Raw genomic sequence first — 288,358 nt, 5'->3', positions numbered from 1 at the left:
ACCATCAATTTTTGATGAATTTTTAAAAACTGCCCCTATTTTTCATATATATATATGCCATATATATATATATACCGGTGCGGCACGCTCGCGACCTCATTATTAAAAGCATAGAGTAACTTATACTAGAGCGATACTGTCATAGTAAATTTTGTAACCCCAGTAAATTCACTGCCATCTGTCGACACACTTTAAAACTAAAAATAAATATTTATAAAAATACGATAAAATGTATTTAAATATGGATAAATGTTTTTTTTATTTGCATTAATTATTTTTATGATTTTGACCCATGTTCTTTCACTGATATGCGTTAAAATTATAAATAACAAACGAAACCGTCAACGCCCTCTATACGAGTGTAGGCCAAAACTAGTGGCGCCATCTGATCGAGAATCAAATTTTCGTGATTTTCGAGGCACGTTTTTTCCTTAGACTGTATCCATCTATTACGGAGTTATATCTATCTTTGTTAAAAGGCAAGATGAGAAGACGTGCTAATAGAAACCAATACTTGTTATTTAGATATTACGTAACAAAACGTGTATAATTTCAACGACTAAATCTATCAATTTTAAATTTTTGCTCCAAAATCGACTACGGCCTCTTAGGGTACTTCCTGAAGTCCTAGGAAGCTGAAATTTGGTATGTAGGATAATCTTAATACAAAAACAACAACAAAATACAAAAATTTGAATTTTTTTGCCCCTAAGGGGGGTGGAATTTTGTATGGGGAATCAATATAAACCGCTCAACCGATTTAGTTAAAATTTGGTATGTAGATATTGTTTGTTATGAGGAAGGATAGTTTTCAACCCTAAAATCACCCCATAAGGGTGAAAAGGGGGTGGAAAAGGGCGTTAGGGGGGAAAACGGGGTTGACGAGTTATTTTTGAAAAACTATAAAAAGGGACCCCCCTATCCGTTAGCTTCACCCCCACCCTCGGATACTTTTAATATGTTGTTTAATACACCATTCCCTCCAACTATGCCAAAATAATACGCCTACACACGAATTATTTCCCCCATTTTTCCTTCGTTTGGTGGCCTAGTTACGTGTTCCCTGTTCAGACGTTGTTATTTGCCCTACGCGATCATACATTAATTTTGCAGCTAGGGCGTTCATATGTTTACCATAACACGTAGGATACGAAATAAACTTTAGTTTTTACAAAGCCAAATGTCATGAAAGAGACTTATATTTCACTCTTTCAAAATATTTAACGTTTACATTGAATCCTATGCCGCATAAAAAAGCAACCCTGACAATTTTAACAATCATCTCTTCATAAACAAAAGTAATGTTGTAGCGCTGCTAAATAGACGTTTAGGATTAGTTTTATTCATATTCATATTTATTTATTGCATCCATGGTACACAGGTGTTACACATATAATAGTTTCACATGGGCCCTGGTAGGGCAAGGCAATTATCTTAAATCAAAAGATTAATTTATATATGTACAATATATTTGACAGTGTCTTATTTAACTTTTAATAATTTCATAGTTGTATTATATAATATATAGTTATTTCTAAAGTCCATAACTGATTTTATTTTACCAAAATTTATAAAATTAAAATTAAATATACAATAATAATATACATGCTTAAAACGATTGTAAGTTGATGTCAAAAATATCGATACCTATATAATGTCAATTTCAAGCTTAAATTAAAAATTGTAAAATGAGACATGTCCAATAAATACACTAAACTACAAAAGAATTACATTTCATCTTCCAAAAAATCTTTAAGCCTATAATAACACTTATTAATTAAAAAGTCCTTTAACTGCTTATTGAATAGCGTTTCTGATGTCTGCAATTTAATGTCGTCGCTGATTTTATTATAAATTTTGATGGCCATCATGTTTGGGCTTGATTTATGTAGCTTTAGTACAGAACTTGTCGGTGGCGCCAGGTTATTCTTAAATCTACTTTCAAAACGTCGAGGACGGTCGGCAATTTTTGGAAAGAATTCCGGGTGTTTCCTGACAAATTTGCAGATTTCTAAAATGTACATTGATGTTAATGTCAAAATTTTGTATTTAATAAAGTAGGGTCTACATTCGTCGGAGTCTGTAGTGTTGGCGAGTATTCGTATGCATTTTTTTTGAAGGACAAATAGATCATTTATGTCAGTACTGTTTCCCCATAGAATTATCCCGTAGCTGAGCCATGAGGAAGCATAGGCGTAGTAGGCAGTCAAAGCGCATTGAAAGTTGGTAGATTTTTTTAATTCTCTAATTACATATATAAAGCTGGACATTTTGTTTTTTATTTTATTTAGATGTGATTTCCAGTTGATGTGAGAATCTATGTCTATTCCAAGGAGGGTAAAAGCGTCTACACATTCTAGGGTTTGTCCGTTAAATGATAGATTTATATCTAATGCTTGTTTCTGGTAAGGCCTAAATTGTATGATTTTAGTTTTTGCAAAATTTATCTCTAAATTGTGGTCAGTGAGCCAGTCTGTAAGTTTGGTCAATATGTTATATATGTCGCTTTGAATATTTTGATCATTTTTGCATGACATTAAAACAGAGATATCATCCGCAAAAAGTACGCACAAGTCATTCAAGATCATTGGCAGATTGTTTATATAAATTAAAAATAATAAACAGCCGATGCAGCTTCCTTGCGGAATTGAGTGTTCGACTGCTCGTACCTCCGATCTTACGTAGTTAATCATGCCTGTTTTGTTATCATTGTGTTGTATTTCAACGTATTGTTTCCGGTTATCTAGGTATGATGTAAGCCATTTATGCGCGGTACCTCTAATTCCTATTTCATGTAGTTTGTCAAGCAGTATTTTATATTGCACCCTATCATAAGCCTTCGACATATCTAAAAGAATACCAATTGCATACTTTTTTTCGTTTAAAATATTGTATACGTCCTGCATATATTTATAGACGGCAAGTACAGTAGATCGGTTCCGTCGAAAACCGTTCTGACTTTCGTTATAGATGTTGTACTTTTCGCAAAATGAATTTAGGCGTTTACACATGGCCAATTCAAAGATTTTGGAGGATGTAGGTAATAAAGCGATCGGCCGGTACTTGTTAGGATCGGTTTTTGGGCCCTTTTTATGGATTGGTTTTATAATGGATGTTTTTAGTTGGTCGGGAAATATCCCATCAGAAAAGGATTGATTAACCAACATGTAATATGGCAATGTCAATTCGTCAGCGCAGCTCTTTATTAGTTTAGGCGGTAATTCGTCGATGCCGTGACTACTTTTGTTCTTTAACTGACGTATAATTCCATTCATCTCGCGCGGCTCGACCGGTTGCAAGTACATTGAGTTGAGTGTGCGGGGTCCCGGCCGCCCGCGCGGCTCTTCTCCCCCGGTGACTCGACCGACTGATGCAAAAAATGTATTGAGTGCATTAGCTACCTGTTTCGGGTCTGACGTGAGATTAGTGTGGATCGCTAGTTCAATATTATGTCGCGTTTGTTTAGCAATTTTGTTGGTCCGTTCTTTAATTATCCTCCACATTGTTTTTGAGACGTTCTCGGTTTTTCGCATTTCTGATATGTATTGGTTCTTTTTTGATTGTTTAATGGCTCGCTTAAGAAGTTTTCCATATTGTTTGTAATGTTTGATAAGAACCGGATTTTTTGTATATGTGACTAGGGTTTTGAGGAGTCTTTTATTATTGCACGATTTTTTTATTCCCTTTGAGAGCCATGTTTTCTTAAACTTTGATTTTAATTTTATTAATTTTTTTGGGACGCATCGATCCAAAATTTCCTTCAATGTGCTTTCAAAAATATTATAGTTTTTATTTATGTCATTGTTTGTGTCAAGTTTTTGTGTCCAGTCAATTTTTTGTAGTTCTAGTTTGAATGTTAAAATATTTTGTATGCTAAAATGTCGTTTGTATATTTTCCACGGGATGGTTTCTTGTTTTTCTTGAGAGGTTACGTGTGTATTTATTATTGTGCCTTTATGATCAGAAAAACCGAGATCGCGAACGTAAGTATTAAAGGTTTTGTCTTTAAAATTAGTAAATATCAAGTCCAAACAGGTTGACGAGGAGTTTGTGACACGCGTAGGTTCCTTTATGTGTTGTATGAAGTTGTATTCTAGCATGCAATTCAATAAGGTTGTGGTATTTTTATTATCCTCTAAGACATTTGTGTTCAAGTCACCGCCAAATATAACTGATTTATTACTATATTTTTTACTTAGACATTCTAGGACGAGTCTTAGTTGAGTATAAAAAATATCATTACATCGGTTGTTCCAATAAATTACTACGAGGAGAACATTTAATTTAGTGAGTTCTATCGCGGCGATCTCAATAACATATTCTATGGAATAATCCACGATATCCTTTCGTTCCTCGTACTGCAGGTTGTCTCGCAACAATATGCAGGCGCCTCCGCCCGCGTAGTTACTCCTACAGTATGATGAGGCTAGCACGTATCCCGTAATGTTAATTAATTCGCTTTTTTCTTTCGATAGCCAGGACTCTGATATGCAAATGGCTTGATACTCGTTGTTATTGGAGTCGTTGAGTGATTCGAGCAGTGGTATTTTGTTATTTAAGCTTTGCATATTTTGATATAGTATGCTAAAATTGTCGTTTCTATGTGTTGGGGCGAAAAAAATTAATATTTTGCTCGTTACGGTCAATGTTAGTGGAGAGGTTCGATGTGGTGTTTTTTTGTGAGCAGGCGAAGCTGGAGTTTTCACTGGTGTCGTGTGTGGCCGAAGAGTAGCTCGCGTCTAACTTTAATGTTTCGGTTGGCGTATATTTTTTCCCGTTTATATATAAGGTGTTGTTTCGTATGGTAGCGTGGTTCCCTTTTTCGCGTGCTTCTCGCAGGTGTTTCCTTAGCTGCTGCCGGATTTTTAAGCCCTCGTCATCTAATACTTCTGATACTGCGAGTCCAGTGCGCCTAAAGTAGTATGCGTTTTCTAACACGTATTTTTTCATACGCGTACTTAAGAGATGTATGATGAGAGGCCGTCGGTTTCCGTTTTTTCCCACTCTTTTTACGGATTCTATAAAACCGTTGATATGTATATTCAATATATCTTTAAAAATATAGTTGATTCGGAGACATAAATCGTTTTCAGTTTCTGCGCGGTGTTCTTCCACTCCGTACAGTACAAAGGACTTCAGGTTTCTGTTTTCAGGAGTTGTCAATTTTCCGTCAAGACGAGCCTTTAATTCTAGTATTTCACCGTTCAATTTTCTATTTTCGATTTCTAATTTTTCTATTGTTTTATTGGTGTTTAATAATTCTTGTGCAAGTCGTGTCTGTTCCGTTGTAATTTTGTTGTTCTTTTGTATAAATTCTTGTTGGAGTTGGGAGATGGCAGTGTTTATTTCGGACTGTATTAGTTGTCTCATGTTGTCGAGAATGATGGCATTGTTTTTATTCAGTTTTGCGTCTAGTAAAGTAGAAATCCCGTCGATTGTCAAGCTTTGCTGGCCCTGTGACTGCTCTTGAGATATTAAGGGTTTGCCTAAAATTTCGTTTACATTGTGCGTTATGCGGGCGTTATTTATTTACTAAACAACATGTAGAAAGTGTCACAAAGTCAGATGTCAACAAGTAATATTATTACACACACACACACACACACACACACACACACACACACACACACACACACACACACACACACACACACACACACACACACACACACACACACACACACACACCACAACAATGGGTCACATTTAGAAATCATCCCTTATTGGAAACTGACCCACCTGCCCACTCAATACAACAGGTCTTAATGGTACTAAGGTTTTCAAAGTAAATTTACAATACTGTAAAGCAGACCTTGGACATTTTCTATTGTACAGATATTAAAATACGTTCAGAGACAATGATATTTCTGCGTTTCAAATTAAAAGTACTTCCGCTTGGAAAACATAAGCCTTGAATCTATGGAAAACGGAAAACAATTTATATACAGACTTAGGAAGATTGGTTGGAATGTCATCAGCAGCAGAAGTAGTTAAGCGGGTGAGGCGGTCAAAATGATCTGCACAAGTTTGTTGTTAAGGAACTAAGAGTGTGTGTACTCTGTTGCTGAATTGCCGTATGTAACAGTTTTCTGTGATTAGTAAGTATTAAATATCTATTTGATACTTTTTAAACATGAAGGATTTTAAATTATGTTATGTGGTACTCGTGTTGTCACAATAAGTATTTTTCCCCTCACTAGCTCGGAAAGTTGTCGTTTATCTTTCAATACAAGCGGGGAAAAACGCGTTTTATCCACTAGTGGGGAAAGTAATTTGACCTTGGTTGCACTTTCCTCGCTATAGTGAGGTGAAAAGTTTTGTGTTACACACGGGCGCAAATGTATTTTACTTCTCGTGTGTTGAAACACTCGCTACGCTGAGGATTCTATTTTAGAACCACTCGCTTCGCTCGTGGTTCACCTATAGAATCCTTTCGCTTGCTCGTGTTTCAATTCAACACTCGCGGGTAAAATACAACTTTACACCCTTGTACCTATATAACAAATAACTATTCTGTTACATAGGAACACATTTGAAATGAAGTCCATATTTTTGCGAGAAATATATAGAAAAATACTAACATTTTAATAATATGATTTAATTTAATTATTCTACATTATGTCTAGTGTTTGTAATAAAAAAATAAAGCGACGAGTAAATAAAAAAAATCCTATTTATGTTATTAAATTATATATTAAACTATAAAAGCAAGATAATCTGACTGCTTAACACAAATAAGTACGTTAAAATATATGTAGGTGTTTTTTATTTATTCATTTCGCTAAAATTCACGGCGCTACGAAAAATCGAACAGCAGGCTTTTATTTTTTAGATAATAACATTCCACTGCAAAAAACTGTTGTTTTAAGCTCATTCAGATTATTTTGAAATTTCACTTAAAATCGCTCGCGGCCTGACGCCATTTTGCTTTGGCCCATTTCGTAGACGTAACACGTAGGTATTAAGTTATTGTTTACAGAACATAATGCAAGTATTGACATATAATTATTTATCTCGTTGTTTTTGTAGTGTTTTTACTTTTTTATTTTACTCAGAGTATTTTGTTTTTTAAGCGCGATTAGATCAAAATTGTTACGAGAGTCAAAGAAAGGGTTTTATGACTATTTTTATATAATTTTTATATAGCACGTGTTACATACGTAAACATTTTCCGTCACAGTTGAAAATAAGTAAATAACAAATGATTCTTTACAATGCGTATGTAGGCAGAATATGAACAGTTGTCATTACAGTTTTGCCTCTGGCTAGCTGCGCTTATTCTTTAGCTTAGTGACAAACGTCACTAAGCTAAAGAAGGCGGACACAATTTGTTATCGACAGCTTGTCTATAAGCGAGGTTTAGACTAGCAAGAACTTGCATGCAATTTTCATTACATTGCGGTATCTGATAAACATTTTGATTGCAGTTTACCTTAGTAGTCAGCAATGTAACGTAAATTGCATGCAAGTTCTTGCTAGTCTAAACCTCGCTTTCATATACACATATATATATATATATATATATATATATATGTGTGTGTCAATGTCCACACCAACTTGACAAGCTACAGTAAATGAATGAATGTCAAATTCCTGTGAAAATATGCCGTTTATAAGAGCGCTGCTACATTTTGTCGCTATCAAGTTGGTGTCGAGTTAGATTAGACAGACCAAAGATAGATACAACTCCGTAATAGATGGATACAGTCTAAGGAAAAAACGTGCCTCGAAAATCAAGAAAATTTGATTCTCGTTCAGAGGGCGCTACTAGTTTTGGCCTACAGTCGTATAGATGGCGTTGACGGTTTCGTTTGTTATTTAACGATTTTAACGCATATCAGTGAAAGAACATGGGTCAAAATCATAAAAATAATTAATGCAAATAAAAAAAATCATTTACCTATATTTAAATACATTCTATCGTATTTTTATAAATCTTCATTTTTAGTTTTAAAGTGTGTCGACAGATGGCAGTGAATTTACTGGGGTTACAAAATTTACTATGACAGTACCGCTCTAGTATAAGTTACTCTATGGACAGACAAATCGTTGTCAACCAATTGTGATAGAATATTGATATAGGAAACTGTATAAATTGTATGTATAACTTTTGAATAATAAATCTCTCTATCTATCTAAGCACCTAACGAGGTGGCTGTTGCTAAAGTTAATAGGCTGCGTTGAACAGTGGATTCTTCCTTATTCGTATATTTGCCGTAACATAGAGAACCAAAATATTTGATATTTGCTTAATTAAGGCTTACTTCGACTACTCTATATAATATAAATTTGTTGAACTCGTGTCATTTCGTATTCGGTACATATCCATCCACTACAGTACTCGACATTCACTTCCACCCGTTCGCATAAACCCAGTTTCAGTGTCTGAAGCAATTATGTAGATACAGATATTTACATATGTTTGTAATAAAAATTCGACAATAGGTACGTACAAAGGCTTACTGCGAACGCTGACGATTTTGTCAAAATGAATAAACTGAATTAGCAGAGCAGCAGTTAAATCTGAGGGCACGGTTATGTAGTGCCCCCGCCAAGACGAGCAAAACAAGCGCAAGGGCACTGTCTACCTTTTCTGGAAACACTTAGTCGTTTTTATGAACCCTCATAACTTGGGTTTGAATTAGGTGTATGATTAAATTACACATGGAATAATAGCAAATTCAATTACATATAATAAAATACAAAAGAGTACTCTGATTGAACACCTCACATAGTTTACATACCTATCTTTTTTTTATAATTTTTCGAACTTTAAGTGCGTAATCCTAGACCAGCTTACCCTATTATATTCACGACCGTGGCGTTTGATTTCCCTGAAGGCATGATGGGTATTCTACTATACTGGGCTTATTGACGTGTATCTATCACATCTGAAAAAAATAATCGTATTAGTCCGGACACGTAAAGGCGGTATTATTTTGTTATTTTTCCTAGGCAAGTCCTAAGTAGTTTCACTAAGATGGCAAATATGACTTATACCAACGGAAGCTAACGACAAATTTGAACAGGTAAGGAAAATAACTTAGCTTAATGTTTGTCGTATTCGTACCTTCTTTGTCGTCAATGGAGTATACGATGTCTGTGTACGTGACGCCATTTTGTGCGCGATGTTAACAAACACACAACCTTTTTCGCAATTGAGAACATTGAACAACAGGACTGTTATTGTTTTTCTTACGTTTTTACTTTTATGTTAGACTACTTCGGTATTAAATGATTTGAAAACGAGAACCGGATTCGTGCCTTTGTTTCAAAATAAATAGTAACAAAATGAGCCATTTGACGTTTTACACAACACGTAGCCGAAAAATAGTATAAAAGGTATTTTTTCACAGGGTGACATACTCCGTTCCGAAACATTTTGGCAACATGTAGATATTTAAAAAACCGGACAAGTGCGAGTAGGACTCGCCCACCGAGGGTTGCGTACTTTTTAGGGGTCCGTCCGTCCAAAGGGTAAAAACGGGACCCTATACTAAGGTTCCACTGTCCGTCTGTCTATCTGTCTGTCTGTCTGTCTGTCCGTCTGTCTGTCACCGGGCTGTGTATCATGAATCGTGATAGCTAGACAGTTGAAATTTTTACAGATGATGTATTTCTGTTGCCGCTATAACAACAAATACTAAAAACAGAATAAAATTAATATTTAAGTGGGGCTCCCATACAACAAACGTGATTTTTTTGCCGTTTTTTGCGTAGTACGAAATACTTGTGCGCGAGTCCGACTTGCACTTGGCCGGTTTTTTTCCTATTTGGTAGTTTAAAAAAATATTTGAAACTGAGGTCTTGTATTTTTTTATTATTCCCATATTTTTTTTACTTTCCAATACTCACCCCATTTTACGGTAAGTTTTTTCATTGCATTTGCCTATCACTAAAACATGTAAAAATTAAAAAGAAAAACTACAATTTTACGGGAGCCCCCTCTTAACAGGGGTAAGCAAACGACATGTGAGCCGCATGCGGCTTGCTAGTCGTCGTCGTCGTCCCCCCCTCCTCTACACCCTCAGCACAACCCCCACCCGCGAGGACTTTTAGTATGTTCATCTGGACACCACAAGGTATAGTTATAAATTAAAAAAAACGCCAAAAAATTAAAATTGGTATAGTTATACCAATTTTCAAAACTACACGAATTATTTTCGCTGATTGCCCATTTTCTTTATTTATTCTCAACAATAATTATTGTGTCGAACGTAGTTGCTTAATAATTAAAATTATGTACATTGTACCTATTAAAAATTAAAATAAATATTGAAGATAAGTACTTAAATAAAATTTCGGCTTAATTTGACGTGGCTATGTGTTAATTAGGTAGGTACTTGACATTAACAACTGGTTAACTAAATGAGGTATTTTACTGATTAATAGTCATAGAATTTTTTTTATAATTTCCGTTCATTTAAACTTGCAGAAAAAAAAGTACTTTTTGTATGAGAGAATATTTTTAACAAATTATAAAATATAAAACATATGCAAGAAAGTATCCCAAGTATAGCACAGCACTAATTTTAATAATTATATCCTCTGTGGCAATTTGGTAATTTAATAATTGTAGGCTCAACTTGCGCTTAAAGGTTGGAAGGGACATATATTATTAAAAATCAAATAATATGTTGAGTTTTTTTTAAATAATGAGTTTTACTTTCAAATCGTGTGCATCGTGTTTCTGTTGACTCTTGTTAACAATTCCTCGTTAGTTTCACAATATAGGTAACATAATAAGTACTATTTTGCAAACAGATCTATAGATATTTCTAAGCTTCTAAGCGCTGGTGGCCTAGCGGTAAGAGCGTGCGACTTTCAATCCGAAGGTCGCGGGTTCAAACCCCGGCTCGTACCAATGAGTTTTTCGGAACGTATGTACGAAATATCATTTGATATTTACCAGTCGCTTTTCGGTGAAGTAAAACATCGTGAGGCAACCGGACTGATCCTAACAAGGCCTATTTCCCCCCTCTGGGTTCCAAGGTCAGATTGCAGTCGCTTTCGTGAAAACTAGTGCCTACATCAATTCTTAGGATTAGTTGTCAAGCGGACCCCAGGCTCCCAGGAGCCGTGGCAATATTCCGGGATAACGCGAGGAATAAGAAGAAGAAGATCTATACTTCACACATAATGATATGATACAGTGTCTGTGACAGATGTTTTAGATTGTCGCTTTTTGTTGTCAAAAAGGAGATACCGTAACCACTTTAGGGCCACTTGCACCATCCCACTAACCCGAAGTTAAGCGGTTAAACCGTCAACCCAGTGTCAAATTGTACTGCATGGTAACCATGGTAACTCCAGGTTCACCACTTAACCCCGGGTTAGTGGGATGGTGCAAGTGGGCCATATTGTAACGGTTTTATGAAAATCAAAGGTAAAGTGAAAGGTAACCCGGTAACCAATTAAAGAGTTTCTTTTGATAAGTTCCTCAGCACCAATGCCCAACTTTTCAATTATGTATTATTTATGAATGGGCGTCTTTTCACAAAATATAAAGCGTGTTGGGCAATTTCCTGGAAAGCTTCAATACTCTAAAAGCATAATAATAAACATTAACGCTATTTTGCGTAAAAGCAATCCATCACTAGAACGGATCACGGACTTTTGATCAGCCAGATCGTTCATTTCACCCCCTCACTGAAACGTAAACTGTAAAACAAAGCACGTACATAGTCAACATCGAACACCATAACCAGCAATTTATAAGTTCAAATAGGCCTTCACATTTTTTAATACAATTAGCACTTAAAAGTTACTCTTACCAAAGATAGATATAACTCCGTAATAGATGGATACAGTCTAAGGAAAAAACGTGCCTCGAAAATCAAGAAAATTTGATTCTCGTTCAGAGGGCGCTACTAGCTTTGGCCTACTGTCGTATAGATGGCGTTGACGGTTTCGTTTGTTATTTAACAATTTTAACGCATATCAGTGAAAGAACATGGGTGAAAATCATAAAAATAATTAATGCAAATAAAAAAAATCATTTATCCATATTTAAATACATTTTATCGTATTTTTATAAATCTTAATTTTTAGTTTTAAAGTGTGTCGACAGATGGCAGTGAATTTACTGGGGTTACTAAATTTACTATGACAATACCGCTCTAGTATAAGTTACTCTATGCTCTTTACTCTGTACTACGGCTATCATTATTAACATAATTTAACTTCTTCTGGCTCAGTAGTTTTAATTTAATCCCTATGTTACAAGGCCTTCATTTACTTGAATAGGATAGCACATTTAATGTCTCGGCGTGAGAGTTAATTACTTACATCCAACCTTGCGCCTTCAATTTCAAAGCTGACCGTCCCCTAGGAAGCAAACATAATAGGGTATATGACAACATTAAAAAAATATAACGAATTGCTGTCATCCTGAAAGATAATAAACTAATAAAGTATATTTCACTATATTTGAATGTAAATTATGTTTATTTTTTGGAAAATAAACGAAAGAAAGTTTAATATTTTTTGAAATTTCATCAGGGACGTGAACGCTCTGTGATTGGTCAACGCTCGGATGACGTCACACGCGGGTAAACATTCTTGATTGTCTTGAGTGTTTTAACTGTTTTATTTGTATTTAGTTAATTTTAGTTATTGTTCCACAGTTTTCTGATATATTCCGATTTATCCGTGGCACAATATTCATAAGAATCTCAAAATGGAGCCGAAATACTCGTATGTGAAAGCCGATAGCGGCAACCTACCAGACATAGACGCATTAATGGTTGCACTTTTCTTTAAAGATAATCCGGATTACTATGCCGCGGAACTTAGAAATGTAAAAACAGCTGTGTGAGTATACGTAGAGATTGTTTATTTACGAACATTTCGATTTCGATGATACGAATACGACGACGTTATATATACCTATATATAGAATACGATGACGAGAATAGTATCTCCATACTGCACTTTAGTTTGAAAGAAAAAGTATGCTACTAACTACCTACTAATGCTGAAAGAGCTATTGTTATGAGGTTATGTAGTAATACATCAAATACCTAGATCTTGTTTCGTTAAATACAATAAAATTCGCTGCTTTAATTACCATATTTATTTACAGTTAAATATTACTTACATCGAAGTGGTCTTCACACATAAAAACATTTGTATGCGCTAAAATGCTCTTTGGGTCTCTTCGCGCTAGTTTTAACCACTTTTTTTTTTTTGGGATTCGTTGGAATGGAAACAAACGATTTGTCTGGATTTTTCATAGTCGTACTTGAACATTGCGGCACTATACCACCACCATTACCATTTTGGTATACACCATTTATATACCGATTTGCAGTGAAATAATGAATTCAATGCACTTAAACCTTATGGTTAACTAAGGTCATTGACTGAGTTTACTTGCGCGTGACGTCACACGTGTCACGTGATTAGCCCCTTTGCAAAAACAGCGTTTAAGGCGCGTTCAAAATAAATAAACTTTAACATTGTTTTTTTTATATTTAATACAGGAAATTTCACGGAAATATCAATGTAGTGTAATTATTAAGTCATAAACAATAAATTAAAACCATTTTCAAAAATTAGTCAAATAGCCTATTCTACCTACGCATGTGTACCCATATTGACAAGTTCAACTGACAGTCAGGGGCCCACTGATTACCAGTCCGCCGGACGACATCGGCCTGTCAGTTGTTCGGAACTGTCAAATTTTTGTTCTTACTGACAGGCTGATATCGTCCTGCGGACTGATAATCAGTGGGCCCCTTTAATAGTTATTTCGGCGAGAAAACGTGAAAATATCCCTGCAACAAACGGAATGAGCGATTGAAACGTAAGTAATCCTTGCAAGGGAGAACTTTCTTTTGAAGTTAAATAGGTAGGAGCCTAACTTCTTAATAAAAACGTATTATGCCGACGACCATTGACGTCTATTGACGGAAGCGTTAAGTACTTAGAAAATTCTTTACAACACTTAAGTATTAATATTGTCTTCGGTTACCGCGATAGTTACTCATGAAATAAAACTATGAAAACGGATTATATCGCGTATATTGAATTTATAATACATCCCGACGTGTCCGACCACGGACGCTGTAAAGAGTTCGAAACGTCGGGATGTATTATAAATTCAATATACGCGATATAATCCGTTTTCATAGTTTTATTACTTAAGTATTAATTTTATTTTTTACACGCCTTAAGGCCGAGGTGCCTGAGAATATGTTGGGTACCGTCACATAATGAGACGAATTTCACTGGATAGGAAAAAATACATCTAAATAAACGTCAGTTATGGAGTCATCACTGTCGACAATAATATAATTATTGTAAGATTTGTTTGGATCGCATGGCTGTGACATAAAAATCGGTTTTCTCTTGGGAGTTACATAGGCTTTTACATCCTGTACGTGTGCGTGAAAATACTTTTAAAGTACCTAACGTAAGAAAATATGTTAAGCTTAAATTTATAAATTGTATATACAGACAGATGTCAATCACAATGAAAAAATCAACGATGATTAACTCTGGTCAACGTGGGACTCGAACCCAATGATTCATTATGACCCAAGATACGTTATAGGCGTTCCAAAATTGAAGCGCTTATTATACCTTGTGACAAATTGTGCAAGTTGCCTTTACTCGCACATGAGCAAGCGAGAAATGTGCACGTGCTAACGAGCTCCCGGTCACCGAAGGAGAAAGAGACAAGCTCATGTCTATAGTTATTTATTGTCATTGCTCGAACCCACATCTTTGGATTGCTTAAATTTGTAAAAAAATGTGTAATTCGTCTAGGGTTATTATAGGTATTACGCAACGTAGCCACGGGCAAGTTAGAATGAGCATTGTGGAAGTATCTGGAGAGGAAACGCCTGCGAATGAAACCGAGCAAAACACATTCAGGATAATGGCTAAACTACAAACGGTCTAGGCAAATGAGTTAGCGCAATCTCCAACCTAATGGGTGTTAGCGAGGCAAGTTAAATTATATCTACTACCAATGTAGATTTAGAGTTTCTAATATTATTACTGACAATACTGACTAACCCCGTCCAACAAACTTTTTTTAAGCCTTAATTAGGATGATGTGGGTAACATCAACGTATAATAATTGTATATAGTTTTGTAGAATATAGATTAATTAGAATTAGGGCCTGTTTCACAATGTCCAAGTAAAGTATTGGATAGCTAATTAACAAATAAATTAACTGCCAGAAAAAAAATCCTACAAAAAAAGCACTTTATCCAGCAGATAAAGCTTATTTGGAGATTGTCAAACGCCAACGATGACTTTATTCGTCAGATAAGTAGCATGTAGCTTATTCAGGACTTTACTTGGACATTGTGAAACAGGCCCTTAGGCAGTCAATCTGTTTTGAATTCATGCCTAAACTCTTTCTGACTACGCGTATATATTTTATTTTATTTATTGTTTATGGGTCAGTAATTTTGTATGGATATCCAGGATATCGACACCAAAGGTTTTTTTTACGCAAAAGTATTCATGTAAGAGTTGAACACCTCTAGACCCTCTTGGTGTGAGAGAATCTGTATGCAACCTTATTGACAGTCTGTCAGTATTAACCGCACTTTTACTTCGCCGATAACGGCGGTATAAATAACGGCGATAACTCTAAACTTTGATGTTAAATAATGACAAACGTCTCTATGATCATCTGTAAAATAAGTTTTTGGCAAAAATTTCATTTTTGGTACAAGCTTTTATCGCTGACTGTACTTTTTTTCCACAGGCAACTAACTCATCGAGACAATTCTAAAAACCCCAAACACAATTAGGTAGCGTTGTTTTATCACAGAGTTCCTATGACCACCTCCTGTCTTCATCATCAGATCAGCTCGATGGTACCATAATATTGCATTGTCACCCGACTTACATACGTATGCAAATTTTCAGCTTCATGGGAAGATGGTTAAATTAGTTCTTAGATTCCATTACATAGTTATGTACAGTTCGACCTTATAAAAGCTTGTTAAGAAGTAATCATATGACTGATCGTAATAACAACAATTACGAGTAGGTACTTACTTAACAGTCGCACGAGATAAAGGCTTCATTACAGAAAGTTATCTGAAGCCTATTGTAACTTTGTTGTTGGCTGAGTCCACAATGAAAGTCGTATAAAATTATGACACCAAAAATTACTTGGAATAACACCTGACGCACAATTTTCAAACTGCCAGCAATCTTGAAATGCAAATATCAACGGAATAAAATATTTATCATATTGTTATATTTTCATAAATTATAATAATATGCCTTTTTTGACATATGTATAGTATTTCAAGGCCACTTGCACCATTCATAAACCGGGGTTAACCGGTTAAACCTGGAGTTACCATGGTTACCAGTACAATTTGACACTATGTTAACGGTTTATCCGGTTAACCCTGGGTTAGTGGGATGGTGCAAGTGGCGCTTAGTGGCTTAATCTAAGGACTTGTCTATGTAAAGAAAATAAGCATTTACCTATCAATAAAATTTATTTTTTTTACTAAAATTGATGATCTCATGAGGTTTCTATTCAAAATCACGAGCTGTCTCCATCCCAACAAAAAGGAAAGTAATCAATTTCGAAATAATATCCATTAGGTATTTGTCTTCAATGTATAAATAAAATATACTCGGATTTCATTCTGTATTCGAATTTTGTGAAGTTTTAAGATGTCAGACGAGCGGGCGGAGGGCCCTTTCCTTATTAAAAAAAATAATTGCGTGGTTTTAGGAAACCACAATACAAGTGAAACTTTTTTCAGATTGTAGGCATTTAACTGAAATTTTTCGAATAACTATATATTTTAGTGAATATTATGTACAAAAGGTTTTAAAAAGTGGAATGAAAATAACCAAACATAATAGTAAAGTAAGTATTTTATTACTTTCAATTTGGTATACAAAGATAGTATCTAATAAGAGCAGGTTGAATCAACCTCTGACTCTATAATGTTATAATAACTACGAGTAATTGAGCAATCTATCTTTAGACCAATTTTTAAAAAAACAATATCAAAAAGTTTCCGAATGGTGCACACATCTTCCCCTAATACACAATTTTTGTTTTGAACCCGGGGTTCACCAGTTAAACCTAGAGTTACCATGGTTACCGGTACAATTTGACACTGGGTTAAGGGTTTAAGTGGTTAACCCCAGGTTAGTGGGAAGGTGCAAGTGGCGCTTAGTAGCCGTAGTCTCAAATTATGGTGTAAGTTAGCTTACTGTACAATCATGTTTAATTTTTGTGGTACATGGTTGATAGTTAGAGGCCGCTATATGTCTCCCCTTATTATATTGTTGGTATTTCGAGTACATTCCGTAAAGACAGCATCTGTCACTGTTTCAATAAGACCCCTGGAAATCGCCTCGCTGTGTGCCTTCGAACCATTACCATTAGTCATCCCATATGTTGTTGGTTTCTGGAAACATGTCTGAAGACTGAGAATACGCAATTACACACATAACAAACGCCTCTTTTCGATTCTTAACCGTTTTAAAATTGAAACATTGGCGCGAAAAGTGCTCCAAGGTATTTTTAACATACCTACACCTCCAGCCAAGTACCTAACACATTTCAAGCGCTTTAATTTAGCGTCGGTCATGTAACTTAAGGGTCCAAAATATACCTACCTGTATATCTGTATTAATGTAGAATACTTACACATAAATGTGACAATATTTTTAAAATGAACTCCGAACTGTTCATTAGGTACAATGTCGACACGCATTTAAGCCATGTATAGTATAACCAAAAGGGCGCGTTCGTTCAATACCTACACATTATTCTGCGGCTTCATTAATAGTGACGCGACTACGTTGAGTAATAAGAGCTTTATGTACCTAACCTTTTCATATGCGGTAAAAGGTTAAAGATTCCTGTCTAATTTTAGTCTATCGTAGAATAGGGTAGTTGACACATGTTGAATTTTATAACAAAATCTAGGTTAATAGATAGAAAATGAGCAATTGAACACAACAAATTGGAAACTTAAAAAATATATGGGAATAATAAAAAAATACAAGACCCCAAAGTTTCGAAAAAAACATTTTTTAACTTTTAAATAGGAAAAAATAACGGTACCATTCGATTTCCTACATTTTATTTATTAAAATATTGTACGGCAACAATATACATAAACGCAACATTTCACCGACAAAATCGCAATTTCCTTGTTTTCCATACATCGAAACGGCTTCTAAGAAAAGTGACACAGTGACGTCACGATGTCGCCATTTTGTTAGAGCGTTTGCTCAGTAAAGTGCGGGTGCCAGACTTTGACCATCATATGTGACTTTTGTATTGCTTTAAGACAATGGGTCCCATACAGACATTTGATCATAAAAACAAACCTGATCGACTGATATCATAAAAACATTGTCAGCTACCCAATTAACCTAGTTTATATGTATCTGATTAACAAATGTGGACTGTACGAGTATTGTATGAATAAAGAAATTATTTATTTATTTATTTAATAAATGTACGTGAATGACCTGACACTGACACTAAGTGACAGCTTACCCTTTCATTATACAGGGTTAGGCCTGTAATAAGAGCAAAAAATTAAAATATACATACATTTATAATTATTTCGATTAACCGAGCCTGCAAGCAAAGCAATTCAATATACAAATAAATACGAGAGGTATTGACTCAATAACGCGATACAATTATCATGACAATTCCAGTACATCTCTCACGTACCAAATGTACCAATACATGAGTGTGAGCTACGCGTTGAAATATGTCTTATGTTTGAGAACAAAACCGTGTTGAAATTCGGCCAAGCTTGGCGGGGACTTAACCCCTGCAATAATAAAGTAAAGGCATTTTTTTTTTATTCAACTCCTTAGTAGGTGAAATGGAGTTTAAAGTTTTTAACAATTTCTACGCGGACAGAGTCGCTTACCTCTGTAGCCTCTGCTAATACTTATACATAATATATAGCAACATATAGTAAACTACATCTATAAAGACATTATTTTTTGCGCTTAATATAACAATGTAACACAAGAACACACAACACAACAACATGTAATACAAGAAGGTGCGTATAGTACAAAAAGAGGCGGCGGTACGAGTACCAAAACTCATCAACTCAACGCGCCCTCAAAAGGGTCTGAGCTGAGCCGAGGCGTAAGCTCGGTCCAATGAGGGCTACGGTTTTTGTGCTCACCAGGTGGCGCTACTGTAGATGTAAGTCCAGAAAAACAGATCTCAAAATTCTTCTATGCCTATTTTTATAAAATCTATACGCTTATTTTTATAAAATATACACAAAAGTATTTTAACGTCTAAATGTGCCATTTTTTAACATGTTTAATTTTGCATATATTTTAGTTTGCACTTTATTTAAACCACTAATATTTATTGAGCTATATCTATTGTTTACCATGATTAATCAAAAATGGACAAAGATTTACCACAAATTATGAATAAGGAGTGAAAATTCCCGATAAAAAAGCATTTATACCACTAACATTTATTGAGCTATATCTATTGTTTACCATGATTAATCAAAGATGGACAAAGATTTACCACAAATTATGAATAAGGAGTGAAAATTCCCGATAAAAAAGCTTGAAACCCCCACAACTTCTATGCATTTGACATTTTGAAAGACCTCCATCTACACTAGCGCCCCTAGCGGCAAAATTAAAAGCGGTAGCCCTCATAACGGCAATAACACACCATGCGACCACCCCGATTGTCGTGAAATTTGTTTATGGCATTTCACGACCGATTTATGATTATATTACGACTGACGCATTATATTAGAAACCTTTATCATGATTGGACATTTTGGGGTAAAATCCCAAGCCACTGTTCGGGGTAAATTTGAAAAGGACGTTCCTTGGTATGGATAGTTAAAATGGGCATTGGTTTATGGACCGTAAACAAAATGACCAAAAACCGATTTATTTAATTAGGTAATTCATTTGCTAATCTTGACAACAGGCGTAAATTCAATTGCAGAACTTAGATATTAAAAGGTTTTTTTAAACGTGCGCTGAAATCGTATATTTATATTTACATTACTGGTCTTACTGACGTTTTTCCGGTATTTTTGAGAAATACCCCATACTCTTTTGCTGCAATTTACTATTCCAAAGTCGGGAAGGTATAACAACTTATATTTTGAACGAATTCGTCGAGTCGGCGGCGGCGGCTATCAATGAGTGCGTATAAAAAAGATAAAGTTGAGATATATGTATTTACCTACTCAGCCATATTGGTTCAGAGGCCAAACTCGATACTAAGAGTCGGTTGCACCAAACTGTTTGTCATCGTTAAATAGTTCGCAAAATTTTATTGTATGGAAAGTTTCATAGTAAACCGCGGCGGCGCCCCGGATGACGTTGATCAGTCAAGTGCGGATGGTGCAACTGGCACTAGGTTGCTCTTATTAATTTACTTTAACTTTACCAGGTATCCTAAATTACTCCCTCTTTCGGTAAAGATGAAAGCGGCTAAAAATTTGGTACACTTAACCGGCGTGTACTCGTGTTGGACTTCAGACCGCCACAGCATTCAGGAGCCAGCCTGAGCACTCTCGACACGAGGCTACGCAATTTGTGCTCCTTCTCACCATTCAAGTGCCTTCTTCGTATTTGTATTGCTGATGTAGATATTTAAGTAGGTGTTTATAGCTAACAATAAGTAAAGGAACTTTCTTTTGTAATAAGTTGGTATAAAATGGAAACGTACGAAACCCAAGAATTAAATTGACGAGTAGGTGTACCTCTTGGTACTAAAAGAGCAATAGAAGTTTTTAAAAGACGCTACATAATCATTTATCTACATCACCATTAAAAAATATCACATAAAAAACGTTGAAGTAGATAGATACTTAAGTAGCCGAACCTTCGTGCCTTGTTATGAAATTGTTATGTTGGTAGAGTATTCCGGTCGCTTATAAGCATTTCAAAAACACTTGGTAAAGAAACAAGTTTTTTGTAAAAATCTGTTTTTGTTAGTAGCAAAAATTGGTAACATTTTCATAGTACACGTCCGCAATAATATAGGCAAGGGGAGAAATAGGGGAGAGGGTTGATAATTGTTTCAAACCAAGTGTCAAAACTAATTAAAAAAGCCTTCACCTGCCCTATTTATCTAATTTCAAAGTTTGTCTTTTTCGGATCGTATCTAAATCTAAGTATCTAACGAATACTATAATAGGTAATTCAATTTGGAGAGATCTCGCTTTAATTTTGACCAAACTTAAATTATTTAGCTTTTATTTATTTATCGTATGGTAATGCCATGTTAGTAGTTACTGGATTTAAATTGAATATTAATCTAAAGATTGATGTTTGCACTCTTCAGATACTCGATGGCCCTTTCACTGAGGTTCGCGAGGTCTTCAAGGGGTGAATATCGAGTTACCGAATTGCGAACATTTTATGCGAAATTATTCACGAATTAGGATGATCAGCTTTTTACCTAATTACCATTTTAGAATACCAAGCAATAAAATAGGGCAGTTAAATACCCAGTGACTACGAAACCCGACACAAAGTTATTGCTCTATGTAGATGAGTTCGGGTAATTTGACCAATTCCGATGAAAACAGAAGCTTTTATTCACGACTGCCTTAACAAACGTCCGGCTCAGCCGGACGTTCGGCTGGTTTCCGACGGCGGCCCACGGTTGACTCGCAGCAGTAATTGCCTTTTTATGATAATTGCTAAGGAAAAACACAAATTACGTAGGAGGACCCTCAGAATAATAACTAAAGCAAAGAAGCCGGGCAAAAATAAAAGCTTGGTAAAAGATATCGTATTCACAACACGCTATTACTTTTTGTCTATGAGTGAGTGAGACAACAATCCGCAAGTTCTTTCGTTTTTTTCAGTATTGTCATAAGATGAACTGAGGAAAATGTCAAATGGTTCTATGTGGTTCTAATATAATCCAGCCAAATAAAATATATGTTCGTTATTTCACAGGTAGGTGTCAACTGTAACAACTTGACATAGTCGTATTATTTTAGTTGAAATATTTCTGGAATTTCAGCGGTCATCTTGGTTTATTTTAATTATATTGTTGCTATTCCTGAAAGATTGTTGGAAAACGTGCTGAGTTTTTATTTGTAATGGTTTGAAGTTCCCCTTGTGATAATGTCTTGTGTGATCGAGGGATGTAAATCGCATACAGGAAGAAAAGAAAATACGCAAGAGCCGATAACCTTTTACCGGTGAGTTTTGTTCAATTTTGAAGAAATTAATGTATAGGGCCTGACCCTAAACATTGAAATCGATATGTTGTTTATGTAATTATTACTTGCATTCAACTCTGTATAAATTTTTGCGTATATTTTCGAACTTTTCTGCTAAGTATGAAAGGTTATATTTTTGGCATAGTGATGTATCGACCTCAGATCAATAACCTATCGACATTTACAGCTTTCTTATAGTTTGGCCCAGGACTCATTTTAATTGATGAGTACAGTCAAGGGCATAAATATATATACATTCCCAGTCTCAAAAATATGTGTACGCTTAGACAATAAAATCGTGTTTACATATTTTTGAGCCATTTGTCTGGATCGATATTTTTGCCTTCGACTGTACCTATAGTTTTCTTTGTTCTTACTTACTGACAGATTGTGTTTGCCAGACTATAGTATAATACTAAAAACCGGTCAAGTGCGGGTCGGACGCGCGCACCAAGGGTTCCGTACTTTTTAGTATTTGTTGTTATAGCGGCGACAGAAATACATCATCTGTGAAAATTTCAACTGTCTAGCTATCACGGTTCATGAGATACAGCCTGGTGACAGACAGACGGAAAGACGGACAGCGAAGTATTAGTAATAGGGTCCCGTTTTTACCCTTTTGGTACGGAACCCTAATAAAAAAGATATTAATGATCATTGATGAATGTTCCTTTTATTAATTTTATTAATTTTTATTTCAGATTTCCAAAGGACGAGGAATAGGGGATATTACTGCAATGTTCTGCCACTCTGGTGGCAGCACTAGCTTTTTTAGTGCACCGTAGAGTAACTTATTCATACTGTACCTTTAACAGGTTTTTGACAAGTTTTCAGGGGACCTACCGGAAAACTCGGACTGCCTCTTTATCGCTCGAATACGCAAGAGTGACAGAGATGTTAGATAACGAAAGTTCGATTTTCTTGTTTCGCGATAGACCCTCAGATTGTGGTAGTGGCGCCACCTACGCCGAGTTTCGCGTAATATTCCCTATTATTAAATAAAAAATATATATTACACGAACGTTTCTTTCATTTCCTATTTGGTACATGACTAGAAACTATAAGTACTTAGTCTTTTAGCATTGGAAAAAAAGGTAAACCATTTCCACGTGTCTTTTTATTGAAATATAGCAATATTTGACTTATGAAAGGAAAAGTATGTAAATGATCGTATATTATATTTGTTGTGACTTATTTTCAAAGTGTTTTTCGATAAAACGACACGTTAAGATCGCTCGCCTTTTTTCTAATGATAAAAAAAACGAGAGGTATAGTTAGACGGTTCTGAGTGGTAGACTGCAAATGAGATAAAAGCTATATTAGGTACATGCATTAATCCTCATATCAGGCGGCTCTTTGATTCCAAGGATTGCATAATTTTTATACTTTTTATAATTTTTAGAATATGAAAATTATAAAAAGTATAAAAGTTATGCAATCCTTGTATTCAACGAGCCGCCTGCTACAGATTTCTTGAAATTGCCGCGTTTTTTCAGGTTCAACATTCATTAACCAGACTATTATCAATTTGCCAATTTCGTGATTATTCTTTTACACGGCACATAAACTTATGCATAATTTATCGATATAAAAAGTCGACACAGTTACATCCCTAGCAAATTATCAAACTTATGACACCGTACGTAAATGAGAAATAACAAGCATATATGCATCTCTTTTCGGCACATTATCTAATTCGTAAGGAAGCAAAGCACGGGTATACATATTTGCGAAGCATTTTTGCCCGGCTTCTATGCTTTAGTTATTATTCTGAGGGAGGACCTATAATTAATATAAAGTCCCGCGACAAATTTCCTAGGAAAAAGCCGAAACTACAGATTATAAGTACCTACCTAAATTGGTTCTCAGTAACAATAACGATGTGAAATATGATGATTGTTTACAATGAAATAATATCTTTAATAGAAATTCTGAGTAGCGCTCCCGGGCATCATTCTAGTAAACAATACATTTAAGATGAAATTAAATACTTATATAATTTACAAATATGCCGTTAAATATACAACTCTTGTTAAAAATGAAATTATCCTTTTCTTAATACAACGAACTTCACTTTTTGATGGTTTTTTTTTTCTTTGAGAACTAACCGAGGAAGGTATCATGGTATCATTGAGGTGATCTATATGATTACCTCAATGAGGTATTATGGTATATATATATATATATATATATATTATGGTATATTGTAGAGGCGGCCTCTCGAAGAAATCGAGAGGCCTCTCGGTAAATCGATAAATTACCGGTATATATATCTCATACTAAATATTTACGGGTTGCATTCCCTAGTTTTATATGACGTGTAAAAATAACTCGAAAAACTCGTTTTCTTTTTAACCGACTTCAATGTCATAGAAGGAGGAGGTTCTGTATTCGGTTGTGGCAATTTTTTTTTTATGTCTGTTCACCGATTACTCCGAGACCCATGGTCCGATTTGAGTAATTCTTTTTTGTTCGAAAGGAGCTACTTCCAAGTTGGTCCCATATTAATCTGGGTCTGATCTGATGATGGGATCCCTGAGGAACTGAGGGGACTCCTCAATTTTTAAAGGCACATGTATGGTGATTTGGGGGCTTTCATAAGCAACTTGAGCATTTTCTCTCTCAAAAATGTCCAAATTGATGAAGTGGACCTGATGATGATGATTGTTTTGATGTAGGATGTTCAGCGATTACTCCGAGACCCGTGGTTCGACTTGAACAATTCATTTTTTGTTCTTACTTACTGACAGATTGTGTTTGCCAGACTATAGTATAATACTAAAAACCGGTCAAGTGCGGGTCGGACGCCTCCAAGGTGGTCCCACATTAATCTGGTGCTATTCTGAAGATGGGATCCATGAGGAGTTGAGGGAACTCCTCAATTTTTTAAGGGATATGTATGGTGATTTGGGTGTTTTCTTAAGCAACTCGAGCATTTTCTCTCGAAAACCACCAATTTGATAAGTAGCGCTGATGATGATGATTGTTTTGATGATAATGATTTCAGCGATTACTCCGGCACCCATGATCCGATTTGAGTAATTCTTTTTCCGTTTGAAAGAAGTTACCTCCAAGGTGTTTTCGTAATATTTTTGGTTTTGATCTGATGATGGAATCCGTGAGGAATTAAGGGAACTCCTCAGTTTTTAAAGGCACGTGTATGGTGATTTCGGTGTTTTCTAAAGTAACTCAAGCGTTTCCTCCCAAAAACCACCAATTTGATGTAGTGCAACTGTAGCCTAACCACGAGTTTGACACTAAATATTCGCTAGCGTCTTCGTAACTTACTTTGTACACTAATATGCCAGTACGAGCGAGATGCATAAACAGTAAGTTACGCACACGATAGCGAATATATCAATGTCATACTCGTGGTAAGGCTACTGATGATGAAGACCACGGACGAAATGTGGAACTTCCCTTGTATGTGTATTATGATTTTTGATGTAGGTAGTGTTAGAAACAACCAAAGAGACTGAGAGGTGAGAGGTAGGTGCGAGAGGTGAAGGTAGAGGGTCTTAGTGTTTGGGGGGTTTGAGGTTTTGGGGAGGTGAGTTGATGGGTCAGGGACTGAGGGCTGGGAGTTAAGGGATTGGGGGTTAGGAGTTAACGGGTCTGGGGTTAGGGTTCGGGGACTGGCGGTTGAAGGGTTGGTGGTTTAGGGTCGAGGGGTTCAGTAATCAGGGGTTGATGTGCTGTGATCAGGTTGAGTGATCGGGGGGTTTGAGGGATTGGGTCAGTGGCGGGACGGAGAATGGATTTAGTGACAGGAATGATTTCCCAGACGGACTCGAGGAAAATTCTGATTATTTAATAAAGTTTACGAATATAGACTTAAACATGATTATGTTTTTCATTCATGCGTCACGCTCTTAACAGTGTCTTAAAACTAAAAATGGAAAAATAAAAACTTTTATAAAAAAAGATAAACCGACTTCAAAAAGGATGAAATAAAATATTATCCTTTTTAGGGTTCCGTGTTTAAGTATATGCGTTACCGACTGATATGTTTGAAGTCGGTGCCAAGCCAAGTAGTAACAATACGTCAAAAAAATCAGCTTTATGTCTATAACTCCCATTACAAACTGTACACATATTATAAACGTGAAAGTAATTCTGTCTGCCTCTTTGTTACCTTTTCATGGCTAAACAACTGAACCGCTTTAGATGAAATTTGGCATGAAGGTTCCGTGAATTGTTTTATATTTTGAAATGTAGTCCTCTGGATAAGCGACAGAAAATAACTCAGTTCCAATGCCACACTTGCGTGCTATGGACTGTTCAAGAATTAGTAAGAAATGCTCTTTAAAAAATACGACGACAAATAAACGCCTTAGATTTACACTAAAGTGCCGAAAAGCATTGTACGAACTGCGCCAAGAAGGTTCAACCGTGTGTTCTGTTCGGAGGTGTGTTGTTAAATACCTACAGAAAGTTCGTTTATTGTCGTCGTGTAACGCTGCGTCTTACATAGGCGAACACTCGCGAACGCGAAGCGAAGCGACGAGGCGCGGCGTGGCCGGCCCAAGGCGTTCGCGTTCGCAACGAGATCGCCCACGTAGGACACTTCTATAGGTATCAAAGGATTAATTCGCGTTCGCGTGTTGTTCGCCTACGTAGTACGCTGCATTAGGCAATCCAACGTACATACTTATATAGCCGCATCCTTATCGAATTGCACCAAAATCACTATGAATATATGGTTCAAAATTTGGCTTGGCACCGACTTCAAACATATCAGTTGGTAACGCATATACTTAAACACGAAACCCTAAAAAGGATAATATTTTATTTCATCCTTTTTGAAGTCGGTTTATCTTTTTTTATAAAAGTTTTTATTAAATTCTGTATTTCACTTTTCACGTCCGCGTCCCAGGAGTTTTATAAAGTTTTTCAACAATAAGGTATTATGCAACATCCAATTTATAGTAAGCATGATCTTTTGTTTTTTAGCTCGCGGGACATTGGCAGACAAGGGAACGACCGCTTCCCCATACAACGTACCTAGTCCCCATTTTCCTCTCTGGATATTGACATTATGGAAAATATTTTTACACAATTTGATGTATATTAACCATAGCTATGCCCCTACGTTTGACTTTTTTCGATTTATTGATTATTGTAAAAATTAGGAGCAAAAAACAGATTTTATACAAATTTTTAAATGCTCTCTGTATAATCATTTAAACTACAACGTTGGGGTCTTGCTGTAGTTAATATACAACAAATGGTATCAAAATATTTTTTAATAATGTCAATATCCAGAGAGGAAAATGAGGACTACGTTTGAAGGAAAAGGCGATTTTGCGCGGGTCCTCCACTTTCGTCTTAAAGGGTCCCCAAAAAGCACGGTTCTCCATACAAACATAAATAAATATCAAATATCTTTACGTAGTTCCGCTCTCATTTTAAAACAAGTAGCTAGTTTGCTCTGAAACTTTGTACTTACAATAGGATAAGGTAGTATATCTATGTCTGTAATTAGTTTATGTAGCTTCAGATACCATAGTTAAAAAAATACAGCGGGTTTTTTTAGTTTTTCATACAAAACTTGTTTTTACTCTATTTCGTTTGTTCTATAAACTGGAGCTATATAAACTTATTACAGACACATAATTCATGTCATTGTATGTGCAAAGTTTCATTACAATCCAACACGTACCTAGTTTTAAAATGAGAACGAAACTCCGTTTTTATGGTAAGGTGAAATTCGGCCGAGCTTGCCGGGGACTTAAAACGTAGGACAGCAAAACGGTACTGCATTTGCCAAAGCTTTACGTGAACAGTTAGGTACTGAAAAACTCACGTATCTTCCAAACTTAGGTAGGTACCTAATACCTACCGATTCTATGACGACAAGTATAAATTTGTTAGTTGTGGACGATAAAATTCTGATCAAATTGGAAAATAACTACCTACCAATAAAATAAAATTATAAAACTACAAAATCTCTAATTTTATAAATTATTTATATCAAATACTTATTAAATATGTTTTCTTAAGACCCGTAATGGACTAAAGTCAGACTACCATTATGTAATTTTGCGAGCATATTCTATTAGGTCCTACATTTATATAAGCTGAAAAACTGTTATTACATTAAAACGCTGCTAATATAATATTTATCAGCGCTAACATTAACTCGCACAACCCTGAACTGAAACGGAGTACGGATATTTGCACTGTGCGATATTACCCGCGAAAATACATGGGGAATGAAACCCAGAGTAAACTATATTAAAACTTCGATGACATGAGGGTACAGCGACGCGAAATAAACGGTTAAACCTTGGCAGGCAGTGTGGGTTAAACCAGGCCTCCTTCACTCGCTCAAAGCCACGCGCTATATGCCTACCGCTCGGCGTATCGTCGACGATATAATCGACAGAGGGCCGCCGAACGCCCGCCTGAGCGCTCGCACCACACGTTTCCCGCGCTTACGCTTCGAAATGCCGAAACCACGTAATTATTGTGCAGTAGATGGGTGTAAAAGTCAAAAAACAAAAGAAAATTTGTCGTTTTTTTAGGGTTCCTTACCCAAAGGGTAAAAACGGCACCCTATTACCAAAGATAGATATAACTCCGTAATAGATGGATACAGTCTAAGGAAAAAACGTGCCTCGAAAATCAAGAAAATTTGATTCTCGTTCAGAGGGCGCTACTAGTTTTGGCCTACAGTCGTATAGATGGCGTTGACGGTTTCGTTTGTTGTTATTTAACAATTTTAACGCATATCAGTGAAAGAACATGGGTCAAAATAATAAAAATAATTAATGCAAATAAAAAAGATCATTTATCTATATTTAAATACATTCTATCGTATTTTTATAAATCTTCATTTTTAGTTTTAAAGTGTGTCGACAGATGGCAGTGAATTTACTGGGGTTACAAAATTTACTATGACAATACCGCTCTAGTATAAGTTACTCTATGCTATTACTAAGACTCCGCTGCCGCTGTCCGTCTGTCACCAGGCTGTATCTCATGAACCGTGATAGCTAGACAGTTGAAATTTTCACAGATGATGTATTTCTGTTGCCGCTATAACAACAAATACTAAAAAGTACGGAACCCTCGGTGGGCGAGTCCGACTCGCACTTGGCCGGTTTTTTCATTTCCGAGAGACGAAGAAAGGTGAGTAGTATTTTAAATCTATCTTTATGAATTTTGTCACTATTTATTTCTTTGAACATAAGTAGATAAATCGTAAATTAAGGAGTTTTTTGAGTCAGGTATTATGAGTGTTGTTTTTAAATATTTGATTGACTAATATAAAATATGGTTGATTCGCAACATTCGTTTTATTACAATAATAACATAAGTAACAGTACAACCCTAGCGCATTCTTACGATGACGCGTTGGCACGTGGCTCGCACGGCGAGCAAGGCAGTCTCGACTCTTTGTGCGCATACTTATGGTACATTTCTTCTCGTCCTGAGCAGCAGGTATTATTATTAAGATTTTGTAGGCTATTATAGAGTAGGTATTTTCGCTTTTGTATGGGAATGATGTATCTGTTACGTAGTAACTATTTATTAATCTGTGGTTAAACTTCTTTTAATTCCTCAACTTTAGAACTGGACGCAGTTTTTAGAGTGTATAAGCATGAGTTGTTATATACTTTGTAGTAACTTGTTTAGCCTTATGCCATTTCCTATACCCAACACAAAGTAGGTAGTGATGATTTCGATACATACTTATAATTACTTAATATTGAAAACTTTAATAGGGCTTTATTCCTTTTAAGCCAAGCACAAAGACTCGGGTTACACCTAAAAGACTCAGGTTCGCTGCTGATCTCCTATAACTTCTTTAATTTTAGACTCATAACACTCGAATTCTGGCTAACTCTATTGGGTGGTTTAATACTAAATCACTCTGCAAGAAATAATACTATGAAAACGGATTATATCGTGTATATTGAATTTATAATACATCCCGACGTTTCGAACCCTTTACAGCGTTCGTGGTCAACGGGTGTCACCGTTTTATTTCATGAGTAACTATCGCGGTAACCGAAGACAATATTACATACTGCAAAAGTAAAGAAAATCTACTTAAGTTTATTTCGCTCCCACTGCCGTCCGAGTCGAACAAACAACCTCAGACCCTCGTCCAAGTAACTAGTCGCGTGTGCCATCCCATTGTCTCAGTTGCTTCTGGGTCGATGATCCTTTTATTGTTGGTATTCAATGATCACTTGATGATATAGCTATTGAACAATGAATGATCTAGATCACAGAATCGGTTAGACCAGTCGAAATTCAACCTGAATTACGTGAGTCGGGTCACTCATCGTCAGGTATAGTTTATGTCTCTTCACTCTCTCAGGAGTTAAATAAAACAATTATATCTTGCTTTATTATATCGCGAAATAGGAATATTAGCAAAGCAATATTATTGTTTTAATTAATATGAATTTCCGCAAAGTACTGATTCACAGGAGTTCTTTAGTTAAACAAGTTCCATGAAGAGCAAGACAGACTGTGTGGGGTCAGGGTCAAATTGCTATTGAAATTGATACCCCGGTCATTATTTTTTTCGAATACGTAGGTGACTATTACAACTACAACTAAAACATATAATCATAAAACAACTAAAATTAATTATTCGAGGAATGTACCTATATACGACAGTGACAATAACTTTATATTGATATTGAGGTTCAATAATAGGTACGTTACCACAAATCCTATCTAATTTTAATAACAGGTAATAATTAAATTCCTGTCTGACAATAAATTGAAGCAAACATAAAACCATCATCGCCGCTAATCCTATGTCGGCAATAATCCCCCGAGCAGTTCAATATAAAAGATGGGATAAGCAATTTGCAGAATTAATTGTTATTCGGCCGTCCATAAAGTTAGGCGCAAGGCCGAGCCGCGCGGTCGGGTGCGATGTATCGTGGATGTATCAATGAGGAATGCTGACATAGACTCGATGTTTTTACGAAAGACATGAAATATGTGTAAAGTTAGTTTGAATAAACACGAAGATTTAGATTATTGACCGAGCGAGGACGAAGCACGAGCAAATCATCTCATTTCGAAATGGTCCCGCCGAAAGATCTGCGCTGACTTTCGGGTCAGCATTATGCTGAGGCGAGATCATTTCGTGGTAAACTACAACCCCTACCTATCTTATAAATTCCTAAAGTTTTAGTTAGACTTTTGTATGTAATTTTAGTTTTAAGTTTATCACGAATAAAACATTTGATTCTGATTCTGATTCTGATTTCAGCTTGGGCAAAAATGATTTCGTATTAGAGCCACGAGTACACCAGACTTTCGTTGTTGTTGTTGATGTTTTTCGAAACGCATCGCACTTGTACAATTACTCAAGGCGAAACGTTTGGATTTCGGAACAGGACTAAAGATTTCCAACCGAGGACAAAAAACAAGTATCATTCACGATCAATCACAATGTAACAAGGTGTGTCCGACGAAAGAAAAAAGGTTAAGTGGTTCACCTACGAGTAACATGACAAATTTTCGACAACACGTGTAACTAGCGACGCAAGACAACAAAGCAAAACATTGTTACGACATCAAACGGCTTTTACTTCAGATGGTGGATGGTGGTTCAGATGGGTACACGTGCAAACGGAACAGGTGGTGAATCAAGGGTGATGAATCTTTTATTTTATGATATAGGAGGAAAACGAGCAGTAGAATCGCATGATTGTAAGCGATTACCGTCGCCCGCAACACAGATATTACATGATCCTATTCACCCTTTCTAGTGATTTCTAAACCAATATCAAAAACGGACTCTATTTCAAAGATTGTTGAAAACATGTTTGGATCAAAACTTGTTACATATGAATGCTCTATGATTTTATAATAAATGTCTCATAGGTAGGTATTATTGGAACTTTACAAACCAATTTTACCTTTGGTTTTAGTTTTTGTCACCCAAAAGATGCCCGTTGAAGAAATCATAAGGCTCTAAATCATCATTACTTTATGCGGTAAAATTTTGAAGTAAAAATTAGTACACAACTTTGGGAATAAATCTAATTATTTTATTAAATATTTTTGATTTGTGTTTTAAGTAGTCACACTACTATATATAAATTATAAACTAAAATAGATGTCATGAAATAAAACTATGAAAACGGATTATATCGCGTATATTGAATTTATAATACATCCCGACGTTTCGAACTCTTTACAGCGTTCGTGGTCAACGGGTGACTGAGGAAAAATTACAAAATGCAAAAATACCCACATACTAAAATAATGAACAATCATAGACTACAAACTTTAAGGCTGGTTGTACATGCAAAATCGGTTCATAAGGCTAGTTATACACTATAATTATTTTTCAAGTAAAGATATATATATATACGCGATAAAAATAAACTATGCCGGCTCCAACCCTACACCACGGACCCGAGAAGATTTAATTCCCTCCTAAATTGTAGGAGGGTATCCCAATATGGGACCGGCAACAAACTCGGCGGGACACATCTTTTCAAAACATCAGAATGTCCAGCATCATCCAACACTACGGTCTCACAGTCTATGTCTCGCTTGCTCCTTTATCAGGTGGACTACAGGATCCCAAGCTGGTGGAAGAGAAAAGCCATCTTCCCTATTAAAGTTTGGATATTTCTTAATCTCAATGGCCTCGCGCAGCATTCTGGGTATGTAACGCTTCTCCTTGGCAAGAACCAGAGGCTTATCAAACTTGATTGAGTGATTGGCTTTATCCATGACATGCTCACAGACAGCAGACCTAGGTCGACGGTGCTTGACATCAGCTATGTGTTCCTTCACCCGAGTGGAAATGCTCCGTTTCGTCTGCCCGACATATGATAGGCCACACTCACAGTCCAGCCTGTACACTCCTGCAGTCTGTAGAGGGGTATTGCATTTTACAGGCCTCAGGAATTGTGACATCTTCTTCATTGGCTTGAAATATGTTTTTATAGAAGCACGCTTCAAGATGTGGCTGATCCTGTCCGTGACCCCCCTGACAAAAGGCAGAATGGCAGGCCTGCGCTCGACTGTGGGGATCTTAATGTGGGACCTCTGGTTGACCCGCGGTATCCTGAGCTCGTTTGCCTGGAGCGCGCGCCTGGCATGCTGGAGCTCCGCGGCCAGATGCTGGTCATCACAAATCCTCTGGGCTCTCTGAAACAAAGATTTGCCTACTGTAACAAGTTGACTGGGATGGTGATGCGATTTGCCATTTAAGTACCTATCAGTATGAGTAGGTTTCCTATACACAGTGCGACCTAGGGTGTTATCAGGATTTCTTTTTACCAATACATCTAAGAAGGGGAGAGAACAGTCTTTTTCCAACTCCATAGTAAATTTTATTTTGCTATGGATGGAATTTAGGTGATCCAAGAAAGTTGAAACACTACTTTTTGGAAGTATAGTAAAAGTGTCATCTACGTATCTTTTAAATATCTTCGGTCGCACAGGAGCCAATGAGAGTGCCCTCTCCTCGAAGTCCTCCATAAATAAGAAATCTCCATAAATGGCAAATCGCATCACCATCCCAGTCAACTTGTTACAGTAGGCAAATCTTTGTTTCAGAGAGCCCAGAGGATATGTGATGACCAGCATCTGGCCGCGGAGCTCCAGCATGCCAGGCGCGCGCTCCAGGCAAACGAGCTCAGGATACCGCGGGTCAACCAGAGGTCCCACATTAAGATCCCCACAGTCGAGCGCAGGCCTGCCATTCTGCCTTTTGTCAGGGGGGTCACGGACAGGATCAGCCACATCTTGAAGCGTGCTTCTATAAAAACATATTTCAAGCCAATGAAGAAGATGTCACAATTCCTGAGGCCTGTAAAATGCAATACCCCTCTACATACTGCAGGAGTGTACAGGCTGGACTGTGAGTGTGGCCTATCATATGTCGGGCAGACGAAACGGAGCATTTCCACTCGGGTGAAGGAACACATAGCTGATGTCAAGCACCGTCGACCTAGGTCTGCTGTCTGTGAGCATGTCATGGATAAAGCCAATCACTCAATCAAGTTTGATAAGCCTCTGGTTCTTGCCAAGGAGAAGCGTTACATACCCAGAATGCTGCGCGAGGCCATTGAGATTAAGAAATATCCAAACTTTAATAGGGAAGATGGCTTTTCTCTTCCACCAGCTTGGGATCCTGTAGTCCACCTGATAAAGGAGCAAGCGAGACATAGACTGTGAGACCGTAGTGTTGGATGATGCTGGACATTCTGATGTTTTGAAAAGATGTGTCCCGCCGAGTTTGTTGCCGGTCCCATATTGGGATACCCTCCTACAATTTAGGAGGGAATTAAATCTTCTCGGGTCCGTGGTGTAGGGTTGGAGCCGGCATAGTTTATTTTTATCGCGTATATATATATATATCTTTACTTGAAAAATAATTATAGTGTATAACTAGCCTTATGAACCGATTTTGCATGTACAACCAGCCTTAAAGTTTGTAGTCTATGATTGTTCATTATTTTAGTATGTGGGTATTTTTGCATTTTGTAATTTTTCCTCAGTCACCCGTTGACCACGAACGCTGTAAAGAGTTCGAAACGTCGGGATGTATTATAAATTCAATATACGCGATATAATCCGTTTTCATAGTTTTATTTCATGAGTAACTATCGCGGTAACCGAAGACAATATTAAAATAGATGTCATTATCTATCTGTGGAAACTTGTAGTTGGCTCACTGTTTCTATGTTATTACCTAACTTGTTACTTTAGCTGTAAGTTTTCCTAACAAATAAAATTAAACAAAAATAGAATATATTAAATCAAGCAAGCAAGCGCAAGCACGTACCTACTGCTCGCCCTTAGAGTTGGTCAAAGACGCCTAGTCATAGTAAGATGGCATATAGTCGAGAAATTGGGACCGGTTCCGCCGTGGCGGGGTGGCAGGGGTTCAAGGCGCTAGCCCGTATTTTTAACCGACTTCAATTTCATGGAAGGAGGAGGTTCTGTATTCGGTTTGGGCTATTTTTTTTTCTTTTTTTTTAATGTATGTTCACCGATTATCGACCCGTGATCCGCTTTGAGTAATTCTTTTTTTGTTCGAAAGGAGTTACTTCCAAGTTGGTCCCGTATTAATCTGGTTCTGATCTGATGATGGAATCTCTGAGGAATTGAGGGAACTCCTCAATTTTTAAAGGCACATGTATGGTGATTTGGGTGTTCTCATAAGCAACTTGAGCATTTTCTCTCGAAAATGACCAATTTGATGAAGTGGACCTGATGATGATGATTGTTTTGATGATAGTGATGATGATTTTTTTAATGTTGAATGTTCAGCGATTACTCCGAGACCCGTGGTCCGACTTGAACAATTCTTTTTTTGTTTGAAAGGAACTACCTCCAAGGTGGTCCCCCATTAATCCGGTGCTGTTCTGATGATGGGATTCATGAGGAATTGAGGGAACTCCTCAATTTTTAAAGGCACATGTATGGTGATTTGGGTGTTTTCTTAAGCAACTCGAGCATTTTCTCTCGAAAACTACCATTTGATGAAGTGGAGCTGATGATGATGATTGTTTTGATGATTATGATTTCAGCGATTACTCCCATGATCCGATTTGAGTAATTCTTTTTCTGTTTGAAAGAAGTTACCTCCAAGGTGTTTTCGTAACATTTTTGGTTTTGATCTGATGATGGAATCCGTGAGGAATTGAGGGAACTTCTCAATTTTCAAAGGCACGTGTATGGTGATTTCGGTGTTTTCTAAAGTAACTCAAGCATTTTCTCCCAAAACCCACCAATTTGATGTAGTGCAACTGTAGCCTAACCACGAGTTTGACACTAAATATTCGCTAGTGTCTTCGTAACTTTGTACACTAATATGCCAGTACGAGCGAGATGCATAAACAGTAAGTTACGCACACGATAGCAAATAAATCAATGTCAAACTCGTGGTAAGGCTACTGATGATGAAGACCACGGACGAAATGTGGAACTTCCCTCGTATGGGTATTATGATTTTTGATGTAGGTAGTGTTGGAAACAACCAAAGAGACTGAGAAGTGAGGGTTAGGTGTGAGAGGTGAAGGTAGCGGGTATTAGTATTTGGGGGGTTTGAGGTTGGGGGTCGAGGGGAGGTGAGTTGATGGGTCGGGGACTGAGGGGTTGGGAGTTAAGGGATTGGGGGTTAGGGTTAGGAGTTAAGGGGTCTGGGGTTAGGGGTCGGGGAATGGCGCTTGAAGGGTTGGTGGTTTAGGGTCGAGGGGTTCAGTGATCAGGAGTTGATGTGCTGTGAGGTTGAGTGATCGAGGGGTTTGAGGGCTTGGGACAGTGGTGGGGCGGAGAATGGATTTAGTGACAGGAATGATTTCCCAGACGGACTCGAGGAAAATTCTGATTATTTAATAAAGTTTATGAATTTAGAGTTAAACATGATTATGTTTTTCATTCATGCGTCACGCTCTTAACAATGTCTTAAAACTAAAAATGAAAAAATAAACTTTTATAAAAAAAAACCCGACTTCAAAAAGGATGAAATAAAATATTATCCTTTTTAGGGTTCCGTGTTTAAGTATATGCGTTACCAACTGATATGTTTCAAGTCGGTGCCAAGCCAAGTAGTAACAATACCAGTCAAAAATAATGAGCTTTATGTATATAAATCCCATTACAACTGTACAAATATTTATAAGTATTTCTGTCTGCCTCTTTGTTACCTATTCATGACTAAACAACTGAACCGCTTTAGCTGAAATTTGGCATGAAGGTTCCTTGAATTGTTTTATATTATGAAATGTAGTCCTCCGGATAAGCAACAGACAATAACTCTGTCCCAATCCCACACTTGCGTGCTATGGACTGTTCAAGAATTAGTAAGAAATGCTCTTTAAAAAATACGACGACAAATAAATGCATTAGATTTACACTAATGTGCCGACAAGCATGGCACGAACTGCGCCAAGAAGGTTCAACCGTGTGTTTAAAAAATTTAAAATACACCCTTGCCTGCCTACAAATACAGCCTTGTAGAAAGTGTAACATTCCGCAAAAGTACTCTTCTTGGGCGTGAAATGAGCGTCAAGATGTTCTAACAAGACCTTGTATTCCGCGACGTCAACCTCCTTTGGTGCCACTAAATCCCGAAGAATGCGGTAGGTATCTTCGGATAAAGCCGACAATAACACGGCCCGCCGTTTCACTTGTGACTTGTCCGATGTTTCATTAATGTCATTAACAGTACAGAATTGAAACAATTTGCTCTTGAAAATGCTCCATTCGTGAATCCGATGGTCAAAATTGAGACTGCTGCCGAACATTACGTTTGCACTTGTTGTAGCCATTTTTTTTCAACTAATTTATTGAAAAAACCTTCTCTGCACACGTAGATATCGATATCGTCGCCAATTGTTGTGTCTTGACATAGGTTTCCAAAGAAAACTCCAAATTCTAGGACACTGATGTGCTACATTTAATGTTCGAAACACAGACTGACTTAGGTTACATCTACCCTCTATATGAAAACATAACAGTTCTGTTCTGAGGTGTGTTCTTAAATACCTACAGAAATCGATAAGTTATATCGTATCTGAAGGATACAACCTTGATATTTTGTGTCAAAAACAAAACAAACTATACCAATCGATGAAAAGGCGCAGTTAAAGGGTTAAAGAGGTATTTCCCGTTCGATATATGGATATTACGTATCATTTTATGATTAATATGTAATATGTACTGTATCTGCAGTACAGTTCCATAAGTCTCGTAAAATAGGTATTGAAGTAGAACTGTGTCAGTTTGTAAAGTTGAAAAATTTTAAAAAAATGTTAATGATATTATTTTCAGAATTGCTTTCTTGGGGTTGGGATATGAGGATATCACGTATCATTTGTGGTATATTGTACAAAAAAAAATCTGCCACATCGTATCTGGAGGAGCCCAAACTTGGTATGTTTCGAAAATTATTTTTGTTTTATTTAAAAAAAAAATTGCCCAAGCCCGCAGTCATAACTGCGGTAGCAAGTGTCCCGTGCGTAGGTAATCCATCTAATATCGTACGCATCGTTATGACGGATTAAATTTTAGGCATATGTCAAACACTATGAAATGCAGGGCCTTATTAGCTATAAAGCTTTAATCATTGCTGAAAGGTATTTCGAACAGGTTTTAAGACGATAGTGGATGACTGGGTAATTACGACGTATTGGGTTTAATAAAGCTATTAAGGTACAAAAAAATCTTCTAATCAAGCGATACCAATACAGTGCCAGCATTATTCTAGACACCTATGATTATGACTTCCCACTGCCGTTTATTCCTATAATCACTACACCTTATAAAACAAAGTCCCCCCGCGTCTGTCTGTTTGTGTGTATATACTTATGTTCGCGATAAACTCAAACACTACTGAACGGATTTTCATGCGGTTTTCACCTATCAATAGAGTGATTCTTGAGGAAGGTTTAGGTGCATAATTTGTTAAGATTTAGTGTAACCCGTGCAAAGCCGGGGCGGGTCGCTATAGTCCCTTAGTTACCTTGGATTGTTATCCAGTGTTGCTTTGCTTTGGGCTTTGTAGACTGGTTGCCACTTGCCTGTGATTCTTAACCCTCATTCACACCACCAACTCACATTGATAAAAATCTTGTTATTAACGGTCCATTTGGTTTATGTAAGCATAAAGATAATAATTATATATACGAAACTCTCTCTTTACATCTTTATTTACCAAACACCATAATGAAGACAATGTAATAAACGTCAAAGTTGACAATAAACATGACAAATAACAACTTCGTACGTGAAAAACTAAATACGTCAAAAACAGTATGTATATAGATATAAAACCTCATGTTATGATATGACAATTATTAACATAGTATTTGAAACTTGAAACTTGTAGACTGGACGCGGCTCAAAATGTAAAGTCAGTTTTCGTCACTTAGGTTCGTTTCTTACAAATACCCCTTTACCGAAATTTTTAATAAGAGGTATATGAAAGTAGCAATAAGAAAAAATAAATTTTATCTAGGAGGTAAGATTTGAGACATTTAGGTGCGTATATGATTTGAGTTTGCCTGTAGCCGCGAACATAATGTGACGTTCAGTTCTCTTGCAGAATACCTACCGTGAAAACTAGTTTCACCTAGTGAAAATGCGTTTTCCCGAAAAGTCAAAACTAGTTTTCACCATGTACTTTTGCGACAACTAGTTTTGAAAAGTCCGAGTTACAACTAGTGAAAATGCGGTTTGGAAAAGTAGTTTTACTCGTGAAAATGGGTTTTCACTGGGGTGTTACATAAAAGTCGTTTTAACTAGGTAAACCGCCTTTTATACATTATTGCCATGAAACTGTGTTGTACCATTTTGTACCTATAAATGACCATTCATTTATAATATGTATAAGGTTCCTATCTGTCCATCACATAACCCTTATCCAAGTTTACTTGTCAGTAATTTGACTAATTGACTAACTGTCATCGTACTTAACGCAAAGGGATATTGTGTATATTGTTTCAACGAATTAGATACTCTAATAAATATTAAATTACTTTGTTATCTCTATACGTCTTACTAACTCTATGTGCTTTATTGTGTAAAAAAACAAAACGACAGTGAAGAACGAAATTCTTAATTTAAAAATTTAAAGTTTACTCCAACAATAAATATAATTCTTACTGGGCACATCGTCGCTATAATTACTCAACCTCATATCTGCAACAATCATTTGATGGAAATGTCGCTTTTCTTTCATTCGAAATACGGGTGTTTTTGTCATCAAATGAGTGTTGCAGATACGAGGTTGAGTAAGTATAGCGGCGACATTGATAGTCCATTGGTTGCAAAGCCCGTTCGAAATTTAAGCTTATTTGCAACAAGGTTAACAACATGGAGACTATACCATCCATAGTTAACAAGGTTGTATTTTGTAGATCTTTTTTTCTCTCATGTGTTTGGTAGACTATTACAAAAAAATGAAATAACTCACAAAAATAAGCATTTTCCATACAAAAAAAAAATGTTTTACCACTCCTCCAAAGGTTAGGTTAACTCATTTTAGGTTCTACCCGCGACTTCATCTGCGACTGTTAAAAAATTATCCCATGTGCTTTCTCGGGCCTCTAACTATCTCCATACCGAATTTCATCTAAATCGGTTCAGCATTTAATCGTGAAAAGGTAACAGACAGACAAACAGAGTTACTTTCGCATTTATAATATTAGTAGGGATGACCAAATGTATGTCTTGGATAAGTTACGACCCAGACAAGAAATTTTACAAGACTTGTGACAATTTTTAGGTTAGGACGCTAAATGAAGGTTTAAAACTTTATTATCTTTCATTCCGAGGTTGACCCCTTTTTTGGTTAGTAACAAATGAAGTAAAACATTGAATATAACCGACGCTAATTCATTTATCTAACCCATATATGCCCATAACTAGTCTTCGGTCTAGACTCCTTGAGGTTCTAGGCTAACCCCCCTACTACTTAATATAATTTTAATGCGTATATAGGAGCGAGTTTTATTCAGCGGGTCGAAAAATACCCAATGTGCATATATGGGCTAATCAGCGGTGTCAGCATGGTTGCAGTTTTATCACCTGTCACTATGCCTGTCACTTTCGCACTTACATACTTGTTAGAACGTGACAAGCATGGTGACAGGTGATAAAAATGCTACCGTGCTAAGCCCACAGGGTAAGACCCTGTGATAAATGAAATGACAATAATCTCATCTATCATAAAATAATTTTGCGAATGACTTTTATTAGAGCCTGTTTGATTATATAATCTTCATCTTCTCAAATGACTTTTTCGTCTAAGACGGTAATCTGTTAAACAAAAGCCATCGTCTCTTTTATGCTAGCGGTCGGCCATTGTGTGCCATTGTGTGTGAGCGCCGCACGCGCCGTGGCACGCGCCAACACACAATGGCACACAAAGGCCAACAGCTCGCACAAAAGAGACAAAGACGAAAAACTCATTTGAGATGATGCAGACTATACGGGATTTTGAGCAAAAGAAAACCAGTTAGGTAATGTTTATTTTTAGTCCTTTACAACTGTTACAAGTACCTTATCTTTGTATATTTCATGCTTTAGTTAGGAAATGTCTTTGATCTATGTGGTTACCTTGTTACTTGCATAATTACATGTGGAATGTGTATTCTGTAGATAATATATATATATATACATACTCATGTTCCATTATAATTAGAGATGGGCCGAATATTCGGCAATTATTCGGTATTCGGCATATTCGGTAAGTTATTAGTTAGTTTCGGCCGAATTATTCGGTTAAAAGTGTCAAATATTCGGCAAATATTTTTTATTCTGTTTGTCTTGTTGTAACACTACAAAATCTTAGCTTCTCCACAAAACTTTTAAAGTACCTACCCTCTTCCCGTTGTCATTAAAACACATGATTAGACATGTCGAATCCATAGGATGTTTTGACCATATGGAAATTTGTTTAAGTGTCCCTTGGGGAATGCCAATGAAGCGGTTTATCTTCAGTTGCTAATGCAATTAAATCGTTTTTAAAGGTTTATTAGAATTATACAGATGAACAGATTAATTCGGCCGAATATTCAGTACGGTAGGGTCTGAACCGAACATTCGGCCCAATACTCGTATTCGGCAAAGTCCATATTTGGCCCATCTCTAATTATAATTAATAGCGTTCCAATCCCATACCCGTTTCAAAAGCAACTAATCTAGGCTAGAAGCCATCCAAGGACAAATAGACTGTAAATTCCGATATTTGCAAAGTAATGCTTAACCAGCGTAGTCATTTGAAGCTTACATTAATATATATTTGTGACTGGAACAAATTAAATAAAAATATAGTAACAAAACTTATAAACTAAACGTAACTAAAATATACTACCTATCCTAAACCTTTACTAAAAAAGAATTCACCCCTCGGCAAGGTGTCACATCTACCGGCCTCTTTGATAAGGCTCCGAAAAATTTCAGGGCACCGGGACCCCACGGGCCGAGTGTTTCCACACCAAAAGGGGTAAAAGTATATTCCTGACCGACACAGCTGTACTTGGCGCTTTTTCTCCGCCCAGCCGCATCCGCAGCCGCACCCGGTGAGACGGAAGTGCCATAAAGATGGGACGGGGCTAGTGTATCCACGCATCAATGACATTCCGTCCGGCCTCTTACCATCGTCCCTGAGGACGCCGGAAGGCTCCAGCAAAGCCGTCACGTTAGCGCTGGCGAGCGCGCGTCGCAAGATGTCGTTGAGAGACGAGTGCCTGGAGAAACGTCCCGCATTCTTCTGGTGGCACGAAAGCCCGTGGTGGCCTTGCTTTCGCTTCGCTCGTGAGTCAATTATAGAATCTTTCGCTTTCTCGTGACTCAAAATAAACACTCGCAAGAAAAACCAACTTTCCTCTCTTGTTGCACAAATAACTATTACGTATGTTTTGGACTCCTAAAACTGGATATTTCTATTCTGGCTTTTAACTTAATAAGGGTATGACGGTATGAGGTATAGAGCAAAACAAATAAAATGCAAAAGATGACTAAAAATTCGGACAGGATCCTTATCATACACCGACGAGAAGTTAAAAGCCTTAAAGGAGAACATTCGGACATATGAAAGCATTTTTGTCCAAGCTGAAACGGAGAACTTTGCTAACGCTCGGCCAACTAGCCAACGTTCCCAACAAAACATTATTTGAGCAAATTGAATGTAGTTGTAGGTATTAAACATGCAAAATGTAATACCGACAATGGGTACCTAATTCATACTAATTACCATTTTAAACACTATTTAAGACCAATATTACTTAAGAATAAATACCTAATATTTAAGTATAGATGTATAAATGACTTAAGTAGGCACGTTATTCGTAATCAGTAATAATGTGGACACAAGCAACTAAAATAATCTTAATAAATTAGTAACCTAGCCAAGCCAAGCCAAGCCAAGTAGATTAGCTGAATGTCAATAGTTAGGTAAGTGCTAAGTTTTTGGCAGCAAAGTTAAACTGAGAGATATAGTGGACCTATACTTTCACTCCCAGTTACCACAAAGACAAAGAATAAAATAAACTTTCGTGATAACGAACTATTCTCATTATCTAGTTCTATTTATACGCTTTTGCCCAAGGTGCTAAAATTATTTGTAAATGTTTTATTCTACATCAATGATATTATAACTCCAGATAGGTTTTATTCTATTACATATTTTAACTCCAAGCTTTAACTGGGGACGTGCTAACGAGCTCCCGCACACCGAAAGAGAAAGACATTTAACTTCGAGTGTAAGAAAGATGAATTATATAGGTACGAAAATTAATCAACAAAAACAGATTCATTCGTAGGTAATGAAATAAAATATATGCAAGGATTTTTGTGCTCCGTGTGTAGCGTAACCTATCTACCTAAGTATAGTTTTATAATATCTAGAGACTAAGAGACTGATGACCCCACAGTCAAACTCTTTATTGACTTTCTCGGGGCTATGACTATATTAAGAATACTCTGTATTTTATTAAATAAATAAATTATTATTATTATGTGTATGGCTGGGTGTATGTATGGCTTCGTTACATGTCACTGCATACAAAAATTTAGAGAATAGGTACTTATATTATACTAACAAAATATTGTCTTCGGTTACCGCGATAGTTACTCATGAAATAAGACTATGAAAACGGATTATATCGCGTATATTGAATTTATAATACATCCCGACGCTCTCCAACCCCATTTGTGCCAGTGGTGTGCACAGTTACCAATTCCGGTTCTAAAGCGGTTAAGGGCGGACCATACGCGGCGGGGCTCTTTGAAGCCGGTAGGAGGTGTTCGAGGTGTGAGATGGATGAGAGGGTTTATTTAGTCCACATGGTGCTCCCATTCTGCTTGCCACGCCTCCACCGAACTCCAAGTGGTTTGTTGATTGGGCATCTGTAGAGCAGGAGGGTTTCTGGACTTTAACCTTTTATTGCTTATCTCGTTGAGGTCTCGGTGGATGGAAAGGTTAGAGCAACTGTACATTTTGATGGCTTCTCGTTGAAGGCTTTTGTTTCTACGGGGGTGTGCAGGAGCTATGTTGCCCAGAATAGGGAGCCAGTGGGCTGGCGTAGGCTTAAGCATCCGGTAATTAGTCGGAGTGTCTGCTTTAGTTGCGTGTCGACAGCTGAAGTATGTGCACTATTCATCCAGACTGGGGCGCAGTACTCAACCGTTGAGTAAACCAGAGCCAGAGCCGTAGTTCGAAGGCAGAATGCAGTGGCTCCCCAAGTGGTTCCCGTGAGTTTTTGGATTATGTTATTCCTGGTCTCGAGTTTGCTTGCAGCTTTCTGTCTATAGATGAACTTTGTGTTATAAAAAAAAATATTGTTCTACATCTACAACTGCCATTAAAATCTTTACAGATAGACACTTACGTGCATAGGCAGGTATAGGTTTTAGTAATCTGAACAGGTTAGTAGGTACTCGTCTTTCCTGTTTTTTGACCTTTGTCCTCGAATAAAGAGCAGACGATATGCCTGAACATAAAAGCTTTTCCTCGTCAGAGCCATTGGACTTACTGAAAATCATAAATTTGTAAGCAGGTATAAGTACTTTATACATTATAAATTTATAAAAGGGATTTTAAGTATTTCGGATAAGATAACTTTTGTTGTCTAAACTTTATAGAAAATTACAAAATATGCAATCAAATACATTTAATGGTTTTTACTTCGCAACTTTGTTCATCAAAGCCGTGATAAACTAGAACTTAACTTACTTAAGCCTCAGATTAACGGTGATTTAGCTGTAGTCTTTAATTAGACATGATGATAAATCTTACGTAAACAAGGACTTTAGATGCATCCACACCACAGTTAATTTTTGTGGAGCAACCACTGTGCTAAGTACTTAACTAGGTCAGTTACCTAATATTACTTACCATGTTGCACAGTGTTGTTCCACTGCGGTGTGGATGCAATTTTGAAATGTAGCAATAGGTGTCTTAGCCAATCTAGTACCTACATATTACTAGAGTATGTACGTAATAGATAAATAACCGCTGAAGATTGTAATCACTTGAAAAACATATATACGCAGTATATACGACAGTAACCAAGGGTTACCCGTGAAAAGGACTAACGTACTTCACAATCTCAAGTAAGTATGTGGGGTTGTTTCTAATCCTAACAAGGCGAAGTACTAGCTAAGGTAAAAGAATCATGTGACTCTCTTTGACAAAATTAGAATAGAAAGTAAAAAATCTCTTAGATAAAATGTGCGACCCTATTATCCATATCGTTGGGACACAAAATTCCTTCCAAATATTTTATACTAAAGCATTTTTTCTCGCGGCCCTCCACGTCAGGGACAGCGGTCGCATTGAAATTGGGCGCGCCGAACTTTTACAAATACTTTTGGGGTTCCTTAAATCGTGAAATTCGGTTACCTACATTTTAAAAGTAAAAACAGGGCCTTAAATATTTACCCCTTATCAATTTATAAAACTGGATCAGGCAGCGGTATCATGGTCGCATTTTTATCACCTGTCACGTCATGCGTCACTTTCGCACTTACCCGCTTGTTAGAACGTGACAGGTATGGTGACAAATGATAAAGAGCCGGCCATCTTAGCCATTCGACTCAATATGCGTGGATAGTAGTTATAACCAAAATCATCTTTTGAGGGTGTGAAAAGTTGGGTGGAAGTTTGTATGGGGAACCAATAACCGCTGAAACGATTGATGTTTGATTTGGTTGAAATTTGGTATAGAGATAATTTTGAGTCCCGATACAGGACATAAGATAGTTTTTATCTCAAAAATTATATATTATTAAAGGTGTGAAATGGGGTGCAGGGGGAATTCAGCTTCTGCGCCGAAGCTAAATTCCTGAGGTTAATACTGTTTAAGTTTAGGTTTGAAGTCATGTTTGGTATCATTTTCTTTTCAACTACTTAAATCAAACATCGATCGATTCAGCGGTTTTTGATTCCCCATACAAACTTCCACCCATCTTTTCACACCCTCATAAGTTGATTTTGGTTGTAACTACTATATATTCTAAAATATTGTGTCCTATACTGTCCCGGGACTCAAACTTTCTATATACAAAATTTTTACGAAATCGGTTCAGCGGTTTATTTATTTATTATTAAATTGTGTTTTTACTTTAGAATGGTGTCAATGTTGATACCATAAATTAATTCAGCGCCCATGACTTATAAACACGGCCTAGCGCCTTTACTGATGTAGATAATCAAGATAAAATTGAGTCCTAAATAAACCTTCAAGAGCGGATATCTCGAAAACTATACAAGATATCGAAAAACCTGACTAAATAAAACTTGTAACAAATTAAATCACCTTTCATTTTATATGTGGCCATGTCGCTAAGACGCAAAGTTTCCGAGATGTAATCGAAAAACCGAAAAATGATAGTACCTTCTAACCCCCCCCTCTCCGGCTCAAGGGCTACGGCCGGGGATTTTTGATGTGTTCACCTCCAAACCAGACCAAAGGCAACCAAATCAAAGGTAAAAAAAATTGTGCTCCAAAATTTAAGCATTTCCCTCAACAGCTTTTTTGAGCATTCATTGCCTGACCTATGTATATATATCGGTTTTTCGTTAAAAGTTTTGTACAGTCGGCGGCGGAAGTGCATGGTCAATTCCATTCCTAATGTGTCTATGCAGTTTTGCAGCTGTCAGTACACATTAACCTTGGCTTGTGCTGTAGGTATAGTTGGTCAAGCAAATCTTGTCAGTAGAAACGCGCTGTGTTCTAATTTTCTATGGGACGATAAAAAAAGGCGCGAAGAGCGCCTACTTTTTTTTTAATTTGCCGCCTAAGATTTGCTTGACCAACTATATATATGTGATCTTTGTATATTTAATTTTCATAAGTGAGAATCTGTAATTCTATTGTAGCTCATAGAAATGTTTATAGCCGTTGGTTACATGGAATGTAAGTATGTAATACAGACATAGATATACCATCCTATTGTAAGTACAAAGTTTTCAGTGTAATCTAGATAAGTAGTCGTTTTAAAATGAGAGCGGAACTATACGTTGGTATGGAGAACCGAGCTTTCCGGAGACCCTTAAGTATGACCTACATACCTATTCACCCCTCAGAGTTTGGTCAGAGATAACAATTTCACCCTGTATACTCGTAGGTACGCACTATATTTCGAATTAATTTAAAACAACTCGAGAGAAGCTGGCTCACCGCAAATAATCACGCACCCTCTGAAGTCAACAAAATTAAACTTAGAAGTTAGATAACTGAATCAGCGGTTGTTCGACAGTGAATCCCTACAATTTCGAATTTATGAAGGAATTTTGCGAATCATCAGTTTTATGATCTATTTGTAGTATTCATGGTCGATTCGCTCGAAAATTGTCGTGAATCCGTATTCGCAGTAAAGTTCCCTCGTTTGTAATGATGTTATCTAGCTTTTGGTCATAAAGTAGGGAGAAGTAGCACTAAAGTACCTAAGTAAGTGTAAGTTCATACTGATGTGTTTTGCTACGTAACTTAGATGTAAATAGTTGTAAATATAAAATACTGTATTTGACATGTAAAACTATGTTTTATAAAGGAATAAATGAATAAAAGTCCAGCGGGCGAAGCACGGTTTCATTTTTATCGCCTATCACTATGCCCGTCACTTTCGCACTTACTTATACTTGTTGGAACGTGACAGGCATGGTGACAAGCGATAAAAATGCGACCGTGCTACCGCCGAGGTTTGCATGCAGAGCAGAGATATTACTTTCCTTCTTTATTAGGTAATTCATTTATGTAGAATCGAGAGACTACGGTATGGTACTCAGAATAATAACTTTTAGTCCTTCTTCCTTGGTATGGTATCCCTGCTTACTTGTACCTACATTATGAAGGTTTATAGTAGCCTTTCTACCGGTAATGCATTTTTTCCCGAGGGACTGGATCTAATAAGTCATTCAGTTATCAAAAGAGCTATATGAACGACGTATATCGATAACATAGGTATTTTTTTTTCATTTCTCATGCTCTGAAAGAGTCATTATTGTTCTAAAAAGTGTGCAGAAAGTGATACGTTTCTGCTTTCTGCACTAGAGCATTTCACTTTCCAACGCTTTTTAGGGTTCCGTAGATATCCAAAGGGTAAAAACGGGACCCTATTACTAAGACTCCACTGCCCCTCTGTCTGTCACCAGGCTGTATCTCATGAACCGTGATAGCTAGACAGTTGAAGTATTTCTGTTGCCGCTATAACAACAAATACTAAAAAGTACGGAACCCTCGGTGTCCAGGTGGACAATAAGAAACCCAGCAATACTTTACAAAATTTATTACTAGGTTCACAGTTTGAATTAAAGTTAAGAAAATACAGAAATTGGCTCTGAGCGGCGTGCGCGTACGTCAGAGTGGACTCGTCGACTGGCCCAGGCCCACACAGATTAATTCAATTCAATTCAATCTTTATTTGCAACCAAGTAGATACATAACTACTAGGACCCGACCCGGTAAGGGCTTAGCAAAGTAGGGTTTTAAAATATTCCTTATCTAGATGTCTTTGGCTTTCATTCATTCTTTCTTCCAATTGGTACATAATTCATTAGTATTTTAGGTACTTATAATAAAATATCCAAAAAACAAAATAACAATAAAAAAATTAAAAATTGAAAGCTATGTCACAAATTTAACTACTATAATAATAATGGTAAAAGATTGTCAAGATAAGTTATTAAAGCATTTGTAAAATTGTCAAAGTAATATACGCTCTTAATAAGAACAGTAAGTAGATACTTGACTGGCCGCCTGGCCGATCGCCGATTGCCCGCGCTCTTCTCTCCTCGCGTGCTGCGTCCCGCTCTCGCATCCACTCGCGGCCGGCGGGCGCTCGACAACTCGGTAGGCGAGTCCGACTCGCACTTGTCCGGTTTTTTTACTTTTTTTACGATAAGCAATTGAAATTTGGTTTTAAATGGATTTGTTATACAATTTCCATTCTGATATTTAACTCCTTGATACTTTTACCTAGATGGTTAATTGAAAGTACCCTCAAGAAATGCTATAAAAATATATGCTGTCATCAAAAAACACGTATTTTACTTTCCTCGTATTCGAAATAAAAAGTAGTGTTTAACATTTCAGTCTCGGACTATGTGCATGCTTTCTAAAAGATTTTTTGTTAAAATAATTTGTCACGATAAGAATTTTTTTATATAGTAAAATTCAACAACAGACGTTTAAAATCTAGTAGACCTAAAAACCGAAAATATTTGTCAGTTGCCCATTTATAAAATGTGTATATATATTAGAAATATCTAGTAGCGAATGTGTAAATTAATATGAATTGATGAGAAAACCGGAAACTGTCAAATATTAAACACTAAATAATAAAACTGTATTTTATTTATATTGTTAACAAACAAGTTCTTACTTATTGCCATAAAAAACGAGATTGCCGTGCAAAAAAATACCCACCCAGAGCGTCACTCGGGATGTACCGCATGTACCTAAGAATCGGAACGATAGGTGGGAACATTTAGAAGTTATGGCGGATCCACGGATTTAATATATACGCTAGATGACGCAAATATCACGATTGGCATTGAAACCAAGCGTGCCGACTTTTTCATTCAAAATTTACGCATAATATTATTTTAAAACTAGCAAAAAGCAGAACTTTGTAAGGGCTCGCGGAGTTTTTCTACCTCATCATCATATATTTATATAAGAGTTCTCGGTGAAGCGATTTCCATGCATGGATGCGAGTCGAAGGCGTATTTCACCCGATCTGGAGTGAGCCAAGGAAGCACCCTAGGTCCGATGCAATTCATAATCATGATAACTTGCCGGAAGTTGTAACCACTGCCAAGTGTTTATTGTTTGCAGACGACCTCAAACTCTTCCTGGGTGTCGGCGAAATAAGCGACTGTGAGGCGCTGCAGCGGGATATAGATGCGGTGGCTAAATGGAGTGAAGTTAATAAATTACATTTTAATGTCTCCAAATGTAAAACTATCACCTTTAACCGAATCCGCAAGCCGATAAATGCACCGTACACTCTGCATGGTATCCCGTTGGAGCGCGTCACAGAAATTCGTGACCTTGGACTAACGCTTGATAGGGAACTTAACTTCCGGCAACATATCACTATCACATGTTTGAAGTCGAGCAAAACACTCGGATTTATCATGAGGATGGCATACCAGTTTCCTAATCCGAATGTTGCCATAAGGCTTTACAATGCATACGTTCGCAGCAGACTGGAATTTGGCGCTATAGTTTGGGATCCCCACGAAGCAAAATATATCCTAAGTATAGAGAAAATACAGCGCAAATTTGCTAGGTTTATATACAGGCGTAAATATGGGTACTACCCCTATATGTATCCGTCACTATTTGTTACGGCTATGGTCGGATTGGACACTCTGGAATTGAGAAGGAAGTTGTTGCTCATAGTGCACTACTATCAGCTTCTAAATAATAGAGTTGACAATCCGAGTGTGCTAGGGCAGATAGGATTGCACGTCCCCGTTCTGAGGCGCGGAGGTGGCGCAGCAGTGGAACCGCGGCGACGCCCGCACCCGTTTGCGAGGAGCGTTGCGCGCACTCGACGGGGTGGTAATGCTCCCACGCGGAGAGCACTTTTGCTGCTGAACAAATTGTACGCGCAGGTTGCTGATACAGATATATTCCACGATAGTATAGGTGTTTTCGTGAGACGTGTTGGGCTGTGTCTTGGCAATTGTAACGCAATATAGGTGGGCAATTAATTTTAATTTGATTTGATTTATACATGTGTAATTTTAATATGATTGATTTATAAGATGAGTGATTTATATATACTTGATAATTTTAGGAATAAGGTTTAATGTGCAATTTGAATTATTTATAATGTAATTTAATCATATGACTGAGTACAATTGGTAGTTTAAGAAATGATTTAAATTATAGCTTGACATGTAAATTAATATAATGTAATATAATGTAATTTAATAATATGATTTATTGTAGTATGTAAGTGCTTTGGTTTAGAACTGTAAACTTGCATATTTGGAAATAAAATAATAATAAAATAATGTCGGTTCTCTGCCTTCACCTTGTCAGCCTGATACGACGACGCGACGACGACGTTGAGTTTTTCCTTTTTAAAGTTCCGTACCCAAAGGGTAAAAACGGGACTGTTATTCGGGACTTCGCTGTCCGTCCGTGTGTCTGTCTGTCTGTCTGTCCGTCTGTATCTCATGAGATATCGTCATGAACCGTGATAGCTAAACAGCTATGCCGCTATAAAAACAAATACTAAAAACAGAATAAAATAAATATTTGTGGCGTTCTCAATCAAAAGGTACCGCTTTGCCAGCAACCGCTCGGTGTAAGTGTCAAAAGGGACTCTACGTGTTGACTTCGGCTCCACGCAAGCCTCCTAAGTGTCCAGAACCATTGTTCCGCGATGGGTGAATCATGTTCTCACCAAGTTATGCTGTAAGTATAATTCGCGTTTAGACAGCAGTTTTCTATGCTTCTGTCAATTATAGATAGGTACCTCATGATGACTGACGCTCCAATAGAATAGTTTTTCTATTTCATGCCAAAAAATTATAACGCCTTTAACTTCACATTTAAATATTCAACGATTTTGTTTATTATTGTAACCAGGTTGCGTAGCCCGCATGCCTATCGTTTCCGATCCGTAGCGAAGGAAACGCAGCTGTCACTGTCGCACTAATATGGAAGAGTGATAGAGAGACAGCAAGTTCGGCCGAATTCCACCTTCCCAAACGGAGTTTCGTTCTCATTTTAAAACTACGTGTTCTACTGTAATGAAACTTGGCACATACAATGACATAAGGTAATGCGTGTAATTATAGTTGGTCAAACCAAATTGTCAGTAAGTAAGAACAGAAAAAACTATATCTACCTACTATACTCATCCTTTTCTTTTGGTTGCTAGTACTAGAGTAAGACAAAGATAGTATGATTATCTCTGTCTATGTTTGAAATGAGACAGTCCTTTGACCAACTATAGTTAATATAGCTCCAGCTTATAAAACAAACGAAATAGAGCAAAAACAAGTTTTGTAAAAAAAAAAACAAATTCGCTGTATTTTTTTAACTATGGTATCCGAAGCTATAAGTTTGTCAAGGGACTGTCTCATTTCAAACATAGACAGAGAAAATCATACTATCTTTGTCTTACACTAGTACTAGCACCCAAAAGAAAAGGATGGGTATAGTTTTTTTTGTTCCTATTTACTGACAAGATTTGCTTGACCAGCTGCTATACATAAACTAATTACAGACATAAGTGTAAGTACAAAGTTTCAGAGCAATCTTTCTACTCGTTTTAAAATGAGAGCGTAACTACGTTTGTATTTGGTTTGTATGGAGAACCGAGCTTGCTGCGGACTCTTAAGAACGCAGCTGAGAGCTAGAAAGAAATATACTCAACGGGCCACGGTCGCTGTCCGATATGCCTGTTATGCTGGCACAACAGTTCGCCTTATTTGGCAAATATTCGTGCCCAAAGGGTAAATACGGGACCCTAATTACTAAGACTCCTTTGTCCGTCCGTTTGTCTGTCTGTCACCAGGCTGACATTTTCACATGTATTTCTGTTGCCGCTATAACAAATACTAAAAAGTACGGAACCCTCGGTGGGCGAGTTCAACTCGCACTTATCCGCCTTGTCCGGTTTTTTACTACTAACGCCATCTGTTAGAAAAATAAAGAAACATTAGCACGAATGAAATAAAACTATGAAAACGGATTATATCGCGTATATTTAATTTATAATACATCCCGACGTTTCGAACTCTTTACAGCGTTCGTGGTCAACGGGTGATTCAATATACGCGATATAATCCGTTTTCATAGTTTTATTTCATGAGTAACTATCGCGGTAACCGAAGACAATATTATTAGCACGAATGTTAATTCATTATTTTTCTAACAGATGGCGTTAGTAGTAATACAAAGTATTATTCCTTTATTATATTTTTTTATGTTTATAAAATGATATTTTTATGTTTGATAACACATCTAGACATGAATTTAAATTACTATGTTAAATCTCAAAGCTAACAGGTGGAAAGTTTTTCCGTAAAGAGTACCACAAGAATGCATAGATTGTCGAATCTCTCGCTTCGCTCGCCCTATTTACTTATCTGTGATAGGATATATGTTCTTGCCTTTGGGTGCTCGCAATTTTTGAGCTGTTGCAGTTAATAATAATGCAACGAAGCATTTTAAGTTTTCACGGACGTCCGGCTGCAACAACTGACGCGCGTGGACTGTACAGAGCGACGGTCAACCTTGACGCTTGGCCGAGGTTCGGACACGCGAAGTAGATGCATTTGCGTCTTCTATATATTTACTTCTGTGGACGGAAAACCCCTCCGGCCGCGATGGTATGGAAGGTAGAGGTAGGAATAGCTGCCTATTAGCTGCCGAAACGCCTGTCAAAGAAGAGGCGTTTTTTCTTACTGCAAACTAAGTTTCCAAAGGCAACATTCGATATTGTTTTTATTCCTCACTTTTGTTTTTCTTAATTTTCGCAACTGTATTAAATAACGTCGTTCGATACCACGAATTAATAAACTAGTGGATGTGAAATGACTCCACTTCGATACACGTGCGGAAATGTCATTCTTCACTCGTCCCGAGTCTTGCCACTCGCCTACGGCTAGCGGCAAGATATCTCGGTACTCGTGAAGTAATGACATACTTTCCGCAGTAGCATCGAAATGTACTATAGTTGGCAACTATAGATGTGTAACAAGAATAATCATTCGTCTTTGGCAACTGGTTGTGTAACAGGATTATTCATTACTTTCCAGCAACTGGTTACCAAACTCAGTTGCCATTCCGGCCGGAGGGAAAAAAACGCACATACATACATAAATACATACATAAACATATGAAACCTAGACATTACCCTCCTTTTTGGGCAGTTGTGTAAAAGTCTGTGACAATAAGCCTACTGTGTTCTTGTGCGATGTCGGCATTTACGCAAACATCAAAGGCGTCGGTCCACGTGTTAGTTTTTACACTGTAAGTACTACCTTGTATTGTAACCCACCCTATAACCTATAACCATATTAAATATATTAATAACGGGTCACTCACGTACTTTAAGTCGAAAAACGCTCGACAACAAAACAAACATGTCCCGTGTCCCGAAATACGTGAGTGACCCGTTATCAATATGTTTAATATGTCTGTGTCTCACGGAAGTTTTGTTATTAAAACCACCCTATAACCCTTTATAGGGCGCAATCTATATTGTAAGACAAAAAAAATGACCACCCTAAAACATCATACATATTTTTGTCTTATGCAGAATTTTTAGGACTATGAAGAGGCAATGAGACTTGAATACCCAGTGGATTTTTTAAAATATGATCCTTAAAGGATCGCACAAAAAGGTCTTGAAAATAAAACTATTCATAGATTAAAACTTTACGACTATAATATAAAATACTTGTATCAACTGAACATAATCCTAGGGAATCTACAGCAATATTTACATCAAAAATTATGAACCGATCAGCCTATTGAGCGAGTAACGAACATTATCACCAATTCACCATGTATATTAATAATTATATACTATATCTTTAACAAACTCCATCTCGTTAGTCGCCCAAATAGATCTCAGGAAATATGCGGTCAAACCGCCAACTAGTGAATCTAGTACGACAATTTCATTGCTCAACAGTCCTATCATTTGTGATAGAGGACGATAGACGATCACTAACGCTGGTCGAATATACACTGAGACGGTCACTGATCAATACAACTGTACTTTAATGGTACGCAGTAAATACCTATACCGTCATTAGGGAATGGAAACCGGTTTTAATTTGTATGAAATTTCGGTTAATAACCGGTTATTAACTAGTTTTCCAATACAATTAAAAACCGGTTTTCCATTCCCTAACCGTCATTTAGACATCTAGATGGAAAAGGTTCAGATTTGCTTTGCGGAAATGAATACAGGATCTATTACTAACCTTTGCATTATTTTGATTTGATAAGTTAAAGGGGCCTCGTTAAAATTCGCATTGCAGCATCTATTATAATCCACGTAACATTGGATTAAAATAAATAGACGAATCAATAAATTATATTTATAACCAACCGCATGTTTTTGCGTCAATTTTCTCACGATACAACTGCAAGATTGACGAGATTCTCACGTTACAATCGTCACTACAATGACACGAGTTTCTGTAAGTTCAAGTCTGAGGTTTATACGGGTATTTCTTATATTTAAGTTGTTTTGTTTTAACTGCCAGGCTAGCACATGATTGGCGCGAGAGTATCTCGCCGCGACATAGACTACCCGTCCTCCTTTAATTCATACACTTAATAAAAGACGGGTAGTCTATCTCGCGGCGAGATACTGTCGCGTCAATCATGTGCTCGGCCTACTGGAGGCTTTAGGGCTCATCTTCTCGAGCGGTTATTTCATCCCAGCGCATATTGTGCTGTCATTTTCAGCTAGGCGAAAAAAACAAACAGCAAATGCTAAAGGGAGGATACAGCGCCTTCGCATTAGGCGGTATAGGCGCGGGGTTGAGCAAGATTACAGACTTTCGCGGTTTTACTGATACAGCGCGACTAAATCACCTATTGAAAAAGAGCTGGAAGGACGTCATCAGTCATCACGTTTATGGGTTTGATGGTGTGGTTCCATTCCAGCCATGTCTTCAGTTACAAATCGCATAAGTCGCCAGCGGCATCGCATCGCGTCGACTGAACCTAATTTCATAAATCTTCTCGTCGTAAGTGCGGAGACAATCCTCGAATACTACCGACTCGATATCGGATCGCCGATAACCTCATTTTGGTGGGCCGATATCGACCCCGGAGTTGAGAATGCGAACCGGTAATTGTATAGAAATTACTAGTAAACCGGTGTCTCTCGTACTAAATATTTACCGATCGCGTTCCCTACCGCGTAGTATCGGAGGGGAGGGGAGAGGAGAGGTATCGTTCTGTTGACGGCACACTATCGGGAGGCTTGTTCAGTGGTCCCGGTCCCGGTCCCGGTCCCGGGCGTGAAGCCCCTCGCGCAGGCGGGGTCGGGCGCCGGGTCGGGCTCGGGCGGCGGCTCGACGCCGGGCTCCGCGCTGGGCAGCGGCGACGGCAGCGTGGCGTACACCGTGGGCCGCGGCGGCTGGTACGAGGGCGCGTACGCGTCGCTGCGCGGGTTGTAGAAGGGCGAGTCGTCGGCCGAGCAGTCGAGGTTGGGCGAGAAGGGCGTGGCGGCGCCCACGGAGGGCGCGTCGTCGCTGGGCCGGTACGCGGGCGCCACCGCCGCCGGCGCGTACACCGTGCGCCGCGCCGGCGCCGCCTCCGGCCGGTGCGCAGACGACGGCGCGTACGCGTCCGACCAGCGCGCCTGCAATACAAATGATACATTACACATTTCCTACTGCTACCTGCGCCCGGCACAACTGAACCTTCAGACGTCATCCAGCAATAACACTAGTGAAGACCAAAAAAACTAACTTGAACCTCTCCTCCTTCTCCTTCTCCGAGCCGGCTGGTCACCGTGGAGGAGTACGACAACGACCCCCCAACTGAGAAGCATGTAGTAAATAAAAAGTGTTACGCGATGGGACATACTTGGACTGTGAAACCGAGAAAACACAGAGAGAGACAAGTGGAAAACACTAGGGGAGGCCTACGCCAAAGATGCGACTTCCATAATGAACTAGTCCCAGAAATAATAAGATTTAAATACTTTTTCTCAAAAATGGACGGCAAAGTCGAAGTTGCCGGTTAAAAAGTAGGTCGCGAAGTGCGTTGTTTATGGTCAGTCAAAAAATTCAAAAGTTAAAAACATTACAGTCTCGATTTCGGGACTGCAATGTTGCATACAAATTCCATTATTTGTCGAGTTCCAAACTTTTTAAAAGTTGAAGTGGCCATATAAAATGAAGGCATAGGCAGGCCTCCTTCACTCGCTCAAGGCCACGCGCTATATGCCTACCGCTCGGCGTATCGTCGACGATACAACCGACAGAGGGCCGCCGAACGCCCGCCTGAGCGCTCGCACCGCACGTTTCCCGCGCCTACGCTTCGAAATGCCGAAACCACGTAATTATTGTGCAGTAGATGGGTGTAAAAGTCAAAAAACAAAGGAAAATTTGTCGTTTTTTTCATTTCCGAGAGACGAAGAAAGGTGAGTAGTATTTTAAATCTATCTTTATGAATTTTGTCATCATTTATTTATTTGAACATAAGTAGGTAAATCGTAAGTTAAGGAGTTTTTTGAGTCGGGTATTATAAGTGTTGTTTTTAAATATTTGATTGACTAATAAAAAATATGGTTGATTCGCAACATTCGTTTTATTACAATAATAACATAAGTAACAGTACAACCCTAGCGCATTCTTACGATGACGCGTTGGCACGTGACTCGCACGGCGAGCAAGGCAGTCTCGAATCTTTGTGCGCGTACTTATGGTACATTTCTTCTCGTCCTGAGCAGCAGGTATTATTATTAAGATTTTGTAGGCTATTATAGAGTAGGTATTTTCGCTTTTGAATGGGAATGATGTATCTGTTACGTAGTAACTATTTATTAATCTGTGGCATAGGTCCATTAAACAGCCAAACAGATGATCAGTACTTATTATTATAATGTTGGCACCGCGACTATTTAGGTGTCTCAAATAGATTGGCGTATTTTCAGCAGAAAAATACACTTCCATTTTTAATTTAAAAAATAAAACGGCGGCAAAGCAAATCTTTTTAGTTTTTTCTGTGAAAATATATACATAAGAACGTTGCTTCTGTAAAATATTTCTATTATATTTGCATTTATTGCGCCATTTTTGAGAAAAGCACTATATATGACTCGGCTGGAAGGCTACTTGCTGGCTTCGGATTCAATTAAACGGACTCCCAAGGTCGTCCGTTTAAAACGAATCCTCAGCCAGCAAGTAGCTACTTCCGAGCCTCGACAATAATGAACTATTTATAACATTGAAATTGTAATATCCTATCGTATTAAAGTATAAGTATTAATTGTTAATTATCATGTATTAAAATGGAATGCTAGAAAAAAAATGTTATGGTACAGTAATGATAAATTAATGTAACTGAGAATGAATCGAAAAGTGATTATGAAAACGAATTGACATGCTGTTATAAAATACAATGTAACTTTCATGGAAACAAATTATGTACATACATAATATTATATTAAGCGATAAGACCGCCTGTTGTTACCTAATGTAATGTGTGTTCTTTTTCTGTATTCTTTTTTCATTATGTGGTGCACAATAAAGAATATATTATTATTATTATATTTATTATATTGTAAAGAGATCATGCATGTAAATGATACTGTAACATTATCATTTACATACTAAACTAATTATGGTTTATGGAAGAATAAAAGGCTTTTTTTATTTTTTTTATTTATTATTACACATTTCCTAGATCAGTTTATAACCGGTAATCTCTCGGAGCACCGGAAATGTTTCGTCAATTCATAAATATAAACCGCGGCCCGGAACCACATTTCCATGGCCGATAGCATCCCAAGCGAAAACTACTAGTAACTAGTAGTGATTAAGGACGATGTAGATAATAAACCCTCGTGAACGTCAGCTGCCGCTCCGTTGGTGGGTTGAGGAACGGCAGCTACCCAAACGTAGAAAATAATTGCCATCGCACTTTGATTGAAACTTTGTCAGATGATAGTTTAATTAAATTAGCAAAGTTTTATTAATTGACGAGACTGACATGACAGGTTAGACTAGTTTGAAAAGACAAATGGCAGTCGTCTTCCTAAAACTCGCCCCCATACTCCTTTGGAATGGAATGCATCGGGAAAAGCGTTAACGTAAAGATAATTGGATTAAATAGCAGATAGGCGACAGTGACGTACCTTGCTGGGCGTGAAGTCGCCCTTGATATAGAGCTGTATGGGACGGCGGAAGCCCTTGCTGGCGTGCTGCGGCACGCCGAGCACGGCGTACTTGCTGAAGCCGACCTCGGGCGACAGCAGGTACTCGCGGAACTTCTGCGGCGTCATCTCGATCGCGTTGAAGTTCTCGTAGATGGTTTGCTGGTGACAAATTTTATTATTAGTTTTGTTAAGTCGTAAGAATGAAAATATGCTTCGTCTGGGACAAAGGGATGGATAGTTGAATGAAAATCAAATTACATATGTAACTTACTTTTACGATTTGCATTTGAAATCACCTTTTGCAAGCATTAATTTGCTCGAGTTATAAAAATGTACAGGGCAAGAACACACAACTGACAACTGACAACTGTTATTTCTAAAAATTGAAATAGTTTTTCCTGTTCCAAATAGAGGTGTTTATTTAACAAAAAAAGAACACAGTCATGTCATTCTGAAAAATAAATGAATATGCATACAGCATAAATATCTCGGCAACTATGTGGCCTAAAAAATCTTAGAAGCCCTATTTCGATTAGTGTTGCTGTTGCATAATTAAGTCGTACAAAATTACATTTGTTTAACATTTTATGAGGATTTTTTAAATAAACTCGCCTTTTTTATAATAATTGCTTAGACCTATAAATCAAAAGGAAGTAGGTAAGTGATGTTATCTACAACGTTAAGAGGAAAGAGGAGAGAGGTGGAAAAAATTAATAGGCCCTGGAGGGAAAGTACCTTAAAACCTTAAGTTAGCTCATTTTACTTAACGAAACATTGTTTTATTTTTAAAAAGAAACAAAATTATTAAATATATGTATGTTTATTTATATATATATTAAATTTGTATATATGTAGGTATATTATTATTTTCTTTATGGATATTTGTGTAAATATAGTATCATAGTAGTCTGACTTGAATCTTTTTCATATTTACTCTTTACAATCCTACACCAAACTAACTGTCTCTGTTTAGCCCAATGGTTGACTGGTAGAGAATGCCTCAAGGCGTTAAGTCCGCCATTTGTACTCTTTTTTGTAAATTTGTGCAATAAAGTTTAAATAAATAAATAAATAAAAAACTGCATTCAAAGATTATTTTTAAATTCGCTTGTCTTGCCCGGGAATCAAACCAACTTAAAGTTTAAAAAATACTTAATATCCGATTTTATGGATATTTTGTACGATAGGCGTGAGTAAGACCTAATGCTTTTTGTTGAAATTTTAACATTAACATGAACTGTATCGACTAGTCGAATAAAGTAGTGTTACTTTCTTTTTTGTCGGTTCGATTCCCGGGCGAATTAAAAAAAAAACTTTTAATGTAGTTGGGTGAATCAACTATTTCTTGTTGTTATTGTGTCCCGTCAGCCAGGGGACAATATTCGCAAAGTTTGTTATACGGAATGTTGTATAAAGATCCACAAACGTGCTTATTAGTTGGTAGCTCAGTGGAAAGGCCTTATATCTACCCCAAAAATTCATGTTTTAATTACCATAAAATCGGGGTGACCCAGGGAATCGGGGTGAAGAGTGACCCAGGAAAATGTAACCATGGCAACGAGTGTCAAGAAAAAGTTGATTCACCCAGTTATGTTTCTTCTTCTTCCTGGCCATTATTATTCCCATCTCTAGTTGGGGTCGGCCCTCCTTGTACCATTACGCCACTTTATGCGGTCTGCTGTCATACTTTTATCTATGCCTGCTGCCTCCACTATGCCTGCTGCCTCCTCTTATGTTTATTTAAAAAAATAAAAGAATGTTTCCTTTGAGTAAAATGAGCTAACTTAAGGTTTTAAGGCACTTTCCCTCCAGGGCCCATAATTTTTTTCCACCCTGTATATTCTATTAAAATGGCAGTCGAACTCACCGTTAAACGCTTCTTCCTCTTATAACTCGGCCAGTTCTGCGCTTCGACGACGAGTTTCCCGCCGGGGCGCAGGTCGGCGAACATGCGGCGGAAGGCGCGCTTGAGCCCCGCGTCGCCCCAGTTCAGGTGCAGCCACTTGGTGGTGGACAGGCACAGGATCAGGTCGAACTGCGGGCTCTCCGACCCTAGCGGTGCGTCTTCGCGCGGGACGTAGTTGCCCTGGAAAATGTCACCTCTCATAAATGTCTACACTTCAATTTCGAATTTATGAAACATTAAAGGAATTTTAAGATAGTATTTTATACAATCGTGATATAATGAAGCTTTCCAGTCGAGTACCGTGTTAAGAGGCCGGTGTCGATTTTGAAGCAAAAATGTAAAATTTATAGATTTAGTCGTTCAAATCATACACGTTTTGTTACGCAATATCTAAGTAACAAGTATTGGTTTCTATTAGCACGTCTTCTCATCTTGCCTTTTAATACCTCACCTCACCTCATGTTCGCGAGCGTGCGTCTCCGGTAATATATGAAGAAAAGAGGCAGTTTTTAAAAATTAATCAAAACATTATGGTGGTAAATTAAACAAATTGATGTATGAGAACAGTTTCAGCAAATGTTTAAGTATCAAAATTACGTTGAAATTAAGTCGATTTTCAGAGAAATTGTCACTTGTTTTGAAGTATTTTCTGGAGAAAATTGAATTCGTTTAACTTTCATTTATTTCCTCGAACTCTAAGTCATATAACAAAAATATAATCTGATAAAGGTCAAGTACAGAATATGTGTAATACAAATTTACCATTTTTAGCAGTCCAAACTTTACGAAATTTACAAATAAGAGCGACAAAATCAGTGCTTTACGCGCGTTTACCTAAACGTCCATCAGAAAAAAAACATTACTAATTTAGCGAGTCTGTTTTCAAAAAAATGATGTGATAAAAGGCAAGATAAGAAATAACAAGTACTGGTTTCTATTAGCACGTCTAATAGAAACCAGTACTTGTTATTTCAATTAGGTAACAAAAGGTGTACAATTTCACCGACTAAATCTATCAATTTTACATTTTTGCGACTAAAATCGACTCCATCCTCTTAATGCCACGAAGCTTGCGGAGTGGCCTTAGTGGGTACGAGTTGAAAAGCTTGATTATATCACTATTGTAAAAAATACTATATATACCAAACATGGGGTATAATTCCCACAGTATTGACGATTTTATAGTTACTTTCAGTTCTTTAAAATATGCCACAAAAACTGTTTCTAATAAACTGTGGGCATTTTGCTTAGTTTTTCAAATAATAAAATTGACATGAGCAACCATATATTTCGCCTTTGACTTGGCGGCATCAAAAGCAATTATTTAAAGTTAATTCTGCTTACGCTGTCAACTCCAACTCCTACGATTATAATTAATATTAATTTCATTATTTCGTCGGAACTCACATTTAATAACAAAATAAACAACGCACAATAAATCCAATGAAACAGAATTACAGAATGAAATATTTCAACTTTGCCTCCATAACAATTTAAAAAAATACCTACGAGTGTTTGAATAGAAACTTTTAACATTTATATTTTGTCAAGGGACTGTCTCATTTCGGGCGTAGACGGAGAGAGTCATACTGTCTTTGTCTTGCACTGGTGCTGGCGCCCAGAAGAAGGGGATGAGTGTAGTCTTTTTTTGTTCTTATTTACTGACAAGATTTGCTTGACCAACTATAGATGAAAAATTATATTTTAAATGTTTATATGTGTTAAATTAGTAATTTAAAATTATTGAATTTTGCTAAAATAATAATATCTTATTTATTATGTCCATGTCGATTTTATATAAATAAAACTGTAAAATATAGCAAACATCGTTTATTGTTTTTTTTTTTATAGTAGTGGCAGAATGTCATTACGAACCATAAAGCAAATGCTTATAGTTTTTTTTAAATGTCTGAATGCCATGATGCTGTGTCACGAAAGTCTGTAAAATGAATTAAAAAACCGGCCAAGTGCAGGTCGGACTCGCGTTCCGTACATTACACAGTTTAAACAATGTATTTTTTATGTGAAACGTGAGTGAAATGTCTTTAAAAAACCCGTAGGGGTCGGATCAAAAACTAAGTAATTAAGTCCGACTCACGCTTGACTGCACATTTCTAATAGGTTTTCCTGTGATCTATAGGTAAAGATCTATTTTGAGTATTTTTTTCAAAATTTTTGACCCGGTAGTCTCGGAGATAAAGGGGGCCGAATGGTCATTTCTTGCCTATTTTCTTGAATAACTTCTAAACTGTTTATCCTAAAATTATAAAAAATATATATTTGAGATTCTCATAATGAGCTCTTTCATTTGGTATGTAACACGATATAGTTTGAAAAACTTTATTTTTTAATTTTCTCATTTTCCCCCCAAAAGTGGCCCACATGTTTAAAATTTATTTGTTTACGTTACATGTCCGTCTTTGGGTCACAAACTTACATTATGTATACCAAATTTCAACTTAATTGGTCCAGTAGTTTCGGAGAAAATAAGCTGTGACAGACGAGAGACAGACAGACAGACGCACGAGTGATCCTATAAGGGTTCCGTTTTTTTCTTTCGAGGTACGGAACCCTAAAAACCGGCCAAGTGCGAGTCGGACTAGCGTTCCAAGGGTTCCGTACATTGAGAAAATAGGCTGTGACAGACGGACAGACACAGACACAGACGCACGAGTGATCCTATAACGGTTCCGTTTTTTCCTTTTGAGATACGGAACCCTAAAAAAGAGCACTTTGCCGGCCTAGGCCTTCCATTTTGTATGAAATTTCATTAAAGACCTCTGGTATAGCCACGCCTGAAACGTGATACTTCGCAGGAACATAATATCAATATTTCATTGCATGTTTGAGAAAAAGCTTTTTGCTAATCTACATCAATTCCTAATCTCCATCAAATATTGTGAATAAAAAGTGTGAAATTAATATTGGATTGCTCTAGCAACCACATTAAATTTTTTATCACCACCCCCCAAAGTTTAGGATAAAATTAACACTGCAAACCGAGACTCTAGAGACAAATGTGTGGTACTTGTACATAATAATTAAAATTAATTATGTGGTAGCAGTAAGAGTAGAAGGTCAGTGAAAAATTAAATAAGACCCAGTGCAATTTTTGCCCTCTTGAATTTGCAACTTTGTATTCTTCATATATGGAACGTGCATGAACTGTAGGAACCCCCTGTTTATTGACACGAATTTTAAATGTTAAGTTTAAGCTTCTAATGTAGCCAAGATGGCAGAACATACAATTCATAAAAAAACGTACGTGAACTATAGAGAGCAGCCCTTGCTTCGGCGTGAAGTGTTAATGTAAAGTTTATGTTTCCGATTCAGGTCACAAGATGGCAGACCCTCCAACACGCACGGTCCCTATCTGTGTCAAAACACTCAAAACTCGAATTTGTACTTGTAGGAAAAACATAACTCACCTGTTTAAAGGTAACATTATGCGGAAAGACCGGCGGCGTCGGCTCCAAGGGGGCGCTACAGAGCGGCCCATAGAGCATCGACATAGACATCGGGAAGTAGCACCGCTGTTCCTGCTTCCCCGCCTTCCGGTTCTTACGCGGCTTCTTCACTTTCCTCATTTCCTTCTTTCCTTCCTTCTTATCTTCTCCAGTTTTGTCGTCAGCTGGTTTTGGTGCTGATGTGCTACAATCTGTACATTTCTCTTCGGTACATTTGTCACAATCCTTTTTATCGTCGTCCATTTCCGTTTTCTTATCGTCTTCCGTCTTTGGTTCCGTAGGAACGGGTACGAATGATTTTAGATTTTTTCTCGCTCGACCTGAAAGCAAAGTCGAACGCCTTAACGCTGTCTAGGAACCAACTGCGCAACTTGGTAAGGGTGCTTACCGGGCACTACGGCCTAAATAAGCACATGCACACCATGGGGAAACGTGTCATGGGGCGGTGCAGACTCTGTATGGAGGCTGAGGAGACGCCCCTGCACATCCTCACAGAGTGCCCTTGTCTACTCGTAATGCGTACTCGTGACCTAATCCTGGGCGTACATATATTGCGCCCGGGGGAGTTAAAGTCTCTCAAGATCAAAAAGATCCTGCAGCTGTTTGAAGTTGCAGGTTTGGATCGAGAGTTGTATAGTAGGTGGCGATCACAATAGATCAGGGATGGTCGCAGTGATACATAGGCTTTGGAGCCTTATATAGCCCCTAACACAAAGAAGAAGAAGAAAGCAAAGTAGAAAATACGTAAATATATTAATATTATTAATGCATAATTATATGAGTAAAAGTAATTCTAACCCATAGTTACACACTTTGGGGTTACACAGTGTTATTTAGGGGTATTTTAAAATTGTCTGCTAATAAAAAGGTTATAGGATCTTTGAGCCGAATGGGCAAGGTATTTAAGTAGGTGCTTTAATAAGGTCGCGTAATGCATACGTAAATGAAATAATTTGTATACTGTAAGTACCTATTCTATATTTGTATGCAATTTAGAAAGTTAATAATTCAGAAAATACTTTGCAATTGCTACTTGGGGACATAAAATAACCGTGTTACAGTTTAGTCGATCATTACACCCGCAACTTTATTGCCAGCAAGGGTCCATTGCATAACAAGCTGCAATGCAAGCGGAAGTCTCTTTTCAACCACTTTTATCAGAAAGAGATCCGTGTGGGCGCTACAGTGATGGACACGCGTCCGACGTTACAACACTCATTCTACGCAGATTAAGTCCTGGGCAGGAGCTGGTTTAAGACTAGGTATAAAATGTATAATTAAAATAATGATCCATTTACCAATAAGTACTGGATCAATGTCGATCCCGAGGACGGAGCGGGCGCCCAGCGTGCGCGCGACGGCGATGGACACGTGTCCGACATTGCAGCCGATGTCCAACACATCCTTGTTCTGGAATAGGTGGCGGTGCATTTCGAACACTTGCAGGCGGACATCCATCATTGCGTTCAGGTTACGATAACCGTAGTACCTGCAATGTTGATAAAGAAAATTATAAAATAAACTAATTAAGATTTGCAGTGGATCTTGAAATCAGGGGTCGGAAACCGGTATTTGCTCCATACAAAAATACCGGTATTATTACGTTCTTTTTCGTTCTTTTGTTTATAATTTCACTTTTAATGGGACGTTTTAATAATGCAAAATTGTTTCCTAAATACATGATTCAGTCCTCCGTAATGAGCATAAAAAAATTCAAAATATTGGGCTATTTCGGGGTTTTTAAAAAATACCGGTTCCAAGCCCTGCTTGATATTATATTCTGAGATTATATTCTTGAAATTTTTTTTTTTTTTTGTTTATTGAGAATGGTATTTACTTTTTGTTTATAGGACCATAATTTTTTTAGTAAAATGTAACTTGAAAACAATTTGCAAAGCACATCTTTTCAATAAATTTTATTGATTGTCAAATAGGTTTAAACTTGTACAATCAATGAGTTATTTTTTCAGTTTCACTGCTCATCGGACTCACTCTTGACAACTTTGTGTTAAGCAAGTTACCACTCAATTAGTGATAATTATGATTGTTAGAGTTGTTAATAGTCTTACAACAAAAGTAGGCCAACTGAATGCAAATGGTAAGTGTATAAATATTAAGTTACCTGTCATAGTTTCCATACTGGTATTTTGTATTTTTTGGGTGAAATGTAGGCAGCTTATGTTCTCCTTCAGCCTTACTCTGTTTGTGTGGCGAGATGGGGCGCTCGGGCGGCGCCGGCCGCTGGTGCGGCCTGGCGCGCTTCCATGTCCCTGGCTGTGGTACCACAGGACTGACTATTTTGTCCAAGGAATCCATGCGGCGCAACTTTTTGGCATCCTTGCCCTTCTGAGAATTGTCACTCTCACTGCAAGACCTCTTTCTTACTTTGGAAGCTACTGTTGATATAGATTTTGATGCTGACGTAGATGGTTCAGGCGGAAGAGGCTCCTTGATACCATCTGCTGTCACTTCCGCAACCTTTTCAACTACTTGAGCATTATCTGAGCATTCAGTAGTTCTCCGCCGCAAACGGGGCTTCTTACGTGGCTTGCGCCGTTGCATTTCAAGACGTTTCTCATACTCTTCATTGTCCAATGGTTCCAAAAGATTCAAAGGATCTCTAATATTAGGCGGAATAATGACATCTATTTTAGCCTTGTGTCGAGGCGGTGTGGGCAGAGGAGAAGATTCTGGAGTAACTGCATTCATTGCCCTGTTAATGTCTTCATCTTGCAAACTATTCAGATTCAAGGGATCTGATATATTACCTCCTAAAAGGAATTTTGTGGGTGGAATGAACGCGTCCTTACGAGGTCTTTTGTATGGAAGAAAGAACTTTGATATGGAAGGAAAACTTTGTGCTCTTTTCCTGCCTTGCTTGAACTTAGTGCTCGCGTAGTGGACTCTGCGCACCGTGCTTCGGTCGGAGTTATCTTTCGAAGGCAAGTAGCCCTTCTTTCCATGACGAAACTTTTTCTTACCCTTCTTACCGGCACCAGCAGCAATATCTCCATCTTTCGAAGTGTTCGAGTCACACACTGACTGATTCGCAGAAATATTTACGGAAGAATCCGTAGCCGTAGCCACTTCACTGTCCGATATTTCACCAACTGCTTCATTTTCTGCACTCTTTACTTCACAATTGCTTTCAGAAGCAATAACTTCTTCTTTGGGACTACCCATCTCACGTTAACAATGCACAATATTCTTACATGTTACATTAGAAATATTTCAAACTTGAATTTACCGCCATTGGAGGACTGCAGAATGTGCAAGAGCCCTTCCATCCGTCACTGTTAATAAACAGGTTAACAACGCCGTTTGTTATTGTTAAAAGAAACCGATTTTGCAATTAATAACTTCTTACACTTGTAACAAGAGATTCATAGAAGTATATCACAAATTAAAACTCACTACTAACAAATATATCAATAAAACAGCACACTATCCAAATAGTTCGCACCACACGCAAAGCAGCAAAAATGGCTATTTATTCACGAGTTAAATTGTTTTCGATAACCACGGTGTAGCGACCCCTACTCGAGATCCGGGTACGTCATTGGTCAGTTTGTAATATATCAAATACAACGAGCCAATGGTAGCACACCATTTTAATTTTTTGCCAAACGGGAGCGCAGTATACTTGTCACAATGTTGCTAGCGCTAATATAAGTCTTTTATTGCGGCGACTTATTGCAAAAAAATATTGCAAGAAAAGTATCAGTAGAAAATAATGGATAAGATAGTTGGTCAAAAATAAGAACAAAAACTATACTCATCCTTTTCTTTTGGGTAATAGTACTAGTGTAAGACGAAGATAGTATGATTTTCTCTGTCTATGTTTGAAATGAGACAGTCCTTTGACAATCTATGATAATATTCACGGACTTGCATTTCAAATTATCGGCTTCACAATATTGTTCGATATAACATACTTATTGGCTGCAAACGTTAGCACCTTAATGACAAGATTCTAATTCAATTCCTGTATAGGACTTAATATGTTGGGTTATTACAGAGTTGATGATGAAAACTATCTATACCTGTACCAATATTTTAACTTTATTCATTTGCTACAAACATAATAACAACCAATTTACAATAAATATTCCGAGACGTCTTTACTATAACTTGTCCGTACTCGAACTGGCCACTTGTCACTGCATATTTTATAACAATTCTAAATGGCGGGAACCAGTGACAAGTAGGTAAGTAATATTAAATATAATAATAGTCAAAAACTACATATATTTTTTCCACGTCTACGAATATCAACGCCTCTTAGAAAAACAGGATCATATAAGGAGATTTTTCGCCTTCTAGATCAGGGAACCGCCTGAAATAAAACTATGAAAACGATACGGAAAAAGTAAGTCAATTGATACCTTTTTATAAGCTAATCATAAATAAAAGTAAGAATAAATATAAGCTATTAATAAATAATGATCATTACAATTAGATCCATACGACCGTCGGACACATGCGATCGGACCCGATGTCGGGCCCGATGACTCTTGTGGGTCCTCCACACTCATGCGCGATTTGCGCGAATCACGGCGCGGAGCCGCGTAGTATGGAACGGGCTGGGTCGTTTTCTGTTTTACGAAATATCAGAATATCATTAACAATATTTAAAAATGTATAGTTTGGCCCAGGACTGGGCTGTCTCATTTCAAATATAGACAAAGAGAATCATACTGTCTTTGTCCGCTAGTACTAGCACCCAAAAGAAAGGGATGACATAGGGCTTGCATTCCGGAATATCGAAATTCAGGTATCTTGGACAAATTTTATGATATTACAATTATTCCGGAATTGAGACAACAGAATATCGAAAATTCCGGAATAGGATTTTAGTACTTTTATTAGATTTTATGATTTTAATATGTTTACTGCTGAAGATTTTCAGGAAACTACACTATGCTCGTGTTATTAACCGTCACTGATAAAATTCTGAAAGCTTGCAGCATGCATTAACATGCCTCGTTAACGTAACCATCGATTTTTTCATTTTTGATACTTGCTAAAGCAGCCATACATTTACTTGCCTAGAATCCTACCTACGCAAAACTTTTTTTTTAATTTTCGTCATGTAGTTTGTGCGGAAAGAGAAGAGGCGTGGAATATATGGGAACCACATTCTACGAAACTTCTCTTTCCGCACAAACTCTACACGGTCTGCTTTATAGATTTAAGGCATTATTAAATCCATACGATTGCCGAACACTTTCTACTGAGAGGGACAGAGAAAATAAACTTTCTTTTTTAAATGTAGTTGGTCAAACCAAATTGTTAATATATATGAACAAAAAAAAACTACTCATCCTTTTCTATTGGGTGCTAGTACTAGTGTAAAATAAAGATAGTATGATTATCTCTGTCTATGCTTGAAATGAGACAGTCCTTTGACAAACTATAAGTACCTATAATCATAACCCTGACCGAAAACAAGCAAAATTTTGAAAAATATTATAAAGAAAAATATAGTTGGTCAAACCAAATTGTCAGTAAATAAAAACAAAAAAACTATACTCATCCTTTTCTTTTGGGTGCTTGTTCTAGTGTAAGACAAAGATAGTATGATTCTCTCTGTCTATGTTTGAAATGAGACAGTCCTTTGACAAACTATATATATAATACTTTGAAATCAGTTAGAAATGCCGACACCTGCTATAAAATACCCAATTCTTCTAATTACTCTGGCAACACTAATCTAGCGTCACTTTTAAATTTTGAAAATTAAACCGTTTACGACATCAGACAGAACTGAACAACAGTCGTTTTCTGTGTTAGTGCTTAGTGTAGTGGTTAAATATTTTAAATAAAACGATTACATGTGTTATTAATGTGAGTATTTGGTTAAAATGTTGTGTTTTACCTTAAATTATCTATAAATTATTATAATTACTGTATGTGTTGGTTGACATGTTCTCACAGATACATGTTGGGCATTTCTCAGCGATTATCTTTTCGGTGCAAACTGCTTCTTTCATTTATTACCTAGCTTTCTATGCTATTATCTATATTTAATAAATGATTTGGATGTACACATGTAGTTTAATACTTTCAACGATAGATCTCGCCCGTAGGAAGTAGGAACCTATTTTAAATATTTTATTTATAAAAAAATGTTCTTGGAGTGAGAAAAGACTATAATTTAAAGTTTCCCTTGATTTAGGTTTTATTTCTGAGAAAAAATAAGCAACAACAGTTAAATACTATAACAAAATATTGCTTGTACAACAGGTTCTAACAAGTTTCCCTCCTCTAGCTATTAGATTAGATTTAATTTATTATTTATTGTTCTTGTCTGGTTAGAGTTACATCCTAAAGCCGCATTCACATTTGTCTGTCATGTTGTGTTGTGACGGGTATTGGTTTCATACATGACCTTTTTGGTCTACAAATTAAGATTTAAAGTTTAATCTTTTTTTTAAATGGTGTGTTTAATATAAAATTTTATGTCCATTTCAGATGTCAAGAATACCTAAGTTACCAGTCCCAGCAAAAGAAAATAGACCTGGACTCATCAATAGACGTCCAATATCAAGGACAGTAAATGGCCTTAGTGCAGATGACAAAAATAATTTGCTATTAAATCACACCAAGCCAGCTGTGGAAACTGGCCCAACAACTTCCACCACTGGGGCACGATTCAAGAGGGCTGCTACAGGACCAGCATCTTCCACAAATGCAGCAAAAGTTGCTAAAGTTGAAAGAAAACCTCCAACAGTTGCCCCAAAGATCCCACCTTATGATTACAAAGCAAGGTTTAATGACTTGTTGGAGAAACACAAGGTGATCAAGAATGATTATAATGACTTAAAATACAAACATGAAGAGGTTGCTGATGACTACGAAAAAATTAAAGAATCTGTTGAAAGCAATACTAGAGAGAAGGACATGTTAAAGGATAAACTGCTGAATGCTTTAAATGACTTAAGAGAAAGGACAACTGAATTGGATAGTATTAAGCTTGACCATGAAATACAAAAACGCGAAAACGAAGAATTGGTACGCAAAACAAAAGTTTTGGCTGAAGTGACTTTTAATTTAAATAAGAAGACTTCAGAATTTGATACACTACAGGAAGAATTCAATGATCTGACCCGGCGTCATGATGCCCTCCAGGCGGAGGCCAAGGTATTGAGAGAGAAATCTGAAAAGCTTGCTACTCTATCTGAAGATTATGATAAACTTACTGTTGACTACAAAGAAGCAAAAAAGAAGATATCAACATATGAAGCTGATGTAGAGAAACTGCAGAACATTTTAGCTGGAATGTACCAGGGTCAAAGAGATCTGAGAAACGCTATTCAGGATCTTAAAGGTAACATAAGAGTATATTGCAGGGTACGACCACCATTAGAGTCGGAGACAAGCAAGCCATTGTTTAATCTCAATGTTGTGGATGCCTGTACTATAGAAGTTGAAAAGGTTGAGTTGAATGCGTTATCCCAATCAACAAGGAAGGGCAAATCTCAACACACCTTCAGCTTTGATGGTATATTTACACCACACTCAAATCAGGAGACAGTTTTTGAGGAAGTTTCTAACATGATCCAGTCAGCACTTGATGGATACAATGTGTGTATCTTTGCATATGGACAAACCGGCTCTGGAAAAACATACACAATGGAAGGAGGTTGTGGGATACACCAATATGGTATTATACCACGAGCATTCAATTTCATGTTCACATGTATGGAGGATCTAAAGAGAATGGGCTGGCAGTTAACCATAAAAGCATCCTTCCTGGAAATCTACAATGAAGTAATTTACGATCTGCTGAACTCCTGCAAAGACCAGGTAAGCCATGACATCAAGATGGTTAACTCCAAAGGGACTGACCTCTATGTCTCAAACTTAAAAGAAGAGGAAGTTAAGAGCTCCCATGATTTTATCAAGCTGATGATATATGCCCAACGTAACAGACAAACTGCCGCAACTCTCAACAACGAGCGAAGCTCTAGGTCTCATTCAGTTACGCAAATTAAGATTTCTGCTGTCAACGAAATACGGAAAGAGAAGTACACAAGCCAGTTAAACTTGGTGGACTTAGCCGGGTCTGAGAGCGGCAAGACCACTCAGAGAATGGACGAGACGAAGCACATCAACAGGTCTCTGTCAGAGCTGTCTAAAGTCATTCTGTCTCTACAGACCAACCAGGCCCATATCCCGTACAGAAATTCAAAGCTAACTCACCTGCTGATGCCGAGTCTTGGTGGCAATTCAAAAACCCTCATGTTGGTCAATATCAACCAATTCGATGAATGCTTTGGTGAGACTCTCAACTCTCTACGCTTCGCGACAAAGGTAAACAGCTGCCGAACAGTGAAAGCCAAAAAGAACCTAACAATGGTTGATACATAGTTTATATTATTGATTTTATCATATTGACATGTTTATTGTAATTCTTTAATTTTATTGCAGTTCAAGTTATTGGGTGATTTCAAAGGAAAGGATTTATAAGTACATACTGATTAAGTTTAAATAATTTATGTTAATAAATTTAATATATTTGATTTGAATAGTAAATTTAACCTCCATTACAGTTTTGTGATCTTCATACAAGACTGTATAAAAGGTAACACATTTCATAAAATCATTGGCACTATCTCTCTGTATTGACTTAAATCGTAATTTCGTATCATATAACTTAACATATTATTTTAAAACTTTCTTGAAAAGCGCCCATTAGTTGAATAAGAAACATATAAATTAGAGATGAGCCGAATATGGACTTTGCCGAATACAAATATTCGGCCGAATATTCGGTTCAGCTCATACCGAACCGAGTATTCGGTTGGGCTAAAACTGCCTAAAAAGGGTGAAAACAAGTTCATACAGGTTCGTGGTCTGCACTCATCACGTGTTTTTGATCCTTCCCCTTCCAACCGATTGGGAAATTTTTGTAAAAGAAACGGAACCATCTCATACCTGAGGGCCTACCGTGAACACCGAAGTTTGCAAATTGCATGCATTTTTCTCTGTCACCCTAAGTAATTGTGATATTCTCTATAAAAAGGGACCTTATTGTCGATGGCGCTTACGCCATTACAAACGATGCTCCGATACAAATACAATGCCGCGCGACGCTGTGCGGCGTAAGTGCCATCGACCATAAGGTCCCTTTTCGTAGAAAATGCCCCAATTACGCTATAATTGGAGTAAAACAGAAAGATGCCCGCAATTTGCGTACTTCGGTCTTCGTGGTAGGCCCTCTGATCGCGGAGTGCACCCACGCCAGTTAGCGAACGCCCTTAAAAAAATGTTTATTCGGTAAATATTCGGCATTGCGAACCGAACTATTCGGCCGAAGTCGAACATTGAAAAATATGCCGAATACCGAATATTCGGCCCATCTCTAATATAAATAGACCAAGTAGTTTATACATAAAGTTTTAACTTTTAATATTACTTTTATTGCTTTAGTTTTGTCTAAACACTTTACTGGTGAACATGAGTAATTATCTAATGGGGTTGGCAACTGTCAAAGGTTTGCATAGATGGCGCCGTCATAACTTGCCCCCTTTTCTATGAGATTTGGCTTAAAGGGCTGGCATCCAGGCCATAAAACACCATTAAAAAAACAAGAATTTGACACAATTCTAGGGATTGACAGGGCAAGCTATGCTGGCGCCATCTTCTAAATACTTCGACCGGCCAACCCCATTATGTCGTATCGTACTGTATCTGTAATGTTCTTTATTACTGTTAATATAACGTATTGATTAATTTTAGGTACTGTTGTTTTTTGTCTTGTTTTGTATTATCACTACACCTTATAAAACAAAGTCCCCCCCGCGTGTGTCGTGTCTGTTTGTATGTATGTATGTTCGCTGAACTCAAAAACCGGACAAGTGCGAGTCATACTCGCCCACCGAGGGTTCCGTACTTTTTAGTATTTGTTGTTGTAGCGGCAACAGAAATACTTAGGGCCAGTTGCACCAACCACAATTAACAGACTGATTAACGTCAAGTAGCAGAGAACTATGAAACTTTCCATACAATAAAATTTAGCGAACGGTAAAACGGTGACAGATGGTTTGGTGCAACCGACCCTTAATCTGTGAAAATTTCAACTGTAGCTATCACGGTTCATGAGATACAGCCTAGTGACAGACAGACGGATAGCAGAGTCTTAGTAATAGGGTCCCGTTTTTACCCTTTGGGTACGGAACCCTAAAAAAGAGGAGTGTGAAGTGTGAACTTGTATGTGTGTTTGTGTGTAAGCTTCTTGTGTAACGAAACTTTGCACATACAATGACATGAGGTTGCATGAGGTATATCTAGGTCTGAAATTAGTTTATATAGCTCCAGTTTATAAAACAAACGAAATAGAACAAAAACAAGTTTTGTATGAAAAACTATGGTATCTGAAGCTAAGTACATAAACTAATTACAGACATAGATATACCATATCCGTAAGTACAAAGTTTCAGAGCTATCTAGCTAGTCATTTTAAAATGAGAGCGGAACTACGTTTGTATGGAGGACCGAGCTTGCCGGAGACCCTTAAGATTGAATGGGTTTTTCATGAGGGGTAAGGCAAAGAATCATCCGTATGCTGAAGCATTACGAGCGACATTTCATCCTACTGAGAAAAAATCGTGCCCTTTGTTTGCTGAAGAAGATGGTGCTTTTGCTGCACCATGTTTCGTGGTAACTGAATTGTCAAATTTTGGCAACCAGGAGTCGTAGCACGGTACGCTTATCATCATGCATGTCACGTTCTAACAAGTATGTGAGTGCGAAAGTGACGAACTTAGTGATAGGGGAAACCATGCTGCGCGGGCAGAGTTATGTTACATAATAGATTGTATTAGATGAGTAAAGAAGAATAATACGTGTCCCCGTGTGTGACAGCAGAAATAGATGGCGCCGTATGTTACGTAGGTACTTTATACTCTTTTGGCTTTAATGAACTTAATTGTCAAACGTCGTACAGGGCCATCTAGCAGTCAAATTGGACACTAGTAATAATATAATTTACCGTATTACATGTGTAGTGTTTGAGACAAATTTGTTTTTTTTTTAAATTTAACAGCTAGTGTAGATGGCGCAATAGATTACGCGGTAAATACATAATATACATAACATATGGCGCCATCTATTTCTGCTGTCACACACGGGGACACGTATTATTCTTCTTTACTCATCTAATACAATCTATCTTGCAAGTGTTTAAAATTAAAGGCTTGTTTATTAGAGACAAACAAATAATAAAGATTGCTAATCTTTATAGGAAACCTTATTTCCACATCAACGTTCTAGATGGCGCTTATCGAAGTTTAGCTATGAAATGGTAATAGCCGCCAGTTTTTGTATTTATTAATTAATAGTCGGGGAGGCTCCCCGACTATTAATTAATAAATACGGGAGCCTAAGATGGGATTCTTGTAGTTACTCAAGCCGCGTCAGATTAAGATATGAGTGATCTTGCTACCCCGTGGAGTCTACCTTTAGCCATCTACGAGTACATCTCTTATCTGACGTTTATTTGTACGCATTTCCTTAATCTGACGGTTACAATGTGAAAATCGGGCGTCGAACTTGTGGTCGTCAGATTAAGGAAATGCGTACTAATAAGTGTCATATTCAGTTATAGAAAAATTATAGCATTAACTTGGCCCAAATCCACAATCTAACTTAACGATTTTTAAGGTTCCGTTCCCAAAATGTAAAAACGGGACCCTATTACTAAGACTCCGCTGTCCGTCCGTCCGTCTGTCACCAGGCTGTATTTCGTGAACCGTGATAGCTACACAGTTGAAATTTTAACAGATGATGTATTTCTGTTGCCGCTATAACAACAAATACTAAAAACAGAATAAAATCAATATTTAAGTGGGGCTCTCATACAACAAACGTGATTTTTTTGCCGTTTTTACGTAATGGTACGGAACCCTTCGTGCGCGAGTCCGACTCGCACTTGGCCGGTTTTTCTTCTTATCATCTAATCTTTCGATTCCCATAGGTCTCTACGACGCTCGAGTAACTAGTAGTTAACTAACTACACGTTTAGCATCGCTGGCTCCCCACCTAAGTATAAGTATTTGATCTGTTTTTGTTATTTACTTCTCTGATTATAGTCAAAAGGTTCCATTATAATTTCCGACTTCGTAGACATACTTACATACAATGTTGATCTACTCTCGTTACTCAAACTTACCATCGGATCTTTTAAATCATGCGTTGGTAGGTATTAGGTACTACCTAATTCTTCGCAAGATTAGTTCATTTTGTTAGGTATACCTACCTACGTATAAGGTAGACGTCCGAGTGCTTGTCAGTCGACACTGTCCCAGATACGATCATTTCATCAAAGATAGATATATTTTATCGTATTTTTATAAATATTTATTTTTAGTTTTAAAGTGTGTCGACAGATGGCAGTGAATTTACTGGGGTTACAAAATTTACTATGACAGTACCGCTCTAGATTTCATCTTTATACTTGTCATCGACATTAGCAATAGAGGTGAACAGCGGGGTGCGAACTATTGGACATTAGCATGTCGAGCACTAAAACGTTTACCTTATTAGATGTTCTCATGAATATGTCGGTTTAAATTGGGTAGTAGGGAGGTGTTTAGGTAGGTACTAAAACAACTGTTTAAAAGTTAAGCTTTTTTATATCAATACAAAAGGGGACTAGATCAAGTATAAATCGCCATTCTCTCATATTCACAAATAGCATATAATTTTGTGTGCTTCTCCTTGCGGCACCTCGGGCGCTTGGAACGCTGCACGCGGGCTCATGTGAGCGAGCGACTGTCGTCGCGAGGCGAGTCCAGGGTCCTCCCGCCGGCCGTTCAACGAGACACGTCGGGCTCCGCCGCCGCGTCGTCTCGCGCCGGCAAGTCGGCCGTCTCTATAATGTCTATCAGTCTATCCAATCCGTAAAGAAAGCCTTCCTCGTGGTTGCCTTGCTCCCAAGGCGCGCGGTGGGTCACTTCCGCGCCGTCAGGCACGCTCCTAGTCTTAGCGAAGTCGATCAACCAGGCTCCGGCGCGTTCCTCGTCGTAAATTATGAAAATGCTGCTCCCGACGATCTCATGTTTCTTGAAGAAATCTGAGCGTTCAAACAGCTCTCTGATTTCACGGAGGCGGGTAGCGATGGCACGGAGAGCGCGGTTGTTCTTGCCGAGGAAACGTGCCACGGTCGCCGCCACCTGGTTCGGCTCGCGCACGTTTTGTAGGTCCGTTAGGGGCGGTTCGCCCGGGAGCTTGACGGCTTCGATGCGGAAGCCCTGTTCAGCGGAGGACGAGCGCTGCTCGCGGAACTGCATGTAGCGCAGCTTGGTGACGGCCTGCGCCGCGTGTTCTGCCTCGGTGGGCGCGTCGGGGTCCAGGCGGACCATTTTCTCATAGAGATCGGCGCGGGCTCGGGCGTTGCTGACTTCATCCTCGAGGAAGGTGCGGGTTCCCATTTTGACGTCCATGACGTGGGGGTCGCGGAAGCCGTGAAGGAGATCCTGGAGCTCGATGAAGCTCTCGCCGCCGTACTCGAGCTCGCGGTAGTACCGAGGGATGGCGGAGCGCATGTGCGGGCAGGCGGCGAGCGCCTCGTAGGCGTCGCGCTCGGGGTTGTGGTGCGGGTGGTCGCCGGGTGAGCGGCGCTTCCACACCGTGCCGGGGCCCGCGGGCGCCAGCGACCCAGGGTGCCCCGCCAGCTGGAACCATTCCGAAGAACGGGACTTAAGCAACGCGTCTGATGCCGGGGCTGATAGCTCTAGCGCATTCTGTAAACAAGGAAATTAACCATTAGTTTAAAGTACTACAAAATGTACCTACCTAATATTATATTTCCTTTTTATAACTGTGATAAAAATGCGGGTACATAATATTCATTCATATTAATTTCTAATTAACGGTTAGCTAATTGTCTGCAAGTTATTATAATTTGGAATGTACATTAATAGAAAATGGATTGTTAATTAGAGTATAGAATATAGATACTTACAATAGCCAGAAACTTGAGGAGCTCCGATGGCTGTGCGGGGGCGGCAGAAGGCGCGGCGTCAGGTGAGGAGCGGCGCCAGCGCTTGAACAGCGCGCCGTCCTCCTTGCCACGCCAGCGGTCTTCATCCTTGCCAGGCACAGCGACCTGTGGACAACCAAACACACTCGGTCAAACAACTATCTAATATCACGTTTCACTGTAAGTATGTATCAATATTCTCGATTCGAGATATCACTTAATAAAATCCACACACAAATAGAAACGTACCGCAATAATTTTATTAGCGGCATAAAGAAGTCCACCAGGGCCGAGTCGGCTGAGCACCGACTGGCGGGAAACACTGTTCATCTTGCTAGAGACGGTCATGGCGCGAGTGCGTGCGGCGAAGGCGCGAGCGCGAGTGAGTGATAACAGAGGAGTATCAATACGCGGGCAGGGAGCGGCGTGAGCGAGCGAGTGCTGGCCTGCGAGTGATGCCGGTGGGAGGGTCTGCCCCGTATATATAGAGACCTCGGCTTTCTCGTGACGTCACGGCTCTACAGCCCGCGCTTCGTCTCTCGATTTTCCTGGCGCCTCGTATTTTTCACGAATGCCTAGTATACGATACGACAGATGCATTAATTGGCCCGCCGCCGCCACAAACACTCGGTAGCACCAAAGAGTTCATAAAAATAATACACGCGCATTAGGCGTTCTCCTTGCATTAAGCTCTATGTAAATATTGTAAATGTGTATTTGTATGTGAAAGTTGTGAGCATACAATGGTTTTGGCAATTTATCTTTTGTAATCTTGCAGAGTAAATAGGCACCTATACATATATGGCTAATTTTAAGAACGCTATCTTGTTTGAAAAAAAAAATGCTTGCATATTCAGCATATCTAAAATTAATAATAAAATACCACTGCTTTACTAATTTATTATATGGTAAGTACCAGCAAATGGCGTAATAAGAAGATGGCTAGAGTGAGACCAAGAAAAGTCTGCAACAATTTTGATAGCACACGCAGTGAGAGTGTTATTTATACGTCATAATTTCATAGAAGTTTGACATTTAAAATAACACTCTCACTGCGTGTGCTATCCAAATCGTTGCAGACTTTTCTTGGTCTCACTCTAGCCATCTTCTTATTACGCCATTTGCTGGTACTTACCATATAATAAATTAGTAAAGCAGTGGTATTTTATTTTTAATTTATCTCTATCCCATTAATGTAGATATTTAAGGCCCAGTAGGGCCTCTTCTCTCACTCTCATTGAGCGTAAGCGTGAGCGAGATGGATGTGCAGTGCGTGCTCGGGACCTTAAAAAAAATCATATTTTTTAGTATTTGTGCAACATTTATTATATTTTTTTAAAGTGCATTTTAGACCTACGTTCGTGATTTTTATCAGCATCGCTCGTCTCATTCGTTTTTCGTTTATTTCCTATTTCGTAGGTAGGTATCATTCTATATTCGTCACTCGTTCTTTACTCGTCTATTCATTTAATTTCTTTATTTGCGTTCAACATACTATACATTATATATACAGCAGTACATGAAACCCCTTGGGGTGTGGCAAAAGAAAATTAAATTAATATTTTCAAAACAGTCATGTCAATAATTATACCAGTAAAAAAAGTCAAAGTGAAATAGTGGAAATAGTACAAACAGAAAAAAACTTGTTAGCTCTTTGTCACTATTTTCCTTAACTTGTCTTTCTCTTAATAAGTCGTATTCGTTTGTTTGTCGTCATGGTCTTCTTTATGTTTCATTCGTCAATTGCCGGTTTCGTTTCGTTTCGTTATATCTCATGGATATTTTCGCCGAAAATAATTTGACAAGTTCCGTTCTGGACGCATTCGAAATTAGTCTCTTTTGTTATTGATCGCATTCTGATTCGACTAGTTTAGGTATTATTCACATTCGTTTATTCCACGCAAAATTCCATAACAGTCGAGTGTGCTCACAATGATCTGGGATATTCCCGAACATGGAATGAAATGCTCTAGAATACTCTTGACACAAGGTTTTTTTGTACATATTTCACGATCTATTCTGAACTTTTGTTTATTAAGTTAAGGTTCAAAATTCTAAAACAAAACAACTGCTTCTAGGTCTCGGGAGGCTAGAGGGCGAAACTTTCAGCCCTTATATCTTCAAATGCACACCCTTCAGGTAAAAACGTGAAACTTCTTCATGGACGTGATGGACGGGAGATAGAGGCCTACCACACCATATAACTCCCTTGATCGTATCGGGACTCATTTCAGTTTTAGCGGAACGCACATTGTACACTTTCTTCTATAATATAAATATTGATAATATGATTAATTCAATGACTATCAATATAACCAAAGAGAATAGATAGGATAGAGGGGTACTGTCATAGTAAATTTTGTAGTAACAGTAAATTTACTGCCATCTATCAACACACGATTAAAACCAAAAATAAAAATATCAAAAAATGTATATATTAGGTATAATATCATCAATTTTGACCTGCAGTTATAAAATAATTAATCATATAGTTTGTACCCAATTTACTATTTATCAACAACACATAAGGCCGTATAAGTATATCGCGGAAAACAGCGCGGCCACCCGCATAGGTTCTCAGCACGGTAAGGTCGGTAAGTAATAAAATATAGCTCGTAAACGTAGGTCCTCATAGAAGTGATGAGGCGTACTAATGACAGTAATGACAATAGCGTGCGGTCCTGTGTGGCGGCACGGCCACCGGAGCGGGCCGTGACGTGACGTACAGGGAGACACGCGTACAATCTCTACACCGTGACGCCGCGGAGGCTGAAATATGCACGATCTGGCTGCACTGCACAATATAATATAATATGACGTACGCATTTATTTACGCAATATAATATATACCTACGCTAAAATCTGAGGCGAGATCAAGAACATGATTGTAAAGAATTAAATGATTGACATAATAAAAGGTTATTATGGTTATGGCATCAAGGTTTCTAAATTCGGTATTCATAATTTATGTTTCAAGTTGTAAACAGAAAAACTGATTAAAACCTACTCTTGGTCACCCAACATTGCGCGTCATTAAAGTACCCTGAGCCTGATTTATTAACTTATTAATTGTCGTTAATGTCGTTTTCATTCAATATTTCAATAATACCTAAACTAGTTTAACTTTAATGTGAGTACGTACCTATTTTATTGAATAGGTACATCGTTATAATATACATATTACATACCAAATTTCATATCTTTGGAAGGATTTCGAGGTTAGACTTAATCCGATTGTACTACTCGTATAAGTAAATATTGTCATACACACACACACAGGATTGAATCGATAGGTCAATAGGTCCCATATTGACAATAAATTATCAATCAATCCACATCGACTATAACTTATTATAAGTTACAATCGTTGCATTCAAGACGTGAAACATACGTTGGTCCTGTCGTTATCTCCTTTGAGAGACGCCGTTAATGGCTTCCAAGGGTCCAAAACTGGAAATCCCTAATTTTATTTCCCCGTTAATCCAAAAAAACATAAAATGAGGAATGCAGGAGACTAATAAAACAGAGAGTGGCTATATCCAGTGATTGGTCATAAAAAGTAAACCGAGTGGGGTAACAACAAATGGAAATAGGTAGGTATGTAAGTATGCATACATGGAGAGCGAATGTGTGGCCAGATAAGAGTCGATAAGTACCAAAGATATATGTAACTCCGTATAAGATAAGTAAAGTCTAAGGAAAAAACGTGCCTCAGAAAATTAAGAAAAATGTATGCCCGAATAGATGGCGCCACACCTTTGGCACATAATAAATAATAGTACTACCGTACAGAAAGGAAACTTCCTACAAAATCGAAGTTTGACAGCGATTCAGGGTCGAATCATGCTGTCCCTTTCTAATATATGGCACTATCCCTTTCGGCTATTTAGGGTTGTCAAAATTCAAGTCATTATCTTATCTGTGGTCGTGCACGCAAAGGGACGTCAAGTTGTGCCAACCCTAATAATTGCTCGGAGCAATGCTGAGCCGAACGGAGCCGAGTTTGCCCGAAGCGAGGAGTTTCGCACCCCTGCCTTTGGCCTATGCTCGTGTATAGATGGCGACACCGATTGATATTTAACAATTTTAACAAATATCAGTGAAAGAACATGGGTCAGTCATATGGCGTTCTAAAAAAAACATTTATCCATATTTATTTATTTATACCTACATAATATACATTTTTTGATATATTTATTAATTTTCATTTTTAGTTTTAATTCTGTGTCGATAGTTTTTTTTTATTTATTTTTTATTTCCACACATACAATTATCATTACGGGATGAACCCAATGCGATAATTTTGCAAAAAATTAAATGTATAAACATACAAAATACAAGTAAGTACCTATATCTAACAAATCATTTTTTTTTCCTACATAGCTACCTATTCAATATAACAAAGAGAATAATGCTACTTTTGTGAATTCACTCATCGTACATGAGAAAGCAGTAAATTTACTGTGACTACAAAATTTACTATGACAATAACCCTCTATACACTCTATTCTCTTTGTAAGTACTTAAGCACATTTCCTAAGCGTATAATCCTTAGCATGATTAAACAGACTAGGAATGGTCAAAATAGAGACATGTTTTCACAGGGATCTACTACGGAAATTTTCTGCCACATGTACTTACAGCCCGACTCGAACAACGCTTATAAGATATATGTCACAGCGATAAGATACCGATCTGTCAGTGTCAAAAGTGACGTTTTTGGTTGAATAAATGTGATATTTTCTATAAAAAGGGACCTTGTTGTCGATGGCGCTTACGCCATTATAAACGATGCTCCGATATTAATACAATGCCGCGCGACGCTGTGCGGTGTAAGCGCCATCGATAATAAGGTCCCTTTTCATAGAAAATGCCCCAAATGTCACTTTTGACAGTGACAGAGCTGTAACATCTTAGTAAAGTAAAATAAAATAAAGTAAAGTAAAAAATTATTTGTGGAACACAGGTAATACAGTTAAGGTCTTATATATAAAATAATAAATAGAGCTCTGTGTTTTGCCTATTGGCGTACAAATATTTAAAACTTAAAATATAATGGTGACTCATTATAGTCATTATGTTAATAATAAATTATTTCAGTTTAACAAACCTACATTACCTATTAGTAATATTACGGCAATAAACATTCAGAGAAGAGAATTCTTATAAGAATTGTTCGAATTGGTCCGTTAGTATTGTCACTTTGATGGATTCCCAATGAAGCTGTAGAGCATATATAAGTGATTCACGTATATACTTATGTCACTATTCTGAACTCCCCCTCTATGTATAACTGCATAGGTCAGGGTCAGTCAATAGATTTAAGATGCAGCGCTTTTTGTAGAAAAGCTATCTTCAACAGTTTTGCTATCATTGGTATACCTGACAGGTAGGTACTTAGCGGGTATAGTATTTTTTATAAAAAATACCAACCTTGTAATGTTCTTTCTGAATACAGAATACCTACCCTCATATATAATAGGTAAAAGTTTGATGTTTGTTTTTGTTACGTTTGTTCTTGATGAATTGCTTGCGTTGATAGACATGTGAGTAAGCACAAATAAACCTTTCGACCCTTCACTCCTCTTCGTCGAACAGGAGTACAATATAAAGGACCAGCGTAATCGCAACCAGTATGTATATATAAAGGCTTTCTCAACTTGATTTACCCCACATGCTGGTAAATCTGCCATTATTGGGCAGTTAGCCTTTGGCTTGGTCCGGAAGCAGTAATTGCATAAATGAATCCGGTGACGAATAATATCGAGCTGCTATGATCTAGAATCCATGTCGCAGAATAGATATAAGAATTTCAGGAATTAATGACAGTTCTATGTGAAATTGAGGCTTTATTAAATTCTAGGCCACTATCCGTGTTTTTAAGCTCTGTTCCAGCTGAACCTTCCGCATTGACACCGGCTCATTTTCTTAATGTTCCATTGAAATATCTTCCAGCTGCGTCTGTTGCGGAGGTAACATCATCTTTTGCAAAGATATCAATTATTAGATCGTTTAACGCAATCATATTGGAAGAGGTGGCGCGATGAGTATTTGCATACGTTGCAAACCAGACAAAAATGGAATACTCCTTCTCAGCCTGTTAAGAAAGGAACAGTTGTAGTCATCCTTCAAGAGATGGTTATCGTTAGGTCTTATAACTCAACTCTTTCCTGGCAAGGACTTTATTGCCAGAGTTGCTTTGGTTAAAACAAAATCGGGCACACTTAAAATACCTTTAGTCAAATATGTCCTTTGCCTTCTCAATAATATACTTAATATATTTCTATTAGTAATTAGTTATTTCTCTTACATTATGTAGGCCTAATTTGTTTATGTTAATTTAGTTTTCCCTGAGCAATAAGGATGCTATTATGTAGTAAATGATTTGCTTAAATAACTTTTTGAAAGCTAATCCTTTCAAGATACTTTCAAGGCCGGGGAATGTTAGCGCCCATAGACCACCATAGACATAGTATCATAGAGTAACTTATACTAGAGCGGTACTGTCATAGTAAATTTTGTAACCCCAGTAAATTCACTGCCATCTGTCGACACACTTTAAAACTAAAAATGAAGATTTATAAAAATACGATAAAATGTATTTAAATATGGATAAATGATTTTTTTTATTTGCATTAATTATTTTTATGATTTTGACCCATGTTCTTTCACTGATATGCGTTAAAATTGTTAAATAACAAACGAAACCGTCAACGCCATCTATACGACAGTTGGCCAAAGCTAGTAGCGCCCTCTGAACGAGAATCAAATTTTCTTGATTTTCGAGGCACGTTTTTTCCTTAGACTGTATCCATCTATTACGGAGTTATATCTATCTTTGATAGTATATACAACTTAGCGCGACATATAAAAACCTTTTCTATTAAGTATCTATTCTGACCTCCTTGTCGGGGTTTCAACTATATAATGACTATATACGGCAATGCGAAAAAGAAGTGTGATACATTTAATGTCAATAAAGAAAATTCACCAAATACGACCGCGTGCATGCAAAATAATAAGAATATTGAAGAAAACAAAAGGGGATCCCTAAGTGCCGCCGCGCGCCATTTAGTGGACGCTCCACAAGAAACCCAGAACCAGTGAAAATATATTGTGGTACCTAAGTTTTTCCGCACCCCCACTTTTTATAATCAAAATAGTTTTACAAGTTACAAACTTTCATAAAATAAGCCCAACTGCATGCCTGCAGTTGCAACTGAGAAACGCTCTTGCACATAGTACACCTACTTACGCGGCCAGTAGTCAAAAGAAATCTGTAAAATCTTTAAAAAAACATTTAAAAACGAGTGCATCTACATTTTTATCCCACAGATATGAATCAAAATTCCGGAAAAGAGTTTACAATGTGGTATTTTGATCAGATAATGAACTTTGTGTTATATGCAGGCATCTCACAACGATCGACCTACAGTAGAGCGTAACCTACACCATGTTGCACCTTAAGAAAGTGCAGTGTCTTGCGGTATCTAGTGCATTATGCGCAGACGGCGCGTGGCTTTAATACGCGTCTCGAGGCCGAGTGGTGCATACACTACGCAGATCACCTTACCCTCACGACCTAATTTACTTGTAGGTACTTTTAGTTTAGTTAAGGGGGTTAATTGGACTGCATACAATATAGGGGCATACAATAATATGTAGAGACGTAATATTTACGGCATTAGGTGCTACGTCCACTTTGTTGGTTTTAGAGTGAGCGTTTTTGTTACCCTAGTTTCTTTGGATATATTTATGACGAAGTGTGTCGAAATTTTTGTGTTATTTTGATTCCTGGTCCTATTATATTTCCTACTAGTTTCTGCCCGCGACTTCGTCTACGTGGGATGATGATGATGATTGATATAGAAACTATCCTGTCTTTCCTCGGGCCTCAAACTATGGTTAAGATAAAATTGGGTATAGAGATACCCAATTTTATCTAAACCGATTCAGCGGTTTAAGCGTGAAGAGCTGAAGGGGTAACAGACGAGACAGACAGACAGTTACTTTCCCACTTATGATATTAAGTATGAACTATAGTCCTATTATATTTTATCATAATTATTATAAAGTATTTATTACATGATTTAATTAGAATTAGTTCTTGGTGGTGATGTTAAATACCTACGAACTAATCTGTTCGCGTTGTGGTGGAAAATCAGATGTTACATACATCATAAAAAAAAATCGATCTCAAATTAGAAATTGTTAAGTGTGTAAAATGTCCACATTAGTTCACGTTATTACAACGAGAAATGAATTATTTATTTATTTAAGCTTTGTTGCACAAAATAAAACTTGATGTACAAAAGGCGAATTAATGTCATAGGGCACTTTCAACCAGCCAACACAACAAATTGTAGGCGGTGCATTTGAAAACCACAAAACAACATTATAATAAGAACCTATTACTTATAAGAAAGAAAATCTATAAATATAATTATGGGCGCGATTCAGGATTTTTAACTCGAGACACGGAACAGCGCCATTGAGTTGCCATTCGCACACAATTTAAGGTGTTAAGTCACCTCCCGAAAATAATATCGGTCTACTCTACAGGTTGAAATAAAGATACAGTATATCGTAGTTAAGAAATTTAATTCAAAATAAATCAAATCAAAATCGAAAAAGTTGGTAACGCCGTCCTGATTTAAATTTTAAATTGAGGCCTAGGCATGGGGACATAATGTAGAAGTTACACTGTTATAGTTCTGCTTTATCTTAATGACAAAATATTAGGTACCTACATTTCTGTCAAATTGAGCCCCAGAAATACGAGTAGCAAAACTAACGGATGTTATTGATAAGTTAATCCATGCCATCAAGTCGGCACGTGATCCTGATGAGATTTATTCACGTGACCACAAACATCTCGTGAAATTTCTCATTTCCAATGGAATATAAAACAACATTTCTTTTAAAATCTACAATTCTTTATGTAATATGTATCGCGATATCGCCATGATCATAATATGATAAATTATGCCCAAAAAATAAAAATGGTAATAGCATATTGAAAATCAGTATGTTGCGTAATTTAAGTTAAAAAACACAGGTCAAAGATATCCACAGAAATGTAAAATTCAGGTTTATTCCAACAACGTGATTCAATATCTATTAAATTCATCAAAGTTAGGTAACATTGTTATGTTATCTCGCCAAATAAAATACATTATTGGTGAGATGGAGATGGTGAGTTAGGTCATACTGAATGTATTAGCATAGGTACATATTTAGAGTCATTTGATACGCGAAATAGTAGTTGTTATTGCATGCATTAAAATTAAATTCAATAATAGAATTATTTTCAGTCTAACATATGTGCTAGACTGATAATTAATTGTTATGTAGGGACTATAAAATTTGCGCATCGTTTAATCACGATAGAATACTGTTCAATATACTACAATAACATCCTGTAACTAAAATTAAGTATTCTTGCAAATAAATGATATTGATTGATTGATTGATTAATTGATTATGTGACTGCTACATAATGAAAGGCATTAAAATAGGAGTGTCGGTTTAAGAAACAAACGACGTGAGTTTCTTAATAGGACCACACGAGTGTTTTAATGCCTAATTATATACAGTAACATACACTATTTTATTTACACATAAGTATATTATAAACCCTCATATTACAGCCGACATTGGGGCATCGTTGCTTTCTAGCGGAACTCGCGGATATAAGGTGGCGTCTCCGAAATATCTTTTTTTATGTTTTAATGTTTATTTGTTTATTTGGGCACAAACGGTACATGTTTCTTATAACTAGTGTCTTATACATAATTTATAAACCAGGACAGTTGCCACCACTTAATAGCTCATTAAAGAAAAACAAAATACAGGATAACTAAACTTAAAGATTAACAACGAGGGTCGAATTAGGACAGGGGCTAAATTAATGAAGATAAAACTATTTTTATACATTACATTTGCAATTAAGTGTAAAGTTACAGTGTATTTAATTCGTTTGTTTATTTAAAACCAAAAGTACTTGACGTTTAAATTTAGACAAGGAGTCATTAAATATATCAATTTTTGAGAAAATATAATTATTAAATCTGCAAGCTCTTATCAGAAAAGAGTTTGATTTGTATTTCTTTTTAGTAAGGGAATACAAAATAATTTATCGCTACGCCGTGTGTTCAAGCGGGGAGTTTTAAAGCTAAGTCTACTTAACAAATAAGGGGAGTCAATTAAATTTCTTAATACTTTATACAAAAATATTTGATCTTTTAATGTGCGCCGGCTTTCAAGAGACACCAGTTTATTCAGGTTAAGCGGTTGAGTTGACACAAAGTTTTTATATTTTAAATGTTTGAGAGAGAGAGATACTTATCTTATACCTTTAAACGAGCAATTCTTGTATATATGTATATATATATTTCGGGGATCTCGGAAACGGCTCTAACGATTACGATGAAATCTGTTATATGGGAGTTTTAGGGGGCGAAAAATCGATCTAGCTAGGTCTTATCTTTTTGAGTTTTTATATGTTTTCCGAGCAAAGCTCGGTCTCCCAGATATTAAACTAATTAAAAGATAAACTGTGCGCCAAATGGCGGGAAATGAAAACTTTTTCACGCATATCAATCCGTAGTTTTTTTTAAATTCAGAGACAAACTATTAGAGTCGGGAGCCGATTGCAATGCTTTCGATAGCAACCATGCGAGATTTGTCAAAATTGTATGCAATGAGGGCTACCGTTTTTGTGCTCACCAGTTGGCGCCACTGTAGATGTAGGTCCAGAAAAACTGATCTCAAAATTCTTTTATGCTTATTTTTATAAAATCAATACGTTCTAATATATACAAAAGTATTTTGACGTCTAAATGTGCTATTTTTCAACATGTTTAATTTTGCATGTATTTTAGTTGGCACTTTTTTTAAACCACTAACATTTATTGAGCTATCTATTGTTTACCATGATTAATCAAATATGGACAAAGAATTACCACGATTATGAATAAGGGGTGAAAATTCTCGATAAAAAAGTTTGAAACATACTTGAAACTCCCAAAACTTCTATGTATTTGACATTTTGAAAGACCTCCATCTACACTAGCGCCCCTAGCGGCGAAATTAAACGCGGTAGCCCTCATTGACATTTCATTTTGAATGAAACGTCATCTCGACTGATAGAGTCTGTTCGGAATGAGAAGAGTCGTGGAATATATGGGGCCTTGGGGCCCAATACATTACACGACTCTTCTCTTTCCGAACAGACTATTAGAATAGAGATCAAATCAAATTGCTTTTTTTTTCATAGATGTTCGAAATTTAAATAATATATAGGCATAGACAAAGTATATACAAGTAGTTATAGACTTTTCACTTATAAATTTCGGTATTTCGCCATCGCCTCTTACCTATGATGCCACCCGGTCGATAATAAGGACAAAGCATGGCACTATTTTCTATTTCCTCTTATAGGAATCGCAATAAGACTATCTTTCTCTATCAAAGAGAAGGATAGAGCTATAGTTGGTCAAACCAAATTGGCAGTAAATAAGAACAAAAAAAACTAAACTCATCCTTTTCTTTTGGGTGCACAAGCACTAACTAGTACTACTACTAACTAGTACTGGTAGTACTAGTACTAACTAGTGTAAGACAAGGATAGTATTATTCTCTCTGTCTATGTTTGAAATGAGACAGTCCTTTGACAAACATATAGTTGGTCAAGCAAATCTTGTAAGTAAAAAAAGGCGCGAAATTCAAATTTTCTATGGGACGATATCCGTTCGCGCCTACATTTTTTAAATATGCCGCCTTATTCTACTGACAAGATTTGCTTGACCAACTATATATTACAACATTTTGACAGATAAGAAATTTGGGGTAACAAAACAGTTTATCTTCATGTTGGCCATTATTTACGGATTTTGAAGGCATCATAGGGGTTTATGATATGTGTAGATAAAGTTTTTAAGGCTCATGATCATGGATGGCATGATCATGGAGACTGTATAAAGGAGCCAAATCTCTATGTATGAAAAGTGTCCATCAAAAAACAGTAATTAGGCGGCGCCACCATACACCGAAATACTACCAAAAACAACCTACGTAATTTGGTCGGGTTATTTGTTGCCTTATATGGTTCATGTTATACTCATGTCCCAGAGCCTAACTAGCGCCACCGGACAGATTAGGAACTATTATTTAAAGCTTAACGCGGTCACTTTTACAACAATTCTGCCATAAGAGATTGCGATCCTTTCTATACCATCCATAGCACATGATACTGCCATAAGAATAGCGTTATAGCGTCATAAACGTTGCACTCGCGCTTCTCACGCGAGAAAGGTTATTGAGAGGAACAAAAGAAGATATTGCATTGTTGTGGTAGAACTCTGTACTTTTCCAATGTTTGCAATGCTACGTAGCCCCGCGCTCCAACATGCTTATGTCCAGATCAAACAACATTAATAGCAGCTAATAGATTACGCTGAGTTTACTCTAGCTGGCTCGTGTTCATTGAATTGTCTGCATGTTTTAACGGAACTTATACTTAAGGACATGCAGATATATTTAGGTGCTAAGTAATTTATCTTGTTTGTTAGCGATAATTAAAATTATAATTCTGAAAGCATCTAAACACTTATACAATTTGGCAGTGGCGTAGCGTGAACTAATCTAGCCGTGGGCGAAATAGCATCTGTGAGGCCCTTTTCTTTCACTGTGCCCGAAGGGGCCTCTCGCGAGGCCCCTTTTGGGGCGCGAGGCCGTGGGCGATGGCCCACTTCGCCCACGCCTAGCTACGCCACTGCAATTTGGTTTGTTTAAGACTAGGTCATTACATAATTATTCCAATATCCCTAAATGTGCTATTGTGTTGTGTCTGTCTGAGGCATTTTACCTCCTAATCGAACTTAAAAGATGGCTTGAAGCGTGTTTTTAGGCGTTCAATACCTAATACTTAACCTAAAATCTATCTAACTAGTCCCTGTGCGAGGATTATTGAACTATATATAGTTTGTCAAAGGATTGTCTCATTTCAAACATAGACAGAGAGAATCATACTATCATTGTCTTACACTAGTACTAGCACCCAAAAGAAAAGGATTAGTATAGTTTTTTTTTAGTTCTTATTTACTGCCAATTTGGTTTGACCAACTATAAATTTTCGTAAAGATAGGTTTTGGGGTTTTTTATTATTTAATAATTCTGATGATATGGCTCCGACGAAATTTACGAAAGTAGTAGTAGTAGTAGTAGTAAATCACTTTATTGTACAAAACAAAAATTGATAACATGAAATTCATATAAATTTAGGTACAAAGGCGAGCTTATCCCTATAAGGGATTTCTTCCAGCTAACCTTAGAGTAAATGAGTGGAAAATTCGAATTAGATAGATAGACAAACTTACAGAACGTACAATAATATTTAAAAAGGAAAACTACAATATTAACGTCTACGAATAGCTAAAATACATCAATTGCATTATGCAATAAAATAAATATGTACTAGCATACATAAATATATAGTACTAAATAAATATATATATATATTAGCACTCAACCAAATCACAGTTCGTGGGAAAGCCAAAGCTTTTTCAGATTAACTTTGAGTGATGCTACAGACCGGGACCGTTTGAGCGACAACTCGTTCCACAACTTCACCGCGCGCACTGTGAATGAATTTGCGTACGTTCGAGACTTATTCGAAGGGATAGCAAGCGTAAGATTAGCACTAGAACGTAAGCGGTGATCACTTCCTTCAGCCAGATAGTTAAATCTCTCGGTTAGGTAAGATGGGGAACAGGGGTTGAAGAGTATGTTGAAAAGCAACGACAGAACATGCACATCCCTGCGCTGGCGGATCGGTAACCACCCGAGCTGCTTACGAAAATTAGAAATATGGTCGTATTTACGGAGGCCATACACATACCTGATACAGACATTTTGTAAGCGCTCAAGTTTATTCAGCAATTCCTCATTAAGATCCAAGAACGCAATGTCACCATAGTCTAGTAGAGGGAGCAAGAGAGAGCGGGCAAGAGTCAGTTTGGTACGAAGAGGGAGGAAATTCTGAAGTCGTCGAAGAGAGTGTAGGGAACCAAACATTTTTTTACTCATCTCAGCCACGTGGGGTTCCCAGGAAAGCGTCTGGTCCATGATGACACCCAAATTTCGGACAGTAGAGGAAAAGGGGATTTTAGTCCCATCAAAAAAAATGTCAGGTATCACCATGTCTGAGAGCTTAGCTACATAGTAAGGGCCACCAATGACAATTGCCTGCGACTTCTGGGCATTAATCTTCAAACCGAATTTGCACGCCCAATCCCGTATGGACTCTAAATCAGAATTGATTTGAGTAATCATTGAAGCAAGATCATCTGTAAAGTCAACAGATGATTTGCATATATGACGTCCTGAGTGGAATGAAGTGCGTTTTCTCAAGTTTACTTATTTTTTAATATAAAAATAACGTTAGTCCAAAGTTAAAAAGTTATAAATGTATTTTTTTATACAATTTTTTGGAATTGTTAAATTTAAATAAAAAATTTTGACATCAACCGGATATTTAAGGTAAGTAAATTAGATAAAGATCTAATTGGTCGAAGGACCAATATCAGGTGTGTAGCAATAAAATAACAACGCTTTTTAGTGCCTTGCCTTGCTATAACAACCCCAAATACAATTAGTGTGCGTTGTTTTATTACAGAGTTCCCATGGCCACCACCTCCTGTCTCCATCATCAGATCAGCTCCATGTCATCATAATATTGCATTGTCATCCGATTTACATATGTATGCAAAATTTCAACTAAGTCGAAAATAGGGGAGTGGGTCAATTATAGCTTCCAAGATTTGACCCACACTAAAAATAACTAACAAGGCAAGTTAAATAAAAGCTTGTAAAAATCGATGTCTTCAGTTAAAAATTTGCTGATTTTAAACTTAATTGATATTAAGTCACTGAATTTTGTAGTGGACTTAATTAATAGTTCATTTGGTGATATCACAAGTTGCCGAAACATAAATTTGAATACACTCCCGACAGCCCGAACGTAATCGCAATAATTTCATGTCTCAACAATTAACCAGGCACATCCAGGCATTAGGCATCGGTTGACTAATTTCATTCATTTACAACAGTTGGCATGAGTAACGTCATTTGGGTTTTTGCACGATACCGATGAATAATACTTTTGCTTAATGACAGTGGTAATGTTATTCAATGTTCGTGTTGTGTTCTATCGAAGTAGCCGCATGACGCAGAGGAGCTGTTTGCCGGGCGCAGGTGGTGGCGTTTACGCAGCTGCGGACGCTGCCACCGCCGCAATGGTTCCCATCTCGTACCGAAAACTCTACCACATGACTCACGCCTCACGCTGTCACGCTGCATCAGCGCAGTGGAAGCCACTTGCACTCGTACTCACAAGTCTTTCACGCTAAGTACAAATGCTTGTTTTTTATATGTATTTTCTTTGGGATTTCAATGCGTTGAACCTTTGTGAGTGACGTGCGCAAGGAGGTTAAATAAATATTAACTAAAATATCTAAAAGTCATACAAGTGACGTCAATGAAAGAAACAAAATATACAGGTTTGCAAGAAAGTTAAAATAGGTAAGTTAAAGTTATGTAGGCAGTCGTTATTCGTATTGATGATAATGTGATGCATAAACTGTTTCGTAAAATGGATTGGTCGCCGAGATGGTCACAATAGGCAATTAAGTAGTGGGAAGGCAGCCTGCTCAGGCATGCAGCTATGTTGCCGGCCAGGTTTGGGGTGGGGCGACCCGTACAACAACATTTGTCATAAATAATAACATAATTTTTGGGATTTAAATTTTGCCTTGGTCATCTAGAGTCATTGTGCAAACAGATTTTACGAAATTAAATTACGAGCATAAACGCTCGATTCACTTATATGCATACCGAATACAAATTAGCACAATTAATAACATACACCTACACGTACCCAAGTAACAACGCTCACGTGGAAAGTAATGTGCAAAATTTAATAAAGATGGTATTTGGTAGTGTTTTTCAAAGAAAAAATATTACGTGAAATTCTTACTACGAGAACAAGGAACATTTGACAGTTGCCATTTGTAAAATAAACGTGATGTTCAGATTATACTTACACAATAAGTGAGTTGATTGGGTAGGCTCAATCAATTCGGAGTCAGATGTTAATAATATCGGCAAGCGGAAACCTGCAGCGCGAATACAAAATGAAGCGTGGTCTACGTACCGGAACTGCTGCCAGTGCCTTGCAGCATGCTTTGAGGATAATTATCAGGGTCAAGGTGATCCAGCTAAGGTAAATTTGAACGTGCGACCTTACACGTGGCAGGACCTTCAACGGCTGTCCGCCTAGAAGAAAAGTGAAGCCACTTTCACTGCGAATACATTTCTCGAAGCTGCTTTCTATTAGGTCGGCGCGCCACGCTGGCTAACGTCCGTTTAATCATTGTTTACAGAGCCAATTAAAGTCAGAATTTAACAGAACTTCTCAGTGTTGTATCTGCAGATATTTATATGATGATGAGCGACGTAAACATTTTGCGCGGTCAATTGAGATGATTGAAATTCTGACTACACTACGGAAGAGGGAAGCGGTAGTAGGTACGTATAGGCACATGTGCAGAATCTTCATCATCCAAATTGACTACTGCTTAATATTTCGCAAATATATCATTTTTCTGAGATTATATAAAGATTTTGAGCAGGTTTTTCCTGCAATTTTCCTTTTTTGCATCTTGAACTTAGGTTGCCGGTATAAATTGATTCATGTTTTGTAAAGTTTACAGGAAAACCCAGTTTATCCCTGAAATGCATGACAGTTTACCTTATCCCTGCGTGCAACTTGTACAGTGATTTCCATGTATAAGTTTGATCGTGCACCTCTGCGAGGTGGGGAGCTGGGGAGCCATCACGCGGGTTATGAAATAGGGCGCATCTCGCATCTCGCCTCTCGCTCGCAAGGCTATCATGTGCGTCACATTTGAAATTATTCACAAATCGTTTCAACACTATATATCATGGTAAGTTCATTGACTTCTGGACACATTAAATATGTATCTCTTTTTTATCCCCAGAGAATATCTTTTGACGCCGCATAGCATACAATTGGTTATACGTACCTATGACAAAATTCATAAACAAGATGGACTTAGTAAAGTGTTTTCTTACCAGCGCCTCATGCATTTCGTTGCTAATAACTGTAAGAACTATTCACATAGTTTGGTTAAGTTAGGTTAGGTTTGATAAAAAGTTGTTAATTTAGACCTCTTTACCCTAAAATGATTTCGTAAAAAGAAGCTAGGTTTTATTAAACATCGATTTAAAGAATTAATGACCAACCGTCTTAACGCATTGTCCATAGTTTTTATTGTATCTAATGGTCTAAGATACGTTATAAGGAATATCTACGCTCATCTGTTTATTTATTTGTGATAAGAAATATTCACATCACATTGACACATTGCTAATAGGCTGTCTGGAAATATTGCGCAAGTAAGGACAGTGTTTTTTTTTGTTATTTAATCTTATATTATATCAAATGAAAGCTTATTTTATATATAATCTAACTGTAATAGGTTTCCTTATTAAAAAATTGGTCCAGTCCATGGTTGCCTAGATTTTAGATAAAAATCGGTTAATCTGGGCAACCATGGACTGGACTGGACCAACTTTTTCATAAGGCAACCTATTAAATAACCTTTCATTTGATTATAATATACGATTAAATAACACAAAATACGATTAAATAAAGCTAGATGTAGCGATCAAGTAAAAGGGGCCCCATCTCAACAAACTTTTGCTCGATCGTCAGAGACGCGATGGACAGGCACCGATGGAGACAGATCACAAAAACCTGGTGTGGAGCATCCACATCCACTGATGACCAAGATCCTCAGTCATGAGGGAGTGACCACAGAGAGAACACAAAAAAGTAAATAAAAAAATGTTCTGTCCGTACACAATTTTACTAGGCAACCTATTTGCAATGTGTCAATAGGAATATACTATCTATCATTAATTTCTTATCACAAATAAATAATAGATTAGGGTAGATTAGATATTCCTTCTAACGTATCTCCTACTATCAGGTTAGGTTACATTGCAGGTGGAATATACAATAACATATTTAGTTACACCGAAACTTTACCTTTTCAGGTGTACATACTATGTAGGTACTTACACATAAAAACTGTGATGAAACCGTACAACCGTAGCGACGGTAGCAGCAAATGTCAACTTAACCTGTTATTATTATTAATAACTATGTGTTTTTTCCGGACTTATTACGCAAATACATTTTATTTTTAATTAGAATAAATTTGTAAGGCTGTAATCCAAACAAAACATAAAGTACCTAGATCAATACGAGTAAAGTGGAGTTCAACACAAATTGCGAATAATGTAAATTGTAAACCAACCAATTTACCTTCATTGCCTACTTCATAATCTCGCACTTTTAAAGGACAAACATAATCTAATCTGCAGTTTATACTTATACTGAAATATTTTGTTTGAGTATATCAATTTCTAGTTAAATATTACCTATATGTTAATAACCTATTAATATTTCAGTGAAAACAATCTTCGTAAAAATGCTATGTCAAATGATAACGAAATCTGTCATAATTGTTGATATTATTTGCCATATCTATTGAACTCCACGGTATCTATTTAGAATCCTAAAATACAATATTGATTTGATTAATTAGTGCTCCATACCTCCAATAAACGAGTGAGGCCTCTTATTTTCCCGTTCTGAATAGGTCTTTTCTTTAGTCATTGCAGTTAGGTGTAGAGTTATTTAGTAGCAACGCACAATTATGCGATTGTAATATTCCAAGCTCCCTAGGCTGTTGTTAAACCATTTCCCTGGCAAGAAAGATTGCTATGAACAGTTTGGTTCAGACAACCCTGCATCTCAATGCCTGCAGGTGCCATGTGCTAATAGCGTAGAGTTAGACCAAGATAAGTCTGCAGCGATTTTGATAGCACACGCAGTGCGTCATTTAATACGTCATAATTGCATTAAAGTTTGACGTTTAAAATAACACTTGCACTGCGTGTGCTATCAAAATCGTTGCAGACTTATCTTGGTCTAACTCTATCACACACACCACTTACACGTTTTGCAACACTCGTATAAGAGACGCTACCGCGAATTATCATTTTATGGAAACGCCACCATTTTACATGAAGCAACTCAAGATTGTTTTTTTTTTAAAACGTAAAAATTTCAATAGGACGCTAAGCTCCTCGTGGCGTATACATTACGTTATTGATTGTGTTGTGTAACCGCAGCCACTTGTTGCGCCCGCGCCGCGCCGCGCCGCGCCGCCGACCCCGAGCCGCTTTAATGTGCTACGCATGTGACAAACAAAAGGTAAACTTGTTTACACTAAACCAACACATCAGATCTCTTACGAATAGATTTTGCATTCTATTAGTTCTTACTTGACATGCTTCATTTATGTGCGTGATAGTCGAATACTTCGCAAGTTCGCATAGTACGAGTATAACTATAAGGCAAAAGGCTCTCTCTCTCTTAACTCTCAAATTCTGTTTTTCTTTCTGCTACCCATTACACCGTATCATACCATGACTGTACTATGAACCTATCCGGCACGGAATGTAACGCGACACGGACTACTATGCCCACTAGAACGTGTCCACATCGTTTCATATCCGTGCAAAACGGATTTAGTGACCGTAGTATTCGCGTATCATCCCCGTAGCTCCCGCCTGTAATCCTATATTTCTCGCCTATAATCCCTGTAGCATCCGCGTTTCATACCCGTCGTTATACCGTTCGATTATTTGTGGCAGTTTCACCTGTGTTTTCGCGTGAGCCAGGTTTATCAGGGTGCCTTCGGACGATTGCAGCGTGTTTATACCGGGCTTAGAACGTTCACCAAACGATGCTCCCCGTTTTGCTGCCTGAACGGACCGTTCTGGCAACGTTTCGGCACCGTCAAAATTTTCTCGCCGACAATTTTTAACGGTCAAGCGCGCGGTTGTTTTATGCGATAAACGCAGCGTTAAACGTAGATTTTTCGTTATTTCAAAATCGTGTAAATTGATTTTGTTCATGTTCCCTTGACAAAATATTGCAAAGATTATCATATAAGGAATAAAGTGTAGCATCCGTCTTAGAATCATGAGCGGGTGGGTGTTTTGTCAGAATCACGGAATCATCTCCCACAATCTAGAATAATATGTAGGTATTGTAGGTTAGTTTGAGATCGTATGCGTTTCAAAATAAGATAGAAAATCATTTGACATAAGTTAAAACTTGGCCGTTCCTGGCTTAACGACCCGAATGAGATGCTTCCGTCACTTCGAATCATGTATAAAAATACCATGTCTAGACAGTAGTCCTATGCTATCTTAGACACTGATAAATTTAAGCTTTTATAAAAGCAATACCATTAGGAAATATATAGAGGATGTGCCTAGTTTACATCAACCAGACGAATTTGGAATCGTAAATATGAAATACATAACATCAGCAGTAAAATTCACAATCAACAGTGTGTAAATCCAATACGGGCAAATATTTAAACGGTGGTTAACATAGGACCTAATAAGTATATCGAGTTAAATTTTACTTAGAATACAATGAAAATATTAAAATACAAAATAATTATGCCCGCAAAGTAATGCAACACAAGTAACGAGATACGAGCTTTTTTAAGTAACCCACTATAAAAAAGCGATGTATAACTTTTTAGAAAAAAATGGGGCATTTTTTATGAAAAGGGACCTTATTGTCGATGGCGCTTACGCCGCATAGCGTCGCGCGGCATTGTATTTATATCGGAGCATCGTTAAAAATGGCGTAAGCGCCATCGACAATAAGGTCCCTTTTTATAGAAAATACCACAAATAATGTCTTGCATACAAATCAGTACGGCTTCAGAAAGGACCGATCTACGGCACTTGCTGTAACTAATTATATGCAAGAGGTTTTACAAAACATGATGTTGGCCTTCTACTAGACTTGAGTAAAGCATATATGATAGTGTATCACGTAAAATTCTACTTGGCAAGCTTTATGATGCAGGAGTTAGAGACATAGTACCTATACGAGTAGTTTAGATCCTACTTGCAAAGCCGCACCCAATACCTATGTACAAATTAAACATTACGACGCAAACACAAGTGAAATTCCAAAAACGCGATCGGTGAAATTACAGAGAGCCGTGTAGATCAAGATCTACACGGCTCTATTACTCAAGGCAGTGTCCGGTTGTGTATTATTCTTGCTGTACATAAATGACCTGCCAAAAATAGTCAACGCCTAGATACAACATTTTATTTGCCGATGACATCTCGTTATTGTTTGAAATTGGCAAAGGCGAAAATCATAACGAAATCATCAAATAATGTCTCTGCGAAATTAGTAACATGCTACAAGCTCAAAATCTTGACATCAACCTAAATAAAACTAAATTAAAACAATTTCATCACCAACTCAAAGAACCATTAAACCTTGACATAAAAATTAGCAACACTAAAATTGAAGAAGTCGATATTTTTAAAATGCTAGGAATAACTATTGACATTAATATAAATTGGAAGAAACACATAGAACTGACAAAAACGAAAATATCAAGCTATAAGGATATACAGTAGGCCGAGCACATGATTGGCGCGACAATATCTCGTCTTATGATGCGTTTTTCTCTTGTTTTATGTTTATTTTTGTACAATAAAGAGTTTTACTACTTTTACTACTACTTCTACTAACTGTATGAATTAAAGGGGGACGGGTCTATGTTGCGGCGAGATATCATGTGCTAGCCCGGCAGGCAACGGGAATGCACTTCTTTTTTAGCCAACCTGTATAATAAGTTACCAAATAACATACACAAGAAAAATTTCAATTGTTCTACAAAAGCATTAAGTCACTATTACAACAAAGTGCTATTACTGCCTAAACGAATTATTTAAATATTTACTGACATTTTTGAATAAATAATAAGATTGTGCAAATCAAAATAATGAATATAAAATTGTTAATTTGAAATAAGTAATGTTATCAGAAACGCATGTTAAAATAAAAATGGCAAAATTTGCATGTTAACTATTAGGTATAGGTACCTATGTTGCTATGCCCTGACGGGTGCATGTTGTAACCTAAACTATAAAAAAGACCTATTGTAACACATGTATGCAATAAACGACATGATAATGATGATGATGAAAAAGATACAATATTCACACACATAAAACTGATGTGCGATTTGATTGCCGCACGTCATACGATCAGGATTATTTGCCTAAGAATTTTGTTTGCATATAATATGCTTCTCATATGATTAACCTTTAGGTTCGCGATAGCATTGAAGATGTCCCGGCGGAATTGCAACGACTTCCGCTTGGCAAGCACGTATGTTTTCTACAAGAAGTCATCGATACCTTAAATCACACTTAAATCTATTTTCTGAGGTTTTCCCGAGGGGCTACAGTATGGGGTTCTTCAAAAAAGGAGTGTACAGGTTTTTAAAGGGTCGGCAACGCGCGTGTAATATCTCTGGTGTTGCAGGCGTTCATAGGCTACGGTAACTGCTTACCATCAGGCGGGCCGTATGCTTGATTGCCACCGACGTGGTATAAAAAAAAAAAAAAAAAAATCTAATGCTAAAAATTTCCAGCAAACGTTTATTTGTTTATATCACAACTTACATTTAAATGCAAGTAAATAGAAAATGATTTAACTAATAGCGACACGACAACTCACGTGACTAAAATATTAATTGCCAGCCTGTTTTATAATTAGGAATAAACAGCAAGCAAATGTTAATGAAAATTAACAAATTGACGTCATTCTTATTTGAAATATTAATAGTGTATCGGATGATGTATTATTGTACAATAAACAATGTGGGTGACGGACGGTGATGACGACACTGCGCAGATGCCCAACTCATCAGTATCATGTTGAAGGCTAATGGGTTGGCTAAGGATCCCCGCCGGCAAGGTCGGTTCTCCATCGTTTGTATGGAGAACCGACCTTGCCGCCTTGACCTTGTTACGCTCTCATTTTAAAACGAGTAGCTAGCTTGCTCGGAAACTGTGTACTTACAATAGGATAAGGTATATCTATGTCTGTAATTCGTTTATGAAGCTTCAGATATATACCATAGTTAAAAAAATACAGCGAATTTAAGTTTTCCATACAAAACGTTTTTGCTCTATTTCGTGTGTTTTATAAACTAGAGCTATATAAACTCATTACATACCTAGACTCATTATATACCTCATTTTATTGTATGTGCAAAGTTTTATTACAATCCAACACGTAGTTTTAAAATAAGAACGAAACTCCGTTTGTATGGGAAGGTTTTCACCTTTTCACGGTTGAGCTTGCCGGGGACTCTTAAAGTAGTGAGAATTTTTATTATCGAGAACACAAAAATAAAGACAATAGCTATTGGTTTTAGGATTTTATAATGACAAACTAGAGCATATTTGATATTACAAGGAAACATAATAATATAAAATAAAGTCCTCCACCTTCGATTTCTCGTAACTGTTTTCTAACCGTCCGTCCGCATCATGCTTTGGACAACATTAAAGTCTATTTGCATAACTGTTTTTTTACCATTAATTTTAATTATTTTGGAGTAACTAATAGTTTCTTATCCATAAAATGCCATCGTTCACAATGCTAACCGATTAAAAATTGCCCAAACATCTGCAATTGATCGAACTTCAGAGACGATCGGAAAGTTGCATGTTTTTGTAAAAATGTATGCAATGGCGTTTTTCACAAATTTTAGGCACTCGTGGCAGAACTACTAAGATGCCAACCGTCTAATGTCTCTAAGGCTCGATCAATCGAAGGTTTGTGGCCAGTTTTATATACATTGGTATGTATATTACGATGGGTGGGAAAAATATATGAGAATAAAATAAATTTAACAATGAAAATCCAAAAGAAATTAAAGACAGTCGAAACTTGTTAAAGTGTAATGCAAACGTTCAGAAGCATGTAACAAAAAGTGAATAAAGGGAGCCTTTTAATATACTATAGCGTTTGCTTTCCAAGTTAAATACTATCTAGTTTATCATTATAAATCCAGAAACCATTAGCTTTTGTCTTTATTTTTATGTTTTCGAAAATAACAATTCTCATTACTTTAAGCCCATTCTTAATATTCTGCGATACATAGTTGCGACACGTAGCTAGATGTCATTTTGATTTTTCAGTCTACAAATTATAAGGCTGTATCTTGCCTAATTAAATAAAAATAGGTAAGTATTTCAAATTGCCCAGGAAATTAATTAGAGACATGACGTGGAATTTCGTCATTTAAGTAAAGTTTATCATTGTGGTAGTTTTGCATGAAAATAAATGAATGAAAATGTAGGGAAAATTCACAACGTGACCTTGAGTAGACGGATCGGACCTAGTTCTTAGATAATTATTTTATTTCCAACACGACAATAGTCTAACAAACAGTAATATTTTGTTATAAAACTAAACCTAATCAAAAACTAAAAAATCTAAATATAAAGATGGAATTGAGGCATAGTGCGTAAGACGCTGGCAGCATTTCCTCACTGAATCGCAATGCTTATTCGTTGAGCAAGGAAGCTGCCAGCTCTTTTGTCCCCAGTGACATCAACCAGCCGCTTGGCCAAATCTGCAAATAAACTCTGAGCGCCCGGGACCCACGGACCGAGGGTCTCGACACCAAAGGCAACAAAGTTGTAATTGGCGTCGAGACCCCGCCGATTTCCGCCTTTTGAGGGCCTCGGCAGCCTCTGCAGCCGCGCCCACTTTCTTGTTGGTGGTGACGTGGCCCTTTCGTCCACGTTACCAATCTTCTCATAGAAAATGCAGGCGCTGGTCACTATGTCGACCAAACTGTGTACTTAGTCAATTAAAAAAAAACGCATCTGTTCTTATTTTGATCATATTAATATTAAAGGTTATCATACCGAAGTTTACCAAACTGAAGAAACAGTCTATTTCGGAGCGCATATATCTCTGTCCACTATCGCTAAGTCATACATATGGTGTGACATTATTATTGTTACGCTGCTGATGAAACATTTGGGTTGCAACAATAAGATGGGTTGTAATGTAAAATATAACCGTCTCATATCCAGAAATAAAACGATACCCATCAAAAAACCTGCTCAATTCGTTGGATTTACATAGGACACATGAAGTTGTTTTTTTTTCAGAGCACGCATGACCAAGGAATACGCGTGCCCGTATTAAACATATTCACGTTCACATGTTTGTATTGGGAGTTATGACTGGATCGAAGTTTTCATTTACGGAGATGCCGCAGGTATAGGGTCGACTACTCGACTCTACGAATATTTACGAATTTTAATTTATTATCTTCCCACATTTATAAATATTTTCTAATATGCGGTTGGTCTTTGTTTCGACTTGATTTATATTGTCTCCAGAGCAAATTAATAGAATATCGTCCACGTATGCCTGTAAGTGACATCCCTCTGGCAAAGGAGATTCCAGTAATGTGTCCACGATCGTGTTCCAGAATATAGGTCCCAGAACAGAACCCTGGACACATCCCCGGGACTGCTCCTTGGTGTACGTTGGACTCTGCATAATTTAAGACGATTTTCCTGTCAGTAAGATAACTATATATGAAGGGTACACGGAAAGAACATGTCTAGTTACTTTTTTCGGAAAATTAGATTTTAATTTCAAAATGTAGAGCTCTTAATGAACTATTAGTTATATCTTTTGCTCCCACTGTATAATATATGTAACACAAGTTTTTTGTTTTCAGTTAAAAAATACGTCACGGAATTACCATACATTTTGACATGGTGACCCAGGTAAAGGCTTGGGTAATACTAGGTATACCCAGGTAAACTTAAGTTTACTTAACCTTCTAGTATTGCTCATAATATTTAAGTAAGTATTACCCAAGCCTTTTAGGTAAAGACCGAAAATTAAATCAACTTTAATTTGTTGTCGGAGTTTACCCGTATACATCTAGAGATCTACCCTACACTGGGAGGGTAATGTCAGAAGTGATGTTGCAACACCTAATATTACCCAGCCAGTGTTGGGTAGACCTAGATGTGTACCTATGGGTAAACGCCGAATACAGATTAATGTTGTTTAAATTTTCGGACTTTAACCAAAAGGCTCTGGTAATACTAGTTATACCAGGGTAAACTTGAGTTTATTTAACTTTCTAACATTACCCGTAACACATGCATTTATAAATTGAAAACAATGAGAGAAAGTCGACATTATCTCGATCTGACCACCTGACCAGTCAAGCTCGCCGCTCAAGGTCAGAAAGTGATCTGGTAAAGAAAGTGATCATGGTCGAGTGGTGGCTTCTTGGAGATACGTACCGGCCAATAATATATCACCTCCATGTTTTTACGGTATAACTTTTTTTATATAATTGTGAGTGATTTCCACCTCACTGCTTTAGGTAGTCTAGTAGGATTCCTTTGTACGAGCGATGAGAAAAATTGGTCTCATGTAATGGTTTTTTCGTAGAAGTTTTTTTTCCTATTATAATTCACAGTATTTCAGTATTGTATAAAATGACTAGTAAAATATGCAATCTACAAACTAACCTATATTGTTTACTCTATAAAAGCTCATACAAAAACACTCAAAGGTGATATATTATTGGCCGGTACTGTAGTTATATTATGTACAGGCTTATTGTCGACCAAATGTAACTACGAGTATCACTAGAAGTAGCTGAGAGTATTCACATGTCCTGTGTTGTTGCTTTATCATCATCATCATCATCATGTCAGCCGATAGACGTCCACTGCTGGACATAGGCCTCCCCCAAGGCTCGCCACTCCGACCGATCTTGTGCCGCTCGCAACCACCGAATTCCCGCGACCTTCACCAGGTCGTCGCTCCATCTCGTTGGAGGCCTACCGGCAGTTAGTCTTCCGGTACGCGGACGCCACTCCAGAACCTTCCGGCTCCACCGGCCATCAGTTCTGCGAGCAATGTGCCCCGCCCACTGCCACTTAAGGTTTGCAATTCTGCGAGCTATGTCGGTGACCCTAGTCTACTGCGGATATCATCATTTCTGACTCTATCACGCAGAGAAAACTGTGTTGCTTAACTAGTAATAATATTATCTTCAACTAGTTTCTAGTAATACGGCTGGTTGCTCAAACTATACAAACATCAAACTTAATTAAGTATATATGCGTTAATGCAAAGCGGCGTTTAGTTGGTAATAACTGGTTATGTCTAGTGATATCCAAAATGATATAAACTTACAAACCAACGATGCAAATGACATCTATAATAGTTTGGTTGGCCCTTATAAATCACCTAAAATTACTTTACCTCCCATCGACCTTGTCCCCTGTTGATGTGCTGTGATGTGACTTCTACCTTAAGTATTTTAAGTAATATAAATAAAATGTCTTAAAATGAATAAATATAAACTTCGCTAAAAATAGACAAGTGAAATAAATAATACGGCTGTGGCATTCGTAATGTCGGCGCGGCGGTGAAACAAAGGCGAGTATTTATTTATGAGCCGGAGGTCTGGCCAGAGAAAGTGGAACGAATACTGATTTCCTTTGTATTAAAGCCGGTTTACATACAATGGGAATTAGTATTACTGACGTATACGCTTACTTAATAGTCAAAATTCTAAAGTCATCAATTCATCATAAAGCTTTTACGACAGAGTCGCAATGCAACGTAACAATGAATATATTATGGGACAATCTGTGAGCGTCAGGATGGAGGCCCACCTTAGTGAATTTATAAAGACCTCCTGTGTACCTCAATGTATCTGTAATAGATATCAATGTACCCTGGTTTCTATAGGCTAGGCTGGAGGCCGTTAAAAATAATTATATTTCAAAACAAATGCCCAACTCTAGACTAATAGCTGTGTCTGTTTAAATAAATAAATAAATAAATAAAATAAATATTATATGACATTCTTACACAGATTGAGTAAGTCCCACGGTAAGCCCAAGGAGGCTTGTGTTATGGGTACTCAGACAACGATATATATAATATATAAATACTTAAATACATAGAAAACACCCATGACTCAGGAACAAATATCTGTGCTCATCACACAAATAAATGCCCTTACCGGGATTCGAACCCAGGACCATCGGCTTCACAGGCAGGGTCACTACCCACTAGGCCAGACCGGTCGTCAAAATTGTTTAATATGTATAGATATACCTATATAAAGTCCATGGTCAAACTTGACATTCGTTTTCAACCGGAAAAAATGTAGATGTGCAAATTTCCTAGATTAGTATGCGAGCATAATGTACAGTTTGGCAAAAAAAGAGTAGAAATTAAAAAGTGGCAACACTGTAGTGTCGTCCCGTTTTTCTTAGATTGATTTGAAAGGGACGACACTACGGTGTTGCCACTTTTTAATTTCTACTCTTCTTTGCCAGACTGTAGAGCGAACTTATTATTCATACGTACATTGAGTAACGCTACATGAACTAATGAATTAAATGATGTAGGTACAAGTAAACAGACAAATCGGAATAGGAAGCCACAATCTGCCTATAAGGACGAATATAAATGCCTAATTAGAGATAGATAAGTAGACAATATGTTTTAGCCTAATCTAATTTATTAGCGTAATTTAGTGTCCCATTGCTGGGCAAAGGCCTCCCCTCGTTTCCTCCATTCGCCTTGTGTTGTTTGTAGTTTCCCGCCAATCCGGATAAAATGCATCCAAGTCGTCACGCACACTACAACGAACATTGTGCCTACACATACGTACACAAACAAATATTATCGGTCCGACAGCTGACGGGGGCCTCCGATAATTCCGACATGGCTGAAATTATCGGAAGCGCCTTTCCGATAACGGATGTCGGAAGGCGCCTATGTAAAAAGCAGCTGCAGGGGGCTGCCATTCCTCAACCCACCAACGGAGCGGCAGCTGACGTTCACGAGGGTTCATCATACATAGCCGTTAACCGCTATACGAGTTTTCGCCCGGGAGGCGATGACTGACGAAATTTGCGCCTGGCTCGCGGTCTATAAAGTGGATCCAACTAATTTTCACTTAAACAGGTATTATAATTTTGCTTCGCTATTTTACACCACTAAATGAAACTGTTAATAAAACAGAACCGAGTTTGAATGATGATAAATACAGGCTATTAGCGGAGCGTCCGTTCACACGATATCGGTTGTCCGCTGCCATTAATGGTTATATCGTATTTAATTCAGCCATTTATAAGGTATTCTTCTAATATGCGGCTAATACCACTGCGTGAGCCTCCTGACCATGTGTTTCTATTGCTCACTGAACGCGGGCAAGTCAAACGAGACGAACTAATGTAACTACGACTTTTCTTATGTATGTTAAACACAAATGTATTTATTATATTAAATGTATTGTATTAGTTTAAGGTAGTATAGTAGGTTTAACTAACAGGCTTAAGGGAATGCACACTAACACTATGGATGGACATGGTCTGAAATAAAATATATTGTATTGTATTTGTATTGTATTAAACACCTTTATTAGATTTCTTAAGCCATAACGAGAAAAATTTAAGCAAAACATAATTATTATTCAGGAATTTTTCCATACGTTTTGGCGCAGTTGTGCATTCTGCGACGTCGCAGGCCGCGTGCTTTTTGTTTGGGGCGTTTTTCTCGAGACAACTTCTGGGACGCAGCACAGGTTTATTAGAAACATTTGGATCTGACGGGAAGTCGAATCGACTGACTTCTTGCAAAAAATTCATGCATGTAGCTAGTAACTGAGTATGTTAATCCCTTAACTGTCGTTAAACTTTTCAACAATTTCAGAAAGGCATTGATTAAATAAAAAAAAAATTCTCATCATAGTAATCCGTTAGTTTAGGCACTTTGCATAAACATTTTTGCACAAGTAAGCAATAAAATTGATGTATCTTTGTTCAAGACGATAATCGGAAGATAGCGTTAATCCCTGTTCTTCAACAATCCCAGACCCATACAATGCGCATATCGTCGTATTATGACTGGTTCGCCGCAGCGCTCGGCTTGCCTTTTCCATAAGCGATTGTAATAGCACCCTGTGTTTACGAGCGGAAGTGTCTAATCGGACAGCCGAGCCCCGAGCGGCGAGGGGCCAGGAAGTGCCAGCGTGCCAACCGCGGCCAAGCCGGAAAGGCTCGCCACACAGCTGGGTGACCGAGATTTGCTCGTGACAATACATGTCTTCCCCGCGCAAGGGTCAAGCATGGCACCGAAATATAATTTTTTTACGTCAATATCGAACCAGGTTGTTGACGAATTTGTATAGCCTCGTGGACGTGGATAAATATCGTTAAGGTCATCAAAGTTTTAATGTAATAATTGAAAGATAAAACCAAAATCCAATTTATTTGAATGTCTTTTACAGAAATTAAGAATAATTTATACCGATTATCAAATCAATAAACTACAAATAAATTTTCAAAAAATTGGCAATGCTTGTTTCTTAAATATGCACCTCAATGCAGGCTATTTTAAGAGACTGGTATATAGACTTTTACATATTTACTAATTACCTATCAAAGTGCCATGTTTTCCTTCTTGAACCACTTGAACCATGTAAAGCAAATCGGGATTGATCTGTTATATTGACGTGGGAGAAAAGTTTATACTTTTAAATAATAAAAATGGCAAATACATGTTAGGGCACCAACTGTACTAATGGCATAAATTGAAAACCAAAATTAGTTTGATATGCATTCCAAACTGTAATGAGTAATACGAATACGAGTAATACGATACGACCGTCTCGTTCTGTACAAGTTTAGTGGACCAGAATGGCAACCAACTACAAGAAGGCATTGGTTCTTACGTGGCTAACTAAAAAGCAATCAAGCAACCTTTACGTAGCTTTAAATAGCTGAGACCTTCAGTCGCGTGCTCCCACGGATTAGATTTGTACACTTAAATAAATAAGTATACTAATACAATCCGTCGTTAGTCGTTACCAATCACCAGCCGAGCCGCCGCGGGCCAGATGCAGCCTTGATTCAGCCACGCGTTACCACCATGTTTTAGAACGCAGCTTTGTGCTACTAATACACAACGTACTAAGAAGTTTCGTCAGCTATTTTTAGAACATAATGATACGCGTATTAAACCAGTAATGCTACCAATTATGGAACAAGGAGTGTTTTCAGCATTGAGAGAATAGCAACTGTGATAAATAACTCTCCATATTACCGTTGAGTTTTTTTACATGTGCGTCTTTATTTCCGACGAATGAACTGATAACATGAAATAACAACATTGATACCTGTTTTAACGACTTACATACATGCAATACTAAAATGTTCAATGCATGAAGGAAGCATTGATGCCGGCATGATCACAATGACGCCATGTGCACATGCGAGCGATAAAGTCAACGCTGACTGATTGTAGGATTGTGAAACTGCTCTTACAAAATATTAAACACAAAATATAGGGAACCACAGGTGTTAAATACGGTTGTAAAAGAAAAAAAAACCGGCCAAGTGCGAGTCCTACTCGCGCACCGAGGGTTACGTACATTACACAATTTAAACAATGTATTTTTTATGGGAAACGTGAGTGAAAGGTAAATTGCGGTTTAGGATTTATGACGTATTAAAAAAAAACTACTTACTAGATCTCATTCAAACCAATTTTCGGTAGAAGTTTGCATGGTGTATATCATATATATTTTTTTAGTTTTATCATTCTCTTATTTTAGAAGTTACAGGGGTGGGGGGACACACATTTTACCACTTTGGAAGTGTCTCTCGCGCAAACTATTCAGACAGACAGACATGACGAATCCATAAGGGTTCCGTTTTTTGCCATTTGGCTACGGAACCCTAAAAACGTGCGAGTCGGACTAGCGTACGATGGGTACCGTACCATTACGTTAAAAACGGCAAAAAAATCACGTTTGTTGTATGGGAACCCCACATCAATATTTATTTTATTCTGTTTTTAGTATTGGTTGTTATAGCGGCAGCGGCAACAGAAATACATCATCTGTGAAAATTTCAGCTTTCTAGCTATCACGGTTCATGAGATAAAGCCTGGTGACAGACGGACGGACAGCGGAGTCTTAGTAATAGTGTCCCGTTTTACCATTTGGGTACGGAACCCTAAAACTAAGAATTCTGAAGAGAAGGGAGGAACATGACTTTAGTAAGGAATGCCAGGAATGGCACACCCAAAAATTACCTAAAGATGGTTAATTGTGGTGGTTGTTTAATTGTGTGGTGGCTTCGACATAGCAAATATGAAAATTGTTAGGTACTATTTATTCATTGCTCTTGACAAAAGACAAAATAATGAAGTTATTCCTATTCTTAATGATTTCTGGGATAAAAACTATCCTATATTCTTCCTCGGATCTCGAACTGTCTCTAATGTCTCTATATCAATTTTATACAAAATTTGGCAGACAAACAGACAGACACACTTGCGCATTTATAATATTAGTATGGATTGGCGACAAGGGCGACCCCTATCATATTCTGGATTTATAAAATAGTGGGAGCCGTATATTTTTTAGTTTGTCCAAAAAAAATTTCACTTTAAGCTTGAGTACTTCTTAGCTTGAATATTTCTTAACAAAGTTAATGTTTCTCATGAGTCTTATGACCTAGATCACTCAAATTAGAACTGTATAAATACATTAAATGCAACAACGTCATTTACAATGAAAATGCAGCCGGTTTTAGCGGACATCTGCGGGCGGCCGTTATCATAATTTTATCACGATTTTACCTTCAGTTTACTTTATAGGTAATATCATCAGCGTCACAGTAAATATCAGCCATAATTTCAACTTGACCCTAAAAAAACATACTTGATATTAACATAACTGTTGGCTTACACAACTTTATTAGGTTATCGGGTAAGAAGAACTTGAGAAGTCTCAAAATTCGAATGAAACGTAATAAAACAATACCTTTCATTCTCGAGACCTTTTTATCGTTTGATGTCAATGATGACACATGCACATTTGTGTCAGAACCATTTTTAACTGACTTAGTTATTATGTCTATAATACACCGATAGATTGCATCAGTTAAATAATTATGAGCCTACTTATTCATATTACTTTTAGTAGATACGTATGTATCACGGAGAATATCTACTAAACGTATATAACATGTTCACGTTTAGAACTTTTTTTTGTAAAAATGTTTTACATAGCAGGTACATATAGGTATTAAAGACTAGCTCAGAAAAACGCATTTCTCGAATGATGGTCCCTATGACAGTTTGTTAACCCATTATAACCCATCAGAAAGTATGCAAAAATGAACCTACTTAAATAAATAATAAATAAATATTATCTTAGGACATTCTTACATAGATTGACTAAGTCCAACGCTAAGCCCAAGGTGGCTTGTGTTATGGGTACTCAGACAACGATATATATAATACCTTAATACATAGAAAACACCCATGACTCAGGAACAAATATCTGTGCTCATCACACATATAAATGCCCTTACCGGGATTCGAACCCAGGACCATCGGCTTCACAGGCAGGGAGTGACCCTGGCCGGTCTGGCCTAGTGGGTAGTGACCCACTAGGCCAGACCGGTCGTCAAACTATGAAATAAAGTTCAAAATCAGGTGGGAAATATATCCCCACTGCCTTATAAAGACTTAAAATCTCTTTTGCTTAGGCATAATTAAAAAAAATATATATTGAAGAACTATATTTTTACAAAACAATACAATACAAAGTATTCTTTTTTTTCTCACCAATATGAAAAACACATAACTTTACCGTACTGCACCGTACCGTACCGTAATTTTTATTACTTAAATGTTATATTTCTGATGTGCTAAATTTCCAAAAAAATGTCTATAAACATTTTACGTGACAGATAATCCATCAAAAATAAACGGTCATAGGACCATCATTCGATGCGAGAAGTAGGTACCTATATATATTTGTACATTCTCATAGCAGGCCGTATACGACCGTTCGGTCGCAGCTGTCGACGATGCTAGAGTAACCTCGCAACAGTTGGAACCACAGATCACATACTTAAGTAATATATATTATAGTTTAACTAGATGTACCTAAGGGTCCTAAGGCGTCTCGACCTCACCGCACATTAGAGCAATATCAGAGCGTTTTGTCCCCCTTTTTAACTTGATGATGATGATTTTATTTTGTTATGAAACTATAGGTCTGATCTTCAAAATAGTAATATTTATTTAATTTGCACACTACACTAAAAATAAAATACTTACTTTTTTACTTTGATTTAGACCTATTTATGACAAAGTGTTTCGACGTTTTGATGATAAGGTATGCGACCTGAAGGGTTATTTAATTATTTCCAGTTATTAGAAAAAAACTTCTGTCTGTAATACAAATTATAAGCTTTCAGCCCTTTTAGACGCTACGATGCAACAAGTTACGATTTCACAAGTCTAACCGGCTACCGGCTATACACTGGTCAAAGGTCTCTTGCTATTTGTCGGACGTGTGTTAATCACATCAATGTTTGACACGTGTAAAGCTGTAAATTAGTTTTATGACATTATAAAACGGTGCCCTTTATCACGAGGGTCTCTTGCTATTTTTTAGGCGCGTGTTAATAACATCAATGTTTGACACGTGTAAAGCTGTAAATTAGTTTTATGACATTATAAAACGGTGCCCTTTATCACGAGGGTCTCTTGCTATTTTTTAGGCGCGTGTTAATAACATTAATGTTATGACACGTGTAAGTTTCACTTACGTGAAGCACTTATATATCAACAAGAATTGATTTGGAAAAGTAATCATCTAAAATTAAGTAGGTTGCATAGTATAGTGGACTCTCTTTTACTTGACTTTAAAAACAGTTTAAACAAATAAATGTATACTGGTCATTTTTACAAAAATCGAGAAAGTTCCACAGTAAGCTCAAATACGGCTTGTGTTGTGTGGCCCGACTAATGTGTGGTCTTCCTAATCGCCTCATATTGCGGAGTCTGAGCCTGCATGTAAGTCTAAAGTCCTAAGTCCGCCATTTATACATTGTTGTATATATTTTGTGCATATATTTTATGAATAAATGACTTATGACTTAAAGTTTAAAAAATAAATAAAGCCCGCAGCGCGGCAACGCAACGCAGTCCGCTCACTCCCCCGCGAGCTTATCTGTGTACGTATACGCTATCTCTATCACAAATATAGAAACTATTACCTCACAGCCAGATAAAGTACACTAATACAATACAACATTTTTATAGCTATGCCTATTTATTTTTCCTGTTGTAAAAAAGGGCAATGTAACAATCCAACCTGGTTAAACTGTTAATATTAAAAATAAAAATAAAACAAACGATTGTATTATCTTTCTCGTGCATATTACTTATAGGAGGCCTGTGCCGGGTAATGGGACGTACAGTCAGCAAAACTACAAATGTGTATGCTGGGGTGCCAAGCTAATAGCTTTGCTGACTGTATTATATATAGGCTGAATTATTACTAATTTATGCACCTACAATGTTATTACGAGCAAGTACATAATATATACATATATGAGTACGGGTGAGAAAGTAAAGCAAGATGAGATGAAATTGACATCAATTTGTAAGCTCGAATCCTCCTCCAGTTCCAACTAATTAAAAACAGGTTAAGTAATTAACAATAATTTGTTTAGTTATGCATTCTAATTGAGCATAACCAGTGCAAAGTCAATAGTCTACTATCATACGCATTAACTTGTTTATGTGAGGAATCTGTGTGTCGAACGTGCTTACTGTTCTACCTTGTAATAAAACTATTTACCTAGCTACATACCTGTATGATGTTACACAAAGTAAAAATGTACATAAGGTAATGAATATAAATCATATTTACGAATACGAGCGTATCTTAATGTAAATAGGCTCACCGTGATAAAAACGCGATACCTACTTGAAAGTATCTTTAAGTTTTTATCAAGCTTTACCAAGGTTAGGCTTTATCCACAGCAAAATATGCGTATAGTATCTGAATATCAATGTTGTTGATGTAACTCGTTATATTATAATTATAAATATGGTTACTAACTCCCTACTAACATTTTATTTTTAACAAGTAGGTACCTATATATTAACACATCACCATGGGGTATTGTATAGTATTAGTAATGTTACCTATTCAAATTTTATTTACTAAGCTTTGTATCAACTTCCTATAAGTAGGTACTTAATACCTACTCAAGTCTAAAAAGTATACTTATTTAGTATATAATTATGAAGCTAGCAGAGGTGTATTTGTGTATTTAATTTACGTATGTATTATCATATATGATTAAACAGTAAACGCCTTTTCAGTTACGATTTGAAGGCAACTAGATTAAATAATTACTGCTCTGAGTATTGATTCCGTTTTAATGAAACAAATTAAGTATGACATAATCCTATTACACTATGAGAAATCTAGTTAGTAGTTAGTAGCCGTTTTTAATTACTAAAAACCTTAATTAAGAAAAAGTTTTAAAACTTTAAATGTTTTAAGCATTAGTCACTCTGCTATTGCTTATAAGCAATACGATTGAGAGCACGTCGATCGCCGCGCATACTACGCATACGTAAACAGCATCCTTTTGAGATGGGATACTTACTTTGTCTTTGGAAGTGAGTCGCCTGAGATCAAGCAGCTTCTGGTACTGGCGGAGCGCCCTCATGTAAAGTCGGACGGGGAACTCGGTGGGCAAGGTTGCGGGGCCCGCCCGCGCCCGGGACGCCACGTCCGCGCCGCCGCCGCTCATCGCACTCTTCACACAAAACCACACTCGGCCTTCCTTGCTAGCACTGTCCGAAAGATACCGTCATGGACGAGCGCCAGCAGCGCGTCCGAAGTGAACGTAGGCCCCACACAACACTGACGCACGCGCGCCCCCCGCGCATGCGTCGAGCGTTTGCAAAAAGGAAACCATGACCACTTCAGCGGCTTTCCTAGCACCACGTCACGGGCCGCCGACCTGACCCGCTTTTAGGATAAAAAAAATTCGAAACCTAAATCCGCAAAGCTAGCCTAGTACTTCGACCTGAGTGCTTGTACTGAGCAAATATTGTAGGTTCGTTTCACGGCGGCAGTCGCTGCTGTTTACTATCGATTCCGTCGACAGCCTCGACCACCTAAGTCAATGAACTTAGCATGCCTTGGCTTCGTTATGTGCTTATTCATACATTTGATTGTGTGTAGCTAACTTTACAATCTTTTAACCGGCGACAATTTGTAGTGGATCTGATACCTTCTGTTATTTTATTATAGGTAGGGTCCTACCCAACTTAATTATCCTGGAAAATGAACTTCTCAAGTACACGTCTGTACAACATATATTTTTCCAAGATGCCTATCTGTCTGACAGTATGATCCAATGAGACTGGTGACGCAGACGCAGATGCGTGTATGTGCTGTACAGGGAGATGAGTAAGTCAGTTTGCAAGAACACTAATCAAGGCTGACTAGCGTAACTCGTATTAGTGTTAAACAAACTTGTTATTTAAACACTGTAAAATAGTGCAAGCTTCTCATAAAAATATATGCATAATAAGTTTGGCTGCTCATTCTTGTAGTAGTTTATGCTACAAGAAACCTAAAGATGCTGAACTTAAGAGTGGTACCGTTACCCAAAATCTTCTAGCTTTTATGTATCAAACATCAAACATCAACATCAAACATCACTACATTTCTACTATTTTATGTCGCACTATAATTTACATTACATTAGATGTAATAATGTATGTATGTACACTGTTTTCACAAATCTGACTTAAGTATTAGCTCTAGCTGTTGGCGTAATTGCACTATATCTAACTAACACTGAATCCATTAAAGCTAGAAAGAAATATAATAGAAATAGAATCCGATATCCTAAGTCCAAAGATCCCAGTCATCTACTTAAGAGGGAAATAGATTTGCAAGTTATATGGTAAAGTATGTTGTTATTTACAACATATTTTACCATATAACTTGTTAATTGCACATGAAACCGAGGGCCAAAATATGTTCAAGCTAAACACTGGCTACAACAACGGAATAAGCTCTGTATGCCTTGTGAATATCAAAGTTTCAATTCAGTCAAACCACTATAAGAGTAACCTCTAGATCCATAACAGTGTTCGTACTCTAAGCCCCTTATTCAAGAAACTTTACAAGCCTCAATTAGTAAATTTGTTTTATCCCTTTCTTACAAATACATATGTCAAAATTATACCTAGATTAAGACAAACGTTTAATACGAATAATGCCATTATACCATACTAATTGAGACAAACGCTTTCCTGGTTCCTATTGTTCGGTAAGCGGTTTAAATATATCCTAGAACTAGGGCCAGAATGGTTCTCAAAAAGGATCACGCATCACGAATCGACATAATAGGCGCGCGTGCGCTTACCCAACCCGATTTGATCGTGCGACCGCTAAATTAATCTTTTAACGTCCAATTTTGTTCTCGACAGTTCTCAGACCACAACTTGCTTTGCTTTTATTTCTTTTAGTTTAAGCGCTTCTTTTACCTGAGTGAGTATTTATTTGTTGGTTCGGAAACTGTGTCAATCACGTTAAAACTTCGCACGTGACTCACGTGAGGTTATATTTAAGAACAAAGAAGTTTTTCAACATCGCTCATTTTTCAATAGGGGGTATTACTGCAATGTTCTGCCACCAGTGCAGCACTAGCCTCTTTAGTAAACCATAGAGCAACTTATACATACTGTACCTTTAACAGGTTTTTGATAAGTTTTCGGAGATAATAAAATATTACATTGATGCATCAAGGCGGTTTGTTTACAGAGGACCTATCGAGAAACGCGAATCCGAAATTTCGCTGTCTCTTTATCGCTCGAATACGCAAGAGTGACAGAGATGTTAGATAACGAAATTTCGATTTTCTTGTTTCGCGATAGTCCCTCAGATTGTGGCAGTGGCGTCCCCTACGCAGAGTTTCGCGTAATATTTCCTATTAGTCATTGATGTTTATTGTATGTAAAAATTAATGATTTAGGGACCTGCATGTTTTGGCTGATTACCCATTTTTAATTTAAAACATTTATTTACATACAAGATATATACAGTGGTACTACGTAAACGAAATTAATAACTAGCTTAAATCTAAAATAGGCCCTTGAGGCATTGTACCAAGGATGCTGGCGGCATTTCCTCGCTGTATCGCAATGCTATTACGTTGTGCGAGAAAGCCGCCAGCTCTTCGGTCACCAGTTACGTCAACCAGACGCTTCGCGATTTCTGCAAACAACTTATGCGCGCTGGGACCCCATGGACCTAGAGTTTCAACTCCAAATGGAACGAAATGATACTCTCTGCCGAGGCTCTTATATTTATTACGTTTTAAAATTTCGGCGCTTTCCGCCGCTCCGCCCGCTTTTACATTAGTCCGTTGGAGGTGGGACGGTGCCAGTGTGTCTACGCAGGTAGCATCCAGCATCCCACACCAACATCCGTCCCAAGCTCCAAGGAACCAAGGACACCCCATTGGGCCTCTTGCCATCATCCCTGATAATGCCAGTCGGGATCAAGAAGAGCGGGTAAGTACATTGATGGTGGCGAGAGACCGACGGATTATGTCATTAAGCGACGCATGTCTTGAAAAACGGCCGGCACTTTTTTGACAAGATAATCCATGGTGTCCCAGTTGGTCCACGTCCGTGCCACAAGAGCATATTTAATTAGATTTTCCTATATAATACCACATATATACAAGTATTATAGAAGTTTGATACTTACGTATTAAACTTTATCAGTGCGTAAACAAACCTATTGGTGATCTGATCTGTTATTTGGAATAGATAAATATGTAAGTTAGGCTCGGTTTTAAGTACGTGGTTAATTCTTAATAGGTACATAATTAATTGTGCAATAAAGGATATACAATGTGGAAAGAATGAAATGGCCTTGGAGGGAACTCAAAACCTTAAGTTAACTCATTTTGCTTAAAGAAAACATTCTTTTATTTTTGAAAATAAACCAAACTGCATTCAAAGATTTTTCATTTTTTTTTTCGATTTGTCTAAAAATGTTCTTGAATACTAAATATTCGATTTATGGATATTTTGTACGACAGACGAGTGTAAGGCCTAATGTTTTTTGGAGAAATGTTATTATTAACGTCTGTTCGATTCCCGGGTGAAACAAGCGAATTTCAAAAAATCTTTGAATGCAGGTTTATTTCTTTTTAAAAATAAAATAATGTTTCCTTTGAGCAAAATGAGCTAACTTAAGGTTTTAAGGCCCATTCATTCTGTACACACTGTATATGGCCAAAATTGTTAATTAGAGTCAAATAAAACCTTGACTTTGAAGACGAACGGTTTTCTTAAATTGAATTTACAATTTTAATATCCCCTGCACAAATTGTTGTATCTCACTTGCGAGGAAATACGCGTAAGTACTTACAATTTATATAAATAAATGTTAAGTAATTACAACTTTAAACGTATTCCTTTCCTTCGCCAATTTAGCGTTTAGATACCTATATTATAACCATAGTTGTAATTAACTTAATAATAAAATTGTTGACATACGATTGTTTACTTAGAGATTTTATAAATTGTATTTTTGTATTTATTAATTTATTAAATAATGTAATGTAAATAAAATTTACGTTCATAATATAAACTCGTGTAGATCATTTTAGGATAATTTGTATTGTAATTTTATATTATAAGAATAAATATATAATCTCCTTTTAACTATGTAGGTATGTATGTATACTTATGTCACAGAATAAGTAATAGTATTATGTATGACGTTGTTTTGTATTACTTAATAACCAAAATTAATTCAAATAGGATGACACACGTGTCCTTTTCATTTCATAACTATGTACCTAACTACCTATAGGTATGTATTTTGTTTAATGAGATCGATCCCGATTTGTTATAGGTAGTCAAATACTAAAGCTGCTCTACCTGATCCCTTCGTAATAAAGTTTAACATTTTAAACTGATAGGTACTCATAAATATATTTAATTCTAGACGGATACGTTAAACTTGCGTTAAACGTATTAAATGAGGACCATCATCGGATCAGAATAAAATATATATACAAATTAATGAAGATACTGGTAGCATTAAATATTAGTTAAGAAATACATTGTATCTAGATATTATTAAAAGGATTTATAAACATACATACATAGTAAACGATGACGGCAGTGGAAACTTGATTTTATAGCTTGTTGGCGCGACGGCGGCGTGGCCTACGTGCCGCGCGTCATCGGCAACTCTTCCTTTTTGGACAAGTTTTTAATGATAATGAGCATCTAACGGACATCGCCCGTCAACAGCATTGCTTATTGATTAGTATAATCATTGTTACAACAAAATATTATTTATTCACTTAAGGGGCCCACTGATTACCAGTCCGCCGGACGATATCGACCTATCAGTTGTTTGGAACTGTCAAATTTTTGATCTAACTGACAGGCTAATATCGTCCGGCGGACTGATAATCAGTGGGCCCCTTTACGTCAGGTAAGCTGGTGTTCAGGTTAAAAATAGGTACATTTAATTGGTCATGATTGACTAGCGGCATTTACGTACCTGGCAATTAATAATCGGTTAATTAAACTATAGGTAGGTTTCATACCTTGCACGTGTACGTACGTAGATAAAAAGTATCACGTAAAAAGTATCTAATCAATCATTTGTAATCCATAGTACAAAATATTATGCTAAAATATCACCGCGCTTAAAATACAAATTACCAAAGCTTATACTGAAAGAAATACACAAATACCTACTGCATAAAATATGGTTTGCAATATATAGTATAGGTAACTTAAAATATACTCACGCATGTAATCAACTTTTGCTTTGTCAACATAACCTCACTGCCAACACTTCACTATCTCAATCAGTATCGCGTTTATTTTAAATTTAAATGACACTTGACGATGAATAATCACTGATAACTAATGGAACAACATGTTGGTTTAACCATTTGAATATAATCTTGCATAGAGAGAGATTAATAAGCTCGCAACGTGCACTAATACTGAGTCCATGAACCCCGGCTCCCCGCCCGTCGCAAGGCACGGTTATTCTTATTATAGGCCAGGCACGCTCCGCGGGATGGGGCTCCCCCACCGGCACCATAATTAACCTACCGACTATACTCGTAAAGTTCAAAATTAATCAATCAATCTTAACTGCAATTTCCAGAAACGTATAATGGTTAAACTAAAACAGTTATAAAGATAGCATTCTCTTTTAAAATATTAAGCGCGTATCTGTAAGGTGCATTAAAGATAAATTAACTTCATTGTCAGTTAAGATAGGTCGCGACTTGGAGATATTTGGAGAAAGTGACGGCAGGTCGTTAAGATTAGTGCACGCCGAGGTAAATGAAAGGGCAGGTGAACAGAGCAATTAAAACGTAATATAAATAGTTGTAAAGAAATACTTTCTTTATGGAGAAAGTAGTTTTTTCTAAAAGCTTTGATTAACAAGCTGCCTTCTCCAAACAAAAGGTCCTTTGAACACGAGTGAATAGGTATTTATACTAACCAAACTTAATTGCTTATAATCTTCTCATAATGTCCGAACCGAAGCTAGTACAAGAATAATACCTATACCCGGACTTTCAAATTATTAGAGGATAAAAAGTTTAAGCCAATTTTGAATAATACTCAACGCCCACGAAGTACTTTATATACAAGTAGATTTTTTTTAAATACATCATTTACGATGCCCGATGCATACAGTTCATGAAGCTTCTTACTTATCTCATTTACTCATAAAGCAATTAGACACGGCAGATAGCTAATCGTCAAACAAAAAATAGGATAGAGCCCATAACAAAAACACGAAGACAACAGACTGAAAATGTCGATGTTTTGTCAGATGCCCCGATTGGTGGATTGCGTCACAATTTTGACATTCACTGACAGTGACATTGACTAAGTATAAAAAAACCAGCCAAGAGCATGTCGGGCCATGCTCAGTGTAGGGTCCCGTAGTTACCCTTCCGTCACAACGTCACAACAGGCTAAATTGGAGCTGTAAGTATAGAAGATTGTTAACAAAGGGATGAAATGATGCTCAGTGCCTTTCACCTGCGTTAAAAAATCTACTTTTCGTATCGAATATGATGAAACCAAAAAGACAAGGGAAATTTGCATAATCAGTAATTAAAATTAAAGTAATAGACGTCTGGTCATATATAATAATTCACAGCGAAAACATTAAATTGCAATATTTATACCTACAAAAAAATACAAAAATATATTTCTTTACCAGGCATAGATGAAATATAGGACAAAACAAATCAGTTTTACTTACAAATATATATTACAATTTGAATTTATTATGAAAAAACACATATTTTAGGAAACTGCTGTAATTTTAAAATGATTTGTTACTTAAAGTATGAAAATCAGCGGGATGGACTCTTACTTTTTAATTTTTTACTTTTTCGTTCTAAAACTGCCAATAGGCAACGGCGTTATTACTCATTTAGCCAATGAAACTGTTTTAGAGAAATTAAATATTAAAAATCTCGGACGGACAGACAGACAGACGGACATGGCAAAACTATATGGGTTCCTAGTTGACTACGGAACCCTAAAAATAGTGACTTACCTTGTCATAAGTCATAAATCTGAACTTTAGACAACGTATTACTTAAAGCCACAACCAAAGCCTAGGCCTCTTCCCTTCTAAAGCTGGTCATACACACTAGGGTACGCCTGCGCAGTTTTACCTGTAGAGTGTACCTACAGTTCAACTGCACAGGTAAAGCTGGTTAGAAAACTGCACAGTCGGATGCCACACACGCTACGATTTACCTGTGCAGTTGGCAGAACCGCGCGGGCATACCCTATGATTGCTGGTATTCATTGTATACGCTTAAATCTTACTATGAATCAAGTTATCTTTGTTTTTTTAGTTAAGTATTTGTTTTTGATGGATTGACATGTTATCAAATATTTTATTTTATTGTACTTATTGCAAATTATGAATATTTTACATTTCATACTTGACATTATATTATTTTATTTGTTTCACTTGTTATTTAATTTGTTTAATTTTACTATTGAAAATGTATTTATTTGCTGACATGTCCCATAATTACTTAGTTTAATTAAATTATAAGCATGTAATTAGTTCCTAAGTTTTCTAACACAATGTATTATCGTTAACTAGCGACTCGCCTCGGCGACAAAACCTTTACAAATTATACATATAAACCTTCCTCTTGAATCACTCTATCTATAAAAAAACCCGCATCCAAATCCGTTGCGTAGCTTCATAGATTTAAGCATACATAGGGACAGACATACATACAGAGCGGATTTATATATATCGCTAGTGATATTCTATTCTATTATATTCTATACTATATGGGGCATTTTCTAGGAAAGGAAAAATTTCATGAAAAGGGACCTTATTGTCGATGGCGCTTATGCCGCACAGCGTCGCGCGGCATTGTATTTATATCGGAGCATCGTTTATAATGGCGTAAGCACCATCGACAGTAAGGTCCCTTTTTATAGAAAATACCACATATAATCAACAATCCGTGTTCTTTAGTGTTAACAAATTTTGCGGCAAACTTGTTCGTGATTCTATGTAGTCTCTGGACTTAAATTCTCTAACTTAAGAGCGTTCTTACAAGAAAAGTCGAAATAATGTAAAATTGATGATATTCCCGACAAGATTTAAGATTTTACGCTCATTATTAGAAATATAGAGTACTTGTTCCAGTAAGAGCGTCTTCTTATCTTTAGGAATATCGTTGTACATTTTAGAAAAAGGACTAATTAAATTAGTAATGATTTTTTTTCTGATGGTCGTTTACGAAAAACCGCGTGAAGCACTGAATTGTGAGTTCTTATTTGTAAATTTTGAGAAGTTTACTCTGCTAAAGTTGGATATTTTGTATTACTAATATCCTGTACTTTAGGAATATAGAACGATATTCTTCCTACATGCTTTTAAGAAAGAGAAAATCAATGTTAAACGAATTGAATTTTCTCTTCGAAACAAGTGTAAATTCCTACGAAAATCTACTTAGTATCGAAGTCATTTTTATACACGAGCAATCTACAACGTTTGCTTATACTGTTGGTATACATTTGTGTTTATCAAATTCTACTTTGATTTTTTGGCAATTTTTTGAAAACTACTCTATATTGCCGATGACGCGCGCTGGCGATCTCAGTACCGCGGCAGAGCTTGAAGAGGTCGGACCTGTGTCGGTCGGCTCCGCACGTTTTCGACGGCGACAACGAGGTTTTTTATCGTTGTGTGCGGCAGGCGCCGTGTAAAACGCTATACTGTGTGCGTTAAACTGCGACTGAGAAACTTTGATCCGAGTACTGTATTTGTTGTTATAGTATTATAATATAGTATAGTAACATAACAAACTTCCGAACAACAATAAAAATATTTGATATTACCTGACATTATATAGGTAGTAAATTAAAAAAAAAACAGCCAAGTGCGAGTCGGACTCGCGCACAAAGGGTTCCGTACTACGCACAAAACGGTAAATAAATCACGTTTGTTGTATGGGAGCACCACTTAAATATCGATTTTATTCTGTTTTTAGGGTTCCGTACCCAAAGGGTAAAAACGGGACCCTATTACTAGGATTCCGCTGTCTGTCTGTCTGTCTGTCCGTCTGTCACCAGGCTGTATCTCATGAACCGTGATAGCTAGACAGTTGAAAGTTTCACAGATGTATTTCTGTTGCCGCTATAACAACAAATACTAAAAACAGAATAAAATGTGGTATTTCCTATAAAAAGGGACCTTATTGTCGATGGCGTTTACGCCATTATAAACGATGCTCCGATATAACTAAGACTGAACTTGTATAAGTTTTGAGTATGTATTACTCATCCTCCTTATGAACCCTGGCAGTACCTACTGGAACTTAGGTTTGGTGCAACATAGGCGCACACTGTTTTGATCATTTGACTCGTCTTGATGAGCAACTTGAGAGAGCAGTACTCATGATAGAGCTGATGCTGAACCGTGGCAGTACCTAGTGGAACTTAGGATTGGTGCAACATAGGCACACGCTGTTTTAGTCATCCGACTCGTCTTGATGAGCACTTAGGAGAGCAGTACCCATGATAGAGCTGATGCTGAACCCTGGCAGTACCTAGTGGATCTAAGGTTTGGTGCAACATAGGCACACGCTGTTTTAGTCATCCGACTCGTCTTGATGAGCACTTAGGAGAGCAGTACCCATGATAGAGCTGATGCTGAACCCTGGCAGTACCTAGTGGAACTAAGGTTTGGTTGACATATCAGTCAAATTTGACAGATTGACAGTTTTTGTCATTTTCAGGGAAAATTATCTTTTTGGGATAGAATTAAGCACCAAGTAACATTGTTAAGTGTAGATTTAAAAATAAAAAATAAAAATTATTTAATTCAGACTTTCAAAAAATCCATATTTTGTTAGTGATACTTAAACTAGGGAACCTATAAACTAAGTGTTAGTCTAATTATAACATTTACAACATTTACATAATTAAGAGCTAGCCATAAAAACAAAAACAAACAAATACCTACTTACTTACTTACTTTATTAATTTGTACTGCCTATTACGATTGCTTTAATATAGGGCAGTCGAGGCGTCCAGCTACCATCCTCAGGATGCTGTTACTGCTGCCTCTCACTCGTCTCAGCAAAGCAGATTTATACTATCTGTCAAAATTGACATTTTTGACAGTTTTGGATCCCAGATCGAAACGGCTTGTCCAATTTTGATAGGACCTTCAACATTAGTTATGGGATGGAAAATGTAGTTTGACACATCTGTCAAAACTGTCAAAATTGACAGGTTTTGTCATTTTTAGTGAAAATTAACATGTTTTGTTAAAGTTTGATACTAAGTGACATAGTTTAGTGTTGTTTGACATATCAGTCAAGTTTGACAGATTGACAGTTTTTGTCATTTTTAGTGAAAATTATCTTTTTGGGATATAATTTAGCAAACAAACCATGTTCATTTTCACTAAAAAAGACAAAAACTGTCAATCTCTCAAATTTGACTGATATGTCAAACAACACTAAACAAAACTATAACTTCAATGGCCATTTGATTAACGTCTCAAAAATTTAATTCGAATTAACTTTAATGCAATTGGTGCGTAATGCAATTGGTTAATGGCGGAACTAATGGTTAATGCAATTGATCAATGGTTAATTAAAATTAACAATTACGGCCAACACTGCTACATATAGCTAAAATAGTTTCGCTACCCAAGCGGTACGGTTACCCTGTACCTGTACCAAATGTAATGACGAAACATGTAAACAAGCGAGTATAATTTCTTTCTAGTATAAAATAATTCTTTAATAATACAAAAGTAAGTACATTTGCACTGGATTTAGTATTTTCGTACCAAATAACAATAATTAGGATTTTAAAATTTAAGTACAGTTAGTGTCGTTATAATTGTTTTCAGTATGCTTCACGAAGGATCAAGATTATTTAATCCATAATTGTAGTACGAGCGAGAGGGAAAACGTGGTAGAAGGGATCGGCATACTGAGCTCGCACAGCCCGCCGCAGCGCGTAAAATACCTAAACTCGCTCAACGCCGAAATGTAATAGCGCTCTTAATAATACTGAAATAACATATGCGGAGTGAAATTTGGACGAAGTGTTGAACATGTAAAAAGTACTTAAGCAAAAAAATTAAACTGAAATAATATCTAACTGCCAATTTATAGTATATACTCGTATGTGTGAATTAATCCGGTAAGTTTCATGGGCATTGGATTCTTTATCTTGAAATTGTGGTCAATCTAGAAGAACACCATCGTGAAACTATGTAAGCAGGGGGGTGTCACTTCGCAGTTTAGGTACATTTGGCCGGCGCGCCTCCCGGGCAGGCGTATGGCAATGGGCTGTTGTAGTAGTGGTAATTATACTGAATTATATTATAATATATTTTTATCGTGTGATTCTGTTTTTTGCGTGTTTTGAGTGTGTGTTGTGTATCTTATGTTCTGCTTATGACGAAAATCTGTTAAATATAAAAACTAAGCCGATAAAAAATGAAACAAAACTGACGTTAGGTAATTACATTTTTATTGGCGAAATAACAGTTAATTTAAGTTTTAAAAGCGGGCTTTTTAAATGCAGGCCAGCGATTTTCGTGGCCAGTCTGCTGACGTCAATGAGATGATCTCGATAAGCGCGCACGCACGTGAGCTGTGTTCCTTGATTCACCGACAACAATGTCTTTGATTAATTATCTGTAATCTTAGTTGTTTGTAAAATATTTGTTTATGATAGGATTAAACGAACTTACCTGAAGTGAAGTTCAATCCTGATTATATGAAGTATTTAGTCCTGGATAATTTTAACAGTGTAGTAGTCTCGATCGCTGGCCAATCTGACGCGAATTTAGAGTCGCCGAGATGAAAGAAAAAATTACCAACTGTCACGATGACATTCATATAGTTTAGAGTATGCATGCACTAAATGGGAAGTAACCATGGATTCATGGTTACTCGAGGAGGGTGGGGATACCCCTTATCCAGGACTAAATACTTCATATAATCAGGATTGAACTTCACTTCAGGTAAGTTCGTTTAATCCTATCATTATATTCGTATTTAGTCCTGGATAATTTTAACAGTGTAGATGTTTAGAGAAGATAATTAAATAATTTGTAAAAATAAATGTCTTAAAAATCTACCCAAAAACAAGCACTTGTATTTTTGGCAAGAATATGTATATCTATATATTATCTATCATGGAAACCTATACCTATCTCTATATTCCATAAAAAAATTAAAATTAAGGCTAAATAAACAAGTCGCTATGAGAAATCTCAAAATATCAAAATCGGCTTTTGAGTTTCCTGGCAAAAAGCAGAGAAATTTAAAAAAATTCTCCGACCAATTACATGAGAATTACCAATAATAAAATTAGGTTTTGAACTTATACTACTTTAATGGGTAAATACTCTGAGAATCAGAGATTTATTTACTGCGTTCAAAGTTTTGAACATGTAAAGATAAGAGTTTTGAGTTTTGATTTAAAGATAATTCATATCTAACAAGAGCAGCAGACAGTAACAGAGTAGTTATCTGGAGCATCCCTTTATGCTTAAAACATTATGTTCACTGGTGAGACCTACCCATATACTATGATCTTTATCTTGACCAATGTGAGACATCATAATTAGAAAATGTAAAGAAAATATGTAATAATGTACCTATATTGCGGTATATAAATATAAAGCCTCCATAAAAGAAAGAAGACATGAGAACTGTCAAAGATAAAGATAAAAGATATTTATTCGTTACTATTTATCTACCCTTTATTTTCTTGTTGCTTGTCTAAGACACATCAGACAAGGTTTTAAGACATTATGATGCTATAGTTTTCTCTTATATTATATTTGTTTATTCCAATAAATACATATTTCATTTCATTTATTTATTCATAAACAATAATAAATTGAGTCTAGACAGTCATATTTTCGGGGCATCACCCAATAAAGGAAAAACGTGGCGTGGCAGTCTTTATTATTAATTTTTCTTCTCTAAAGATTTTAAAGAGTATTGCTGTTTTAAATAAACATAAAAATAAAAGGAACTGTATTATTTGTTGAAACATGAAATATCTAAGACTGTAATTTTACTTTCAAAATCTCAAGTTGATTTATTAATTGTAACATACACCCTTAAGAAGACACTCATTGCTTCACATTCACGCAATTAAGCGTAATAGATTGTATCATGTCCATATTTTAAAGTCTGAATACCACTCTTCTTTTCCCAGACCTGGTGTATCTTGGGAGATTAGGACATGCTCGGAGTTGTTTAAACAACTTTCAACAATAGTACTAATATATGTACATGGTGATTAAACATTAGATAGTTTATGTTGGAAGGGATTTAAGCACCCTTATTTAAAAAGTTGTTAAGTGACCACTTAACTAAGCTAAGTAAGTAATAGTCACTTACTATGCTATAAGGGGTAATATAAATAATACGTCCTACACTTAACATATTCTAAATTGCTTCCCTATCTAAAACAAGTTTCACATTGTCTTTTAATATATTTTATTTAATGTCTATATACATCTAGGAATATAAAAAGGTGATGCTGTTAGAAATAAAGAATCATATCTTTCAATTATTTGTTCTAGTATTTCTCAACCACTACCTACTGAATCTGACAAAAGATTCTAAATGAGTTAGTAAGTAAGCAATTTGAACCGAAACAACCTATAATTTGGTTCAGATAATATAAATTCTTATTATATTGAAAATGTGTGAAATTACCACCACATATGTATGTGGATCGGTCTGTGGCGTTTCCTGCATAATTCCATAATAAAAACCATGAATCAATTACAACATAAGCATTAGCCTTTAGAATCAGAAATACAATGAAAAACAGAAAATGACTATTCTCATTACATATCATAATTATGAGTTATTATGAACAGAAAGTTTGCCTCAAATGCTCTGTTAAATGCCACAAATAACTTCATAGATCAGTTTGGACAGTCTTACTGCTAAAAGGTCTTTCCAACTTCTGTTTGATCTATACTGAACATATTCATACAGAAAGTATATAAAAAACGATATAAATGAAATGCAACAATATGATCTGTTGTGAATTTTATTGTATTTGTGAAATTATTTCAATTCACTACTGATTATATAAATATAATTGATTAATTATATCATTACAAATAAAATAAAAATATATAGGAATTGCTCATTATGGCATAAAGCATATTTTTCTTTTTGGAATCCAATTCTTTTTTCCATCTCAGCTCTATTATCGATAATTGTCTTCCATCATCATCATCATCCCCCAACCGTTTAAAGTAATTTTACAGTACCAAGAGGTATCAAACATTCGAACACTTTGGATAAGAATCTTTCTAGTACATACCTAACTAATAATGTTGTTTTATTAGGCTTAAAGTTAGTAGACCCTTCAAAACCAAACAATACCAGGTAACGGGGACACTAATGTTTAAATGTTGGGAAATGTGATATGACTATTGCATAATACCTATAAACCTACATTATTATCTACCTACCTACCTACTTATATAACCTACCTACCTATTTAATATTACTTACATATCCATTAAATTTCTATTTCCTTATCACAAATGTATCTAAATCTGAGCTCGTGCTAAATTGAACCCTACCATTTTGTGAAAGGGTTCCAAGCAATTGTAGGAAAAATGTTGTCACAATTTGCCTTGCCTTTATAAAAGGCCCAAAAGTTTGGTAAATAATTTAAATAAATGAGAGTTTGGAGCTTTGGACTTGCTCAGAATTTATAATTTATTGATATTAGACATCCATCCAATGGCTGACTGATTAAAATTTTCTATGTATAGTCTTTGGTATTGTAAGTACCCTTGTTCACCTACAGTTTTGTATTTTATACAACTTACTGTTCATTATCTGTAATTTGAAGGAGGAATAAACTCTTGATTTAATTCAATATATAATTCATATTTCTGAAGGAAATGGAAATTATGTCATGTTTGATTATTTTCATCAAAGGCAATTGGGCTTTGAGAACCTAAAAATTTTAATGCACAACTGACTGGGCTATCCGGGAACATATCAAGAATAAGAATAAGAAATATTATCATAATTTGTTGTGATATTTATATTTCTTGTGAGAGTGGCTAAAATAAATTAGTATTTATATTTATAATTGAATTGAATTGAGTAACCCTTAAAGGGTTATTTTTCCTTATGATATTAGAAGGAATGTATTAGTCAACATGTATGGCAATTTACCAAACTGCCTGCAAAAGGAAAAAAATTCCGTTCTAACAATATGATATTATGAAATTTATGAAACAAGCTTAAGCTATAGGAAGCTTGTAAGAAGTGTTAATGAAAATAGTATATGCCATGAACCCCCAGATTTGATCTTCATAATAAGGCAGCTGTCTGGATCTTGTCCTTATAAAGGCTGATAGCATTCTTTTGCATATTAGTATAATATGAGTAGGTATGAAGACTATGAAGTGCACTACTGAGTCACTTATTTATTTACTGACTGCCTCTCTTCTGGATAAGGCTACAGAATTTTTGATTAGCAAAGGAATAATAAAAATGACATGCCTCAAAAGGGTTCAGCATATATTATAAGTGTTTGGTACAGACCTTAATCCAAATATTTTATTCCAGCAGCTTCCAGAATAATGTTATTATTTGTAAACAATAAGTCAGCACTTAATTAGCATACAATACTAGAATAAGCTAGTTGATATTTATGTACATGACACAGGACCCCGTCCATGACTGTGACAAGATGCGCTAAATTTGATCCAGATATTTGGGTTTCTTGTTAGGTCAATCTCAGCTGCTAATGTCATTATAAGAAATTAATTAGCTATTAAAAGACATTTCGTGTATTATCATCCCACGGATGACGTGTTTCTGGTCATATATTTAATTCCATTTTATTATTGAATATTCGGTTCTCTTTCTTGTCCCACGGACGAAGGGCTTCTTGCTATGCAATGAGCATAGTAATTGAAGTCATTTTAAAAAGATCTGACCCTCGTTCCACGAACGAGGCACAATGTCGCCACGCGACCTGTGGATATTTTTAAGCCAACATCTCCCAGAATGTCCCACGGACAAAGATAACATAACACCATGTCGCCACGCGACATATGGGTATTTTCAAGTCAACCCTTAAACAATGTCCCACAAGGACATAGACAAACTCGTCACACGAGAATGTATAAGAACTAGATACAAAATTGTATAGGTATTTTATAATAAAGTGAGGATAAGTACATAAACTATTTTATCACACCTCCAAGTTTCCCCACGGGAACACTTTTAGCACCTTATAGTAGCAAGAATTTGGAAAATGAAGACTGCTTCAATTATCTCCTGATGATAATGTACTTACGTTCCGATATTTTATAACTTTCACTTTCCATGTGCACTTTGCACCGCATATCGTCTTTTTAGGTATAACTGCATTGATTATTACGGGAAAACTAAGAATTACTCAATAAAACATAAATTGTTCATAAAGCGACATGTGCGTTATATGGCGTCAGATTGGCCAGCGATCGAGACTACTACACTGTTAAAATTATCCAGGACTAAATACGAATATAATTTTCTATCGATACTCATAAGGCATTTCAATAACATACAATTGACAATATAAATAATGCTTAATGTCAAAAAGCGAATTGCCTTATATATAGGTAGGTACTTAGGAAAAGGAATTCTAGCTTAAATAAGTCAAACTTTCTCATTCGTCTCGGCTTAAGAAACATGGCAACAAAAACCATGTCGTATGTGACGGGCCAATAGTGGTTACGTGTGAGAATAGCTTAAGAGGAGTCTTCCACTTAAGAAATATAGGTAGAAAAGACATAATTACCGAGGTATAAAAGATAACGTGGATAGAAAAATCACATAACCGATGCAAGCTGGATATCAGGTTCGCAAGGTTTATACCCGAGAAAGTTTTAATTTATCACGATTGCAGAAAATGATGACAGACTTTACCATGTCAAAATAAATTAACCACGTCATAATATTAATTATTCCATGTATGTGGCAGCGTACTCTAAATATTGACTACTAGCGACCCGCCCCGGCTTCGCACGGGCAAAATCCGTTGCATAGTTTTAAAGATCTAAGCATACATAGGGACAGACAGACAGCAGGAAGCGACTTTGTTTTATTTATACTATGTAGTGAAGTATCCGTAATTATAGGCATGTATGTAGTGTACCGATTGTTGGGAGAAAAAAAAACGAATATCGTGTACTCGCCCTAATTGAGCTTTATTACAGGTTATACTAGTAAAATAATTAGGTATTACATGGATCAATCGCTTAAAGATTTATGGGCCATTCGCCTAGCTTGTTTCATCGGTAGGAAAATTTCCACCGCAAAAAATTAAACCCGTTCGACAGAACCAGAAAGCAATCGATGGTAACATATTGTATTTATAACTCAAAAAATTCTTATAAAAAAATTCGTTTCTGCTATTTACACCAAAAATGTCAAGGTCGTTTATATTTAGTAGGTAATAAATATTTTCGATTTATGGCGAACACGCTATTTCAAAACGATACGGTTTTTAGCATTATATGTAGTATGAAAAATATAATTAGTATAACTACCTATATACCTACTTTTAGTTTTGGTAATACTGGTTTTAGATGGTAACAAAGTCAGCATAAAACGACGATAGAATGGGTACAAATCCACATTAAAAATAAAAAAACAACACCGAAGTACAAACTTCGAGGGTGACCCAATGCACAAGGCATAGACCGGTCTGACATTATTACGAAAAATAAGTGACACCATTATTTTTCCTAACATCAAGCGCTCTTTCGATCCTTAAAAACCTTGTGGACACTTTCTTGCTAGGTAGGTATATATATATAGGTAGTTGCTATTATAAAAACTCGTGGTTCTCAGTATACTTATACTTACACTAAACAACATATAAATTTATCAATTTAAAAGGTTACTTTTTGTGAAATAGTCGAAGCAAACAAATGTTAATTTTTCAAGCAAACCAATAAAAAGAGGAGAAATATACTTATTTTAAATAAAACCAATAATTTTCGAACAATATAGGTAGGTACCTAGAGATTTGCATTTAGATTCTAAGTTTTTTTTTCAGCCGAAGCGTAAGTATCACTACATAGTATAAAACATAGTCGCTTCCTGCTGTCTGTCTGTCCCTATGTATGCTTAGATCTTTAAAACTACGCAACGGATTTTGATTCGTTTTTTTAAATAGATAGTGATTCAAGAGGAAGGTTTATATTTATCAGCATTGCACCCGTGCGAAGCCGGGGCGGGTCGCTAGTTATTAGATAGAGCAAGACGCAATGCACTGAGAATAATATCAAATCAATATAATATTTTAAAATGTGAATTTGCCACCTACGTACAAACGGTGCATTACACAAAACTACATGGTTTATCTCTAAACTACAAATGAGTTTTGAAACGTAAAAATATGATACAAACATTACAAACGCGCCTCGGTTAGTCACGTTCGAATAAAAAAAAGTTACAGAAGGCGGCAACGAGGTAGAGACGCTGATATATGTATAGGACCGTTGGATATAATCAAATATAATTAATTACGCTTCTAAGGCTGTGCCCGAAGTTTAAGCGTCAAGAGTATTCAAATACTCGAGCTACCTATTTATTTCCTTCTCGAGTAAAACATTGAAATTGTTACTAAGTAGTTACTTATTTTAATTCCAAAAAAAATGTAGGTATCGATTTAACCCTTAAATGCATGATTTTTTGTATAACTTTTTAATAAATTGAAATAGATGTGTCATGCTGTATAAAAGTAATAAATGTGATTTTGGATAGCTGCATATTGAGCCACGGACCATCAAATATACGATGCATATATACATCATTATGCATTTAAGGGTTAAGAGAACTTCCACCTTTTAGCCATGTTCAGGTACAGGCATCAAATGTTAATATAGTTCAGATAGTATATACATTTATAATACATAGTTTGTAATCTGATCATGCACTGACGTCTGTATTACAGAACATGTGTACTCTTTTCGAGCGATGTGCTTTAAGTATCGATACAGCCAATTCCGCTCTAAGCATGCATATATTCACCAAATATAAACATATAATATCGCTTAATTTGCATAAACGTGAATGTCATAATGGCGTTTACTTACGTCATCAATCGGGCTATAACGATTATACAAAATGGATTGCAATGAGTATGTTGTGTATCATCTTGCGGGGCGGTTTGAACTAGATTGCGTGTGATATCGATGCCGGCGCTGCCCTGACCCGCTGCAGCTTCCGACGCCCAAACCATAAAAATCTGTTTACGAATGCACTTCGAGTATTTATCTACTCACTTATACAATTTACTGGCGCCACTAATAGACCGCGAGCCAGGCGCTAATTTCGTCAGTCATCGCCTCCCGGGCGAAAACTCGTATAGCGGTTAACGGCTATGTATGATGAACCCTCGTGAACCTCAGCTGCCGCTCCGTTGGTGGGTTAATGGCAGCTACCGAAACGCGTAACACGGTCTTTCCACCGCGATACAACAGGTTGACGATTTGTTTTATTAACAATAGCATCTAAACTATCATCTGACAAAGTATCAAACGGGAGGCGACGACGCCGATAACTGAAAAGTTTTTTTTACATGTTCATGTGACCAGCTGACGGTCTTTCTACAGCGATACAATCGGCTGACGATTTTGTTTATTTACAATAGCATCTAAACTATTATCTGACAGTTTTAAAGTACCCTGCCTGTGAAGCCGATGGTCCTGGGTTCGAATCCCGGTAAGGGCATTTATTTGTGTGATGATCACAGATTCCTGAGTCATGGGTGTTTTCTATGTATTTAAATATTTATATATTATACAGGGTGGCTAAAAAATAAGTGCATTCCCGTTGCCAGGGAGGTTTTGGGATTATACTGAGCAACTTTTACTATGGGACCAATCACGAAGTCGCGATTTTTTTTTACCCCCCATAGAAAATGGACCAGCTACGAGTATATTTATGAAACAGGCAAATTTTTTTTTCGCGAAGTGTTGGTTGGTCCCATACTCAAAGTTGCTCAGTATAATCGCAAAACCTCTTTGGCAACGGGAATGCACTTATTTTTTAGCCACCGTGTATATATAATATACAATCGTTGTCTGAGTACCCATAACACAAGCCTCCTTGGGCTTACCGTGGGACGTAGTCAATCTGTGTAAGAATGTCCTATAATATTTATTATTTATTTAATCTTTATTGCACAAAAGAAAATGAGGCATTCTTACCAGTCAACCTTCGGGCAAAGCAGAGAATTTGTAGGCGGTGCAACATAGTTATTACATATATACTTAAATAATGCATAGGCATAGACATACATACATATATTATGATATTATTATTATTTACTATTGCAAATTTTTATATAAAAGTTTACTCCTCCGCCAATTACCTATGTAGTATTCAGACAGACGTTTCTGCTTGATAAAAAATAGTGTATGACTATTGCTTCAAAGGGCTGATGACTGGCACAGGTAGTACAGTAGGACCTCTTTAATCCGGAACGCCTATAATCTGGTGGAATCTATAATCCGGACGTATTCGGCACGGGCGACGGCGGGGTGTGCGGGGCTGGGAGGGGCGGTCATTTCATCGCACCGTTGTTGCTATCCCGCTATCGCCCGCCCGCGGGGCGCGGGCAACGGTAAGCATTTGTGGGGTGGAGGGTGGAGGGAAAATATTTCTTTAGAGGGTACCGGGTATTTACTGGTAAGAAATGTTTACACCGTTGTATAACAAATAACTATTTACGCGGTTTCGTGGTTGATCCCATAGTAAAATTTGCTCAGTATAATCCTTCCCTGGTAACGGGAATGCACTTATTTATTAGCCATCCTGTATAAGAAATTGTGCATAATCAAACTGGACTCATAATGTATATAGTCGCATACATTATGTGAACGCGATCTAATAATTCAAATCACTAACTAAACTAGAACCGCTTAATGAAGGCTTCGGGAATAATCCTACGAAAAACATGACTATTATAAATAAATATACCTACAGGTACAGGTATTCATGTTGTTACTAGAGTGCTAATTGGCTATAATTATTTTTTTATTGTTTACTAAAGTCACAAATCAGTGTCAGTCGTCTTTAAACGTTTCTATTTTTGTCACATACATATTTACAAATGCTCGCAAAGTCGCAATTGTCGAAGTAGCACGCGAGTGCGAAGTCGTGATTGTAATTATAAATAGGCCACCTCAACTGTAATAGCCCTGTTTTTTTTTGGTGTTTTAATCCATGCTCCACATTCGTAATGATACCTGCAAACGTTTAAATGAAAACTTTGTAAAGATAACATGACGTAAGAGGGTTTAAGAATGACCATTCCATGTAATCGTTCATTGCAATTAAAATGAGGACCAAAACGTCATCTTGAGTTAATTTAGGTCTCGGAGAATATGGAGAGATGCGAATGAAACGAATGAAATCTCACACACACCCGCACAAAAAGGCATGAGATAGGAATTCCGAAAAAAATTATACTGACGTTTTTTTTTCTCTTTATTTATAAGAGCTTGTCACCGAGGTGAATTATTTCAATTAACTTATTCTATTAACAATAGCCTTTCTTACAAGCTGCAGTAGTGCCATGGCGGAGTCTGACATAGGAGCAGCAACGCTAATGCAGCCCCTGACAATGACATCAAACATAGTATTATGGTTTGAAAAAGCCAGTTATATCCGAGCAGCTTAATCTAACAGTTGTTGTGTATTTGGCATCTCTCCTATATATTTGGTAACTAGAGTTGGAAGCACACTTGGAACATGCTAACTGTGTATGGCATTTGCTAAGGTTGCATAAACGTCAAATTTCTATGAAAATATGACATTGTGAAAAGACACTTCTACACTGTGTTCTGTCAAAATTGCTGCAGTTAGCTGAAACCGACTCTATTTCTGTCTCTACCGACTTGCATTTCATGAAAAAATTACCATGGTTAGAGTTAGACCAACACAAGTCTACAACGATAGCACACGTAGTGTAAGTGTATTTATACGTTATAATTTCATAGAAGTTTGACGTTTAAAAAAACACTTGCACTGCGTGTGCTATCAAAATCGTTGCAGACTTTTCTTGGTCTCACTCTAGGACCTACTTATTTGGTATTTGTTACGGTAAATAATTTTAATGAATGGACATGAAATTTGAATTACATACCAAAGTTTCGATCCTGTGGGACACGTGATTCCGCTGTCTACTAGGTACCCACTACGTACGTACTAAATTAGAAAAGAAAGATTATATAGGTAATCGAAGTAAAAACTCACATTTCAAAATTTGTGCGCATTTTGAGATACATAATCTAAAAAACTATAGGTAAGTATGTACGATGATAATGATAACAAATAAAATTAATATAAAAAACTGATAATAATCAACTACTTATCCACATATTAAAAGCCTCATTCATCTACCTTTACCGTGATTATCGTGTCGTGCGACATGACTGAAGTTGACAATGCACTCATTATTGTAAGTATAATATATAAACAGAAACAGTTTTTTAATTAATTAGGTGTGTTAATGTACTCATAATGTAGCAAGCAAATGAGGTACAGATTGCAGTGAACCTTGGAAAAATACTGAATTTTCCTGTGTCGTTTAGTGTAGTTTTATTTATAAAAACAGTAATAATTTATGTACTTGTAATAGATATAAATTTTACGTCATTTTTATTGGCGATATACAGTATCAGAGTAGGTAAGTGCAGTGGTAATGTATTTTAGCACATCCCGACCAGCTCAAGCCACGTGATCGACTGCATGTTAGGTCAGAGAGTAGTAAATTAATTAATAGTGTTAACTTCCTCCTACCACGGTAGGGACCGGGACGATCCACAGCTTTATGATCAGAAGTCATAAATAACAGATGGCATAAGGTGAAAAGTTTCATGAAGCTAAAATGCAAAAATACATGGAAAATAGCACCACCTATACAACAATAATGAGGCACGCGGTATTGTATGGAGGTTGTCAGTTTTCTATGTTTACTAGCCTCTGGTTAATCGGGTTATCACGGAGTTACGATGGCTGGTGGCTCTTTCCATTGAGACACGCTTGTCTTGAGTGACACAAGTATCTAATAAAACATGCGTTATACTCACTATCTACGCTAGATTGGCAAATAACATCGCTTGAAACGTGATTTCTAGCAGGCTAAGAGAAGGTCATAAAATGTAGCAGTTCGTAGATGTTCTACGAGATAATTTACCACGTACATCTAAAGACCTCCAGTCCTCTGCAGGAGGATATTTTATTTGATAAAAGCAGAAAGAAAGGGACCAGTATCAACTTATAACATCGTCACAAAAAAACAATTAGGTGGATATTTTTAAGCAATGCACCTTAATAAGATCAAATGTACTAATTATAGTAATTATACTATTAGCTTTGAATGATTCATGGTTAGTTTCACTAGACATATTGACCGGGATATAGACCGTGATTACCTTTTGTATTATTTATGAGCTCCCGATATTTCGACGTATCATGTTCACATGCATCATGTTCACGGGTGACACCCGTATAAGTATAGTAATTATACTAGTTTAAGTAATACCTATATACACTCGTGCGCAATAAGCATAAGTTGACAAAAGTTCGCGCGTGTCAAATCAATGATTAGAAGACGTACCTTTATGATTTTAATGGTTCATTAATTACTCACGTGCAGCAATTAGCCTTTGACCAACTCGGTAATATTACGAAATCTGACATTACCTAGTGACTGGGATCTTTTTACAAACAAGTAAAGATTTGCGCATCGTCTAGAGTCACGTCACCTTCGAGTGACATCAGGGTAACCACTGGTTACCTACTAACCAGTTTGAACCAAAGGTCGTTTGGGTTAATTAGGTATTTTGTACGTTATTTTATGATAATAAAATAAATAAATATTAGGGGACCTCTTACATAGATAAAACCTAGCCCCAAATCAAAGCTTGTACTATGGGTGCTAGGCGACGATATACATACTTAAATAGATAAATACATACTTACATACATAGAAAACACCCATGACACAGGAATAAATATCTGTGTTCATCACACAAACAAAATGCCCTTACCGGGATTCGAACCCAGGACCATCGGCTTCACAGGCAGGGTCATTATCCACTAGGCCAGACCGGTCGTCAAGATAGACTCTTCTTTATTTATTTCTTATGATATAGGAGGCAAACGAGCAGAGGAATCGCCTGATGGTAAGCGATTACCGCTGCCCATGGACACCCGCAACACCAAAGGGGTTGTAAGTGCCCTGCCGGCCTTTGAGATGGAAGTACGCTCTTTTCTTGAAGGTTTGTCGTAATAACACTATAACTAAACTCTCCGCGCAATATGTGTGCAAAGTATTAGAGGTGGAATTAGTCTGGTGATCGCTGCTCCACACCAAAACAAAATGCACTCACGGCCTGGACTAATCGTCAAAAAAATTATCTCGATACGATATGGATCGGATCTGTCAGTGTCGAAAGTGACGTTTTGGTTTGAAGAAACGTCGCTTTTGACACTGACAGATCCGATCCATATCGTATCGAGATCAAATCTGACGATTTTCACCAAGGCACTTTGCGAAAACTAGTTTTGTTTTAACTGAAAATCCCAATTAAAACTAGTTTTCACCGAGGCCTTACGGAAAACTAAGTTTCAACTAAGGAAAACGCATTTTCAACACTGCGTATTTATTTAGTAAATTATAAGCAACTGTTTCGTATCAGTGAGAGTGAGATTAACGTTACCTTATTTTTTTTGTCGTGTTGAAAAAAGAAGTTTATAATTTACTCGTATTTACGACATGCATCGTTACCCTACACTCTACAGTTAGAACACTTCTGTCAAATACCAATACTCTGTGACAAGTGTCAAATTGAATATGTCATTAACTCATCACAGTCTGGTTACTTTTGAAAACTCGTATCTCACTTAAGATTGACAGTTAATTTTTTTCATAATCAAAATGCTGTCATTACGGTTTTATGTTTTTTTAATTAGGTGTTGTAGGATGACCATGATTGTAGAGAATTAAATTCCTCCTCACCAACAATTGCATAATATTTTACATGCATGATAGGTTACGTGTAATAAATATATTTTTTGGCTTTATTTAATATTTAAACATCTGTTCAGCACCGTCCTTATGCAATGAAATGTAATTAGCAAGTTTATTCACATAATATACGACTCAAGTTTTATGACCTATTAAATGATTAATACATATGGGTAGTTACTTAGTAGATAAATATATGTAAAACAAAATACGTCTAGCGCCTGTTGTGTTCAGTCAGCATCATATAGATGGTGACATCCAAAGTGTCCAAATACAACTAATGCACTGTGCGAGGAAGCTGCCAGCCCTACGATCCCCAGTCACTTCCTATAGTGACACACCTGTAATACCATAGAAAAACGTATGTGCTGTGCACTACACTATCTAACTATTTGAACAATATCTATTTGATATTTGATACTGACTATATGAAGCTAAATAATATAATATTTTTATAATAGCTATCGGAATAGTTTACACAGAACACTTAAAATAAAACATTTTTGACGTCAATTAGTTTGGAGTTGCTTAAAATTTTACATAGGAAATGAACCTAAATTCATGTAAAACCAATATCTACGCCAATTTATTACAGTATTTTGACATGCTGTGTGGCTAATATAAAATAAAGAATTAGGTAGGTAAGTAAAAGCGTTTCAATAACATTCAACATTCTTTCTCAAATTTGAAACGTGACGCATTACTTATAGGCTTATTATTACTTATACCCAGTAAAAGATCAGTATCTATGAATTTAATTTTCTCTACTACCTACAGTATGTAACAAAAGCAAAGCCGCCTCTATCTGCACTATTTAGTCACGTGTCACGTGTGTTAGTCACCTAAGTACATGGAATTTCTTACAAATAGAAACCATATATAAAAATAGTGTTAATGTATAGGTACGTAGAAGGCGCCTAAAGTTGGAAGAGGAGAACCAAAACCTGCCCCAAGACACAAAGAGGGTACGAGACACAAAAGATTTAGCTTGATCCGGCTGTAACGTTTTAGTACGCTGTTTGGTTGTCCTACTTGATAGTTTACAAAACACGGTACAACAAGAAACGTAGGTGCACAACAATGGTGCTGCCCCGAATGCAGCCGCAGACGCATTGTAAATGCGACATTTGTGGCACACGACGGTAAACATTCTCACGGTTTTATCGCACTCTTTCCGTTCACACGCCATTTCATGAGCACTTCATGATCTACCTTTATTAGCCGTATTTAGATTTGAAGACCCTTTCGCACCTAATCTCAGTGCACTAAGACTTACTCAGTGCACAAAATACACTAAGACTCATATCACATTCATAAAATACGCCTACCTATCAGTTAATCAGATTTTTTAATGGCTATTCTATAATTGCTTATATTTTCTATTGAATAGGTAAGAATAGAAACTACATAGATTCGAATGTTGTTGCACATGATGCACGCAGGCAATGAATGATTTATTATTTCATCGATTCTTAATTAAATCATTGACATAATTTTGCTGGGCCTTTTGATGATGATGACATTACTACATGTTATTACTGGAGGTGTCCGCAGGTCACTTGATGTCAGAACGCTCCTAAACCTCTTATCGGCAGACGGCGCTCGCGACGTCTGGCGACCCTGGCATGGATGCTTGGCGCCCCTACCCAATTAAGTAATTTATCTTACGGTTTATTTAGGTTTCATTTCGCAATCTCAGACTCACTGCCCATTCATTTAAAATTTTCTTTTTCTTATAACATTCATATTTAATACCTCAATTTTTTCGGTTTTGACCCTTGGACACTTTCATTGTCCTTATACCTTAGCAGGTGCTGCCACTGAATGCCTCCTATAACACGGGCAGGCTCAGTAACCATTCGTGTAGTATGTTTTTTCGTCGGTTTAAGCGTAGGTAGTTTTAACTTAATGTGTCCCCATCTATCAGACAATGAATAGCGATATATTTTTCCAAACCTGTAACCAGAGGAAAAAGTAAAGTTCATTCCACTTTTGTGTGTTTTGATACTTTCTTGTCATTGATGTCCTCTCTCCCCACATACAAAATACATGAGTCATAAAAAGGCGTGTGTATTGCAGGAATGTAAGTAATTTGTGAACAATGGCTGAACCCAAAACGCCGACCTTAAACATATCGTACGAGTATATTTTTAACGTTCTAAATAAATATTAATTAGTTGACACGCACTTTAAAACAAATCAAGTATGCAATACAGTAGCGATGATCGATAATGAACATATTTTCATTATCGACCATCATGTTTGGAAAGAGAATTTTGATAGTGGAAAGTAGATAACTAAAGATGAATCAGTACCCTCCCGGCTAGCAGTGTTACTTAATTATCCAACTTAATAAAATAGAGCATTGTCTATATACCTATGCGCCTCGATAAGCATATATCAGTCTCTAGGCATCTCGCACTATTAATAAACCTTCTGGATCCATGGAGCCTAAGCATACCATTAACCAATCCTGGGCAAACGCACCAGAGGATATATCAGTCTCTAGGCATCTCGCACCATTAATAAACCTTCTGGATCCATGGAGACTAAGCATATCATTAACCAATCCTGGGCAAACGCACCAGAGGATATATCAGTCTATAGGCATCTCGCACCATTAATAAACCTTCTGGATCCATGGAGACTAAGCATACCATTAACCAATCCTGAGCAAATGCACCAGAGGATATATCAGTCTCTAGGCATCTCGCACCATTATTAAACCTTCTGGATCCATGGAGACTAAGCATATCATTAACCAATCCTGGGCAAACGCACCAGAGGATATATCAGTCTCTAGGCATCTCGCACCATTAATAAACCTTCTGGATCCATGGAGACTAAGCATACCATTAACCAATCCTGGGCAAATGCACCAGAGGATATATCAGTCTCTAGGCATCACGCACCATTAATAAGCCTGGATCTATGGAGACTTTTTGCGATAACTCAAAAACGTCTAAACTGATCAATTATCGTTTAATGTCTTTCCATTGTCTTTCTAAAGTGTTCAAAAGTTAGAGGGGGGGGACACATTTTATTTTCATTCGGAGCGATTATTTCCGAAAATATTCACTTTTGACCCCTATTCGTTTTGAAAAAACCTATCCAACGATACCCCACACTATAAGGTTAAAGCGAAAAAAAATTACACCCCCACTTTACGTGTAGGGGAGGTACCCAAAAAAATTTTTTTCTTAACATTTTATTGTACGACTGTCAGATTTAAATATTGATTTATATAACCATGCCAAATTGCAGCTTTCTTGCACTAACGATCACGGAGCAAAGCCTCGGACAGACAGACAGACGGACGGACATGGCGAAACTATAAGGGTTCCTAGTTGACTACGGAACCCTAAAAACCAGACAAACACTACCTTTTGAAGTCGTATTCGAAGAAATTTATTGATGATTCGGAAACCTACAGCAACGGGACTCCTTTTAGAGCTGCAGACTTACTACTACTTTTGACTCGTTGTTTGATAAGCTTGAAACGTCACCAATCAACCATGAAAAGGAACGTGGTTAGCAAAGGTATACCGTATACCTACAATCACATTTTATCCCGACCGTGTGCTTGGATCCAGTATTCATTGGTACTCAAGCTCCCAAACAACGTATGGTTTAGGAAGTCCGTTTTATACTAGTATTTGTGTCTAACTTTTCGAGCATTTGTGAAGAGCCTTATTAGCACTCGTCGAACAAACTAGAATCCGGCAAAGGAGTTCATTACTTATTGTAATTATGCCAATCGACGTGCGTCATTCAATAGTAAAAACTAACGAAACCGTGTGGCTATTTGTTCATATACCTACTCGTCACAGTAACGATTTAATGAAATAAATAAATAATATGTACGGATTCACACGCTAAATGACCTCATGACTCATTGCCATTTATGCAGATTTTTTTGCCCAGTTATGCAGATTTTTGTACTAAATAGAAGTGACCACTGTGTTGTGTACAGGTTTAAGGATGACTCACGTTAGACCGGGGCGTGACCGGACCGGGGCGGGCCGGAGCGATCCGACACAGGGGCTATCAGGAGCGCCACCGTCGCCGGAGCGTTCCGGGGCCGGGGCGTCAGGGCCACCCGACACTAGTTGTATATCCGAGCAACGGACTGTTTATGACAAATGTCACAAATAATTGTTTGCTGATAGTGATAACTAGGAGAAAAAATGGAAAGGCCGAATAAAATTAAAATTTTGTCCCTTGCTGCCGTAACGGCAGATGAAGAGGCTGCTGCGGGCTCCTTAAGCAGCTTTGGATCTACGACGACAAATTTTTTGATTATTTTCATATGACCCAAGACTCTTTCGAAGCCATTCACGACAGGATTAAACACCGTTTGGTCAAACCAATAACTAGATTTCAGGAACCAATAACCAGCAAACATCGTCTGGCCCTCTGTTTAAGGTAAGATATACAATGCGTGTATTGTGTATAACAAATAAGTATAATAATGTGCCTAGGCATATATAAAGCTACTGAGAAGAAAGGAGATGATCGGTTCGCCATACAAATATAGTCCCCATTTTCCTCTCTAGATTATTACGAATATAGTTTTATAAAATTAGATGTTTATTAACTATAGCTATCTTCCTTCGCTCTATATCTAATTATATAAAAATAATTTCCATAATATCAATATTCAATGAGGAAAATGGGAACTAGGTTTGTATAGAAACTACGGGGCGGTTGTCCAATTTCTTCTTATGTATATATTTAAAGTATCTTTGGATTCAATTCATCACCGTCAGAGAGATTCAGTAAATAGAGCTTCTTACTTCTTAAGGGGCCCACTGACTACCAGGCCGCCGGACGATATCAGCCTGTCAGTTAACCGCAAAAGGCCACACACTAACAGTTCTCTGTCAGTTTTTGGCCTCACGACTAACACGAACCGATAGTGTGGGGCCGCTCGACGATGAGAAAATGAGAAAATCAAAAAATAAAGTTTTTCTACCTATACCGTGTTACATATCAAATGAAACGTGATAGCTAGACAGTTGAAATTTTTTACAGATGATGTATTTCTGTTGTCGCTATAACAACAAATACTAAAAACAGAATAAAATAAATATATATTTAAGTGGGGCTCCCATACAACAAACGTGATTTTTTTTGCCGTTTTTAGGGTTCAATACCTCAAAAGGAAAAAACGGAACCCTTATAGGATCACTCGTGCGTCTATCTGACTGTCTATCTGTCTGTCTGTCTGTCACAGCCTATTTTCTCCGAAACGACTGGGCCAATTAAGTTGAAATTTGGTACACATATGTAGGTTTGTGACTCCTTTTTGAATAACCCCATACTGTAGCCCCTCGGGAAAACCTCGACATGGGAGCTCATTCCACAGCCGAAGCGTCATATGTATATAAACTTATATTGACCGGGATATAGACCGTGATTACCTTTTGTAATAATACAATTTTTTTTTTGTAATTTTGTAGTCTAGTGAAAATAACCGTGAATCATTCAAAACTCCAATATGTATATAAAAGTAAAATACAAAAACATACAAAAACAAAACAAAATACTTTTCATTTTTGTACCTTTCTATTGCTCTAGTGTAGTTGGTCTGAAGCAAAGGTCTGAAGTAAGACTAAAGGGTCTAACAAAATAATAATAATATGTTGCGGGCTCTTTTCTTAAGCCTTTTTACTTATATACTTTTTACGACATTTACATATTTGATGCTGTCATGTTTTTCGAATAGTAAAATAAACATGTCAAGAGAGAAAATAGTGATCTTATGTTTAGAAAGATACCAAATGTATGAATAAATATGCAAGAACACTTTGAATGTAATGTATCGTGTTACCGCGCGGTCCGCGCGTCAGTAACATAACAACATAAGATGTACTAAGTAAGGTATTGGCTAATAGGTGTGATATGGTGTAGTGTAGTGCCGCTTGAATCAGCTTAGTATAGGAACCAGACGGACAGAGCTTCCTGCTTTCGCCTTTGTGAGACCTAATACCTACATATTATTAGTATGCATTAGACTTGTCTTTCACGTATTATGTAAGAACGTAAAGCTTTATTGTGCACAGTGCGACCGGATATTTAAGACAAAATTCGGTTTTGCGAGCCATATACGTGCTCATCAAAGGAAATTGTAAAGGTCGCCGTTGTCGGACACGATATGGAGGACTATATATAAGAATGTAAAAGGAACTGAAATAAGTAAGAAGCGGAGTAAATCAAATATTACCATACAAGTATGTCCAAAGAAACAGCGCTATGTTAGAAGAAGTTATTTTTTAGGGTTCCGTACCTCAAAAGGAAAAAAACGGAACCCTAATAGGATCACTTTGTTGTCCATCCGTCCGTCCGTCTATCTGTCTGAGTGTGTCTGTGAACGCGTGGAGGAATATACTTGAAATTAAAATCATATACCTACTCAGGTCTATATAGCCCCTTGACAGTGAAAAAATCAAACTTCTAAGTTAACGTAAAAAAAGATACTTTTGTATGGAACCCTTGGTGGGCGAGTCCCACTCGCATTTGCCCCTTTTTAGGGTTCCGTACCCAAAGGGTAAAAACGGAACCCTATTACTAAGACTCCGCTGTCCGTCTGTCCGTCTGTCTGTCACCAGACTGTATCTCATTAACCGTGATAGCTAGACAGTTGAAATTTTCACAGATGATGTATTTCTGTTGCCGCTATAACTACAAATACTAAAAAGTACGGAACCCTCGGTGCGCGAGTCCGACTCGCACTTTGCCGGTTTTTTTAAATATAGGAGGCAAACAAGCAGAGCCCATGAACAGAGGTCGTATCATAGGATTGGTAGATACATTAAATATTATTTTTTACAAAGAAACAGCGCTATGTTAAGTAGAAGTTATTTTTTAGGGTTCCGTTCCCTCAAAAGGAAAAAACGCAACCCTTATAGGATCACTCGTGCGTGTGTCTGTCTGTCTGTCTATCCGTCTGTCACAGCCTATTTTCTCCGAAACTACTGAACCGATTAAGCAGGATATATTTGAGCCCCAAATTAAAATTTTCGTTCGTCACTATGGACCAGATATACCTATAGAAAAACTGTTTTTTTTCTTATTATTACAAGTATTCTCACGGAGCCCCAACAGAGGCTTTGCGGAGCCCTAGGGGTCCGCGGAGCACACTTTGAGAATGCCTGATATAGACAACCAGATAGCCAAAATAATGTTACAGGTGCCCTCTAGTAGTATTAGGTATTGTGATAGGTACAATGAATGGTATAATAAACATTTTTTTTTTCATATATGTACCATGGATATTCCTCGATGGCATCAAGTTGCAACCGGAAAGCGATGATCACATGGCAAATCAAATCCTGAAGACCGTAGCAGCCACGTCTAAGCAGGATATATTCAATAAATGTTTATTCTTTGTTGTTTGATATATAACTAGTAGTTCGCCCCGGACCGGACTGAGAACTCGCGGTTTGAACAACAAGAAAACCTTTAACAATTATATATGTTTGCCGTAATGTAAACGCTGCAGCTTTACGGCTTGAGGGTTCAGGCCCCAAATTCACCAGGATCCCTAGAGGATCAGGCTAGGGGATTCGTGTCATGCTACTCATGCTCCACAGCAGAACCACCTTAGCTTTAATGAATATATAGGAAATATCTATATAATGTCTAGTCTGTTCGGAAAGAAAAGAGTTGTGGAATGTATTGGGACCTATACATTCCACGACTCTTCTCTTTCCGCACAGACTCTTTACAATTCTAGACTAGTTTAAAAAATATCTATATTTATCACTAGTTTCGTTGTACGCTTTCTTATGTTTCAGCTGTAGAGCATACTCCATGGCAGAATTGTAGTTTAATATTGTTACACATGCAGTATGCCTGGTTTCATACTTCACAGTCAGGGCTATAACCGCGAACCACTTCATTTGTTCATTTATTTGCCTCTCTATCGATCTTATATATATCTGTGCGGAGGAGAGGCACACATAGATGAAATTTTTATTTTGGATGTCTGGCGGCTCCCCTAAGGAAATTACGCGTTCCACGTCTTAGTCATTAATATTAAAAAAGAACAATAAAATATACGAAGAGTACTATTGTATTATTTCAGTAGTTAGTGCCTTTGGGTAATTTTAGACAGAAAATAGGCAAAACTCTGCATAGGTAGAGGGCGTCACTAGCACAATCACAGGGCCTACCGCGTAACCGGCGTAACACGACAATCGAAATTTCGGTCTGCCTGTATATCATTCTTGCATATTCGATCGACAGAGAGGCAGATAACAAAATTTCGATTATTGCGGTTCGCGGTAGGCCATCTGTTAACAAATTACCTTGTCAAAAACTGTTTAAGGCATAGTATGTATACGTTACTTACACGCTATGGTGTATAATACACGCAGTTAGCAATAAATATCCCTTTATGAGTAATACAATGAAATAATATGATGTTTGTACTCTTTGCAGGCAGGCATTTTAATAGGAAGTATAACTGCAATGTTCTGCCGCCAGAGTGCAGCACTGGTGCACAATACTAACTCTTAAAGTAACTTATACATACTAGGCCTTCAACAGTTTTTTGACAAGTTTTCACTGACATTATACATCAAGGCCCACTGACACTCTATGATAGAGAAAGATAGTGCGATTCCTATAAGAGGAAAGAGAAAATAGTGCAATGCTTTGTCCCTATCACCGACTGGGTAGCATCATATATAGGAGGCGATGGAGAAATACCGAATTTATAAGAGTGAAAGAGAAAAAATCCTATGCTGCCAAATTTTATATGAATATTCTTTCTTTTACCCCCGGTCGCTGGGTAGCGCGTTTATAACTACTTGTATATTATACTATGTCTATGATCAAGGCGGTTTGTTTCTCAGGTCTGTTTACAAGTGGCCTACCGCGAACCGCGAAAATCTAAATTTCTTTATCTGCCTCTCTATCGATTGAATAGGCAAGAGTGATAGAGAGGCAGAAACCGATTTTTTTATTGTGCTAGTGACGCTCGCTACGCAAAGTTTTGTGTAATATTCCCTATTAACCTACATGCTCATTATTGAATTATTTTTACAAGCAGTAACATCAATAGGCATCTCATTTAATATAATCCGACTAAATTACATTTCAGCAACACCTCCATATTTCACAAAATAAATCAAGACATTATCTAACCTATATAATTTTGACGTATACATCCGAGTCGCCCGTGTTGGGACTTAGCTTTCATGTAGCAACACCTAACATGGAAAAGTAAATAATAAAGACTGCATGAATCTTAACGGATGACAGCGTTGTTTGGAAAATATTTATAGGTATTTATGAATTAGTTTTTTGTTGTAAATGTAAGGTATTTTAAATAGGAATTTTCCCTTATTTTAAATATTTATTACGTAAGAGTCAAATTAATACTTAGCTAAATCGCTTGTAATAAATCTTACGTAACGACATGTATACTTATTATATAATTTATTTCATTGTCTGTAATATGATATTCCAACTAGGTATATGTTTGAAACGGCAGTCTTTACTTCTTAAAACTCTGCTTCTTGAAAACATTTTTTATTTCAATACAATTAAGTCAAAAAATGAACGGAAGTATTAAAATTGGCAAAAAAATTCTTAGGCAACTGGCTGTCTGGCGCTATCAACTATCTGAAGTAAAATGTAGAGCCAGTGTGACTAAAATAGATTATGGTAATGTGCTTTTTTAAAGAGATTGAAAGTCATTGTTGATTAACTTCTCTTTGCGCCAAGTAACATAAACCGACCAAGTAACGAATTAGCTAAACCATCATATTTAAGAAACAAATTTATGACGTTTTGCAACCTTCTTATTTTGGCAAATATATTCCGACACACCCGGGCATGCATATTGCGAAGGGTGGTATTCCATCTGTCCAATCTTGGTCCAACGTGTATTTGCGTTTCACATTTTGCTTAATGAGAGAGTGAGACGCAATGCACATTGGACACTGATCTTGAACAGTGGAATACCACCCCAAGAGAAGAATTGAGTCTCTGGCTTGTCAGGAGGCCCCGGGATGTCATGAACATAAACCGACCAATTAACGAATTAGCTAAACCATCATATTTAAGAAACAAATTTATGACGTTTTGCAACCTTTTTATTTTGGCAAATATATTCCGACACACCCGGGCATGCATATTGCGAAGGGTGGTATTCCATCTGTCCAATCTTGGTCCAACGTGTATTTGTGTTTCACATTTTGCTTAATGAGAGAGTGAGACGCAATGCACGTTGGACACAGATCTTCAACAAGTGAAATACCACCCCAAGAGCAATGGCTTGTCAGGAGGCCCCGGGATGTCAGGCCTTTGCACATAGCATTACCGGCCCGGGCCCGTACCGTGCCCGCACCGTCGCACTCCCGAGCCCCGGTCATGACGTAATGCTTTCCATAGAAAACAACGCGCCGGAAGCTCCGGCCCGGTCACGCCCCGGTCTAACGTGAGTCATCCTTTAAGGGTCGACCATGTGTATAGTATAGTATATACATATAATGCTCTTGTAGGCTATGGACAGCGTCTAGAGGCTATGGTAACTTTACACCCAATATACCTTAGTATATTTTCCAGTTACCAAATGTGACAAAAAAAAAACAAACAAAATTGTGTAGATATTTCGAAAATATATAAAAATAATTCAGCTGAGATGGCCTGATGTCTACACTCCCTGTGAGAGAGCCAGAGATAAATAAAGATTGAAAGGGAAAGAGAGGCGCAGGGCGAGAAGTAGGTATAGTAAGCTGCAGATATAACTGACCCCACCCGCATAGAAAATTGTTTGGAGGGGGGGTCAGTTATCTCTGCAACTTACTGTACATGTTGTAACTTGTCAATGTAACGATTTTTTTGCAAGTTTGCGATCTTCGCCCTCTCTTTTAACCATATTAAGCGTGAAAAGTTACGAGTAACAGACATACATAATAATTTTCGCATTTTAAATATGAGTATTAGGGATGGTAATCTACGTAGGTACTGGCCGAAGAAGACCTGGGTGCGTGATTTGTACTAGATACATATGTAAAGTAAAAAGTTTCTGCTAAAAATATTATTATTATTATTTACGTAATTATTAAAATAGATTGTCATATAGCTAAGCGACATGATCTGTCTGAAAATAAAATCCGGCCAAGTGCGAGCCGGACTCGCGCACTACGCAAAAAACGGCAAAACAATCACAATCAGAATCAGAATCAGAATCAGAATGTCATTTATTTGCCTACTTTGTGTTATACATAAATGTCCCTATGACCGATGGAGTCGTGTAGGGGTGAGTCAGCTAACTTATGTCCTAATGGATCTGTGTTTGCTGTGCTTTGCTTATTCGCAATAAGTTTAATACAAACATATTGCGTGTTTTGTTTTTATATGTGCTTACATACTATCTTATTCTAAGAGGACGCGGGGCTTTCGTTTTATCGGTAGGCCACCGCCTATGTACTTTTTTATTAGGGTCATACATTACTTCACCTATTCTATAATTAACTCTGAGGGGGTTGAATTCGCCGCGCGCCATGTAGGCGTCCCCGGGGGTTTCAAGATCTTTTATTTGTAATCTTGCGATGTTTTCTAGCATCTTGGTGTTGAGGTCCTCGGCACGTAGGTGCCAAGCTTCGATGTCAGCCATCTCCCAGATCACTTCTGTGGGTGTTCGTCTTGGTAATTGTGCGGCATTTTTCAGTGCCATTCTGTATTGGCGTTCGATTTTGGACAGGTTCGTTGCACTATACCTCGAGAGTAGTTGCACAACTCCGTAATCCAGCAGCGGTAGGATGCAAGTTTGTATGATGGCCAGTTTTGTTTCGAGTTCCGTCTTCGCGTGGTATCCTATTATAGGACCGAGGGCTCCTCTGACTTGTTTTAGTTGTTTGACGATTTTTGCTGTGTGCTCGTTCATCTTCATGTGTTTGTCGAAAATGACGCCGAGATATCTTATATGTTTTTGGTAAGGCAGCGTTTGTTGTTTCAGTTTCACAGTTGGGCGGTATTTTTTCTTTTTTGAGAACATAATGCACTCGGTTTTATCTATATTGCACTTGAGTCCCCATCTCGTATAGTAGTCAATGATGGCTTCAGCTGCCCATTCAGCGCGCATGGTCGCATGGTCTGGGTTCGTGGCTCTGTTAAGTATGCAGAGGTCATCCGCGTACTGTGAGAGTTTGAGTCCTCTGATATGGTCATGTATGTCCCATAGGTCATGGACGTACAGATTGAAGATTACCGGCCCCAGGATAGAGCCTTGTGGCACGCCGTGGGGTATCTGTTTGACGTCGGTTTCGGTAGTTCTGAATCTACCTTTCAGGTTCCTGCCCTCGAGGTAGTTTTCAATTATTTGTATGACGTTGTTGGGGACATCTTTGTTCTGAAGTTTGTTGATCAGGCCTTTGTGGTTGATGGAGTCAAAGGCCTTCGAGAGGTCCGTAGATATCATGGAGACGCTGTCGCCCACGGCTAGCGCGTCGGTAATTATTTTGCCGGTACGTAGTATCTGGGTCGCTGTTCCCCTGGCCCTCGTGAAGCCATGCTGGAATGGTGGTTGCAGCCGGTTGACCGTAGCAGTGAGTCTTGTCAGGATCAGCCGCTCACATAGCTTTCCCATGATGTTGAGTAGTGTAATCGGGCGGTACGATGATGCCTGGCGGTGATCTTTGCCAGCCTTGTGCAGGAATATGCATACGCCGGTTTTCCAACGGTTAGGGAAGTACCCTGTGGACAGTACAAAGTTAGCGAGAGGCACGAATGCCTCAGTGAAGACTTCTCCCCCAAGTTTAAGGGCATCTGCCTTGATTCCGTCCGGACCTGGAGCCTTCTTGTTTTTGAATTTGCTCAGTGCGCGTTGGACTTCGCTCTTACACGTTGGGTCGAGCGGTTGAAATGGAGTCGTCTTTTCGGTACCCTCATCTTCTTTTGCTATCTTGGCCTCTTTTACTATGGCTGTGTCGGTAAGTGAGTCGATCGTTTCTGACTCCGTACTGCACCCCGTGATGTTAGGTAGTTTGGCGATTGGCTTTTTCATGTTCCGTTGAATGCGCCACATTTGTGATCTGTTGTCTCGCGGATCTTGAAGTTTGTCAAGCCAGCCCTTTTCGGTGTATTCCTTTAGGGCTTTTTCGACTTCTTTCTTCGCATGGTTATAGAGAGTACGTGTTTCGAATTGGAGTTCGAGGCTGCAGTGTCTTGCTTGCCATTTAATTTGTTTCAGTTTGTTTCGAAGATCAATTTTATCATTGATTTCCTTCGGTAGCTGTTCATGTCTCGTTGCTCTTTTGAGGGGTGCGTGAGTGTCGAGGGCTGCGACAATTGCTTTTTCCACTGTCTCGACATACTTCTCGCAATCCGCTTCGGTAGTGAAGTCTTCGTTAAGGTCGCGAAGTCCTTCCCGCATTGTCTTTTGGTATGCATCTCTCAGTTCTTCGTCCTCGTAGATTTTCTTCGTGTTACGAGATAGGTGCTCTTCTATGTTGTGTTCAATCCTCACAGTTAGCAGCCAAGGCAGGTGATCCGAGCCAACACTTTCTACCTGCTTGGCCTGCGCTTCGAGCTGTTGATGTGTTATGATAGCCAGGTCCAGGATGGTGTTGCCTTGGCTGGTGGGTCTGGATGGTGCGTTTGCGTGTTTCAGGGTGCAGATTCCGTCATTGATTGCTTTCTTAATAATGTTACCGAGGCCGACGTTTCGCCTGTGGCCTAGGGTGTGCATGCGTAGGTTCATGTCGCCGATGATGATTGATGGTTCGTCGGCTAGGGTCTCCTCCAGTTCTTCCTTGGCGTGGTGTTGGTTGGGAATTTGAATATAGATTCCTTTTATATTGATATATTGTCCGGTGGCGTGGTTGGTGAACAGTTTGATGCCGACACCTTCGATCTTCTTGTTTTCGTCGTTCCATCCTGGGGTGACTTCCGTTTCGGTCCATCTTAGTCCCCTCTGTATGTACATGGCCGTGGCTAAGTGTCGTTTTAGTGTGTGGGTGAGTTTATCGTACCCTTTTATGTCGTATTTGTGTTTGTCAAAGTCGATCTTGCACTCGTTTAGAATGACTATAGCCGGTCTGTATTTCTGGACTAGTGCTTTTATTTCTGAGAATTTGTTTCTTATTCCTTGGGAGTTCAAGTGTAATATTTTTAAATTCTGTATTTTCTTTTTTTCGTTATTGAATGTTAAGATGCGAATGTCTTATTTATTGTGTCGATCAGCCTCGTCAGTGTCTGTTGCATCTGTATCTGCATCTGATAGAGGCCCTCGAGTGTGAGACCGCCTATTGTCAGCGGGACTTGTTCTGTGGATGGTTGTTGTTGTGGTATGTCGTTTTGTGGCAGAGTGGGGAATAGCCTCATGTTTGTGATGTCTGCGTATCTGACACCCTGTCTTACCACTGAGCGTTTGATTCTCTCCTCCCTCTTTGTTTGCTTAATTTTTGCTTGTTCCATTTGCCTCTCAATCATGTTTTTGAACACTGGGCATTTGACGTTGTTCGCACCGTGATCTTCTAATTTGCAATTTTTACAGACTTTCGTCGTTGTGCCCTCGGGCGTAGTGATGGTTATCTGCGGTTCTTCTTGTTTGCCGTAACACGATTGCTTGGAGTGGTCGAATGCATAACATTTTTTGCACTGAACAATGTGCCTCGGGTTTTCTTTGAATGGCTCGACCTTGATGGAGGGAGCACAGAAGAATTTCCTATCGGAGGTTTTGAAGCTCTCCAGAATGTCTCTTGATTTGTATTTGCCATCAAAGATGAGTAGGTGTGTTTTCCCTGCTCTCCCTAGTGGCTTGATTGCTGTTGGTTTGATGCCGATGCAGTCTACTATTTCGTTAGCGATGGTGTCGACGTCTTCTCCGTAGGTTTCATTTTTAAGCACGATCCTGGTCGCCGGCTGTCTGTCGGCCTTCGGTTTCGGTGCTATTACCCTGGCTATCCCGCAAGCGTCGAGTGCAGAGAGTATATTCTCACGGGCCGTTCCGCTCTCCGGGTTGATTTTTATTTGACGACCCATAACATTGAGCGTTGAGCTGTTTTTTGCTATTGTGTCTCGGATTTTCTTTAGTGTGTCTTGATTTTTAATTGCGTTCTCATCCCTGATTATTATATTAGGGATGTGGGTATTCCTCTGTGTCGGTGTCGTACAATTGTTTACGCTCGTACGTTTTCTTTTGGCTCGTCTGTTTTCTGTTGGTAGTACCTCGTATTGATTTGTCACTGGTATTCTAAATTGTGACATACTGTTCTGATTAACTTGCGAGATGAGATTGCTGTCGCTTGCCATTTTTTGTACTTTGGACCCGTCCGCAATAGGCGCAGGTCGAGTGGGTTTTGGGGTTATCCACGCATCTGGAATACTCTGTGCTACTGTGCCTGCGCACCTGGTACTTATTTGTGCGGGTTGGCTTTGGGCATTTTCACTATTCTTGCTTAGCGCGGGTGCGTACACGTACCCGCTATCCCGCTGTCGTACTGCACCGGTGAGCGGAGCTTGCTGGACGGTCGGGGGCGCGCGCGCGCCACCGTGTATCTGCGGCCTTGCTTGTTGGGTCTGTACTAGCGCTTGCTGGCTTTTAGTCCCGTAAGCGCTTGGTGCTTGGAGCGTTCTAGAGGCTTCGATGTTCTGCATCGCTCTGCTTCCGCGATTCTTCTTTCTGCTTACTTTCTTGATAGCCAAAGGTGATTTCGCGCCTTCTGGAACGAATTCAATGAGTGCGCACTGGTTTTTCCCGCACTTGCAGATGAACCACTCCTCGGATGAGAAATTCTCGATGGGTATGGTGGTCAGTTCCTTCATGGTTTTACAGTTGAGGCATGGGCGGATGTTCTTTACGCCGGTGTTTAGTCCTGTCGTATAAATAGTCACTGCAGATTCGATTTTCAGAGTGCCGTTGTCGTATTTTGGCTCTGCTTTGAGTGAAGCCTTGATGAGGAAGAAGTTGGTACACAACTTGCACTGGATCTTCCTAGTGTTCATTTGATTTGTACCCCATAGGGGAGTGTCCATCTGGAAGCTACTTTCACATTCCCAGCACTGCACTATATTTTTATTAAAGTCTGTCAAATCTACTTTCACTAGTTTCACTTTGTCCGTATCTGTTTTGTTGCATGATTCCGAACTAATTGGGACCATGTCCATATCACTATTATTGTCCGAACGTACACTATTGCTTTTCGTTAACATATTGACGTTTTCACTAATGTAATTCACTGTTTGTAGCATTTCCCGGGGGTTACGAGAGCCCCCGAGATCCTCGCGATTCGTGATTTACAATAAAAAGTTCACTTCATATCTCACTTTATAAATTACCGTGGCGCAATTGTATTTAAAAAGGCTGCGGTAGTAGGCCCGGAACCAGTCTTGTAAGACACCGGTAGCCCGCGTTCAGGCCGTAAGCAATGGGTCTTAATAAACTGGTTTAGCGCTGCGCACTGCGTGGACGCGTGTTATCTCGACGGAGTCTAGCTCCGAACACGTTTCATCATCACGTTTGTTGTATGGGACTTAAATATTAATTTTATACTGTTTTTAGTATTTGTTGTTATAACGGCAACAGAAATACATCATTTTGTAAAAAAAAACTGTCTAGCTATCACGGTTCTTGAGATACAGCCTGGTGACAGACGGACAGACAGACAGCGGAGTCTTAGTAATAGGGTCCCGTTTTTACCCTTTGGGTACGGAACCCTAAAAATAGTTCCGACATAATAAAGCAACCTGGAAAGTAATCAATGGAGACTGGTCGCTCAAAACGAAACATAAAATGAATGCTCTTAAACTAAATGAATTTGAAAAATTCTTCACTGAGGTATCCACAACTAAGGATTTAAATTCATCACCCTCATCTGCTGTTACATTATTGAAAGATAACGCTCCAGTGTTGTGGAGACCTTTTCATTCTGAACATGTTTGTACCTCAGATGTAGTATTTAAAGGTAGTTTAAATCAATTAATATCAAAAAAACTAATGACCTCTGGGGAGTCTCTGTCCATGCTGTCAAATCCTCAGTAGAAATTGTAGCGACTGAGTTGGTAGTTATATTTAACCTCAGTGTTGACTGCGGCAAGTTTTCTGATCTAATGAAACATAGTAAAATATCTCCTTTATTTAAATCGGGTAGCAGCTCTGACCCCAGTAACTTTAGACCGATATCAGATATCATGGCCGGATGGGCTAGTGGTCAGGACGTTAGCAGCGTAAGCTGAACTGAAGTAACGGGTTCGATTTCCGCCTCAGCCACCGGTGGACTTGGTCACTTTTTCTTTATTTTAATGATATATATTTCAGTTTATAATTTATATACAGTGTGACTACTTAAAAAACAAATCAAAAAAATATTTCATAAAATAATTTCATTTTCCCCTCACTAGCTCGGAAAGCCGTCTTTTATCCTTTAAAACAAGCGGGGAAAAACGCATTTTATCCACTAGTGGAAAAAGTAATTTGACCTTGGATGGAGCATGTTTAAGTAGCTTTTGACAGATAACAAAACGTAAAACGCTCATGATAATGGTTCGTTCGATATTAATTATCATAAATAAATAGTTTGAGCATTTAATAAAAAATACCAAATTTAGCTTTATTTAATGATTTTAAGGCATAAACCTTAAATTCCATAAGAAACATTTGTTTTTTTAAATGATGTTGAATGTAATTCTGAACGCACAAGTTAAATCGATGCAATTTCAAAACGCTTCGTCAGAAATATCAACATTGTTAAAAAAAAACTCACCGACTCCGACACGTAAAAATACACAACTTCCAGGGTTTTCTGTTATAATATCGTATTATCGTAAAAAAATGAGTGATTCCAGTGATGAAGATTATCGAACGCCTGTGGATGTTGCACTTTCCTCGCTATAGTGAGGGGAAAAGTTTTGTGTTACACACGGGTGCAAATGTATTTTACTTCTCGTGTGTTGAAACACTCGCTACGCTCAGGATTCTATTTTAGAACCACTCGCTTCGCTCGTGGTTCAACTATAGAATCCTTTCGCTTACTCGTGTTTCAATTCCACACTCGCGGGTAAAATACAACTTTGCACCCTTGTATAACAAATAACTATTATTCCCTAGTTCGATAAAACCCTTTTTTTGTAAGGTAGGTACACTTTATATAAAATTCATTCAATTTAAACAGTAAAAAGCAAAACTACAGCAGCCTCAAAGATTTATTCCCGCCTATACGCTCCTAGGTGCGCAGATGTAGGTACATATTTATATTCAAGCAGCTACCTGCGCGTACGGAGTCTGCTTTGATTTAGCGACTTCAAATGAATAATTACTTGCGTGTTTCAATAAATATGTATGTTGTGATTGACGTCACGGCCTCCGCGGTGCAGGCATACAGCATGCGCGAGCGCTGCCCGTCCTGCGCCTCCGCCTCCACATCGACAGGGCGTTTACCCTCTTCCTAATGTACTGTATAATAACCAACTCTAGAGCATTCCTAGACACATATCTCTTATTAATAAGTATCGAAGAGAATTCACCTTTTTTTAATGAAATAGGAGGCAATCGAGCAGACGGATCACCTGATGGTAAGCGATTACCGCCGCCCATGGACACCCGCAACACCAGAGGGGTTGTAAGTGCGTTGCCGGCCTTTAAGATGGGAGTACGCTCTTTTCTTGAAGGTTTGAAGGTCATATCGGTCCGGAAATACCGCAGGCGACAGTTCATTCCACAGTTTAGCTATTCCACCTAAATACGTAGTAAGAACAAGGTTTTCCCGAACGAGACTATTGAAACTTTTGAACTCGGAACATCAGCATTCAACATGTTTTAAATATAAATAAACGGTTTGTTAGACGTAGAATAAGTATGCTAAAAAAAATATAATTTAATTATGAGAGTATCAGAGTCAAATACATTTCAGAAAAAGGTATTTTCTGTGGACAAAACAATAAAAATTACCGTTTCAGGTCATAATACATCACGTACTTATTTAAGTCTCAAGTTGGTAAAAAAATTATCCCGTGAAAATTAAGTATGTACATAGAAAAACATACCAATGAACATATACAGCCTAAATCTAATAATATGTACTTGTATAAAATTACATCTGAAAACACCTGTTTTGAAACGTTGCATATCGTATGACTTTTAAAATACGATTTGGGGAACATCGAGGGAAAACAAAACACGTAAACAAATTACGACAAGACTTTTTAGGCCCTCAGCACACGGAGCGTAAGCATAAGAGACGCGTAAGCCTATCGTAAAAACGTTACGAGGCTTACGAGTACGAGAGGCGTAGAGTAGAGTTCTGAGCACGAAGCCGCGCGTAGGCGTAAAATTGTTCTGTTTGCACCAAAAGTTCTTTAAGCTAAAGTGATCAGTCCGCCGGACGATATCGGCCTGTCAGTTAGAACACAAATTTGACAGTTCCGAACAATTGACAGACCGATATTGTCCGGCGGACTGATAGTCAGTGAGCCCCTTTACGCTACGCCTACGACTGTCGTAATGACGACAGAAATTTCATACGCTACGCTACGACTACGCTTCGTGTGCGGACTTGTTTAAACTTGTTCGTGCTCGTAGCGTTCTCGTTCTACGCGCTTATTACGATACGCTTACGCGTCTCTTAAGTTACGACGCCGTGTGCTGAGGGCCTTCGTAAATCATACGAACTAATCTAACAAAAAATCGGCAAATGCACAGCATTATACAGGAAGGAAGTAGGTACACTGGATATCAATAACGTTTCCTTATAAGCAATGTAATAATAAAATTCAGTACAAATAAATCAATTGAGTTATGTGTTTTCCCGTGCAGCGACGTAGATTTACGCGTTGAATTATGAACTCTTTTTAGGGTTCCGTAGTAAACTAGGAACCCTTATAGTTCGCCATGTCCGTCTGTCTGTCCGTCCGCGGCTTTGTTCTGTGATTGTTAGTGCTAGAAAGCTGCAATTTGGCAGGCATGAATACATAAATAATGCATGGCGCTGTCGGTAACCAGTAAAAAAAAATTTTCTTTGGGAAACCATACAATGGTGTGGGATAATGTTGGATAAGTCTTTCAAAACGAATAAGGGTCTCCGATAACTATTTTTTGATAGTGAATATTTTCGGAAATAATCGCTCCGAAAGAAAAAAAAATGTGTCCCCTTACTTTTGAGCCATGAGTAAAAAAAATCGTGAAACATAAGCCTGACAAACACTTTCAATGAAAATTATAGCGAACATGATCGGTCGAGCCGTTTTTGAGTTATTGCTTCTTAGTAAAATTAAATTAAATTAAATTGTCATTTATTTCAGGCCTAATACACCCATATGTGTTCGTAACTTACATAACTAATAAAAATAATGTTAGTGCTATTACAAAACAAATTAACATGCAAATTAACTAATGACTAGGAGCTAACTTAGGGCTAGGACACACCGGATGAGCCTTATAAATCTAACATATCACCACAAATTATCATCATTTTTGACTAGAAAATGCAACAAATAATTAAAACTCAACACAATACAATTCAAATTAAATAATTAAATTAACGTAAAGTAAAGACTACTTAGAAAAGTCTAGTCTTCTCTTCTTAGTAAAAAGACGTACAAAGCGCTGCGAAGGTATATGTAGTATGAATTTTCTCAGATGATTTTTACGCCTAAGACCCTAATCTGTTATACAAAAGTCATTGTTTATTTTGTGCGAGCGGTCAGCTCCCATTTTGAGCGCGTGGCAAAGCAACAATGTCGTTATTGACATTAAATGTGTATTCTTTAACTGCATTTGAATCTGCTAAATTTTATTTTATTTTGTTTTCATGTGTTCAAATTGTTCAAAACTTAGGATCTATTGTAAGGCTTCTATTGCCATTTTTAATTGTTTTTTTTTCTCTTTTTGTACGCATGTGTGTGTGCGTAAGTGCTAGAAGTAATTTGAAATTGAATACTTTGTAACTACCTGTGAGTTCCTGTAATCGGCTTCCTGTTTTAATCTTCTAAATAAATAAATATTTATGGACGAAGCGTCAAACAGTTTGCGAACGTCACTCGACTTCTTAGGCATTGTTCTCTGTCAAGTCGTCGATGGTATAAAGCGTTGAACTGTATGGAAGAACATAGGTAATAAACATTTATATAAAACGGAAAACGGCGGCGTCAACGGAAGACCAAATGCCTTTGGCAACAAATATGTCGGCCTATAATAATCACTTCGAGTCACTAATTGGCGAGAGGTCGCACAGGACCGAGAAAAGTGGCGCTGTCTTGTGTCGGAGGGCAAGTCTCATTTTGGGTCACTGAGCCAACGGAGTAAGTAAGTGTAATAGGTACCCAGACAATTCTTACTCCTTAATTGTGCATACGCGCCGCATACGCGTAACGAATTCAACTGTATATTTCGGCAACTTCGCAGTAAAAATGAACTTGCTTGCTAAACCGTTTATGACAGCATACAGTTTTATCTAGTTATTCCTTTAAGCAATTTTTGAAATGAAACTCCTCAGGCGACTATTCGTATCGATAGTTGATAGGAACTAAGGGTAATTTTTTAAGGTAAGGGTAAAAATTGGTTTGCCAGACTATATAGTAGCGGATAGAACAGGATACCATAAGTATTTGCCACCCTGCCACTGCCACCCTCTAATTGTTTTACAAACAGACACGTATATTTTTTAAACTTACTAAAACATAATATTTCAAGTTGGTATCACCGATGTCTTCATCGCTGAGGAAGCGATTTCCAAAGCACGCACAACCCGTTGATTACGAAACGCTTATCATTTGACGTCAAACGAACAAAGCGCCACTATGTCTCAATATTGCCATCACATCTTTACCTCAAGCTATCATTCGACTCAAGAAAACCAACACAAGTAAAATGACAGATCGCACAGCTTTTACTGATGTCGCGGTTAACAGTTACACTAGTAAACCTGAGTCGAAAGTTTGCGAAACAATTTACATAACAGACCTCACTTTCTCCCACTCGTCACTCATCGGACGTGCGGTTCGCGGCCGTCACTATCTACTATGTGTTTGCTCTGACCACGATTGTGATTGGTCTTATCGATGCCGTTGCCGGCAAATATTTAAACAGATGACCACATTTTTTAATACGTTTCCTGATTACAGTGACTAGCTACTTATTTTCACGATTTAAATTTCTTTTACTTTTTAATTAAGTGGTACGCAACAAAGTACTTATTTATTACAAGTTAATACTCTATTATTTCATAAGGATTTTACGCAACTTACATATGTCATAAGGAATTAAAACACTTGAAGTCATTTTCAGTACGTATAATTAGATACCAATTTGATTTCAAAATAAATGCGTCGTGCTCGCACTCATGTTTGCAACCAATGTTAGGTTTTTAAACGTAAAGTAATGCACTGCAACTAGCACCACTCACTACGGGAAAATGTTCGTCACAAATTTTATTTGTATTGCAACAAATGGACAAATAAAAAACTTATGTTTGGCCGTTAACTAGTTTGTACTGGCGCATTAGCCATGGAATCGCAAAGAATCACTTTGCTCTTACAAGATATTGGCCTGACTGACACAGGAACAGATTTTTAAACTTCGAATCGAAGTCTTTATTACTTTGATTCATCCAAACTAAAGCTATGTTAATATTTAAGAAGAATTATTTACATACTTTTTTTTACTTATAAGTATTATTTTGGTAAGGTGTGAATTGTGGTTGCTCAATAGACCTCGTAATAATTTACTCAAATGTTAACTAATATAACTAAAGAGTTTTAGTTTCCACGGAGCAAATTAATGAAAAAGACCTACAGTAAAATTACGAGTATATTATATTGGAAGTAAGTAGGTATAACAAAGTAAATATTTCAGTGTTCTTGGTTTTGCAAGCCATCTTAAATATAAAGTGCTGATAACTGTGAACGTCATTTGTTTTATGAAGGAAATTGTCAGTAACAGCGGTCGCGACCACAGACCTAGAATGTTTATGCTGGTCGCGACCGTGGACCCGTTTCTCAAAAGCTTGTAACTTGTAATACAAGTGGAAGTCCCTTTCTAACAAAAGCTGTCAAAAAGAAACATCCGCTTGTGTTACAAGTTACAAGCTTTTGGGAAACGGGCCCCAAGTCGCAACAGCTTTTTAAAGGGTCGGCAACCCGCATGTAATATCTCTGGTTTTGCAGGCGTCCATAGGCTACGCCGCTACGGTGACTACTTACCATCAGGCGGGCCGTATGCTTGTTTTCCACCGACGTGGAATTGAAAAGAAAAACAGCAGTAGTCATCCGTGTCACCTTAACTCACGCTATATAGAATGTGACACTTTCGAGCCTCGGTGATCATGTGTGCGTTCTATAGAAAACGAAGTGACGGAAGCCTCGGCCCGGACTCGGACTGTTACAGCGTGAGTCATCCTTTAAACCCATATGAAACAATTTTATTACAGGAAATAAACAGTAAAATTAAGAAACACCCTACTGTCACGTCACATCTCACGCCCATGACCAAAAAGCCAAAAAGCTAGAGTGCGTCACTTTAAAATCCTGCATAGTTTTCTTCTTAGGATACTTTTATTTTAAATCTAAAATTGTTGACAATTTTTTTAAACCTTATTACGAAACATTAGCTTAGAGATTAAACACATTTTACCAAGCAGATATGTATGAACATACAATCTGCAAGCCATATTACAAATTTTTAGATTAAAGGAACTTGTAACAAAAAAAATAACAAGATAAAACTACGAGGAACTATTTTAATTTTGGCGCTAGTTATCAGCCATAACCTTTATTACCTGGGCAACAGAATTCATTTTATATTAAATGTATACCTAAACAACAATCTACACCAAATATAACAAAACAATTCCATTCCTTGACGTCATAGCATCTAAAATGCTTAAAATGATGTTTTTACTTTGAAAATGCACTTACGGCATTCCCGGAATGTTGTTTACGCGAAGGTACGTTATGCAATATTATACCGTGACTCATATTTAAGAGTGAAACCTAAAAGTACCGATGTGTAGCCGGCAAAATTTTAAACTAAATAACCGATTTGCAAGACTGAAGTGATCCCCTAAGTGTTCCGTGAACAAAGTTTTGTACGGAACACTAAAAAAGTGATTCTTATAGGCACTGTTAGGTTACTTTTATAAATCAGATAATAGAAGAGGAAATGGTAGAGACCGTTCACGGCGCACGATGCTGTGATGCTGACATTTCATTTCGCCCTTGACAATACTCTTTGTCGCGTCTCTTGCAATGCTCCAATATTCATTCCTCTTTAGGGTTCCGTACCCAAAGGGTATATTTAATTCAATTCAATCATTTATTTCAAATCATTTTGATCCATATAGTGTATAAACGGGGCCCTATTACTAAGACTCCACTGTCCGTCTATCCGTCCGTCTGTCTGTCACCAGGCTGTATCTCATGAACCGTGACTAGACAGTTGAAATTTTCACAGATGTATTTCTGTTGCCGCTATAACAACTCGGTGGGCGAGTCCGACACGCACTTGTCCGGTTTTTTCAGCTAATTAAAGATGAACCAATAAATTTTAGGTCTGTGAGATGAACCGTATTAAAAAGCTAAGTTTCTGAAACACTTTTTTTCCCATTTATGTCCGTCATGATCACTTAAATATGTCTTAGAAAGTATCTATCCATGATTTTTCTAAATTAAATTTCTGGAGATATCACGGCACTTTACTTATTATATTTATAATATATATTTGATAATATTTGTAGTACCTGCAAAGAGTTGCGGGAACATACTATCAACAAGGTAAAAAAAAGGAAGAGTAGTAGGTAGAGGTTAACTTTCTAACGAATTTTATACCGTAGCAACTTTTGCTTTGTTACCTGGTAATGTAGAGAAAACTGAGAAAAGTTCTAATTCGGACTATTTTAAAGCCAGTTTTGAATGATTCGCTGTTAGTTTCACTAGACTTTGACACTATATCTTCAGTTACCCGTGAACAAGATGCATGTAACTGCGAGCTGCGTCGAAATATCGGGAGCTCGAAAGCAATACAAAAGGTAATCACGGTCCATACCCCGGTCAATATAAGTATATTTTAACCTTTTGGACGCCAATGACCGATATATACGCACCGTAGGTTCAACGCCAATAATCGATTAATCGGTCATAGACCACAGAGCAACATAGACCTACGTGCATACTGATACGTTATGCATATTATGCATAAAGTTCAATTCCAGGCACGATAGCACGGTCGCATTTTTATCGCTTGTCACCATGCCTGTCACGTTCTAACAAGTATGTAAGTGCGAAAGTGACGGGCATAGTGACAGGCGATAAAAATGGAACCGTGCTGCGCCCGCAGTTTTGACACTTCGGTGACGTGGCGTCTGACATGACAGCTTTTGTTTTGCCCAGTTCAAAGACCTTTTAATTTTAGTAAGTAATGGCTTATTTGTCTTTTTTGTTTTGATTTACAATTTTAATTTATTCGAAACTTATAAATGTTCAAAGAGCATTAAAATACAACAAAATTAAAGTTGATTTTTCTACTTCTGTACTTCTTACAAGATTAAGTGTACATATATAAGTAATAACATACATAATATTCTGCAAATTTGCTTTTCACGTCTAGTTTCTGGGATCGAGAAGTTGTTGATTCAAAAGACAGTGTTATTTTATTTATTATTTACTCATACAATAGTTGAGGAGAGTCTTTTCAAAAGGGCTTATTTCTCTATCAACACCAATACAAAAATAAGCCTCTTTGAAAAGACACACCTCAGTTGATTGTATGTATGGTGTACGAATTTACCGCAAGCCGTTTGTTTTACAATCCGGTTGTTTTGCCAGCCTGCGTGAGGCCGCACACTCATCTCTGTTCCTCTGAGCAGTATGACCACGTAACCTACGTCATATCCGGGGTATCTTACTAGGTACTAATTTTATAAACATAGCCGAAAATGAAAAAGAGAAATGTGACAAAAATCTAAAAAAAATTAGAAAGAAAGGAATCTAATTAGAAAGGAATCTAAAACTGAACCAAGTAAAGGTACAAAGGCGTACGTTTTTACTTTTTAGGGTTCCGTACCCAAACGGTAAAAACGGGACCCTATTACAAAGATATCTACTATAGCATGTAAGGTTATAAATAAAGAAATAAATTCATTTATTAAAGACCAACTTGGATCAATTTGTTTTAGTTTTATCTTAAGGCTAATGTTAGTATATACATAATTATTTACTGACTAGCTAACTATATAGTACAATTATAAAATTCTAGTTTCTAAAATAAATAAATATGCAGATTTTCTAAAAACCAGTTTAAAGAAAATCCGCCTACTTACCTATTCCTGCGCACATGGATCATGCAGCAGTTATTTATATACAGGCTATCAACCCTGTCCGCAATCATGGTCAGGATGCTGTTGGAGCTGGCCCGTACTCTGCGCACCAGGGATGTGGCTCGTTTGCGCATCGTGGTGTAGAAGCAGTCTACCCGCGCTTGCGCGAACATCCCTGACGCGCTACAGAATCTGGGTCGCCCCATCAGCACCCTGTACGCGTTGTTATATTGAACGCGCAGAGCGCTGTACCGTTTATAAGTATAGTCCGCCCACAGGCTGCCTGTGTAGAAACTCGTACAGTAGGCTCTGAACAAACTGATTTTAACTTCTTTAGAGCACTGAGCAAACCTGCGGGCTATCATATTCGTTCTGACGGACAACGCTCTGCGCTCGCGCTCAATATCGGCATCATCTTTAAGGTCAGCGTTCACCAAATGTCCTAGGTATTTAAATTGGTTAACGATGTTTAGCGGTTGACCATTCAATTTAACCGATGGAAACGCTGGCGGGCATTTACCCTTGACCTTAAAAATAACGCATTCGCTCTTGCTGACGTTGTAGACTAACCCATGGCTCTCCGCGTATCGTTCACAAATAGAGATAAGTTTGGCGAGCCCACACGCCGAGGCGCTGAGCAGCACCATGTCGTCGGCGTAGCTTAAATTATTGACGCACACCCCATCTATGTGACAACCGACACGGGTGCTGCTCAGCTCCTCTATAAGGGCGTTTACGTATAGGTTGAATAGTTTAGGCGAGGTCAGCCCGCCCTGCCTCACAACGCATTCGAGCCCGTACGGTTGCGAGTATGCGTCCGACCATCTCACGACATTGACCTGGTTATGGTACCAAGAAAGTGGTATGAAGGTATATTTAAATAAATATACCTTGCACATGAGCTGGCATTTTGATCTCATCCAGCTTTTGCCACAGAATGTTATAAATCGATATATTTTTTTCACTACATTCAATCTGTATGGAAATTTAATAAAGCTTTATTCATTACTAAGACTCCGATGTCCGTCTGTCCGGCTGTCTGTCACCAGGCTGTATCTCATGAACCGTAACAGTTGAAATTTTCACAGATGATGTATTTCTGTTGCCGCTATAACAACAAATACCTACTAAAAAGTACGGAATCCTCGGTGGGCGAGTCCGACTCTCACTTGGCCGGTTTTTTTTCTTTGCGATAGACATGCAGACAAATAACGTAGGGTAAGTTGGTTGACAATGGGTTAGTGGTGCACAGTAATTATCGCAAACTCTGAGAAATGCAAAATATTTCTAATACTTTTTCTCGCATAAAAGGTGCCCCTTGGCAGCAAGTTTTTACTAACCTAAGTAAATATTCAACAAAGTGAACACAACGAACAAGGAGATCTATTTGAGTGAATTTGCTGCGTGGGTAAATATTTATGATTATTAAAGTTTATTGAGGCCTGGGTCGACAGTGGATCGACTGGGTCAGATTGACAGTGGGTCAAAGCTCGCTAAAGGAACCCTTAAAATGCTAATTCTTTTTAGCGAATAAAAAGTTTAAAACTACCTGGAGAAGTTTCCTAAATATGAAAACATTATAATAGGGGCTTAGGACTTATCTAATTAGGATTTTTCCTCATCTGAAATTAGAAAATTTATAATATGAATTTTTTTTTGCTTGTTTACTTAGTCTATTTATTCATCAAATATTTATTTTCAAGAAGATCTCAAGTTGTTTGAGCATAATAACCAACGAGCCCAGTAATTGAGCAGACGATTTCCATCTATGATTGACTGCATGCAGACCACCGGGTGATTTAGTGTACCCACCCCCTGTTGCACAGTGAGTCAATTCCGATTTTTCATTAAAAGCGTTATTGGTAGTGATGTACCGACTAGTGATTTGGCCGACTAGCCGACTGGCCGACTAATCGGCGCTCAGGTGGCCGTAATCATTACTTTCTCTATAAAGTTTACATAGGGATTTTCACTGCAATAACTTTGTAATAACACTTAACTCTCACGTTTTGTACACATATTTAATCATATTAACGGGTCTACCGCGATAAAAATTCACTATTTTCTAGCTGGTCCAACACAGCAAAAACCATTTGTGTCGCGATATTTATCAAATTACTAATTGAAAGATGTTTCCTGCCGATGTAAAGACTTAACGATTGGTCGTGTGGAATAACAATTCAACTATTTATTACCATCCCCAGTGACCATAGGCTGTAGAAGCATTGTGCTCCGCCATTACTCATAACAGTAATAATTCCTTTGCGGCTTTTCCTTATGAGACCCGCGTTTTGTAAGGTTGGTAGGTTACCTAGCAGCTTAATTAAAGACACCTCAAGTAATAGAAATAAAATTACCTAAAATTCATATTACCTACTTTCGTAAATGCAACCAAATACAAAGTATGATACGGTCTGCGACGACATTGTGATAATAATAATTGTGTATGTACAAAACATTTCGTACGCAACCCAAATAGATATTTATCATTTGATATTCGCTGTTTATATCGTTTATGTCCTGTTTTTTCTGTAATTAAGAATAGGCCGACTAATCGGCCATTTTGGCCGACTAATCGCCGACTACAAATGTAGCCGATTAGTCGGCTTTCCCGACTAGTCGGCGACTAGTCGGTACATCCCTAGTTATTGGCACTAAATGGTTAGAAATTTCGATTTTGAAGAATAACATAATGAAACTTGGATAAATTATGTCATTAACAACCAAAAGTCACTAATTACAAAAAAATAATTAAACAATAAATTTCCTTATTTTGTTACTTATATGGCTATGAACTTATGGCGGTAATTAGTGAGTTTTCGTTGTCACCTGACGATGTCTACATTAGTTCATAAATCAAATATGTATCACAGTTATTACTCGAGATACGCGCTTTAGATAATGGAGTGATTCAGTATCGACCATCTTACCCTACAGGCACGATTTGCCCATCTCGTGGCTTTTTTCACATATTGTTCACTGAAATAGTAGAAAAGACAAGTTTATAATTAAATACTCGCAATATATACATGCAATACTTACCTACTGAGATGTAGTCACTTTTACCAGTTGGTATTTAATTTGGAGGACGCCAAATGTTGTTTTTACAGTGAGCCATCATTCTAATAACGTCAAGCCATTACTGTTTACAGTATTTCCGGTAACGGTTGTGATTATTTTAATTGTTTTTCGCGGAAAATTACATGCGCAAAATGTTTATTCAAGACAAGCTGTGCCTTATCGAAATTAAACTTGTTTTTAATTTTTAGAAATCGACTAAAAATAAAAGTGAGTGAAACCGTAGTGATCTAAATAAGTACGCTGTGCCTTGTTTGCAGCAGTAAAACATAATTAACAGTAAAGTTTGTACTGTACTCAGCCTTTCAACTAAGTTTTTCAGTTTCCAGGTCTAATCATTAGCCATTTCCCTGTTATGTCGGTCTGGGTTACCATTATTGGATGTTATGTAGAACGTCTGGAATGTTCGATTACTAGAAAATAATCGGGAATGGTAATCTAAATCTTCAGGAAAATAATTAATAAAGCGACCAGGAAACTGATGACCATTTAAACAACCTAATAAAACTATCCATATCCAAATTATTATACTCGTACGTAAGCTACATAAATAATATGGTAAATTAACCCGTAACATTTTGACATAATTGTCAATTTACTTAGCATCCCAGCGACGCGACGTCAATCGAATCCTGATATGAATCACCAATTTTTGATCTTCACAATCTTAAGCACATCCTTGTGATGTGAGTAATCTACCAAGAATTTCGTTTGGTTTCACTGTAACAGATTAACTCGTTTTTTGCTGCTTTAAAAACGGCTTATCGACGTCTGGCTCCACCTCGAATTTGATAATATTTTGACTGCTGGCTGGGAATGTAGAGTAGCAAATGCGTTTATCATGGAATGCGTATTTTAAACGGTCGGATAAGGTAAACATTAAAACGTGTAAGCATTTTGCGTATTTAGCAAGAATTATGAGCTTACAAATATTGGCATGGATGACCTTAGCGAACTGATGAGAAAGGTATTAGCGGCGTTCCAGTACTGGTTCTACATAAATAATTTAAGATTGAATACGGAAAACACCCAAATAATATTATTTAAGAACAATACAAAAAAAACAGATAAGCTTGAAGTCATGCTAAACGGAGTATCGGTAGACGTAATCGATGTGGTCAAGTTTCTTGGTATTCGAATGGACGCTGAGCTGACCTGGAAACCGGAGATAGACAATATAAAAAACACTATTCTGTCAGCTTGCTACGCGCTCAGAAGCCTGAGGGAGGAGCTCACGATCGAGCAGCTCAAGACAGTGTACTATGCGTTAGTAGCGTCCAAGCTAAGGTGTAGCATCATATTCTGGGGAAATAGCTACAAACAAAATATTAATAAAACTCTGGTCGTACAAAAAAGAGCGATCCGAACCATTCTGCGTCTTCCACAGTGGATATCCTGCCGTGATCTCTTTGTGAACTTGGGAATCTTGACAGTTCCTTCATTATACGTTCTCGTTTTGTTGACTTCCCTTGTCAAAAATATATCAAAGTACGAGTCTTCTACAGAACAGGAGCTGCGCCTTCAAACGCGTACTAAAAACATTAGGCCAACTTTCTATCCTAGACAACAAGCTGCAAGCGAAATACTGCTGCTGTTTGTGAAATACTAGGCTGTCGGAATCTTCAACAAGCTGCCTGTAGAACTAAAAGTCATCACGGACTATGAACATTTTAGAAAAAAATTAAAAATATTTTTATTGAGGGGGTGCTTCTACAGTATTGACGAGATCTTTGCGGATTTCCCACATTGAGCGATTGTTTGTATTGTCTTAACTGTATTAGTGTTTTTTTTTTAATTATATTTTATTTTACTTTATTAATAGGTATAGGCACGTTGATTTGTTAAATTGTAGATGCATATGAAATAAAACTATGAAAACGGATTATAAATTCAATATACGCGATATAATCCGTTTTCATAGTTTTATTTCATGAGTAACTATCGCGGTAACCGAAGACAATATTATGTAGATGCATAGTTTAAACTTATATTTAATTTAAGGCTGTATATATTGTAATTTTTATATTGTAAGGATTTCAAACACAATGCTTGTATTGTTTCTAAATAAACTAAATCTAAATCTTGTATCTTACGATTTTCGGCTCTGAGTAACGAAAGGAAACTAACGACACTACATAGATAATTGGATACTAAGTACTACAAGTAGTTGTACGCTAAAGTAGTTCATTGTCCAAGTTGGTAACACTGAGGTGGTTCATGGTGGTGGTGGCGTAGAGACCTATGGTACCATGGTAGCTTTACTACTCAAATTCGATCCGCAAACCCAAGGGATGCCGAGTTTCAGGGTTTGACTACAACACATAATATTACATTGTGATACAAGTGTGCTACGTTGGTCATCGCACACGAGACGATATTGTTCGTGCGTGATTGTGCTCGCTTTCAGCTCGCGCGCAATAAGAAAGCCGATGTGTGTAATGACCAATGCACACGCGTTTCATAAGCCGTTTTTCAACACACGCGATGAAAAAAAAAGAAAAAAATATTAATCAAATTTTAATTGTTCAAACAGTTCGTAAAAGTCTGAAATCTGTCATAATGCCTGCTGGCCCCTCGACCCTGATGCTGGCGGCCCGGCCAGCCCCCGCCGCGGGCGAGCCGGTGGGGCCCCAGCGCCCTCCGGTCCTTGTTGTAAAATTTACTCGACCTATTTAAGAAGGCTCCGTCTCCATACATATTATTAGCGATTAGTGACAATCTGAACTCGATCGGATTATCATACATTACCGTAGAAGAGCGATAATATAATAAAAAAGCACGCGTGTGTAATATCTAGGGTTATGAGCCTATAAGCGGTTCAATAAGTTCTACGTTACAAGCAAATGTGTTGAAATAGTTATTTACAGTACATATGGTGCTACTTTCTCGCACTAGTGCGTAAAAGAGCCCTTTTCGTGCATATGTCGAAAGTTTAAAGGGCTATATGTACTGTAAAACGTTGTACGATACACGTGCGGATAGGTAATTCGCATTAGCCCCCCCCCCCCCCCACTTAGAAACTTGTTTGTAGGGGGTCAGTTATCTTTGCAGCTTACAGGACAAATGGATTGGCTATATACTTGTCAGAACGTGACAGGCACGGTGACAAGAGATAAAAATGCGACCGTGCTACCATTGCTGAATACCAAGTATAATAACGGCAAGTTATTATGGATATTAGTGCGACTATTATGACTAAAACATTACTATTACGTCATTAATATTTTCATATTATGACATTATGTCATTCTTTAGAAACATGCATCGTTTAAACTTAGTGTGGACCTGTGGATATGTTTTTTTTTATAATCCGCTAGACAAATCAAAAGTCTCGCCTGTTTTTTCCTATTCGTCAAGGCACTCACAATGACCTAATTATAATGAGGTACTGCAATATGCCTTTATGAGCAATACCTCTTAAATTCCACGTAAATTAGGAGGACGAATGCGGTTCATGAACTGTTTGACCGTATCGGGTGGAGTAAGTGATACAATTATTATTTATATAAACGCTGCCGTCATGGTGGTCCTGGCGCGTCTCATTCCCGGCGTCGGTGGTCAAAAAACGATAGGTCAATGCGGGGCATACATTACAATAACTTGGTATGTGCGTACTGCTGGGGCAGTTCGTAGTTGAGGAGATTCGTTGACCCGCGCCACGCGCCCGGCAGAATGACCGGTCCATGGCCGAGGCCACGCTGAATATGCAGTGTCACAACTTTAATATTAATAGACATCTTTTTAAAATACCCCTTCAAAATAATATAAGCGTATAATATAATAGACTGAGACCGCGGCGGGGTATGGGGCTTTACACTCGCCGTCTGACGTGGACATTTTATCTGCGAACATAAAAGCTTGTTGCGAACAGCCGTACCTACTACCTACATTATTCTGGAGGGTATATTAGGTACAATGACTTATGTAACCCCTCAATCCAGAGCTGTCCCGTCATACAAAGTATATACTATGTTATCATCACTGGCTAGAATGAGATTGTTTTCTAAAGAATCAAATCAGCTTCTTTGATGGTCGGATGGAAACATGATCAAAACTATTTCCTACTGTAAAATTAGTAAGAGAATGCAAAATAGGATGTTGCAAGGTACAACAATAAATCAACCTTGTATTTTTCAGTAATAAGTAAATAGAGTCTATAAAACCAGTTATTGTATATGCACTTGTGCAGGTGATAATGCAAACGAGCTGAAACTAGCCGTCCATTGAAAAACTACCTACTACCAAACCAAGAGTAGAAGTTACTGGAACCTGAAAGTCTGATAGAAGAACCTCTGTAATTAGTATCACCTAATTATTTTAGTAAAAAGTCAAATATTTTACTCCTAGGCGATACACATTAAATGCTACCGCTCTTTGAATAGTAGCAGGTAGTACTATGTATTAGAAGAGCGGTAGCTACGGCAACAAAGGAGTCACACTTCAATAAATACTTAAAACGTATCTCAACCTACCTTGCTACATAGGAGCAAAGCAAAGCAATTATACTTAGGCCATAAATAAAACATAAAGGCTATTACGTGCGAGCTGATAGTGGCGCGTAAATAAAGCCCGGCCGTTGCACGCCGACGTATTGCGCTGATTGATTGAACTTGACTCTACCGCGCGACGCTCACAAAGTACAACTTTTAATTTTAAATAAAATTTTATAGCTCTACCATTATTGGTACTGGTGCTACGTTGCAATAGAAACTATGGTAAAATATCAGATGAATGTCCGAAAAACCTACGGAAAAGCCGAGTTTTAAGATTTGGCCCAAAAACGGGAAATATATAGACATTAAATGTGACGTGATCATGAACGACGACAGCGCCACACAGCGGTTGCAACTTAATAATTTCAGTGAAAACTACTGAACGGATTTTTATGCGGTTTTCACCTATGAATAGAGTGATTCTTGAGGAAGGTAAAGGCGTATTATTTGTAAAGGTTTTGTGTAAATTGGTTGAAATATGACGATATTCGCTAATGAAGTCAGAAAAAAATCACGCTGGCTAAGAGCTTTCATCAAAAACGCTGCTAAATCCGTTTGATATAACAACACAATGTATGGTGGAAGTGTCTCTCTTTCATTCCGCGATGGTGTTAATGGTGTATGTCTATCTTTTAAGAATAACTTACTATACCCATTCTTATCTTCTACAAAAAGATTTTATAATATGTGGTATTTGCAAAGCTATTTACACGGATACAGTATTAATAATTATCAAATTAAATATGTTAGTTATATTAAGCATTTCATACAGATTACAATCCATCAGTAATCCTGTTTTGGTTTATGGCATTTGGCTTTGCAAGTAAAAAAAAACGCCGAACGACGTTTTTAGGTTTAACGCTTCGCAATCTTACACCTCTACTCTGGTTTGTTACTTCGAGCACCGTCAAATGTGATATTATAATACATTTTGACTTGGTTTTATTACCTAAACGTCATTAGAAGAATCATTAAGTATTTGCATTTTTAAAACAAATTAAGGCACTTTCAAAAAAGATAAAAAAAATCAATTTAATAATGATATCAGAATGCCAGTGCGCGTTTAGCCGTATGCGCACGCGCCCAGATCGTGCTAACGCGCGTCTAAAGGACTCTTACGATTTAACCCCAATTGCCGAGTGATTTATTTTCACACGATGTGATTCCATGGGTTAGATCGTTTGATTAAGACTGTTGAACACGTGATTATTACCTTTCAATTCGCTTTAGCTGGATCTAAAAGGTGGGAGAGATTAATATTAACTACCATTCTCAAAATTGCCGTAGCAGTTTTGTAAATGGCGCGCTAAGCATATAAGAGCAGTAACTTATTTTGAAATCTCTTTCAATTATAGAACATATCGTACAAGTACAAAGTATACAATTGAATGACATTTCAAAATGAGTTATTTATGCTTAGCGCGGCAGAGCGAATAGTCTGTGACGCTAAGAACCTGTGCAGATAGTTTTAGGGTTTAGGACACCTGACCCAAACAGCCACTTTTGCTGCGTGTCATAACGAAATTTGTGCAGAGATGAACTACACTACTGTACAGCGTACTATACCTACAGTAGGAACTAGGAATTGCCGGATTATTGGATTTGACTCAGTGACTCAAACTAAGTCCATATAACTTTATAAGCTTTTATACTTCGTTTTAATCCAAATGTAATGGTTGGTTATTACTTATTTCGCATGTATAGTTATGAAATGAATTAAATGGTTTGAGAAAAACTTAAGTTATTCAGTGACGTATGCCGCGGGCGTCCCCACTCGCCGCCGGGTTGTGTGTGCCCACGACTATTTGACGCAAATGTTCTACATTGTTTGATAAACCATAAACTTACTCGAATATAAATTTCTGGAAACTATTCAAAACCAGACTAAACAAGAAGAAGCACCACTGTGCCTCTCCTACAGAGCCCGGTTTCGATTTCAGTCGGAAAAATGTAAAATTGACAGACTTAGTAGGTGAAATTGTACACCTTTTGTTACGTAACAGAAATAACGTTTCTATTAGCACGTTTTCTCATCTTGCCGTATTATAGATCATTTTTTTTAAAACGGACTCACTAATTCAATGTTTTTTTCTGATAGACGTTTAGGTAAAGCGCTACGCGCGTAAAGCACTGATTTTGTCGGTCTTATTTATAAATTTCGTAGTTTGGACTGAAATTACTTCAAATCAAGTGACAATTTCTCTGAAAATCGACTTAATTTCCACGTAATTTTGATACTTAAACAATCTACAACATTTGCTGAAACTGTTCTTATACATCATTTTGTAGGTATAATTTACCACCATAATTTTTCGATGAATTTTTAAAAACTGACCCTTCTCGTCATATATTACCGGTGACGCACGCTCGCGATCTCATTATTAAAAGGCAAGATGAGAAGACGTGCTAATAGAAACCAATACTCATAATTTAGATATTATACGTAACAAAAGGTGTACAATTTCAACGACTACATCTATCAATCTTACATTTTTGCTCTAAAATCGTTACCGGGCTCTTAACCTAGGTTTCCTTCATATCGTTACGTACGAGTAATATTTGTCGGTGAGTTTGGCTATTTTTATATCTCATCATCCTGTCCAGGCCGGTTTCGGCCTCGGCGACTGTGTTTTTCTGGTTAGTGAGAGCGACGATCGTGAGCTCTCAGGTGGCTGACGTAGCCTATTTTCACAGTAAATGTACGACCACACTCACCGCAGGTCAGCACCCCTCCGACAAAATTATAGTGTATGACCGCAGGTGGTCGGGCCTTTAACTGGTCACGCTTCGCGTCGAGTTCGACTCTCCTCTGTTCTTCAAGGGCTTGCACTTTTGTACTCACTGTATGCTTCCACTTCGGCCGATCTTGTGCCGAAGTCTCCCAGTGCGATGGTTTTATATCTACAGCAATCATGTATGTAGCTTCCTAGGTTCAACTATAAATGCCCTGTTTAGATCCCTACCATTTGTGACAATAAAAATAGCCCTGATTAGCATCAGCAAGAGTAAAGAATACGAGTAATGATGTTTGTGTGAGTGTAGATGTATATACTTAATATACTCTTTCAAAGGAATTTAACACAAATAGGGAACAAATCAAATTATTTTATGAAATATATTTTGATTTGCTTTTTTAAGTAGTCACACTACTATATATAAATTATAAACTGAAATAAATATCATACACTAAATAAAAAGTGACCAAGTCCACCGGTGGCCGAGGCGGGAATCAAACCCGCGTCTTCAGCTTACGCGGCGTCCTGACCACTAGACCACCCGCACCCGGCCACGGCGGTACCCGTCCCAAATTCTCTGGTGTATGCTATCTTTGAAACACACACACAACGAAGAACCAGACTAAGGCAGGGATCAGACTAAGCTCATGAAAGCTTGATCAGGTCAAAACAAGAGTAGAACACCCCTTATCCCATACTTTACATATGTTTAAAAAAACACGAACATTGAACCCACGTCCAGGCCCTTGGGCGTTAAATGTAAACACCATCCCAAGTAAATGATGTTCGAAAATATATATTAATGCTACCAAGAATTACGAGCCCGTCATCCAAGCGTAAACAAGCGATAGGAGGAGCCGGAGGAATACAACGCAGTACGATAAACAAAAGGAAACAGGAAACCGCCTAACCGAAAGATAAAATAGCTTTATTACTTACATACCTAACAACGTCACTTTATACTTACCGTAATGTAAAGAATTACATAAAAAAGTTGATAGTAGGTTTGTATTGCTCCTTAATGAAACAACTTTTAGCATCTTTTTGATTGCGTCTAAATGGGGTCCGAATGATCCGATCACCAAATCCTAAAACCGGAAGTAAGTACACATTGTTCAGAAAACGAATGCTATCTGATTGTAACGAAAACACCTGGGAGGTACATTACTATAGTATATTGTGATACAAGTGTGCTAAGTTGCTCATTACACACGAGGCGATATTGTGAGCGCGAGCTGTAAACGAGTGCGCAATAAGAAAGCCGATGTGTGTAATGACCAATGCACACGCGTTTCATACAATGTTTTTCAACACACTTGCGAGAAAATAAATTAAACTTTCATATTAATCAAATTTTAATTGTTAAAACAGCTAGTAATCTGTCATACTGCCTGCCGCCCCTCGCCCCGGCCGATGACGGGCCGGCCGGGCCGCGGCAGGCGGTCTGGGGGCGCCGGCGCCCGCACAGAAGGCTCCGTTTTCATTCATATTATTAGCAATCAGTTACCTTCTTAAGTCAGTCGGATAATATAATGAAAAAACACGAGTTTTATAATATACTGAAAAAGCACGCGTGTTTAATATCTAGGATTAAGAACCAAAAAACGGTGGAATAAAAACGTCGTTTTGAGCAAGTGTGTTGAAAAACTACTTATGTATACAGATTTTAGGAAATAGATTACTTTGAAATAGGTAGTTTAGTAACAGGCATTTCAATAGAATAACGACGACTGACTAAGAGGGGAAACAACAATTTAATAAATTGCTCAATCAAACTAGTTCATCGGCTAGCGAACCAATTTAAAGGTCAATCTTCCAAATGCAAGTAGCATAACAAAACGTTCAAAGCATTGTTTATCTAATAAGTTTTCCACTCACCTACTCGAAGGCTAGCTGGAAGAGATCTCAAATTCTGTAAATTTTATGCGAACCAGTTTCCGTACACTAAAGTGATTTTACTAGTACTACAACTACCTTCAACGTTCTAACTACCCGAGGTTCCAAGTAGCTAAGGTATAGGTAAAAAAGTTAGCTAAAGCCCCTCTTGCATGTAGTTAGTTGTGTACAGTTTACAAAACGCACTAAATGTATTAGGGGAGACCGAGGTGAGTTGTGACAGAGGAGAGTTGTGACATTTTCGATTTTTTGGAACCTCTTAACTGTTAGTGAGTTCGCAAAAGTGCGCGTTTTTAGCTAGTAACTTGATAGTTCAATCGTGCAATAGTACAAAAGTGCGCTATTGCGAACTCGTTATTAGTTATATATAATAGGCCTTTTCATCTGTACCAGATGTTTTAAGCAGCATCCCGGTAACGACACTTGCGTTCGTGGCTGTGTAGCCCTATGCGGGAGAGGATCCCTCGTCCACACACGCGGCAGGTGTATGCTCCCCCAGGTGGGCGGGAGTTGGAGGCCTGCTCGTGGCGCCCCAAGTGTTTTTCTTTTAAATAGGTAAACCAGGCATCGTCGTGCTTGGATTGGCCATCATGGACAACACGACGCCACATGGGTCGGTCTTCAGCCAGTTTCTGCCATTGGTTGCATGGGATATTAAAGGCAACCATATCACGTTTGACACAATCTTTAAAGCGCAGCATTGGCCGCCCGACCGGTTTTTTTGCGTCTGCAATCTCTCCTAGCAGGACTGTGAGGACCGCAGTTCAAACCTAACCTAACCCACTTATCTAGTAGCATATCGTTTCTGTAAGGGTTGCAGTAATAACTCTCAGGGTCCGAGTTCAGTTCCGGGTCCGAACCGAATCCGGGTCCGGGTCCGGATCCCAGTCCAAGTCAAAATCGAAATCGCCAAACGACTATACGTCGTTGAAGAGTTCCGTTCTGATCATCATCAGCAGTTCCACTTCATCAAATGTCACTTTTTTTTAATCTAAATGCTTGATTTGTTGATGAAAATACTAAAATCACTATATGTATACCTTTAATATTTGAGGAGTTCCCTGGATTCCTCATGGATCCCATCATCTGAACTTCGTTTTGACAAAAACGGGACCAATCTCTATGTGTATATAGTTGGTCAAGCAAATCATGTCAGTAGAAAGAGGCGCGAAATTCAAATTTTCTATAGGACGATATCCCTTCGCGCCTACAGTTTTTAAATTTGCCACCTTTTTCTACTGACAAGATTTGCTTGACCAACTATACTTACAATCAAAAAAGAATTTTCAAAATCGGTCCAGAAAAGATGGAGATATGTTGTAACAAACATTAAAAAAAACCGAATCCTCCTCCTTTTGAGATTTGGAAGTCGGTTAAAAATACTGCAGGCTCTCTATTAGGATGTAAATCGTATATGCAATATTTTGGGAAAATGTGAGTTATGCCTAATTTGCGATACATTTGACTAAATAATACTAGGTAAAATTAAACTTGACTGAGTACTTATTTGTTAAACAATAAAAAAAGGAGTTGCTAACTGTAAAATTGCGATGTTGTTTTGCCAAATATTTTTTGGGAAATGATAATTTGGATAAAACAGTTTGGTGTGTGATACTTTGGGAAAAGTTTTTGGCCCATTCATTAGTAAACCCTGTCTATCTTTGGGCATTTAGGCTGTTGGGAATCACTACCAAGGCCTTATACCTACCTAACATTTGTCTCCAGTTTTTCACTACGACAGTTGCTAAAGAGTGAAATTAACCTATGATCGAACCTGAAATCGAGTTAAATAGACACTATTAGGCACTATAGGTATGTACAGTCTTTGCAGCTGACTATATATATATATATTAAGATATAGGAAGAGGTAATATCTAGGAACATTTCCCTTAAGATTAGACTGTGTACCAAACTAAGTACCTACCTTTACCTGTTTTGTGTACAAAGAACATATTAAAACCATAACAATTTTCTTTAGAATGGAATCAACGTTTTCCTTAAAAACAACCGCATTTTTTTACTTACTATAAACATTGCAAATCGGCCGTCAAGATTGATGAAAACAAATTAAATCAGTTCGTGAACCGTCAATGCAGGGCTGAATAATGCATCGTCTCCAGGCGGAGCATTTACCCCGTCGTCTGCGCCGCCGTAGCGTTGCCCTTTGTCCTGTGGACTGGACGTCAACCACCTTGCTCGTAGACTGGAAATTGGATGGAAATCGAAACGACCAGAACGGAAGCGACGATGCGTCGGCTGCCCGATCATTGATACCTCCCGGACCCGTCTGTAAAATTAGATTCGAAGAATCGTTAATACTTAATGCACTTATAGGGTAAATACTGCAGGAAAAACGAAAACTAATATGGGAAAGAACTGCGTATCGAGAACAAAAAGAGAGAAAACTCATAAAACTTTTGAAAATTAAAAGGAACAATCTCAACGGAATGCATTCATTTAATACCTACTTAATGTTGTTTGATTCATGACAGCCACTCATTTAGGTATAAGGAAAACTATATCAAATACCGTTCAGTTTGATATAATTAAGAACCAATTAGTAACCCCGGTTACCTAAACAGCATTCTACGATTAACGATCAGTGTGACACAGTTCGTTCTGTCACGTACGCCGCCCTCAGTGGGTAACCTATGTATTTATAACTAATGATTATAGACATTAATGAGACCAGCAATAATAAAAAAATCAGGGCCCTAATATCGGTCCGCAGTTTTCATCATATTACGAGTAATCGCGACTAATGCGTTGTCATTAGCTCGTTAGTTGACGCATGAGCTGTGGATGTCGCCATCTATTATTAGTATGCTGCTTCAATTTGTAGCAATTTTAAAGTAAATTTAAAAACATGATTATGCGTGATTATACCTGTACCTACATGTGTATGGCATTAACGTATACATAGGTATAAGAAAAAATATGTTGGCTTTGTTTTGTACTCACTATATACCTTTAAACTTAATGTAGCGAGTACAAAATAAAGCCGAAAGATTATTTTTATGTTTTTCGAAGGAATAGACTGGTCTGGCTGTTTACATATCTATATGACAAGCGCTTCAAATACCTATTTTGCATATTAATAACAACTATACAATATTTCAAATGTATGAAATGCAGTTTGCATTCGGTGCCGTAACGTTTTCTCCTTTAAAACATTCATCGTCACCCACAGGCTGTTTTAATATATTTGATATATACCTATTTTAGCATAAACATTCTAAAAACCTGTAAAAGAGGCGCCGCTTATAAATAATTCGTAGGCGATTTGAATTATTAAGCATGTGTAACGTAGAAAATCTGACAATCATCTTAATTTGCAAATTTTACAGAAACAATCCTAACATGATCTGCATTGCATACTAGTACAATATACATTAAAACAAGGCATGTGGCTTTAAAAAAGCAAATCTATACCAAGAATCCTTTGCGCCATTAGTTTTGTAATGTTTAGTAATAAAACGTTTCTTCAGTTAACACCGAGTTTATTATAATAATCCTTTAATGTTACGTTTACACAAGCACCACCATTGATCGTCCAGACAAGAGAGGGAGTTCTAATATTGCTAATCCTATAGTTACACAGTTCATTATCATCTGACAGCGTCTGTACTAAGAAACGACGCTCGTTGTCCCCCCACTCCCGTATGCATTGGGTCATTATAAGCAGTCTGTAGTTGCGTTCTGTTACAAGCATACATTACTACATCATCCCCCTTTTACAAAAAATAAAAAATAAAATCATAAGCTAAGTAGACCAACAAAACAGTCTTACAAACTCAAATCATCCTTAACTTAAGTTACAGCAAAGAAATGCAATGCTCCCCGCACTACACATTCACAACAAACACAGTAACACCGAATTATTGAGGTCGAACATGAAATGAAGTTCTAGTATATCTAGAACCATTACTATCTTCTATATTATGAGATCTAAAATTATTATTACTAACAATTTTACCCAACAACCATTTCTTAGAACTAGGGTCTATTTTAAACCAAACATTTTGGCCTACTTGAAAATGAAGCTTCTCTTTAGTATTTTTATTATTTGTAATTTTTATAATTTAATGTAAGGATACAAGATATATACAGTGGTACTACGTAAACGAAATTAATAACTAGCTTAAATCTAAAATAGGCCCTTGAGGCATTGTACCAAGGATGCTGGCGGCATTTCCCCGCTGTATCGCAATGCTGATACGTTGTGCGAGAAAGCCGCCAGCTCTTCGGTCACCAGTTACGTCAACCAGACGCTTCGCGATTTCTGCAAACGTATACGATTTATCAGTCTGTATACGATTTCTGTATTTTTATTATAATTAGTTATGTTTCTATTCAGTAAAGTTAATTGAGGACCGGGAAAATACTAAACATGACAGAAAACAATACAACATTTTAGACAGACTAGTGAAAAGAAGCATAAGACGAGATATACGAAATTTTAACACGAGACTTGTCGAAATAGCCTTAAAAACCCATACATCTCTCCGAACGGCAAAAGAAGGTATAAATAAAGAAAGACCGTGGATTACAAGCCTTCGAAACGAAAATGGGAAAAAATGTAGTAGCAGGGACCAAATCACAGAAATTGCTACATCATTTTATAAATCTTTATACTCTTCCGACTCTTTATTTTCAATACAAAACGGTAACTCTAGCCCAAATAACATTCCCCCTATAACAGGTTCCGAAGTAAACGCCGCTCTCAAGAGCATGAAGTACCTGAAAAGCCCTGGAGTAGATGGCGTTACAACCGAAGCATTAAAGATGGGAAAGAAAACTTTGTTACCTCATTTAACAAAACTATTTAACTCCATTATTTGCACTGGCAAGGTCCCTACAAAATTTTGCCATTCCGATATCGTACTTCTGCATAAAAAAAGAGACAAATCAGACATAAATAACTATCGTCCCATTAGTCTGATATCCCATTTATATAAATTATTTATTAAAATAATAGAAAATAGAATTGCCCCACTGCTGGACAAACACCAGCCACCCGAACAAGCCGGATTTCGACCTAGCTTCTCCACCACTGACCATCTCCACACTCTTAATCAAATAATAGAAAAATCCAACGAGTTCAGTGTCCCTCTGTACCTTGCTTTTGTTGATTATAGCAAAGCATTCGACAGCGTCAAACATTCCGCTATATTTTCCGCCATGCAGAATCAAGGTATAGATCCGGCATATGTTGAGCTCGTTGGAACTATTTACAATAATAGCACAGCTAGCATTAAATTGCACGCACCCGGTCCCGTATTCAGCATAGCGAAAGGCGTCAAACAGGGCGACCCGCTATCTCCAAAATTGTTCACCAGTTGTCTCCAAGAGATATTTCAAAAGCTGGCGGTCTCATGGGAGACGATGGGCATTGAAGTTGGCGGCAAGAGGTTAACAAACCTGCGCTTTGCTGACGACATAGTCCTCTTCTCCCACACGTCATCACATCTGCAACAAATGCTGCAAGACCTCAGCACGGCGAGCCTTGAGGTTGGACTTACAATGAATAGAGCGAAAACTCAGTTGATGACCAATCAAGCTAAACATAGCATAGTAGTAGATGGGCAGGATATACAATATGTCGACGAGTACGTTTACTTGGGCCAGATAGCATCCTTCGAGAACAGGCGGTCTATCGAAATCGATAGACGTATCGAGAACGCCTGGAAGAGCTTCTGGTCCATGAAAGCGCTAATGAAGGGTGACCTTCCCTTGTGTCTTAAGCGCAAACTCCTTGACATGTGCATCCTGCCCATCCTAACTTACGGTGCACAAACTTGGTCATTAACTGAGGCCCTAAAATCGAAACTCAAGGTTTGCCAGCGAGCTATGGAGCGTAGTATATTAGGTGTTCGTAGAACTGATCGAATCAGAAACACGGAACTACGCTCCAGAACTAGAGTTGCAGATGTAGGCGTCAAAACCGCTAAGCTTAAGTGGGACTGGGCGGGACATGTCTGTCGCATGCACCCGGAAAGATGGGCCAAAATGGTTACTGAGTGGGACCCACGGAGCACCATAGACGGTGCAGGCCGGGGTTCAGGCAGACCAAAAAGGAGATGGCGGGACGACTTGGACGCATTCTACCCCAAATGGTGGGAAAATGGCGATGACAGGGTCGAGTGGAGAAAACGAGGGGAGGCCTTTGCCCAGCAGTGGGACACCAAAATTGGCTAATAAAAAAAAAAAAAAAAAAAAATGTTTCTATTCCTAACTTTATCAAATTCCATCTTAGTATTATAATTTAACTTTGGTTTCAAATATGTATAAGTACAAGGTAATTTTGTTTTTAAATTCCTATTCATCATTAATTGAGAAGGTGTAAAATGTGTGCCCGATACAGGAGATGATCTATATTTTAACAAAGCCATTCTATAGTCTGTTTTATCTTCATTACATTTTGTTAACATTTTTTTAGCAATTTGCACCCCTCGTTCTGCCATACCATTGGACTGTGCATATCTTGGACTTGAGTAAATGAATTTAAAACCCCATTCACTCGCAAACTGTTTGCATTGAAGTGAATCAAATGGAACATGATCCGCTACTATTTCCAATGGTATGCCAAAACAACTGAAAACATCTGTTAACACATTAATTATGCACTGAGAGGACTTATTTGAAATGGGTTTAATATCTAACCATTTCGACATGTAATCATAAATAACTAGATAACTTTTCCTCTTAAACTCCATGATATCAATTCCAATTTTTACAAATGGTAAGGATGGTACATCATGACATAATAATGGTTCTTTTATATTATTATTTTGATACATTTGACAGATGAAACATTGTTTAACAAATGATTCAATGTGAGCATCCATTTGTGGCCAATAATATAAACCCCTAACAGTTTGCTTCATCTTGGTTATTCCTAAATGACCTTCATGTAACCTTTTTAACATTGTTAATCTTAGTGACTTTGGAACAATTAATCTGTCATTCATAAAAAGCAATTTCTGATCTATAGTAACTTCATGTCTCAATTTTAAAAAATGTTTAACAGTATCTGGTACCATATTAATAGTCTCTGGCCATCCTTCCTGTGTGTACAACAACAATGTTGCTAAAGTGTCATCTTTTGAAGTTTCTTCAATTAATTCTTGTTTCTGTTCATCTGTACATTGTAAATAATTTCCTAATCCAATACAATGTATAACTTCAAACATGTATGATTGATCTTCATCTACTTCATTTAAATAACTACGTGACAACAAATCTGCAATATGCATCAAGCGGCCTTTTAAATATTTAAAATCAATATAGTATTTTAATAATTTTAGTTTAAGTCTTTGTAATCTAGCAGAAGGGATTTCATGTATGCCTTTCTTTAATAAAGTTTCCAACGGTTTATGATCATTAAGGACAGTACATTTTTTTCCATAAATGTAATAATGAAACTTTTTCGTGGCCCAAACTACACTCAACAATTCTTTCTCAATCTGTGAAAAAAATTTTTCTGCACTGGTAAGACTTCTTGATGCATTGGGTCATTATAAGCAGTCTGTAGTTGCGTTCTGTTACAAGCATACATTACTACAAGTTTCCCTCTACATATTTAACTGTGAATGTAATATAAAGTACCTAACTAATAAAACAATAAATAGAATTGGCACGATGCTGCATAAACCCTACATTTATTAGATTAGAAGGCACGCGACGCGACACGTCACTTGGCAGAGGGTCTACGTGACTTTGAGCAGAGCCTACGGCTTAGGTACTAAGTGGCTTAGCCTAAATTGCCTTTGATACACAACAAATTAATCAAATCACATTCCCGCCGTCATAGATTTTATTTTAGGATGGACGTTAATTCACCGTAGCTTAAAATGCCGTCAATTTTCCTGTGTTTCGCCACGGTAAGATTTATATTATTTAGGGGGTTCTGTATTAGTTATCACGCCAGGCATCTCATGAGCTGTAAATACATATTGTATGTTAACGTAGTGAGTTAGCATATATTTAAAGGTTTTTATTTAGTTAGTAGGTATAGTGTAATGAAAATTTAAAATCTATGAATTATTTTATTTCACAAATATTTGCTAAACTTATAAATATTTGTTTTTCTCGCAAATAAGCAACTTAGGTACTTACTAATGAAAACTGACGTCAAACGGACGTATAATAATAAATATTAATATAGGTATTTAAGTCATGTACCAGTAAAGGAGACTTCATCCATTTAAGTTTCTACCTATACTCGTAGACTGAAGCATTGCGTTTGTTTTGTTGCAGCAACATTTTTCATTTTTCATTCATTTCACTTTGTGGTTTACAGTAAAGAATATTGTAATGAAAGGAATCCCGCATAATATCGACTTAGTCTTATGGTTTTTCGTACTTTTACTAGGTACCTACATTATGAATATCGAATATATAATTCTTGAATTTAGAAATATTATAATAGTCAATCAATCGTTGATCTTGTGAAGTTGTTGCAGATAAAAACATAGTACAACGCATGCAAATAGGTACATTTATGTTGAACATTGCACCACCACCACCGGTTTACAAGAAACATAGCAGGACATTTTTTTAAACATTACCTTATACCTACAGCTACATCAAAATTTAAAATGTTTCATTATTCTTTTAAGTTAATCTATGTATTATTATTTTGATCGATTTATTGAAAATAGTTTCTAGTTTGGCTACACGTGTTTATTTGTCAAATAATCCTGGACTCAATAATAAGGCTCGGACATCAAATATTTTTCGTTATGGTAATATAATAGTAATCTATTCTGGAATTACCTCAATAATTCGTACGAATAAAGTTTCGTTTCTCATTGTACAAACAGCAACATCGGTGGAGCTTATTACAAAAGGCATAATAAGGTCCACCGAGGCACCGAGTTAACAGTGTGGTGTGGGCGATGGTACCTATTTAAAACAGCTCATAACAACGACGAAAATGTATGCCAAAAAAAGTAGTCGACAAAAATAACAACGGGTTGCACTCCGGGAGTGCCGGCAGAAGATAAAACTTGAATATTCTATTTTACCACATAAATGATAGTACTTTTATACTGATAATTAAAGCAATTCGTGCAAAATTATTCTCTAATCATTCCAAAATATCAATCACTTCAACAATATTCATTTATTGCGCTATCGTACACTAACATAACAATTTATGTTACATTAAAAATTTAACACTTCAGAACTATTACAATTATGTAACATTAAAAATTTATCTCTCAGAAAATTCAACTTCCATCCATAATTTCGATCAGGTCACGTGTCCGTCTTACGAATTTTCAAACTGTCGGTCACGTGACTCGAAATCTGTCGCGAGTTTAACATTTTATCCCCATCACAAAAAGTGCACAGCGCCGCTAAAGAAGTTTTCACTTCAAAAACTTGTGCTGTCTACCAAACATCGTAAGATTTGTAGAAATTTCAGTGCAACGTAGTTAAATTAAAGAAATTGCTAAAACTATATCTAGATGGATAATCATGCTATTAATTTAATTAAGCATTTCAAGTGGAATCGGGAAAAACCCCAAACTTAACGCAACACGCAACCGTGCTGCACCGAAATTGAAACAAAAATGACAATGTCTGACTATCGCGATTGATTAAACAAATTACGCCCTAAAGTAGTTCAGCTATCAGTGCGCCTATGTATGAATGGTTGCAAAGTTGCCTTTGTAGTAAGACTGGAAGCTGTAAGGATACATTGTTGCCAATACCCGCTCAGTAGGCGTTTGTAATGTACAGTTGATGTCAAAGATGTTTACAGTTTTACACCTTACTCCTTTGTAATGAGGCGAAACATGTTAACATATATATTATACCTACTACGTAACATAAACCTAAACTTAACGAAACCTAAGGTGGAGGCAAAATAATAGGTCACACGATAAGACACGACACTTTCTTTAACACTATATTAGAAGGCAAGATCGAAGCGAGAAGAGGAAGAGGAAAACCACGAGCAAGCTACACACAACAACTGAAAGCAAAAGCAAATGTGGTGTCTTACAGGAACCTAAAGAACCTGGCCGAGGACTGCGAAAACTGGCGCATACTCCACCGACAAGAGCCATCATGCTCTTAATGATGCTTCTTGATGATGATGAAGGTGGATGAGCTTTCTGTAAGATGACGCAGCCTGCGCTGTCGATCTGAAGGTACGCTATTTTTTTTTATTCAATAAACTGGTTTAATTTATTAGACTACGTATATGGTGTTGTGTAAGTATCCGAAGGGTGCATATACAGGGCGTCCCAAGACTATGGGACATGAAGGGAAAGTACCTTAAACATCGTAGATAGGATATTTTGCTGAAAGAAGACTTTATGTTATTTTTAAGTCAGTAATACTGCATTCAAAGATTTTCTAAAAAAAATATTTGCTTCGTCTGGGAATCGAACCGACCGTGAAAAAAAAAACACTCGTATTTTTATGATGACAATCGAAAGAATGGACAAAAAATAATAATTCTTCTTAAGTAACATAGTATCTTAAAAGAAAGAAAGTTTTTTCTGACAATCCTTAACTCCCGTGGGAACATGAGTAAACCTGCATGAAATAAGTTATTTTTCGAGCAAGTGTGATAAAAATTAATTTAAGTAGGTATTCTCAAATAAACAGTTTTTTCATGACCTCAATTACATCTTATTACCGGTTTGATTGTACCAAAGGAGACACCCTTAGTGTTCCCATCAGATCAGACCCATCAGACTGTTTAATGACATAATTACCTGGGTAAGTACCTAAATAGGTGCCTATTGATAACAAAATCGATTATTGGGTTCTGAGATATCGTGCCAGAAAATAGTCGACTAAAAACTTATAGATACATTATTTTCTCGTCTGTCCGTCCTCGTTGTAGCTCAGTGCTTTTTAGTACTGTAAAGCTGAAAATCCATATGGGTTTATCCTCTGACCGCCCAAGACCTATAAAAAGGCCTTCCATGTCAATAAAATTGTACATAGAATTTTTATTTTAACAAATTTAACAAATCAAAATTGCATTTACCTTTATTGCCTACTATTCCGTAAATATATCAGATATCAAAAAACTACTGGTGTCAGTTTTATACCCAGTGAGTAAAATTACGTCATCGTTTTATAATAAATGCATTTGTATTTGTATTTTGAATAAAATTTTAAATATCCACAATATTAAATTTTGATTTGTACGTATACTTAGTATGAATTTTCTCAAATGATTTTTACGCCTAAGACCCTAATTTGTTAAACAAAAGCCATTGTTTCTTTTATGGGAGCGCTCGGCCATTGTGTCGGAGCGCGTGCCAAAGCAACAATGTCGTTTAAATAGCGGCTGTATCGTGGTGGTTTTAAGGTTCAAATCTTAGTAAATAATATGAGCGCTCGTCTACATTGAGGTGGTCGATTATCCTACATTACCAAAACATGTTACTTACATTTATTTAGATTTGAAAAGAAACAATGGCTTTTGTTTAACAGTTTAGGGTCTGAGGCGTAAAAATCATTTGAGAAGATTCATACTATAGGCGGCTAGACGATATAATTAATAATTTTGTCAATCACGCGGACACTGGTAAAAAAAATGCACGTGAAGTGGCGAATTAGCGATGAACTTTTTATAGTTCCGTACCAAAAAGGAACCCTTATGGTGCGACTCTGTCCGTCCGTCCGTCTGTCTGTCACATTGCTAAATATCTCGAGAAGTACTTAATAAGCTATCGATTTGAAATTTGGAATAGTTATGAGCAACGCTAACCCATTTCTATTAATTATGGAAAATACCCAATATACAGAGGGGGCAAAATTACATAATCTAATAGTTACCAGGTGTAGTGGGATATAATTTGAAAGAGCTCAAATTGAACACTACAAAACTATTTGACTTATGAAGGAAAATGTGAAAAAAATACCCCCCCCCCCCCCCCCCCCCCCTTATCTCCGAAGTTTACGAACGAACATTTATGATTTTTTTACATAATAAAAACATTATCATAAATATTACAGGAAAAATATAATCACACTTCTATCTAGAAAACTTTTATGTATTTATCAAAAAACATTTGCTAATTTAATTTGCAATTTAAGCCCCTTTGCGGGTATTTATTATACTAAAAAGAACTTCTTTCCAATATATCAAAAATTGTTGAAATCGGTTCACATGATATAGAATTATCCCTGAAAAACCAACATACATATAGGTCGCGCAAATTAGTTAGCCAATTTAGCGATAGATGGCGCTGTGCAAAATTATGCTTAGCAATTACTATTGTCCTTCTGGTCAAAAGTCAGATGAGAAAATTGAAAGTTTCTTCGGAACCCTCTGTGCGCGAGTTAAACGAACTCGCACTTGACCGGTTTTTTATGTCTTTCGAACTGTACCACTCAAATAATAGTGGCGACCAAATGAAACCAAACTATTAAGATCAATTTGGAGGTAAGTACTTCTTTGAAGTTGGTTCTAAAGACATGTAACGTGATGATAAAGAAATTGCCACATTTACAGCCAGCTTATCCCCTAAGAATAGGTAATTACTAATTATGCATTTGGTGCTGAGCACTATTACACACATGGCACAACCTAAACTGAAGACCTTCCTACTAATAAACGATTCTTTAAAAAGTTTACTATGTAGAGTTAAATTGTTTATGACTTCCACGCAGATTAACTATGACGTCGAGGGTAAAGTTAGTTTTAATATTTATCTATATAATAATACATTTTTTAAATGGTATCTACCTATCTAGTAATTAATTACTTATGATATTCCCGTCTCTCTTTCATCGCGGCGTTTTTCCGGGTGCGTTTACAGCTAATAATGAATTATGCTAATTCTAATTAAAATAAAATCGATATAGCAGGAAGGAGGTATGTGTGCGGCCGCGGCGTGGGCGCAGGATGCGCCGCGCCTGCGCGCTCGGTTCACGTGACTCCATTGACGTCAATGCTGACCTCTGGCAAGCGCTGCCTCAGCCTGCTTATCTGCCTTACTCCACATACAGAGCGAGCATATAAATTGACTACTTCGCATTTAGCGTGCTTCATAACTCTGCGCAGCTAGCGGTCTGCGTAGTTTATAAATAGGAAGTAGGTTCAGTTAAAGAAAAAAATTAATGAGCCCAACACGTACTCGTATGTACGTATAAGTAGTAGGTATCTGTGGTAGGTGTGCATAGCAGATTTCGTATAATTTATATTAAACTAGACATATTTTTACTATTCAAGATAACCGGAAGATAACAGAACTGATTGAAAAACCACTGATTATTAGGGTACCGTAGTTCAAAACTAGAATTTAACTAAATACGTAGATTGTAACTAAGTTAAGATAAATGATTGTACCTCTAACCTCTTATGAAATACACAGATTAAATTTTATTTTTTTAAAGGAAAAATAAGGGTTCCACCCTTATAGGATCACTGGTGCGTGTGGTAGGTAGGTACACATATGAAAGTCGGAATAGACCATTCCTACAAAACATTTTGAAAAAATAGAACAAAGCTTTAAAAATTTCTACAAAACATTTTAAAAATACAAGAAAGTTTTAAAAAATCGATCATTTTATCATTTCATCAGCCATTCCACTTTACCCAATGATGCTTGCCGAAAGCAAAAAATGCCAAAGTTACCTACTATAGAAACACAGAAATCACTATAATATTTATAAAGTTCCCTCGCTACCTCCAGGATCCCGTCATGACCGTCATCAGACCCAGATTTGATTTGATTTGAGCTCAAATAAAAAATCATTTTTTCTAATCGACCCATCTGTCTTTAAGTTAGTAAATAAAAAGTACAACAGATACGTACCTACGATAGCGTGGCAACCGAGAATATGTGCAGATTTTTTTAATTATTAAGGGACTTCAATTGCAAGAAGGAGGAGGTTCTGTATTCCGTTGTGGTTGTGGCCATTTTGTTTTATGTGCGTATGTTCGTCGATTGTTCCGAGCCCCGCCGCGGTCCGATCCTCAGAATAATAAGGTCCGATCTGAGTAATTATATTTTTGTTACAAAAGAGTTATGGTTTTTTACTAACTCAAAAGGCTAAAACAGTAAAATGCATACTTTTTTGTATCCCTGATATAATTATTAAACCTGTGTATGAAAGGCGACACCCAAAATTCTTAAATCAGGGAATTAGTACACAGGTACTCACTTATGTACAGACATAAGTAAATAACATATTGGCTCAAATAAAATTTCGCAGAAAATTTTGTGAACAAAGTATGTGGCGCTAAACTGAATCATTGCAAATAATGTATGGAGCCACCAATATATTCACTTTTGCACCTGATATTTATTTCGGCAATAATTAATAGAATATATTTCTGTTTTAAGACAGTTGCTGTTTATTGTAAAGACGCGTTATTAGTTTGCCTTATAATTGTAGCACATTTCACATTCCCATAGTTTCTTTAATTGAAGTAAAACCAAAAAGTCGGATTTATACCTATTGGTTCAAAGGTAGTTCAGGTAATATAAGTCATGATCTTTAACTCCGACTTAAACATAAAAAAAATGTACACTTTGACTATTATTAGTTTATTAGTATTTATTCGAACTTAACGTGTATCGAGAGATATGAAGATCTCAGAAGAATATTATGTTATGAAAACTAGAATTATACTACCCGCCAATCATATCATAGAGGGTGGTGCAAAATAGAGTCAATGACGATAATGATGATTAGACGTTTTAAAAATAAAATGCTATATCATATTTTAAAATGACTAAATGCTACGGTATCCTCAATATGTATGATAAGGGAAAAGAATTATTGCAAACATAATTTCTTACCAATTTTATGTAAATTAGAGATACATCACAAAATAGTAAACATTGGTTCAGTTATGCTACTAACTGTAAATTAATTGAACAAATAAATACAACAGGACAATCTTACACAAATTGACCTAGTCTCACAGCTAAGCAAGTTTAATTATACAGACTGTTCTGAGTTCTTGTCAACGATATATTAAATAAATACTTAGATATATAAGTAAATGCCTGAAGTGCTATTAAGGTCGCCTTTTTAACCGACTTCAAGATTTAAAAAGGAGGAGGTTCTCAATTCTGTTGTTTTTTTTATGTTTGTTACTCCATAACTCCGTTATTTCTGGACAGATTTTGAAAATTATTTTTTTGATTGACATACAGATTGGTCCCGTTTTTGTCAAAACGCAGTTCTGATGATGGGATCGATGAGGAATCGAGGGAACTCCTCAAATGTTAAAGGCATACATATAATGATTTTAGTATTTTCATCAACAAATCAAGCATTTACATTCAAAAAAGTGACATTTGATGAAGTGGAACTGCTGATGATGATCAGAACGGAACTCTTCAATGACGCATAGTTCACGTTTGGCGATTTGTCCTCTTCGTTATGTTTGTTAAGCAAGTTAGGTTTTCAAGCCGCATTTTTCTCAAGCTCGAGTTCTTATGATGGGATCCATGAGGAATCGAGGGAACTCCTCAAATGTGAAAGGCATACATATAGTGATTTTTGTATTGTCATCAACAAATCCAGCATTTCCATTTTAAAAAGTGACATTTGATGAAGTGGAGCTGCTGATAATGATCAGAAATATCAGAATGGAACTCTTTAATGACGCATAGTTCACGTTTGGCGATTCGTCTTCTTTTTATGTTTGTTAAGCAAGTTAAGTTTTAAAGACGCATTTTTCTCAAGCTCGAGTTCTTATGATGGGATCCATGAGGAATCGAGGGAACTCCTCCAATGTGAAAGGCATACATATAGTGATTTTTGTATTTTCATCAACAAATCCAACATTTACATGAAATCGTGACATTTGATGAAGTGGAACTTTTTTGAACTGCGATCCTCACAGAACCGAACTGCTATCAGAAAAGTGGGTTAGGTTAGGTTAGAACTGTGACCAGAAGTCTTACAGAAGTTAGGCAAACGGTGCTGTCTTTTTCATTTCATTGTCTGCAGTGCACCATCAACAATAAGTAACCTCTCAACGGCCCATTGAAGTCGGTTTTTTTCTTCTTAAAAATTACGTACATTAAGTTTTTCATTTGTGTCATAAAGTTTAAATAAATACTGAAAAACAGGTAGAAAACATTGATCTCCGTAACAAATATTTGTGATAAACACACAAATAAATGCCCTCGGAGTATTCAAAACCTTCTGTTCATACTCGTAGGCAGATACACTATACTAACTAGGTTAGGAAGCCGTTATCCTTAAATTATAATCTAATGTGAAGTCTCTCAGGAAATAGTTATGGTTATGTTATGATTATGACTGTTCGTCGCGATCGAATTTGAGAATCATTTCCTATGCTAGGTGATAAGGTGAATTTTTATGTGTCCGTTCGAAGGTAGGGTTCGAAGGTAATTTATACAGTGAATTTGAGGCAAAATCTTGTAAATCAGGAGACAAAAAATGTTTTTAATTCTGCATGCGGCACGTGATAGCTATGCCGTCTATTCGTCCGAAAAGGCCATACACCTTGCGTATTCATCACGTATTCACATAGGGAAAAAATAGTTTTTGGATAAAGGAATAATTCTTAACTTACAATTCTGTGTAACATAGATTCTGATGTTTTTCTAGGGTTCCATGGAAAATTTCCCTTAGTTTCGTCACGTCCGTTTGTCCCTCCGTCCGTCTGTCTGTATATCACAGCTATTTTTCTCGAAAACTGCAAGGTACGTATATTTCAATTCAATTTAGAACACGGGTATATTTTGTAAAAGTTTAAGTAATACCTATGTATAACTATATTAGGGGTAACTTCACCACATATATACATTTAAAAATTTACCCATTCAGACAATTAGGGTTCCTTACAGTGATTACGGAACCCTAAAAAGAGTTATACAGCCGGATTTCCACTGCGTATGTAATGGTTATGAGCAAGTACCTAATGGAGACTAATAATGACTTCATCAGCGTAAAAAATACATAGGTGCATAGAAAGCACTTATAGGTTAAGTGTTATAAATAAGTTAAGTGGAGTTTTTAATATTTAAATGCAAGGAAAATTGGCTTTATCGAAATAAGAAAAATTAAAAATAAACTAATATCCCGCGTGCGTGACCCGTGGAACGTGGAACGCACGTGAGTCTAACTTTCAGGCGGTCATTCACCGCATCACCGCGCATATATTTTCTTATTATATGATTCTCCCATTTTTCATGTGGCAGAGAAATGCGATCAGAGTTCTGTGACCTGAGAGTTCCCAACAGTGTCAGGCAACGAAGGTCATGTTGCGTGGTCAATGATCATTTGATTTTGATGGCTTATTAAGCGAGAAGCGAATCGTATTAACAGTTTAAAAAGTATGAAAAAACCGGCCAAGTGCGAGTCACACTCGCGCACGAAGGGTTCCGTACCGTTACGCAAAACATGGAAAAAAAATCACGTTTGTTCTATGGGAGCCCCACTTAAATATTTATTTTGTTCTGTTTTTAGTATTTGTTGATATAGGTAGCGGCAACAGAAATACATCATCTGTGAAAATTTCAACTGTCTAGCTATCACGGTTCATGAAATACAACCTGGTGACAGACAGACGGACAGCGGAGTCTTAGTAATAGGGTCCCATTTTTACCCTTTGGGTACGGAACCCTAAAAATGGACTGTAAAAAGGGTGGCACAGCCTGTCACACGTGTCATATATACAAATAAAATAAGTTCAAATTGAAATTGATTTTCAATGTACCAGAAAGTCGTGAAAGGCACGAGATTTTTGTTTGTCCATGATTTCTCAATGAGCAAATTTACCCTAAAGGGCCAAATTATTTAGTTACACTCGAAAATACATTTCGGTACAATCGGTAGGTACTGATTTCGCTGATGCTCAACTTAATAGCCGTAGTAACGTAACACACTATCGCACCGCACCAAGGTCATTGTGCCACGCACCCATAAGTAATGAGCGAGAAAGAGATATCGCCGTGTTACGGCTTTAAGAGAGAACGTCCGAAGGGATCAAAACATGCCGCCTAAACTCCTGCTTAGAGCTGAGCAACGATTACTCGTACATTGTGAATTTATTTGATTTATAAACTGAAATAGATATCGTACACCAAAGAAAAAGTGACCAAGTCCACCGATGGCCGAGGCGGGAATCGAACCCGCGTCTTTAGCTAGTAGCCGGGTGGTCTAGTAGACATGACGTTAGCCGTGTAAGCTGAAGACGCGGGTTCGATTCCCGCCTCGGCCATCGGTGGACTTGGTCACTTTTTCTTTAGTGTATGATATCTATTTCAGTTTATCGAACGAACAAGCGAAGCGAAGTAAGGTTCTTACATTTAACTTGGAACACACGGCCGACTAGGGGCACGTCCCGGCATTTCAATGTTTTTAAGCTGAACTATCATATCAACAACACAATGATGTTTGATGGACAATAACTTAAGTAAATTTGTTCTAATTTAAATGAAATTGGGTAAACGTGTAGATGAAGGCATTCTATTTTAGTCATTAAATTATGAGCAGTCTCGATCAAGGGGTTATGGAGCTAGAAGAGCGTAGAAGGCCAAAAAGCTATTTCTGAGGGGTCTTGCTATTCTGGTCTTCTTGCATCATTTGCAAGAAAGTATGGTCGAGTTTAGTATCAAATGAAAGTGCTCGATTTACACATTTGCAATATTGATTTTTAAATTACGATATTATTATAATATCGTAATTTTTGTCGATTATAATAATTGGCAAGATTTATAAAAACGAAATAAAATAATCAAAATATAGGTAGGTGTTTGACTTTTGACAAGAAAGATTACGGGTTACCACAGATACAGTTTATTTTAATCTCCATGGGGATTATTAAAACTGATCAGTTAAGGGCTCCACAGACCTTGCAATAAACAGAAGACCACAGAAATTGTACGTGGATTTCGATCCTTTGCCGACTAGGAGGATATAACCAAACGGAAACGCCAGCACGTCTGTAATTTTCTGTACAAATCTGCCGATTTTTGCGGGGGCGGGGAACGTCAAATGTATACGTAACGTCAAAATAGCCATGTCAGATAAACGTCAGTCCATACATTGTGTATGACCATTGGCCGACTATTTTCGACAGAGGGGAACGCCTATTAATGGCTACTCCGTTTGGTTATATCCTCCTAGTTTGCCAATCTAACTTTTTGGCGAACCGCGAGTTCTCAGTTCGGGGCAAACTAAACTAATTTATATATTGTAGTGTGACTACTTAAAAAGCACAAATTAAAATATTTCATAAAATAATCCGATTTGTTCCCTAGTTATTTGATTTAGGTAAATAGGTACCTTACTAACTAACTAATACCGAAGAGGGTGCGTTGACGGAAAAGTAGCTTTGGTAGAGCTTGGCTTATCGGCGATACTTGGTAATTCGGTGATAAGTACTGCATTATTATCTTACACAGCTCTCACCATGAGGAAATGCAAGCTATAAAATCGATGGCAGCTATCAGTTTTGATGCTTGCAATCGGGTTGGCAGCGATTTAATTGCTTACATTTCACCGTTGTGAGCTTAGCGTTAGATAATAACGCAGTATTACCGAATTCCCAAGTATCACCGATAAGTCAAGGTTTGCCCTATATGTTATGGTGTTCCTTAAATCTACATATTATATTTATGATTATTTGGTAGAACTATTACAGGTAGAAAATACGCAACCCTTTTTTTATGCATGTCAAGGAAACATAAAGTTCATATAATGTGTAAGAGGTATTGGGAATACCCACATTTAAATAAGTAAACATGCCAAAAAAATGTGAAATTCCGTGTCGTCTTTGAACAAATTATAAATATCAGGCAAACACTTAGTAAGGTACGTCTATTAATTATGTAATGATCCACTGCAAGATATGCTTCTTATTTAAACCGAATTGCACTATCCTAATTCCTAATCGAACCTTATCGTAAAGAGAATAGTGCGATGACACTACGCTGGCATATCGTTGTAAAGGGGGGACATCCCGACTATAGTTATGTAATTTATAGGAAGTTTGGTACAAGAACTTATAATTTTTTTAAACATGGAAATTAGGGAAAAAAACTCAATTTTTGGCCGCAATTCCAAAGGATTTATCTAAGAAGTTGGATGGGCCATTGGGCAAAGTGCATGCACTTGCATTGATTGCATCACTATTGCGGTTATTAGTTACACTGGAATTACAACATTTTATTCTTATAAGTATGTATTAATAAAATAATATTTTGTAGAATTTTACCTACCTATTTATTTCTACGGGGCAACGCTGCCAGTGTCATGGGGACTTATGGGTTGGGCCGGCAACGGTCCGAAGTGGGGACTTGGCCTAGTTTCATTTAGTGTTTAATATTAACAAAGCCTGTTGCGGATTATATCATTTGCACGTTAGGTGACGAAGCCTGTAGCTGATTTGTTTTTGTGAGGATGGTATTCCATTTGTCCAATGTATATTCGCGTCTCACATTTTACTTAATGAGAGAGTGAGACGCAATGCACATTGGACAGATGGAATACTACCCTAAGCACTTGACGAAGCCTGCGTTGCTGATCACAAACTATAAATGGACTTGATTTTTACTGGAAATAAAATTATTCAACTTGTATGAAATAAAAAAAATATTTATTAAATTGAAACCTATTTACTTAAACTTAGTGTCTAGTCAGAAATATTTCGCCATGCAATAAAATAGTTATACAAGTCTTGAGTTTTCCGGCGCGGGTGTGTAATTGTGTAACTAGGTAGGTATTATAAAAGTCGTAGCATACATACACAGGTACATTTATAACTACCTACTACTGCGAGGTGAAAACCTCGAATAGGTACTGGTGAAAACCAGATCTCTGTCAAATTTAATCCAATTTAACGTCATTGACTTATATATTACTTCGTAAAGACGGGCCTTACGGGCACTACGAAGTGGGCCATTTCGTTGGTGCACAATATGAACGGGCCGGGACGAATGAATATATTATTTGTGACATTTTCAACCAAAAGGTCCACATTGTCGTTTGTCAATAAGGTTGATTTCAAATTGAAGCTGTATGGAAATAGCTCCTTATTGACAACCGACAATAAGTACCCTTTTGATTAAAAATGGCACATTTACTTATGAAATCTGCGTTTAACGCCTTTAACGTAGTACGTACCTCCTTTTTCACACTAGCTGATATCGACGTTTTCGCCCAGATTTTAAACGATAAACCATAAAGATACCGAGATAGTGAGGTGAGCAATCAAAAATCTCACCTCGTGGTACAATATATTTGCTCATCGACCTAAACTTATATATTCAATCCTTAACTAATTCACTAGCTTTAGAACAACTTAATATCCGCACTTAAACAAGTGCCAAATATTAGTATTTGTGGGAAATCCCAACGTTTCCAGAGATATTTGCTTAATGCCATCAAGAGCCAGTTAATCACATTCGTATTTGTGTGCAATTTTAAAAGGACTTATATATACTCATATTGACATCAAATGTACGGTCTTTTAATATGATCTGGCACTCATAAACAGGCACATGCCACGGCCTAACCGTGAATCATTGATTGTCAAACAAATGCCCTCAAATATTTGCCGAATTATATACATAATTCACGTCCTTTGATTCATAACGCCACACATACCTACCTAGGCAATAATCTTAATTTAACGGCGTAAGTATGTAAACAGCTGCAGGATTATTAAAACTGAATAATTATGTATAATGAATATCTTACCTTATATTTAGCTTCATTTTTCTGTTTGCGTATGCCTTTGATTTGTTTCGGGATCTGTAAAATAAACCAATTTCTTATATTCAGTTTTTATTTTACAGCATGCACGGTTACAACAATATGTTTTAATTTATTTTGAATCCACTTGATAACACAAGTACACTATAGGATACTGGGACTTCCTGGGCCTGAGGCGCCAGTAGGTTATTATTAACGATATTCGATACAGTTTGAAATTTTATTTCATAAAATTTCGAAGGCGGTTAGAAATAATCGAGCTGATCTCTTTTGTAACCCTCTCAGAGAACTTAGGTATACATATATTGTAGTTGGTACCGTGCTGTTACTTCTAGACTTATGACCTTGTTTTTAGAGAAAATAAAGGTAAACCTACCACACAAGGGAAGCAGCTGAAGAGTGAAGTAGAACTGGATCGCGCTGAAGTCTGGCTCGATTCTTCGACGGCGTCGATGATGGCGACTGTGCCCTGTCGGGAATTAGTCTAGGTCACACGGGTGGAAGGAGGAGTCTTCGAAGACGACGTTTAGTTGGTGTGTTTATACTGTTTCACCTCACTTTCACCACACCAGCCCGTAAAGGCTTTCTTTATATTTCAAAACCTGATAAATGATGATGATGATGTATTGTAATTATTATGACGTGTAAAATTGTAATTTTATTGAATTGAATTGATGACAAGAAATTTGAAGCATTTTTTGAATTGTTTCCTTTTGTTGGCTGATGTAAGTGATAATTGTGAATGATAAATATTTAATACCTAACGTTCATTTGAATTTGTAAAGTATTAGTAGTAGTAAAACACTTTATTGTGCAAAAAGAAACATAAAACAGAAAAAACACACAGTATGGGATGTGAAATGTATAACAAATACTTATATTACATTATACATATATATTATATATACATACAAATATATAACAGTCATAGTTATATTATATAGTTATAATATATAATATCTAAATCATATAATACATTCCATGCGATATAATACATAATATATACAAAAACCGGCCAAGTGCGAGCCGGGCTCGCGTTCCAAGGGTTCAGTACATTACACAATTTTTAACAATGTATTTTTTTATGTGAAACGTGAGTGAAATGTCTTTAAAAAACCCAATGGGGGGTCGGATCAAAACTAAGTACATAATTAAGTCCACCTCACGTTTGCCTGCACATTTCTAATAGGTTTTCCTGTCATTTATAGGTAAAGAACTATTTATGGTAGTTATTTTTTCCGAATTTTAGGCCCAGTAGTTTCGGAGATAAATAATAATAATAATAATATATTCTTTATTGTGCACCCCATAATGAAAAAGAATACAGCTAAAGAACACACATTACATTAGGTAACAACAGGCGGTCTTATCGCTCAGAAGCAATCTCTTCCAGACAACCTTTGGGAGATAAAGTGAGGGGAATGTTTAAAATTACAAAAAAATCTATATTTGAGATTCTCACAATGAGCTCCATCATTTGATATATATGTAGGTAACACGATATAGTTTGAAAAACGTAATTTTTGAACTTTATCAATTTACCCCCTAATAGTTGCCCCCATGTTTAAAATTCATTTATTTACGTTATATGTCCCTAACTTAATTGGTCCCGTAGTTTCGAAGAAAATAGGCTGCGACAGACGGACAGACAGACAGACGCACGAGTGATCCTATAAGGGTTCCGTTTTTTCCTTTTTTTTTTGATGAACCCTAAAAACTACCTAACCGCACACATCTTTTAGATTAAGTTCCGTTCGAAAGCCATAAGTTATTTTTTTTATTATTTGCCTTGCCTTTAGCGATGCGACCGATTGATACTTACGAAGAGAAGACGGTAAGGAATTCCATAATTGGACAGAGTAGGGACACAGTAAAAGAGTTGTGCTTGTAATAGGACCGGTGCTTGTGAGGCGAGAATGTCGGGACGGAACGGAGCCGGTGCCCGCTGCCATCTGCTAAAAATTTCAATCTCTCCGAGAGATAAGGGGGAAGAGAAGGAGAGATAGGACGTTAAAGAGAAGGGAAAGTACATGTATGTCTCTACGACGCCGATTGGGCAGCCATTTGAGTTGGGAGCGGAAATATGAAATGTGGTCAAATGTACGTAGTCCAAAAATGTATCTGATACAAACATTTTGCAAACGTTCAACCTTGTAATTTGATTTGTAATGTTGTTTTCCTCGCGTTGGTGTGGTGGAAAATTTTGTGTCACTCGGGCGGGAGCAAAGTTTGTTTAACCCTCGTGGGCCACGTGCCTTGAAACGTGGATCAATTTTGGAATCTTTCGCTTACTCGAATATGTTGGACAAGTGTTGGACCAACAGCTATTAAATCAATATTAGCACAAGGAGACAAAAGACAATTTTACCCCAAACAAATAGGTAACTATTATACTGTATGGCTCTAAAATAAGATTGTATCATGTCAGATATTTTTGCAGATAAAATCGGGACCTGTAAAACCGTCATGGAGTGGCGCGATGTCATAAAAATGTGAACTTTCGTAGACACAAATGTTTATAGCATCCTACTCCTACCCTACCTATAACTACCTATAGCCGGATATCGAAAGGAAACCTTTATGATTATAAGGGATTTTCAAGTTTATTGACAATCGACAAATAATAACACCCTATTAGGCGTTTCAGTCATAGTAATGAATGATTGAAAACATACAATTCGAAGCCATCCTAATCGACAACCGACAATGTACCTACTTTTTGCTTGAAATTGTCACATACCTAGGTATTATTTATACGTTCATTAATGAGCGACATTGGATATTCAGCTTAGGTACAAAATAAGTGACAAAACTTGTTTGTAGTTAAATTGGTCATGTTTCCTTCGAAAAATTTAACGAACCGTATTTGTGATAACATGACATGACCGATGTATAGCATAGTTAACCTTGGCGAAACAATTGAACCGAAGGAACAAAGCAGATGTGGCTCAGGCCGAGGTGCGTGCTCCATACGCTAAATGAGCGCGCCTAATAAGTAACTTTAATCGGCTTATTGCGAACAACACAAAGTACCTACTACGCGTTGTTTTTTGTTGCCGAAATTATATTTTGTATCGAATGTTGCTAAGTCAAACCTTATTATAAGTTATAAGTAAAGTTTCACTCTGTATGTGTATATATTATGTTTAGAGTTAAACTTGAAGTTAGAAATCATACAATCAAACTACTTACCTAAATGTTTCAATTATGCTCACGATAGGTACCCTTACCTAGGTCCAACCTAGGTCAAAACTAGTCGTGATGGATTTGAGACATGATTTTAACCCGAATATAGTTTATGTAGGTACCTAACCTATTTACGTCTTACTTAGATAAGGAATAGGTTACCATCGTCCTTATCTACAAGATGAATATGAATCTATAAATGATAATGTGAGAATTAGAGGGAATCGTTAGATGTAATAATCGCGTAATAATGTAAATATTGATGCCGATAATATATTGCCGATCGAGTTGAATGCACCGTAGTGCGGTCCGCGTCGCGACCTTGTCCGTGCGCAGATAAGTGTGCGCTGGCGCTGCGCCGGTGGCCGCGCGCCCTAGGGTGGTATTCCACCTGTACAATTTATTGTCCAATGTGTATTTGCGTCTCACATTTTGCTTAGTGAGCGAGTGAGACGCAATGCACATTGGACCAAGAAATTGGACAGGCAGGTGGAATACCAACCTTACTTACGTTAACTTCGCTCTTCCCATCGTACACCGCCGAGTAGATCTCCGGCGGGAAACTGAACGATGACATGCCCACTGTTACACACACTCGCGGTCAAGCACTGGAGGCTCTGGACCGCCGGCCGCGGCCGTCCCGGCGATCCATTGTTCCTTATTGATCGTTTCGCGAAGGAAGAAACGCGCGGGCGCGGCGGGTAGGGGCAACGCGACCGCACTGACGCGACGCCGCCGGCGCCCGCACACGCGGATTATCGCTTTACGCTCGCCGATAATGAGCAAAGCAAACTTCCCCGTAGGTACTACGTTTGTATTACTAATACGGCCCCTCGCGATTGAGCGCTCCCTTTGCCTTATCGCGGACTATAACTGCAGCATATATCGAAGGGAGTTGGCAGTTCTTCGCGAACAATACCCGTACTGTGGGTAATAAAGCCATACCGAGGCACTTGATGACTTTATTTATACACTTACCTACGTAAGTAAACAATAATAAAGTAAACCATCCGCAATCACTAATCGCATAAATCGAACGAGCAACGAATGACAATAGCAGTTTAAACCTACTGTTTATATTTACATCAAATATGAGTCCATGCATGTTTGTGCAACTTCTACCTATTCATTTTACATACTAACCTACGTCAAACTGACAAGTCTGTATAAAAATAAAATATGTAGGTAGGTAATTAAATTTATAGGTTATGTTTATGGAGTTTATTTTCTATAGTCTGTAACTTCGATTTAGTCCACGGTATTGGTTGTTGACACAACCTAGTTTAATAATAAAGTAGCTAATGTATTTAAGTACGCCATGCTCTTTTTATCGTCATAATCATGTCTTCCCATTTCAACATAATAAGTAGGCAGCTATTATTTGTGAGGATCAAATGTGTACCTAAATGAGAGGATCCAGAAGGCACTAACTGTATAATAGTTACTGTATTATCGTCAGAATGTGTCGCCAGTATAATGAATTGGTATTTAAACACGGAGATATTGACATTTTCGACTCACGGCAGGCGCAGGCAGTCTTTAGGAAACAGGTTCTTAGGGTTCTCGGCCATCATCACACTTCCCAATTAGTAAGCAATTTGACATGTAATAATTAAGTATTTCGTAATTTAGTGTAATTTTGAGTAGTTTTAGGATATATTTTTTTTAATAATTTTAGGATAGTTTTTGCTCGTTATAATTTTTACACGACTGCCCAAAAAAAGAAGTGTATTGTTTTTTCTTGCTGTGCATGCTTACTTTGGATGGCATTCTTATGTAATACCTACCACTCATGTACTCTTTGTAACAATGTTGAATGTTGTCCGTTTAGTGTGCCTTTTAAATAAAATACACGTTAATATTGATATCCGGGCAAGTTAAAAAAAAAACTGCAAAATTTGCGAGCGTATAGTGTTACAAAAAGTGGAATCTTGAGTGTTATAAGGCACGAGGGTAATACGATTAGACAAACACAATTTTTCACCACACCTAAACGTGGGAAAAATACTAGCAGTAAAACTACAAATCGAATCCAAATGAATACTATTGAATATTTATCGTACATAATCAGCATTTACCCTATTCTATATTGTACCAGCTAGCCAACGTGATTTATGAACAACTCAAAATTTGCTAAAATTATTTTGTCTAATTAATTTGTTTTTTCTTAAGAATAAAGAGAGCTTTTACGAACTGGTGTGGTGAAAGAATCATTGTAACGCCTATCAATCTAACATTACTAGGCAATTGTTTTTCCACTGCGCAGACTCCCATATCCTGTTTGAATTTGTGTTCTACAATTAACACATTTAACTGTCACCTACGTAGATATGTTTTTGTAGTCAGCTTTGCTCAAGGAAATTAAATTATCGTATTACGCCCGTTTTCCTTATTCTACTCGTAAACTATTAAATATATATGAATTAAAATCAAGTAACGTTGTATTAACAATAAAATAGACTTAGGTTATTAATACATTAAGTCTATTATATTTACATTATTTACTTTAATTTGCGCAACAAAGTAATGTAATGTCTATAAAAGCTGATCAAAACAAACTTCGTTATTGCAGGTCATCCGAGATAATCGCTTAGCAACCGCCTATCATTACGTATTTACTGCCAGCTTGCGCTACGTTTGTTTTGTAGCCGACTACGTCGTTTATACGCTTTGTAGTGAAAAGCGCCTACGATCATAAAACCAGGCTAGCGGGTCGCTGGCAGTGAGTGTGTTTATATCCATTAATGTTGTTAGCTGCACAAGTCAAAGTTCAAGGTGATCTGAGAACAACTCTATTCTTAATACTCTATAGCGTTTATATGAATAAAAGAATATATTAACAATGAAGTTTATACAGGGTGGCCAAAAAATAAGTGCTTTCCCATTGCCAGGGAGGTTTTGGGATTATACTGAGCAACCTTTACTATGGGATCGGGTTGGTCCCATAGTAAAAGTTGCTCAGTATAATCCCAAAAAAAATTTGCCTGTTTTATACATTTTGGCGGTTCCATTTTCTATGGGGGTGAATTTTTTTCGCGATTTCGTGGTTGGTCCCATAGTAAAAGTTGCTCAGTATAATAGTGTTGCCTATGGGTCAGACATACGTAGCGTGCATACGGCGCCCTGCGCGTCCAGTATAATGATGCGTGTAGGGTGCTGTTCGGGCTGCCGCGACACTGCAGCGCCTCCGCGATGTTTGCGGAGCGGCAAATTGATGGCTTTTACGCCGTAATCAGAAAGCGGGCCGCTTCGATGATGAAACGTGTGCGCGGCTCCACGAACACCATCCTACAAACACTGGCCGAGAGGTGGGACTCCCCGATACTGCGGCGATGGATTGAACTCCATTCCACAGTGGGGAAATAAATTTTAAAGATTTTTAATTGTACATGCATTGTTATTAAAATTGTGATTTTATTTTATTTTAATTTATTTCCTGTGTACTAACATAGTTGTTCTAAGTATTACCTATTGTTACTAGCATATTTAGTTTTAATTTAGGATTAGTTATTTAATTATAAATGTAAATGTAATTGTATATGGAATTTTTATTCTGAAATAAATTATTTGAATTTGAATTTGAATAATCCCAAAACCTCCCTGGCAACGGGAATGCACTTATTTTTTGGCCCCTCTGTATACAAGTGTAGGTATGTGTTCCTGTATGTTAATGACTAAAATCGCTGTACACTTGTACAGTCGTCATTAGGTATATCGGAGCGTACCTATAGCATACTCACAAATTATAATTACATGAATCTATTGTCCGGACGTTACAATATTGTTTTTGACACTTTGTATATTTAGGATTACAATTAGACAACAAAAAAAGCCTTATACAATATTTCATACATTTATTTCAAATCAATTTTATAAAACACAATACTAAACACATACTAAATGCTCGGCTAAGTGTACGTCACACTTGAGATCTGTTCAACAACAACATATCATAAGTCACATTTACAATTTAAATACTGTTTACTAAGTCAACATCGTTTAGCTAAGCATATAAGCTTTCGCACTTAAACGGTCAATTTACAACTTGTTTCTACATCTTGAAATATTTTAACACATCAAAATGTTATAATGGCAATCATTTAGGCACGTCAATTTATACAAATCTTATTATCGGACAACGCATCCGCTGCTTGTCATTTTTAAGTAGGTAGTAATGAATAACCCACAACTCAATTATATGTATACTACCATGCGCTAATCTGATTATGCAGTCGAGAGGAAATTAAATGAAACCGCATCGAGTTTAGGCTCGTTAAGGGTCCCCGGCAAGCACAGTTCTCCATACAAACATAGTTCCGCTCTCATTTTAAAACGAGTAGCTAGTTTGCGCTGAAACTTTGTACTTACAATAGGATAAGGTATATCTATGTCTGTAATTTGTTTATATTGCTTAAGATACCATAGTTAAAAAATACAGCGAATTTAAGTTTTTCCTACAATACTTGTTTTTGCTCTATTTCATTTGTTTTATAAACTGGAGGCACTGGAGCTATATAAATTCATTACAGACCTTGATATACCTCACGCCATTGTATGTGCAAAGTTTAATTACAAGGGAGGGTGAAATTCAGCCGAGCTTGCCGGGGGCTGCTAAAAAGGTATTGGGGAGGAGTTGACAGTCTGGCAAAAGACAGGAGGTATGGTCTAGTTCACACACATATTTACAAGCCAATGTTCCAAAAATATATTTACACGACCTTATTATCAGTGTCTTAGGGTGGTATTCCAGCTGTCCAATTTATTTGTCCAATGTCATTGCGTCTCACTATCTCATTAAGCAAAATGTGAGACGCAAGACACATTGGACAAATAGATTGGATAGACCAGGTGGAATACCGTCCTTAGGCGTGTAAATATATTTTTAAACGTTGGCTAGTAAATATGTTTGTAAACTCGTCTGTATAGGTACAGCCAACAATAAAAGCGTTTTCACCGAACAATCGGCAGTGTGCCATAAGATTAAATAATAATATTCAGCAGCAGACGTGAGTTGAACACTTCTGTAGACGATGAACGGTACTATCCGTACTAAAGCTGAAACAAAAAATATATTTAAAAAGCTTGTAAACAAGTTTCACAAAATTTTAAGGACTGGTTACACCAACCGTCGGTAATCGTTGTTATAATCAGAAAAACAAGTGTATGAAACGTTTGACAATTCTACACCTACAGGATTACATCTTCGTTAAGTTATTCAATTCGTCAGATGCGGTCGGTGTAACCCAACCTTAATCTTTGGCCTAAATTAAGGCAATCTTTCTCCAAGTAACTAAGCAAGTTGTTTTACTACGTATTTAAATTATAAACTAATATAATTGTATTTACAGTACATATTAGCACATTACGCAACTATGTCGAAAATTTAAAGGGCCTTCGTACGGTAAAACGTTGTACGATACATGTGCGAATAGGTTATTCGCAATTCGTGTCGATTTAAAACACTCCCTTCGGACGTATTTTAATTTATCGCGACTCGTTTCGAATTTCCTACTTTTCGCACTTGTATCGTAATGTACTATTACAGTAGCTGTCATAGTGATAATAATAATGAAAAAAAAAACTCGGTACTAACGCCGTAAAAGTTTATTATTGATTTCCTGAAAACGACAACGTTGTAAAAAGAAACCTTTAGACATTATTGTATTTGTGTAATTTTAAGCACTATGTTTTTTTTGGGGACACACAATAACTGCGGACTAAGCCGGTGCTAATAATGATCATAATAAAAATAAATAACACTGTTCGTAAAATATTGCGGTCGACGAAGTGTTTTTTACGTTTGTGTCGTATTTTGTGTAGCCGTTTCTATGATTAACGGCTACGTCGCTTCTTATCTCTAATTATGATTTTTAAAAGCGCAATATGTCAAAGACAGAAGTTGCGTACTACGTATAAGCGAATTAATTGGGTACTTCTTCTTTATTTTGGGTCTTACATTATAACTAGCTGTATTTTATTGTTTAATAACCGGCATCCTAAGTACCATCAGCAGTAAAAGTGCATGGCGACTTTATCAATGAATACATTCATAATTTCTCCATGCAATTTCGCACCTCACTGTACCTTGTTAGTTTGCATGTTAGGTTGTTATAATAATTAGCTCCATTGATGGTTTTTTTTATATCATAAGTTATATCGTTTGAACACCGGAAAAAATAAAAATACTTTTGTAAACCTTTACATTATTTTATTAAATAATATTTAAAATGTTGAAAAATTTTGAGCGGTTGAAACGCTCATAATTTTTGGCGCGAATTAGACAGAGCGTGATGACGTCACTCGTTGGACGGTCCAATTGACGTTTGCTACTAATAACACTTAATTACACGACACTTTAACTCTAATTTATATTCTTAATTTTGTATGTAACTAACGCATGTACGGGTAAATTATCATTTATTTCAGGCATTTACACCTGAAATAAATGATTATTTTATTTTATTTAATAAGATTTAGTACTAGTACTACCACAACTACCACTGTACAAAAATATACCTACAAAAACCTTTATAGCATGCAGAGAGCTCAAAGACCTCGAAGTTGGTACTGTATATTTGTGTGTGTTGTATACATTATGTAGATGTGTGGATTTAGGTGCTCTAGAAGGATGCGTATTTTAATCGGAATGAGAAATAAAAGTAAATGATTGTGAACGCTAAGTCACGTCATTTTGATGGCATTGCGTGCATCGGCCCGTTTTAGTCGCCACCACGAACAAAAATAAATTAAATACCTACAGTCCCACACAGTAGCAGTGTTATTATGACCGTGGTCTTCTGTAAGACTACTGCCCCAGTTGGGCTGCTCCATATTCAAGCGAGACATGCCGTTAGGCCCTACCTGTGAATTTACTAAATGTTGTGGTCACGTAGCTTGCAGCACGGAACGCGTGTACGCGATGAGTTGCAGCGGGCGCGGCGCTGCGGGGTCCGTACTTCTTTGCAATCCCTACGGCACTAAATGGACTGGTGGAAACTATACTCGCCATTAGTAACTGCCCTACCTGTGAATTAACTAAATGTTGTGGTCACTTAGTTTGCAGCACGGAACGCGTGTACGCGATGAGTTGCAGCGCGCGCGGCGCTGCGGGGTCCGGACTTATTTGCAATTCCTACTGCACTAAATGGACTAGTGGAAACCTTACTCGCCATTAGTAACTGCCTTACCTGTTCAGTAACTGTAGACGTGGTCACGTGGTTTGCAGCACGGAACGCGTGTACGCGATGAGTTGCAGCGCGCTGCGGGGTCCGTACTTCTTTGCAATCCCTACTGCACTAAATACTGGTGGAATCCTTACTCGCCATTAGTAACTGCCTTACCTGTTCAGTAACCGTAGACGTGATCACGTGGTTTGCAGCACGGAACGCGTGTACGCGATGAGTTGCAGCGCGCTGCGGGGTCCGTACTTCTTTGCAATCCCTACTGCACTAAATAGACTGGTGGAATCCTTACACGCCATTAGTAACTGCCTTACCTGTTCAGTAACTGTAGACGTGATCACGTGGTTTGCAGCACGGAACGTGTGTACGCGATGAGTTGCAGCGCGCGCAGCGCTGCGGGGTCCGTACTTCTTTGCAAACGCTGCTGCGCTGAATGCACTGCTTGCGGCACTCGCGCGCTTCTCAGGAGAAGTTTCGCCTGCGAATTGTGGATATGGTTAAATAAACAGCTTACACATGCCAAATTCGGTCTTATGTCCTATGACACCTATACGTGACACCTAGACGATGATACCTATACGTGGTAACTTGTTACTATACTACCGTATACATTGTTTATAATAAATGTTAAAACTAGTCTTAATGTGAGGCTAAAGGCGAGGAAAAAGTTTTCCTTGATTTGTGGCTTTTCTAGCGTAAATTTTTTTTTGGGTCCCATACAAGCTTTTGAAGTTTTGATCCTGGATAGGAATGGGATCGATTGGCATCAAAAAAAAAGTTTGTCGAATATGTATGTTTTTCCAAAATCTGTAAACGCCAATCTTCATTAATTTGAAATCGAGGGAAGGTCTTCTAAGACCGTTTTCGCGTAGCAGCACGGGATCTGATAACTGCCCTCACTGACCCAATAAGAAAATCCAACCTGTATAGTCTATATTATAGACTACACATCACATACAAGATGAGCTTCAATACTCAATATCTTTATTGCTTGAATCTCTGTGGTCATGAATTCTCTATCTTAATGAATTTAGATACTGTCAATGTCACCTATTGTTTTAACACCGAGTAGCTAATATAGCCACCTCCTGTGTCCATCATCACATCAGCTCGATGGTACCATAATATTTCAATGTCACCCAAATTACATATGTATGTAAAGATGCAGCTCAACTTAATAAGGGAAGTGGGTTTAATTTAGCTCGCAAGATTTGACCCGAACATAGATACATACATATAAGTATTACAAGTTAAATAAAATCTTATATAATCACTAAGGTTACGGAATTTATAAATTCATAGTCTGATTTTCTTTAAAAAACAAATCGTGTGACGTGCCTAATCTAAAAGGCAGTTAAAGATAGTTTAACATATCAGTGACAACCGTATTGTCACACATTTCTATGGTGAGTAATGCTACGATTATTATTTCGTCGTCGCCAAAAGCCGCAGTCCCAAATCCCTAACTATGACGTACCTTATGGTTATTAGCAGCCAAGGCCCACACTGCACGGGCTGCCGACACGATGTCAGCGATGTCCCCCGTGAGCAGGCTACCGGTCAGCAGCTCCAGGAGTTCCGCTACAAAGTTTAAATATTTATTACTATTAGATTAGCGAATTCTTCAGAAGAAAATTAAACAGTAAACAGTCAGGGCTCTCAATAACACAATGCTAAGGAAACTAATATATTTAATGGAACCAAACAAAAGTTGTAAACTTAAAGTACTAATCTAAAATGCTCTCTTGCTGCTATTTTACAAGATTTATTTTCAAAATGATCGCCCAACAACAAGAGTTAGACAATTACGGACAAGCGACTGGCCAAGTCAAGCCAAGCAAGCTTAGTTACAAGGTTTGTAAAATAACCTTCAAAAGTGTTTGCTTTGTTGCCTAGCACAAGTATGGTCTATGCATATTTGGCTTTTATGCAAATGTCGTTTGGTTGTCGTTTTAACAAACATTCGCTTAGCGAGTGACTGCAAAGTGATGGACAAGTACAAAAGCATGATGGATAATGGTTGCCGAGTGCCGACCGATCTTCTTTAATACTTTTGTCAGTAAGATCCAGAGAGAGACGAGTAGATCAAAGACTGCTAAATCTCAACCCATTTACAGTCAACAAAAAAAAACTATACAGTGGCTATGGAGCCAGAACAACTTTTTGTGGGTGTACATTTATAAGTTTGGCAGTTGTAAGTTTTACGTGTGTGTCTGTGTTTCTATCAGAATAATTTTAACTCTCAAACGATTGAACTGATTTTGAAATCAATTTCCTATGGTTGATCTTATTGAGAGTTTCCTAGGTGGTGTTATAATTAAAGCGAAGCCTTCGCGCTACACCCACACTACATAATAAAAACCGGCTAAGTGCGAGTCGGACTCGCGTTCCAAGGGCTCCGTACATTACACAATTTTTAACAATGTATTTTTTATGTGAAACGTGAGAGAAAAATGTCTTTAAAAAACCTGTAGGGGTCGGATCAAAAAGTAATTAAGTCCGACTCACGCTTGACTGCACATTTCTAATAGGTTTTCCTGTCATCTATAGTATAGGTAAAGAACTATTTTGTGTAAAAATTTTTTTTTTTTAATTTAAGACCCAGTAGTTTCGGAGATAAAGGATGTAATTTTTTGCCTATTTTCTTGAATGAAATCAAATCAAATAACACGATAGTTTGAAAAACTTAATTTTTAATTTTTCTCATTTACCCCCCAAGTGGCTCCCATGTTCAAAATTCATTTGTTTACGTTACATGTCCGTCTTTGGGTCACAGATTTACTTATATGTACCAAATTTCAACTTAATTGGTCTAGTAGTTTCGGAGAAAATAGGCTGTGACAGACGGACAGACAGACAGACGCACGAGTGATCCAATAAGGGTTCCGTTTTTTTCCTTTTTAGGTACAGAACCCTAAAAATATAAATGAGACGTTATTGAACGTCTACTTAGATGACCTCTTTTTTTTTTGAAAACAATATGTTTAGAAATTATGGAGTTTACATTACTCACTAGTCTCTAGTAGGTTCTAAATGAAATATTTACCTAATAAGTTGAATTATGTGCAGCTAAACACAGAATGTCATGAATATGAGAACGCTGAACCGAGTCAGAGTATGTATTTAAAAAACTAAACTAAATAGAATGACACCAATAATCAATTATCCAGTAAATTATGTTTCCTAGTGTGTTATTATAATTATGTGTCACAGCTGTCAAAAGCAACCTTGAGAAGACTAACGAAAACGTATTCATTATACAATATAGTATTTCTTTAGAATAATTAAAATGACGTCAACTATGAACCACGTGTATTTAAATTTTCGGGAACTACGGATTGGTGTGCTGCTAAGTTTAACATATAATTTAGATTTCAATAATTGTTACTCTTAAATTGTTTAGTGATTACACTGATTACCTCCTCCTTAGTTGAGGATGAGCTTTTTTGCCGTATCGATTCCTCAGGTCTAGAAAGACGCTTAAAGATAATTGAAGTGTGCAAAAGGGAACCTATCACGTATATGAGTGGGAAAGAGGCATAGGTCCTAAAAATGAAAAAATGTAACCACTTGTGAGCTTCATAGGGGCCTGAATATATCAAAACTAAAGGTTCAGGAGATACGGGGGGTGGGGGGGGGGGGATTATATTATGGCATATACTGCATATTTTTGTTCTAATGTTAAATGAACCGGAGGAGTAATGTAGTGTAATGACACGCCGCATGCGCCACGGCGGCCGGCGGCGCCGCGCGGGGCTCTCACTCCAGCACTGCCGCCGCGCCAGCGCTTATCACAAGAGCTATATAATACCTAAATTAGTTTGACAGAAGGCTTAATGGTTCCTCTACACGATGGCCCAACGTAGGCCAATCTAAGGGACGCAGCTATGCGGTGGAAAGAGATAGCAATATCACTTGCTCCCTCTAACGCATAAATGCGTCCCTTAGATCGGCTTACATTGGGCCATCGTGTAGAGGGGCCATAAGGTGTACTCACAATCGTTGAGGAACTTGGGTCGCAGCTCGGGATGACACGCCGCATGCGCCACGGCCTTGAGCGGCGCCGCGCGCGGGCCGAGCGCCAGCACGGCCGCCGCGCCGTCCGCGTGCCGCGCCAGCGCCGCGCACAGCCGGCCCCACTGCCGGGGCGCGGCGCCGGCGCCACGCACACGCAGCGCCCGGGACCGCATCGCGTGGAGAGATGACAGCGCCTCGCTCTGTAGACAAACGTTATACAGTTCATTTGGAACTCGCTCCGATGGAAAACTATTATTATTGAGTGCAAAATATGTTAAAGCGGGCACACGTGTCCGCGTTGCTGCCCCATCGTACTATCAGTGATACCGTTAAGCTGTGGTTGAAAAGATGGGATCACAAATAAACGTAGTAATGCACGCATATTTGTTAAATTACGCTTTTGTAACTGACATAAAATCATTACAGGTATGCCTGCGTGCATGTGTGCGTACCTTCAGTATGAGGGCTCGACAGTGGTGGTGGTGGACGGTGTGGCGCAGCACCCGCACGCAGGCCAGCAGCGTGAGGTCGGAGTGCGCGCGGCTCGCGGCAGCGGCCTCTCGGCTCAGCAGCGCGCCGCACTCCACTAGCAGGCTGCGCCCGCCCACGCACAGGCACATTGCGCTCCATGCTGCATAACAATAATCAGCATAAGTATGTTCCAGCTAGCCACGTGACATGGAATAGTTTACTTCGCTTATTTAATGGTTTAGTACTATTTTTTTTTGTTCCTTAACTATTATATATTAAGAGTTGAGCGTCAACGTTATGTTGTCTTCCGCTAATCTTTCCGTCGCCGGCACACAATCAGCTAGTGAAATATTCTCACCTTTGGGACAGTTGTTAGTGAACGTCAATAGTAGATGAACCGCGGCTTCCCTTAGCGACTCGGTCATCATACACCAGGGCCAGAGCCGGTTGAGCGACAGCGCTATGTTGTCTTCCGCTAAACTTTCCTTAGCCGGCAGACAATCCGTCATCAAACAAGTGATTAGGGTTAGCAGCCAGTACAACGTCCGAAGGGTTGGATTCTGGAATAAACATTTTGTGAAGTTTAGTGTCCGTTAGAGTGGTAGGTATTCCACCTGCCCAATATTAGATCAAATTTGTATTTGCGTCTCACATTTTGCTTAATGAGAGTTACACGCAATGCACATTTGATCAAACATTGGCCAAGTGGAATACCACCCTAAGGCCGCTTCCCCACTTAGCGACGCGGTATCGGTGCAGTACGCAGTATTTCTTCCTGATTGGCGCGGAGTCGGGGGCGCGCCAATCAGGAAGAAGAAATACTGCGTCCTGCACCGATACCGCGCCGCCGAGTGGGGAAGCGGCCTTAATCAGATAAGAATTTCGTACCAATGTGATGAATTGGTCGTAGCCAAGATGATAATCGTTTATCGACAAACGCCAATCTAAAAGTAACAATATATTGAGATGACAGATACGAACGAAAACTCTCACTTACTAAGCTAGGCCCCCTTGTATCGATAGTAACAAGTTATAATTGATCATCTCCAGTAATATTATATTTATGTTGTTTCTACCAATAAGCTCCATGCATGAATTTATTTTTATTTTTGGATTCATAATTTATATCGTTGGAACACCGGAAATGATAAAAATACTTTTGTAAACCTTAACATTATTTTATTAAAAAATATTTAAAATGTTGAAAATTTTTGAGCGGTTGAAACGCTCATAATTTTTAGCGCGAATTCGACAGAGCGTGATGACGTCACACGTTGGGCGGTCCAACTGACGTTTGCCACTAATGACACTAATCTGTCGAACGCGTGACGTCAAGTGGCGTTTCGAGCGTTTCGCTCACTAGCTTTTCGCGGGCAAATTTTTGTACTTTTTATTTATAATTTTAAGTAATTAAATGGTCATTTAAAAACGGAAATGCATTTGTAACATGATATAACGGTAACAAACATCCGAATAAAACATATTTCGTTCAAATATAAACTTCATGCATGAGGCTAATTATTGCTATTTGATTTGTTTAGGCGTAAAATAGTCATTTCACCAAAGTTATGAAACGTGTACGGTGCACGTCACACATAAATGATACAGAATTTAATAATTAACCAGGTAAGTTACATGTGTGGAAGAATGACAGTGGCGCATTTTATGGAGTTTAGCCTTTAACAAAATTCACTTTGGAATTACACTAATGTATGTATAACGTAATAAATACGTAGGTTTTTTGTGTAAAGGCGAGTATTGGTACGATACTTAAAACGATTAAAAATAAACGGTTTGAAAGAGATAAATTCGCCTTCGTACAAAAACCCTTTTTCGTCTTGCTATATTTCATTTTCTGTGCAATAAAGTGAGTTACAGGTTTGGGTACTACTAACAACAAAAGTTTTATTTTTGACTACTTACAGTATTCGCATTTCTGATAACTTCAACAGGCTGCCCTAACATGGACAGTCTATCTCGCACAGTCTGCAGTGTGGCTAGCAGAGTTCGCGGGAACTGTCGGTGCACGCTGTATAGTCTACCACGAGCGCTCACTGACAGCAGAGACGCGAGGCACGAGCAGAGACGGCACCAGCGCTCATCTGAAAAAACAAACGTCATAAATAAACCCAGCTCCCAAAGCGAACCCAAAGAGAAGCTCCCTGGTGCTAGTGTGGACGAGGAGGTGTTCACTCTGGTGTCAAGAAAGAAGAAGGCGCGCTCGGTGCCTCGTAGGACTCAGTGTGGTACCGCCGAACCGGCTAATTCTGGCTTGCGGGTTGCTACACCAAGTAAGGCGCTGTATGTGTCGCGCCTGCATTACACCGCCACGGCTGCTGAAGTGGTGAAGTATGTACACCAGAAGACCGGCTACACTCTGAGGGTGTTCCAGCTTCGATTGCGCCACTACGTGCACTTTAACTCTTTTGTGGGGACCATCGAGTGCGCCGACTTCTGGCCGAAGGGTGTCGTGTTTCGGAGGTTCCGGGGCAAACTGCCGAATCCGACACAAGACCAGACGATTCAACGGAGCCACGCCGTTTTGTCGCCTAAATAGTGTTTAGTTTTTTAAGTTTATATAATGGATATATATGTTAGTCTGTAAGGTATTTGTAATATGGGCCTTGTTGCCTGATTTAAATTTTTAAATAAATAATAAAATAAATAAATACCTACATATGTATTTTCCATGATATTATATAAAACATTACTTTAGATGTGGGATACTTCAACATAAAAAGCGAAAAGAATGCTTGCAACGATGCGGCAGCACACATTGTATCTTTATTGTTTACATATACATACCTAAAAGGCTATAAATAACAAAGGAATAACGATGGGTGTCCCTCTTATTTACCTGTACTAAGTACTTATAATTTTACACAATCCAGCCGCGTATTCGCGTCTAACGACAATCCCAAAGTAAACAAGTAGTAAATAAAGTCGCGATCTAAATAATAAACTAATTATATTACGTGTTGATCAGTATAAAACAAGCTTTCAAATCGTGGCTAACTTTTTTTCACCCGCTTAATCTATTCTCTTTCACTAAAAAACAAATGTCGATTTTTTTCAGAATTTTAAATTACGTTTTAGGAGTCGCTACCGAATTTTGAAAATTTTGGATCTTAATACAAGTTTTTTTTCTTTTTCGTTTTGTTTTTAAGAGAGAGTGAGCCAAGGTATATGGAAGCTATTAATATGTTACTCAATAGTAGGTATAGTTGATATATATTTTTAAATAATTTTAATTCCTGTTTTAGGAGTGCTGAATTTAGAGCTTAAATTTAAACTGCACTTTTTTTTCACAACTGGGGATAAATCAAATTGTTTTATTAAATATTTTAATTTGTGCTCTTGTGTTTTATTTCAGTTTTAGATTTTCTTTTTTAATCATTTTGTATGAAGGGTCAAAATTTTCAAAATTCGGTAGCGACCCCTAAAACGTAATTGAAAATTCTGAAAAAATCCACATTTGTTTTTTAGTGAAAGATAAATACTTATATATGTATGTATTATACCTATATATTATTTATATAACTTGTATTTGATAAGTTGTATAAGTTTCGGAAAAGTACCTACTTTGTTTTGTAATTACAACATGATGTTGCACCGCCTACAAGTTATCCGCCTTGCCTGAAGGTTGACTGGTAGACAATGCCTTGTAGCATTAAGTCCGCCTTTTGTACGTTTGAATTTTCTTTTGTGCAATAAAGAAAAAAAGAGAATAAGTTTAAGCGGGTGACATAGAAAATTTTAACTTCAATGAAATAAGCAACATCCTAATGGACCTTCATCTTTTTTTCCTGAATGATTCATTAGCATCAGTCGATTAAGTTACAAAAACAAAACATTCAGCAAGACCAGATTTATCTAATCTATAAACTGTTAACCTTTTAATGACATTAATCAACAAATGGAACGCAATTAGTTTTATCATTTGAGCGGATCACTATTTAGTTTGCTCTGTATCTTATCGAATTTATAAATAGTTTCAAGTCACAAATTAAATTTTTACTGCTGCAGTATTACAAACAGTATTGACGAACACATATTGCTATGATATGTTTTCTGCCAATCAATTTACTTAAGTACTAGTGTGCAAGAGAAATCGTTGTGACACGAGATTTGCAATAGTTATTTTTGATACAAGTGCGGAAAAGAGGAAATTCGAAACGAGTGGCGATAAATTAAAACACGACCGCAGGGAGTATTTTAAATCGACACGAGTTGCGAATTACCTATTCGCACGTGTATTGAAAAACGTTTTACAGTACATATGGCCCTTTAAACTATCGACATATGCACAAAAAGTGCACTTTACGCACTAGTGCGAGAAAGTAGCACCATAATATGTACTGTAAAAATGTTTTACAATGCATGTGCTCGAAAAGTGTGTTTCCTAAGGAGCCATATCATGCGGAAAGTACTACTTTTCCGCACTAGTGCTTTTTGTTTTCAATTTTTTTTTACAGTACATATGGTGCTACTTTCTCGCACTAGTGCGGAAAAGAGCACTTTTCGTACATATGTCGAAAGTTTAAAGGGCCATATGAAGTGTAAAACATTGTACGAAACAGAGATGGGCAAAATGTAATCGACTAACGATTAAGATTACAAGAATTAATTGCGACTGACGATTGAAAACGACGATTGATCAATCTTAGTTGTATAGAGTGCAACTAATTTAGTTGCAACTAAATTAGTTGCCGATTGATTTCGGACAACTAAATTTTGTAATCGACTAATTAGTTAGACTATTTTCTCGCGACTAATGTTAGAAGCAAATTGAATAGAATACCTCGGTATGGCTATGTTGACAGACTGATTAGGACATCTTAACGGATGTTTAAAAATAAAATAGTCATGTATTACTTACGATATTTTGACCGTTTCTAAGGAGTGAGATCTGTTCTCACTATTATTTTGCTACTAAAGTAAGTAAGTTTAATGACCACACGTTGAAAACAAAATAGACCGCGTAGATAATAAACAACATGCAGATGTGTCATTCAATAGAACGTGTTATTTTTAGAAGATGCGTCGGCACTTGCACCAAAATGCAACAAACAACTTCCAGTTCCAGGTAAGTAGGATTATCCCATTGTTTTGTCACCGCGTGACACTAAAAAGAGTTTTACTATTGTCAGAGACAGCAAAATATTGATAGTTTCTATGTCTAAGATTTACTCAGTATCGTATAATTCAAAGTATTAATAATGCACCAACCTACTTTATTGTTTGCGATTTGTAAACAATGCAGTTTTTCGCTATTTGTCGTTATTACCAATATATCGTTATAATAATATTATGGCATTATTTGCATTGTCATTAAAGCATTTCAAATTAAACGTGTATACATAATTTTAGCTCAATCGGATGAAGATATCTGCTTCAAAATAAGTCGCAAAATTCTACCCAAACTAACATAGTTACAACATACGAGTACCTCCGTATGTTACATACATACGTACTTGTAGTTACATATTGCAAGATAAAAAATGCAAAAACGGGCGACTACGTAGTTTTAATATAGATTTAATCGTGAAATTTAGTCGATTGAAACTAAAACTAATTTAGTTGTTAGTCGAACATTCTCACAACTAATTTAATCGCAACTAAATTAATCGCGATTAAAAAATGACGATTGATATTTTTAATCGATTGATTAGTTAACTAAAAGATTAATCGATTAATGCCCATCTCTGGTACGAAACACATGCGAATAGGTAATTTGCAACTCGTGTCGATTTAAAACACTCCTTTTAATAATTAAACTTATTTGCCATTATATGTTTTTTTATTCACTCAAACAATGCATAGTAAAACATTGTATGATACACGTGCGTAAAGATAATTTCCGCACTTGTTGCATAAATACCTATTAAATCATAGGACGGGGAGGTGAGGCGAGAGCGAATACGAAAAGCCAGCTTTAGGTACTTAGCGCGTGTATTTACAACTACAGGGAGATTTTACAGTAGTATGAGCACTTACTTGCGGAGCAAGATCTATCTAATTCATTACGGTACAGTGATTATATTAGTGTCGCTAAACTTCAAACTCGGGTAAATCCATTCGACGCCCTCAGCAATTATCCACCCTATTACCTTTTCTTATTACCAAAATCGCATAATCTGACATACGGATCTACCCGAGTTTGAAGTTGCAGACTCATTAATCGTTGATTTTGACTACTTACTTACACTGCCATTTCCACAAAACACTCGCTCCTCGCTACAACTTTACTGTATCAACACAAAACTAAAAAAACCTTACCTTGACTAGATTCATGCACGTTCCCTTGCATAGTCATATTCTGATAAATCTGCATCAGGGACCGGCACAGCTCCTCTACTAAATACTCCGGCTGGCAATCCTTTGCGTCGCCAGCGCTGAGGTCCCGATTATCGAAGCGAAGCGCTTTCATGTTGTCCAATAGTTGAATGCAGGATTCGTCTTGTGTCTTGTCTGGGTGTTTGCGGTTCGCAGCTGATTGTGAAAGTTGGGTGAGACAGAATAGGGCTGCATCTTGGAAATCTGAAAGCATAAACTTACAGTGATGACCTAATGTTGGTATTTGTAAAATAAGAGCAAGTGATGTGTGATCTAACCGGAAAAATCACCAATACAAAAAAGCGCAAAATTGATTGTAATGGAAAAAGTTGGCCAGACTATAATCATAAACAAATAAACATTATCAATCGTGAATAAATAAATATTAGTAGTATTGTCGAATTTATCGGGTTATCAGTAGTAATATTCACGCTAAAAGAAGAAAATTCAGACGATACGGAAGAATTTAGTTAGTACATCATGGAACTAAAAATCATGACGGGAAATTTCTAGCCAGACTGTTACTAGACTACATGACATTATAGTACTGAATAGAGGTACATGCTACATCGTAAAATACACATAGGAATGACGCAATTGTTCAAGTATTTCACAGAGCATTATATCAATGAACAGGAAAATTAAATAGGATAGTAGTTTATTACCCGTGACATCACTTTCCAAGCACTGCAGTAATAAACTGAAGAACGATGCTGACGGTTCGGTCCGCAGCTGGGTCCAAACGGAATCACCAGTTGATCGGTCTGGCAGCAGAGAGCCGAGGAGAAGCAACGCTTGAGTTCGTGCTGCAAGTGCGCCGTAGTTCAATTCGTCTGAAATTGAGAAATATTCCTATTGTATAGTATGAATTTTCTCAAATGGTTTTTAGGCCTCAGACCCTAATCCGTTAAACAAAAGCCTTTGTTTCTTTTATGGAGAGGCGCCTTAGTCGTGTGCCGAGCGCGTGCCAAAGCAACCATGTCGTTAAAAAGCAACTATCGTGATAGTATTAAGGTTCAAATTTATGTAACAGCTCATTCTGAGACAACGAGTTTGGGTAATGAAGGATGATCGGTTACCTGTGTGTGGCCTCAGAATAAGCTGTTACATAAAGTAATATTTCTTTTTAAACGAGTTTGTTCCCGTTCAGTCAGTAGCGGTAGCATTGGTAACCGCTGAACAAAAGCAACACAGGCTATTGTTTATCAGATTAGGATGTGGGGCATAAAAATCATTTGAGAAAATTCATGCTTTTAACTTCACTGTCATATGTTTTTAACTATAGAACAGTCGCGGTTATACGTGGATAGATTAACTAAAGGTTCGCAGGAGCAGTTCACAGCGGAAACCATAATGATAAGAAGAAATCATGTGACTGATTCGTGATCCACACGTAGTCCCCATTTTTCTCTCTAGAGATTAACATATAGAAAATATTTTTACGTAATTTGATATTTATTAATCAAAATGATGCAAAATCATGTTGTAATTACAAAACAAAGTAGGTACTTTTACACAACTCATACAACTAAACATATACAAGTAATATAAATAATAGCATGGGTTTAGATGTAAAGCTTTGATTGAAAATAATAGACAAGATACTAAATTACAATTATAGTACACAATGGTTTGTTTTTCGTAATTTGTTACGTTTTTATTAAAGAATTTTTTAAATGAAAACCTCACTTCGCACAGTAAATAATTGCGTCATAGTAAGTGGGTTGGTCAGTATAAGCGGAGTCATAATAAACAGATTCCCCTGTAATTGCATGAATTCTATAGTAATTTAAATTGTATTTTTTTTTTCTTATTTACTCGTAATGCATGTTAATTATAAGATGTAATTTTTTGAAAAGATGTGTCCCGCCGAGTTTGATACCCTCCTCCAATTGGGGGATTTAAATTTTTCGAGGCAGTGGTGTAGGGTTAGAGCCGGCGTAGCTTTATTTGACGTTCATAAGCGCATTGTAATATTTGTAATATGCCTACTTGAATAATAAACTATCTTTATTTTTATTAAACATGCGGTAAGGTCAAGGTTATGATAATTATTGCGGCGCATTTACATTGATGAAATCATTTCAATCTATAAATATTTATGAACATCATCAGACGAGATGATCATTCAAATAATAATTCGGTCTCATCATGAGTAATTGAGATTATGTAAAAAGATTCGATTTTTTTCTTGCATTTCCAGCATGACAGTTGGTGAATGTTTAACAGAATATTTAATTTGTTATAGAGTTTAGCCGAAAAATAATCATAATTACGAATAACATTGATATGTCACATTATTCAATTTTATAAAAAAATAAAAACAAAAAGATTTTTTTTGTAAATTAACTTTAGTTTTCTTAAACGTACTTAACCACTACACCCCGAAGTTAACGGAATTCAATAAAAACACGGTGTATAAGTAAATAACATATATAAAATACATAAACTCACACATACATAAGAAATCAGATGAAACTAACAAAATAGAGACGCTAAGAATTTGCCATTCTGCCAGCAAAGTAAAAGGCTTTATTAAAAGCAAATCTATTCGGAGACTGTTTAATTTTAACAGGGAGACTGTTCCGAAGGCGAGCTACCTGAATGGAGTATGAATTGGACATGTAACCTTAGTTAGTTTAACAGTTGATTAGTAAAAACGCTCAAAATGATACAGCTTAATTATTAACGAATCATACTATCGTTCAAGTTCGTAAGTTCCGTCATGAGGACATGTAAACAATGGCAGGGCCAAGCGACCGGCGATATAAACACTCAAATGACTTGCACCCCAACATACCGTCATCAGGTTGTGCAAGCAGCCCTTAGTAGCGACGCAAGCGCAAGCATTTGTACGGCACAGCAGTGACTAACGCACGACACGTCCCATTGCGGGACTTGATCGTTGTCCAAATGACAGTACCAAGAAACAAACACCCAAAAGACTCGTCACTAAACTTACCATCGTTCAATGGTGTGAGTGTCATCATTAGATTGTGTAAGCAATCCTTAGTAGCGGCCAGGGTCGCGGGCACGCATTTATACGGCGCGGCGGCGACCAGCGCGCAGCACGAGGCGGCGCGGACGCGGTTGTTGTCCAACGGAGAACTACGACAACAGGAGGCGCATCTGAAATTATAAATTGCAATTTAATAAGTGAGTTCCAAGCCTGAAATCGTTTAAACGCAGCGACGTTGTGCAGAACATGGGCGAGCACGTAATACTTTAACACATTTCTAGCTCCAATCGACGCTTATGTAAGGGCATAGGAGTCTGTCATACCTAAACAGCAGCCGATAAAGTCCCTGCTCGTTCCAAGCCTGCACCGGGCATCGCTTGAATGCCGCGACGTTATGCAGAACATCGGCGAGTGCAGCCACTAGCGACGCTGTCGGTGCGCGGCGTACTTGCGCGCCGATTGACGGAGATATACGCACATTTGTGCATTTCTCAGCGCGCACTTCGAGTTCTGAACGGCGCTCGAGTAGGGACATTGGAACGTTAGGTTCTAAAAAAATGTATAGTTATTAATTTTATATTCCAGTAAATTCCGATTTAATAATTTGTTATTGATGTCATTAGGCATTTAACCAATAAATGCGAGTTAGATGCCTTATTGCCTAATGACACGGCTCTGACTACATTTCGCGCACACCAGTCAGCGGAGACGATCGTCTCAAGTCGTATCAAACAACATCAAATTCTAAACAAATTGTAAAATCACAATCGGCCTCCTGGTTTAGTTTAAATTAATTCGCTCTTTTGAAATACAATAAGTTGTGAGGATGTTTATTACAGATTTAAAATATCTATCGACCATGCGAACGATCATAAATGGCCATTGTTCTCTACATAAATATTAAAAGTGCTACTTACACTGCACTAGGTTGCTTGAGATGCATATCATTCGGAATTGCATCAGCTTTAATACATTGCATCTTGCAGAGCAGTAAATAAAGATGATCAAGAAATATCCTGTTGTAAATTATTCATCAAAATGCATTGTTTAAATATTTAGCAGATGATACTGTTCATTAATTATATTTTGAATTGTAAGGTAATTTTGAAGTGTAGGCCTGCGCAAAATGTGTGTCGTGTATCCTAAATTGTCATCTAGCACATTTTAAGTTTTTCCCTACTGTCTATAAAACTTAAAATGCATGTTGTCCCTTAGGAACTAGTCAATAATACCTAATAATAAAACCGGATAAGTGCGAGTCGGACTCGCCCACCGAGGGTTCCGTACTTTTTAGTATTTGTTGTTATAGCGGCAACAGAAATACATCATCTGTGAAAATTTCAACTGTAACTATCACGGTTGATGAGATACAGCCTGGTGACAGACAGACGGACAGACAGACAGACGGACAGAGGAGTCTAAGTAATAGGGTCCCGTTTTTACCCTTTGGGTACGGAACCCGAAAAACGTGTTTATCATGTGTTTAGCATGAATCGAAACATATGCTTGCTTTCTCATCCCATTTCAATCTCAGTATTGCAGTATATATATCGGTCATATCATATCTAATCTCATATTTAAGTGTGTATTTAATACAGTTGTTGTTTTGATAAATACGCATAAACCTAAATTCACACTTGTAAAATCCACCACAATTGGAAATTGGTTGCGTCACTTACCTATTAGGTTCTGGTATTTTGTTTCATTGCAATACTCTACGAATGTTTCAATACAAGTTTCCAAAAAGTTGTATTCTTGAAGCCGTTGTAAGATTTCACTCTCCAATACCTGAAATGTAAACGCTTTTTGTTTTGACATTTCTAACTGTACTATTATTATGAATATTATTATGCACAATTATAAACCAGGGATCGAATACCGGTATACTTTTCATACAAATTTGTAATGTGTGTACTACACCTTACCCACACACGTACATAGCTTACTATATAACGGCATGCATTTAAGAGACAATAAACCTATACTCCAGCCGAAATAGTTATCCTTTAACGCCCCACCTCACATGACGATCCTGCCAGTGCGGCCTTGCGCTGCACTGGCGGTTTTCACTGTGCCCGAAGGGGCCTCGCCCACGGCCTCACGCCCTAAGGGTGCACACTTCGCCCACGCCTGGCTACGCCACTGAGGACGAACAACAAAAAAATAAGGGATAAAAACAACAATATTTACGAGGACATTAAATTTTATGTAAATAATATTAACAGTGGAAAATATACTAATAGGTACCTACTGCAGACTGGTCAGTTTTGTAAAGTGCATAAAATGATCAAAAGAATAAAACCTACCGGACTATGAACAAGTTATAGGGAACTTATAGCGATTTAGCGGAAATTAGTGGTAGAAATAAGGTGATACTTAAGTTCGACTTCGCGTTCGTCTAAGTAAATAGACAGTAAAAAAAAGAATTGAAAATATGTATAAAAAAGTGCGTACGAATATTCCTCGGACATTGGAATAAAGAAAATTATTACGAAAAATCTAACAAGTAAACGTGACATAAAAAAATGAAGTTAATAAAAATAAGAAAAAAAGCGTTATATAGTAAGCGATGCACGTGTGTGGGTAAGGTGTAGTACACAAACTACAAATTAAACGGTAATCAACTTCGGTATCTCGGTTGTTAATGCGTATTTTTGCATTTCATTTAGGTAAACTGATTACTCATTGTCCTTATCTAAATACCATTCTAGAATATCAAAGAAATATTGCGAATGGTACGTGATATTTCGATTTTTAGTAATACCGGGAACGATCCCTGTTGTAACCACTATTTAATTTAATTAGGAACTGACCAACAACAATCGACGCACGATCGGCACGATTAACGTAACTCAACAGAGAAACAACATTTTTTTAGTAAGCCAGTGTGACTACATAATAATAAAACGTACATTAATAGGTAGTCATATAAGTAGGAATGGTGTTGCGCGATAAAGCACTATTAAACTATGTGGTATTTTACTTGAATATTCTCTTCTAACAGACTTCTTGCACTTTCAGCACATGAAGACAGAGTATAAAAATATTGAAATGCATATTTCCTTTGTCACCAGATTTCCTTTGTCCTAGTTACATGTGGATATAACTACAGGGTAAGGTCAATCGTAAATAAGTAAATCGTTCTCGGTAACATATTTACTTTTCAGATTAAGCAACGGATTTTTTTTCGGAAATGCTTGACACTTGATGTATTAGTAAGTACATCACATCAATAGTTATAGTTAGGTTGGTTAGTAGGTTATAGTTTTATAAATCGAAATATTTTTTGACACCGGGTGGTGACATTGACATAATATACTTACATAGAATTACATTTATAATATAATCCATTTATATTTAAATATAAACAATATATGTAAGCAAGTAATAACATATAATAACCAAAGATAGATATAACTCCGTAATAGATGGATACAGTCTAAGGAAAAAACGTGCCTCGAAAATCAAGAAAATTTGATTCTCGTTCAGAGGGCGCTACTAGCTTTGGCCTACTGTCGTATAGATGGCGTTGACGGTTTCGTTTGTTATTTAACAATTTTAACGCATATCAGTGAAAGAACATGGGTCAAAATCATAAAAATAATTAATGCAAATAAAAAAAATCATTTATCAATATTTAAATACATTTTATCGTATTTTTATAAATCTTCATTTTTAGTTTTAAAGTGTGTCGACAGATGGCAGTGAATTTACTGGGGTTACAAAATTTACTATGACAGTACCGCTCTAGTATAAGTTACTCTATGTAATAACTTAAGTACATAATTAATAAACAGGTACATCATACCATTCTTAACTACAAACTATGACAATATTTGCATTTTCTAACTAGTCCCTCTCATCGTATTAATATAGGTAAGTTATACAAATAAATACATTAGCATTTCACTCGGAAACGAGATTCAAGGCGATGCTCTTTCCTACAATATTGTGTGGGAGAGCAATGAATGATTGATCGTTACTAAATATCTGGTTTTACTCGCGGGTAAAACCCACCTCATTACCTTTAGTACGCATTTCACACATTATAGAGAAATATTACCTACTTAAGTAAAGTTATCACTTACAATTACTACTCAGTAACAATACCTAAACTATCAGACTTAATATTAGGCGGTATTTATTTCTAAAGCCTTGAATTCAAGATATATGCCGCCCTTGTTTTTCAGCATGACACTCCTGGGGTCGTATTCAATACGTGGAGTAGTTCGCGCGCTCGGCGCCACCTCCATCTTGCCCAGCATGGCCGCGAGCCCCGCCACCATCGTCAGGTACGCGAAACGACCCCCTGCAATACGTGTTTACAGTACATAATAAATAAAGCAGATATTAATCAAAATAGTTCAAAGTCCAACTCTAAGATTGATTACCTATTAAGATATCGAGAGTATCGAGACGCAGTGTTTATGGTCAATTTTAAAACAATTATGATAATGAAAGATTACTGTATAAAATATATCTGCATGAACAAAGGATGTTTGTATAAAAAATGTATTCTCACAGCACGACAGCGACGTTATTGAAACAATGATGCTTACCTGGGCAACTTCTCGGACCGCCTCCAAAAGCATAAATGGCAGGTGGATTAGGATCGTTAAAACGTTCTGGGTCAAACTTTTCGGGATCCGGAAAATAGTGGGCATCACGTTGCAAGCACTGGATAGGGATCAGCACTGAGTTTCTGAGCTCAAATTTCAAGTCAGTGCCAGAGAGCACACAAGGTGAGGTGCAGAGACGAGTGACCAACGGCGTCGGCGGATGGAGGCGCAGCGTCTCAGTAACCGCTTGAGTAGTAAACTTCATAGCGCTTACGGCCTCAAAATTCAAACCGCCGTGCTTTTCCATACATTCCTTTATCTCATTCCTGACCCGATCCTGTAGCTCTTTGCCTTTAGCCAACTGATACAAACAAAACGATAATGTCGTTGCAGAAGCCTCCAGCCCCGCCAACATGAATATAAACGAATTAGATGTAATTAAAGCATCCGTCATTTCAAACTCTTTTTCAGTCTCCTGAACATTCAGCATCAATTGTAGAAAATCATTTCTTTGAACGCCAGAGCGTCTCTCTTGGAGCACCTGGCTTATAGTGGACGTGAAAAAGGCTTCAACGTCTGGAGGGTAACTCCTCAAATTTAGCAGTTTGAACAATCTGGGGAAAAACGTCCGACAGTAGCGTTTCAAAATGGTGGCACGGTCTACTTTAAACATTTTCTTTGACATTTTAAGGAAGGGAGACTCAGGATTTTTCAGCGATCCGGGGTCGACACCGAATGCGCAACTTCCTATGACGTCGGTCGTGTAGCGACACATCACTTCAGGGACCTCGACCTCTCCGAGTGAATGAAGCAAAATATTCCTGAGGTTGTGGGCGCACTCTGATATAAGCGGGAACATCCCTTTCATTTTTGCTGAAGAGAACGTTGGACTAATAATTTGCCGCATCGCCTTCCACTCTGCACCTCTCATATTTGACACATTTCTTAATAGAGGCTCTCGCCTGGTGTCCGTTGACGATGCTGCTCGGTCACTAAAGCTAGAAAAATCTGTTGAAAATATAGTCTTCGCTATATCCATATCCAGCACTAACAGGGTCGGTCGGCGGGCTAGGAAAATACCGACATACTTTTCGTTATTGTACTTCTCATAGAAATATTCTAACATCTTTGCATAGCTGCGCCGGGATGTCAGAGCAGCGCCGAAGTTCCCGAAAATAGGACACGGTTCGCGGTAAAGTACTTTCCTTTGATGCCAGTATTTTCTTCCACTTGTAGTGTAGTGAAAAACCGCAAGCAGAACAATAAGCGATAACAAAACCACTAAAAGAACAACACTGAGCCACATTGTGCACTGATTTTATCTGATTCAAGTTATTGTTTGAAAAAATGCAGATAATAACATGCCGGCGTTTCGAGCGTGAGTAAACAAATGCTGGGCGAGACGGCGTGGCCTGCGGGCGCCATTCGGTGCTCGAGTGAGCGAAGCGTGGAATGGCCACGACTAGATAAGCCCTACGGAGCGCGAGCGCGCGTAGAGTGGGTACATTTATATACCGAGTAGTACATCTTCAAACAACAAAATTCGCGCGGAACGCAAGCAATAATCTAGTGGCGATAAATGCTACAAGCATAGCTAGTCTGGATTACTAGAGGCGAGGCGGTTTTCAACGTTGCAAAAGAATTCCTAAATGTTCGGATATAGATAGATTACTGTGTCTAGTTTTAATACTTTGTTGCCGGCGAGCCCGCTCAAGGCCGCGAATGTTGACGTACCGCGCCCGTGACTTGCATATACTACACCTTAACTAGTGCGCTACTCTGACCATTGTGTTCTGGAATAAATAGCTCCAATAATCACATCACATTAAGTATGCATTACGCTTGCCTTGCCGGTCCTCGCTTAATTTGTACGATTGCCATTCTCAACGACGAAATCTTGCCAAAAATATTTATCGGATACGTGATTGCAATAATAATTACTGACGTAGACTAGTTTTTTGGTTTTATATTTTTAAACCGCATCCGGAGTTATTATGCTTCAAGGCGATAAACTTTGTGTAGTTTCACAGCACGTGAACATAAATTACTTCGTACCCATTCTATGAAACTGCGAAAGTCATAGGTACAACGCAAAATTTATTGATTTAAAGAAATTGAGGGAAGAACCTACACCTACCTGAATTTCGAGTACCTTAAACACATACCTTATCTTTAACTGTATAATTATACCCTGAAGTGGGTACTTTAGAATTGTTAGCTGTATTGTTCATCCGTGTGTCAAATACCTAACTCAAATTCAATGCAAATTAGCCTACTTAAACACGCTGCTGCGTCGCATCTGCTTAGTGATTGGTTGGCCAACAAAAACATTTTATTTTATGTTGTAGAAACAATTGCTTCATAAGTCAGAAACGCGCATGTGACACCTTTCATATAGCAAAATCCATACCCTACGAAAACCGCTTAGCGTTGTTTGTTAGTCTCCATAGGCTACGGTGGCCAAAATCGAGAAAAAACTGTCTTAAAAAAAAATTTTTTTTAGTTTTTGTCTCGTAGAAAAAGTATTGTATACAATAGCTCCTAAGCATACCAAAGGTTAAATGGTTTACACAACTTTGGGAACAAATCAAATTATCAAGAGTTTTGAATGATTCATGGTTAGTTTCACTAGACTGATAAACAATACAAAAGATAATCACGGTCCATATCCCGGTCAATATGTATAAGTCTAGTGAAATGAAATATTTTTTATCAAATGTTTCGATTTGTGAAATAGTCACACTACTAAGCTATACACATATAAATTAATTTTTAACAAGCAGAAACGTCTGCGAACGATGCTATGCTATTAAGCTTAGAATAAATTTAACAGTGAACTCAAGACCTCTGGATCACGGTCTAACCAAAGGCAGTAATTTTTCCACTTTTAAATTTATAGATATATAAATTACTAGCTGTTGCCCGCGACTTCGTACGCGTGGATTTGTATGTTGATGGTTATATATTTTACATGAGCATTAAACATTATGCAGCAAAAAATATCAGTGGGGCGGTTAATCATTTGTTAATAATTATACAACGCATGAAATTTGTCTTTCACAAAGTACGAAGTTTCAAGCCCCTAACTGAAAAAAATTGATCTCGATACAATCTCTCTCAAAACTTAGATTTTCAAGTCCACTATTTTAAAAAAACCGGCCAAGTGCGAGTCGGACTCGCGTTCCAAGGGTTCCGTACATGACATAATTTAAACAATGTATTTTTTATGTGAAACGTGAGTGAAATGTCTTTAAAAAACCCGTAGGGGCCGGATCAAAAACTAAGTAATTAAATCCGACTCACGCTTGACTGCACATTTCTAATAGGTTTTCCTGTAATCTATAGGTAAAGATCTATTTTGTGTATTTTTTTAAAATTTTAGACCCAGTACTTTCGGAGATAAAGGGGGGGGACTGGTCATTTTTGCCTATTTTCTTGAATAACTTCTAAACTGTTTATCATAAAATTATAAAAAAAATATATTTGAGATTCTCACAATGAGCTCTTTCATTTAATATGTAACACATTATAGTTTGAAAAACTTTATTCTTTAATTTTCTCATTTACCCCCCAAAAGTGGCCCCCATGTTTAAAATTCATTTGTTTACGTTACATGACCGTCTTTGGGTCACAAACTTAAATATGTATACCAAATTTCAACTTAATAGGTCCTGTAGTTTCGGAGAAAATAGGCTGTGACAGACGGACAGACAGACAGTCGCACGAGTGATCCTATAAGGGTTCCGTTTTTTCCTTTTGAGGTACGGAACCCTAAAAATGTTCGCTCCCGATGCTAACTTTATTCATACAAACTTTTCAAACACGGTGCAATCAGTTTTCGTCTATTTTAATATAATGCCCTTTTACCAAGTTTCATGTTCCTAGCTTAAACGAAAACTTTTTAACCCCCTTAGGGGTTGAATTATTAAGAACGTTGAAATAACTTTTTTTTGTAATATTATACAATGCCTTTCTAAGAAGTTTCAAAGCATTTGTAATGGATTCAAACTTTCAACCTTTCAATAAATATTTAAAAACGCTTAAATTACTTTTCTTGTATTCTAATAATATGCATTTATACAAACTCCTATACTAAAAAAAAACCCGGCCAAGTGCGAGTCGGACTCGCGTTCTAAGGGTTCCGTACATTACACAATTTAAACAATGTATTTCTTATGTGAAATGTAAGTGAAATGTCTTTAAAAACCCCGTAGGGGCCGGATCAAATACTAAGTAATTAAGTCCGACTAACGCTAGACTACAGATTTCTAATAGGCTTTCCTGTGATCTATAGGTAAAGAACTATTTTGTGTATTTTTTTCAAAATTTTAGCCCCAGTACTTTCGGAGGTTAAAACGGTTTGGGCTGGGCGTTGATTTAAGTGAGTAGTCAGGACTTTTACGTTTATATATATAGATAAACTGAAATAGATGTCATATATTAAAGAAAAAGTGAAGACGCCCTCCAGTGGTGAATGCCGGATTCGTATTTCGAACCGGAGCTCGGCGTCTTTAGTTAGCCGGGCTACCGCCATGAAGCCCTAGGCCACCTCGCCAGGTGGCCTCGTGGCATATATAAAATCTATTTCAGTTTAAATGATTTAGTTTTAAATCCTTAAAACATGAACAAACAGCAACACTCTTTATCGACGTATGGTAATCTTTATAACGTTACGAATTGTTAGTTAGCAGTGAGGACGATGGTACAAGGTACAATACAGACGGTACAACCCCTATTATGGAAACACGGAACATATCCCGTATAATTGAACCACAATCAATACATGAACGGCACCAATGGACGAATTAAGGGAATTAAGAATCAATAAACCATTGGTTCCGTTCTTTATTTATTTTACGGGCACTTTCGCCTGCTCGGTGCAGTGACCTCACCTGCGATGAGGGTTTCAATCCTGGTAAAGATATACCACGCGCCATAGACTTTTTTTAGCTTTTGATAATCGTTGAAATGCACAAGGTTGACATTGGGCTGTAGCTGCGCTCAGTCAAAGGATTAGGTACATATTTGTGGCATAAACAGGTATTTGAGTTATAAAGTGACGTGGGGCGTTAATAAGACAACTACTGGTGTGGAAATACGTATATGTTCTGCTAAAATAAAGCGTATATTAGGCCATTACATAAAACTATGCACTTGTGGGCACGGCATAGTACCTGAACACAATACACTATTATTATAGGTATTGACGTAGAATGTCGCGGTGAGGGCAACGACAGAATGAGACCAATGGAAAAATATCATCAGGCCTGCAAAATCAGGTGGCGACTCAGTAATAAGGGATCGACGAACTACAAAGAAGAAGAAAAAGTCTGAGAGAAATTGCCACTATCGGGCTAAGTATTTAATAAATTGAAGGCAGATTATGAAATCGCTGGCTACATCGTGACGTTGTCTAGTCAGGTTTTATAATTAATCTATGTGAAACTATTAAAACTAAACGTACGGGTAAGACACGAAATGACGGAAAGTTTGTGGTAAAATCGTAAAATAGTTACATTATATACTGCTAGATGAATTAATGTCGCATTGTTATTCATTCCGCGCGGTGATGGGCAAGTATCCGGTTATAATATAAAATATGAATGTGTAAATCAAAGTGTAAAGTATATTAGGTAGTGTAAATGGAAAATAAAAGTGCAATAAAATATCACAACAAAGCACAGCAGAACAGCAACCGGCTACAACAATGGGTTATTTAAGTTTTACAATTTAGTATTAGTTATAAAATGTAATCTTGTTTTTCCGCATATTACCGAAGTGAAAAGCAGAGTATATAACTAAGTAAATAAATGACAAATTAATAAAATAAGCCGCTTTGTGCCCCTGTTGTATAATCTTCTATTTACTGTTTTACTTACATCGGTATAGTGTGACGGTCGGGAGGCCACGACGGTCAGCAGGGAAGCGGCCGCAGTTCGCACAGCATTCGCTTCGCGCTCGTTCGAGATGATGCTCACGGCGTATTGTGCCATGGACTCCGATGGGATTGCTTTACGTAAACACAAGAGTATTATTGGATTTAGTTGGACATGAGACTTAATTTAACTACGACAGAAACATGTCGCGCCTACCAACTAAGCTGCGTCTAAATATTTTTTTATTTTATATTTATTGGTTCATCAACAATTGTTTATACTTTGTTAAATATAACTACAAACGTTTTGATTATTATCGCTAAGCGTAACAATTACTTAAAGGTAAACACCACTTGCATTGAATAAAGTAAGAAAATTGCATTTACGTAACATACCGTTTTCAATAATAATGCAGGCATCTTGTGAAAAAATATTCGTTTGATTCTACGTTGACGCCAGAGCCTACCACAGTAAGATAAGCTATGAATTTAAACTTGATTGCGGTGCTCAGAGGTTGACTGCTTGGAAACATCTCACGAGGCGCTTCAGTCGATAAAGTATAACTAATCAAATATTGTCCAATCAGTAGTTCCATACCTTGAATTAACTGCGGTGAGAGTTGGCTGTAGCGCGCCAACTGCGCTATAACGCGTAACGCTGCGGCTCGCAACGATGCGTGTGCGCTCCCCGCGCACGCCACTACGCAGCGCACAGCGTCCCCCGACCACGCCTCGCTCCAACGCTACGATAAAAGTTTGGTATATAAGGAAGGTAGCTTCAAATTAGGACACAATTCGGAATTTCTTCTTGCTCAAGAAGCGACAGCACGGCGTCGAGTCGGCACCCCTGTCCCTTACGGCCGCTGCCCGCACAGCACCCGCTCAGTGTGCGAGTCACTAGCGAGAGGCAACCGTCACGTGTCTGATATGTATCGGGAGATTCGGGAGTTGATAGCTCACCTACGGTGGTATGCCCTCCTCGTGGATCTGCCTCAACATGGCCTGTAGAGACAGCACGACGTCGAATCGGCACTCCTGTCTCTTACGGCCGCTGCCCGCACAGCACCCGCTCAGTGTGCGAGTCACTGGCGAGAGGCAAGCGTCACGTGTCTGATATGTATCGGGAGTTGATAGCTCACCTGCGGTGGTATGCCCTCCTCGTGGATCTGCCTCAACATGGCCTGTAGAGACAGCACGGCGTCGAGTCGGCACTCCTGTCCCTTACGGCCGCTGCCCGCACAGCACCCGCTCAGTGTGCGAGTCACTAGCAAGGCAACCGTCACGTGTCTGATATGTATCGGGAGTTGATAGCTCACCTGCTGTGGTATGCCCTCCTCGTGGATCTGCCTCAACATGGCCTGTAGAGACAGTACGGCGTCGAGTCGGCACGCCTGTCCCTTACGGCCGCTGCCCGCACAGCACCCGCTCAGTGTGCGAGTCACTAGCGCAAGGCAAGAATCTCGAGTGTTTTCTGATAGCTTGCAGTAGCGGGAGTACAGGGCGTATCGTATGCAGCGCATCAACTCGTTTAGGTACCCTGGAAATTACACTCGTTTCAAAACGTTGCCTGAAATAATAACCGACCAGAAAAATACTAAACTTACTAAACTGCGACTTAATAAACGAAAACAAAAAGTTGTACAGTTGTTGTAAATTATGTAGTTTGCAATTTTAATTGCTTTTTGATGCTTCTAAACCTAGTGGAACCCTGTCTCCCTGGGTAGATTTTAAATTCAACTTAAAATTTGAACATTCAGATTTTTATGAGTGGGTTCTGAAAGTTTAATTTTCTTTATATCAAGGTATGTCTCAAGTGTACAGTCAGCTGCAGAGAAAAGGTTCCCCACGTCCATACTAATTTACAGAACTTTGTATGCAGGGGGGGTGCCTTTTCTCTGCAGCTGACTACACTTGAGACATACCTTGATATAAAGAAAATTAAACTTTCAGAACCCACTCATAAAAATCTGAATGTTCAAATTTTAAGTTGAATTTAAAATCTACCCAGGGAGACAGGGTTCCACTAGGTTTAGAAGCATCAAAAAGCAATTAAAATTGCAAACTACATAATTTACACTTACCCAGCATATGAAAATTCCTCAAGTCGACTTTTTCCAAACACGCAAGCAGTATCTTCACAAGACTTTCCAATCTGCTGCTGTCAAAGTCATCATATGATTCCAGTAGTATGATACATCTGAGCAGCACCTTGATAATGTGTATGTGCAACTGCGTGATTTCTATGTTGTCTTGCGCAGTCTGTTGAGGGAATAGTCTGTCGCGGCTAAGCAGGGCTATTATAGATGTATCTTTGCCCAGGAAACAAGATTTTATCCAAGAATGGGCGCCGGCTAAAAGAAAATCAACAGTTTTTTTAGCTAGAAACAAATCTACTGATTGCTTTTTATATTGATATGGGGGCAAAACTAAAGTTTGCCTTGAGTGTTCTTAGGGTAAATGGAGTATAGATTTCTCCAAGCAAGCAAACAGGCAAGTGACTATAAAGGCGCCGAATTCAATCGAAAAAAGAATTCGACGAACTGAGAATCATTTTTGAAGTCGGTTAATGAATTCAAGCTTACTTCACCACATAACATACCTTCGCTAGGCAAGTTGTCCATGTACGCAACTATAAAGTGCAGTAAAGCGATCAAAAGTGCCGTATCGCGGGGTGAGGCGGGCGGCGCGCATAGAAATCGACGCATGTGCTGCCACGGCAAGGCGCCGAAGTCTGCGCATTCTGGGGACCACTTTGCCAAGTAGGTATAGCTGTAGGACAAGTATAGGGATGTTTACTGATGTTGAATCCTACTAATATTATAAATGCTGGATGTTTGTTCCGCAATCACGCAAAACCTTGGAGGATATAACCAAACGGAGTAGCCATTAACAGTCGTTCCCCTCTGTCGAAACTCTATAACCAATGGTCATACAGATTGTATGGCAGTCCATAGCCATTTCAGATATACGTCAGTACGTATATCTGAAATGGCTATTTTTACGTTACGTATACATTTGACGTGCCCCTCCCCCGCAAAAATCGGCAGACTTTTTTGTACAGAAAATTACAGACAAGGCGTCTCCATTTGGTTAAATCCTCCAAACGCAAAACGGCAGATGAGACATAAAGGGACTTCTTATTGTCCAGGAACTTTGTACCTAAAGGGATGCAATGAGGATTGAAAGAACGGGAATACTAAGCGGAAGGGGATGAGGCGGAGGAAATGAGGCGGAAAGGTAGGAGGCAGCAGGGATGGACGCGAAAGGCTATGTTTATGCCATTATTTTTTTTTAGTTTATTTAGAACACAAACAGTCACATATACAAATGGATTTGAAATACAAATGTACTAAACATACTTAAGAAACAGACCTGGAGGTTCATTATTAAGTACATAATGTTAACATACATACTAACAGCAGAGATAAAAAGAAGATCAAAGAAAAACATGAGCCATACCTACCTAGGTAGGTAGGACAACCGGAAAGTCACATTTATACATTTAGTTATTTATATTTATTTTCAATACTTGAACTACTAAAACAATTTAGGTTTAAGTATATTAACGCCTTCTACGCAGACTTAGTCGCGGGCTGAGGCTAGTTGTATAATATTTTAAGCTAGTTAAACGGCTAGAAAACCAAAACAAAAACGACCAACCCAAATAGCCAAATAAACAAATAGCATTGAGCTATACCAAAGACAATTATTAAAAGATACAAGAGCACAACCAGCGGATACATATTGAGGTGCTCTCAGCTTAGAATTCAATTTTATGACATTAAATATTGAACGTAAACCAGTACCATACACATATTATTGTACTGTACCTGTAGCTTACCTTTCTAGAATATTTAGCGCTTCATTGACCTGCTTATGCGACGTAGCATTTTCCAGCGCTAACAGCGCTTTAGTGGCTTCATGCACCGGCGACCCCGTTTGTAACAGCGTGAGATCATCCGCAGTAGGGCGGAGGGCTAGAGGCGCGGGGGGTGGAGGGGCGCCCTTGAGGACGCGGGAGGGGCTCTCCCAGGCGCACCACCAGCGGATGCGGACGGAGGCGCGCCAGTCCTCGTCGGAGAGTAACCATTCTGGAAAAATTACATAAATGGAACGAACTTATGTAATTTACACACCACATCAAACGGCTTTAATTATAACAATAGTTAAAGGAATTTGAACCTTCTATACAACAATAGTTATATTTCACATTTAAATGGCAGTGCCAAAGAGCGCAAGCAGTTCTACATTCGCGGCACGTTTTTAGTATACAGAATAAAGAATTCCATTAATTTTAGTAATACACGCTACGGCTGACCACTCGTTTAAGTCATATGTTACTTTACGTAATTCTCAATATTAAAACATATTTTCTTTAACTTACCTACAATAGAATGTTCAGCGTTCGGACTAATACTCCAGTAACTATTCACATTAAGCGGCAATATAGTCCGGTCAACAACACTTAAAGGCAGTGCTGGCACTTGGCATCGATTGGCATCCAGCTCCTGAAGAGCGAAGCCTGACCATGCTATTAAAGCTAGTATTTGAGCTGACATCAGCACTGCCGAATCGTTTGCAGGGAATACCAATATTACTGAAAGCATAACAGAATTTATACTTTGTAGTCAACAAACGTTGTTCAAATTAAAAAAGGAAACGTGTCGCTCAATGGTTACTACTAAGGCAATTACAAATAAAATAGAATTGTAGTTTTATCTTTATAAGAAATTTACCTTGCCATTGAATGAAAACAAACAATCTTCTCATTCATTAATGTATGGATTTAAACTCGTTTGTTCGGCTAAAGTGATAATACCACAAGGTCCATAAGTACATAATAAATATTAGTACGATTAGACACAGGACTAAGTCACGTGGTTTTATTTATTTATTTATATTCCTTTATTTAAGTACCTATTAATAAAAACTCTTTATATTCTGCTGCTTGCCAGCGGTACATATTAGAAAAAACTTACCTCTTATCAAAAGTGAGGGTAGATCGTGTATCTTAGCCAAAATATGCCGGCAAGCGAAACACACACTGTTGAGTATTGATACGCAACTTATACCACATTCAGGAAAGGCTAAATAGTCGTCCACCATTAGAGACATTCTGGAAAAATATGGCACAATGAATGCATTAGATACTTTCAGATTCATTAAAATTTAAGGATGTACGGTGCGGCAGGAACAATGGCGATGTTTTCAAACGTTTAGTGTGACTTACAGTGAAGCGAAGAGAAAGCTATGAAACCGGTCGTACTGGCAGTTCACATGCTGGCAGGGTCACCATGTGACTTACCTAAGTATAGCAACAATGAGCTGTATCCCATCGCAACGCAGGAACGCGTCTTGCGCGCCCTGCTGTCGCATTAATACTGATAAGTAATTGCTGTAAACAACTTCTTCTAAGTGAAGGCTCTAAAGCCAGCTGTTCTGATAGTTCACATGCTGGCAGAGTCGCCATGTGACTTACCTAAGTATAGCAACAATGAGCTGTATCCCATCGCAACGCAGGAACGCGTCATGCGCGCCCTGCTGTCGCATTAATACTGATAATTAATTGCTGTATAGAACTTCTTCTAAGTGGAGGCTCTAAAGCCAGCTGTTCTGGTAGTTCACATGCTGGCAGAGTCGCCATGTGACTTACCTAAGTATAGCAACAATGAGCTGTATCCCATCGCAACGCAGGAACGCGTCATGCGCGCCCTGCTGTCGCATTAATACTGATAATTAATTGCTGTATAGAACTTCTTCTAAGTGGAGGCTCTAAAGCCAGCTGTTCTGATAGTTCACATGCTGGCAGAGTCGCCATGTGACTTACCTAAGTATAGCAACAATGAGCTGTACCCCATCGCAACGCAGGAACGCGTCATGCGCGCCCTGCTGTCGCATTAATACTGATAATTAATTGCTGTACAGAACTTCTTCTAAGTGGAGGCTCTAAAGCCAGCTGTTCTGGTAGTTCACATGCTGGCAGGGTCGCCATGTGACTTACCTAAGTATAGCAACAATGAGCTGTATCCCATCGCAACGCAGGAACGCGTCATGCGCGCCCTGCTGTCGCATTAATACTGATAATTAATTGCTGTACAGAACTTCTTCTAAGTGGAGGCTCTAAAGCCAGCTGTTCTGATAGTTCACATGCTGGCAGAGTCGCCATGTGACTTACCTAAGTATAGCAACAATGAGCTGTACCCCATCGCAACGCAGGAACGCGTCATGCGCGCCCTGCTGTCGCATTAATACTGATAATTAATTGCTGTACAGAACTTCTTCTAAGTGGAGGCTCTAAAGCCAGCTGTTCTGGTAGTTCACATGCTGGCAGGGTCGCCATGTGACTTACCTAAGTATAGCAACAATGAGCTGTATCCCATCGCAACGCAGGAACGCGTCATGCGCGCCCTGCTGTCGCATTAATACTGATAATTAATTGCTGTACAGAACTTCTTCTAAGTGGAGGCTCTAAAGCCAGCTGTTCTGGTAGTTCACATGCTGGCAGGGTCGCCATGTGACTTACCTAAGTATAGCAACAATGAGCTGTATCCCATCGCAACGAAGGAACGCGTCATGCGCGCCCTGCTGTCGCATTAATACTGATAATTGCTGTAGAGAACTTCTTCTAAGTGAAGGCTCTAAAGACGGCCGTACTGATGATCGTGTCACGTATTCTTTGCCGTTTTCATCTAATACTATGTCTTGTTTCAGTACGTCGAGTATTTGTGAGAGGCCAGTCTGTAATTTGATAAAAGTAACATATGAAAAGCGGATTAATTGTAACAATGCAAGGAAAATTTATGTTATCCAACATTAGATCACATTTTTTATGTTTAATTTCAGATGATGTTCTAAATTAAAAGACCGGCTACATTAGGCTTGCAGTAAAATATATTTGGCACCGAATATAACCATCATAAAAGGCACATTTCATAGATGATTGACATTAGTCACGGCGTTGACAAATTTGGTGTTATCAAATATTAGAAATTAAGATCTAAGGTTAAGAAGTACTCAAAAATTAAATAGTAAACTGATTAAAATTACCTGGTGAGTCTTTGACGGAGAGCTAGAATAATCAACATTGAAACTCTGTGGTTTAATTCTTCTCAAAGCGTTTAGTAATACGTCATTGCGTAGGGACTCTCTTGGAGGTAAATATCTATGGTCATCTGAAATTGATGTACTAATTTAGTATCATAATATCTTTGTATCATATTACTTATCAATGTATTTATTTATTTATTTATTTAATCTTTATTGCACAAAAGAAAACCTTACAGTACAAAAGGCGGACTTAATGCCATAAGGCATTCTCTACCAGTCAACCTTAAGGCTAAGCAGAGAAATTGTGGGCGGTGCTACAAATACAACAGCAAAAGTAAAATAAAAATAACATATAATCACATATATACAAATATAATATACATATATACTATATATAATATATATATATAAATAACGACGAGACTCATTATGAAACTAATAAAAATACACTAAGAAACTTTCTTTCCGCTAGCATAGAAAGCACGTAAGGATTTTTTGAACGCGAACTTATTTGGCGCATTTTTTATGTTAAAAGGAAGTCCGTTCCAAAGGCGCGCCACCTGCACAGTGAACGAATACGACATGAACCCGGTTCGGTGAAAAGGGATGGACAGAGACATATTGCCAGAAGAGCGAAGTTGGCGGTCGCGAGAAATGCCGTAGTATTGAAATAAGGATTTGAGGTACTCAGGAGAGTGTGGATCGTTAAGCACAGAAAAGAGAGTGGAAAGCAAGCGAATATTGCGACGTTGTCGAATTGGAAGCCAGCCAAGCTGAGAGCGAAAGGAAGAAATGTGATCATATTTGCGGATCAATTGAACCTTAACTTCTACCCAACAATATTTACTGTCGTATTATGCACCCACCAACCTGCCACGTACATTCGCTGCCCTAACATAAGTATCCACTTTTCTATACAGGTAGTATGGCGACGTGGGTACTTGAGTTGGGGCACTGTACGCATCATATTTTCCGACCCACCCTTACACTCGGCTATCAGTTCTAGCGACTTAGATATTGAATCTTAAGTCTTACAAAACAAGGTTTATAACGCACCTAGCAGCCGGCAGAATTGGTGCGCGGCCTCCATCCGCACGGCCACGCACTGCACGAACAGTAATCGCACGAGACCCATTGTGTTCTCTGAAGCGCTTACGCCCATGCATTCGGATATTTCTGGTTCTAGAGACTTGCATATTGCCTGCCCTGGGAAAATGAAATTGATATAGTTATTGAAGTTCTTATGCAAGGAAACAAAGGCCACAAGGTGGCCATTTTTTCTAATTAATGTTATTATTAGTCCCCGCACCGTCAAATCGTATGGGATACCATTATAACAAGAGGAATGGGCACGTCTAAAACACTCTTCCTATCTTACATCGAATTAGGATAAGGGTTAAATTTGTTTAAAAAGGTTAAATAGAACGTAGAACATTTACTGATAATTTTAATTTGCGTATAAGCTGGCAAAGACCTGAAATCAATGTAAAAATATTCCTTAAATTAATGTCTGTCATTTTATAATTGAATTTACGATAAAATTTGCCAATTCACTAAAACTGAATTGAGAAAACTGCTAGAAATAGAAAGTTAATTTTAGCATTTCATAGTATAAAAATATTGTACCAATTTCGGTGTCATGTGCCGCATAGACATGCAACAGTGGTAGTATGGGTAATAGACTTGCCAAAAGCCGCCACCAACAACTCTCACTCAAAACCATACGGCCGCGAAGTAAGTACAGCATAATGTCAACAGCGCTTGTTTCAATCTGAAAAAAAAAAACATAAGTTGATTGGGTTAAGAGCCAAAGGTATATATACTTTGGCCTCTTCCAGAATCAATTACTCTTTACTAAATAGATAAAGAAGAAAAAAACACTACAAAGACATCAATAGAATACTTACCTCTTTTATGTTGGAAGACATCCCGTGGCAACATATCTCAGTCAAGATACTAACATCACCAAGTAATGTTAAGCTCTTCTCATTGTCTATCTGATTTATATCTTCATCCACCAACACAGACTTCACCATATCAGCCATTTGACTGTAAAACTTTATAGCAACCCAATTCACATTATGCGCCATGAGACTTAGCGCTATACTTCGAGCTTTAGTCCAATCTTCGTTGCTCAAGTCCATATATCTAGCCTTTCTCAAAAGTATATCAGCTACTTCGTCCAAATAACCCTCGTTTGAGTGTATTTCTATGATCGGTAAGGATTTTTTAATGATCATCAAAACTTGCTTACTGCTGTGGCATGAGTTTTTGTTCTTCATAAATTTAACTGCCGCGTCCATGGCTTCTATAAGCCTGGTCAACTCTTGATATTTTGTTTTGAACTCGTTGCTCGTAGATATTTTCGTATTCTGAAAGTTAAAAAATGGGCGAAATTTGACCTAACAAGAAACCAACCAAGAAATAATGACCTAACACGACAAAGAAATTATAGGGAGTTGGTAGAAAAAACCGGCCAAGTGCGAGTCGGACTCACACACGAAGGGTTCCGGCCCATTAACTATAAAAACGGTCACCCATCCAAGTACTGACCCCGCCCGACGTTGCTTAACTTCGGTCAAAAATCACGTTTGTTGTATGGGAGCCCCACTTAAATCTCTATTTTATTCTGTTTTTAGTATTTGTTGTTATAGCGGCAATATTTATCTGTGAAAATTTCAGCTGTCTAGCTATCACAGATCGCAAGATACAGCCTGGTGACAGACAGACAGACGGACAGACGGACAGACGGACGGACGGACGGACAGACGAACAGCGGAGTCTTAGTAATAGGGTCTCGTTTTTACCCTTTGGGTACGGAACCCTAAAAAGGAACCAAGCAACAGAAAAGTTAGTTAAACCTACCTATCTAAAACAAAAATCACATGACAAATGATTGGGCTTGAATTCTTTGCGCTATCTACCTATGCCTCAACTCTAGATGTTCTATGTAGCTCACTTACTTGTAAAACCTCACAAACATCCTCGCTCAGACTCGGATAGAACAACTCCAGCGCTGGGTCGAGCTGTGCCGCCTGCAAGGCGACCATTAGCGAGGAAGGCGGGAGGGCCGAGCGCCGCGCCCAGCGCAACAACTTCTCTGCGCACCTTACTAGGCGGAACCACGCTACTCGATGATGGCTCAGCTCTGAGTAGTTTGTGTATGATTTTCTGAAACATAAATATATATAAATATAAGCAATACATTTCAGGCAAAAAGTGTATATCATTTTTGTCTGTTTCCAATGTAATAATCTGAGGGTACAAAAATGTAATTTTTCTCAAACATGCTATGTAATATTGATATTACGTTCTTTATATTAGGCTGGGAAGTATCCCGTTTCAGGCGCGGCTAGACGAGAGGTCTGTAATGAAATTTCATACAAAGTTGCAGGCCTAGGCCAGGAAGTGGCTTTTTTTAATTTCTATTTCACATATAATTGTGGCACAGCATCATGGCATTCAGCCATTAAAAAAAATTATAAGTAATATTTGCTTTTTGGTTCGTTTATGACATTCTGCCAATAAGCCTATAAAAAAAAACAATAACTTTTTGTTGTTTTTTTTTTAACCTGACTTGGCACTAGGGCCAATAGAGCGGTAGGACTGTTTGGGGGTATGGTAGCCTGGGGAAAATCCAGGACTCTTCCGCATCACACGTGATGGTTTTCTCAAGCAAATCTTGTCAGTGAATAAGAACAAAAAAAAATACTCATCCTTTTCTTTTGGGTGTTAGTACTAGTGTAAGACAAAGATAGTATGATTCTCTCTGTCTATGTTTGAAATAAGACAGTCCTTTGACAAACTATATACCTATATTAAACGTTTGAGAAAAGCACTATACATACATCGACGTGAAAACGGGTTGTCGGCCTCATAACTATCTATTCGGTATATTCTATTCGGCCGGCAACTCCTTCCTTCCCGGCCTCTGTAGTAATGTACTAAAAAATTACCCCTATTGACAGCCGAAAAAGTGGATAAAAACCGGATGTAACAGGTCTGAGGTTCAAGATCAATGTATTTAGTCGTGAACATAATGATAGACATACACAACCGATATGATGGTCGTTCTTTTCTACGTGATAGCGTGATAAATTTATTTTATCACGTAGATAAATCCTTCCATAACACGCTTTCTTGGCTGATAAAATGGTTGCGCTTTTATCATCTACCTAGTCACAAGTCACTCTCGCACTTAGATATTTGTTAGGACGTCACGGTCACGATGGCTGGCGACAAAAGCACGACCGTCATAGGCCTACAGGTCCTAGACATTCATTCTTTAAGTACTTTTAGTTCAGAACGTCAATTAAAAATCGGCGAGAATATGTGACGTTCTGAATCAAAAGGTACCACGTTGTCACTTGCCATATGGACGCTCTGACAGGTCAGTCGTATAAAGATACAGGCATTCGTCTTTATGGTAAGCGACAAAGTGGTACCTTTTGATTGAGAACATCACATATTTTTTTATTTAACTCACTTGTATTTCGTCAACAGGTCCCCAAGCAGTCTCATGACCATGCAACTTTTATGCGCTATGTCTCTGTGCGTTTTAGATGTGTGGTCAGCGATCCAGAAACTTTCCGTTACACATTCTAGCAGAAGCTGAATAAGGGACTCCACTAGGCTGAGGCACGTGTTTAACGTTTTCTGAAAAAGGAATCGTAGTATATGCTAAATAATAATAAAAATTTAACCTCTAAGGCCCAGCCATACATTAGTAAAAATTTTGCCAGTGAAATTTGAACCTATAATGTAGGAAATAGTGTTGAAATTTTGTTTTGTTTTAAAAATGGACGAAGCAAAACAAATACAGGTCTGCTCTGAATCATGATTTAAATTCCATCGAACTTGATAATTACTATACGTAGGACCGTGAGCATATTAGCATTGTACCTACTGTGGTTTACCTTAACCTCTTAAGTTAAGAGGTTAAACAACAGTAAAATACTAAGAAACCCGTGCCCAATAGTGAAAGGTGACATACTAATTGGGACATATGTGACGTTTTCAATCAAAAGGTACCACATTGTCGCTTGTCGATAAGGTTGATTTCTAATTGAAGCTATATGGAAATAGCGCCTTACTGACAAGCGACAATAAGTACCCTTTTGGTTGAAAATGGCACATATGAAGTTTTTAAGCGTATAAAACTCGCCAATGCTCCCAAGTGTCATGCAGTCTCAGCGGCATACGCTTGGTACGCACTACGACATAAATTTATTACAATACCTATTTCGGGTTAAAGATATTTTATTTGTCTCAAAAGAAATATTACATTTCACTTAATGAGATAGTAATACATGCAAAAATTATGTTGGCTACTGAGCGTTAACAGTAATGCAAAATACATATTATGTTTTTTAGAGGGACAGTAATAACAAAATGAGCAAAACAATAAAAACTGACATAAGCTAATTAACAGATAATAACTTCTTGTGGTGTTTTTATATTCCCAAGTGTGCGATTATAAAACATGTGGCGGGTAGGCATAGATTCTTTTGTTCCCGGCTTAAGGCGATAACGTGTTGCCGTTTGTCAGGGCCGGATTTAGATGGCTGAAATATTATCTAAAATAAATGTTTTTAGTTTCTTTTTGAAAATGTTGAAAGTCGGTGCATTCTTAATATTTGGTGGTAAATCATTGTACATGCGCGCTCCCTGATATGTTACGTTTTTTGTGCCAAAATTTTTTGTTCGTATAAATGGTAGGGATAACTTATTTGCGCTACGCAGGTTTCTCTTGCCGCTCTCCTCATTTGTTTTGAAAGCAGTTTGACAGTGCATGGTTTTATTAAGGATTTTTTTAATTAGTAATATAGTATTATAAGTGTATAGTTGTTTGAGGCTCATTAGTTTAGATTTGAAATAAACTGTATTAGTCGGGGTTAAGTAGTCGTAATTCAACAATAGTTTTATTATTTTGTTTTGGGCAATTTGGAGAGAATGAAGATTTGTTTTCGCGGCACAGCCCCATATCTCAATCAGGTAATTAAGGTGCGATTTGACTAGTGAGTTATATATATTAAATTTAACAGTAGGGGGAATGAATTTGACTATGTTTCTTATTGAACCCATGATGCTAGACAATTTTGATTTTATTTTATCTATATGTGCCTTCCACGTTAGACCGCTATCCAAAATCAAGCCGAGGTATTTTTCCTGTGTTGATTGGTTGATGGTAATATTGTTGATTGATAATGGGGTATGATTACGTATTGTTTTATTTTTAGCTTTGAATATGATGTATGAGGTTTTAGAAGTGTTAATTGTAAGCAAATTATATTGAAACCAATTATGCAGAACGTTAAGATCATCTTGAGCTAGTTTTACCATGTCAGTAATTGAGTTTCCATAAAATTATTAATATTTAAATTAAGGTACTGCATGGTTAATTCTTACCACATCTAAAACTTCGCTTTTATCACCCGGGTCAACCAGCACAACGCTTCTGGCCATGATAGTAAGCACCGTGTGTGTAGTTTCCAAAGCATATAAGGGGGCCGGCCACTGTCTCAAAGCCGCTAGAGTGTCATCCTGCAATTCAGGGGAACTGTTGCCAGCCAGCTGTTGAAGTTCTGCGTTAATGCCGTCATCTGTTTCTTTGGAGTCTGTGATCTGTGAAACAGGCAATTACCCTCATGCATGAAGTTTATATTTGAACGAAATATTTTTTATTCAGATATTTGTTACCGTCATATCATGCTACAAATGCATTTCCTTTATTAAATTATCATTTAATTGCTTAAAATAATAAATAAAAAGTACAAAAATTTGCCCGCGAAAAGCTAGTGAGCGAAACGCGCGAAACGTCACGTGACGTCACGCGTTCGACAGATTAGTTCACATAAGTGTCATCAGTAGTTAGTAGCAAACGTCAGTTGGACCGTCCAACGTGTGACGTCATCACGCTGTCGAATTCGCGCATAAAATTATAAGCGTTTCAACCGCTCAAAATTTTACATTTTAAATATGTTTTATTAAAATAATGTGAAGGTTTACAATAGTACATTATGATACAAGTGTGCTAAGTTGGTCATTACACACGTGGCGATATTGTGCGCGCGAGCTGTAAGCGAGCGCGCAATAAGAAAGCCGATGTGTGTAATGACCAATGCACACGCGTTTCATACGACGTTTTTCAACACACTTGCGAGAAAAAAAAAGATACTCATATGAATCAAATTTTAATAGTTAAAACAGTATTGTGTGTTGCATCTGTCATACTGCCGGCCGCCCCTCGCCCCGGACGCGGGCGGCGCGGCGGGCGGGCCGGCCGGGCCGCGCACCGCGCAGGCGCGAGAAGCGCGCCGGTGCCCGCCAGTCTGACCAATTAAAGAAGGCTCCCTTTCCATGCATATTATTAGCAATCAGTTACCTTCTTAACTCAGTCGGATAATATAATGAAAAAGCACGAGTGGAATAATACACTGAAAGAGCACGCGTGTTTAATATCTAGGATTATGAGCCAAAAATCGGTGGAATAAAAACGTCGTTTTGAGCAAGTGTGTTGAAAAAGTATTTTTATTTTTTCCGGTGTTCAAACGATATAAATTATGATTACAAATTCATGCATGGAGCTAATTAATAACATTGGAAACATAGGTGGCTCATTTAGATCAGGGGTGGGCAAAGTACCCGTTAAGGGGCTCAACTGGACCCGCTCAAAAGCTCATTGTCATTGGTAATGGTAACTCGTTCAATATACATTGTGCGGTGACACACTGCAGGTGGTATAACGACTAATGAAACTCATAAATCGATAACTCGGTCGATATATAGCACGTTGTTCTACAGGGATTTGAAATAAATTAATTTTGTGCAATAAATTAATACAGCATTTAAAAAAATCGGCATGCAAATTTACTATTTAATTTTAATTACACAAGACTTTCAGGGAGCCAAATAGACTTCGTAAGAAAAAAATCTTTACCTTGTATGCATCATTAACCAAATCAACAGAAGATAATTCGAAGACTCTCTTATTCAGAGCTCGGGTGATACTCAGCAGAACCAGTAACGCCTCATTTGGACGCCCGCCCTGTCCGGTGTCCGCCATCAACAGCAGGTTCTAGAAAATAAAAATAATTTTCACATTCCACGTTCAGATACAAGAGGTTTACAGTAAGTTTATATATTGTCTTATGGAATATAAAAAGGGACACACCAAAACGAACATTGGGAGACCTTATTTCAATGTGATAAGGTTTACAATTGTTTTCATAACTGATGCACGTTGTTACTGCACGGCACGGCACTTTTTTGCGGTAGATGTCGCTAGGCGAGCCCTTAAGGCTGCCTTTTACTGAGGCGGAGATGAGCGGGAAAGGAAACGTGTGGGAACCAATAGCAGTGGTTGTAAACCAGCGGAACAGAGAAGACATGTGGATTACAACCAATGCTATTAGTTGATCCCCCCACAATCCACATCTCTTATCTCCACCTTAGTGGAAAAACAGTTTATAACTGTGAAGGATATAGTTGAAAGAAACTCTTTACTAAGTAACAGGTAAGTCTGTGTCTCAATGCAGCGAGTTTAAAACTTGCCGCTGACAATTAAATTTTTATTCCTTTATTTATTTTTTAATTTTACTACCTGAACAATTGATGGTCGATTCAAAAATATTTCAGGTGGGAAATCCCTTAGGAACACGTCAGAGATGAAGCGACAGCAACGCCGTGTAGATTTCAGCAGCTTCAAGGCATCTTCAACCAGTACCACAGTTTTGGAGTCAGATGATGTCAGCAATACCCAAGGGAAAATGAGTACCCTGATGCCATTGTGATCTTTGGACCTAAAACATATTAATTGTTTACTTAAATTTTGATTCAGGCAACAAGGCCAATATTACAAATAAGTTCCTTAAACTTAAAACTAAACACTATTTAGGCGACGGAGAGGCGTGGCTCTGTTGAATAATCAGCTCTAAGTCGGCTTCGACAGTTTGTCACGGAACCTCCGAAAAACGATACCCATCGGCCAGAAGGCACTCAGTGGTCTCCTGCAGCGGTTGCAGCACATACACCACAAAAGAAAAGAGTTAACCCTTCTTTGCGTGATTTTTTCTTTTTGCACGAAATGTATATACCTATGTGTTATGTAATTGTTTGCTGGTTCTGGGAAAATCATTGATTTTTACTGCGAAATCAGTGTTAGAAGTTGCATATGATAAATCATATTGATGAAAATATATAATTTTCAGTAAGACGTGTATGAAACATCTTACTACCATCAGAAAGGTATTTGTATAAAAAAGGTATGATAAAATTGTCTTCGGTTACCGCGATAGTTACTCATGAAATAAAACTATGACGCGATATAATCCGTTTTCATAGTTTTATTTCATAGGTATGATAACGTTTTTTTAATATATAACAATTACAAACCCCGAAAAAACGCCCAAAATCACATAGGTACTAAAATTCACCAACTTCTGAGTTTTTCCAAGTTTTCCGACATTTCGTCTTAAAAGAAATGTGATTCAAAAGTACCTTAAATTCATAGGACATCACCATGCAAAGAAAAGGGTTAAGAGCGTTGGCGTGACCGAAGCGAAATCGTAGTAGTAGTAGTTGAGTATTTAGAAGAATAAGATAAGAGAAAGTGTTAAAAGTGGCTAGGTATCCAAAGAGAAAGGAGAATAATATTTACACATTGACAGGATCTTCATTAGATATGGAACCATCTCTTGACGATTGGTAATCATTTCTCAAGCCTGACAAATAGTCCTGGTTTGAATCTCTATCACTTTCTGAGCTGAAAAAAAAATGTTAGTAGGTTAACAGTCAACACAGTTAGCTGACTAATTATCAACCTTAGTGCAACGATATTAGGTATAACAGTAAGTTAACACATTCTATTATGGGGCCCAAGTGATGAGGTAAAGGTTCGGACGTTATACACATAACATCGTGTAATTCGTGTAACAGGGACAACATGATATTATTGATTGGTATACATATATATAACAGCCAGTGTAGAAGCACCAGAAGCCAGGGGTTGGTAAACTTTTCACAAGAAGAGCCAATCTCATTAGAAATCATCAGTTTTTGGTATTGCAAAAAGCTCAAATGTTGTTTTCAGACATCTAAGAACACAATAGATAGTGTTAAGTTTGTATGGCTTGAAGAGCCTCAATTAAGTCAATTATACAGTCGAGTTCACAAACATATTTACAAGCCAACATTCCATAAATATATTTACATGCGTCTGAGACACTGACAGTAAGTTGTGAACTTTTTATTTCATTACATAAATATTATGTAAGTACCTACTCACTCAGCGAGGCTTTAATTTTACAAAAAATATGTTCTTTGAATAAAAATGTTATATGTAGAACCCTTTTTAAATAAAAATAAATAAATAAATAAAATCACTTTATTTCAGACAATAGTCCATATAAAAAATTATTATGCTATAATATAATATTACTATCTAACTTACTATCTAACTTTTTGTTGTCATTAATAGTGCCAAGCAAATTTGCAGGCTTCCCACCACTTTAATAATTGCTTACCTAGTAACAGAAGGTATAGTTAAGCGAGGGACATCCACATTGCTCCCCTCTTCCACTGTATTGAGAAACTGGATACTTTCTATCAGCTCTTGATAGGTGTCGTGAGCATCTTGGTCTATTTTATGCTTTAGGGAATCCAATTTAGATAGAAGTCTGTGAACTCCATATTCCTTGACTATATAATTACCCGCTTTTGTCTATAAATTAAAGAATTACATTCAGTAAACATTAATAAAAGCGCATGTGGCCTGCCGGTAAGAGCGTGTGACTTTTAATCCGGAGGTCGCTGGTTCAAACCCCGGCTTGTACCAATGAGTTTTTCGGAACTTATGTACGAAACAACATTTTATAAATACCAGTTGCTCTTCGGTGAAAGAAAATATCGTGACGAAACCAGACTAATCCAACAAGGCCTAGTTTCCCCTCTGGGTTGGAAGGTCAGATGGCAGTCGCTTTCGTAAAAACTACCTACAGCTACGCCAACTCTCGGTATTAGTTGCCTAGGACCCAAGGCTCCCAAGAGCCGTGGCAAAAAGCTGGGATAACGCGGGGAAGATGATGATGATCTAGTTAACTTTATAATAACTTTTAATACTTTAATCATAAATTTTCAAACCCCATTATCAATGACGGAATTTATTGAGAATCAGGTTTGGCAAAAGTATCTACCTTAGGGAACCCTAACTTCACCATTGATGCCATCACCAAACTAAAATAATAAAATAATAATTTTATCAAGAAATAGATATAGATATCCATTTAATTTACAATCATCATCAAAACAAAAAGTGCTGCATAAAAATAGTTTTTAAGTAAAAAACCGGCCAAATACGAGCCGGACTCGCGCACGAAGGGTTCCGTACCATTACGCAAGAAACGGCAAAAAAATCACGTTTGTTGTATGGGAGCCCCACTTAAATACTTATTTTATTCTGTTTTTAGTATTTGTTGTTATAGCGGCAACAGAAATACATCATCTGTGAAAATTTCAACTGTCTAGCTATCACGGTTTATGAGATACAGCCTAGTGACAGACGAACAGAAAGACAGACCGCGGTGTCTTTGTAATAGGGTCCCGTTTTTACCGTTTGGGTACAGAACCCTAAAAAAACCGGACAGTGGCAACGGAAATACATCATTTGTGAAAATTTTAACTGTCTAGCTATAACGATTCATGAAATACAGCCCAGTGACAGACAGACGGACAGTGGAGTCTTATTAATAGGGTCCCGTTTTTACCCTTTGGGTATGGAACCCTAAAAGATAGTTACCTTTAATGTACTAAGTAATAATTGTAGTGCTTCACGTTGGAGCGTAGGTTTTTGAACATGAAACCATGCCAGCAAAGCCTCCAAAAGTTCACGCGTACCAGATAATTCATCCTCAATCTCCCAACCCAAACGGAGTTTAGCGGTCAATAGCTGCAGTGAGCGTTCACGTATCTCCCTTAAAGGATGACCTAAAAGACATTTCAAATATATCTACAGCGAAATTAGAATGTACGGAACTTTATACTCACTTGGTAAACTGTAAGTTTACTCACCCAATTTTTTTATATAATTTGATAAGTATTCAGCGGAAGTCATGATGAACTCTGATATGGAGCGTAATAAGTACCGAGCGTAATTCTAATTATCAAAAATAACCTTAACTTCCAATAGAGAAGCTAATTTACTACATTGTTTACACATTTTTGAAAGTATAACGAAAAGTCCATGAAATGTCAATTTACATGACAGCTTTTATAATGTACAGCCATTGTAGTATCCGACCCATCCGATCCAATAATCTGCGTTTAATAATTGAAATCATGTACAGCTTGAGCGTCTTTAAACGTGACTCAAATATATTCGATGGTTGTGTTGCCAGATGCCACGCTTTCCCAAGTTTTCTACGTTTTTTGACGGATCGATCGACGATATTTACCTTTAACGAAGTTATTTTTGGCTTAAATTATTTTTCAATAATCTTAATGGTTATAAAATTAAATGAAATCGTACACAGATTTTTTCATAATTTTTATCATAATTCGCTTTTTATATTATTTAGAAACCTAAAACATGACGATTTACGTTTTGAGGTTAAACACTTCAGAATAATTCGTCAGTTTTTCACTTCGATTCATAAATCAAAATGATTGGATTTAATTCTAGCGGTTATTTTTTTTTAGATAAGATAAATTCATTTAAACTTATTCTAGCTTGGGTTTTACAGTGGTAATAATGCAGTTTGTTTTTAAATACTATGCATAAATCTATATTTTAAAATCTACTTGTAAATGAGGTTAATTAAATACCTATGAAACATTATATTAATATCTGTTTGAGACTTTGAGTTCCATACTTAACATAGTTGGGCTAGTCCAACGCTCAAAAAACCAGTGTAGGTCTGTGCGCTCTCCGATAATGCGCCTTTGCTATCTCGACGATGACACATTTTAGACTGGTTCTGTCGCGTTCGACTAGCCGGCACTCAGTAACCGTAGAGGGACCACACAAGAAATCACATTTTTTTTCCATTTGTTCATTTTCAATATTATTGCAATTTCCATAGTAGTTGTAATTCAAGAACCGGTTAAAGTGACCGAAACATTTTTATGCAGGCAGTAGCACATGCGGTTTTACTTACCAATAAACAAAGGATAAGCCGTTCGGGGCCAGCTACAAATCGAACGACTATATATAGTTTAGTAGGACAATCAAATAATCACAACAAACAATAGGTAAGTAAAGTGTGAATTGCTATACAAATAGTAACTAGTGACATACTTAACTAAACAATTCCTATTATAACACCATTGTTTACTAAATATTATTTCTGCTTTTTAAGAAAAAGTGACTATAGTCGGTCAAACCAAATTGTCAGTAAATAAGAACAAAAAAACTATACTCATCCTTTTCTTTTGGGTGCTAGTACTAGTATAAGACAAAGATAGTATGATTCTCTCTGAAATGAGAGTACTTTGACAAAATATATCTAATAAATTTTAATACTATGAGACTAATTGAATTTAACTTTGAGACTACTTCTAGAAATCTTTCTGTCCTCGTACGTGTTGCCAATAAGATACGTTTTAATAACTTGCAAATGTGTTACTGGTATTGTTCCCGATTTTATTATTTCGCCTAAAGGCAACATTGCGGTTACTGTGACAGTGACAGTTCAATGTGGGTTGACTGACATTGTCTTGTCTTTACTTTACTCTTAGTCTTTCTTTGGTCTTGTGGTTCTTTTTACACTTTATACATGTTAAATTTTCATGAGTCTCGAGATTTATTTTTGCGGTAGGTTAAATTACATATGCTAGAATAATACAATTCTATTCTCGTAATTATTGTGATGTGTATAAAAAAGATGTTTTCCTTGAAAGCACTTTGCGTAGAAAGCCAACTGCCTAAATACAAGTTGTTGATATTTTAAATTTAATAATAATTAATAATTTCCATATTGGTTACCAATTGTTGTATTTCTACGTATTTTTATTATAATTATCTCGATACGTACTTTGTTCCTAATAATGAAAGCACAATATTTGTGAATTACAGATGGCTGACATTAAAGCATTGTTGAAGGAAGCAAGGAAACTAATTGATGATAACAATTACAAAGACGCACAAGAATGTTGCAAAAATATTCTAAGAAAGGATAAACAAAACTATATTGCACTAGTGCTCCTTGGGAAATCACTACAAGATGCTGATCAAGCACCCCTAGCATATCAGAAGGCTATTGCAAGCAAACCAGACCATCCATTAGCTTGGCATGGTCTTGCCAACTATTATGAACGAAAAGATGATGAATCCTCAAAAACAAAACTGATTACTGTCTATGATGAAATATTGAAGTTGGAAATCGAAGAAGACAAAGCATTAGAAATAATTACCAAACTTGGGCAACTCGGCTGCCATCTAAAAAGCAATGAAGCAATCACTACTCTTCTCCACTATAAAGACAAAGTTAGTGAGGCAAAATTATTGGGTGCAGTAGAAAATCAACTATTAGAACTTCTTAAGAGTGGTATTTCTTGTAAAGAAGATGACATACAGTCAATTTTAAAGCTATTAGATCAGCATTACATAAAAGATCCTAGCAGTTCTCTGGAGCTACTTTATGCCAAAGTAATTCTGCAAAAAAGCGACTATGCAAAAGCAGTTGATGAAATTATAGGCCCTCAATTCTTTTCACAAAATGTTGTGTTACGGGAATTCCTTTGCAAACACATATGCAACACTTATGTTAGAGATAACTCATTCAATAACATACCAATAGAGAGCCTTGTAGACAAAATAACAGATGGAATTGAAAATTCCAAGTACCCTGGCTTGCTGAAATGTATGATTTGTTTCGACAAAACAGAATATTTGGAAGCTTATAAGCAGTGTGTCCCATTGATAAACTACCAACAAGCAGACATTACAGAAGCAACATTTATTATAAAATGTGCCATGATGCTAGAGAAATGGCCAGTTGTACAAAAGTTAGCTACTAACTTCCTCCCTAAAGCCAAAGAACCAAATTTTGTCTTGGATTTGAAAAGATACTTGTTTTTGTCACTTGCCAAACAAAGAAAATGGAAACAAGCTATTTCTGCATTATCCGAAATACCCATTGGTACTTTGAGTATTAGTGAACAAGCTATTCTCGCAGAATGTTACATTGAAATTAATGAAAATGCAGAACACATAATGGAACAGCTTCAGTCTAGTAAATACCACCTTCAACTCCAAGCTTTATTTTTACTGAAACAGCAAAAATATGCTGAAACAGTAACACTTTTAAAAAACATTAATGACGAACCCTTGTGTATGTTCTACTTAGGCAAAGCACTCTGGAAACTAAAGGACTGTGAAAAGAGCCAAATCAATTTATTGAAGGCAGCAAGACTTAACCCACACCATCCAGAAACATTTTTGTATTTAGGCCATTTCTACCATGATTACAAAAATGATTTAGAAAAATCAAGAAAATGTTATGAGAAAGCACACAGTTTGGACAGTACCAATCCCAAAATAACTAAAAAATTAAGTGAAGTTTACACAAAATTGGAACTAAGAGAAGCTGATTTTGAACTCCTGTTAGCTGCAGGGAAGAACATGCAGGAGTCTTGGTTGAATTTCAGATTGGGGCTACACTATATGATTAAAAGATTGTGGGAAAATGCTGTTGTACAGTTTAGAAATGTTATCAAAAGTGATCAGGGAAATATTACTGCTTTTGAATGTTTAGCTGATGCATATTTTTCTCGGGGCTCATACACATCAGCATTAAGAGCTTATAATAAAGTAATGACAGCCAATCCTAGCAGGAGCTCACACTGTCTAACAAAAATAGGAAAGATACATTCTCTCTTAACACAGTATGAAGAAGCAATTGCCACATATGAGAAGGTTTTAAAAATTGATGCTAATTCTATGTTAGCTTTAAAAGGCATAGCAGAAACATGGATGAGGATTGCCAAGAAAAAAGTAATGGCTAAAGTATATGGTAGTGCAAGAGATTGTGCTCAGCAAGCCATAAATTACCTTATCAAAGCATTACAGAAACAAAAGCAATTTATCTGTCTTTGGAAGCTTTTAGCAGATACTTTGATATTTGTCACCACATTGCCAAATAAATATGCCTATGCATATATGACAGATTTACTTGTGCAATCTGATGAGAATATCCAGACATATCAAAAGCTAGGCATCTTCCCAAAAGCGATAGCATGTTACTCTCTTGTTGCTAAAAAGAATCAGCAATCTGCATCTTATGAATTAGCATCGACTTACTTTGCATTCCATCAAGAATCACGGAAATTGGTAAATTGCCACATAGCTTATAAGTTGACACTTCAATGCATAAAGGAAAAGCCAACCCATTGGAGAAATTGGAATTTGCTCGGGAAAATATGTCTATTTATAAAGAAATACGATCTTGCACAGCATTGTTTCATCAAAGCTTTATTTGTAACTCGAAAATGGTCTGTTGCCAAAATTTGGTGTAATCTGGGAACCCTGTACGTAAAGTTAAATCATCACAAGTTGGCTAACTACTGTTTTTGGCGCGGGCAGTCCACTCTGCCTTCTTATCCTCTGAGTTGGATTGGACAGGCACTGATTGCAGAAGTCATTAGGGAAGAGGAAGCTATGGACCTTTTCAGACATGCGTCTCGACTTGGATACCACCCCGAAAGTGCACTTGGCTATGCTGATTGGGTGTGCCGCACATTAAAAAAGAGTAGTAACTACAAAGAAAACTCAGAGTTAAAGTATGTTATAGATGGTCTCCATGCAATTCCTTATGCTATAGATCTTGTAGAGTGGTACTCTACTTTTGAACCTAATAATGCTTGTGCCTGCACCATACTCGGAATCCTCCAAGAACGCTTTGGACTTATCAGGGCGGCATTTAAATCATATGAAAAAGCATTGCAGTATGCTGATGATGAAAATAGAAATATTACCTTTCTGAATATGGGGAGAATATTGATGAGAATGGAGAGATATGATGAAGCAGTGAAAGTGTATAAAGCAATAACTGAAGCCAGCTTGGATTCTACATGTGGCTTAGCCCTTGCCCTCTATAAGAAAGGCCTTTATGAAGAATCATATGCAGCTTATGATGCAGCTCTGCATTGGTTGAGCAATGATGATGATGATAAAGCAGACATTCTTGTTGCTATGGCTGGCATTGTGTATATGTACAAAGGAGCAGATGATGCAAAAACGCTACTTTTCCATAGCATCCAAATATCTCAAAAGAAGCCCACACCATACAGCTTATTTGCAATTTGCTCATTAGGAGTTATACATTCTGATCAAAGTCTATCTAAACTTGCTGTAAGTGAGATGCAAAAATATGAAATGGATAGTAACTTTGGATTTGATATTGGGTTTCTGAGGTCTTACGTTCTCTTATGTGATGAAAATATTGATGGAGCTATAAAATTGCTTAGTGATTCTCTTCATGATCATCCAAGCAATGCCCTGCTGTGGTTTTGCATGGCCCAGTACTGTCTTAGAGAATCCAATCAGAGAGCTAAGGTGGCCAGCAGTTGTGCTCAGAGAGCCTTGTGCTTAGCACATTATGGAGAATGTAAATGTAATCCAGCTGAAATCATTTCTGCTGCCAGCATTGCTGAGCATTTTTCGGGCAACCAAGCCAAGGCCTTGTTGTTGGCTAAAGAAGGCTTACACATTTATCCTAATAAGTCAGAAATCTGGGCTGCTCTCTTGTTTTCTCTCTTGCCACACAAAAAATGGATAGAACGGAAGGACTGGTTATTGGCTGCTGCTGGGCATATGCGAAGACATTTAGAAATCTCGCGCTCTCTGAGTAGATGGGTTAATCTTGTAGAGAAAAAACTAAGTAGGTAAACAATTAAGAAAGATGTTTATTGTGTCATGGATTTGCAATTTTATGCTTTTACAACAGGTAACTTTAAATAGAATTTTCAGTATGTATTAGATAAGGAGGAAACTTACTACTACTACTACTAGCTATATGTATATTTTAATGAACTCAAGATGTTAAGATTTTTGTCAAATGCCTTCATGATACAAATACTAACTGCATTTATTTATACAGTCTAAAGTGTGGTCTGTATGTGGAGTGAAATCTTTAATAGTTTTAATAATGGATATAATCAAATATAAAATGCAATGAATTCAGTACAAAATACTGTTTTATTTAATGAAAAATTAGTTAGAATTTTTGATTTTTGCCATGCCATCAGAAATTCTTCTATATACTGCGAGAAACTTGTCTCCATTGTTTCTTGTCACCTTTTGACCTTCTTCAGTGCTTTCATAGAGCTTTTCCACAATGGGATCACTTTTCTGAAACAAACATATTTTTATAGTAATAAATATGTTTCATAGAGATATCTAGGTTGTATTTAAAAAGCCGTGTGCGAGTTGGACTCGCACACGAAGGATTCCGTACCATTAGATACGCAAAAGACGGCAAAAAAATCACGTTTATTGTATGGGAGCCCCACTTAAATATTTATTTTATTCTGTTTTAAGTATTTGTTGTTATAGCTGCAACAGAAATACATCATCTGTGAAAATTTCAACTGTCTAGCTATCACGGTTCATGAGCAGGCATCGTAAACTGCGAGCGAAATGCATTGAAGTACTAGGGTGGTTGTCAAGTCAAAGTAAGTCATTTCAATGGATTTCGCTCGCAGTTTACGATGCCTGTTCATGAGATACAGCCTGGTGACGGACAGTGGAGTCTTAGTAATGGTCCCGTTATTACCCTTTGGGTACGGAACCCTAAAAATAAGTAGTTATGACAACATGGGTGGAAAAACTATTATGTAAAGTAGAATTGTAACATTTGTAACCATTAATTTGACAGCCGAATCAGATGGTGTTTTGTATCCCATAAGAAGGACAAAGTTGCCTTTTTCTTGAGATTGTCGTAATTAGGATTGTTCAGTTTTCAGACCCCCATTTTTATTTTATTTTCGGTAAATATAGGTTAATTTAAGACTCCAAATAGAATTTGCGATCCTGAATACCAACTTCCTGGTGATGAACCAAATATTTACTTAGTCTTAGTGAAAAATAAAGCTCCGAAGAAAGTGATACCGAAATACAGCAAAACAAACATATGTTATAGTATAAATAAAAAGGATATTAAGTTTCGTTAAGCAAGTTGTTTAACAATTTTTCGGAGCTTGTTATAAAGCATTTTAGTGTAAGCAGTTTATGTATAACGTACACAAAAAAGTGGTCGTTTAAAAAAAAAATGTTTTAATAGTAGATTGTGTCACAAGGGAGCAAAATGACATATTTACGGCGAGGGCGTACAATTGAATCCTAAACGAAGCGAAGGATTCTATAATAGAATCCTGAGCGTAGCGAGGGATTCTAATATAGAATCCTGAGCGTAGTGAGGGATTCAAGAGTTAACGCCCAAGGTGAAAATAATTTTGCTACCATGTGACACATACTGCTTTTCACATCACCTATGAGGAAATTACATACTTACATATACTAGGTTTCAAAACATTATTATTTTAAGCAAAGATCGATACGGACAAAGTGCCAAAAATATGTATACACGACCTTAGTATAGGCATAGAGTAACTTATACTAGAGCGGTACTGTCATAGTAAATTTTGTAACCCCAGTAAATTCACTGCCATCTGTCGACACACTTTAAAACTAAAAATGAAGATTTATAAAAATACGATAGAATGTATTTAAATATAGATAAATGATTTTTTTTATTTGCATTAATTATTTTTATGATTTTGACCCATGTTCTTTCACTGATATGCGTTAAAATTGTTAAATAACAAAGGAAACCGTCAACGCCATCTATACGACTGTAGGCCCAAACTAGTAGCGCCCTCTGAACGAGAATCAAATTTTCTTGATTTTCGAGGCACGTTTTTTCCTTAGACTGTATCCATCTATTACGGAGTTATATCTATCTTTGGTATAGGTACATACTTCTGGCACTTTGTCCGTATCAATATTTTCAGACGTGACTGTACTGACAAATTAAAAGTACCTACAGCTCATAATTATGTACCTAATATCTTTTCAAAAACAGCAGCAAACAACTAAAATGATACAATGAAAATCAATTACATTATTTTTGTAGATTTTTCTGATAACACATTAGCTCTTACCCCTCTGAACCAAATCTTCGGAAGAACACTATGAAGACTGATATCACTTATATTTATTATTATTAGTGTCGTTACCGGGATGCTGCTTAAAAAATCTGACACAGATGAAAAGGCCCATTATTATTGATTTAAACTAAGTATTTACAAATTTATACAGAATACAGAACCGCATAATGCTTTGTGAAATATTTGTACAAAACTTTTTAAATATAAACTTTTTAAATTGCATAGACAAGTATGGCTGCGTTTAAGGAGACCTAAAATCTCAAAATAAAAATTAAATTATTAAACTAAAGTTTTTTTACGTTTCTTTGTAAATATTACGCTAATTAATTAATTTACTTAATTTAAATATGATATTAATTAATTTAAAATACGTTAATTACATTTATTGTTTACAATTACAACAAAATACTATTTAAGCTAGAAAAATTGTATGCACGTAATCGATTATAAAGAAATTGTAATCGATTATATGCATACTAATTTCATATGTCTTTGTGTCAATATTTCATACTGGCAACAAAATGTCCTTGAACAGAAAAGTGCCACTTTGATCCCTCCTAGCAGGGAAGAAAAGTTCCCTTTTCGAATAGGTGATGTGAAAATATTTTTTTGACACGTTGCTTATTATGTAACTATTTAAGAAAAATAATAATAGTCAGAGGCTACGTTATAGAAATGTTTAATTACGTGCCTTAAAGTTTAATAAAAGTTGATTAAAAAAAAATATGTGGTTGAAAATATGATTTAAAAAATAAATGCATCTGCGGCTTCATGGTGGAGGCAAATGGCCATCACGCTTTGAGTTGTTGTCGTTGTTTCGGAGAGGTTTCCGCGTCACCACGCTCTCAATGACATCGTAAGGAGGGCCTTAGTATCCGCCAACATCCCCTGTGTCCTGGAGCCTCCGGGCCTCTGCTGCACCGATGGCAAAAGGCCGGACGGCTTGACTTTGGTGCCGTGAGAGAGGGGTAAGTGCCTGCTGTGGGACGCCACGTGCGTTAGCACTTTCGCGGCCTCACACCTCGACCGAACTGTGCGGACAGCTGGTGCCGCGGCAGATTTTGCCGCGGTCAAAAAGCGGGATAAGTACGCGAACCTGGCCGGTAATTATTATTTGGTACCCCTGGCGTTTGAGACTACTGGGTGCTGGGGGTCAGAGGCCATTGCCTTTATTAGGGAAGTGGGACGTCGCACTAGGGAGAGGGGGTCTGACGCCCGCGCGGGTTCGTACCTGGTGCAAAGGTTGTCCATCGCAATTCAACGTGGTAACGCGGCTAGTGTGATGCACCTTTGCGCCGGGGAGCGTATTTACAAAAGCTAAACTATTTCAGTCACGACTCAGATTATAATAGGGGAGCTTTTGTTTATGCATATTAGTTAACAATATCTATACCGTTTCGGTAAAAAGTAGTCACTCAAATGGATTAGCTTTTTGCTTAATTATTTTCAAATATTATTCACGACAAAACCTAGTCGAGTTTAGTAACGTCAGTATCGTTTGAATATGATATCTAAATTTTAATTATACTTATTTACTCAAATGGATTAGCTTTTGTCGCGATAATATTCAAACATTTTGCTCTCACAAAACCTAATAAGAAGTACGAGTACCCTTTAGTACCGTTTGGTAACTAAAAATTGGTAACCGGCTTCGACACGGGAAAAATAAATCCCGGGTTGTAACTGGTTACAAATGGGGCTTTTGAATTACTGATTCCTAGCCACGGTTGCCAAATGTTTTGTAACTGTCAACAAATGGGAATCCAAAATTACACTAAATCAATGGTTGGTTAGGTTCGTTAGGTAGCTTCAAATGCCCGAAGGGCAAACATCCCAGAAATAGGAGCCCCGCGAAGCGGGGCTCCGTCTAGTTAGCTGGAGTTCGTCGGACTGTTTCCTTCGCTTCGCGGGGCTCCTATTTCTGGGCGATTTGCCCTTCGGGCATTTGAACCTAACCTACCTACCTATTGATTTAATGTAATTTTGGATTCCCATTTTACAAAACTTATTTACCAACGGTACCACTCTGGCCCAATTCGTAACTGGCTACATACAAGGAATTTGAGATTCCTGTTTTGTAGCTAGTTACCAAACTTAGTTACCGAACGGTAACACGCTGGCCCAATACGTAACCGGCTTCAAACTGGGAATCTTGATTCCTAATATTCTGTAGCTGGTTACGAAATTTTGGTTACAAAACGGTACTAAAGGGAGTACTCGTACCTATCAACTGAAATAATTCTAAAAGTAAAAAAATCTTAGGCATTGTTAAGTAATTTGCATGAACGGTAATTTATTTAATACAATCGGAGTCGTTACTAAAATATTATTAAAATTTTTAGATCGCAACAGACTAGCATTTGTAGTAACAATATCCGTATGAATTTAGTTAATAAAGTCTATACGATTTCAGTAAATTTCTGTACTATAATAGATTAGGGTTTTGTTGAGTTTTGTCCAAACAAAAGCTAATCTAGTTCAGTTCGCATCTGAACCATATCAGTATAGCCTTTGTAAATACGCCGCCGGGGACAACTCGTGGGGGACTTTTTGACTAGGCTTAAGTTTATTGAATTGTTTTTGTATTGACTTGTACCTGAATAAATGGAGTTTAAAAAAATAATTAAGTATATTTTTATAACATCAATCAGAAACCCAATGTGCATTTAAATGAACAAAAGATACGAAGGTGGAATTCAGTTTAATGTATTCATTTTTATTCACATATACACAGAAAAGAAATTAAAAAAATCCTGCTTGAGTTTTTTATAAAAAATATATTTTTTAAGTTGGCAACAGGGAGTATTCCTCTATTTACTACGTTTGATAACTTTTATTATTCGACTCACCAATTAAAAAAAATGTACAATCCCGGATTTGAGCTAAAGCCAGTGAGTTATAATTACTACATAGTAATAATAGTTCAATGGCTAAAGCCTATTTTTTTTTTTATACCATGTCGGTGGCAAACAAGCATACGGCCTGCCTGATGGTAAGCAGTCACCGTAGCCTATGGACGCCTGCAACACCAGAGATATTACATATATTTTGGTCTGTAGCTCTGCATGACTGTCCCACTTATATAAACTTATCACAATGCACAGGTAAAGTACTCACCAATTCTTCATCGGATATCTTCTCAAATAAAGGATGATCTTCAAAATGAGTCACCATCCAATCATGCAAATCTTTTACATCTGTGATAGTATATACAATACCCTGTAAGAAACACCAAAGATTTATTTGATATACCTACCTACATTAATTATCTGGATGAAAAATAAAATGTACCTAATAAGTTATTTTAAAACTGAATTGCAAAAGGAGTAAAAGCTCTTAAAAATATGTTGTTTATCAGTAATGGTAAATACTTAGGTTTTAAGTAATTCTTACTTACCTGCTCTGCTAGCATATAAGCATACTCTGATAACAACCATTTGTTAATTATTCTCCATTTATGTTTTGCTTTCTTGAAATGGGGATCTGGATATAAGAAGAACATCTTCTTAAGCTGAAACATAATAAATAGTTATATTTACCGATCCAATATCCAAAGAAAAACAGAGCATTATTAACCTTTCATAATCTGTGTTGTGGTAAAAAATTGTGGGTTCAAATGTTGTACAGAAATTAAAAGATGCCTAAAAATTCAGTCAGGAGCCTTATAATAATAAATAATAATAATAATAAATTCTTTATTATTTACAACGACGGGACTTAATCGCGTAAAATAAGTATTAAACCCACCTCCGACGTTTCGAGGACGGCGTTGTCCCCGTGGTCTCGGAGAAGACTGGCTAAAGTTGACATCAACATCTTCTAGGCGCGCGAGTTTTTCGAACTACCCGCACTTGGTCTTGTTTATTAACTTGAACGTTTTGCGCACTAGGGATGTTACCGGGTCGACACACAACACTCACAATATTCGATTTTTCAACTTTCGATATTTGGTTTCGCTTACACTTACTAATGACTGGGTTCCATGTGGATGAGATATATCTCATGATGTCAACTTTAGCCAGTCTTCTCCGAGACCACGGGGACAACGCCGTCCTCGAAACGTCGGAGGTGGGTTTAATACTTATTTTACGCGATTAAGTCCCGTCGTTGTAAATAATAATGAGTAAAAATCGTGAAAGTTTAAATCAATAAATTCTTTATTTGGCAGGCACGAAACCCAATTTTTACAATCTAATATAAAGGTGTACAAATAAACAAAAAAATACAGTACAAAATACTAAAACTTACAACCTAAAACAATGAAATAAAACATTTTACTTATGCACTAGAGATGGCCGTTCTCGGACCGGTGCAGTTTTCGCCAATGTTTGTTAAATTCGTCACTGTAGTCTTTAGCTACCAGTGACAGAATTTCATTGTTAGAGGCTAGCAGTCTTGCCCGGAAGGCAGCCGACCTGACTCTCAGAATGGCGAAGAAGTCAGGTATCTTACACAGACAAGAGGTTAATTTTTACAAACCTGGCCTTTGTGAAAGAAATTACACAAATATTTCATTGCATTCGTTCTTAAAACTGACACATTTTGGTATTGGTTGGGATGCTGTATCCTTAGTGCTTTTATTCTATCATTGACATAATCTGACACCTTCACTCTTATTTCCAATCCCAGCATGAGGTTGTCAGGAAACATAGGAGACAAAGTCACTGTAAACATAAAGTTAGTATGTATTTCCCATAAAGGACGAAATTTACAATAAGCTCTTAATTAGCTCGCAACTAATGGTTGCCATGGAATCCTTAGTATAATATTGTCCTCTGTTTAAACATCACTAACTGAGCCCAATGTAATGCCACAAGCTGTGAACAGTATAAACTTAATGCGTGGTATTAAAAGGTTCCAGAATTGTCTCTAAAAGGCAGGATTCTGGGATGCATTTGTTTGGTAATTGATATGTGTTTGCATTAACACATACAATAATACTGTAAGTACATAGTATGTACATACCTAACAAGCCTCCATATCCACAACCAACATCTAAGAATTCAACTCTTTTGTCATTATCCTTGAGTGTTGGATACAAGGTAGACCAGTCGTAGTCATCTGGGTGAGCCGGGCTGAAACATGTTACTGTGTAATGAAAATGAAAATTATTTACTTACAGAGACATGATCATATTGTGTACCTAAACAATGTCAATTATGACTTACTATTCAAAACAGTGGTCAGCAATGGGGTTAGAATGTGCACGTTGCCTATAGTATTTCTTTTGAGGCAATGCCATTTCTTTTAATGGAACATATAATGCCAATTAAGTTCATTAATAGTTACAACATACAAATATGTTATAAAAATATCTTTCCTGCAAAGGCTGCTAAGGAAATTAACAATATTTACATTGTTTACGGTGTACGTACTTCACGTAGTTGGCTCATGTACAATGCTACAATGTGAATGTGATGTGACTGTGTGACTGTCATGGCTGTGACTACTTATACTAGTTATACTACTTATATCTATCTCTTTGTCAAATTGACATTTAAAGTACGTTCAGATTCTGTAATAATTTAGACCCATAGACCTAGCATTACTAGACCAGCTATACGCGTGCGCCCGTAAGGGATAGACATAGATGACGTCATAAACGTGGGGATACCATATTGGTAAAAATTACCCCAATATTTGATATCACGTTGGGGCGATTACCCTGGAGGCAAAGTTAGCTTGTTTGACGGTATTAAAAAATTGTTAAATAAAATGTCAATAGGCCGTTCTTTTTAGGCGTATAAACAATGAAATACCTCCTATAATTCGCGCAGGTGGTACAAAACTAAACATGTTTAGTAAATAAAACGTAAAATAAAATGTATTATGGGTTTTAATTTAAAGAAATCACAAATCGCAATCACACCAATTAATGTACACCACATTTAATCTTCACAACATTTGTTTATTTATTTTTTGGAATTAGAAGTACGAAAAAACTTCGAGGTCAAAATTACCCATAAAATTATGATATTTTCATCTGGTATCCCTAACATGATTGTTATGCAGCTAAATTAAGAAGAAGTTTAAAAATGGCTGACCTCAGACTCCTACCTACCTACGTAATTTGGGCGGATAATTTTACAAATAATGTTTCATGTGTTCAATATACGCGATATAATCCGTTTTCATAGTTTTATTTCATGAGTAACTATCGCGGTAACCGAAGACAATATTAAATAATGTTTTGTTAATTTGCGTAAATAATTGTGATATTTTTATTGAAATCGTTTGATTCTACATTGCTTTGAGTGTAACGTACTTTTTCTCAAACATGCTATGTAATATTGATATTACGTTCTTTATATTAGGCTGGGAAGTATCACGACTCCGGCGCGCCTAGACGAGGGGCCTGTAATGAAATTTCATACAAAGTTGCAGGCCTAGGCCGGGAAGTGGCTCTTTTTTAATTTCCATTTCACATATATTTGTGACACAGCATCATGGCATTCAGCCAAAAAAAAAACTATAACCAATATTTGCTTATGGTTCGGAATGACATTCTGCCAATACCATTTAAAAAAAAACAATAAACGATAATTAATATATTTTGCAGTTTTATTTGTATCGAATTTACAAAAATATATAAATAAAACATTATTAACAAATTCCAATAATATTGAATTGCAAATTTACCTACAAATACAGATTTAAAATATAGTTGGTCAAACCAGTTTGTCAGTAAAAAAGAACAAAAAAACTATACTCATCCTTTTCTTTTGGGTGCTAGTACCAGTGTAAGACAAAGATAGTATGATTATCTCTGTCTATGTTTGAAATGAGACAGTCCTTTGATAAACTATATTTCATTTAAATATTAGCGGTAAAATGTCTACTCAAACACGCGTTGGTGTTTTTTTAATCGTTTTGGAGGTAAAGTTGAACATTTTTCATTGTGTATCTGTAATTCTATTTTTTTGGATTTATTGTGCGTTGTTTATTGTATAATATGAGTTCCGACGAAAATATTAAATGAATACCTGTTAATTATACTCCATGTTTAAGGCAACGATGTATGTGAAGCATAATATCAACATAAAAAACGATGTAATCTTAGTTATGTGGCTACTAACACTACAGTCAGAAGGATGCAAGGCGCAAAATCAAAGATACATAAATATACCTTTGAACATTTGTGTAATAAATTGATTAACTACATGTGTAAAATATACGACACGTGTGATAAAGATAGGTACAGGTGGTAGTTATATTTTGAGCCTAGTTTACTTTTAGTTTCTTTAGAATTAAAACTTTGATTTCGTGGAGATTTCTTTATTTATTTCATTGCATGTTTGAGAAAAGCACTATACATACATCGGCGTGAAAAGGGGTTGTCGGCCTCATAACTATCCGGCCTCACTACGTTCGGCCGTATATATGCATTCGGCCGGCAACCCCTTACTTCCCGGCCTCTGTAGTAATGTACTATTACGATGTTATTCTCACATATTGCGTTAAGAGGAAGGTGTAAAATACCGTACTTACGTGTGAAAGATTATGATCTCATATTTTTGCTCAGAGCGGCTATTACAGCCGATTACAGAACAATTCACCAGTATTTTATCAAAGTTCAAGCATTCAAAACGCTAACCATCACTATATTTCATAAGAGAAAGCACAATTTCATACAAAACAACGATAATTAAACAAGCAACGAACAAACATGACATGTCACGTACTTATTTGTTTGCCACAACCTCGGTTGTGGCAGCGGTGGAAAAGTGAAACTATGACAAGGACAAACAATAACAGCGCTTTCTCTGCTACTCCTACTGAAAGATACATAAGACTATCCCGTTCGGTCATTTTCCCCCACTCCTCATGACCGATCCAGTTATACTAGATTCATGTTTAGACCGAATAGGAAACATAACGGAAAATTAAATCGAGTTATTGTTGTTTAGGTATTATTATTGAATTATACATATACTATTTTACTTAAAATGATCCGATTACAATAAAAGTTACATTACATTATAACATATTTCCTCCCGCGTACGCTTCGGCTGTGGAATGAGCTCCCTGCCGAGGTTTTCCCGAGGGGCTACAGTATGGGGTTCTTCAAAAAAGGAGTGTACAGGTTTTTAAAGGGTCGGCAACGCGCGTGTAATATCTCTGGTGTTGCAGGCGTTCATAGGCTACGGTAACTGCTTACCATCAGGCGGGCCGTATGCTTGATTGCCACCGACGTGGTATAAAAAAAAAAAATTTTAAATAAATCTGGCAACTTTGTTGAAATTGACATTTCTGAGGGCCTACCGCGAACCACGTTTGACAAGTTGCGTCTCAGTCGCACTTGTAAATTCGTACGTAAGTGTGACAGGGAGGCAACACGTCGAACGTGGTTCGCGGTAGGCCCTCTGTTCTGACATCCTATGTTCGCTGTAGTGAGATTGAGATTCGGATTTTTATTGAATTATGTATTTGTATAAAACATTTAGTGATTTTAAAGCCGACATTGTTATAATGTAGCTATTATTAAGCTGTGAACACCAGTTGTAGTTTCTACCATAGGTAAGTGCATCATTTCATACAATTTTCCGGATATAATATATAAGAACTATTTACAAAAAGAAAACCAAGACGTATTTTAAATGTATCTTACGAACATTGAAATAATATATTGTCTAGTTTTATCATGAGGCTGGATTTGAGTTTGCAGAGTATTACTTGAACTGATGAACAATTTCTGTTAAAATATTTTTCTGGTATGGGTAGACAATTGTGAAATCTGCCCTAAAATGAAATAATTTGACAAAATATTCCATATAAGGTACACCATTTTGATACATGGGTGTATAAATGCCCATGAATCATAAATCATAATTCAGTTTCATAACTTATGAATCAACTCTGAACCCAATACTCTTGTTGTGAAGCAAATAAACTAAAAAAAAAAACCACCAATTTACTAATTCACCAATTTATTGTAATAAGAATTTATAATGATTATTCTGCAGTCTTATGACAAATTTTTTGCTGCTATAAATTCAATCTCCTTAATTTATGTGTTGTGTAACAATTTATTACTTACTCATTCAAATTTTATATTCCTTTGTTTAGCAAATTCATTATATCAGCTCCTTTGTGTCTTGCTCATCTTTAAAAGTACATAATTCCATAGTCAAAAGTGTAGCAGTGTGACAGCAGTGTTGTTAGAGTCATGTTGTATCAATTAGGACTTATTTAATATTAAAATAGGTATTGACAAAGTTTATGACATACTTTACATATAGGTACATATTGCTAAAGCAAAATATTAATTGCTACTTTGTGCTAGTGTGTACTGAAATATAAATAAGTAAGGTAAAATATATTTATAGTTTTTTCCTTAAGTATTTAAACATTATAAGTCATATCTGTTCAAAATCTGAGGGTCAAGGCGGTGAAGCCATTGGTTATGATTATAATTCATTGCTTTAGAAATTAAAATGAGATTTATTTTAAAATTAAAGGTTTAAAAATATGTAAAAAAACCTTTATCTTTTTTAGCTATTGCGGTAAAATATCTCCAAAGTGACCTTCTTGACACCCTAATTGAATCTTATCTGATATGATTTTGTGAATCACCTTAATCTATAGGTAACAAAAAAAACTATAGGTAGAGACAGACCGAGATAAGTCTGCAACGATTTTCATAGCACATGCAGTGCAAGTGGTATTTTAAATGTCAAACTTCTATGAAATTATGACATATAAATAACACTTGCACAGCATGTGCTATCAAAATCATTGCAGACTTACCATGGTCTAACTCTTAGCATGATTTGGCCAATAGTAAACCACACCACACTTTCACAAAAAGGTGATTCACTCTTTCCTTGATAGCACCAAGACTATAATTATAAAGATTCAAATACTAAGCAACACTATAACAATAGTGTAAATAGTAAATTATTAAAATTCTATAAAATACATAGCAACAATATCTTATAATTATACTGGCAAGTTATTTATTTTAATTATTATAATTATAATAATTGTTGCTGCATATTTTGCACACTATGCTGTTATCTTATATAAGGCTACTTGAACTGGTCATTTCATTAGATAATCATATAGGATCCCCTTTTTGTTTTGCTTATCACTGTCGCATTATTAGTATGATGCTAAATTAAATGACAATTATGGATATATTGACGAATTAGCGACAGCCTGAGCAATTGCCGCAAATTACGCGTTAATAATCGTCTATTCCATTTCGACCTTTCGCTCTACCATTCATCGAATGACAATGATGGAGATATACAAATTACGGACGGAGTTCGTTGTAGACCTTCTGGTTAGTAGCGAGTGGACGCGCAAGCCGTTGTTTTGACGTCGCCGGGTGCAGACTGCCGTGCCGGCGCGGCGCCCACGTGCGACCGCGGCGCTCTACTGCTCTGTCTCCGCTCCGGCGCCGGCCGCGCCGCACGTGTCCGCGAACACGCGATAACATCAAACCGATCCGTCTATCGAACATAAACAGTGAGTGAACATGAAGAAACAAGACTCCCAGTGTAGTTTGCCTGGAGGCAGAGTGAGGAATTTGCGAATGCTGACAGACAGCATATCGTCCGATGAAGGCCCGGAGACGGAGCGCCTGCTGGCGTCCCAGCTTCCCCGGGCCGTGGTCGCCGCCGCCAGCGGGCGTCGACAGTCCCTCACGGCTCCCCCGTCTCCGACCGATTCCCGCAAGAAAGTGGTCGCGCGCCACCACAACTATATGAACCATCTTCACCACCTCATCCACTGGAGAGACATATGGAATGGAGAGCATCAGAGAGGTCAAGAGGTATAGAGGTTAATGCACTTTCCAACTGTTCAATCGGCTCATGACAATGCGCCTGGTGCTAGTGTGCATGGTATATTGTTGTACTTGACTTCACTACGCTCTGTTGTTTTTGTTGTCATTTTTGTTGACTCGAATCGGTCATCGTCCCTCTATGCGTCCCTCTACCACTACCTGAAACGTACCGTCTCATAGCTCGGTTGTTTTTTTTATCATGTTTGTCTTATAGTCATCACACTTACACACGACAAAGAGCCTCGATGTTTTCTTTAACATAGCATGAGTAACTTTTCTGTTTAATTGTGGTTCGTGTTTACTCGACTGAGTGATTGTGTGGCCTTTGCGTCCTTGGCTCTGTTCCACGTTGATAATATCAAAAAAGCAAGGTCAATCTTGATTACCGTTAAGAGTCTTGACCTCGCGACACAAATTTCATGCAATTCGATGGATTCGACGCGTGTAGTAGGAATGGATTCTATTTTGAGATCCCAATACAATGGGCTGCTACAATGAAACCCTTCCGCCTTAGTCATATTTATACGACACAGCACAATGCTATAAATGCACATTGTTTTGTACTACTTATTTTACGTTATTTACATTTGCAGTCAAGTTACGCAAGTTAATCAAGCGTGGATAGTAGAATTACCTATACAATGTATTGTTCCGATCTTTAAAAGCCTTGAACATCATTAAAACGACTGTTGATGTGGTTATTAAACTATAAAAAAACAGCTGTTTTAAACGCGTTTTATATTGAATCGCACCTACTCGTATACCAAAACAAATACAATGTTTGCAACAGTAGCCGGATATACTTCACTAACAGGGCTACTGCCTAGTTGCCTACTACAATTTAGGTATTTAAAAAAATAATTTCATGATATAGCAACACATTTGTTCTGCTCCACGCGCCACGTCCCTATATGTATAGCTGTAAAATCGTTTTCATTTCTCATGCTCTGAAAGAGGCTCATTGTTGTTCTAAAAGGTGTGCAGAAAATGATACGTGTCTGCACTAGAGCATTTCACCTTCGAAGTACGATTTTTTTTGTTTTTTTACGATAAGCAATTGAAATTTGAGTTTAAATGGATTTGTTATACAATTTCCATTCTGATATTTGACTCTCCATTCTATAAATAGAGACACTTTTGCCTAAATTGTTAACTGAAGGTACCCTTAAAAATACTATAAAAAATTATACCTGGTCACGTTTAAAAAAAAACACACGCATTTTATTTTCCTCGTATTCGAAATGAAAAGTAGAGTGTTTAACTCAGGTGAAAGGCATCATTTCAGCCTCGTACTATTGGCGCTCTCTCTGCGTTCGAGCGCCAAAATACCTCGGCAGGAATGAGTGCCTTTCATCCCTTGGTTAACAATCTACTATTAACCTTTTACAAATCGTTTAAAATTTTAATCGTGGCATTCCACTTTATACGTTTGTGAATCTGTGCGATAATTAATCGGTTACTTTTCCACACAATCATTGAAGTTTGAGCGTCGATATTAAAAAGTGTGATTCAACGTACCTATTAGCAGTTGGGCATCATTGAGACGCGTACCTAACGCCAGAGAACAGATACGCGCGCTTAATCATTTGCAGCTGCAATGTAACGAATGTACGACTAGAGGCCGACAAATTACCAAGAACGAGGTGCGGGTACTCGATTCAATTCCACCAATTCAAACCGGAGCCGCGGCGCGTGACACTTGAGCAGGCACTCCTGCATTTTATGGCATCAATAATGCTATTTGATTCCTTTAAGGCGACGCTCAGCCCGTTGCAATTTCCTATTGACGATTTGCTTGATTGTGTGCATACAGTCATTTTAAACAGTCTCTACTTATCTATTCTAAAATCGTAATTATTACTTTGCTTCTACGAACTACCCTTTTAATTAATTAATTCTGCAGGCCACAAAAAGCTTAGACTGTGCCGAGAATTAGGAGAAAAAAAGCTTAAATATAGAGCAAAGAGCTTAATACCAGTACCAGCCTACGCGTCGCCCCGCTGATTAAAATTTCCCTGCCGGGCTAGCACAGGATTGGCGTGACAGTATCTCGCCCGCGAGATAGACTACCCGTCCCTTTTTAATTAATACAGTTAGTAAAAGGCGGGTAGTCTATCTCGTGGGCGAGATACTGTCGCGCTCCTCCTGTGCTAGACCTACTGTTAAAGCGTAACAGGTCTGCCTCTACAACGAAGAAACATTGGTAAAATTCTAACAAAATGTAATATTACCCGTAATACATACGACTAAAGTACTCGTTTGTTAACTCTACTTCATTTACATAATTATAAATATTAAATTATGACCATAAATAAAACTTACGTAAGTAACTTACGTTTACTTTAAATATCTTAAATAAATACCTAAATAAAAATAAAAAGTGATTAAGGGTACCACATTTCGGGTTTCGTAACTTTAGAGAAATAACAATTCCACTTGCATGCATGCATGTTTTTCTTAAAATGAAAGCTACAACAAAATATTTAAAAATTCCTCAACATGACTTCCAGAGATATGTACAATTTTTACTTCCACTTCTTCTTCTTTGTCGGTCCCTCATTACTGAGGATCGTGACCACTTGGTTTTGCAGCTCCTGTGATTTGTCTCCATCGGTCTCGATCCCCCGTAGCCCTCACCGCTTGATGGAGTTTGCCTGAGGTGGCCTTCTTAACTTATACTTCCACTTATAAGTGACCTAACTAAACACTAATACAAAAATAAATCTGAAAATCTTACTAATGTAATAATCAAGATATTGAGCAACATATACTTACACGAATAATATAGTCTAATTTCACTCTAATTGGAAACATTCACGTTTTTAGATCTGCGTTTAAAAGTTCCTTCTGCTGCGGCCTTTAGTGAATATTAAAGACAGACATGTAGCTACTGAAAGTTACGAGTATTGCAAAGTAAACGAGAGGACGTGCCGTATTACTCCGGGTCTCAAAGAATTTGAAGGTACCACCAAAGAACGCAAATCCTAATACGACTCTATTTCAATGGAGTGACGGTTCAAAAGTGACTAAATTTTGCTGTACACGTCTCTACACTACTCCATACTGCTATTTATTGGACACTTAATTATACTCTGAAATGCTGGAATTAATAGGCGCGTTAAGATAAAATAAACGCCATATCGGCAAATTATCGTGCCATTAGTGTCATTAATTGCATGACTAGTAGTGAACACGTTGGCAAGCGTTACTATTTCATTTTGTATTAGTCTTCTGCGACGTATATAACTTTAGTGTCTCGGTCTAATACAATCCGTTGATAGCTAACTGGAGACTGCAGGCAATTAAACGGAGCTAAATTAGTTGTCTTCTCGCCCCTAACGGAGTCCTCTAATGAACATGTATTTTCTAAATCGAAATAAGTTATTGGAAAAAATTTCATTTCTGGTAGGTATAAGCTTTTATTGCTGACTGTACTTTTACTTTCCACAGGCAAATAATACTCATCGAGATAATTCTAAAAACCACAAACACAATTAGGTTATGTTGTTTTATCACAGAGTTCATATGGCTACCTCCTGTCTCCAGCCTCAGATCAGCGCCATGTTGTCATAATAATGCATTGTCATCCGATTTACATACGTGTGCAAAATTTCAGCTTCATCGGGATACGGGAAGGGGGTCAAATTTAACTTGCATTATTTGACCCGTACAAACATAGTTACAAACATACATAGGTATATAGCAAGTTAAATAAAAGCTTGAAAAAAAATGTATCAGTCTAGTCCACGTCTTGAATATATTTGCACGTTTGACGGCAATTTGAATTGTTACTCGCCAAACATCCGGCTCTACATGTGATTCTTTGTCATTGTTGGTTTATATTGCTCCATTGCATATGTGTGCTCAACAACTAGAATATCAAAATGTTACTTCTGTCCCACCTTTTATTTTAACACGGGGATATTCCTCCGACCCGAGGGCCTAGAGAACTTTAGGGATCTGCATCTCTATCGCTCGAATATGCAACACAAGAAATAGACTAGAGAACGAATGAAGTATTTCGTGGTAGGTCCTCTGCTGTCGAGTTTTAATTATGCTCATCGTTACACCATCTTAACTGTTTGCCAAAGACAGCTCATTGGCACGTTGTGAATGATATACTATTCGGATTGTCACTGAAACAGAACTCGAACAATTCAAGCCTCGTAAATTATAGTAATGTAATCATGACAGCTTGGTCAGCCTTGTTATAGGGTCAGTCATATGCTCATATGACTCACTATCTACGCTGGCTTAGGGATCTAAAGAGGATTTTGATCTCCGACACCAGAGAACGCCGCTTATCTTATCCACTTTGCACCAGTTAAACTCAAGGGCGGTCAATTTTTGAGGGCTTTAACTCTCCAGGGCTATCTAGACCAGCCGGACGTTCTAGTGTCGTTAATCGGTATGTATAGGTATGGTCGACTAAGTGCAAATAATTATACGCCTTGAAACACCTTATTTGAAGTATATACACGTAACCCACCCACATGTTCACTACGCTGGTATGATTCTTAATAGAATTTATTTGCCACTAGTACTTCTGCGCTATTCTGTTCCGCAACTAATCTAATCTCAAATCTCAAAGTTACCTTATCAGTCCTTTAAAAGGTTCTTAAGGGGCCCACTCACTATCAGTCCGCCGGACGATATCGGCCTGTCAGTTAGAACAAAAATTTGACAGTTTCGAACAACTGACAGGCCGATATCGTCCGGTCCCTTTAGTTAATATTTCTAACATTTTTATGTAAGCATAAAACCTTAAGTATATACACGGTGGCTAAAAAAATAAGTGCATTCCCGTGGCCAGGGATATTTTTGGGATTACACTGTAGACATGCGTAAAACAGTGCTCCAAAAAATAATGCTATATCACATCACTTTTTCGAAAACGTAATAGTACACTGAGATATCACATCACTCATCACTCGAAAACACTGAGCAACTTTTACTATGGGACCAACCCCGAAAAATTTGGCTGATTCATACATTTAATTTGGCTGGTCCATTTTTTATGGGAGGGAAAATTTTCGGGTAAAGTTCGCAATTTCGTGGTTGGTCCCATAGTAAAAATTGCTCAGTCTAATCCCAAAACTTCCCTGCCAACGGGAATGCACTTATTTTTTAGCCACCCTATATATGTTTTTTGTTGACGATTACGTGTTTATTATATTAACACAAACCTCCCTAACGCTCGCCCCTAAAAGCTTTTAGGGTACCGCTAGTAAATAAGCACAGTACTTAAGTTAATACTGTTGACTGTGTTTTGTATCGTATATTTCGCACACAACCTACCTAACGGGCTGATAATTGGCATGGCATTGATGCCGTATTGTTCGAAGTCAAATGATTTTCGAGCGACTGTTTTACAATATTCTATAGCAAAACTTAACAGAGAGAGAACCCTTTTTCATTGATCAAGCCGAAGATAAATGCTACCTAGACTAAGAATTTACATAAGTACCTACTAATTTTATAAAAGTTTATTCTACGAAGAAGTCCTTTAAGCGCCACTTGCACCATCCCACTAACCCGGCTTAACCGATTAAACCGATAACCCAGTGTCAAAATGTACTGGTAACCAACTGTTAAAATGTTAAGAAAAAACGTTAAGCCTCTGTCTACGAAATTCTACATAAACAAGAAATCTGTCACTATTTGCTACAACCAGAAAACCATAAATGTGGTATTTTCTATAAAAAGGGACCTTATTGTCGATGGCGCTTACGCCATTTATAACGATGCTCCGATATAAATACAATCCCGCGCGACGCTGTGCGGCGTAAGCGCCATCGACAATAAGGTCCCTTTTCATAGCCTGCCCCAAATATGTATAACGTGTCTTATATAACAAATCCGATAACCATCGCAAACGATTTCCACTTACTTGTTTTTACGACGAACGAATGTAGGTAATATTTGGTTCGGTACAAGCACAAGCATGCCATTATCGTAGTTTTGAAGGTTTTGTCTATACAGCTAAGTACATTTATTTAATAATATGTAGTTATGTATTTGTTTTACAAGGTGGCAAAGTTGTTGTTTAACCCCTCGTGCATACCCGCGAGCAAGCAGAAAATTTCATAATTAAACCACGAGCGTAGCAAGTGTTTCGAAAAGTGGAATCTTGAGCGTTGCGAGGGTCGTAAGGCACGAGCTAGGGCTAAACAAACTTTGCTACTGAGTAGAACACGATTTTTTTCACCTCACCAACGCAGGGAAAATATTAGCTGTCAAACATTACAAATCAAATCCAAATGAACGATATTACATTTTTATCATTAAAAATCATCACTCTCGTCAATTCCACCAGCCAACCTGAGAAAACTAGTAAAAATTTGCAACTAATTACTTTTTGCCACTCTTGGGAATGAAAAACTTTCTCATCAGTTTTTAGGGTTCCCTACCCAAAGGGTAAAAACGGGACCCTATTACTAAGACTCCGCTGTCCGTCTGTCCGTCTGTCTGTCTGTCACCAGGCTGTATCATGAACCGTGATAGCTAGACAGTTGAAATTATTACAGATGATGTATTTCTGTTGCCGCTATAACAACAAATACTAAAAAGTACGGAACCCTCGGTGCGCGAGTCCGATTCGCACTTGGCCGGTTTTTTTTAGGGTTCCGTACCCAAAGGGTAAAAACGGGACCCTATTACTAGGACGCCACTGTCCGTCTGTCTGTCACCAGGGTGTATCTCATGAACCGTATTAGCTAGACAGTTGAAATTTTCACAGATGATGTATTTCTGTTGCCGCTATAACAACAAATACTAAAAAGTACGGAACCCTCGGTGGGCGAGTCCGACTCGCACTTGGCCGGTTTTTTTAAGGATATAGAGAGCCTTTGCGAGCGTGTGCGGGGAAATAATGGATCCGAGGGATCAAAGGCACTCATTTCTGCCAAAGTATTTTGGCGCTCGAACGCAGTGAAATAGTCCGAGGCTGAAATGATGCCTTTCACCCGAGTTAAACACTCTACTTTTCATTTCGAATACGAAGAAAGAAAAATGCATGTGTTTTTTTTAAACATGGCTTAAGGATACATTTTTACAGTATTTCTTGAGGGTACTTTCAATTAAGAATTTATGCAAAGGTATCGTTATTTATCGAATGGGAAGTCAAATATCAGAATGAAAAATGTATAACAAATCCATTTAAACTCAAAATTTAATTGCTTATCGTAAAAAAAATATCGTACTTCGAACGTAAAATGCTTTAGTGCAGAGACGTATCATTTTCTGCACAACTTTTAGAACAATAATGACTCTTTCAGAGCATGAGAAATTAAAAATATTATACCTAACTGACTATTCTACCTCGAGTGGTCACTCGAGAATTAATTAGTGTGAGTACTAAGTGTTGAGGTGATAGAAGAGTAGTGGTTATTCCAAGGTCAAGGCAAAAGGCAGTCAGTATAGGCAAATTATTTACATCGAGATTCACTAGCGCGCTTCTTCACTTCTTCTGCAGTATTTTATTTACGTAATTTTAATTTTTAATTACAATAATCCTAAATTTTGATTACATAAATCTACGACTAAATTAAATCAGTTCTCCCTTAACTTGATTTAAGTCCTTTATAGAAAACCCCAACTATCGGTCGATCCGTTTTGCAGTTGAATGCGATTAATGTGAATATTAATTCGAATGCATACATACATATTTACATATACGTATATACGTAGGTAAGGTATACAATATATACACAAATACCAACTCATCCAAAACAAATACCTATTACCTATACAGAGTCCATTCCGGCGTGACTGGCGTGAGTCTGCCTAAGTCTATAAACGATATTCTGATAGAATATGTGGCTTTCCAGACAACAAATCTCTATAGTGTAGTATTATTATAATATTTCAAACACTTTGATCTATCTTATATTAATATCACCTGTCTCTGAACAGTCTGAACCCTAATAGTTGCAATAAATTTAGTTTATTTTATGGCTTTCCTATTCCCAGAAAAATGGTGTTCCGGACCTTTGGGAGACGTGCGCGGAGCCGAAGCCAACACGTAGAGCCCCTTTCGACACATTACGGAAACGTAATGAGTAGTTTATTTATTATTTGCAGGTTATTTGCTAGTCCGTACCCCATTTACCGCTTAGATTTGTCAAATATCTAACAACACCTCGACTTCACTTTTTGTAATCTGTCTAAGACGTTAAGACTGTTATACGTACAATGATAAATATTCTAGAATAAGATTGCCTTATCTTTTCCGTCAGTTGAAAACTTTTACTAGTATTTTACAGTAAATTCCCATAAATGGTTTCTGTCATCCGGAACATACCCGTGAGAATCGCATCAGTAAACCTCCTTTTTATGACGTGATATTTTTTTTGACAGAAGCATTCTAGGTATTATATTGACGAAATATAGATCTCGGGATTGATGTAGGTACATATTTTACATATTTACCGTAGGTCTGCGGTGGAGGAAAACCTCACGATGAAACCGTGACTAATCCCAATAAGGTCCAGTTTATCCTCTAGGATGAAAGGACAAATGGCGTTCGCTTTGGCAAAAATCTTGCGAATTCTCGGGATTAGGGTTCCTGTAAACCTAGCTGAATCACCTAAATAAAAACAGCAATAAAAAAGGAGCAACACTAAATCACAGCAATAAAAAAAGGAATTCTTAGTATTAAGGTATGTAACTAACACAATCAATCATATAAGAAAGTATCAAATAGGTATGAATAATACATAACCGACATAAATATTTCCAACTCTCTAGTGATAAGTCGTATCTGTACAGATGATAGATCAGACGTACAATGTCTACATCCTCGTCGTGATAACGTCGGTGTTGCAGTCCGTTTCCTATTGATTATCGATTTGTTGATATGCATAAAACACTAAAGCTAGGGCGCAAGGCGCAATCTGGCATTATTTCATAACTTCTTCATCATTCATTCAAGAGGAGGCTAACGCAAAATTGTATAGTTTTTATATTTAATTGTTACACGTTTTTACAAAGGCGAATACCAGAAAAAAATTCACACGGACACTAAATTATAGGTACCTATTTATTTGCAAGAGCAGACTCCAACCAAAACCTAGCTAGGTTAAAGTTCGCTCGATAGAAAAAAAAACCGGCCAAGTGCGAGTCGGACTCGCCCACGAAGGGTTCCGTACCATTACAGAAAAAAACGGCAAAAAAATCACGTTTGTTGTATGGGAGCCCCATTTAAATATTCATATTATTCTGTTTTTAGTATTTGTTGTTATAGCGGCAACAGAAATACATCATCTGTGAAAATTTCAACTGTCTAGCTATCACGGTTCATGAGATACAGCCTGGTGACAGACGGACGGACAGACGGATAGCGGAGTCTTAGTAACCCAAAGGGTAAAAACGGGACCCTATTACTAATAAATAAATAAATAAATAATAAATATTATAGGACATTCTTACACAGATTGACTAAGTCCCACGGTAAGCCCAAGGAGGCTTGTGTTATGGGTACTCAGACAACGATATATATAATATATAAATACTTAAATACATAGAAAACACCCATGACTCAGGAGCAAATATCTGTGCTCATCACACAAATAAATGCCCTTACCGGGATTCGAACCCAGGACCATCGGCTTCACAGGCAGGGTCACTACCCACTAGGCCAGACTGGTCGTCATAATACTAAGACTCCTCTGTCCGTCTGTCTGTCTGTCTGTCACCAGGCTGTATCTCATGAACCGTGATAGCTAATAAACAGTTGAAATTTTCGCTATAACAACAACAACAATACTAAAAAGTACGGAACCCTCGGTGCGCGAGTCCGACTCGCACTTGGCCGGTTTTTGAGTAATATTTGGATGCGCGAAAATATTTTATTGCCATTTCTCTCAACGTGGTCATCTCAAACCTTTCAAAGGCTGTTTTTTGTACAAGGAATACCTACCGTTCTAAGTTCCTAAACAGTTCAAAATCGTTTTAAGTTTTTACCTGCTAAATTTTAGGCGGTGTACTTCTTATCGCGTTTATTGTCAACCGGCTTAGCGATATGCCTTGAGCATGAGGTTTACTCATAAGTAACGTGTTTGTTTGACTAGTCGAGTTTCAGTGAAAAGGTTTTCATCAATTGCCTTATGTCTTATGGGCCTACCCTAAAATCAAACTAAATATGTCATGGATAGATTGGTTATCATTTAAATTTGGTGTGTCAATTGCGTTGAATACTAATTTGTTCAGTTCGTTCTATTCGACGTGATTCTATTATCATTGCAATGTTGAGCATTTACCACGATACTGTCGATACCCTTGGGTAGGTATTATTGTATAATGGCATACTGCATGAGCTAATGAGAATAAAAACCGGCCAAGTGCGAGTCGGACTCGCCCACCGAGGGTTCCGTACTTTTTAGTATTTGTTGTTATAGCCAGAGATGGGCATTAATCGATTAATCTTTTAGTTAACTAATCAATCGATTAAAAATATCAATCGTCATTTTTTAATCGCGATTAATTTAGTTGCGATTAAATTAGTTGTGAGAATGTTCGACTAACAACTAAATTAGTTTTAGTTTCAATCGACTAAATTTCACGATTAAATCTATATTCAAACTACGTAGTCGCCCGTTTTTGCATTTTTTATCTTGCAATATGTAACTACAAGTACGTATGTATGTAACATACGGAGGTACTCGTATGTTGTAACTATGTTAGTTTGGGTAGAATTTTGCGACTTATTTGAAGCAGATGTCTTCATCCGATTGACCTAAAATTATGTATACACGTTTAATTTGAAATGCTTGAATGACAATGCAAATAATGCCATAATATTATTATAACGATATATTGGTAATAACGACAAATAGCGAAAAACTGCATTGTTTACAAATCGCAAACAATAAAGTAGGTTGGTGCATTATTAATACTTTGAATTATACGATACTGAGTAAATCTTAGACATAGAAACTATCAATATTTTGCTGTCTCTGATAATAGTAAAACTCTTTTTAGTGTCACGCGGTGACAAAACAATGGGATAATCCTACTTACCTGGAACTGGAAGTTGTTTGTTGCATTTTGGTGCAAGTGCCGACGCATCTTCTAAAAATAACACGTTCTATTGAATGACACATCTGCATGTTGTTTATTATCTACGCGGTCTATTTTGTTTTCAACGTGTGGTCATTAAACTTACTTACTTTAGTAGCAAAATAATAGTGAGAACAGATCTCACTCCTTAGAAAAGTTCAAAATATCGTAAGTAATACATGACTAATATTGTCTTTGGTTACCGCGATAGTTACTCATGAAATAAAACTATGAAAACGGATTATATCGCGTATATTGAATTTATAATACATCCCGACGTTTCGAACCCTTTACAGCGTTCGTGGTCAACGGGTGACTGAGGAAAAATTACAAAGTGCAAAAATACCCACATACTAAAATAATGAACAATCATAGACTATAAACTTTAAGGCTGGTTTTGCATGTACAACCAGCCTTAAAGTTTATAGTCTATGATTGTTCATTATTTTAGTATGTGGGTACCACGAACGCTGTAAAGGGTTCGAAACGTCGGGATGTATTATAAATTCAATATACGCGATATAATCCGTTTTCATAGTTTTATTTCATAATACATGACTATTTTATTTTTAAACATCCGTTAAGATGTCCTAATCAGTCTGTCAACATAGTCATACCGAGGTATTCTATTCAATTTGCTTCTAACATTAGTCGCGAGAAAATAGTCTAACTAATTAGTCGATTACAAAATTTAGTTGTCCGAAATCAATCGGCAACTAATTTAGTTGCAACTAAATTAGTTGCACTCTATGCAACTAAGATTGATCAATCGTCGTTTTCAATCGTCAGTCGCAATTAATTCTTGTAATCTTAATCGTTAATCGTTAGTCGATTACATTTTGCCCATCTCTGGTTATAGCGGCAACAGAAATACATCATCTGTGAAAAGTTCAACTGTCTAGCTATATCACGCTTCATGAGATACAGCCTGGTGACAGACGGACAGCGGAGTCTTAGTAATAGGGTCCCGTTGTTACCCTTTGGATACGGAACCCTAATAAAGCAACAATCGTTTCTAGTTAGTTTTATTATCTCTGAAAATAAGTGATCTCATTGCCGACAAGCATTGATTTAGTTTGAAAGATAAGATAATAAAATAGTACATTTCGATGCTAGTGCGGAAAGTATGTCATAACTTCACGAGTACCGATCCTCCAAGACTCGGGACGAGTGAAGAATGACTACATATCCGCACGTGTATCGAACGACGTTTTTTAATACAGTTGCGAAAAAATAAGAAAAGCAACAAGTAAGGAATGGAATTCGAAACTTTTATATTATTAATTCTGTGACACTGACATCATTGACATTGACATTATGAAGAGGTGTTTTTCTAGCTTTTATTCGACTAGAATAGATTTTGTTATTATTATTGAACCCACTTCAATGAAAGTTTTTTTTTAAATGCATGTTCTATAAGACAGAAACAACTGTAAATATTAAAACATTGTACTATTATTACCTAAATATCGTTATTTACGATTATTTGTGTATCGTATATTTATAAAAACAATATCGAATGTTGCCTTTGGAAACTTAAAACATTCTTGCAGTAAGAAAATACGCATCTTCTTTGACAGGCGTTCCGTTCCATTCAGACAACTTATTAAGAACGGTTTTTCAACATTAAAAAATAAACGTGTTATAATACTTATAATGATGAAGAGGTAAGTAATAAAATATGAAATATGCATATTTTTCGTATTCTTACATTAACAGTAGGTTTTTATGTTGATTACGACGTTTAAAGAAAACTAATATTAACACTCATCAATAAGTAGTCATAAGAGAACAAGTAAAAATTTAAAAAAATTGGAAAAGTAAAAAGCACTAGTTCGCGAAAACCAACTTTCCGCACGCTAAACAGCCACGAAAAGTAGCACTTTTTAAGCAACTGTATTAAAAAATATATGTTTCAATCCTAGTTTAGCCTAGCCTTTTTTCGCTTATAAATTTTTTGCATTGTCTGTTGCCCACGGTATATCCGGATCGATACGACCTTCAAACTTTCAAGTAAGGAGCGTACCCCTCTGGTGTTGCAGGGCAGGTGTCCAGGATGTTTATTGCTTACCATTCAGTCGAGTCGTCTGCTCGTTTGCTTCCTATATAAAAAAAAACTGATACACATAAACAACTAAAAAATAACTTTAATCTCACAACTTACCTCACTATCAGTATATTGTATCATCGGCATATTACAAATTTCAAACAACTATGCCTGCAAGCTCTGGTAGATACAGAATGAATGTCTCAATAGAAATCAATCATAACTGTTTTATTCTCAGTCACGCGCAGCATCAATCAATCGATCAATTGAACATGACGGAGACGGAATGAATCTACTCGTTGTTATTTTAATATTTATGTCCACAAAGATATGACATTCACTGGCCAGCAACATATATGTCATGTCTAAAAGATCATAGAAAATCTTTAAAATACCTAACCATTATATTTGTTGTCTGGCTCTAGATCTAGACCTTCTCGTATAAAGATAATTCTCGTAAAAAGGAGTTTAAATTCGTCACAACCCGATTGTTGAAAAAAACACGAAGGTAGTGTTCTTCAGCAGCAGGGATGTGTGGAAAACCAACACGTTGGTCACCATCACGACACGAATACCCAAAACCACAGATATTTACTGGACAAGATATAAATGGATGGTCGTTAAAATGTACAGATCTACTCACAAGAGCTGGCAAGAAATTAATAATATGTAATCTGACAATATGTATTTTGAAACATTCGGGGCCAGCACTGCCAACTTTAGTCCACTTTCTTCACTTAACCTGACCATCTCATTTAAAGTTTTCCATCTCATTTAATCTAAACACCTTTGGTGTACTACTAACAAATTATTAATAACCCGCTAAATTATTAATCAACCTTGTAAATTAAAGAAATTAAATCAGTATATTTTCACTAGATGCAAGAACTTTGCCGGACGCCAGTAGAGTCATGTATTGGCAAATTAATTCTACTTCTCGGAGATTTTATTACAGGTTGCCTATGACCACCATATTTTTTTTCACCAAATGCAAGTAACTACTTTGACAGACGCAAGAAGAGACAATTTTTTAAGGTTCCGTACCCAAAGGGTAAAAACGGGACCCTATTACTAAGACTCCGCTGTCCGTCTGTCTCTCCGTCTGTCACCAGGCTGTATCTCATGAACCGTGATAGCTAGACAGTTGAAACTTTCACAGATGATGTATTTCTGTTGCCGCTATAACAACAAATACTAAAAACAGAATAATATAAATATTTAAATGGGGCTCCCATACAACAAACGTGATTTTTTTGCTGTTTTTTTCCGTAATGGTACGGAACCCTTCGTGCGCGAGTCCGACTCGCACTTGGCCGGTTTTTGTACAATAGGGTATTTGAAAACATTAAAAATATACAACGAATTGCTGTCATCCTGAAAGATAATAAACTAATAAAGTATATTTCACTATATTTAAATGTAAATTATGTTTAGTTTTTGGAAAATAAACGAAAGAAAATTTAATATTTTTTGAAATTTCATCAGGGACGTGAACGCTCTGTGATTGGTCAACGCTCGGATGACGTCACACGCGGGTAAACATTCTTGATTGCCTTGAGTGTTTTAACTGTTTTATTTGTATTTAGTTAATTTAAGTTATTGTTCCACAGTTTTCTGATATATTCCGATTTATCCGTATATCTAGTAACACAATATTCATAAGAATCTCAAAATGGAGCCGAATTACCTATATGTGAAAGCTGATAGCGGCAACCTACCAGACATAGACGCATTAATGGTTGCACTTTTCTTTAAAGATAATCCGGATTACTATGCTGCGGAACTTAGAAATGTAAAAACAGCTGTGTGAGTATACGTAGAAATTGTTTATTTACGAACATTTCGATTTCGATGATACGAATACGACGACGATATATATATAGAATACGATGAGAATTGAGAATTCTCCATACTGCACTTTAGTTTGAAAGAAAAAGTATGCTACTAATTACCTACTTATGCTGAAAGAGCTATGTTATGAGGTTATGTAGTAATACATTAAATACCTAGATCTTGTTTCGTTAAATACAACAAAATCCGCTGCTTTAACTACCATATTTATTTACAGTTAAATATTACTTACATCGAAGTGGTCTTCACACATAAAAACATTTGTATGCGCTAAAATGCTCTTTGGGTCTCTTCGCGCTAGTTTTAACCACATTTTTCTTTTTTTGGGATTCGTTGGAACGGAAACAAACAATTTATCTGGATTTTTTATAGTCGTACTTGAACATTGCGGCACTATACACCATTTATATACCATTTTACAGTGAAGTAATCAATTCAATGCACATGAACCATAAGATTTACTAAGGTCATTGACTGAGTTTACTCGCGTGTGACGTCACACGTGTCACGTGATTAGCCCCTTTGCAAAAACAGCGTTTAAGGTTCAAAATAAATAAACTTTAACATTGTTTTTTTATATTCAATACAGGAAATTTCACGGAAATATCAATGTAGTGTAATTATTAAGTCGAAACAATCAATTAAAACCATTTTCAAAAATTAGTCAAATAGCCTATT

At 37.3% G+C, this 288,358-nt stretch overlaps 7 protein-coding genes and 1 non-coding gene across 10 annotated transcripts; 3 read left to right on the top strand and 5 right to left on the bottom strand.

The window, feature by feature from the left end:
• Positions 1 to 54,560: 54,560 nt before the first annotated feature.
• LOC134742061 (7SK snRNA methylphosphate capping enzyme bin3-like) lies at positions 54,561 to 67,914 on the bottom strand. The gene is made up of 6 exons (XM_063674989.1): positions 66,539 to 67,914; positions 65,715 to 65,905; positions 64,378 to 64,736; positions 60,911 to 61,129; positions 59,023 to 59,202; positions 54,561 to 56,520 (listed from the first exon to the last, which is right to left on the bottom strand). Exons 1-6 carry the CDS (start codon positions 67,597 to 67,599, stop codon positions 56,128 to 56,130), a joined length of 2,403 nt encoding a protein of 800 aa, XP_063531059.1. The 5' UTR covers positions 67,600 to 67,914; the 3' UTR covers positions 54,561 to 56,127.
• A 2,214-nt stretch (positions 67,915 to 70,128) lies between these two features.
• Positions 70,129 to 74,097, top strand: LOC134742373 (protein claret segregational). Its single transcript, XM_063675480.1, has 2 exons — positions 70,129 to 70,263; positions 70,891 to 74,097. The coding sequence occupies exon 2, from the start codon at positions 70,891 to 70,893 to the stop codon at positions 72,787 to 72,789; it is 1,899 nt and encodes a 632-aa protein (XP_063531550.1). The 5' UTR covers positions 70,129 to 70,263; the 3' UTR covers positions 72,790 to 74,097.
• A 2,937-nt stretch (positions 74,098 to 77,034) lies between these two features.
• Positions 77,035 to 204,173, bottom strand: LOC134742392 (inositol-trisphosphate 3-kinase homolog). 3 transcript variants are annotated; one of them, XM_063675514.1, is made up of 5 exons: positions 203,842 to 204,173; positions 200,521 to 200,613; positions 200,130 to 200,183; positions 78,386 to 78,529; positions 77,035 to 78,164 (listed from the first exon to the last, which is right to left on the bottom strand). In XM_063675514.1, exons 1-5 carry the CDS (start codon positions 203,905 to 203,907, stop codon positions 77,235 to 77,237), a joined length of 1,287 nt encoding a protein of 428 aa, XP_063531584.1. In that variant the 5' UTR covers positions 203,908 to 204,173; the 3' UTR covers positions 77,035 to 77,234. The 3 variants fall into 3 exon arrangements, with proteins under 3 accessions (XP_063531584.1, XP_063531585.1, XP_063531586.1); XM_063675515.1 differs by lacking the exons at positions 200,130 to 200,183; positions 200,521 to 200,613; positions 203,842 to 204,173 and adding an exon at positions 114,965 to 115,239; XM_063675516.1 differs by lacking the exons at positions 200,130 to 200,183; positions 200,521 to 200,613; positions 203,842 to 204,173 and adding an exon at positions 78,653 to 78,925.
• Trnat-ugu (transfer RNA threonine (anticodon UGU)) lies at positions 196,576 to 196,647 on the top strand. Its single transcript has one exon. It is a non-coding gene; the product is annotated as a tRNA-Thr (tRNA).
• Positions 204,174 to 207,168: 2,995 nt separating the features above from the next.
• Positions 207,169 to 254,025, bottom strand: LOC134742422 (rotatin-like). Its single transcript, XM_063675564.1, has 34 exons — positions 253,842 to 254,025; positions 253,570 to 253,757; positions 252,299 to 252,495; positions 251,434 to 251,538; positions 250,378 to 250,576; positions 249,715 to 249,852; positions 248,184 to 248,399; positions 246,262 to 246,431; positions 244,739 to 244,946; positions 243,683 to 244,147; positions 243,402 to 243,546; positions 242,832 to 242,981; positions 241,776 to 241,900; positions 241,252 to 241,466; positions 239,708 to 239,844; positions 239,113 to 239,325; positions 238,570 to 238,819; positions 237,328 to 237,497; positions 236,810 to 237,079; positions 236,045 to 236,265; positions 235,327 to 235,471; positions 234,733 to 234,863; positions 225,974 to 226,082; positions 224,618 to 224,843; positions 224,298 to 224,464; positions 222,001 to 222,168; positions 221,279 to 221,539; positions 216,923 to 217,101; positions 215,358 to 215,559; positions 214,981 to 215,159; positions 214,509 to 214,728; positions 211,989 to 212,092; positions 210,826 to 210,989; positions 207,169 to 208,385 (listed from the first exon to the last, which is right to left on the bottom strand). The coding sequence occupies exons 1-33, from the start codon at positions 253,882 to 253,884 to the stop codon at positions 210,849 to 210,851; spliced, it is 6,057 nt and encodes a 2,018-aa protein (XP_063531634.1). The 5' UTR covers positions 253,885 to 254,025; the 3' UTR covers positions 207,169 to 208,385; positions 210,826 to 210,848.
• LOC134742384 (cytochrome P450 6a2-like) lies at positions 228,191 to 230,304 on the bottom strand. Its single transcript, XM_063675499.1, has 2 exons — positions 228,854 to 230,304; positions 228,191 to 228,603 (listed from the first exon to the last, which is right to left on the bottom strand). Exons 1-2 carry the CDS (start codon positions 230,157 to 230,159, stop codon positions 228,425 to 228,427), a joined length of 1,485 nt encoding a protein of 494 aa, XP_063531569.1. The 5' UTR covers positions 230,160 to 230,304; the 3' UTR covers positions 228,191 to 228,424.
• Positions 254,026 to 255,458: 1,433 nt separating the features above from the next.
• LOC134742059 (superkiller complex protein 3) lies at positions 255,459 to 259,661 on the top strand. The gene is made up of 2 exons (XM_063674987.1): positions 255,459 to 255,582; positions 255,844 to 259,661. Exon 2 carries the CDS (start codon positions 255,844 to 255,846, stop codon positions 259,654 to 259,656), a length of 3,813 nt encoding a protein of 1,270 aa, XP_063531057.1. The 5' UTR covers positions 255,459 to 255,582; the 3' UTR covers positions 259,657 to 259,661.
• A 285-nt stretch (positions 259,662 to 259,946) lies between these two features.
• LOC134742060 (tRNA (guanine-N(7)-)-methyltransferase) lies at positions 259,947 to 267,381 on the bottom strand. Its single transcript, XM_063674988.1, has 6 exons — positions 267,104 to 267,381; positions 266,901 to 267,010; positions 266,415 to 266,599; positions 265,333 to 265,446; positions 265,053 to 265,154; positions 259,947 to 260,118 (listed from the first exon to the last, which is right to left on the bottom strand). The coding sequence occupies exons 1-6, from the start codon at positions 267,175 to 267,177 to the stop codon at positions 259,981 to 259,983; spliced, it is 723 nt and encodes a 240-aa protein (XP_063531058.1). The 5' UTR covers positions 267,178 to 267,381; the 3' UTR covers positions 259,947 to 259,980.
• Positions 267,382 to 288,358: the final 20,977 nt, after the last annotated feature.

This window comes from Cydia strobilella, chromosome 6 (genome assembly GCF_947568885.1).
Source record: "Cydia strobilella chromosome 6, ilCydStro3.1, whole genome shotgun sequence".
Taxonomy (NCBI): Eukaryota; Metazoa; Arthropoda; class Insecta; order Lepidoptera; family Tortricidae; genus Cydia; species Cydia strobilella.
The sequence above is the reverse complement of the archived record's forward strand: the minus strand, read 5'-3'. Positions and strand labels throughout refer to the sequence as shown.

What these genes read in the sequence shown, in the direction of transcription:
- LOC134742392 (XM_063675514.1), bottom strand. Translation starts at nt 203,907, where the DNA reads ATGTCATCGTTCAGTTTCCCGCCGGAGATCTACTCGGCGGTGTACGAT. An exon ending in TCAGCTGCTTCCCTTGTGTG is followed by an intron (nt 200,184 to 200,520) that starts GTAGGTTTACCT and finishes TTTATTTTACAG; the next exon opens with ATCCCGAAACAAATCAAAGG. An exon ending in TCCTCAAGTTTCTGGCTATT is followed by an intron (nt 78,165 to 78,385) that starts GTAAGTATCTAT and finishes CCTTGTTTACAG; the next exon opens with AATGCGCTAGAGCTATCAGC.
- LOC134742384 (XM_063675499.1), bottom strand. Translation starts at nt 230,159, where the DNA reads ATGTGGCTCAGTGTTGTTCTTTTAGTGGTTTTGTTATCGCTTATTGTT. An exon ending in CGGTCCGAGAAGTTGCCCAG is followed by an intron (nt 228,604 to 228,853) that starts GTAAGCATCATT and finishes CACGTATTGCAG; the next exon opens with GGGGTCGTTTCGCGTACCTG.
- LOC134742059 (XM_063674987.1), top strand. Translation starts at nt 255,844, where the DNA reads ATGGCTGACATTAAAGCATTGTTGAAGGAAGCAAGGAAACTAATTGAT.
- LOC134742422 (XM_063675564.1), bottom strand. Translation starts at nt 253,884, where the DNA reads ATGACTTCCGCTGAATACTTATCAAATTATATAAAAAAATTGG. An exon ending in ACCCTCACTTTTGATAAGAG is followed by an intron (nt 239,326 to 239,707) that starts GTAAGTTTTTTC and finishes TTATGCTTTCAG; the next exon opens with TAATATTGGTATTCCCTGCA. An exon ending in GACCGTCACACTATACCGAT is followed by an intron (nt 226,083 to 234,732) that starts GTAAGTAAAACA and finishes TTTACATTTCAG; the next exon opens with GTATTGGAGAGTGAAATCTT.
- LOC134742061 (XM_063674989.1), bottom strand. Translation starts at nt 67,599, where the DNA reads ATGGGTAGTCCCAAAGAAGAAGTTATTGCTTCTGAAAGCAATTGTGAA. An exon ending in CAGTATGGAAACTATGACAG is followed by an intron (nt 65,906 to 66,538) that starts GTAACTTAATAT and finishes TCAACATTGCAG; the next exon opens with GTACTACGGTTATCGTAACC. An exon ending in GCGACTTCACGCCCAGCAAG is followed by an intron (nt 56,521 to 59,022) that starts GTACGTCACTGT and finishes TTTGTATTGCAG; the next exon opens with GCGCGCTGGTCGGACGCGTA.
- LOC134742060 (XM_063674988.1), bottom strand. Translation starts at nt 267,177, where the DNA reads ATGGCATTGCCTCAAAAGAAATACTATAGGCAACGTGCACATTCTAAC. An exon ending in GCTGACCACTGTTTTGAATA is followed by an intron (nt 267,011 to 267,103) that starts GTAAGTCATAAT and finishes AACATGTTTCAG; the next exon opens with CCCGGCTCACCCAGATGACT. An exon ending in CTTATATGCTAGCAGAGCAG is followed by an intron (nt 265,155 to 265,332) that starts GTAAGTAAGAAT and finishes TGTTTCTTACAG; the next exon opens with GGTATTGTATATACTATCAC.
- LOC134742373 (XM_063675480.1), top strand. Translation starts at nt 70,891, where the DNA reads ATGTCAAGAATACCTAAGTTACCAGTCCCAGCAAAAGAAAATAGACCT.